Source organism: Neofelis nebulosa, chromosome 7 (assembly GCF_028018385.1).
Source record: "Neofelis nebulosa isolate mNeoNeb1 chromosome 7, mNeoNeb1.pri, whole genome shotgun sequence".
NCBI classification, from domain to species: domain Eukaryota; kingdom Metazoa; phylum Chordata; class Mammalia; order Carnivora; family Felidae; genus Neofelis; species Neofelis nebulosa.
The window spans coordinates 49,389,530-49,633,322 of record NC_080788.1 but is presented as its reverse complement, the minus strand read 5'-3'; the positions used below and the strand labels follow the sequence as shown (position 1 = coordinate 49,633,322).

General features: G+C 38.2%; 2 protein-coding genes and 1 long non-coding RNA gene across 7 annotated transcripts; 1 reads left to right on the top strand and 2 right to left on the bottom strand.

Annotated features, from left to right (window-relative positions):
• Positions 1 to 9,889: 9,889 nt before the first annotated feature.
• PYGO1 (pygopus family PHD finger 1) lies at positions 9,890 to 41,234 on the bottom strand. 5 transcript variants are annotated; one of them, XM_058737653.1, is made up of 4 exons: positions 39,675 to 39,847; positions 18,147 to 18,232; positions 14,044 to 17,082; positions 9,890 to 12,554 (listed from the first exon to the last, which is right to left on the bottom strand). In XM_058737653.1, exons 1-3 carry the CDS (start codon positions 39,721 to 39,723, stop codon positions 15,958 to 15,960), a joined length of 1,260 nt encoding a protein of 419 aa, XP_058593636.1. In that variant the 5' UTR covers positions 39,724 to 39,847; the 3' UTR covers positions 9,890 to 12,554; positions 14,044 to 15,957. The 5 variants fall into 5 exon arrangements, with proteins under 5 accessions (XP_058593636.1, XP_058593635.1, XP_058593638.1 ...); XM_058737655.1 differs by lacking the exons at positions 9,890 to 12,554; positions 14,044 to 17,082 and adding exons at positions 38,993 to 39,066; positions 39,303 to 39,394 and having other exon boundaries at positions 39,675 to 41,234; XM_058737652.1 differs by having other exon boundaries at positions 9,890 to 17,082.
• Positions 41,235 to 41,250: 16 nt separating this feature from the next.
• On the top strand, positions 41,251 to 50,652 carry LOC131516525 (uncharacterized). Its single transcript, XR_009264123.1, has 2 exons — positions 41,251 to 41,365; positions 50,082 to 50,652. It is a non-coding gene; the product is annotated as an uncharacterized LOC131516525 (long non-coding RNA).
• Positions 50,653 to 62,453: 11,801 nt separating this feature from the next.
• Positions 62,454 to 191,051, bottom strand: PRTG (protogenin). The gene is made up of 20 exons (XM_058737650.1): positions 190,766 to 191,051; positions 188,299 to 188,601; positions 129,559 to 129,703; positions 128,431 to 128,564; positions 126,551 to 126,688; positions 126,139 to 126,297; positions 125,384 to 125,543; positions 124,331 to 124,578; positions 122,157 to 122,321; positions 119,159 to 119,464; positions 117,928 to 118,116; positions 84,187 to 84,282; positions 83,349 to 83,535; positions 82,291 to 82,418; positions 80,904 to 81,074; positions 73,171 to 73,353; positions 71,686 to 71,806; positions 69,996 to 70,161; positions 67,495 to 67,599; positions 62,454 to 67,033 (listed from the first exon to the last, which is right to left on the bottom strand). Exons 1-20 carry the CDS (start codon positions 190,857 to 190,859, stop codon positions 66,629 to 66,631), a joined length of 3,603 nt encoding a protein of 1,200 aa, XP_058593633.1. The 5' UTR covers positions 190,860 to 191,051; the 3' UTR covers positions 62,454 to 66,628.
• Between the last annotated feature and the right edge of the window lie 52,742 nt (positions 191,052 to 243,793).

Genomic DNA, 243,793 nt, shown 5'->3' with positions numbered 1-243,793 from the left:
TTTTTGGAACAGCTTGAGAAGGATAGGTATTATCTCTGCTTTAAATGTCTGGTAGAATTCCCCAGGGAAGTCATCTGGCCCTGGACTCTTATTTGTTGGGAGATTTTTGATAACTGCTTCAATTTCTTTGCTGGTTATGGGTCTGTTCAAGCTTTCTATTTCTTCCTGTTAGAGTTTTGGAAGTGTGTGGGTGCTTAGGAATTTGTCCATATCTTCCAGGTTGTCCAGTTTGTTGGCATGTAATTTTTCATAGTATTCCCTGATAATTGTTTGTATTTCTGAGGGATTGGTTGTAATAATTCCATTTTCATTCATGATTTTATCTATTTGGGTCATCTTCCTCTTCTTTTTGAGAAGCCTGGCTAGAGGTTTATCATTTTTTTTTTCCAAAAAACCAACTCTTGGTTTCATTGGTCTGCTCACCAGTTTTTTTAGATTCTATATTGTTTATTTCTGCTCTGATCTTTATTTCTCTTCTGCTGGGTTTGGGGTGTCTTTGCTGTTCTGCTTCTATTTCCTGTAGGTGTACTGTTAGATTTTGTATTTGGAATTTTTCTTGTTTCTTGAGATAGGCCTGGATTACAATGTATTTTCCTTTTAGGACTGCCTTTGCTGCAACCCAAAGCGTTTGGATTGTTGTATTTTCATTTGTTTCCATATATTTTTAAATTTCTTCCTAATTGCCTTGTTGACCCATTCATTCTTTAGTAGGGTGTTCTTTAACCTCCATGCTTTTGGAGGTTTTCCAGACTGTTTTCCTGATTTCAAGCTTCATAGCATTGTGGTCTGAAAGTATGCATGGTATAATTTCAATTCTTGTAAACTTATGAAGGGCTGTTTTGTGACCCAGTATGTGATCTATCTTGGAGAAGATTCCATGTGCACTCGAGAAGAAAGTATATTCATTCTGTTGCTTTGGGACGCAGAGTTCTAAATATATCTGTCAAGTCCATCTGATCCAATATATCATTCAGGGCTCTTGTTTCTTTATTGATCCTGTGTCTAGATGATCTATCCATTGTTGTAAGTGGAGTATTAAAGTCTCCTGCAATTACCACATTCTTATCAATAAGGTTGCTTATGTTTGTGAGTAATTGTTATATATATTTGGGGGCTCCCGTATTCGGTGCATAGACATTTATAATTGTTAGCTCTTCCTGATGGATAGACCCTGTAATTATTATATAATGCCCTTCTTCATCTCTTGTTACAGCCTTTAATTTAAAGTCTAGTTTGTCTGATATAAGTATGGCTACTCCAGCTTCTTTTGACTTCCAGTAGCATGATAGATAGTTCTCCATCCCCTCACTCTCAATCTGAAGGTGTCCTCAGGTCTAAAATGAGTCTCTTGTAGACAGCAAATAGATAGGTCTTGTTTTTTTTTTTTTTTATCCATTCTGATACCCTATGTCTTTTGGTTGGAGCATTTAGTCCATTTACATTCAGTGTTATTATTGAAAGATAGGGGTTTAGAGTCATCGTGATGTCTGCAGGTTTCATGCTTATAGTGATGTCTCTGGTACTTTGTCTCACAGGGTCCCCCTTAGGATCTCTTGTAGGGCTGGTTTAGTGGTGATGAATTCCTTCAGTTTTTGTTTGGGAAGACCTTTATCTCTCCTATTCTGAATGACAGACTTGATGGATAAAGGATTCTCAGCTGCATATTTTTTCTGTTCATCACTTTGAAGATTTCCTGCCATTCCTTTCTGGCCTGCCAAGTTTCAGTAGATAGATCTGCCGCTAGTCTTATCGGTCTCCATTTATATGTTAAAGCATGTTTATCCCCAGCTGCTTTCAGAATTCTCTCTTTATCCTTGTATTTTGCCAGTTTCACTATGATATGTTGTGCAGAAGAGCGATTCAAGTTACATCTGAAGGGAGTTCTCTGTGCCACTTGGATTTCAGTGCCTTTTTCCTTCCCCAGATCAGGGAAGTTCTCAGCTGATTTGTTCAAGTACACCCTCAGCCCCTTTCTCTCTCTCTTCCTCTTCCGGAATCCCTATTATACAGATATTGTTCTGTTTGATTGCATCACTTAGTTCTCTAATTCTCCCCTCATACTCCTGGATTTTTTTATCTGTCTTTTTCTCAGCTTCCTCTTTTTCCATAGTTTTATCTTCTAATTCACCTATTCTCTCCTCTGCCTCTTCAATCCAAGCTGTGGCCGCCTCCATTTTATTTTACATCTCATTTATAGCATTTTTTAGCTCCTCATGACTGTTTCTTAGTTCCCTGATCTCTGGAGCAATGGATTCTCTGCTGTCCTCTATACTTTTTTCAAGCCCAGCAATTAATTTTATGACTGTTATTCTAAATTCTTGTTCCGTTATATTGCTTAAATCGTTTTTGATCAATCCGTTAGCTGTCGCTACTTCTTGGAGTTTCTTTTGAGGAGAATTCTTCCATTTTGTCATTTTGGATAGTCCCTGGAGTGGCGTGGAGCTGCAGGGCACTTCTGTGCTGTCTGGAGTAACTTGTGTGGCGGGTGGGGCTGCAATCAGACCTGATATCTGTCCCCAGCCCACCCCTGGGGCCACAGTCAGACTGGTGTGTACCTTATCTTCCCCTCTCCCAGGGGCAGGGCTCACTGTGGAGTGGTATGGCACCTGTCTGGGCTACTTGCACACTGCCAGGCTTGTGGTGCTGCTTTGATGGGATCTGGCATATTAGCCAGGGTGGATCTGCAAGGTGCACAGGGGTGGGAGGGGCAGGCTTAGCTCACTGTGTCGTTGGTGGTCCCCTCAGAAGGGGCCCTGCAGCACTGGGAGGGAAGCAGGCAGACCCGTTGGAGAGATGGATCCACAGAAGCACAGCATTGGGTTTTTGCGGGGTGCAAGCAAGTTTGGTGACGGGAACTGGTTCCCTTTGGGATTTCGGCTGGGGGATGGGAGATGGAGATGGCGCTGGCCAGCGCCTTTGTTCCCTGCCGAGCTGAGCTGTCTTCCAGGGCTCAATACCTCTCCCTCCTGGTGTCCTCTCACCGTCCTGCTCTCCAAGCAGAGCTGTTGACTTATAACATTCCAGATGTTATGTCCCGCTGGCTGTCAGAACTCACACAGTCCGGCCCCTCCACTTTTGCCAGCCAGACTTTGGGGGCTCTGTCTTGCTGGGCGGGCTGCCCCTCCACCGCCCCACCTCCCTCCCGCCAGTCTGTGTAGTGCGCACCGCCTCGCCGCCCTTCCTACCCTTTTCCGTGGGTCACTCGTCTGTGCTTGGCTCCAGAGAGTCCGTTCTGCTAGTCTTCTGGCGGTTTGCTGGGTTATTTAGCCAGATGTGAGTGGAATCTAAGTGACCAGCAGGACGCGGTGAGCCCAGCGTCCTCCTACACCGCCAACTTCTCCAGAATGGATCTTCCTCTTTGATAAACATAGAGCAACATGAGCCTCCTTTCCTGCTTGCTTTGGATGTTATTCTGTGAGAAGATGATATATAGAACAATGATAACCATCTTGCAACCATGAAAGGAAAGCCAAGAGAACCACAGAGAAATCTACATGGTTTCCTGACACTGAGCTGATGAATATACCAGTCCTGGAACCATCTATCTTTAAACTTCATTTTATGTGAAATAACAACATGCTATTGTTTTTGCCACATTTGGTTTAATATTCAAAATGGATCTTGATACATGTTTGTTATTTAACATATAACATATACTTGAGCTATCACTTTTGATACAAATTTCTTTAAAAATCTCACACAATTGCAACTTTTTTCTTCCTGTAGTTGTGTTTTGTTTTATCTATGTTGAAACTCTGTGGTAAGCATATGTATTCACGATTGTTTGATCATTTTGGTGGGTCATTCCTTTTATAATTACAAAATGTTCTCCTTCCTATTAATATTTTTGTCCTTACATGTATTTTTAAAATGTGTAACCAGAAGTCGTTTTCCCAGTTTCATTGAGATATGACTGACATATGGCATGGGGTACAACCTGGTGACTTGATATATATATTGTGAAATGATCACCACAATAAGTTTAGTTAACATCCATCACCTTACATAGTTACAATTTTTTTTCTTATGGCGAGAACTTCTAAGATCTATCCTCTTAGCAACTTTCAAATATATGATACTGGTATTGTTAACTTTACTCACCATGCTATATATTACATCACCAGAATTTATTTATCTTATAACTGAAGTTTATACCTTTTGACCCCCTTACCCATTTTGACCCCCACCCTTCTACCTCTGGCAACTGCTAATCCAATTTCTGTATCTGTGATGTCAGTTTTTAGCTTCCATATGAAAGTGATATCATGTGGTATTTGTCCTTCTCTGAACATGATATATATTATTTCACTTAGTCTAATACCCTCAAGTCCACCGATGTTGGTGCACATGGCAGAAAATCCTTCTCTTTTATGGATGAATAATATTATATTATATTCACATTGTTTGTTTTTTACCATCCGTCCATTGATGGGATACTTAAGTTGTTTCCATGCCTTGGCTATTATAAATAATGTTGCAATGAACATGGGGTTGCAGTTGTCTCCTTGACATAGTCATTTCACTTCCTTTGGATAGATACCCAGAATTGGGATTGCTGGATCATATGTTAGTTCTATTTGTAATTTTTTGAGGAAACTGTAGTGGCTGGACCAGTTGGCATTCCCACCAACAGTGCAAAAGGATTCCCTCTTTCCCACATCCTCACCAACATTTGTTATCTCCTATCTTTTTTATAATAGCCTTACATTATGTTTTGTCTGATACTAACATTGTTATAGTGGCTTCCTTTGATTAGCATTTTCCTGTTATACCTTTTGCTATCTGTTTATTCTTTTCTTTTTAAACTATGTTTTCTGATGACCAAAGGAATACATATTTATTGTTGACAATACTGAGGAGAAAAATCCAGGAAAAAAAATCCAGGATTATTCCATTATCCAGGAATAAACACAGTAACATTTTATAATATTCCAGATAATTATCTCCAGGTGGGTATACATAGACATATAAAATGTTTATTTTAAAAACTAATTATGATCATTTTGTATGTAACTTTTTAAACTTTTTTTTTACTTAACAATTGTCATTTCTTCCATTTTTTTAATACAACATGAAGCTTTTTAATTCTTCATAATTTTCATTATAGAGAAGGTCTTACTTTAAGTGTACAGTTATTTAGAATTTGGCTTTTCTACTTCTTAATGAATATCACTGTACATAAACCATTCCTTTGCTTTTGAAATTTCTATGTGTATCTCTTGTAAAAGTCATTTGGACAAAAAAAAATTCATTGGTCTTATCTGAGAGTGTCATATAGGTGAACTGAATCCATTTACATTTGGTTTTAGGTACATTTTTCTTACTGTTTCTTTTTAGCTGCTTTTCTATCTTCTATTGGCTTGATAAAATTTTCTGTATTCTGCTTTGCCCTCTGCTGGTTTAGAAGCTATATTGTACTTATATTCTTTTAATTGTGACTTTTAAATTTACTTAGAAGTTATGACTTTTTTTTTTTTTTTTAACGTTTTTTATTTATTTTTGGGACAGAGAGAGACAGAGCATGAGCGGGGGAGGGTCAGAGAGAGGGAGACACAGAATCAGAAACAGGCTCCGAGCCATCAGCCCAGAGCCCGACGCGGGGCTCGAACTCACAGACCGCAAGATCGTGACCTGGCTGAAGTCGGACGCTTAACCGACTGCGCCACCCAGGCGCCCCAGAAGTTATGACTTTTTAAATACAGAATTCATGGGGTGCCTGGGTGTCTCGGTTGAGTCCAACTCAATTTCTGCTCAGGTCATGATCTCATGGTTGAGAGATTGAGCCCCTTTTAGGGCTCCACAGTGAGCATGAAGCCTGCTTAAGATCCTCTCCTTCCCTCTCTCTCTGCCTTTCCGTTTGCTTGCATGCATGCATGCACGCTCCTAAACAAACAAATACATAATCCACTATTTTTTCTTAAAAAATCTGAAACTATCCAGTATCTTTACATGTCTTGAATGAGATAAGGAACTAACATGCCTTAACTACCACTTGAACATCCTCCTGTATGTGATAACTGGGCCACATTTGAAAATCATATTAAGTCTTATATGTCCTTACTGATTTTTTTGGCTCCTTTTCTTCCTGATGGACTTTTTTTTTTTTTTTTTTTTGAGAGAGAGAGAAAGTGAGTCAGGGAGAGGAGCAGAGGTAGAGAGGGAGGTAGGGTGGCAGGGAGGGGGAGAGAGAGAGAGAGAGAGAGAGAGAGAGAGAGAGAGAATCTTAAGCAGGCCTCACGCTCAGTGCAGCAGAGCCTGACAAGGGGCTAGATCCTGTGACTGTGAAATAATGACCTGAGCCGAAATCAGGGGTCAGACACTTGACCACTGAGCCACCCAGATGCCCCTCCCCTCTGGACTATTCTTAAGCCAGGTGAAGAATCATAAGCATTTCAGTATTCATCTTTTTAAAAATAGGTGTTTTATTAAATAAACAATGTCATTATTATAACAAAACTAAAATAATCACCAATGTCATATAATCCAATTTCATAGTCACTTTTCCCCAGCTGTGTGTTTTGTTTTTTTTTTAATCAAGACCAAACAAGATCCACATTTTACTCCTTCCACTGCTATCTCTGTGGTTATAATCACATCATCTCTCACAGGAATTCATTATAATAGCTTCCTAACTAGTCTTCTTCCTTCAACTCCCTACCTCTTGAATCTATTTTTCAACACAGCACTCAGAATGATCCTTCTCCCCTGAAAACTCTCCAATAAAAGCCAAAAGCTGTACAATGAACTACAAAGTTCCATATAAGCTGGTTTTCTGTTAATTTTTCAACCCCATCTCCTGTCACTTTTCCTCCTGTTCACTCCATTCCAGACACGCTGGCCTCCTTGAAATATATGAAATGTGCCAAGCATGCTTTCCACAGGGTCATTGTACCTGCTGTTACCTGTGTCTGGAATTCTCTTCCCCAGTTATCTGTGTGATGGTCTCCCTTACTTCTTCAGGTCATTACTTAAGTGTCTTTTAACTGAGCTATTAAAAATTAAGAACTTCCATCTCTTACCCTACCACCCTGAGCACTCCCTATCATTCTTTTTTATTTGTGCATAGCACTTGTTCTCTAACCTACTTTATAGCTTATTTTCTCGTTAGAATAACAACCTCCTAACAATGGTGATTTTTATGTTTCATGTACTGCTATATTTTTAGCATCTAGAACAGTGCCTGACATAAAAAACACTCAACAAATGTTGAGTAAATGAATGAATGTCTACTTACCACGTTTCGTAACTTTAATTTTTATTCTTTAGTTTGCCTTTCAGGTTCCTGTAACATACTTATCTTAAAGTCCTTTTCAGGCTGTTCTAATATCTTCATCTTGAGTGGATTGAAATTTCAAAAAGTATTGGTTGGCTGTTTGTCTTATCATCCAGTTTCTTCATGCATTTTGAAACTTTGATTTACAGTGGGCATATTCTTTAATTTTTTCTTTCTTTCCTCTGGGTTCATCCTTTCTAGAAGTTTTAAGTTGCCTCTGAATTGTGTCCTGGAGACCTCAATTTAGCCAAGTGTTATATACTAATTCAATGTCTCAATTCTTTGATTTTCTATCACCAATTCTTTGGTGATAACTAGTGTCTTTGATGACACCAGTTACTAACTGAGCAAACCTTGGGCCCACATCTTCCTATGAGCTGGAGCCCCACGTATCACCTGGAGGTAGGTTTTGCTGTTTAGCCTCCTTTCACAAGTGGTGGCTGCAGCAATAGAGAGGAATACCAGCTTGGCCTTTACGTAGTGCTCTTTTTGTCCCCTTTTTCATTCTTGTTATTTTTGCCATCAAAAAAAAAAAAAGTTTCACCAGAGGATCATCAATTTTATTCAACTTTTTAAAACTAACCTGCTTGTGGCTTTATTATTCCTTTCCTGTTTTTTAGTTCCTATTTTTTTTTTTTTTTACTATTTTCTTTCTTCTACTTTCCTTACATTTTTAATTTTCTTATCTACTTGACATCAACACTTAGTTCATTATATTTGGGGCTTAAAATTATCTAAAGGTATACATTTCTTTTAAAAAGTACTGTTATTGCATCTTGCAAGCTTTGAAATGTAGTTGCACTTTTAGATCTCATTACCCTGTCAGATTAGAACTTCTGGCTACAAATTTCTACTCTGGACCTAGAGTCAGGCAGGCTGCTGCTTCAGCATGGTTCAAGGTTTCTTCCTATCATTTTTTGCCCTTGGATATGTTTTTTGGTTTTGAACCCAATTTTCTTTTTATATTTATCATACTATGCTTCAAACACAGGGGGTGCTTTAGAGCATCCACTCACGATGTTATTTTATAGGAAGTCTCTGTACATCTTTCTTCTACAGCACGTAAGAAACACATTTTTTATTTTTTCCTTCCACTTATTTAAAACTTTTTAAAGTTCTTATTTACTTAAGTAATCTCTACACACAATGTGGGGCTTGAACTCACAACCCTAAGATCAAGAGCCCTGCACTCTTCCAACTGAGCTGGCCAGGTGCCCCATCATTCCATAAATTTAAATAGAACTTTCATGCATTCAAATCTTATCTTGATATAATTTTATCTTATTGTCATTCCTATTACCTCGAATATCAAGTTGCATCAACTGACAGATCCACTTGCATCTTTCCATGTAAGTCTAGACACGTAATGGATGTTTCCAGCAAACTTTGGAGGTCTTTTGTAAACTTAATCTTATATTCAGACAAGTTTCTTCTTAATACTGCTACAGGGGTGTTTCTGTTTCAGGGATTGTTAAGCTGTGAGGTTGTAGAGCTCCTCTCCAATTAATTTTTTATTAACAGAACGTAAGTCCTAATTTGTTAAAATCAAAATAGAGATAGATTATGCTCAGACTTTCTAAGGAAACTCAGGGCTCAGTGTTATGTATCAACTTTACAGGGGAAAAAATGCATGTAACAAGACCTATCCAAAAATATTGGTTTGGTCCTCAGTATAAAATTAAATTCCTGGTAAATTATAGGCTGTTGTCCTGGTAAGTGTTTCCTGGAACATTTCCTACCCAAAGCCAAGACTTTCATACCTATAACCTAAGATTGTCCTGTTGAAAGTCAAGCACTTAAAAAAACAGTTGTTTTTCTCTTTGAAAACTAGCTTTATTTAAAAGAATCTGAAGCATAACACTATAGGAACAAACTTACAATACATACTGTTCAAGAAAGCCTGCCATACATAATTTTTACCAATAGTAGGTCTAAATACTGATAAATAACATTCTTTATACAATGCACAAATGACATTTAGTATGAACCCTGAAAAGAATGGCCAACAATAACATGGACTGTTTTGAAAGTGGAACTTCTACTAGTCTTACTAATTATCTGCAGAATAAAAAAACTAAAATGTGGAAGATAAACTCCTCTTAAATTCTAGCATGGTGCTTAAGGAAGAAAGAAAGGGATCAAAAGCAAGAAATTAAAAGAATCAAAAGAAAAAGATAAATTGGCTTACCACTATTAATAGTAATTATTAAAAATAATTCAGAATTGAGAATTTTTGGTTTAATACTTGGAAGCCCTTAGACAAACTATCCATTATCTACTATATTCAATCAGTTACCAAGCCAATTTTGCTTCTCTGAAAACTGTAACCTGTACAAAACCATATAAAGAAAATAAACAATTTGGGGGTAACCTAGTCATTTCATACTTGAAAATTTTCCACAAAGCAATTCCTGAATTAATTAATACTAATTCTTCTTAAAAACTCTATGATTTAAATAGAAGCAGACCCATTTCTAAGAGATTGTATTTGAAGGTACCAGGAAAAAATAAATTTCTAACATGTAATTCTAAATTTTTAACCCTCAAAATAGACCCATGAAAACATTAGGGATTCAAATAAAATATAATGGAATTATGCCACAGTATGGTATATGGTATTTTTTTAAATATTAAGAACTGAATCAGATTTATTGCTATGTCAATCCTATCAATAATTGACAACCAAGTGTACAAAATACACCACACAACAACCAAGCCAAAAATGATGCTGTATAGAGATACCATTAACATAACACAGGTAAACATTTATCTTATAATATACATCACTAATACAGCAAAGCCTTACTCAGGATAGTTTGAATTGATAAAAGTCTAAAAATTTGAATATTTAAAAAGATATGCAGTTTAAGCACTCATGAGCATTCTTTTTCTTTTTCTTTCAAGTATATAATTTCAAAAATACAAATTTGCACTGGCCAAGCATTATCAATTACAATTCTTCTGTGTACTTGTTTTAATGGCAAAAGAATGCTTTTGTATTCTCAAACAAATGCTTTATAAAGCTATGCAGTATTCTTAAATGCTTTATAAAGCTTCACATTTTTCTAAGATTAAACATTTTTCCTTAAAACCTTATGACTTTTATTAACAAATCTTATCATCAGATAGTACAAAGTAAACACCATTCAAGTCTTTGTATCAATGGTTACAAATTCTAAGTAAATTAGAGGAGTTTTATGGCATTATAATAGTTTCTTAAAAAATGAAGATTAGCATTTTTACTTATTTTGGTTATGAAGAAGTGAATGATATCTTTTGTTGGAAGATATCAGACTAGGTTCAAAGTCTAGAATGTAATTTTAATGATATGGGCTAAAAAAAAAAAGTCCTAATATGTACCACCAATTAAGATAATAATTCCTTAATAAGTTATAACTGTAAGAGGAAAAACAAAATTTTCAGAAGTATTTATTGTATTACGAGTGTTATGAATTGCTAACACCAAATTTTACTGCTCTCTCCCATTTCAAAACATCAGGCCATCTACTAATCCACAAATATTGATGTTTCACATACTTCATAGAGTAGCTTAAACATACCAGCGTAAGAAATAATTAGTATTACATAGTAATTTCCTTTGCCATAGGAATAAATGTTGGACAAAGTCTGGAAACATTTTATTTTCCAATTTGAATTACAGTAATTTTGCCACAGACCACAGCACTAGTGCATGTGTTACTTCAGACATGCTCTAAGAACAAAACAAAAAATTACTGCAAAAATACATGTCACCAATGTGGAACACACTCAGATTTGTATAAAAGTACTGAACTAATATCCCAAAAAGAGGTATATGTAAACAGTACATAAGGAAGAAATAGTTTTAATATGAAACAGTCATTTAAGTCACATACATCATGATAAGAAGCAGGACTTTCTTTTATAAAAGATATTTTAACTAACAAGCAACATCATCTATATCATCTACAGAACAAGTACAGGTATTTAGAATAAGTTTTAATATAATTGCAAGTAATGTATTTTGACAAACTGACAAAGATGAAGCTTATCTCGGGTTTTCATTAAAAATTTTCAATGAAATACAGGCAGCCTCTGACGTATTCATGTCTGGCTTATTGACAGCCATTTTTCATTTCCCCTAGACCATATGTCTTAGGAGATGTTAATGCCAGCCTTAGCCTCCTTACTCCAGGAGTACCTCTAGACTTCCACTACTGTACCAAAAGTTGGAAAAATGCAGATGTGACTTCTATACTGCTCTACTGGATAAAGAGAATACAGAAAAGGGGGAAGTTACTAAAATGTGGAAATGAGAAGAAACCTCTGAGTTCAAAAGTTGAGGAAACTATGAAAATATCCCAAAACCTAAAGGAAATTGGGAAGTACTCTCAAGACAGCATCCATCAATTTGATAAAAATACTGCTTCCTACAGTACTTGAAATGTGGTCATATGGTCTGAAATCTTAGATATTAGATAAAACTTCATTCTGAATAAGCAGTCTTAAAAAAAATGTTTAATCCCACTTTCTTCACTATCTTCATTTGCATCTCGGTGGAAAACACTTTTTCCTTAAAATCTAGCCAGCCATAACCACAGAAAGAAATGGGAATTTTGATTGGAGGAAAAATATGGAATTTTGGAGCACAGGGCATCCAGTAAGGGAAGAGGCAAGCTGACTTACATAGCATTCCACCGGAGGGTTTAGGATGTAAGAGGGCAACTAGGAAACACTAACACCAAGAAACTAAACTTACCTGAATCACATCAGGAAAAAGGAAGACCTCTGTTTCTTTCTACCTCCTACACTGATTGGTTCCCTAAAGAAAACTGAGTGTTCAGCATGATACTATCGCTTAACTACATTATGGTTTAAATAAGCCTTTATGAGCTTTCCTAACAATCTAATCATCTTATATAATGTTCCAAACCACTATTTACAAATGAACTTTGGGAGCCTGGATGCTCTTAACTGAACTTTTTAATTAAAAAAAATCTAAAATAGCACAAATGTTCATGCATATGAAACCTCTATACACTATAAAAAAGAAACTCAAAAATTCTTTAGAGCTCCCTTAGAAAAAACCATTACTTACATTTTTTTTTTTTTTTACTATTAAATACAATTACTATAGTATGGACAATAAGTACTAGCACTCTTAATATGTTCAAGACAAACAAGTTTGAAAGAATACTAGATGAAGACTCCTGATACTTATTTGGATGATTAAAGTTAGCAGAATTCATGGTGACCCACACTATTGAGGTTTTTTTCCCTACCAGTAGGCAGAGATGGGAGTCTAAAAAAAAAATAAAATAAAAAAATTGGATTTTTTTATACTGTTACTCTAAGAAGAATAAGCACTATTACAAGAAAAATCTTGCTTTATGTACATAATCTAATTTGGATTAACAAGAATCATAATAGCAGTACTCTAAAAGTATTTCACACCAAAGGAAAAAAACACTGATCACAAATCTAATTCTAAGCACTCTATCTGAAGAATAAATTTTCTTTTACAAGCTAAGCTGTTTCAGCATTAGTGAGTCCAGTAGCATCTAGAAGCAGTGAAATGAATAAAAAGTGAGTTCTGAGAAAGGAACTGATGCATTAAAACTATCATGACTAGCTGTCGTGAGAGAGCCTAGTTGCTGAGGGTCAGTCAGGTTAAACTAGACAAAACTTGAGAATGTAAGAGAAACTATGATTTCCTGTTCAATTGTGTGGGTGTGTATGTGGGTGTGTATCTGTGTGCATGCAAGATGAGGCCTTTCAGTGAAAGAAAAGGATTACATAAAAAAATGTGCAATGCTACTGGAAGGCTATTCGACCTATGTACATTTCTTTCTATCAATGAATATTTAAAAATGTTTAGGGAAGCTAATTACTTGTCCTAACAAAGCCATAACAATTTGTTTAATAGCCTTATTTGGGTCAAATTGGACAAATTGGTTCCTGGCCATTCTTATAGTTCATCATTTTTCCTATCAAAAACTGTCTAGATAATTTTTGACTTAGTGTCATATGGAGACAAATGAACTAGTAAAGAAAAGTACTTCAAAGACATGAAAACATTCATGAACTATGATTTTATAGTTTTTCAGTGACTCACTGTCAGTCAACCATGAGTTTTCTTTTGAATATTTACAGATTCTTATTTAAATAAGGTGCTCTGAAGACCTAAATACTTGAATAAAAATTCAACTGTAAGTTTTTAAAAACAACTACTTGGAAATGGAAAAGAATCTCAATATGAATCAAGTATCTTTATACTAGCTTGGGAGAGGTTACTTCACTTTCACCCAACTACTGAAAGTGTAAGCAACAGATGGCTTAAGAAACCACAAAATCAATTTTAACAATAAGTACAACGCAAGTACTACCATGAAAAATGTTAACTCCTGAGGACACTGTAAGGTTCTACTCAATATCTAACTGTATTATCATAAAAAATCATGACCTGATGCTAGGAATAAGCATTTAGCATGCAGTGCATCATTTCTTAAAAATCAGCACTTACTAGGATTTCAAGAACATGACTAGATCCTTAAACATTTAAAAAATTGTGTATCTCTAATAAAAACTATAATGTAAGCAAAATGGGATTTTCAAGTATGCTACTGAACACATCAAATGTCAGAGTCAGCCAAAAATACTGCATTTAACCTGCTTCAACTGGTAAAGATGTCACACAGAGGAGTACCTAGTATTAGAATTTATATCATTTCATTTTCTAAAACTGTAAAGATATATATTTTACAACTGTATTGAAAATATTTTGTACTCACCTCTAACTAGTCACAGGTAAATGGAGAAAACCTTCTACTACTTTGTACCATATGAAATTGCTGTTTTTGTAGGTCAAAATTAAAACACTGTGTTTAAAAAAATAAGTTTTATTCAATCAAAATATGTATGAGTATTAATAACTTTCTAGTAAGATATTAAATATTTCATTTTAAAAAAATTTGTCATTTTTTCAGATATATAAATTGTTCAGATCCTCCAATTACTACTTCTTAATTGGAGAACATGTTGTTTCTTAAAAAAAAAAGCTTCAAATGATGAAAACGAAGGTAGTTCATTGGATAAAGGTCTGGTGACTACAATGGACATGACGACATTGAATATCCCAATTGAATTAACTTTGCTTTCGTGGCTTGTGACATGTGAGGTCAAGTGCTGTCATGTAAAAGTGTGGGCTCATGTTTATTAACCAAAGGACCTTTCTTGATCAAAATTTTCATGCATAATTTTACTTCCTCAGCAATATGCTGCTGCTGTCGTTTCACCAGGGTTTAAGCAATAGTAATTATTCTTTTGCAGATCACCATATGGCCTTCAGAACATTTTTGGTCACAACGATGATGGTGCAAGTTTGGGAGCTTCAAAAATATCCAAATATTGTATAAATTGCTATCAATTGTCATATATAGTATCTTTTTTTTTTTTTTGGTCACAGTTCATGATCCACTCTAAAAATATGTTTCTGCTTTTTTGAATCTTAATGAGTACACCTCCAACTGTCTTCATTCTTGATCATCTCCCAGGAGGATGTTCTTGGATTCATCTTTTCACTTTTCCCAGTCACAGAAGCTCCTGTCTGCTTCAAGGCCTTGAATTGTTGTTTGTGAGTTAGCTCTCACCCTGGCTCTTAATTGGTCTTTAAGATGGATTCTGATCTCCCCTGAGGCTCATTTTTGAATCCAGATTCCCCAGAACAAGATTTTTCAAACCACCACTGAGTGGTGTTCTTTCCCCAGCGGAGCCTTGTAGGCCCAACTTGATATTTACACCTATCTCATTTGCAGTATTGTCCTGGCTTGAAATCATATTAAAAGAAGTATCCATAATTCTTCTGAGGATACTATATTATTTATTTGTCTGGAAAACAATAAGAAAAAACTCAATAATCAAAGGAAATTGAAGAGTGAAGGGCATAACACTGTTACAATTCTAAATAGCACAACTAGAAACATACTTCACTTCAACTCTACTAATTGCAGTCAATTTTCAACTGATCTAGTATTAGCAATTTCATGTGGTACAATCCACAAGTCAATCAACAAATACTTACTGAGCATCTACTATATGCTAACATCTGTCTCCTATCTGTACAAACAGATATCTTGGAAAGACTGACTTGAAAATAGGAAAGTCATTAATTTCAAGGACCCTAGTGGGGAGAAATCTGGTGTCATACTCTATTATTTTTTAAAACATCCATTAAAATGTATGCTTTCTTCCATGTTACAGCTACATATGCTTTTTTGAAAACATATGTCAAATAGATCCTTGAAAAATTTTTGAACTGTTTAATGTAATATTGCCAAAGTTCAGCTCTGCAATGTACATTTTTCAATGATTCTAACTTTTAAAAGTCAAAACTTGCCTACATTTGCTATATATTATTTTGAAGCTTCAAGAGGCTTTTATGTTTATGATTAACAACAACAACGACAACTAACATTTATTTGTATAGTACTTTCTAAAGCACCCCCATATACATTATTCTCATTTAAGATAGCAAACAAAGACAATACAAAATTTGCACTGGTAATGAAGTAGAATATTAACAAAAACTGAAAGGTAAATAATCTTTTTGTATGTGCATTTAAAAAAATAATGTAAAACATTAAAATCCTGTGTCACTGAGCCTCTGAAATACACAGGAAAAAAATCACTTTAACTAATGCCTGTGATTAAGCATCACTGCCCACTGCAGGCGGACCAAAAGTTTCTCGAGTACGCATTAACTGGACATCTTTGTCAGCCATACAGGTATCACAGCCCCATACTGCTGATGCTTCTGCAGTTAGGAGGCCATAAGCTGTTTCAGTCATTCCAGTGCAGATCCGATGAAACCATTTCTGACAAGAGGCTTCACATAAGATGGCATCCTGATCATCATTCACTTCATTTGTACAAATTCCACAAGGATACACTGGGTCAGAAGAAGAATGGCCATGACGGCTTGGGTGGAGAGAGGATTTATTGCTTTTTTCAGTGGTGCACGCATCTGGGGCACCTCTAGGTTGTCGCGGCTTATTCTGCGTCCCATTTGCATGGCTGTTATTTGTAGCTTCTGTGGTACTGGAACGGCTATTCTCTTGATTTACTGCACTGTTTCGATTAACATTTTTTAATTCAATATTACTCTGATTCACTGTGTCATCCATATTTAAGTGAGGTGGATGAGCAGAGGAATTTTGATTAGTGTTTTTGGTTGCTCCTTGGCTAAAGTCTTGTTTTTGGGGTGGTGCTTTTGCTTGACCAAAAGTGTTTGGGGGAGGAATAAAAGAATGATTAGATTCTAATGGAGAAGTAAAATTTGAATTATTTCCAGGGACAAAGTTAGATGCCAAGTCAGGGTTAGATACTTGGTTAGTATTCTGTGGAGGAATCTGATTGAAGTTTTCAGCAGGATTTTGTCTAAAATGTTGATTAGGCATGTTAACATTCTGACTTAGTGCATTATTATAAGATGGATTTCCAAAGCTTGAATTATCATGTGGCCCAAAGTTAAAAGCATGAGGTCGATTAAAACCCATGCCCAAAGGATTCTGAGGAAATGGGTGTGGCTGATTCCTGAGTGAGTAAGGACCACAGTATGGGGAAGACATTCTTGGAGGAACGTGAGGTGGCATTCTGAATGTGCTATAGCCTCCAAAGCCAGGATAACCAGGGCCAAGATATGGATTTGATGAAGGTAGTGGTTTATAGGAAATAGTATTATAGTTGTCATCAAATGGATTAGCAGCCACTAGATGGTCAGAGTTTGGATTCGGTGGTGGAGCATACTCAGACAATGGAGGAAAAGAAGGCCCCTGAAATGAGAATGTAGAGTAAAATACATGTTTTGAGCAAAGAAGTCATTAAAATTGTTATCTTAACATGTAAGAACCTAGTTTTAATCAAATTTTTCTTGCTATGTCTTATGAAAATTTAATTCATCTGACTTTTCAATTCCAAATAAGTTTTATATTTACTTATATTTAATGATTAAAATGTATAGATTTCTTCCATTTAGGAAAGAAAATAAGGCATGCTTTTCTGAGCTCAAATTCATTGTTACTTCAAATTTCAAAGGTATTTATTAACCTTCAAAAGAAGCTTAATTACATAATTTGCATTTAATATGCTTAACTTTAGTTCTAGAATTTTTCACTTAAAATTCTAACTAAAAGTACCTGTTACACCCCCCAAAAAACCATAAAATTAAGTAACAATAAACAGGCTCTAAGTTTTTTTACTGGCTTAACTTCAGGGAGTAGCTATTAAAGTATTCCCCAAGCACTATGCTCTCGGCCTCAGAATGGAAAAATAAACTTCCAGTTTTAGTCACACTGTAATTTTAAGAGGTGGTGGCCAAAATGGAAAAAAATAATCCTTACACACAAAATACTTACTTGCAGTCTTTAGAATAAAAAGAGTGCTTCAAATTTACAGAAGATAAAGCCACAAAAGCCTGTTTTGATAACTATTTATTCAACCACATGTTGTACACAAAAGATGCCTCCCCCATGACTGCTCAATGATATGTACATACTAGTAAATTATTATAACAGCTAAATATTGCTTCAGGCTAAACCTATGTTCATATATTTTAAATCTTTTCCTAAAACTACAGGCATCTGTTCTGTTTAAGTTAGTTTTAAGAATAAACATTTTAATTTGTCTGCCTACACTTCCCTCTTGCAATATCCACTCTAGGCCTATAGGCCAACAATAGCCACTAGTTACAGAATTAAAAAAAAAAAAATCACTGCAAAATTCACTATTAGGTTACAAATGAGGAGGGGAAAAAAATCCATGACCAAATTTAAATTTACCTCATTAGCCTGATCGTATCAGTGAACAAAAATGGTTATCAAAGAAAATGTCAATTTACCTGTGTATTTGTCTTGCGTTTTTTCTTATCTGGGCTTCCTAGTTGTACACCTGGTCCTCCTAACCCATCCAGTCCACTATCACCACCTAAAAGCAAATAAAATCCAGATAACATTTCCACTTGTAACTGAAATCATTTTATATCTCTCACAGCAATATCTATCATAATTACCTGTTAATATGAGTTCTGTTTTTGTTAGATAAAAGCAATACTAAGTTTTTAAAAAATATCTTTGCTTTTCAAAAAGTCTTCCCCATAATTTCAGTCAGAAACAGTCATTCATCTCTACTCCCATGGTATTTTTTTTACTACTCTTTCATTGAGAAAGAAAGTCTCCATGCCACCCTTGAATCTTTAGTCATCTGGTTTCCTATCCCTGAAAGCAGCCACTAGTTTCTGCTGTATCTTTCAAAAGACAATCTAGATAAAATTCCAACATAGTACCTTTTGTGGGGTGTACACACACGATGGCAGACGCTCTATACACAATGCCACTGTACATTTTCTTTCTACTTGGAAATCATTCCATATCATTACATACTGAACAGCTCCATCCCCTAATAACTCAGTAGTATTTCATAGTATGATTATAATCTAATTCATTGAACTACCCCTCCCCATTGATGGATATTTAGGTTGCTCCAAACCTTTGCTGTCTGCAATGAAAATCCATGTATAAATGTCTTAAAATACATGTACAAATCATTCTTAGAACTGGAATTAAGGCATTAAAGGAATGTGGCCTTTTAATTCTTAAAGGTATTGCTGAAGTACAATGCACATGAGTATTATTTTCTCAACAGTGTATGATCAAGCAAAAGCAAAAGCAAAAGCTTGACTGAATTCAAGAAGTTAAAGTTTATCAACAGATTTTTTTTCCATTAGAAAAACATTTTTTATTATGGAGGATTCTGGGTCATTTAAAAAGTAGACAGAAGAATAAAGTTATGTACATACATATATAGATACACATTTGTAATAGGTTAATAAATAAGTTCAGTGAGGTGACAGACAATTAGAGGAGACCTGCTCACATATGTGGATTCTGAGAAAGGGGTATTTAAACGGGGACCTAAAGGAGGAAAACAAATCTCTGAGTAAAGAGCCTAAGGAAGAGCCTCTAGGCAGAGAACAGCATGTGTCAAGATTCTTAAGTAGAAAGAAGCTTGATGTGTTTGGAAAATTTAAAAAGTGGCCAGCGTGTTAAAGGGACTCTGGAGAGTGCCACTAGAAAAGGTTAGAGACAGGCAGGGTCCCGATCATTTTAGAGCAGAGTAGACTGTGTCCCACTAAAATTCTTATTTTGAAGCCCTAATGCACAGTATGATGATGTTTAGACATAGGGCCGTTGGAAGGTAATGAAGGTTACATCCAGTCATGAGGATCAGGCCTTTATGATGGGATTACTGGCCTTAGGAGAAAGAAGAGTGTGCTTGCAGACCCCCTATGAAGTACAAATACAGGAAAGACCTTGTAAGGATATGGGCAAGACGGTGGGCATCTGCAAATGAGAAAGAGAGCACTCATCAGGAAGTGAACTGGCTAGCACCTTGATCTTGGACTTCCCAGCTGCCAAACTGTGAGAAAATTAATTTATGTTGTTTAAGCCACCCAGTCTATGATTTTTGTTCTTGTAGACCATGCAGACTAAGACACAGAGCCTTGTAGCTTATGCTAAGGAACCTGAATTTTATCTGAAGAACAGTGGATGATCATTTAAAGGTTCTGAGTAGGAAAGTGATATGATTTAAGTTTTAAAAATATTATACTAGCAATTGTGTTCAGAATGAATTAGAGATGGGACAGGGGAAAAAGCAGGGAAACCACTATTTTACAATAATAGTTCAGGAAAAGAAATGGTACTTAGCAATAAAGAGAAATCAGTATGTTGGACATAGTCCAACCACCTAAACAAAATGCAAAGCAGATTTCTGTAAGAGCTATTTAGAGAAGTTTAAATACTGTGAAGGTGGAAAACTGACAAACAACAAAATTCAGTAAGGATTCTGGATGTTAAATTAATATTTAATATTAAAAAGCTTTCTTATGTACAAACTAAAACCAGTCAAAAGATACAGCAGAAGAAATGCTTCATTTATAGGAACAAAACTAAACTAAAATGGGTAGCAATAAATTCTAAAAATGTACAAGATCAGTATGAATAAAAACTTTCAAAAGTCCTACACTGAGAGACATAGAGGAAGATTTCTAAAAAGTGGGTAGAGTATTCCCTATTCTGGCTAGCCACCTGGAACAAAATAACATTTTTTTTTAACCTCACTTATTATCCCAAACAGCCCTGTTGTGCCCTCCTCAGAGACATCAGCACCAGGTATTTGAGTCTTAGGCCCACAGGGTCCACATTCCAGGTCCAGAGGCATTAACTAGCCTAAGCAGTACTCCCATTCTCAGATATCTGAGTTTAACCTCCACAGGACCTCTCCTGTGAATTTATATATTCTAATAATTTCAACTTCTTTCCTTTGTCCCACAGCCTTAGGAATGGTAGCTGTTTCCCATAGTTGATATCTCTGTGAAAACTTTAGTAGCCTATTTTTGCCACTTCAGTTTAATGTCTATTAACAATACCTTTTTACTAAATTCTTTCTGTTAAAAACAACTGATATGGCCTGGCTAGACTCTGACTGATACATACACATCTCAAGTCCCACCAGCCAGAAACTGTCATTACTACTAAGTTAACATTATTCCAGACATCTAGCTTATTATCTACCTATCTACTTTTCCTTCCGTGTATATAGAGCAATAGTAATACCTTTAGAAAGATAGGATACTATTTTTTAAATAAAAGCATTAAATTTTAAATTAATTAGAATTTAACAAAGGAAAAAAGAAGTGAAACTAAAGAGTACATTAAATGTTTCATTACTATAAGAGAAGTTAAAAAAATTTTTTTTAATGTTTATTTACTTTTGGGGGGGTGGGGCGAGCATGCACAAGTAGTGGAGGGACAGAGAAAGAGGAAGACAGAGGATCCCAAGCAGGCTCCATGCTGACAGCCCAAAGTGGGGTTCAAACCCATGAACCCCAAGGTCATGGCCTGAGCTGAAGTGAGATGCTTAACCAATTGAGCCACACAGGCGCTCACACAGTAAGTTTTTTTTTTTTTTTTTTAATGTTTATTTTATTTTTGAGACAGAGAGAGAGGGAGGGATCCCTGGGAGCAAAGAGAGAGAGGAGAAACAGAAACTGAAGTAGGCTCCAGGTTATGAGCTGTCTGCATAGAGCCTGATGTAGGGCTTGAACTCATGAACCATGAGATCAAAACCTGAGCCTACGTTGAACAAATGCTTAACCAATTGAGCCACCAAGGTGTCCCTGCAATTCACCTTTAATCTGTTGAATTATCATCCTGTCTTTGAGCTCTCATTTTTTTCATTTTTTGTTTTTATTAAGGTCTAGCACTTGAAGTACATGTATTTCCTTCTGTCTTTTAGGTTATAGGTCTTCATCTTCTACATGCTATTTCTTTTTTTTTGTTGTTAGTTCATTAGTTTGCTATAGTATGTTTGCACAGTTATGCTTTTTTTTTTTTGTTTAGTTTTACGCTTATTATTTTGAGAGAGAGAGAGAGAAAGAGAGAAAGCACACACGCGCATATGTAAGTGGGGGACAGGCAGAGAGAGAATCCTAGGCAGATTCTGCACTGTTGGTGTAGGAGCTCAGTGCAGGGCTCAAACTCATGAACTGTGAGATAATGACCTGCGCTGAAATTGGACGCTTAACCGACTGAGCCACCCAGGTGCCTCTGCTTTTATTTTTATCTTACAACCCTGCCTAGATCTTTTACCTGCTCTGATTTAACATAGGTGACTTTCTGACTTTCTTCTATTGCTTATATGCTATATCTATTGAGATAATCATGTGATTTTTTTCCCTTTAAATTATTTTAGTGTTCAACTCAAGAATGACATTCCTGAAATAAAGCTACCTTACTCACTTTTATATGTTATCATTTTTATATGACTGAACATACTAATATCTTTTTAGAATGCTTGCCTATATTAGTAAGATTAACCTGTTGTGTTTCCTTGGAACATCCAGTTTCTTAATTCTGACTTTTTGTTAAGTGTACATCTACCTAGTTGGGGGGTAGAGTAACCCATTCACATGGGATGGTTTCCCTGTGTTCTCTGATTCAGTGTATTCCTGGAGACTTGTACCAGAGATTAGTCCTTTTTTAAAAAAAAAAACAAACAAAAAACAAAAAACAAAAAACTTTTTGTTTTACTCATTTTTTCCTTACTGAAAAGAATGAGAAGATAAGAGTACTCATTGAATTTGCTTCTCCCCAGACTTGGGGTTATTAGTAAGAATTCTCAAAATTCTGTAAATCATCAGTAGCTTCCAAGGGCAGACAGTGCATTCTGGGCTGTTTCTACTTTTTGGTTACTAAGAATAATGCTGCTGAATATTTATGTACAAGTGTTTTTTTTTTTTTTTATATATGAACATGTTTTCAATTATCTGGGGTATATAGCTAGTAATTGAATCACTGGGCTATATGGTATCTCCAAGTCTAATGTTTTGAGAACTGCCCAACTGTTTTCCATAGTGGCTGCAATATTATATATTCCCAGGTAAGTCTGAGGGTTCCAATTTCTTCACATCCTCCCCAACACTTATTTCCTGTTGTTTCTTTAAGTACTGTCATTCTAGTGAGCATAAACTAGTATCTCATTGTGGTTTTAATTTGCATTTTCATAATTACTAATGAAGTTGAGCATCTTTTCATGTATTTATTGATCATTTATATATATATATCTTTTCTTTAAAAAAATTTTTTTTTACATTTATTTATTTTTGAGAGACAGACACAGAGCATGAGCAGGGGAGGAGCAGAGAGAGAGGGGGACACAGAAATCTGAAGCACGTTCAAGGCTCCGAGCTGTCAGCACACAGCCCGACGCGGGGCTTGAACTCACAAATTGCAAGATCATGACTTAGGAAGAAGTCGGACGCTTAACCGACTGAGCCATCCAGGCACCCCTATATATCTTTTCTTTGAAGAAATGACTAGTCTAGTCATTTGTCTATTTTTTAGTTAGGTTATTTATGTTTTTTGTTGTTAAGTTGTAAGAATTTTTTATGTAGTCTGGATACTAGACTCTTATCAGTTATAAGATTTATAAAAATATTTTCTTCCAATCTGTGGGTTGTCTTTTCACTTTGATAGTGTCCTTTGACACACATATGTTTTTAATTTGACGAACTCTAATTTATTTATTTTTCTTTTGATTGTTTAGATAAAACTAGATTTATATACTTCTAAGGTACTAGTTTGCCTCCCTAAAATCTTATACACATACTGTCTTACTCAGCAGAACACAAAAGACAAAAATGAAAACTTGTGGTTCAAACTAAAGGAACTCCTATTTTTAAATTCTTTGATGTGGCAGTGATCCCATTTCATTAGATGGTATGTAAAGAACTAATAGTGAGATCCAGTCTACCCCTCAAAGTCATTGATTCAAAATCTGATGGTTCAGGAATGACTGAATCTATTACTAATTTATAACTTATTCAGTAACCTATATAAAATGAACTGATGATTACATTATTAACAAACTGTATTCACTTTTCTTTAACAGTATATACTGACATGCTGAGCAGGGAAATGTGTTGTTCTCAAATCTGAATACCTAGACATTTTGATGAGTTTGGTAGGGGAAAAGAATTAGCAATGATTTTAGAGGCCAAATAATAAAGTGGTTATATAAATAAACAAAGGTTCCAAACATCAAAGTCCTATACCTCCTAATAGCTGTCATGGTTATTTCATTATAACAAAAATATAAATAGAAAAATGTAATTCCTAAAAATAAAAACAATTACTAATAAATTAATCTCTAATCTCCAATCTAGAATATATAAATTAGCACTCACAGCATTAATACTAAATGATTATAATTTTAAAATTAAAATGCTGTAATTTAAAGATGGGAAAAATGTACTCTTAATGGTATCTACCATCTTTGTTCACTTTCCAAAAATTTAGTAATAACTGCTTATGTTCACTGTAAAGAAAGGCTCTGACATTGGCAGTCATTTAAATAAACTTACTATTTTCAATTAATCTGTGAGTAAAATGAACTAAAATTCTTTTTAGAAACTGACTTTTTCTAACATTTCCCTCCATAAAGCAAATCTTCAAGTTCCCATTGGTGTCTGTTGCTCCATTTATTATTCATCTAAAGAGTTAACTACATAACACTTTCAATGGTTCTGACTCTTGGCATTACCCAGGTCCTTCTTGCTGCTACCTGTAATACTGATGGTTCTTCTCTAGGAGTAATCATTATGTTAGATCAGATTCATAGTCATCAGGGCTAATTAGAATACAAGCTACCAAGAACTTCCATGATTCTCTTTAAAAATAAAGTGAAAGGTTAGAATCCAGGTTACGGGAAAGTGGTGGTTATTAAGCTAGTCACTTACGTTACCCTGAGAACTTTTGGTACCACAACTTTTCTCTAGATGCTCTACATATTTGCTGCTGCTAATTCTGCAAGGTAAACCATGACTATTCAGTCAGGAGCTGAGAACTGTGGGGTAGAGAACCAAGAAAATGGGAACTGCCAAAGCATATTATTAACACCAGCTACTGTGATACTTTTAATTTGTTAATACCTGAATTTCTTTATCTCATCTCTTAACTCCTACCTGCCCAGTAAACTCTGAATGCACAAGGGGAATAGACTGTGGGAGGATGATGATGAAAATAGAACAAGAAGCCTCTCTTATTTTAAGAAAGCTAAGGAATTTTCTCTCTAGATATTACATTATGCCACTTAATCTCAATTAAGCAGAATAATTCTCTTACCTCTTTGTACCCTTTAACCTTTTTTTTTTAGAGCTGGAAGTTGAAGTTATATGTCCTTTCATAGTCTTACAGGAGAGTCTAATCTGTTAAACAAGGAACTTTTTTCCCCATCTAAAGATTTTACAAATTAAAGATTTTTTTTATATGAAATCCATTTGTAACTGGAGATAAGCAATATGCCTCATAAAGAGTTCAAAGTAATGGTCATAAAAATGCTCACTGGACTGGAGAGAAGAGTGGAAGAACTCAGTGAGGGCTTCAACAGAGACAGAAAATACAAAAAAAAAAAAATCAGAGTCGAAGACTACAAAAACTAGAGGGAATCAACAGTAGAGGATGCAGAAGAATGGATCAGTAATCTAGAAGACAGGTTAATGGAAAGCACCTAAGATGAATAGCAAAAAGAAAAAAACAAACAAACAAAAAATGAAGATAGGTTAAAGGATCTCTTGGGCAACATCAAGTGAACAAACATTTGCATTATAGGGGTCCCCAAAGGAGAAGAGAGAGAAAAAGGGCAGAAAGCTTATTTGAAGAAATAAGAGTTGAAAACTTCCCTAAACTGGGGAAGGAAACAGGCATCCAGGTTCAGGAATCATACAGAATGCTTAACAAGATAAACCCAAGGAGATCCACACAATGACATATAATAATTAAAATGTCAAAGGTTAAAGATAGAGAATTTTAAAAGCAGCAGTAGAAGTGAAAATGGTTACACACAAAGGAAATACCACAAGCTATCAGCTGATTTTTCAGCAGAAATTTTGCATGCTAGAAGAGAGTGGCATGATATATTCAAAGTACTGAAAGGAAAAAAACCTACAACCAAGAATACTCTAGCCAGCAAGACTATCATTCAGAATTGAAGGAGAGACAAACAAAAGTTAAAGGAGTTGATCACCACTAAACTAGCCTTCTAAAAGATGTTAAAGTAGTAAAATCAATAGTATCTTAATTAGTTAAGAGGACTCACAGAATAAAAAGATGTAAAATATAAAAACATATATGTAAAATGGGGAGGGGGGAATAAAATTGAAGTTCTTTTATAAAATGTGTTTGTAATCAAGGCGTCTGGGTGGCTCGGTTGGTTGGGCGTCTGACTTCGGCTCAGGTCCTGATCTCATGGTCCATGAGTTCGAGCCCCGCGTCGGGCTCTGTGCTAACAGCTCGGAGCCTGGAGCCTGTCTCGGATTCTGTGTGTATGTCTCTCTCTCTGACCCTCACCCGTTCATGCTCTGTCTCTCTCTGTCTCAAAAATAAATAAACGTTAAAAAAAAAAAAATTTTTTTTAAATTTAAAAAATGTGTTTGTATTTAACTGACCATGAAATTATTATAGACTACTATATTCTTAGGATGTTATTTACGGACCTCATGGTAACCACAAACCAAAAACCTATAATAGATAAACAAAAAATAAAGAGAAAGAAAGCCAAGTATGACACTGAAGAAAGTCCTCATCACAAGGAAAGAGCAAGAGAAAAAGGAATAAAAAAAACTACAAAAACAACCAGAAAACAATTAACAAAATGGTAGTAAGTATATACTTACAAAACTGTATGTAAATGGTCTAAATACTCCAACAAAAAGACACAGGGTAATGGAGTGGATTTAAAAAACAAGACCCTTCTATATGCTGCCTACAAAAGACTCATTTCAGACCTAAAGATACATACAAATTGAAAGTGAAGGGATAGAAAATTAATATTCCAAGCAAATGAAAGCAAAACAAATAAACAAAAAACAGACTTTAAAACAAAGACTGTAACAAAGAACAAAGAGGGGCATTACATAATGACAAAGGACTAATGATAAATTGCATAATGATAAATGATAACTGCAAATATCTATGCACCCAATATTAGAGCACCTAAATAAGACAAATATTAAAAGGGATAAACTGACAGTAATATAATAATAGTAGGGGACTTTAATACCCCACTTGTATCAATGGATAGATCATCAAGGCAGAAAATTAATAAGGAAACAGTGTCTTTGAACAATACATTAGACCAGATGGACTTAAAGATATATACAAAACATTCCATCCAAAATAATAGAACACACATTCTTTTCAGGGTACAGGGAACATTCACAAGAATAGGTCACATATTAGGCCACAAAACAAGTCTCAATAAATTTAAGAAGACTGAAATCATATCAAATATCATTTTCAACGACAGTATGAAACTAGGTATCAATTACAAGGAAAAAACAACTGGAAAAAGCACAAACATGTGGCAGCTAAACAACATGCTACTAAACAACTAATGGGTCAATGAAGAAATCAAAGAGGAAATAAAAAATACATGGAGCCCAATGGAAATGAAAACATAATGATCCAAAATCCTGGGGACACAGCAAGAGCAGTTCTAAGAAAAGAAATTTATATGGATACAGGCGTACCTCAAGAAATAAGGAAAATCTCAAATAAACAATCTAACCTTATAACCAAAGAGACTAAAAAGAACAAACAAATCCCAAACTTAGTACAAGGAATGAAGTAATAAAGATCAGAATGGAAATAAAAATGAAATGGAGGCCAAAAGGAAAGATCAATGAAACCTAGAGCTGGCTCTGAAAACATAAAGCTTACAAAACTTTAGCTAGACTCATCAAAAACAAAACTAAAAAAAAAAACAAAAAAAACCCCAAAAACAAACATCCAAATAAACAAAATCAGAAATGAAAGAGGAGAAGTAACAACCAATACCACAGAAATATAAGGAATTATAAGAGACTACTACAAAAAATTATATGCCAACAAGCTGGACAACCTAGAAGAAATAGATGTTTCCAGAAACTTCCAATCTTCCAAAACTGAATCAAAAGAAACAGAAAATCTGAACACATACCAATTATTAACAATGAAATTGAATTGGTAATCAAAAAACTCCCAAAACACAAAGACCAGGACCAGATGAATTCACAGATGAATTCGACCACATACTTACAGAAGAGTTAACACCTATTCTCCTCACACTATTCCAAAAAATAGAAGAAGGATAGTTTCCAAATACATTCTAAAAATCCAGCATCATCCTGACACCAACACCAAACACACTACTAAAGAAACCAAGAAACAACTGCAGACCGATATCACCAATGAACACAGATGCAAAATATTAGTAAACTGCATTCAAATACATTAAAAGGATCACTTACCACCATCAACTGGGATTTGTTCTGGGGATGCAAAGATGGTTCAACATCTGCAAAGCAATCAACATGATACACCACACTAACAAAACGAAGGGTAAAAACCACATGATCATCTCAACAGATGCGGAAACAACATTTGACAAAATTCAACATTTGTTCATGATAAAAACCTTCAACAAAGTGGGTTTAGAGGGAACATACCTCAAAATAATAAAGACCACACATAACAAACCCAAAGCTAACATCATACTCAAAGGTGAAAAACAGAGCTTTTCCTCTAAGATCAGGAAAAAGACAGGGATGTCCATGCCCAGTGCTTTTATTCACCATTGTACTGAACGTCCCAGCCATAGCAGCCAGACAAGAAAAAGACATAAAAGGAATCCAAACTGGTAAGGAAGAAATTACAACATCACTATTTGCAGAAAACATGTGATACTATACATAGAAAACCTTGAAAGACTCCACCAAAAAACTATTAGAAGTAATAGATGAATTCAGTAAAGTTGCAGGATACAAAATTAACACTCAGAAATCAGTTGTGTTCCTATAAACTAGTAACAACTTAGCAGAAAGAGAAATGAAGAAAACAATTCCATTTATAATTATACCAAAAGGAGTAAAACACCAGGAGTAGATTTAATCAAGGAGGTGAAAGACCTTTACTCTGCAAACTATGAAAACACTGTTGAAAAAAATTGAAGATGACACAAACAATTGGAAAGATATTCCATGTTCATGGAATGAAGGCTTAACATTGTTACAATGTCCATACTGCCCAAAGCCATCAACAGATTCAATGCAATCCCTATCAAATGCCAATAGCATTTTTCAGAGAACTAGAATAATTCCAAAGTTTGTATGGAATCACAAAAGACCCCAAAGAGCTGAGCAATCTTGAATAAGAACAAAGCTGAAGGTATCATAATCCCAGATTTCAAGCTAAACCACAATAGCTGTAGTAATAAAAACAATATGGTACTGGCACCAAAATAGACACATAGATCAAAAGAACAAAATAGAAAGCCTAGAAATAAACCCATGCTAATATGGCCAATTAATCTACACAGGACATAAGAATACATAATGGCAAAACGATAGACTCTTCAATAAATAGGGCTGGGAAAACTGCACAGCTACATGAAAAATAATGAAATGGGACCACTTTCTCACACTATACACAAAAACAAACTTAAAATGGATTAAAGACCTAAATGTGAGACCTAAACCTACAAAACTCCTAAAAGAAAATAGGCAGCAATTTCTCTGCAGCCACAGCAACATTTTTCTAGATATGTCTCCTAAAGCAAGGGAAACAAAAGCGAGAATAAACTATTGGGACTTAACACACAAAAAAGCTTTTGCACAGTGCAGGAAACCATCAACAAAAGGAAAAGAAAACCTGCTGAATGGGAGAAGATATATATAATGATTTATCTCATAAGGGTTCAATATCTAAAATATATAGAACACTTATACAACTCAACACTATTAAACCAAATAACCCAATTAAAAAATGGGCAGAATACAAAAATGTTTTTTCAGAGGAGACATACAGACGGCCAACAGACCATGAAAAGATGCTCTACATCACTAATAATCAGAAAACTGCAAATCAAAACCACAATGAGGTATCACCTTACACTGGTCAGAATGGTTAATATCAAAGAGACAAGAAATAATAAGTGCCAGTGAGGACGTAGAGAAAAAAGAACTCTTGGGCCCTGCTAGTTTATGTGCAAATTGGTGCAGCCACTGTGGAAAACACTATGGAGGTTTCTCAAATATTTAAAAATAGAAATACCACAGGATCCAGTAATTCCATTACTGAGTATTTACTCAAAGAAAACAAACAACACTAATTCTAAAAGATATATGCACCCTTAGGTTTATTGCAGCATTATTTACCAAGATATGGAAGCAACTTAAGTGTCTAATGCTGGAGGAACGGATAAAGAAGATGGGATACAAACACACATGTGCACACACAGTGGAATATTACTCAGCAATAAAAAAGAATGAGAGCTTGCCATTTAGGACAGCACATATGGACCTAGACGGCTTTATGCTAAATGAAATAAGCCAGACAGAAAAAGGCAAATAAACACATTATTTCAATGGACCTAGAGGGCTTTATGCTAAGTGACATCAGCCTGACAGAAAAAGGCAAATACCACGTGATTTCATTTGTATGTGGAATTTAAGAAAACAAACAATAAAAGCAGAAACAGGCCCACAAATACAGTGAACTAGTGGTTGGCAGAGGGGAGGGGGATGGGGGGAAAGGAAAAGTGGATGAATGGGAGTGGGAGATACAGGCTTCTAGTTATGGAATGAATAAGGGGGATGAAGTTACAGCATAGGGAATACAAGAAAAAATATCGTAATAGCATTGTATGGTGACAGAAGGTAGCTACACTTGTGGTGAACACAGTATAATGTATACAGCTGTCAAATTACTATGCTGTACACCTGAAACTAATCTAACACTGTTGCCAACTATACTTCAAAAATGTTTTTTACGTATTTTATAATTTTTTCCTTCAAAAACAGATTTGTTTCAAGAGTAGTTCAAATAAGAATGCATTCTAATATATGTGTATATTGGTTTAAGTACATATACTATGCTGATTAAATGACACAAACCAAGTCTGTCCTTCCCAAAATTTACATGTTGAAATCCTAATCCCCACTTTGATGGTACTTGGTGGTGGGGCCTTTGGAAGGTGATTAGGTCATGAGGGCAGAACCTCTGCCCTCTAGGATGAATGGAATTAATGTCCTTATGAAATAGACCTGAAAGAGCTCCTTTGGTCCTTACATGTTATAACACAATGAGAAGACTGCCCAGGAAATAGGCCCTCACCAGATACAGAATCTGCTGGCACGTTGATCTTGGACTTTCTAGCCTCCAGAATTGTGCCAAATAAATTGCTATTGTTTATAAGCCACTCAGTCTATGGTATTCTGTTACAGCAGCTTGAACTAAGGCAGTGCTTAACACAATGCCTGGCACATGGGGACCCTCAAATACTAGTTTTCATTTTGCTTTCCTTTATTTTTTTAAGTTTATTTATTTTTGAGAGAGAGAGAGAGAGAGAGCAGGGGAGGGTCAGGGAAAAAAAGAGAGAGAGAATCCCAAGCAGGCTCCAGACCATCAACATGGAGCCTGATTAGGGGCTTGAACCCATGAACCATGAGATCATGATCTGAAGAGAAACTAAGAGTCAGACACTTAACCAACTGAGCCACCGAGGTGCCCCCATTTTGCTTTCCTTTAAACTAAACTATACCATAAGCTCACTTCAATTTCTACAGTATTTAACATCCTATCAAAATATCTAATATCCAGCATTATCAACACATTCAGTGGACAATATCAGTTTTTCATAACAGCAAAGAAGTCTGGGATGTAATGTCAGTTTATTCTATCATTTACTATGGATGTGAACATCTCAGCTAACAGCTTTACCTTCACCTGCAACATGTACTTCTGTAATACTAGTCTCTACCATGGAATGACAATATTAGGAATTAAGATGTGAAAATAGTATTATAAGACTTTCTCATGCATTTGGTGAAATAGCCTTATATGACTGGAATGAAAGTACCATTATACCCTTTGTGATGCCCAGATCCTAGATTAACCTGAGCATGTAATAAATATTAAATTCTGAAAACCCTCAATATCTGTGATTTAAGATTTTAAATATTTGTGGTTCTTGTACCAACTGTTCTCCCCAAACTAATGATCTTTTTATTGCTGAGGTGCATGAGTTCTAAAGTTGCTAACAAATGTAAAGCTTAGGAGGGTGGGTAAATGGCATTTGTGTACAAAGCTGACTCTACAATAATGCCGCTAATAATAAACTTATTTTATTAAGAAAGTGAACCAAATTTTTAAATTAAAAAAATCAGGAAAAATGGAGAACAAAAATGCAAATATTCATAAAAAATCATGTAATAAACAGTTTGTATATGTCCTTTTTGGCAAAATTATAAAATCTGAAGGGTTTCTGCTTTTTTAATTTTTCTTTTGGTTCAGTCTTCCCTGTAAAGGGAGAGAACCTTCATTTCTGTTGAGTTCATACCCACTCCCAATCAAAACAAGAAAAAATATGCTGTCAGTCTTTTACTTATTGATTAAATATACCTAAAAGTGAATGCTGATCACATTACTTATATTTTAGAATGTATATTTTAGAATGTATATTCTAGTTCTGATTTTAAAAGTAAACAGATAAAGTGAACCAGGCAAGGTTTAAAGTGCTTTATGTATATTAACACATTTAATCCTTTAAACAACTCTGTATTTAAATCCTTTAAATAACTCTGTAACCAGTGTTATCCTCATTTTACAGGAAACTGATGCACAGAGTTTAAATAACTTGCCAAGGACCTCACAGTTAGTAAACAGGAGAAATGGGATAAGAAACCCAGCAGTCAGAGACAAATGCTGTACTAATTCTCAACATTGCTATTAGCATGTCTATGGAGACTGGGAATAGGAAAGGAGACCCAAAATCACTCTTGACAATGCATTAGGGATATCTTGAAGGTAAAGATGACTTAGACCCCTTGAGTTGCCTGGAATAAGAGTGTTAAAGAGAGAATTATTTATCTTCCCAAGAGGTAACTCCTCCACACCTCTGGGGAAAGCAAACTAGGAAGACTAAATTGCCTGAATTTACTGAAACCTCTTTGTTAACATTTATCAAATTAGATTTCAGAAACATCTGTTGAGTTTATTTAAGTGTAGAAATAAAAACAGTAATTGCTCTCTATAAGGATCCCATAATCTAGAAGAAACAATTTTTCTTCCTTTTTTTGAAACTAAATGTAATGAGATAAATACTATGATACAGATGAGCACAGGATGTTGAAGGAACATAAGGAAGTCCCATATAATAATGACTGAAGGAGGAGTATCAGGAAAGACATCCTGGGAATTTTCTTTTTTCTTTTTTTTTTTTTTTTTAAATGTTTTTTTAAATTTATTTTTGAGACAGAGAGAGACAGAGCATGAGCGGGGAAGGGGCAGAGAGAGAGGGAGACACAGAATTTGAAGCAGGCTACAGGCTCTGAGCTGTCAGCACAGAGCCTGACCCGGGGCTCGAACTCACAGACTGTGAGATCATGACCTGTGCTTAAGTCGGATGCTTAACCAACGGAGCCACCCAGGCGCCCCCATCCAGGAGTTTTCAACAGAGCTGATGCCTTGAGGATGAGTATTCTATGAAAGGTGGGAAAAAGAGTGGGCAAGCCTAGCAGAAGGAACAGAATGTGCAAAGAAAGTTTTAAAGGCAAAAGAAACCATTACAACATCTACAGACCTGGAGCACAGGAGAGCATTTCATGGAATATGAAGGTTGGAGAATTAAGGGGTAGGCCTGGACCAAATAAAAAAGGGTCAATACAAGAAGGCTGGATTTTTATCCAGAGACAATGGGGAACCACTAAAGAATTTTACAGGAGCGCCTGCGTGGCTCAGTCGGTTGAGTCTAACATCTTGTGGTTTGTGGGTTTGAGCCCCGCATCGGGCTCTGTGCTGACAGCTAAGAGCCTGGAGCCTGTTTCAGATTCTGTGTCTCCCTATCTCTTTGCTCCTCCCCTACTCACACTTTGTCTCTGTCTCAAAAATAAATAAACATTAAAAAAATTAATAATTTTACAAAAAGAGTAACATGAATTGTGTTTTGGAGCACTATGGCAATGGAACACAGTGGGTAAGACTTTGAGCCCTGGAGGTCAGCTCTAGTTTTGCCACTTACTAGCTGGGTAAATTTGAATGTGTTACTTAACCTCTCTAAGCATCAGTTCCTCAACTATGAATGATGATAACATCTAACTCAAAGGGTTATTGAGAGGATTAAGTAAGATGATCAATTTAAACTAGTTAACAAACTGCTTGGTAAGTACTCAATAGATAGTAGTTATTTATCACCAGTGGTGATGTGGAAAATGGATTTAGAGGGACAAAACAGGAGGCCAGGAAACCAGTGAGAGCTGCTATGATAATAATCAAAGAGAGAAAATCTGAACTAAAGGAGTGGTTGTGGAAAGGTCAAAGAGATGGTGGATTCAAAACACAATAAGGACACAGATATTCTAGGACTTTGGGACAGTGCTGGGTGGGAGTGGAAGACGGGTTACTGAATAAATGATGTTCACCAAGATAGGGAATGCAGGAGAAAGAGAATACTGGACATCTCACAGATAGATACCTTTCAATCAACATGTTAAAAACAAAATTCATTTATCTCCCTCTCATAAATCCACTCCTTTTATATTATCTTTACGGTTTTTCTCTTCTACCTCTCAGGCTACTCCTTCACATTCTGCTTTTCAGGGTCCTTTTTTCCCTTTTGTCTCCTAAATATTAGCATTCCCCAAGTTGCTTTCCTCAGTGCTTTTCTCTTCTCTCTTTTTACTCTCTCGGGTGAGCTATCTATTCCCAAGGCATCAATTAGTATTCACTTGTTTACTGATAACTTCCAGATCTCTATTTCTGGCTCAGACCACTTCCCTCAGTTCCAAACCATGTATATCCACTGTGTACACTGAAACATCCTGGGGGCATACTCACTTTCCTGATAATCTGCGTGGCCCTTATATGTACCAATTAAAAAAACAAAACAACAAAATCCCCCCAAAATCTTTCTTTTAGACTTTCATTGGCTCTTCCCTTCCATTTTGTGAGTACATAAGTTATGTTTCTTCTCCAATCATAACCCAAACCCTCCATATATTCACTCAACATTTTTTTAGTAAAGTCTACTTTTGTACTTTCATGACATTTCTGTGCTATTATCCCAGCCTAAAACACATTCTAACCTCTCCAATGTCACTGCTAACTCAGGTTAAAAACATTTTATCTGGAATGAATGCCTTAACTTCCTTCTTCATCTCTAAATTTGTCTTTCTTCATTCTTTTTTTTTCTGTAAGACTCTTTATTTCAAATCCTGATGTTATTCCCCTTCTCTCAACTGCAGAGACCTGACTTATGAGAAGGAAGTCTTGTCTGTCTCATCCCCAGCTTCCCACATTGAGTGCCTAGCACATGATACATATTTAAAAACATGTACTGAATGCTTTATTAATGAATTGCCCTCTCTTCTGCTGTCTTTCAGCTTCTTCTCTCTCCCTTTACATTGGGTTCTTCTTTAAGTATACAAATATGCTTGGGCCTTTTTTCAAGGGAAATAAAAAGACACTTTCTCTTGACTTTCTCTCTCTCTAAGCTATTGGCTATGTCTTTCTGTTTACCACCTTCCTTAAGTCACATCTTTATCACTTAATTTTTACTACTTTAACATGTGGTTTTCTCTCAAAAGTGCCTTCTTAAAACCACTGCTGATTTTTTGGACCTTTTTCTAATCACCCATCTACTTTGCTGCTCTTTCTACATAACTTCCACAAGGGAATATTCACTGTTTCTTAGAACTCTTCTCCAGGAGGCATTCCTTGATTTCCTTAAAAAGGGTACATTATATGTTCCCTTATTTCCTGTAGATGATCACAGTACTTATGTTATTCCTAACTGACTACTACTTGTCAGTATCCTGGTCTGAAGATTTCCTGAAGACAGTGTTATGCCTTCTTAATATTCCCACTGTCTGGCACTATGACTGCTCTATAAATATTTGCTGAATACATGAATGGATGTTGTGATCAGATCCACCCCCAAGAGTTCTAAGAACACTGGATAATGGGAATGTTGGTTAAAAGTAACATTCTAAGAAAAAAAGGCAGTAAAGTATTATGAGGAGCTATAGACAATCAGAAAGCATAAAGATATGAGTTACTTCATGTATTCACTCATTCATTTATTTGGTATTTACTACAGGGAAAGCAAAGAAGGGAGAAACAGAAAGATAACCAAGATATTGTACCTATTTTCATGGATCTTTTTTCTTTATGTTTATTTTGAGAGAGAAAGAGAGAGTGAGAGAGCACGAGCAGGGGAGGGACAGAGAGAGAGGGAGACACAGAATCTGAAGCAGGCTCCAGGCTTTGAGCTATCAGCACAGAGCCTGACGTAGGGCTCAAACCCACAAGCTGTGAGATCATGACCTGAGACTAAGTTGGACGCTTAACCAACTGAGCCACCCAGGTGCCCCTCTTTTTTTTTTTTTTTCTTAAAGTTTGTTTATTTATTTTTTGAGAGAGAGCCAGCAGCATAAGCAGGGGAGGGGCAGAGAGAGAGAGAGAGAGAGAGAGAGAGAGGGAAAGAGAGAAGCCCAAGCAGGACTTGGGGCTCAATCCCAGGAACCTAATCCCATCAATAATTGTGAGATGACTTGAGCCAAAATCAAGACTCTTAACCAACTGAACCACCTAGGCGTCTCTCCTCGGGAATCTTTCTTATAATCAAGGGTTGAGGGCTGGGGGAAGGAAAGAACTGGTAAAAAATAGGAGTAAGACACCTTGCCACTAAATAGCAATTCTGAATCTAATATTAAAATATCAGGACCACATTTGTGTGAAAGACCATTTGTGTGAAAGACCACAAATTTGTGTGAAAGACCATTTGTGTGAAAGACCACAAATCAGCTTCCTCGGGTCCATTCACCTTTTCAATCTACGTCTAACAGCAGCAATTCTCAAACCTTAGTGGGCCTAAGGAACACCAGGGGATCTTGTTAAAGATACAGAAAAATTTCCCTGAAATCCTGATTCTGTGGAGCCAAAAACTTACACTTTTTTAATTAAAATTTTTAAATGTTCATTTATTTTTGAGAGAGAGAGAGAGTGTGAGCAGGGGAGGTGCAGAGAGAGAAGGAGACACAGAATCCGAAGCAGGCTCCAGGCTCCGAGCTGTCAGCACAGAGCCCGATGCAGGGCTTGAACTCATGGACCATTGAGATCATGACCTGAGCTGAAGTTGGATGCTCAACTGACTGAGCCACCCAGGCGCCCCCTAAAACTCACATTTTTAACAAGCATCCCAGGGGATATGATACTTTTGGTCTAAAGAATATAATACTGTAAAGTCCTTAGTCATTTATGTTGTCATAATTTTGCCACATCTGAGTTCCATCTATCATGTTATTTTCTTAATAATTTCTTCAAACTGAAACTCTGGTGTATGTATCTTAGCCTTATCCTAAATGAGAAGTTCTGTATCTTGTATTTTTTATAATACCCATGAAATAAATACGTAACTATTTAAAAGTCTGTCTGTATACATGAGTGGATGGGAAACAGTTTAAGAAGCACTGCTCACAGTTTATGTTCTGCAAAGACCACATCCTGCATGTAGTCTTAGGATATAAATTACAACAAAAAGTTTCAGGGCAGTGAAGTTCAGCAGAACTGGGCTTCAAAAGAGCTCACGTAGAAATTCTGGTACCTTTTATAAATTAATCCAAAAATGTTTTTAAAATGAATGTTATAGTCACTACAAAGTGACTTATTGTAAAAATCCCTCCTCATATTGACTTTTTATTTTAAAAAGTGCTTTGTCTTTTATTCTGGTACTTAACTCGCAGCATATTCCTGAGCTGACACCTGAGCCAACTCCCAACAGCTAAGGCACCAAACTTAAAACCAGTAGCTGGAACAAAATAAAGATGGATCTGTGTTCTTGACCCACAATAAAATACTCATCCATTTTATTTAAAATTACATCTGATTAAGACTGATAATTGAGTTCAAAGGTATAAACTTGAGAGCCCTCTTTCTTTTCCTTCAACCCCAAAGTCATTTATAATAAAAGGCAAAATAATATGGTAAAAGTATCAGAGGAATAATTGTATCTCAGAAAGGTCTATTCCTTAAAGTGTTTGGCCACTCAAAACCACAAACAGAAAAGAAAGCTGAAATAGAAAACCTTCACTCAATGAAAGATTGTGCTTATTAGGCCTTAAAAACAATATTCTGCTTTAAATTACATTTTTGCTTAAATGGCTAAGAAAATCAATCTTTACCTAAATATTCGAGTGATGTATTTTGGATACCACATTGGCACTGTGTCACAACCCAGTTCTAGATGTTTAATCTCTAGTCGCATGGAACAAAAACATAGATGAATGACTGTGGTTCTTGATCTCTACATCACTTAAGTCAACTGCAAAATTTACCTTACTACTTTATAAAGCACTGATTTATAAAGCACTTTAACATGTTTGGATGAAAGGACTATTACAATAGCCTCCTAACTAGCTTCCCTGCTTCAGCCCTTGTTCTCTACAGTCTATTCTCCACAGAGCAGCCAGAGAAACCTGTTGAAAACAAAAGTCAGATCACTCTTATCACCCTTTCTGCTCAGCTCATACTATTCACCCTTTGCTCACTCTCTGCCAGTTACCATAACTTCTTTGCTGTTGCTTGAATACATGAGGCAAATTCCAGACCCAGGGCCTTTGCACTTGCTGTTCTTTTTGCTGAGACTGCTCTTGCCACACATATCCATATGGCTCTGGTTTATCACTTCCTTTGGGTCCTGGTTCAAACATCACCTTCCACATGAGTCCACTTACACATAATTGATACCTCTCCACCCTCATATGGATTTTCTAACCACTTTACCTGCTTTGTTTTTCTCCAGAGCACTTACTATGTGGTATTTTATATCTCTATCTTTTGTTTATCATCTGTTTACCCCACAAGTGTGTGAGCCCCGGCTGGGTGAAGACTCTTTTTGCTTTGTTCACTGTTGCACCCCAGTGCCAAGAACAGAGCGTAGCACACAGTACGTGTTCAATAAATATTTGCTTAATGAACAAACAGGGCTATTTCAACTTTGGGACTTTCAGCCTTAACCCTATTTTGAGCTGGAAATCAGAGCTGCAGGATATCCCCCAAATTTCCCTCCGGCATTTGGCATCTGTGAACTTACACGCATTATCTTTTGTCTGGTACAGCGTTCCCTCCGATTTCTCTCAGATAGTAAGGCAGCACAAAATTTCCTAACTAGGGTGCAAGGAAGAAGCAAACCAATCACGTATAAAATTGATTTTAGGTGATTCGATTCTTACCCATAAGCCAATAAAGAAAATGCCTTTTGAATTTATATAGTGTCTCCTCTTAAACCCAAGAAAAATAAGCTGTATATTTGTTGCCTGTGAGGGTGGGAAGGGGGGCTGGGAGAGACGCGAAGGCCCGGTACACCTTCCTCAAAGCGTCAACTCTTGAGCAGTCTAACTTACTTTTTGGGGGGTGGGCATCGTCCGTGGTCTCTGCCAGGGGGTGGTTTCTTTCTCACCCTTCGAGGTGCCTATTGTGCTGTCTTGCGAATGAGCTGAGGTAGGAGAGCGGGGTACGGAGGGATGCTGAGTGCGGCTTCAACTGCCGCCTAACACAAAGTCGAGGAGGCGAGGGCTCCGCGCGGGTGTCTAGGGGCGAGCGGGCGCGGGGGCTAAGCGCCCGGAACCGCAGCCTCGGCCCCGGGGCGCAGGCGGGACGCGGGCGGCGCGGAGTTAGGCCCGGACAGAGCCCCGTGGCCTCCCAGCGGCCCGGCACGCGGCCCCCGCGCACCGCACTCACCCCGGTCCCCCCAATCCCGCGCCCTTCCCGGTTACCTCGAACTCTCTTCAGCGAAATGGGATCCTTCTCCTGTTCTGCTGACATTACAGACCGCAAAGCATGACTCCCCCCCAGGCCGCGGGAATTCGGTCTCTTTGATGCTGCGGCGGCGGCTCCTCCTCCTCCTCGCGGGGCCGCTGCGGCTGAGAGGCGAGCCTCCGAGCCGAGGCGCGGCCGAGGGCGGCGGGGACGCTGGCCGACTTTGCAAAGTTTGGGAGGAAGACGAGGCCTCCGGGCGGCCGGGCGGCGTGCGGGGGCTGGCGGGGCTCAGCGGCGGCGGCCGGGAGCGCGGCCTGGGGGCGCCCCCCCGCCCGGGGCCGGCATGTGCGGAGGACGAGTGCGCCGCCGCCGCCTCCTCCCACTCCTTCTTCTTCGCCGCCGCCGCCGCCTCGGGAGCCGCTGACAGGGGAGGCAGGAGGCGGGCGGCCGGGCCCTGGCGGCTCACTCACAGCGCCCTCTGAGGAGGAGGTCTGCGCTCTCGCCGCTCCCGAGTCGCAGACACAAAAGCCCCCAGCCTGGAGACGCCTGCAAAACCCGCTCTGGGGCGGGCGAGGGACGTGGCGCGGCCCCGCGGCTTCCCCGCCCTGAGCTCCCCAGCCCCGCGCGGGGACGGACTTCGGGGGGCGGGGGCCGCTGCCTGGTCCCGCGGCGCCTGCCGCCACCGCCGTCTCGCGCTCCGCCTCGGCCCAGCCCCCACGGCCCGCGCGCGCCTCTCGCTCCGCGCCGGGACTCGCGAGCCCGCGGTCCTCGCAGCCGGGGCGGGCAGTCGCGCGCCGAGGGGCCGCCCCGCCCAGCCCCGCGCCTGGCTTCCCCTGTCGCCCGCCAGGCCTGAGGACGCCCGGCTCTGCGGCCGGCGCGCCCCGGCCGAGCTTCTGCGAGGAAATGGCATCTCCGAACTTCGTCGGAGGCCACAGCGGGCATCTTGGCCTCGCAGCCAGGGATCTGAAAGAGGAACGTACGATCCGAGAAAACTTTATAAGCGGGAGCTGGAGAGTTCTCGGCCGGCTTGTGGAGACCCACATTCCCCGACTACGTGTCCGTGGTCTGGACACCTGTTTGTTGAATGCCCCAACTTCAAGTTTTAATGACTTGACTCTTCAAGAAAGAGCGTTGAGGAATTTCATACAGCCAAGGAGGGTGGGTAGGAGCGGAGAGAAGGCTGGACCTGATTTAGACGTTACATTTTAGGAGAAGGAGTCCTAGTGTGATTGTACTTTGGATTTGGTCACTGATTCCACATCCATCGGTTGGGCTGTGTGACCTGAGGCAACCTAGGCAACCTCTCTGAGTCTCAGACGTATGATCTTTAAAAGGCGGTGGGGCTGCATCTCTAACGTCTCATCTAGTTGTGATGTTCTTTGACTTTTACAAAACTGTTGTCGCTGTTCGTTGTTAGGTTTTACAGTTATCCTACTAAGGAGAATCTGTAGGCGCAGGCTTTGATCTTCAGTCAGTGAGACACTGGGTTTATTTTGATGTCATAATCACTGAAAAGCACTCATTAATCATGAGAGCTAACCACAAACAAAAGGAGTCTCATCCTTTTGAGACAAGACCCCTAAAAGTCACTCAACTGCACAAAGAATTTCAGAAAGAAGGTGTAAACATGAAGCTAATGTATAGTCTTAACAGCTGCATCATGGACAAGCACCATCGCCACAGATTCAGCTTTAAAAGACAGGATATGGTATGTGCAGGAGACAAAATTTACCCTTTCTCTAGTAAGTTTTGAGGAAAATTCGTAATTAGAAGATCCAAACTAGGATAGGCTGAGGAAAATTTTGTACAGAAGGCACATCTAAGGAGAAACTCACCATCCCCTCCCCCCAGCTGGAATGTAAGCTCCATGCAGACAGGAATTTTATCCACTTCACTACCGTATCCTCTGGTACCTGACAATGACTGGCAAGTGTTCAAAATTTTATTGTTGTTGAATGAATGCGTGCATGAATAGACAGACTGGAAGTGACCGTAGGATGATGGGATTGACAGAGTTTTGTTCAGTGTGATAAAGCCTAAGCTAGTTGTATGATAAAGCAAATTGGGTCTTACATTCTACCTTGTTGAGAGATGAGCTTTGGAAATATCAGTCAGTATGGAAATGTAGAATTTTTATTACATAAACCTTAGTGCAAGGAGAGTGGTTGAGCAAAATCATTGCTAAGAGATTTTGAATTCTTTATTGTAATTCCCTAAAGCTAGAGACTCAGAAATAGTATGTAAATCAAGAGAAGCAAATTGGCCTTTTTTAAAATGATTCATCAGAAATAAAAAGACCATTTTACTTGGCTATGGATTTTTACATCAATTTGACTTCCAAATTCCGACTACTTAGTTGTACATACTTGAATTACTTGGAGGGCATTCTGAAATTTCACATTCCCAAACCCCTCCCCAGATTTACTGAGTCAGAATTATTGGGAATGAGGTCTGGAAATCTGTCTTTAGATGCTCTCTTGGTGATTCTACAGCAATGAGAATTGCGCATTATATTCCATATGCCTCCAGTATGACAAAATTGCTAACAAAAATATTCCTTCACTTTGCTATTGTAGTCTTTATCCATGAGGCTTGGTTATGAATTCGAGTCGATCTTTACTCCCTCTTTCATACAGAGAGATGCAGGTAAATCTATTGTTGGTGGGCTTACCCCACTGTTTAAAAATACATGCTCAGTCATGCCTAAAACTCCGTAGAAATACATTTTAGGGTCAGCAAATTTTTTTCTGTGGAGGGCCAGATAATAAATATTATAGGTTTTTCAGGCCATGTGTTCTCTGTCACAACTATTCAACTCTGCCATTATAGGAGGAAATCAATCATAGGCAATATGTAAACAAGTGGGTATAGCTGTGTTACAATAAAACTTTATTTATAAAAACAGGCAGTGTGCTGAATTTGGTCCAGAGACTAATCTGCTGACTCCTAGACTAGAGGTTGGATCACAGAAAGGACTTTAGAGCTCAGGGACAGGCCTAGGCTGCAGATATAAATGAAGGAAGTATTACCTAAAAATGGATAAACTACCTAGGACTAATGAGAAATGAGAGTCAAGGACAGAATACAGGAAACCAGTGACATTTTAAAAGATGGGTAGAGATAGAGGAGTCTGTAAAGGAAATTGAGAGGGAATGGAAAAAAAAAAAGACAACAACCCAGGAATGTCAGGGCAATCAAGAAAAAAGAGAAAAATGATAACATGATCACATGCTGCAGAGAGAAGTACTCATTTCTGTCATCACCCATCCTTGGCCTGGAATGTACTAAACTCCTCCTCGTGTTGTTTTGACATATTTTGAAGTATTGAATTTATAGTTTATGCTTTAAATATATTACATCTCAAATTTTGTCTTTTTGTATTGTGGAAGGTAGCACAGTGAAACGTTTAAGTGTAAAGAATCTGATATGAGTTGGTTTAGATTTATATGCAAACTTTTTTTCAGAAAAAAAGAAAATATTCCTTTAAGTTCTATTTTTCAAGAATATAAAATCAAAGATCTATTTAAAATAGAATAGAAATAAAAATCAAAGCCAATTCTAGGTGTTTGGAAGTTTTGCAACATTGATTTGAGTCCTTTCATGATATTATTGCAAATGTGGTCAGCTTAGCAACCTCTATACATTAGTCAACCACATCTAGAAGCCCTTTGTAGACAAATATAGATGGGCCGTTAAAAGCTCAAAACTGGAGGGAATCACAACAGCAAACTTATGGGAATGGCTTTATGAGTCTGGATTCAATCAGGACACAGAAAACATACAGTAATTTGAATAGGGTAAGTTTAATACAAAGAATTATTAACTATAGCAGGAGATTGCTGTAGGGAGGGAATGGATACTTAGAAGCCAAAAAAAAAAAGGGGGGGGGTTGCTAAAGAATACGGGAAAAGCAGGAGCACTGGTCTGGCTCAGTTGGTAGAGTATATGACTCTTGATCTCAGGGTCCTGATTTCAAGCCTCATGGTGGGTGCAGAGATTACTTAAGTAATTTTTTTACAAATGGGAAAAGCAGATATGAGGAGGAGCCACTGCCCTTAAGGCTGAGACAGAGCACCCAAAGAAAAGGCGCCTCCCTTTCCAGACTGAGATTCTGACAATGTAGAGTACCAGAGGAAGCTGTTGGCCCTTGGGTGCTGCCTGCATTGCAAGAGCCTGGCCCTGGATAAGTTGCCAGCACTACAGAAGCTGGACATTGGAGAAGACATGGGTGCTGCAGGAGCCCACCAAGAGGAGCATCTGTAACAGGAAAAAAAAAAAAGCCCCTTCCTCCTGCAATATCCCTCCAGCACCCGCTACTGACAAAGTTTAACATCATTCCAACTGGTAAAGGAAAAATATATTTTTTTAATGTTTATTTATCTTTGAGGGACAGAGAGACAGAGCACGAGCAGGGGAGGGGCAGAGCGAGAGGGAGACACAGAATCCAAAGAAGGCTCCAGGCTCTGAGCTATCAGCACAGAGCCCGATGCAGAGCTTGAACTCAAGAACCATGAGATCATGACCTGAGCCGAAGCCAGACGCTTAACTGACTGAGCCACCCAGGTGTCCCTAAAAGAAAAATATTTAAAGAGTCCATCTTAATTTTTATGAAGGATAAATTGGGGTTGAGAGGCAATGAATTGATATTCACACAATGCTTGTGTGCACTTTAACCTAGGAAAGATCCCTAAGTGACCTCATATCAATAGCACCTCTGGTTCTGGAATATGCTCTATCAAAAAATGGTGCCTTCCAAATTTTTGCTATCTTGCTTTTTAAAAAAATTTTTAATGTTTAGTTTTGAGAGAGAGAGAGAAAGACAGAGTATGAGTTGGGGAGGGACAGAGAGAGAGGGAGACACAGAATCCGAAGCAGGCTCCAGGCTCCAAGCTGTCAGCACAGAGTCTGATGCGGGGCTTGAACTCCAGAACCAAGAGATCATGACCTGAGCTGAAGTTAGATGCTTAACTGACTGAGCCACCCAGGCATCCCGCTATCTTGTTTTAAATGTATATTTATTTTCAAGGCTGTGGAACATGGGGCAGAGTTTAGCTTCAAAACACCCTTGAAGTCATTCTCCTTAACCTCCTACATCCCATCCATAAATTTTATACATTTCATAAATTTTACCTCCTAAATATTTCTGAGATGTATTCTTTCTCTATTCCTGCTGCTACCAACCAATTCCAGCCATGATCATTTATCTCTGTTCTAGACTAATACACTAATCACATAGTAGTTTCTTCCACATTCACCTTAACCTACATTCAATCCATTTTCTACTCTGTAGACAGAGTGCTCCTTTTTATTTCGAATTTTAGACTCACAATAGGTACAGGGAAGGCCTGTGCATTCTTACCCTGGCCTCCCCCAATGTCAACATCATGTACAACTATAGTACAATATCAAAACCCAGAAATTGACATTGGTACAATCCATAGAGCTTACTTATATTTTACCAGTTATGCATGCACTGATGTGTGTATGTATGTTTGTGTGCATGTGTAGAGCTCTATGCAATTTTATCACATGTGTAGTCTTGTGTAACCACCACCACAATCAAGATATTTGATTATATCATCACCACAAGACTTCCTGATAGGAAGATTCCCTTGTATTATCCTTTTATGGCTATACCCACCCACTTCCCATCTCTAACTTATCAGTGGCAAGCACAAATCTATTCTGCATTTTTATAATTATGTTATTTCATGAAGGTCACACAAATGAAATCATGCAGTATGTATCATTTTGAGGTTTTTTTTTCCACACAACATAATTTCCTTGAATTTCATCCAAGATTGTGTGTGTTAATGTTTTGTTCCTTTTAACTACTTAGTGATATTCTATGGTATGGATATACCACAGTTAAAGCATTCACTCATTGAAAGACTGCATGGGTAATTTCTACTTTTTGGCTAATATGAATAAAACCATTATGAACATTAATGTACAAATTCCTGTGTGAAAATAAGTCTTCATTTTTCTGGGATAAATGCCCAAGAATGCAATCGCTGGGTCGTATGGTTAGTCCATTTTTAGTTTGAAAGTAACTGCCAAACTATTTTCCAGAGTGTGGAGTGCTCTTTTTAAAACACAGAAATCATCCTGTCATCACTTTACATTAAACTCCTCAATGGCTTCCCACCGCTATTATAATTAAGACTAGATTTATTTTTTTTAAAGATGAACTATAAGGCTTATATAATATGATTTCCACTGATTTCTCCAGCCTCATCCTGTACCACTCCCCTTGCTTTTGAAACTCCCTGGCCTTTTAAAAATTTCCTTCAACATTCTTCTGCCACAGGGGCTTTGCAAATGTTTCCTCTTTGGAGAATGCTTTTCTCTCTGGTCCTAGTCCAATGAACTCCAACTCTACTTTTTTTTCCCTTGAAGTATTTATCTCCTCATTGAAGCCTTCTTATAACCTACCTCAGGTTCTGTTTTTTCATGTTCCTTTCCTTCAACACTTCTCTCAGTCTGAAATTACATATTAATTTCTGTGAATACCTGATTAAATTTTATCTTCATCTCTAGACTCTGAAATTCATCAGAGCCAGGGTTATGTTGATTTTTCTTATTATTGTCTAGCACGTATCAGGTGCTCAATAAGAATTTTTTTAAGTTTATTTATTGATTTTGAGAGAAAGAGAGAGAGTCAGAGAGGGAGGGAGAAAGAGAGAATCCCAAGCAAGCTCCACGCTGTTAGCACAGAGCCTGATGCAGGGCTCCATCCCATAAACCGTAGCTGAAATCAAGAGTCAGATGCTTAATGGACTGAGCCACCCAGGCACCCCAGTTAACATTATTTTTTGAATGAATGAGTGAACAACATACTAGCAAAGAATTCAATGTCAAAGCCTTAACATTCCATAATTTTGTTTATCCGTTATCTATTTAAGATGTATTAGCTACTCTAAAGCTGGTAGAAAGAAAGATAATTAACTACTCATGTTCAGGGTGGTCTGCTAAGCAATAGATTCCATTAACCAAATTTCAGATCCATATACAGTTTACATTAATACATTCTGAAATATATGTTACTTCAACTAAGATTTATTTCCAAATATTTTTATTGGATAAATATTATTGAAAAATTTTAAAAAATGATTAATAGGGCATTTGTAATTCTTTAAAAATATTAAGGAGGCTTGCAAGTCAAGAAAGGAACAAATGTCTATGTAGGCCTCCAGCTTGATCCTTGTTTGTCGTATGAACCTGACAAGCCTTTTGCAAACAACACCCAAAGACTTCAATTTAACATAACCATCCCAAGAAGGTCCGTGGTACCTTTCCCGGGGCAGACTGGTTAAAAACGTTCCGGTTACATAGAGGTGCCTCCAGTCAGGCACCTGTTTTTGATCTTTGATTTTAAAGGCAGTTAATCACATGCTTCTTATGTGACAGCTGATGAAACCAATATGGCAAAGTAATGTGGGATTTTTGCCTTGTTTTGCTCTGTTTCTTACAGCAATGGGAAAAGAGGCAGATTTTTTTCAGGATGTAAATACTGCCAACATAGGCAGACTGCAACACTGTGGGTGCTTGAGAAATTTTTTAAGAGCATGTGGGAATGAGCAATATATGTGCATACTCGTGAATGAAACACAGCAAAGCAGGACTACCTAAGAAGCATGACAAATCTTGGTGTTAAAACAACAAACTGTAAATATGTAACAATTGGCATTTTATGAAATATCTTTTAAAAGACAGAAAATGTGCCAATTTTAAGCCTTTTTGTTTTGTATGTGTGTTTGGAAGGAAAGAGTGGGAAAAAGAAGGCAAGGTAATGACAACTTTGTGCAATAACCTTCCTTGGAGTCCCCCCATTTCTTTGTACATTCACATTTTTTATGGAGACACAATTTACATGTTATAAAATTCACTGTTGTAACATGTACAATTCAGTGTATAGTATTTTATTCACTTTTTAGTGTATTTTCGTATATTCACAGAGTTGTGCAACCATCACCACTATTTAAATTCAGAACATTTTATCACCCCAAAAGGAAGAAACTTATTCAATGGATTGCAATATTATTCATTTTTCCATTTTTGACACTCAGTTTGTCCCAGATTTGGCTATGAAGAGCCTTTCAGCTGATTCCTGTGGTCTTTTGAACATATCTCATAATTCTTTGTGCACTTCCTTAGTTTCTGACACAAGATGTTCTAGAATCCAGTACTGTCTCTGCCCCAGCCCTGAAATTAGCAGTTTTCCCCCAAGAAGGCTTGATCCCTTTTAGTGGGGAATGATATTTAGAAAACAAACTCTGAGTACTTTGTTTGCTATTGCTACTAAATTGTCACTGATTATAGGTTATTTTTTTTGGGGGGGGGAGAATGCAATGTCATATAGCTCAACTATATACATTAAATCATGAATGCATATCAATATACATAGATACCTCTAATTCTGAGTCAATTTAATGTGGTTTTCCTCTCTTTGTATTTTTCTTCTCCTACAGTGAGAACCCTGGTTCCCTGAGTTCCCATATTTATTAGGGCTTTTATTACAAAATAAGCAAAATGTAATAGACACTTCTCTAAAGAAGACATCCAGATGGCCAACAGGCTCATGAAAAGATGCTCAACGTCACTCCTCATCAGGGAAATACAAATCAAAACCACACTGAGATATCACCTCACGCCAGTCAGAGTGGCTAAAATGAACAAATCAGGAGACTATAGATGCTGGAGAGGATGTGGAGAAACGGGAACCCTCTTGCACTGTTGGTGGGAATGCAAACTGGTGCAGCCACTCTGGAAAACAGTGTGGAGGTTCCTCAAAAAATTAAAAATAGATCTACCCTATGACCCAGCAGTAGCACTGCTAGGAATTTACCCAAGGGATAGAGGAGTACTGATGCATAGGGGCACTTGTACCCCAATGTTTATAGTAGCACTTTCAACAATAGCCAAATTATGGAAAGAGCCTAAATGTCTATCAACTGATGAATGGATAAAGAAGTTGTGGTTTATATACACAATGGAATACTACTTGGCAATGAGAAAGAATGAAATATGGCCTTTTGCAGCAACGTGGATGGAACTGGAGAGTGTGATGCTAAGTGAAATAAGCCATACAGAGAAAGACAGATACCATATGTTTTCACTCTTACGTGGATCCTGAGAAACTTAACAGAAGACCATGGGGGAGGGGAAAGGGAAAAAAAAGTTAGAGAGGGAGGGAGGCAAACCATAAGAGACTCTTAAAAACTGAGAATAAACTGAGGGTTGATGGGGAGGTGGGAGGGATGGGAAAGTGGGTGATGGGCATTGAGGAGGGCACCTGTTGGGATGAGCACTGGGTGTTGTATGGAAACCAATTTGACAATAAATTTCATATTTAAAAAACCCAAAAAACAAAATAATCAAAATGTGAAAGCACAGTTTTCATTTATAATTTCAAAATTATATTGACACACACAAATTACAAACACATGAACTCATGTATACATGTACAGACAACTTGAGAGTGTATCATCTTTCATTACAATGAATTTTAGCCCTCTTTCCCCAAGATGCAAACCTCACTAATTATCACTCTACTATTATATTATGGCTTCATTTTTTTGGATGGTAAAATTACTTTGCTTTTGAAGGGTTATAAATTAAAATGTAAATTATGGCTTATAATTAGTTAATACCTAATACAATAGATATTGTAGATAGCTCTTATAAGGCTTGGTTGGAGGGAATTGAGATAAAGAAGGTTGAGACAGAGAGAGGTAAGGATTGAAGGAAGTCAGGGAGGGTTGAATAATACAAAAAGTTAAAATTTTCTAATTTTCAATTTTCTTTTATGTATGTATTGATCTCAGCATGAATATATGTGTAAACATATGTAGGCAGTATGTATAGTGGTTAACCTTTCGGATTCTTGGATCCAGCCGCCTGATCTCAAATACTGCTTCAATGTATATTAGCTGTATAATGTTGGGAAAGTACTTGGCCTCTCTGTGCCTCAGTGTCCTCATCTGCAACAGAGGGACAATAATAAGGTTGTGAGGATTAAATGAATTAATGTACATAAAGTGCTTAGAATAGTGCCTGGTACATAGTAAGGGCTATGTAAATGCTTGTTATTATTATTGTATTTAGTCTCTATTTTCTTACAAAAATAGAATCAACTTATACATACCTGTTATGTGAACTTGATTATATTATATATGTTTATTTCCACATCTATGAATAAAGATCTGCCCTATTCTTTGCCATGGCATCATCATATTCCATTATATAGATATACTGTAATTTAATTTTTCAGTCTCTATTGATGAGACAGGATGTTTCCATTTTTCCTATTATAAACTGTGCTAAACATTCTTGTACATAAATTTTATTTTCTTGCCAAACTGCCCTGTAAAAAGTTAACTTATATATCCTTCAGTAACTTGTTTTTATTTCCTTCTTCCTAGGGGTCAGTGGTTTTCAATGTTTTTTCTGCTTCCATCCCATCCATAGCCACCGAGAGCATGTCCTGTCATCCAGAATATTTTGCATTAAATGATTCGTAGCAGTTCAATGGTGCAGCAGAGATGCAGAAGCTGCAATTTGTGTCTCGGTGGACTTCCTCCTTCTGTCTTTCCCTTCCTTCTTTCTTTCCTTCCTTTCTCCTCAGAGTAATAGAACTCTGTGTTTAGCTGGGAAGATGTCTGCCTAGAATGAAGACTCTATTTTCTAGGGTGTCTTGCAGAAAGGTGCAACAGTTGACTAAGATCTGAGCAATGAGATGCAAGTGTCCTTAAAAGTAGGAGCCGTTCCCTTCTTTCCTGTTATGTCAGCTGCAACAGGATGTGAATGTAATAATGGTGCTCCAGCAGCCACATATGACCGTAAATGAACTCAAAATGGAATCCATGCATACATGGAGTAAAAAGATAAAGAAAGCCTGCAACCCTAACACTGTTGAATCCCTAACCAGCCTTGCAATGATCACTTCCAGTCTTCCTGACAAGAGAGAAATAAACTTCTGTTTTCTTCAAGTCACTGCTATTTTCAGTTTATCTCTTTCTTCTTGTGAAACTGAATCTTAATAAAGGGTTATATGAGAATCTTGGGGTTGAGGGTTTGAAGGGAAGGTGTTTAGGAACTTGAAAAAGCCTCTTTAGATAAAAATCCCTGATACAGGTCTTGCATATGTCTTTTGCATGTTTTTTTAAATTCTGAGTTTTTAAAAAAAGTTTATTTTTGAGAGAAAGGGAAAGAGAGAGTATGGGGGAGGGGCAGAGAGAGAGGGAGAACCCCAAGCGAGCTGTGCACTGTCCGTGCAGGCCTGATGCTGGACTCAGTCCTAAGAACAGTGAGATAATGACCTGAGCCGAAATTAAGAGTAGGACGCTTAACCGACTGAGCCACCCAGGCACACCTGTTTTTTGTTTTGTTTTGTTTTTGGTAAACTTCATGCCCAGTGCAGAGCTCAAGGCAAGGCTTGAACTCACGACCCTGAGATCAAGACCTGAGCTGAGATCGACAGTCGGAGGCTTAATCCACTAAGCCACCTAGGCACCCCTAAAATTCTGTTTTTAATACTTGTTTGCTGCCCTTGTAAACTGGAACATTTAAACATTGTATATTTAAATGGATTCTTGCCTTGTTCAAGCAATAATTTTTATAAATAAAAAAAGGAAGCTACTAAATCTAACATTTGTAAATTTTAAATTTATTGAAATTACTTGGTGCTTTTGGCAAAATTGGGTGTCTATATATAGGAATCTGGTTTTCTAATACACTGTCTTGATTGTGGTTTTATAGTAAATCTCGGTTTATGGTGGTATGAATAGTTGTTTTTTTACCTGCTAGATAATACTCAACAATTTAACCAAACAATAGTTTATTTAAGTTGTTCTCCTGAGGGACAGGTTATTTCTACATTTTTACCATTATGAATAGTTCTGCCAGGAACAATTTTGTGTTTGTTTTTTGTGCACATTTTTGTGCACATTTGTGCAAGTTTTTTTTTTTTTCTAGAATAGGTGCCTAACAATACAATTGCTAGAAGTTGCCAAAATGCTGTTCAAAGTAATTTCATCAGTTTATATCCTCCTAGAAGAGTATAAGGGATCCGAGAGCTTCCCATCCTTGCCAAGTTATTATTGTCAGCCTTTTCTCATGTATGTCAATATCATGGGTGTGAAGAGTTATTTCATTATTTTAGATGCATTTCTCTAATTACCAAATGGTTTGTAAGCCATTCGGATTTCCTTTTCTGTGAATTGTCTATTTAGATACCCACGCCCATCTTTCCATTGTGTGGCTTGAAGTTTTCTTATTGCTTTTTTTGAAATTCTTTCTATGTCTGGATACCAAAACTGTGAGGTTGATATTTGCGCATAGCTTCTTCCAGTACACAGTTTGCTTTTAATTGTGTTTAGGCTATCTTTAGTCATGGAGAGGCTATAAATTTTAATGTAGTTGAATTGTCCATCTTTCAGTTATAGTTTTTGCTTTTAGTTAAGCACATTTTTAAAATACATTTGCCTATCTTGATATAAAAATTTATTTTCTTCTAAAGTTTAACAATTTAGCTGTACTTTTCACAATCTGGTCTTTAAGGCTTTTCCCATTTCTGGTATAAGGTAAGCTTCTACTAATATTATCTTTTCCATATGGAAATTTCTGTGAGAAACCATATTAAGATTTTTCATTTGAACTGCCTTAAATATATAGATTTATTAGGAAGTATTGACATTTTAAAGATAGTGAATATTCCTATCCATAAACATGTCCTATCTCCTTCTTTAAATAGGTGTTCAAGCATGTCCTTCAATAGAGTTTTGTAATTTTCTCCATGAAAGTGTTATACATATTTGGTATGTTATGTATTTTTTTTTAAAGTTTATTTTTTTTGAGAGAGAAGAGAGTGTGAGTGGGAGGGGGCGGAGAGAGAGGGAGAGAGAGAAAGAGAATTCCAAGAGAATTCCATGGGCCCCCTTATGTTATATTCTTAATCCTTAATTTTTGTTGATATAGTAAATTATACTTTTCTTTAAACTTACATGTTCTAGGGGCGCCGAGGTGGCTCAGTCAGTTGAACATCTGACTTCAGCTCAGTTCATGATCTCATGGCTTGTGAATTTGAGGCCTGCACTTTGGATCTTCTGTCTCCTCCTCTCTCTGCGCCTTCCCCACTCGTGCTTTCTCTCTCAAAAATAAACATTCATTTATTATATACTATAATTTATATATAAGTATAAATGAACACTTAAAAAATTACATGTTCTATGGGCGCGTGGGTGGCTCAGTCAGTTGTGCACCCAACTCTTAAAAAAATTTTTTTTTAATGTTTATTTTTGAGAAACAGAGTGTGAGTGGGGAAGGAGCAGAGAAAGAGGGAGACACAGAATCCAAAGCAGGTTCAAAGCTCCAAGCTGTCAGCACAGAGCCTGACATGGGGCTTGAACTCACAAACTGCAAGATCATGACCTGAGCTGAAGTCAGACACTTAACTGACTGAGCCACCCTGGTGCCCCCGGTGGCTCACTTTTTATTTTGGCTCAGGTCATGATCTCAGATTGTGGGATCAAGCCCCACACCAGGCTCTCTGACAACTCGGGGCCTGCTGGGGATTCTCCTTCTCTCTTTCTCAAAAAAAAAACAACCAAAACATATTTTTTAAAATAAAATAAAATAAAGCTACATGTTCTAGGGGTTTGTTGTTGATATTTAGAAACTCATTTGCACTTTGTATTTTGATCTTATACCCATCAATCTTACTTAACTCCTCTATTTGGACTAATAGTTTGTTTATAGATTTTTCTTGGATTTCCTATGTAGGTGATCACATCATATACACATAATGAGTTTTGTTTCTTCCTTTGCAATCCTACCTACCAACCCATGTGATGTTGTCTAGCTATTATAGTACATTGTTAAATAGAAGTGGTAATGTTTTCAAGGTTCGTCAATGTTGTAGCATGTGTCAGAACTCCATTCTTCTTTTATGACTGAAAAATACTCCATTGTATAAATACACCACATTTTATTTATCTGTAGATGGACATAGGTTGTTTCCAACTTTTGGTTATTGTGAATAATGCTGTCAATAAAAATTGGTGTACAAGTATCTGTTTCAGTCCTTGTTTTCATTCTTTTAGGTATACATCTGGCAGTGAAATTCCTGCTCATATGGTAATTCTATGTTTAGCTTTTTTGAGGAAGCTGAACCATTTTCCAAAGTGGTTGCACCATTTTATGTTCTGACTAGCAGTGTATGAGGGTTCCAATTTCTCCATATCTTTGTCGGTATTTATTTCCTTAAAATTTTTATTATAGCTATCCAAGTAGGATTGAAGTGGTATTTCATTGTGCTTTTGATTTGCATTTCTCCATTGACTAAGGATGTTGAGCATCTTTTCATATGCTTGTTGGCCATTTGCACATTCCTTTGGAGAAATGTCAACTCCTTTGCCAATGTTTAAGTTGGATTGTTGGTCTTTTTATTGTTGTATTTTAGAAGGTCTTTATATTTTTGCTTTATACAGTCAATGCTGATTTAGATTTATCCACATTTCTCTATGTCTTTGCTCATCATGGCTTTTTGGTAAAAACAGCTTTATTGAGGTATAATTCATATACCATATAACATACCCATTTGAAGGGTACGATTCAATGGTTTTTAGTATATTCACACAGTGGTACAACCACCATCACAATAATTTTAGAATATTTTTGTCGCCCCAAAAAGAAACCCTATTCCCACCATCAGTCATGTCCCATTTTCTACAACCTCCAGTCCTGTGCAACCACTAATACATTTTTGTCTCTATTGATTTACCTATTTTGAACATTCCATATAAATGGAATCACACAATATGTGTGTGATTCCAATATGTGGATTCCAATCCACAATATGTGGGTTTTTTGACTAGCTTCTTTCACTTAGCATGCTTTCAAAATTTATCCTTGTTGTAGGATTTATCAGTACTTCATTCCTTTTTTTAAGTTTATTAGTTTATTTATTCATTTATTTTGGTGGGGGGGAGGCAGAGAGAGAGGGAGAGAGAATCCCAAGCAGACTCTATGCTGCCAACACACAGCCTGACACAGGGCTTGAACCCACAAACTATGAAATCATGACCTAAGCTGAAATCAAGAGTTGGACTGACTGAGCCACACAGGCACTCCAGGACTTCATGCCTTTTTATTGCTGAGTAACAGTTCATTGAATTGATACATCACAATCCATTTATTTATTCATCAGTTGATAGACATTTGGGTTGTTTCCACTTTTTGGCTGTTATGAATAATGCTGCTATGAATGTCTGTACAAGCTTTTGTATTTCCATTTCTATTGGGTATTTCTAGGAGTGAGAATTCTGGGTTAAATGACAACTCATTGTTTAACTGCTAAACTATTTTTCATGATGGCTGCATCATTTTACATATTTACCAGCAGTTATAAGTATTCTAATTTCTCCACATCCATGCCAAAACTTGTTATTATCTGTCATTTTGATTATAACCATCCTAGTAGATATGGGATAATACCTCATTGTCTTTTTGATTTGTATTTCCAGCTCATCATTGCTTCTTGTTTCTCATATCTTCCTTGTGGATTATATTTCTTTCTTTCTGAAGTATATACTTTACTATTATTAAGCAAGGGTGGTTAAATTCAATCTTCATCTAGAATTATGTTTATTTACCTTTAAGTGATAGTTTATCTGGGTATAGAACTCCATATTGTAGTTATTTTTCTTTGTAATGTTTTGAAGATACTGTACCGCCATCTTCTTGTTTCTTTTATTGTCACTGAGAAATTCTTTCACTGCAATCTGTATCATCTTCCCCCCACCACCTGCCTTTAAGTTCTTCTCTGTATCTTTGTTGTTCTGCAGTTTCACTAAAATGCATTGGTATGGATTTATTTTTATGCTTCTAGATTGAGATTTGTACTTCTTGAATCTGATGATTTCATAAATTACTAATTTTCTCTTTGAATATTGCTTACCCTTCATTCTCTTTAGTCTTTCATTTTAAAGTGGCTATCAGATGTATGTTGGATCTTCTATGTTTACCTGTGTTTTATATTTCTGTTCATCTCTCTGTGCTGCATCCTGGAAAATTTCCTTACATCTACCTTCCAGTTTTAGGCTATTCTTTCACTGTATTTTATGCTGTTTAACATATTTTCAAAAATTCAATGACTGTACCTTTTTATTTCTAGAAATTCTATTCATTTTCTAATATATTTTTTCTGTTATTTCTAGATTTTTAGTGGATTTTCAATATTTCTTAACCTTTTTAAATAAGAAAAAAAAACAAAAACAATTTTTAAAAGGAAAAACCATTAACTATTTATTGTTTTTCTAATCACAAAAGTAAATCCAACAACACACTTGTGGATGATGGAGATCATGAAAATCCCTTCATGCTCCTACTGGTAGGTGCTTACTGTAACATCTGGCTATTTTCCTCCAGCCTTTTGAGGCATATACCAACAAACTGTTATTTATAAAAATGGGCTTATTCTGAAATATCATTGCATACCTTCATATTTCTTATCTTGTTATATATAGATGTGCCTCTTGTCAAATGGCTGCAGAGTATTTTCATAGTATGGATGTACTATATTTTATTTGAACATTATTGAGGAACATTTAGGCCCTTTTCAGAATTCTTTTTTACTCTTATCAGCCATGTTGCTATGAGAATCCTTGAGTGTTTATATGAATGCCTGTGCTATCATTTCTGTAGGAGGAGCTCGAAGTGGGATTACTAGTTTTTGGGGTGTATGCATTTAAAACACCATTTAATACTGCCAAACTACTCTTTCAAAGGTGCAGCCAAGTCACCCTCCCTCCAATGGCTAATGAGTGCTCATTTTCCCACATCCTTGCCATCACTGGTTGTTAACAAACATTTTAGTTTTCCCAATCTGATGGGCAAACATGTTTTTAGTGTCATTTTTAATTGCATTTCCGTCATTGCTGGTGACACAGAACACCTTTTTATTGGCTAGTTTAGTTCCTTCTCTGTGGATTTCTAATCCACTGCCAAATTTTCTCTTCATTTGTCCTTTTTCTTACTGATTTACAGCGTCGTTTTGTATATTAGTGATATTTTCTTCCAGTGTCTCACTGGCCTTTTAACTTTGTTTATAGTTGTCTTTTACTGTACAGATGTTTTACATATAAAAAACAGAAACTTTAACCTGAACTAGAACTGTATCTATTTGGATGAGCCCTTAGCTTTTAGGCTACCTACTATTTAGTTCCTGAGGTGATCAGCCATCTGCTGGAAAGGGGAAGTTGTTATTTCCTTGCTGCTATTCAGTAAACGCCCGATGAAAACAATTCTTAGATGCATTAGTTAGGCTCTATTCCTTTTGCTTGGAGTGGACTCTATAATCATCCCATACCAGGATATAAAAGTCATCATTCTATAAAGTGAAAACTTTTATTCTCCATTCCCCAAAAGAAAAAGAAGGTAAAAGAACACATGTTTTCTTTTTCTTTTTTTTTTTTTATAACTAAGGAAAACTTTTATTTAAACTGTGCAATCAATCAGTATTTAGACAGCAGTTTCATAAACATTTTGGCATTTAAACTTTTACTCATTTTTGGCATGACCTGTAGGATAGTATATAAACTACCCTGGGGAGAGGGGAAATACTAGGCAATATTTACTATGATGCTAGAAAAAGAAAACAAACCCACATTAAACAAAATAAGTTTTAAGAAGACATTAAAAAGGTACATTCAAAATCAAGGCAAACATTTGCTTTCTTCATGCAATGGAGTTCACAGAGCTGATCCCCTGAGTCAAATATAAAATTAAAATAGCTCAGCTCTAGAGTCCATTAGCTAGTCTGCAAATGCTGCCCTTACAAGAAATTGGTATACAGAGTGAAAGGATCCAGAACACCCATAATATGAAATAATATAGCTGGCTCCCACACTTTCATTTAATTCACATCTTTGAAAAAAAATAGAAAAAATAGCGCATACACAGACATAAAATTTCGTCCAACAACAGCAACAAACAGACAAACTTAGGTAATATATGCCCTCTACTCTACTGATAGGCTAAGGCAATGTGTGTGTATTCAGGCTTTGCAAATTCCTTTAACAGGCTCAAGTTGCTAATCATCAGTAATCCTTTTCATTTGCAAACAGAATAAATAGAATGTGGTAACAGGAATAAGAAGGTTTTAGGTAAAAATTTAAAATATTTTTATTGTTTTAAAGATGGTTCTGTAGAAAAATAAACTTCTGTAGCATAAATTTTTAAGGATGGTTTAGGAGTTAGAACTGTGTCTATATGCCATGAACTACTTACAAGATATAAATGAGTAAATCTGCAAAGATGTTCAGATTCATGATAATCATTAATGCTTCCCAAGAAGCTTTAAAGGTAGACAAGTAATCTACATATAGATGCCAGTAGGTGTTGCCCTCTAGAAAATTCACTCCAAATAGTTTAGAGAACTGTTAAGACGTTCGGTAACCTTGAAAAAGTAGATGTTAGAGAACCCTAAAAATGCACTTTCTCCTCACCTATCTACCCCCTCTGGGGATATTTGACTCTTTAAATCTTTAAGAAGCCAAAATATCAAAAAAATAAAAGATTTAGAGGAGCAGAGAGACATGGCTGAGGCAAGGCTCAGCCCGGGAAGTCCAGGGACATGATGCACTCTGGAGCCTGCACACTAGCCCCACAGTGGCTCCTGGCCAGAGTTGCCTACCCAGTGTCCTCTTGGGCCCTGGGCGGAACTGGTGAGGGTAGGGAGTCGCCGATGCCAAAAGGAAGGAGGATCCATCAAGCTGCTCTTTGGTGCTGAAGGCCAACTCACAATAACAGCTACAGCTCCCACTCCATAAATAAACTTCCTGTCTTTTTCAAGGATGCATGGCAATGGAACACAGTCACTGCGCTGTGGGGGAAGCCTGAACCAGCCTATCTGGAGAGGCCACATGGATAAGCACAATGGATAGGAACTAAGGTTCCCAGATGACTGTCACCATCAACACCAGATTGGCTGCTATGGCAATTCCTCTACAATCAAGATTCGGAAGCTGTAGGATCCTTATTGACATCTTACCTCATAGTACTCTATGTTCAGTGTAGTAGTCTGGAAGTAAGTTCCCTAGTATATGGTCTAATTTTTAACCAAAAAAGCCTCCACAATAAATGGAAACTGTAAGGAAAGAGAAGCCTGGAGGTCCTTGCTTTAGGTTTGAATTTTGACTATTGCTTGAATACCCAGGATTCCAGGAATGATGTCAGGCATCTAAAGCTAAAATTCAAAATTCATGAGTCCTGTTTTCATGGTCTTTATAAACTAATAGGAATAGAGAAGCATTAAACACAAATATAAATATAAAATGCAAATATAATTTTTTAAAAGTCATATTAAACTGATATTTTAAAAAGCAAGATACTGAATAATTACAGAGGCTATCCAAGTTAAGCTAGGAAGCTCTTTATAGAATGCTTTTCATAAGAAATTTCATTTATGGCAATTCCTGAAAGACATTTAAGTTTAGTAGCTGTGAGGGAATGGGGTACATCCAAACAAGTCTTAATTATCTCTGATGAACTTTTTTACTATGAAAAATAATGTTGTAGAAGAATACTTTTTTCCAGCTTTGTTGATATATAGTTTAAATTATGTATTACATCAGTTTAAAGAGTAAATTTTGATGGAATTTGGTAATTGTATACAGTCATGTAAATAACACCATAATAAAATGTAGAACAATATCATCTTTAAAAAAATGAAAGATTTAAATTGAGGTAGATGATTTCATGTTTAGTACTACTCTCAAAAAGTACTGTCAATTCCCATTTCCTCTTATAGATTTTCCTACATTACAGATGAGTGTTTAAATACTAGTCTTTATCTTTACAACCACTTTTGTCTGTTAGTTTTTGGTGCCTACATAGGCAATGCAAACATTTTTCATTTTAGCATAGGAAAAATGTCATTGAAAAGGCTGACCTGTAAAGAAAAAAAAATCTGTTAAATGTTTCACAGCCTCACAGAAATGACTTTCAGATTATAATTATTTACACTGGAATTTCCTTTTAAGTTTTCAAAGTACTATTGCTTCATTCTGCACAACAAATTATCCTCGTTTCATGGACAGAGAAGGAACGGAGGTAGGTTAGGAACTTTCTTACTAGCCAATTCTCAAAATGGTAAATGATTAGAATTTAGGTGCTCCAGTAACTAATACTTGTTCTATTATATGACCCTCCCTCAACTTTGCTCCCTCCTAAATTAGTGTGAAGATTTAATTAGGTTGTAATTCATATAAAAACTACTGACTCTTCAGATCTAGCAAGGAAGGATGATTGGTTACACGCCTGGCTTTTTCCAGTTAATAAATTCCTGTTTGGATACAGGGACTATAGAAAAATCACAAAAGATAAACTCCAATTCTGAATACTTAATATATCAAATGCTTTAATAGATAGGGACTCCAGAAACCATGACTACTCTATTTCTAATGCAACCCGAGGCACAAGCATCAGTTTTCAGGCATAATTTTGGCAAGAGAAATTGAAAGTTTGAACAGAGAAAAGACGGAGGTTAGGAGATGACAGGAGGTGAGTTACAGCTCAGTCTCCTAAATTTCCCTTGTGAATAAATGGACACAACTTAGACTTCTCTCTGTTGGTTGGCTATTACTATGTGGGCAGGCTGTGTTGACACAGTGGAACGTACCATGAGCCTTGGTAATTAAATATAATTTCTTAGCTGAGAAAATGTATCTTAGTAGAAATCCTATCTTGGCTAAGCCACTTAACTAGCTGTGATCTTTGGCAAGTTAGATATTTTAAATGTCAGTTTCCTGATCTTTAAAATGGGGGGAAATACTTGCTTTGCAGAATGTAGTAGTTTGTAGAAATGAAGTGTGTGTTTGGCATACTGCAAATGCTCACTAAATCACATTATCTCTTCCTAGAGATTGGAGTCAAAAGCAGCTGACAAATGACCAGCACTCTTGTCCCTACTCAAAATGTCATCATGGTCTCCACCCCATGATGGAGATAGCTTTATCTTCTTAGTTAAGATATACTGAAAATTAAGGGTAGAATTAGAAACTCTTTCAAAACTGAAAGAATGCTTCACTTGAATATCCAGGAGTTAGAACCAACTAGAGCTGTGAAATCTAAAGCTTTCCAGGAAAAGGGACAACTGAAATCAAACACAGAGAATAATAAGGAAAATAACATTGCTTAGGATTTGCACATGCTGATAAAGTGAGTGGAAGCTCTTGCTGAGGTTGATGGGAAATCAAGGGGTTACCAAACTTTAAATAATACAGCTGGTGAAGCTGAAGAAATAAACCTGATTTAAAAGGTAGAAAGGTGGTGGGGTGCCTGGGTGGCTCAGTCAGTTAAAGCTTCCGACTTTGGCTCAGGTTATGATCTTCCAGTCCATGGGTTCGAGCCCCCTGTCAGGCTCTGTCTGTGCTGACAGCTCAGAGCCTGGAGCCTCCTTTCGATTCTGTGTCTCCCTCTCTCTCTGCCCCTCCCCCACTTATTCTCTCTCTTTCTCTCTCTCTCTCTCTCTCAAAAACAAAAATTTTAAAAAAAGGTAGAAAGGCCGCATGTTGTAAATATGCTTTTAGAAGATAATGAGTGAACATGAGTATGACTCTGTTCATCTACTGAGTCCCTATGTTTGAGGTCTTTTTCCCCCAACCCTCCCCAAACAACATAATTACTTGAGGGAAAAGCAGAAAGTTCAACTATACGAACACTTATCAAAAATTTCTGATGAACTTCCATAAGAGCCAAATACTTAGGAAACTTTCTGTTAAACACACAGAAATGAGATGTTAAACTTACAAAGCACATATTCAAAAAGTTTAAAGCTGAATTGTTTTTTGCAAGTGATCTAGACAGAAAGTTTAATGTGTACATTTGATAAGCTATAATGCAAGGTTTTCATAGCTTTGAACTTTTGAAGATCCCTAAGGGGTACATCAGACTTCCAATTTCTGTAATGCACATTTTGTGTATGAAAATTCTATAGTAATAGTGTAGGCAAAATAATGGCCACTCACAGAAGTGCACACCCAAATCCCTGGACTCTCAATATGTTACCACCATATGTGGCAAAGGGACTTTGCAGATGTGATTAAGTTAAGGATTTGGAGATGGGGAGATTACCCTGGATTATCCAGGTGGACCCAATGTAATCACATGGGTCCTTAAAATTGGAGAACCTTTCTTGGTTAGGGTCAGAAAAGGAGGGATGATGGAATCGGCGTCAGAGTGATGCTACATTGTTGGCTTTGAAGATGGAAGGAAGAGTCCACAGCCTCTAAAAGCCAGAAAAAAAAAAAAAACACACACAAGGAAACAGACCTTGATTTATCCCCTGAGACCTACAGAACTGTAGGTCTGACCTACAGAACTGTAAGATAATAAATTTGTGTTGTTTTAAGGCCATTAACTTTGTGGTAATTTGTTACAGCAGCCTTAAGAAAATACAGCATCTGATAAAAATGCAAGACTGTCATAATCTTAAACACTTTCAAAGGCATAAAAAGGGAAACTGCCTGAGAAGATTAAAGCCTGCAAACATACACATTGCATTAGCCTGTGATCTTATGTCCTGAGCATAAATCAACTTAACACAGAATTCTATGTATGTGTTCTTCTAAACATCAATAAAAGTCACATTTAGACAAGTGGTTGTATATGGTGATCTCCAGAACCCTTTACTCTGTGCTCACAGCCCACAAAAATTATTTTGACTATTAAACCAAAGCAATTTTACCAGAGATCCATGTGAAATATTGTCAGGAACAAAGTTTACAAAATATATGTTTAGTCTTAGAAAGATCATGACTCTTTTCCATATATTTGGAACTTTTTCTTTTACATTCAGTATTAAAAATTTACATTCAATGAAATATAAACATATATGTGAATCACAGTAGCCACCACTCAAGTGGAACCACATCTGGATATTCTTGCATTAAAAACAGACAAAGATACTTTCAATTTCATCTTTTTTTGTGACACTCCTCAAAGGTGTCTTCATATGGACTTGACAAATGATCCTGAGTAGTCAACATGAGCAAGTTTCTGGCAGAAGTCCTTAACAAAGTCTAGACAAACTAATGCAAATCACTGTCATTGTTTCCAATGCTGGCACTGTTCTTGTTTGAAGCAAAGGCAAATAAAGGCATTTCACTGAGCATCTAATTGCCCTGGTGTGCCAAAGCAGATCTTTTATAAGCTACTTAGTGGATAAAGCTGTGTCCTTGCTTTTAGGCTAATCAAAATATAAAACTCCAGATTTCATTAAAAAAATTTTGGTTTCATCTAGGGTTCCCCTAAACTTTGAAATATTAGGCTCCCTTGATGCAGTTAAAATATTTCAACTTATGGACAACTTTCAACATCTATCAAAGGACGCTCACTTAAACAGTGATATGATTTCTTGGCTTATATAGCCCACTGCTCCCCACAGGTGAGAACATCCCTATTATTAAGGGACTGCCGCAAGCCTCTGAGTTAACCAGGTAATGCTTTAACAAGAGGAAGACTGTACAGGCTAATTCAGGGATTGCCATATGCTCTGGAATGGAAAAACTTGCTGAGATTTCTGTTGACATCTCTCACTCAAGGTGATTAGGAAAGTAATCACATCATTTGGCAAAAACATCCTGTGGCTGAATCAGCAGATTTAATGGAAAGTCCCTGTGTATGCTATTTGGATACAGACTGGGTTCTGGAGAGACATGTTTGGTTGACATAAAAACAAGAAACAACAGTTTAATGTACAAATAAATGTCTATATGTGGAGATAACCTTAAATATCTTTGGTTTTTTTTTAATTTGCTGATAAAAAGTACTTGAATAAAAACACTGATAAATACCAACATAATCGTATTGCTTTTAATTATGTAAACTTAGCCCTTTGATATCTTTTGCTACTTAAAGCTAGATTCCTAACAGCCTCTAAATAAAATTATTTCAAATCTGCTCATCTTTACTTACAGACTAATCTATATATTTTAATGGTCTTTGGTATGAAAATACTGATGAGCAGAATCTTGTAATATTTGGCATAAAAATGGCATGCGTGTGTCAGTACTTACAGCAAGTAAGGCTTTGGAAAAGAAAACAGTTACCATTTGCATATCAGCCCTGTTGGAATGAAATACCACGAAGTAACACCACTATGAGAGATGAGAACCTTCAGGTTTTAGTTACAGTTTCAGACTTAAGACTTCAAAGAAGCTAGCTTTGGCCAAGTAAAAAGAAGTCTTTGGTGTATACTAAATATCTTATTCAATGAGACCAAAATATTTATCTTTGGTGAAAAGATTTTCTTTTCTCTCCAACAAGTAGTTTCAACAATTTAAAAATACTTTAATACTGTATATGAAGATTTATTTGCTGAAGAAAAAAAATTACACTTGAAATTCTTTGGAACTATCTGCTGGTAAAGAACTTATTTTAAATGCTCTGGTAACAATAAGGTAGTTGAAATTACTAGTCTATTTAACTACAACAATCAATATAAACCCTATTATTTTGGGTTAGTAACTACTTACATAAGCTTCATACCTATAGATATTTCTAGTTAATTCAATTTGGGGGGAAATTATAGTCAAATGTTTACCTTCTACTGAAAATTCTTTGGTAACAGGATTATTATGAAAAAAATCTGTATAAGAACAAAATGAAAAGGTGAAAAAGTAAAAATGTACTGGTAAATAATTAGCAAATAGTTATAGCCTAAAGATCTACAATAACTATGGGCCTATTCATCAAAAGCCAACCAAACAAAATACTTTCCTTAAGGGCTTTCAGATCATCTTTTTTAGGCTTTTAAAATGATTCAAATTCATGCAGTCCTGGACATATCTTCCATAACCATAAAGGATGATGTTGCAACTTTAGATTTTATTTGCTTTTTAATGAAAGTTTAAAAAATAAAATGAACTCGTTGTATTCATTAATTTTGGATGCTGATAAAAGTTGGCCCCACATACCTACTTACAAACCAAAAGACACCATACCCTGTCAATTTGCCCATGCTTGCATGAGGCAGCTTAAAAGTAACAAAATGTTCCCTGAGTACAGGAAAAAAATAACACTAGAAAAACTTTAAAAGGAGGTAGTATAAAACAGGAGCTATAAAGGCAGGAGCAGCATTTTCCCTTGCCTCAGATTGTTCACCTAAAGCTCTGCTTTTTTTGTTTTGCCATGAAGCCCAGACTTAGATAACTAAATGGGGACTTTGAATTTAGTTCAGAAGTGATTGCTGGCACGTAATGTTGGTCTGCTTCTGAACACATCCAGTTTGGCACAAAACTACAAACTAAGAAACAAGAAGAAATGCATCATCAGACAATGGGATAGGAGATGATGGAGGCGGGACTATTATCTAGTAATATTCTTTTGATTTTAGAACACCGTTTAGCATAGCCTGTCCCCCACCCCCATAAACCAAACGTCTCAAGGGAAAAATCTATTAAGATTCCTTTTAAAATGAGGTTCAGAAGTCATTTTCAGATAATGTGAAGAACTACTTATGAAAAAATATATATATGAGGCCCCCTTTCTACACCATGTGTTTAATTCTTTTTCCTCTCCCACTGTTGGGTACCTGGTAGGTAACTAACTCATGACTGAAAGAAGGCCTATTCTAAGTGGCTGAGTAAACAGTTTGCTGATTTCAAACCAGCAAGAGGATTAACTCACTCCTGGAGTTAGCATTCCACATTCACAGCATTGACACTGAAAGAAGATTAAATAGAGTACCAAATTCTCTTAAGAATTCAAGAAAATACAAGAAAGGTGGTAGAGCCTTGAATACTTATCCCTAAACAAAACCTGCATAAGAACAAACTAAAATGCTTTGATAAGATGCTATACATCAAAAACACTTACTGATAAAATCCAAGAAACTCTTAAGGCAACTTCTTGTATTCCTGTCCTAAATAACTTCATGAATACTAAAAAGGTATAAGGCAAAGAATTTCATAATATAAGACAGAAGGCACTGTTACCATGATAACCTCTAGTTCATTTTATGGTCTACTGTTGCATTTATCTTTATTCTTAAAATTTTATGAAATTTCTTTACCCCCCCTTTTTTTTTAAAGCCAAGGTGGGATTAAAAACAAAACCAAAAGCCTAACTGATTCTCTTTAAAAATCTGTTTTCTGCATGGAGGTTTACAACGAATTCTGGAAATATTGAGGATGCTTTGCAAACTACACAGTGCGGCCTTTGGCCAACTGTCAGGCAAAGGGGAAGGGGGAAAAGGCACGGCTCTAGGCAGGCTGAGGTTGGGATACAGCAGATAAAGCACTCAGACTCTAATGCCCAAAACATAAAGGCCCTTGAAACAATAGTATTCTCTATATGCTACTGAATAGTTCTATTCTCAAAAGAGAGACACTTTCTTTGTTTTGATCATTCATTAAAATCAACAGTCCCACTTTTTCTCTTCTCTGTGGTTTGACAGTCTGCACAGCCAGAGGTATTAAATTATCCAAACCATGCAGATGTCACAGCTTTCTTTAAAAAAATCAGAGCTTCAGATAAACATTCTTACCCATATACCTATATGACTCCTTTGATCACACACAGTACACACACAGCAATGAAAACAAAATGCTACTAGGAAGTATCATTGGTTATGTAGCTGAGATAAACTATCACAATAAATGAGGTAACTAAGTTGTCTTCTGAGTTTGCCATCTGGCAAACTGAGGTAGATAGTCAGCAAAGGGGCTTTCAAAAGTCTTCCCTTTGCTCCAGTGATATATTTTATAATCCAGTCAAATATCTTGACTGTCTTTTCACATTGCTGACAAACATTCAAAATACGTGAGTTTAAAAATAAAAAACAAAACACATTCAAAAAAAAAAAAGCTGAAATACCCAATAAGACATCCAAATTTTCACAAAAGGCTTTGGCTCCCTGTTCATTGTCCTTCGAACAGACTTAAAGGCGAGAATACCTGAACATGGCTCTCTAGATTGGAAAATCATTCTTATCAAAGCGTAGCATGGCCGATGGTGGCTGCAGAACTGAAGGGGACATTTGCTCAGCATCTAGCGGCACTGCAGGGTCTTCACCCTTCCTCGCTGAGGGATCTCCACCTGAATCACTGCCAGCAAAGGAACTGGAGGTCAGGGGCGTGGTGCTTATAACTGAGGACAGGTGTATCTCATCATTGGACTCGTGGGAGAACCTCCCAGAATCCCCAGTCTCGTGGCTGCCTTCACTATTCGCTGAATGCTCAGTATCAGCTACAACACCAAAGGGTCTTGGGAAGCTGGTTGTCTGACCTGGGGAGCTGGGAGAGTCTTCATCGCTGATTAACACAGTAGTGCCTGGCTGGTAAAAGCAGACCGCTTGAGCAAATCTTCTTTGAGGCTAGACAACAATACATAAGACACTGTCAGTGATGATAGAGTGCTCTTGAAAAATAATATATGGTTTTACATATTCTATATATTGAGATAGCAATCTGTTCAAATACATGGGTGAAAGGCCATCATCACAAAGGGATTATCTAAGTCAGTAGTTCCCACCCAAGTGGCTGTACATCAGAAGTGTCCCAAGCCTTCTTCAGTAATTTCTGATGCATATTCCTGCCCCATCCCTTTCTCCACTATCCCCCTTTCCCTGCTGAAAACCACAGCTCTGATTACTATTCCAACTGTCACTTCGGTGATCACGCACCATGGATTTCCATAGAGTCATGCTCGAAATTAATAAAATCATATCCAGAGAGAAATGAAAATTAAAGCATTCATTTACATTTTCCTCTCTTTTTAATTATCATTTCATAATACCGTGGGTTGCCAAAATTTTTTCTCATTTAGATGGGTTACCTGTTCAACTTTTGTCTTCTTGGAATCTTGGAAAAAAAGCCATTTTTTCTTAGAGTTGTTTTTAATTATAGGACCATAGCTATTAATTATAAGATCAGTTCCTCCCTGGAGAAAAAAAAAAGGAGAAAAAATAAATATTACAGATTTCAGTTTATGTCAGTATATTTCAGTTTATTTCAGTTTATTTCAGTTTAACATGTAAGATGTAGCACACAAAATTTTTAAATGTTAAAAGAAAAAACATCAGAGACATCACTGTTTCTTTTTTCACATAAGCAGTACACAACAAATTCAGGGTATTTGTTAGTGATCAAAAAGACGTAATAGATTTATTCTTAAGAGAAATATATATGCTGAAGTATCTGCTGTGAAGTGTAATAATTCCAAAAATTATTTTCAAACAGTACAGGAAACAAAAATATCAGAAATATACAAGTACGACAAGATACTGACAATTATTTGTACATTCATTACATTATCCTTTCAACCTTTCCACATATTTGGAAAACTTAAAAAGCAGTGGGGAAGAAAAACAATGGGTCTGCATATGCTCAACACTGCTCAACAATGGCAATAAATGGAGGGTCAGTAAGGGAACTGAGAGATCCATTCTCCAAACTGGCTTCTCTGCTTCATATAGGCCTCCCTCTGTTCTGCCTCTTTCTTTCTTTGAGAAAGTGAGTGGGGGAGGGACAGAGGGAGAGAGAAAAACGGTAAGCAGGCTTCCTACCCTCAGCACAGAGCCCGACAAGGGGCTCCAACCCAGGAATCGTGAGATCATGACATGAGCTGAAATCAAGTCAGACACAATTGACGGAACCACCCAGGAGACCCTCTTTTCACTTTAGATTCTCTCTTTTTTCCCATGTCTTCCTCCCCACACCACTTTTCCTCAGTCCTTTCTCATATGCAGTTCCAAGTTGGTAACAGAACCCCAATGTATTTTAGTATTTCTTTGCTTATTTAGGAGTTTTAGGATCCAATGTTCTAGATTAATTTGTGATAAGCTGAATGGCTTACATGTGTATCAGAAAACACGAGCTAAACCACCAAATTAAACGAATTATTAATAAATTAATAATTAAGTTATTAATTATTAACAAATTAACTAAATTAAAAAGACAAGAGGAGTAGCAAAAATGAATTCATTATTATTTACTCATATACAGCACTGCGCTACATACAAGGAGGTTGCATCTGTTAAAGATAATTGTATAAAATTTAATATCAACATTTCTTGAATGTTATTAGACTTCTGTTATTCTAAATTTTAGGGAAGGGCTGGGGAAGAATTTATACTAGGATTTGTCAAACTTTCTATGTAAAGAGTCAAATAGTAAATATTTTAGATTTTGCAGGCCTTATATGGCCTCTGTCCCATTTTCTTCTCTTCTGTTATATATTTTTTTCAAACTACCCTTTAAAAATGTGAAAAAGATTCTTAGCTGGTGAGGGACTGGCTTGGGCGAGGTTATAGTTTGTGGATACCTGATTTATACCACATTGGTTATGAGAGTATTATAATAATGCATACTAATGTTGCAATGTGACTAAAAATAATTTTCAGTTGGTGTTCCTAATGCTCATCATTGTACTGTTATTACATATAGTGGAAAGGACATGAAGTAACATCCTCCAATGATATTTCTTTACTATATCCAACCTCCTTAGTCTATAAAGGGAAGGATCTTGAGACATCTACTTAGGTACTCCATATTTTTAAAAATATTGTTTGTACCTGGAATGTTCTGATGTTCAAGGCAGTTAAAAAAATCAACCAAACTAAGTATAAGAATGGATTAATAAAGGGGCGCCTGGGTGGCTCAGTCGGTTAAGCATCTAATTCTTGACTTTGGCTCAGGTCATGATCTCACGGTTCATGAGTTCGAGCCCCACACTGGGCTCAGGTTATGATCTCACGGTTCTTGAGTTCGAGCCCCACACTGGGCTCTGTGCTTATAGCTGTCTCCCTCTCTCTCTGCCCCTCCCCTGCTTGCTCTTTATCTCTCTCAAAATAAATAAAAATAAACATAAAAGGAGAGGGATTCTGTCTCCCTCTCTCTCTGCCCCTCCCCTGCTTGCTCTTTATCTCTCTCAAAATAAATAAAAATAAACTTAAAAAAAAAAGAATGGATTAATAAAAAAACTGCATACCCAGTAAATACAAGGCAGCTCAAATTATAGTAAATATAGATTAATGACCCTGGTGTCCTTATCTAAGACATGTTAGTTCCATATAACCACATCTAATCGAATTTATGCTAACTTCTCATTTTTTTCTATATCTCTCTAATCCTTTATACCTTTATGCTTTATCTATCCTTATCTTCTTCTCCCCAAATATTTTATGTAAGGAAAAGGAAACTGTTTTACATTTCTTCAAGTAGAGAATGGATGAAATATGCTCAACATATGATTTTTCAGTAGTAAATTTCACACATAAAGGGAAGACGAACTGAGGGAAGGATTATGCAGCAAATCAGTATCTCAGCTCAGAGTACCTTTGCATCAATGAAGCTGTTTGGCATTATCATTGGCATTAAGGATTCTTCATTTTCTACAGCTCCTTCTAGGTTCTTTCCTACTTCATTTCCACTGGCTAGGGAGGCACTAGTACGAGGTAACTGTTGAGTTCCATTCTGTGCCGTCTTGGAAGCAGATGATTTCCTGAAATATTGCAATAGGAAATCTTCTAATTTCATAGGAGATCTAGACAAATGTACCAAATTTGGTCTACAATCACAACTTCGCAAACAGTGGAGTTCTTCAATGCTTGTTTCTCAAATATCTTTAGAAGCAGAGTATTAGATTTTTATCTCCCAACTCACTGCTGCAAACTTTTGTGATTTGAAGAAACTTCTGTATTTCTTTTTGCCCCAATATCTGCTTATATAAAATTACTTTTCACACTTAAGAAAAACCTCAATAGTTACAAAAGTACTATTATTTATTGCTATTGATTATATCAAATTTATGTAGAAAATTATAATTTTAAAATTCACACGTTCCCTTTCAGGTCGGCAGATCGTCCATCACACTAACGTAACAATTCAGGTGCCAGTTAATGATGGTAAATTTACCATAGCACTTTTGCAAGATTTAGGTATCACTAAAACAATGTGCAGAAAAATTTTATAAAAAAATTCTTAAAGTGAGAAACGTATACAGCAAAACTAAGCCAGTTAAATATATAAAAGGATGTTAGAATTCTTTCTTTAACATAATATGCTTTCTGAGTACGTTTTTATGCACAAGTACAAAACTTACAGGGTAAATTCTGATAATCAGTGCTAATGGAGGGAGTCTAGTGATAGGGATTATCCAAAAATAATGTGTATCTGAGTTTGCTTTTTTAAAATACAGTAAAAAACTTTAGGATAAATAAAAGCAAAAGCCAAAACATAAAAGGTTAGATACAGACAAATTTACTGAATACTGAGGGTTTAGCCCAAGTCGAACTACAAATAAGACTAACAATTTATACAAAGGACAGATCCCTAATTATTGTATTTGTTTTACCCCATGTCTGGAGAATCCCAAACACATGCCCTGTGGAGGAAGTAAGGGAGGAGCTCTCAATGGCAGGCTACTTAAGTGTGAAAATATTCCAGAGAGTAAGGAATCTTCTCAATCAGCACATACATCAGATTAAGTGTGCCATTTTAAAAAAGAAACCAAAGGATATATTTTGTACTTCTCAAAATAAAAAGGAAATGAGGAAACTAGGGTCTCATTGAATATTTTATTGGTGGGGCACTTGGGTGACTCAGTCGTTAAGCGTCTGACTTTGGTTCAGGTCATGATCTCACAGTTTGTGAGTTCAAGCCCCATGTTGGGCTCTATGCTGGCGGTTCAGAACCTGGAGCCTGCTTTGGACTCTGTGTCTCCCTGTATCTGTGCCTCTAGCCGCCTTGCTCTCTGTCTCTCTGTCTCTGTCTCTCAAAAGTAAATAGACATTAAATTTTTTTTTCTAAAGAATATTTTATTGGTACAGTTTTTTCAAAGGGCAAAAAAAATAATCTCCTCCCAAAGTGAGCACATCTCTATAGCAATTAAGAACTGAAATAACATTATTTTAAAGTGGAAAATCCCAGTTGCTCCTGAAGGCCCTTGACCTCAATTTGCTTCCTGTGGTTACTGTAATTTAAATGTTTTTTAACCACCTCAAAGTGTCTAGCAATGGAAACACACCTGGCTTTACTTCTGTATATGAGGATGAGAACGCAGATGAGGATGCAGGTCAAGGCTATGCCAACGCCCACAGCAATGCCAGTCATCGATTTCTGGTCCAGATGGTAATACCCTGAATAAACTAGAAGCAGAAACACGTACACTCAGAATCAATCAGAAAAATAAATGGTTCCATTTATCATAATTGATAAATGCTTTTCTGTAACTTTTCTTCCTCTCATAGGAAAAATTTTTGGCAGTATCTGTGTCTAAGCAGAAAAGTATTACTCTTGTATTGGTCATCTCAAAGATCAGTTTATCTTCGCATAACGAAGATTCCAAATACAAGTTCTAAATACTACATTATTACATCAAACATGAACGCCAGTGCATAACTTACAATGCTGAAAGACACAAGGCATATATGTTTCTTGATGAACCAAAGGGTAGCTTTCATGTCATATTACCTTAAAAGCAGATCTTGTATATTAAAGATTAGTTTTCCATGTACATGTTTGCATTTACTTACCAGGGCTCCTCCAACTTTAATGTGCACATGATCACTAGGAGATATGTTAAAATACAGATGCTGATTCACTACATTGGGGGTGGGGCCCATGATTCTGCACATCTAATCTAACAAGCTCTCGGGTGATACTCATGCTGCTAGTCCCTAAACGCTCTGAGTAGCAAGGTATTTGAGAAGTGAATATGAGCCTCGCTCTCCTTTTCCCATGATAAGGTAGCTACCACTGCTACCTCCCTCCAGTGCTTAAAGCTCTGCCCTTTCTCTTTTTTTTCGCTCTCTCCTTCCCTGTCTTTCTCTTCTCTCACCACCCCCCCCCCCACACCTGCACACATAGCAGTAAGATACTGAATGACTACCCGAGGAGCTACGAGCCCTGTCAAGTTCAGCTGGCATTTCCTCCATTTAAAGCCCCTCCCTCTCCACAGGCCCACTTCCCCAAAGAGGAGGAAAAGAAGGTGGCTTGTCCTGTACGACAGGAGGCCCTGGTTTCCTTCAGGACATGACAATTGCCCTGAATGGAGTGAGGGTGTCTCTTTAAAGATATTTCTTCTATTTATTGTTTTTCTGGAGAGAAACAACTTTCTCTCTGGAAAGGCTGTTTTTCTGTGGTAAAAACTCTTAATGAAAACCATGCTTTCAGCTTGAACACCACAACCAGCACTGCTGTTTATTTCCACGAAACCTCTCTGGAAGCCTACTCCCATCAGTCCTCGGGCCATGTGGCTCCTTTGTCTTGGTGGCTGCACAGCTGGGAAGAGAAGTAACTGGGACACAGTGGTCTGAAAACTGCAGTTAATTCTGAGGTAAAGTTTGTTTACTTCTAGGATGCAGGGAACAGCCATGGAGCAACAACTCAAAGAGCTGAGTGAAGGTTTAGGGGTATGGCCATGCTAGGAGAGGAAAAACAGTACAGAAGAGCTGAAAAAAAAATACTGTACATTCTTAAGAAAAATCAGTGACTGTGGCAGTATACAGACCTTTGGCATCAGCAGAATCCAAACGCTTGGGCCTCTGATTTGACTCAGAGGTTTCCTTTGGAAGGACTGCCAGTTCCACAGAATTTGAAAAGGGTCCTTCTCCCACCTCATTTGATGCAGATATCTTGACAATGTACACATTTCCTGCCACCAGGTTTTCTAGCAAAGCCATGGTTATTGCCCCTATAAATATATCAAATTACAAATTTAAGTAAACCTTATTTATCTTTTAAAAAAACACACAACCATGACCCTTTATTTGAAAAATGTTTTCCTGATTATAAAAGTAACACATGTTTATTGTAGAACATTTGGAAAATACAGATGTAAATAAGGTGACAATCTCCCTTTGTTAACATTTTGATTTGTGTGTGTGTGTGCACGCGCGTGCATGCGTGTTCCTGCATACATGCATACACACTGTACATGTATGAGTACATATTTCCTACATGAATTTTTTATATTTTAGAGTTTTCACTTAACGTTGTACCATGCGCACTGCCTCTATATAATCCTTCTCTGTAATTTTGTTTTAGGAGTTTTTTAAAGTTGTATGTATTTTTGTTTAGGTTTTTATATAATGTTTTTTATCCCATCAGATTTTATATATACATAAAATTTGCTCTTTACATACGTATGGATACAAACAGCATTAAAAATTCTTTAGAATATTTCAAACATAGAGAGTATTCTAAAGAGAAAAAAAACTCTTTAGAATATTTCAAACAAAGAGAGAATGGTACAATGAAGCCAGATTCAACAGTCATAGTTAGATTTTTTAAATCCAATGTGAAAGTCTTTTTTTCTTTTAGAAAAAGGGATGTTTAGGGATCCTTTAGGGATGTTTAGGGATGCCTGCCTGGCTTAGTCTGTGGGGCATGTGACTCTTGATTTTGAGGTCGTGAGTGTGAGCCCCACACTGGGTACAGAGATTACTTAAAAAAATAAACAAACAAAACGGAAAAAAAAGAAATGTTTAAACTATTTATAGTAATCACTTGTGACAGAGGATCTTGTTCTTACTTCTTAAATAGAAACAACACAATTATTTTTGAAAGTATGAATATATTTCTCACTCTCTCAATCATTATCTAAAATTTCTTGAAAATAAAAAGGAAGGAAAATGCTGGTTATGTAGGAACCTCAGAGTGTTGAAGACCTAGATCTCAGATTAACTATCGAAACTACCACTGATATTCTGCTTAGCATCTACTATCCTCCAAAGGAACCATCACTTAAATGTATATATATATATATATATATATATATATATGGTATCAAAAGATCTTTCCTCTGTTGGCACGATGGCTAAGAAGGATTCCTATATGTGTACTGTTATTACTTGTGGGGTCTCTCTGCTCTTGCTCTGCCACTGCACTAAAGTATTTTTTTACAAAAGGGATTCCCACCCTAGGAATTAATTCTAACGTTAATAATGTAGATGTAAGAGTGTCCAACGAGAAAGTTGTCCCAAGCCTGCATTTGTGGGCTGATATTCACAGGGAACCTAGTTTCCCTAAGATGACTTCATCTCACTTTTTCCCCGACTCAAAGCATCCTTATAATGGGCGATGGGCATTAAGGAGGGCACTTGCTGGGATGAACACTTGGTATTATATGTAAGTGATGAATCACTAGGCTCTACTACTGAAACCAATACTACACTGTATGTTAAATAACTTAAATTCAAATAAATAAATTAAAGAAAATAATAGCTTCAAAGAGCTTATAGCAGTCACCCCCAGGCCAGACCTCACTATTCTCCTACACTTGCTAGAGTATATTTCATTATGCAAGTGAAATGTGGGGTGATCTCAGAGCTCAGGTCATGATTCAGAGGCCACCTCTGAGGTCACATGGTGTGAGGCAGCTGAAGCAAGTAGCTAGGCGAGGGCTGAACATACTTGTTTTCATGTTCTCTGGTTTCAGCTTGGCCTGAAGACAGTGTGAGCTACATGAGTACACAACTGTTAAATAAACAAACTGACCCTTATTTAGAATCAGGAAGAGTCTTTCTATGGCTACCATATTCTCAGCCAGGTGAATTTAAAAAAAACAAAGATGTATTGTGACAGGTTACAGTTAGCTAGAAGGAAAATCATTTCAATTTCTTTACAATAGACATATAAATAAATTGAGTTTTCATTTTAGCATAGAATACTTTACATTAATTTTTTAAAGTGCTTGGAAAAAACCAATCCCTACCTGAAATTAAAAATCTTTTAAGTTTTATAAACAGATGAGCTGTGTGGACATGTCCCATGAAAAGAATCGTCCTTCACACCAAAAAGGAAACTAACATTCTGGCTCCTTTCTGAAGAACAAAACCGTTTACTCAAAGCAGTTCCCAAATGTTGAAGTGATATGCCTGTCCCTATATTCTCCCAGCAGACTAGCTCAATCTCAATTAATGTGACTACTCTGGTCCACAGCTGTTCACATGTATCTTAATCTTTAGCTGTTCTGGAGTTTCACAAACCAGACAGTACAATAGCCTCAGTGTTGGATCAATGTTGATCAAATGCTGGCATGCTCCCAACTATGTAATTTGTGACTTGGGGCACGTTACTGAACTTTAATTTCCTCATGGGGGCAATAATTCCCACCTCATATAATTATTAGAAAGCATTAAATAAACTACCACTGGCAAGTCTCTGACATAAGTGTATACACTCAATGAAAGGGAGTCTTCTTCCTCACCTCTGACCTTCCCTTCTTTCCCTTCTGGAAGACAGAAATATTTTGCACATTTGAACAGCTTAAGGTGGCTAGCATAATGCTTCATATAATTCTCAGTAAACGCCAACTGAACTTCTATTAAAATACGAAATACCTGTCACCAAAGGAGTGTTCATTTAGGATAAAAAAGCAAAGGGAAAGATTTTGAGGCTGGAGAAGCACTCCAGAATGCAGTCTCAGAACTCACTTCTGTCTTCACTAAGTGATTGTTTTCTAGTCCTATAGTTTTAAAGATCACGTACATGGTGATTATTTCTTAGTTATACCACTAACTTTTCCACACCTCTCCCATGATTTTAACCCTCACACTGTTTAATCAACCTCTGTACGTGAAAAAACCAAGCCTTTGATTTATCTTGTCAATTTTGCTTCTCTTTTTTCCTTACACTCCGTATCAATCTGCAGCAAATCTAGCATGCTGTTGTTTCAAATTGTGTTCTTATAGCTTCTTACTACATTCCTCATGATCACTCCTGTCCAAATGCCCATTAACTCTCACGTGGACAGCTGTATGTCCAATGGTCTCTTCAACTTCTACACTTACCTGCTTATAATCAGTTTTTCAGGTGGTTGCCAGAGTAATCCTTTAAAATTTTTTTTAAGGTTTATTTTTTTTATTTTGAGAGAATTGTGAGTGTGAGTCAGGGAGGGGCAGAGAGAAAAGTGAGAATCCCAAGCAGGCTCTACACTTTTAGTGCAGAGCCCAGTGCAGGGCTCTAACTCATGAATCATGTGATCATGACCTGAGCCAAAATCGGACGCTTAACTAACTGAGCCACACAGGAACCCCCAGAGTAATCCTTTCAAAATGTAAATCTGATCAAAGTCTCCAATGTCTTCCATCTCTCCTAGAATAAAATGTGTGGTCTATAAAGTCCAGCCTATAAGATCTGCCCTTGGTTTCCTTCCCCCTGATCTTCTACTGCTTGCTCTGTCCCTTACTCTAGCCTCTCTGGCCTTCTTGTTCCTCTAACATGCTAAGCACACTTCTGTCTCATGGCCTTTGTACTTCCTCCTATATCCACATGGCTCTGCTCAGATGACTTTTCTTCCAAAAGAACTTAACCTTACTACCTCCATCACTTTGTCTCTTCCCCCATTGTAGCTTTCTTTATAACATTAGGACATACCTGAACATTTACATATTTGTTTGTGTGTTACCTGAGATATAAGTTTCAATGGGGAAGGAACACTGTTTTGTTCACTGTAGTACTGCCAATGCCTAGAAAAGAGCCTGTCACACAGTAATCTCTCAGTAAGAATTCATTTAATAAATCAATTTGTTCCTACTATTGGTATTCTATTTGGCAAATGTTGAGTTAAATGGATTCCTTTACTGAAGGACTTTAATTTCCAGCGTGAATCCCTAATAGGCGGAAATGATATCTTTATTTAGACCAAATTTATTTATTCATAGAACTTTTTTTTTTTTTGAACAAGGGACATCTTGGATAATCTTGGGACACTCACATTATGAGAAATAGAGTTCAGGAATTGCTATAATATAGGGCATAATTTCTCAGTGCCTTTTAGATTTTAAAATAATTGACTAGTTTGTGATGATTTACTGCAGATCAGGAAGGTAAAGACTATAATTTCTGAATCACTTTAAATTATACACAAGTATAATTTCATATCACATTTCTGCCCCATCATTTCACCATGTACAATTTTAGCCACAAATATCATCTGGTCATCATGAACATTTTTTTAAATGTTTTCATTAATGGAGAGGACTGGGTCACTCACTCGGTTGAGTGTCCAACTTCAGCTGAAGTCATGATCTTACAGTTTGTGGGTTTAAGCTCTGCGTCAGGCTCTGGGCTGACAGCTCAGAGCCTGCAGCCTGCTTTGGAATCTGTGTCTCCCTCTTTCTCTGCCCCTCCCCTGCTCACACTCTATCTCTCTCTCTCTCTCAAAAATAAACATAAAAAAACTTTTAACGTTTTCACTAACGAGAAAATCTTATTCCACTTGGTAATAAATATGTGAGTTAAATATACACATAAAATGTATAATAAAATATGTATAGAAGATTAATAGATATATAGGAAAGAAATACTGATATTTTTCCTCTTCCTTTTCCCTCATCTTTCTATCCTTTTACCTTTTCTGAAAGTTGCCATAATTAGACATGAAAGACCATTTTACATTCTATTTCTTTCTTTAAATGTCATGTTGTGGTTTTGCTTTTGGTTTAAAAGGGGTGCCTCCGGGGTGCCTGGGTGCCAACCTCAGCGCGTTGAGCGTCTGACTTCGGCTCAGGTCATGATGTCACAGCTTGGCTCGTGAGTTCGAACCTCGCATCCAGCTCTGTGCTGACAGCTCAGAGCCTGGAGCCTGTTTCTGATTCTGGGTCTCCCTTTCTCTCTTCTCCTCCCCCACTCACATTCTGTTTCTCTCTCTCTCTCCCTCAAGAATAAATAAACATTAAAAAAATTTTTTTAAATAAAAGTGGATGACTCAAACCATTTATGTTTTTTGCTCTCAAAAAAATAAATTCAATGGTTTTTTTTTAACCTATATTATTCATTTTGTCCTCTATGAAATACTAACATTAGCTATAAAAAGGCGTTCTCTATACTTAACAAAAGACAAACGCTTTTTGCTAAGAATGTGTCTTAAAATCACAAAAGTAGGATAATGGCAAAAATAGATTTTTTCTCCCATGCATGATTATATAGTTAGAAAGGCTTATATAGATGTAAAAACCTGCAATTACAATCCATTTCACTACTGGGTCATCAGTGAGGCAAAATACTGTTTTCTGAACCTTGTTTGAAACTGACAAATGAATGCAATGAAAGGAACCAAAACAAAATACTGTTTCTTTTTAGCCAGGTACAAATGAAGAGCTAAAGGGAATATGTGCTTCTGTGATAAATTACTTATAAGATTAATTACTTATAAATAACACCTCATTAAATCAAGTTTGTCAAATGTGTCAATAAATCATTTTGGAATTAACTAAAACTAAAGTATACATTTAAAGAATACTGTGGTAGCCTGTAAGACTAATAGCCCTAAATAAATGGTGCCTCTGTCTATCCACACCCAAGGGCAGTGCTCTCCCACACTAACTCTGGGCTTGCCTATCTGATTTGCCTTGCCCAGTGGGACATTAGCAAATATGAAACAAGCAGAGGCTTGCAAAGCTTTGTACGTGCAGCTTCCTCCCTCTCCTCCTGATGCTGGAACTCTCTCCTGCTGTTTTTAAGCTACCCATACTCTGTTGAAATCATGAGATGATTTTAGTCTCATGAGTGACCTCAGAAGAGACCAAGAGAAAGACTGCCCAGCTGATCCCAGTCCAAATTGCTGACTCACAGAACTGTGAGAAAGTAAGATGGCTAATTTTTAAAGTGGTTTATTAGGAAGCAATAGATCAATTGATACACACATAAAACTGCATTGCTGTCAAGTACTTATTACATTCAAGCTTCTTCAGTGACCAGGAAATCATTACTTAGTGGAGCTTCTACAGAATGAAAAATATGAATATATGACTCTTAAAATTCCAACTAAAGTCACCACTTGTTTGTTTTACATTTGCATAGAGAGTTTTATATTATATCCACACGAGTTTTATATTATATCCACACCTATTTTAATTAGGTAAATACTCCCTTCAAAAGGTAAAATGTATGAAGAAATATAAACACTGCAAAGTGTTTAGAATATGTAGATGGCCAACAAATTTCCTTCTTAAAATCCTTCTTAAGTTTTTAATTGCTTGGCAAGCTGTTCTTTTCCCAGTATGCATGTCTGAATTAAGGAAGCGCCAAAATAATAAAGCTTTACCATTTATGTGATGGCCCATCTGAAAACTGGTATGTGAGACTTGTCCAAATGGAAGATTCAAAAATTTAAAAAGGATAGAATGATAAAAGCAGTAAGAATGTTAAAATGTTTTAGAATTTAGTTTTTCTCAGCTAAAAATAAAAATCAGTGTCACAAAAACTAAATTCAGTGTTCCTATGTCCCATTCAGCTTTTCCCTGTACTTAAGTGGACCCTAGTTATTTATATGGGCCAATTTATTTGTAAGTGGGCCGTTTTAGTAGCTGTATACAGGTCTGCTACCTTCAACCAGGTCTTCTTCCAGCGTTTGCTACTCCAGGGTAAGACACACCACCACTAGAAATCTAGTAATCATCTGTAACGATTCTCCCTTCCTTACCCCTCTCCTTCTCTACATAAACTACCCAGTCCTGTCAAGTTCACCTCCCCTGTATCTTTTAACTGTCCTCTCCTTTCCATCTCAATCCTCAGTGATCTCATCCAGGCTTATTGTCTCTTTCCTGGACCACTATAGAGACCTCCTAGTCTCTGCATTACTCTTACCCATTTCTCCTGGACCAAACCCCTTCTATTCACAATATTCAAATGTGAATCACATACTCATGCTTAAGATATGCTGATGGATTCCCAATGCTCTCTGAATAAAACCTCAGTGCTTGAGGCTCTGGGGAGCTCAGTCAGTTGAGCTTCCCACTCTTGATCTCAGCTCAGGTTATGATCTCACGGTTGGTGAAACAGAGCGCAGAGCCTGCTTGGGATTCTCTCTCTCCCTCTCTCTGCCCCTTTCCCACTCATACTTTCTCTCTTAAAATAAAGAAATAAGTAAATAAACATTAAAAAAAAAAAAAGCCCTGGGGAGCCTGGGTGGCTCAGTCAGTCGAGCATCTGACTTAGACTCAGGTCATGATCTCACAGTTTGTGAGTTCGGGCCCCGTGTCGGGCTCTGTGCTGACAGCTCAGAGCCTGAAGCCTGCTTTGGATTCTGCCTCCCTCTCTCTCTGCCCCTCCCCCACTCATGCTCTGTCTCTCTTTCAAAAATAAACATTAAAAAAATTTTTTTTAAAAAGCCCAAATCCTTAATAAGTTTTTACTTGATAAATATAAATTTAAAATAAACTAGATCCTTCTTTCCATCTGTTTCCTTATCATCAGTAACCTTACTTTCCATCTTCTTTGATAATTTATGATATTTACCTTCTCGGTGTAGGACCTGCCATTCTCCTGCAATCCAGGCCTTCCTGGACGCATACAAGATGGTATAGCGTGTGACCACGGTCTCTGGGCCATCAGGGGGTTTCCAAGAAACCAGAGCAGTGTCATCCTCTATCAAGGTCACTTTTACTCCAACCGGTGGGCCTGCTGGGGCTGTGCACACATGTAAAAAATACTGTATTACCAGGATTAAATGGTGATAAACACTCAAATACCCAGTTAATAGATGGATAGTCATGGAAAAGAGTTAGAAAAACTAGAAACCACTATAAAAAAAATCTCAGCATCACAGCTATTACAGATCACTAGTGATAAGGGTGATACTTTTTCTGAGAGGTAATTTCATTTTTATAATGTTTAAAACATCATGAAAAAGGATATGGTAGATTCCTAGATGGGGAATTACTGAATCAGAGGGTGTAAGCATGTTTAGGACTTTTGATATTGTTTTGCCAAACTGATAACTAGAAAAGTTTACAATTCCACCAGTAGCAACTGCCCATTAAATATTGAGTCTCATACCCCGTTTAGGTATTGAATTTAAACTACATTTATTACTAAAATGTACAGAATATATATTTAGCTGATCCAGGAAGCCACTGAAGGAAATACTTCTGAGACCAAAATATTTAGTTATTCTCCAAAAAGTTGTGAATCAGTGAGTTTACAGGGCAGACTTTAGACTAATGATTTGTATCTGGGAAAGCAGTAAAATCTTGGGTTTTAGTTGACCCCAGTTTAATATGAACTAAAAGTATGAAGAGCTGGGTTTTGGTACCACATCACATATGGGAATACAGCCAAAACCACAGTAAAGAGGCCCTATGTTCACTGGAGTAAATGTCCTTCCTTTGTTTCTCTCAGCATAATTAGAACAGAGCCGCAATGGTCCTTATATAGATCATCCATTCCTTTACCTTCATCCTAGAGAAAAGGAAATGCAGTCCCACACACATGAAATACCTCAGCAAGAGGCACAGGTAAGCTACAGAAATGGTGCTCAGTCAGGGATCACATTCACCGCACTGTGCACATAACCTACCACTCACATTTGCTCTAATGTGGGCTCCTAACATCATTAAATACACTATTTCCTTCCATTTTTAATTATTTGGGTGCAGTCTTGAATAGCACACCTGATTTTAGAAAATTTAATGTTCCCTAAAGAGAGGGGCTAGACTTAAGCCCATCTACTTGTGCAATACATGCGGTAAGAAGAACTTTTTAAAAAATATATAATAAAAAAAATAAATTTCAAAAGTTAAGAAACAAAACAAATGCATACAGGTCAACCAAGGTGTCAACGAGGGTAGTATCTTTTTTAAAGCGACACATATATATTTTTACACATTTAGATAACTGTTTTTACCTTCTGGAAGTGTAGAATGGTAGACAACAGGGCTCCAGGGACTGGAAAGCTGATCCACATGCAATCGTACAGCAAATTCATATTTGGTGTTGGGTTCTAGACCCTGAACTAACATGTGAGTTTCTGATCTATAATAACGAGCAATGAAGTCGTTAATGCTGGTAGTGCATTGTTTCTAAAAGATTATCAGTATTTCCAGTTAATATAGGTAAAGCATACTGTTCTTATTTATCACCTCATTTTCTTTAAAACAATTTTTTAGCCTAAAAGAGCAATCTCATTTGACTATTAAAATACTACATTATATAGGATAGTACTATCCTATATAAATTAGCCTACAAGTTGCCTCTCTGAAAGGAAACTAGGAAATTAGCAGTATAGAAATGTCCCAATACAAAATGATTTCCTCTGAAATACTACAAGTCAAATCATTCTTTTTTTAAAGTTTATTTATTTTGAGAGAGAGAGAGCAAGCATGAGTGGGGGGGGTAGGGAGGGGCAGGTAGCTGAGGGGGGGAGGGGCAGAGAGAGAATCCCAAACAAGCTCTGTGCAGGCAGCCCCTGAGGTGGGGCTCCATCCCATAAACCTTGAGATCATGACCTAAGCTGAAACCGAGTCATACACTTAACCAACTGAGCCAGTCAGGCGCCCCATCAAATCATTCTTTTAAATCATAATGATGGGCATCTTTCTAACTATAACCAAGAAAACAGAATACTCGTTTTATTTTTTGATGCTAGCATAAAAATGGTCTTTTGTTTCTTCCTTTAACTATGCTAATTTTAGCCACTTGAAAGTAATACTAGCTTCTCATCTAATCTTACTGCGTGAGGCTGGGGAAACAACAACAAAAAATCATTTACAGAAACTAAATGTCAAAAGATACAGTTTTCAGAACTCGATACGGTAAAGATGCAAAACTCCCAGCCATTTTATAAGTAAGGGAAGTCCTGAGACAATTGCTTTCAGGTAAAGCGTAAGCTGGCCGAAGATGGTAAGAAACAAGTATGAGTGGGGAGAAGAGCAAAGAAAAACACTATTAATAGAAGCTACATACGTTTGAAGGTATAGAACCAAAGAAGCGTTCTGCAGGCCGACAGGGTTACAGCGGATGGTGTAGTTAATTATTTGTGCAGTGGTGAACGCAGGCCTCCTCCAGTGCAGGAAGATGGAAGATGAGGTGTTAGCCTTCGCATAGAGATGGTGGGGTGGTGGTGGAGGAGGAACCATGCGATCACGAACAGCTATTGAAAAAGACAATGTTACTTTACCGCATGGCATAAAATTACTATAGAAAGTGGCAAAATGATAAAATCCTAACTCCCCACAATATAAGTTGGCTGTAAGTCTTTCTTCCACTAAAGTGGTTCATAGATACACCTAGAGATGTATCATTTAATTCTCAGCAACTCTTCCATGAGTTAGAGAAGGAATCAAATATTATCAATACTTAGATTGTAAAACAGAAGCACTGAGAAGTCAAACTACCAGCTTGAAACATCCAGAAGGCCAGCAATGGACTTAAAATTAAACCCAAACCCTCTTTAGTAGCAATAAGCCCTAACAGGTCTTAGCACAAGTAAAACTGAACAGAAATTGGAAGAAAGTATTAGCCTCAAGGTTAAAGCAGAGGTATTCAGGGTTATTTTTCCCAGTTAAATTTCTAATCGTCTTTTGCTTGCAAAAGTAAAATAGGTTCTTATAATTAAATACATCTCACTTAAATATTTATTTTGAGCAGGTACTTGCTGAAGATAACTATGTTAGGCACCATGGAAGATATAAGACCACCAACGATTCCAACTAGTAATGAGACTTAAATCTAGAGAAGGAAGAGGAGAAAAAAGACTGTGGACCATACAGAGTTAAAATGTGCTACCATAACTCTTACTTACACACGCATCCTGGAGTGCTGACTGTCTGGTCTGCCTGATAGCCATCTTCTATGTTGTTGTAAGCCAGTAGCCTCACGTGGTATTTTCTTCTGGGGTCTATAAAGAAACTGACAGGTAATAATTTGGTCCAGCCTTCTAGATATCACCAAAGGTTCTAGAACCTTTCTAGATTTTGGTTTAAAAATCTTCTGAATGTCTCACAGTTTGAGATGTTTTTTTTCCTTTCCCTATCCTATATAGTGACTCAGCAATTCACCTTAGTATGACCTTGCTAGTGTGACTATTAGTTATTTAAAATTTTACTTAACCTCATTTCAGATAGTAACATTACCACTATTACTCTTCCTCCTCCTCCTCCTCAACTGACCAGAGACAGATTCTTGATTCTAAAAGGCAACCTGATGGATCACTTATAAGAGGTTACGTGACATAGAAGTTTTTTGTTTAGTTACTTGAGGGTGGCTAACTTGAAAGCATGGAAATCAAAGTGAGACTATTTCCTCTCAAAGTTAAGAAGAAATATAATCGTCATCCCTTAATACCTTTAAAAATTTTCATAACCATGCGTTATTTATCTCAATGTGTGCCCTTTCCAGAATCTGATTTTCAAGCTGACCCCTAAATTCACCAAGAAAGAAGAGCTGGAGCTCCCTCTACTGGTGTTCATTCACAGTCACAATATGAAAACCAAATTCCATCCCATGCACACAAAAACAAAAAAAAAAATTCAGGTTTTTGAGGATATAAATGGTTATACATTTTAAGTGATACATTTTAGAACATATTCAAGAAGTTTAATGATACAAATATATTTCAGTATGACTGTTTATTATAACATTTAATTATAGAATACTTACTTGGGACAAAAATAAACACTATTGAGAAATACTGTATTTTTCTCCCCCAGCTTTGTTGAGGTACAGTTAACAAAAAGAAGTTGTATATATTTAAGGTATACAAGGTGATGCTTGACATATGTATACATTGTGAAGTGACTACTACAATTGAACTCATAAACATAGCTATCATCTCACATAGCTACCATTTTGTGTGTGTATGTATATTGAAAACAAGATCTACACTTTTAGTAAATCTCAAGTATATAATACAGTATTGAAAGCTATTATAGTCCCCATGCCATGATAGTACTTAAGATCTCTAGAACTTATTCACCTTACATAAGTGAAACTTTGCACCCTTGAGCAACATCTACCCATGTCCCCCACCCCTGAGCCCCTGGCAATCACCATTCTACTCCCTGCTTCTATGGGCTCAACTGTTTTGGATTCTGCACATTAGTGAAATCATACAGTAATTGTCTTTCTGTGTCTGGTGTATTTCACTATGCATAATATCCTCTAGGTTCGTTCATGTTGTGCAAATGGCAGAATTTTCTTCTTCTTTTTTTTTTAAGGCTGAATAATATTCCATTGCGTACATATGCCATGTTTTCTTTATGCATTCACCTGTCAGAAGACATATAGGTTGTTTTTATATTTTGGCTACTGTGAAAAATGCTGCAGTGAACATAGGGGTGCAGCTACCTCTTCCAAGATACTGATTTCATTTCCTTTTGATATATATCCAGAAGTAGGACTGCTGGATCATATAGTAGTTATATTCCTAATTTTAATGTATTCCTATGTAATACTTGTCTAAATTATAATAAACACAGAAATACATTCTACATTTCATAAGGGAAAAATCATCCTTTATATACATATCTCCAATGTGGAAAAACTTAGACTAAACGGATAAAAATAATTGTAGAGTGAATTTAAACATTTAAAAATCCAAAAATAAAATGTAAAGTTTATTAAAATTTTCAAAATAATTTAAGAGTTTGTACATTTAAAAACTGATATATCCTAATATTTAATATTAAAATGCATTAAAAGGAGAACAATTTATACAACTTAGAACATTTCTATATTTATTAAAAAGTAGGAAGACTAATATTTGATTATACTAAAAAAATGCTTTTTGAGACATTATCTCATTTGAGTACAACAAAATTCTATAATATATATGTTATTCCCATTCTATAAACCGTGGTACCAAGGTATTGACTAGATGTCCAGGGTTACACAAAGCTAAACTAACATATTTCTATGACCAAGAAAATATAGGGTCCTTTAAATTTACACAAATACATGGACTTTTGTCATAACAGGTAAGTCTGTCTCCTTAGAATGAATTTTAAAATAGAAATATTTTAAAACATTTTATAAAATAATTGCAGAAAACACAGAAATATATTTGGATTTCATTACTCAATGATTTCCAACATTTAGCACTAAAATTCTAAGATTCAAAGATTTCTGTTCAGATTAATGGCTACATAATTTAATTTTTTAACGTTTTATTTATTTTTGAGACAGAGAGAGACAGAGCATGAACGGGGGAGGAGCAGAGAGAGAGGGAGACACAGAATTGGAAGCAGGCTCCAGGCTCTGAGCCATCAGCCCAGAGCCCAACGCGGGGCTCGAACTCACGGACCGCGAGATCGTGACCTGAGCTGAAGTTGGCCGCTTAACCAACTGAGCCACCCAGGCGCCCCAATGGCTACTTAATTTTAATCTGTGTTCTTCTTTCCTTCCTCCTAACATACTGCTAAACTCCTTAGTCAACTGAATCCTGAGTGTCATCTTACAAATACTCCCTCTGAAGGGGTACAAATGGAATTCATTTGGCTCTCTGCAGTCTAGTTCTTCAAACATATTTATTGTCTCTACTCAATCAGAAGAGTATCTTTAGGAAAGTCTCCTGGGAGTGGGACATGATGCCAGGAATTAGGAAATACTGAAAAGGAAGGATGGATGAGACAGAGTTTGACTAAAGTAGCTCACATTCTCAAGAAGCCAGACATGGATATGGCCAGCTCTCACAGAAAGCTAATTTTTTTCAAACATTTATTTATTTTTGAGAGAGAATGAGAGAGACAGAGAATCCCAAGCAGGCTCTGCACTGTCAGCTCAGAGCCCGATGTGGGGCTCAAACTCACGAACCATAAGATTACCTGAGCCAAAATCAAGAGTCAGACGCTTAACCAAGTGAGCTATCCAGGGGCCCCACAAAAGGCTGATTTTGATGAGGGTTATGTGTCTGGGTGGAGAGATTAATCTTTTTTTCCATTGTGCAAACAATCAATCAACACTTCATGAATATTTCTCTTCAATGGTTATTTTTAGTCCTAAAATTGATTTCATTTTCCCTTTTTCCTCTATAAAAAAACAAGCTGCCTACATTAAATTCTAAACCCCAAATTCACCTTTTCTTGTTGATCAGACAGAAGAGGCTTATGTATCCTGAGAAAATGAAAGAAAAGAGTTGCTCCCTGAACACACCCAGCACCTGTACGACCCACTCGGCATAGACTCTATAACCAGCCAGCATGAGGAGGAGCAGTCTTCTGGTGCCCATCTGGAAATCACCAAGTCACCAGAGCAACCATCTCAGTGCTGGGTTCCTTCCCCTGCTCGTTTCCATGAGATCAGGAAAAGGCAACTTATTAGACTAGCAAACCAACTACATCAGGTGCATGAGATTCCTTTGTATCCACACACACAAAAGTACAAGATCCAGGATAATTTTGCAAACGATTTTAGTGGAAAAAATTAGAACAGAAGACATACTATGTGGAAAAAAAAATCTGAGAGAGAAAATCCATTTAATGTTTGTTCACATCTGATCAACTCTTTATGCTTTTCAAAGAATGTCATTTAAAAAAATAAAAGTGACAGGTTGGGGACCATACTGAGCAGTGGGCCATGTGCATTTGCCATGTGCTCCTTCCTGTAAAGCTTTAAGAAATAGGATTCCAACCTCAAAATCTAGTCACTACATAATTTTGGTTTGTTAATCCAGAGACCCTGGAACAACATGGCCCATTTTTATGCATCATTTGTTAGAAATTTGATGTCATGGACCCAGGGAACCAGAGCCCTCAAATAATAATGTCAAGATGAACATTATCAGGCCATAGAGTTATCAGCTAAGAAAGAAAACAGAGGACACCTACACAATGAAAACAAAATTAAAGTAAAAAAAAAACCACAAAACATCTGTTAGGACCAACTTATTAAATATAGTTAAATGCATAAGTAATATACCTTAGCATAAGTAGCACAAGTACTCAAACTCTACAGTTCTGAAAAAAACCTCCATTGCATAAAGGACAGAGCAGAGACCCAGGATCAACACTGAAATGACACAGAGAACCAGTTTCCAAGGCCTGCTAACGGCCCTTCTCGAGTCAGTCATTGCCACATATGTGGTGCTTGGTTACATGAGACTCAGCAGACTTAGGCTATATGTGGTTTAGGGGGAAAACAGCAGAGTCAGGAAGAGCAGCCACAAAGAATAGTACAGGCCTTCCCAAAACCCAGTGAGGGAAAAAGGAGAAAGGGAGAGAGTTGGTTCCATTTGCTTCAAAACTCAACACAAGGGGCATAAAAACCACTCATGAGAGTTAATTCTTAATGGTCTCAGGAGTGATGGCTCAGATAGGTAGTACTTGGATTTATGGTTAACCTTGCTTAAAGATTTAGCAATATATAGAGATGAAAGATCAAGAAAGAAAGCTCAAATTAACACTAATCTCTAGTGAGTGTCAGCTTAAGTTGACATGACCATGGTCCCAGCCAGAATAACTTGTACCTTTTATTACAAAGTCAACCTTTGGCAGAAAAATGAAGATCTCCTTCCTAAAACATTGTTATGACTACACCCCTTCTCTTTTCTCCTCTGGCTCTAGGACTTGCCTCACCTTCTTTCCTTTCTGATTCATTCTCACTACCAACCCTTCCACCCTGGTGTGTTTCACATCAGGAGGCATCAGAACCAGAAGTCTGGTCACAGGTATCAAACATTTATCAAGTACCTACTCAAAGTCAGGCACTATACGAAGACTCAAGGATTAGGAAGCCATTTTAATTGCTTTTAATTTCAGTCTACCAGAGTATAGACTGGCAAATGAATATTCTGTATGTATTATTTACTAACCATACAGTCTTGAGCATATTTTTTAGTTTGCTAAGCCTTGTTATTTTCATTTGGAAAATAGAGATATAATCCCTTACAGGGATTTTAAGAGTCCCAAATGAAATTATGCCTATTAAAAACTCTGTACAGTTCCTATAATTACTAAATGTCCAATATTATTGTTGTTATAATAATGAGGAAAGTTGCCCAGGAGAGCAGAAAAGATTCTACCAAGAATGTGGTGCACTTAAACTTGGGAATCATCTTTGTGAAGGTAAATAAATATACAGGCATGGTCGAGAATCCAGAATGTCAATAAATTAGCTGTTAGCAAATATTAATGCTGAGCTCCAACTATTTTCTGTCCTCATTAATATTCCCTGGTTTGGGGAGCAGGAAAAGGCTCCAAGTATGTGTCTGACATGTATTTATGATTGAAAGAGTTATGTTCTGTGTTTATGGCCACTAAGAATTCTTGCTGTTTTGGCAACCATGTCACATGGTATATAACACTCTCAGTTTCAAAACCACCTTCACCCACATCTTTCATGTTAACTTAATACTCTCTCATCTGCTAACAAAGAACCTACCTGATGATATAAATTCTTTGGGAAGCAATGTAATAGATTTCTTCCCTAATGGAAGAACAGATTGTTTTATGAAATGGAAATATGGAAGTTTGAGGACTAGCATTACGAACAGCAAGCAGATGGAGACAACAAATTCAGTTAATTATAACCAGTTTTAACAATTAGGTATTTATTACCCTCAATGACTACAACTCAGAGCAAGAAAAAAAGTTCAATGAGACTTGCCATAATGCCAAAATCTTTTCAACGTTTTTTTTTAATTTATTTTTTTATTTTATTATTTATTTATATTTGGGACAGAGAGAGACAGAGCATGAACGGGGGAGGGGCAGAGAGAGAGGGAGACACAGAATCGGAAACAGGCTCCAAGCCATCAGCCCAGAGCCTGACGCGGGGCTCGAACTCACGGACCGCGAGATCGTGACCTGGCTGAAGTCGTACGCTTAACCGACTGCGCCACCCAGGCACCCCAAAATCTTTTAAAGATGTACTGATCAAGGACCTAAAATCCATTCTAAAAGCATATGATTTAACAATAATTGCACATTAATGGTATCTTTAGACATTTTAAGTAACCTTCAAAAACTGTGCTATAATATACCCAATTTTCATTGCATACATGTTCCCAAAGACCACAAAACAACAAAAAACTCAGGTCTTCCAGTGCTTTACCTGAATAACTTGCATTTCTCTTCTCTAACACTAGATGGCATTTATGTGCCGGTATGGAGAGTGATGGCCCCCACTCATCCAGCTAGTGAAGGTGGGAGCCATTCAGGTACCAGCTAAAACTATGAATGAGCAATTCAAAACAGGTATGCATGATATACGGCTGTTGCTTAAGTTTCACCAAATGAAGGCCTGCATGAAATGAAAGGCAATGAAAAGAAAAAAGGGTGCCTTGGATTAGTATTTGTCATATATATGAATATTTCACACGGAGTTTATAAAACCCTGTGAGCTAGGTTATTGCTTTTGTCACCCGACCTCTATAGAGAAGGATGCTGAGACAAACAGAAGACAACTTTCCTAATGACTCAGCGCTACCTGGAAGCTAAGATACAGTCTAGCACAATCCTGACGGTCTGCGCTGTCAGGCCCAGGCTGCCTGGATTCCAATTCTAACTTGGTCACTACTGTGCAACCTGGGGGAAGTTAATTTCTCTCTGTACCTTGGTTAAAATCACCTGTAAGATAGCTATGATGACAATAACACAATCTACCTCTCGAGGCTGTTAGGAAGAGGAAATAAATTTATTCACAAAGTTTTTACAAGAGTGCCAACGTATAACAATAATGTTATACTGATGAAAACATTAATAGTAATAAAATAATTATTATCAGCAACACATAACTCCAAATCCCTGCTCCCTCTCAGGGAGAAGGGCAGGCTGGCATAGTGATTAAAGGTACAGACTCTGGAACCAGACTACTTGGGTTTGAATTGAGTTTCCTCATCTATAAAATGGAAATGGAATGGGTTTATATTTGTAAAAAGCTTTTTAAAATGCCTGGCACTTAGTAGATACTTTTCAGTAATAAATAAACAAATGTAGAGGAGAGGGCTGGTTTGAGAATTAGGGGATTTGGATTTTAATCTTCGATTTTGTGGCTGTGTGGCTTCAAAGGCAGTCTCCTGGAACTTGGTATCCTCACCTTTTTTTTTTTTTTTTAATGTTTATTTACTTTTGAGAGACAGAGAGAGAGACAGAGTGCAAGTGAGGGAGGGGCAGAGAGAGAGGGAGACACAGAATCTGAAGCAGGCTCCAGGCTCTGAACTGTTAGCACAGAGCCCGATGCGGGGCTTGAACTCAGGAACTGCAAGATCATGACCTGAGCCGAAGTTGGACACTCAACCGACTAAGCCACCCAACCGCCCCTCAGTTTCCTCATCTTTAAGATTAGCAAATTAAAATAATCAGTTTGTTTCAAATTTGTTTCCATAACAGTGTGTTAGGGGAGCTAAGACAAAGGTACAAATAATTATGCAAGACAGGAGAAGCTGCTACAAAGAGATCTGTTAAAGCTCTAAGGGAATTCAAAAGAAGGAGAGGTTACTGGTAGTTCTTTTTTTTTTTTTTTTTTTTTTTTTTAGGAGAGGGAGGCTTCACTGAAGAAGTGCATGTGAGGACAATTTAATTTTTATAGTAAGCACAGGGAGGAGGAGAGAAAGGCCAAGGATAGAATATAAGCAAAGGCTCACGGACAGGAACATGTGGATCAGGGATGAGTAATGGGGAAGAGTTCAATGAAGGGTGCATGAGTGAAAGTCATGTAGAATAGTTAGGCTAAGGGTAGATCTCAGAGAGCTTTGAGAGCCAGGCTAGCCATTGTGGATTTTGTTATACATACACACAAGATGGCTTGGCTAAATGGAACTGTTGAAAGAAGGGATTAATGAGAAGGAGTCTGAAAGCTCCCAAGTTTCCAGCCTGTGTTGACCAACAGAAATAGTAGAAGATATGCTTGGAGGAGCCAATGACATGCTGAACCAGAGATGCCGGAGGAACCAAGTGGAGGTGACCAGTGGTGTAGGCTGGAGCAAGCAGTAAGGATGGAGAACGACATTCAGCAGTCATGTACACAGAGGATGGGGTACCAAGGAGAGAAGAGACAGCAGGGACTAGAAACCTAGGTGTGAGATAGGAAGTGGTGTTAAGAAGTCATGAGGAAAACCCGGAAGGTATAATATCACAGGAGTTACGAGAAGAAGATTAGTTGGCAACGTCCAGTGCTATGGAGAAGTCACTGAGGGTAAAAGCGATATCTGGTATTTATGTCGTTTAACAGAGTAAATTCATCAGGAAGGGGTGGGGTTGAGGGGGTAGCAGAAAGGAAGCGGTGGGACGCTGGAGGCACAGCAATAAAAAGCAGAATGTAAATAAAAACGCATTATCTTCTGATATGCAGTATCATCAGATACTGAAGTATCTTCTGAAAATAAAAATGTTTACAGTGGTACCTAGCTCTATGTGGTAGCAGAATTTTTAGTTATTCTGGTTCTTATATTTCTACCTGCTCAATAATAAATATGAATTTCTTTGGTAATAATAAAACAGTACTTTATATGTATTATCTTAAATGATCTTATAACAGCCCTATATATTAAGAATTTTTTTTATAGACAAGGATACCTTCTATGTAAGTAAATTAGCTTTCATTTCAAAATTAACCCCTCTTCTATACAGAATATCCAAAAATGTATTTCAAACTTCCCAGATCCTTTAGTATGTTAGAAATAACCAAAACTTGTTTTGATTCTTCAAATTCATCCTTATTAGCATCAATTACTATAGCTTCCATAGCAAAGAGTGGTTGGTTGGTTTGTTTTTAACTTATTTTTGTTGACCTTCAGCTCCAATTCTGCTTCTGGGCCTATTTTCTGAAAAGCCAGGGGCCCTATAATCACTAATGTTTGAGAAGCGAGATAGCAAAACATGTCGGAACATGTGTAAATTAAGAGAACACATTCTGACAAATGGCATCGTTTCTTACTGAGTGGCTTCATGACTTAAACCTTTTTTGTGACTCACTTCTGGGTTTTAGGTGATCTTTGAAGTAGGCCCGGATGGGGTGGGTGATATTAATATATATTCAAAGTAGCCAAATACACAGAACAAAAACATAATAATCAAGAGTTGTAAATATTAAAGAATAAATTAAGAAGAAAACATTTAAGAATTCCAGTCTTATCAGATTTTGATCATTGTTCTGTCCTTAAACTTCTCTAAGTACAAAAGACTCACTTAGGAAGTTTCCACACCATACCTTCTTCCAAACACTATGGAGGCCAAGTGTTCTCTGATGGAAGATAAACTCAGACAGTAAAACTGACAGACATCAATTCAAACTTTAGTGTTTTGAAACACTAACATTTCCAGAAGTCTGGTCTCCTGGAAAATGCATAATAAAAAACCATTATTTACAAAGTATTTAGCTGTGGACCAACAGAAGGAGAGAGTGTTGGCATCATGAAAACCAGGCCTGTTTGCTTGAGCTGTTGTGTTGGTGAGGTTCCAGAAGGCTTCAGAAGAGCCAGGCCAGAGTGGACAAGTCCAGGGTAGATAAACGAAGCGAACACCTGAGGTCAGGACCATGAAAAAACGTTTACCTGACATAAATAAATACACCTCTGACATCATTTCTAAATTTCAAATATGAGTAAGACTTAATGAATTTTATTCCCCATTCTTCTAGGAAAAACTGATCAGGTGGTGGGGAAAATAATTTTCCTGAGACCAAAGGAAGATAAAACAACTTCGTCTACTTTGGGACAGTCCCTGTTACTTGGCTCAGGTTAGACGTGGAACACATTTGATACAATGTCTTAGGAAATTACAAAGCATTATTTTAAACATCGCCATGCACTACCTTAAATGATTTACATAAAATACCACTAAAGAAAGCTTTGCTTATGTTAGCCACAACGTGTCACATTTAAGATGGCTTTAGAGTATTAAAAAAGTGTATCAATTAAATTAGACTATATATGCAGAGGTAAGCAGCAATCTGAAAATTTGCTGATGTAAAGTCACTGCATGTGAAGTCTGGAAATGTTGAATCAGGAAATGCTCAGAATAAGTGACCAAGGTGAAATTCTGAAGGATGAAGCCTAGTGTCTGGCCCGATGTACATTTTTAATTTAATCTTTTGTGTTACAAGGTTTTGTGCAGGCCTTTTCAGGGCCATTGTTCCCCTGTGGTCTGACTGGAGAGCCCCTTGGTCAGGCTAGCCAGGGTGACTGCACTGCCCCCAAGCCTGTCCCTCCAACACAATACCCCCCATATAATTATTCAGAGAAGAGGCCAACAGTATGACTGCTGTGACACCTGGGTCGTGGCCTCTGACACAGGATCTGGGGCCAGCCCAAGTCTGGTCCAGCAGCAGAGGAGCAGGAAAAATGCTAAGGGGGATGGGTGGGAAAGGAAAGCAGAGTGAAATACTCTGCTTTAAAATGTGATGTTTAAACACACAGTAACAAAAACACAAATCACATGTGAACAATGTGATTCGCCTTCAAGTTATCCAAACGTTGTTAGGTTTGTACATGTTTCTCCCATCCGAGAAACTGAGGGAGAAACCCTAGGGACATGAGACGAGCAGGCCTCTTTCAAGCGGGAATTCTTTGTCTTCTGTCATCAAAGTTAATTCATGGAAAAAGTTAATTCGTGATGGTTAAAACAATGCCTGACAGGAGGGTGCTGTACGCTGATTTAAAAACAGAGGTTTTCAGCTAAAAAAAACAACTATAAATTCTACTTTAAGCCTTGATTAAAAATTTCATCCTCCTTTTGTTTATAAACTGAATCTCTGTAAGGCACTGTTAATGATAAACATTTTTCCTATCACATTATAAATTTAAAGGAGTTTTATTATGCTCACTATGCTGAAATGTTGTAAGTCTGCCCTGTGATAATATAGAATATTTGAGTGTAAAATGACACAACAGCAGATGGAGTGGGCGCTCCCTCACTCTCCAACCTACCCTGCATGTTCTGGGTAACACCTTTCTGTGGAAGCTGATGGTAGAGTATTTGTCTAAACCTGAAATGACTCAGTGCCTTTTGTTCTGCCCCCCTGAAGGGCCTTAAGACAAATAACACCTCTCACTCCCAGTGAAAACATCCCCTCTCCTACTGAGTGTAGGATAATTTAGAAGAAAGTTCTTTGTACATGACATTTGAGAATCCGTTTCCTACCAAAATAAGTATACCCTATTGATAATCTCTATTTTAAAAACCTCCCCCCGCTCCCCAAAGACTGGGATTGTTTTGCAAAATCCAGAAGCAAATGGCTTTTTCGATCATACTTTGTTCACTAATATTTTGTTCGTGTTATTTTCTGAACATGCGATTTCATTTTTATTCATCTATCAGGCTTTCAAGACTTCTTGTAACAACTATTTTTCATTTTTGACAAATGCATTACTTGAGGCTGTCTGGATAAGAAATACTTGGTGCTGAAGATTCCTACCTGAATGTTGCCATGAACGTTGCTGATTTACATCCAAACCCTGAAAAATGAATCTCCCACAAACACGGTTTTTGATCTTTTATGTTCTTTTCTTACGATACCCCTTTCCCTTTATGAATCCCTGCAGAAGAAAGGCACCTCATTGGTCCAATTTTGCAAGATGAGACAGCAAAGCAACCACATCATCAATTAATGGAATGATGTCAATGGTTGATACTTCCTTTGGGGGGGGGAGGAGAAAAAGGAACACTTCAAAAGAGCAGCGGCTTCACGGTCCCCAAATTTATGATAGCTTTATGTGAACAGTACTAATGAGGCTGGTCCTTTAAGTCCTGAATAACTTAAAAATGAATAAAATGGAGGGGCTCCTGCCTGGCTCAGTTGGAGCATGCACCTTTTGGGTTGTGAGTTCAAGCCCCACATTGGGCATAGAGCTTGCATTTTTAAAAAAATTAAAAAAATTTTTTAATGAATAAAAAGCAGTAATTGCTGATTATAAGAATTTATAAATATAAGATAAAAATGTCTTAGAATGGTAGAGTAGATGCAGCCTCCTAGGACAACTTAAGGGGCTGTAAAATTTACAAATAAAGTTTACTTAAGAAAATGAAACAAATTCCTTTAATCATGTTGCTATTTCTACCCCGAGCAATTCTTATACTAAAAACATCCAAGTACTTGACTTCTGATACTGTACTCGGCTTGGCATTTGTTTAAGTAGCTGCTCTGTCTGCCAGCACACTCACGCTGTGTGATGTCTCACATACATCACTGCCTTACAAACAATATTTTTATAGACTGACAGAGAGAGCCTATTCATGACAACCAAACTTCCCCTGAAGCCACGAAATAAATTTCCTTCCAGGACTAACATTTCTCTGTTTCACTGTCATGGGCTCGCCATGCCATTTTGACCCTTTTGTGAGGCAACATGAAAATACCATCTATCATCTCCTGAACCACGGCGACTTGGTCGGAGGTGCACAGTTTCATTGCAAAAACATCTGTGGTTTGATAACCATTCCTCCAAATCTCAGCCCTCAGCAGTAAAAAGCATGCTTACAAGATGGGAAGGATGCAGGTAGACAGCTTGAAACCAATCTTAAATTTCTTCTCAAGTGGGAAATGCAAGCCAGCGAAGTATTGGCCTCATCAATCATAGTGATAAAACACAATTGTTATTTATGTATGCCTCCTTTAGAATTCACAAGAAGCACTGTTACAACAATTTATTTAAACTTTGCTGAATGTATCACTCTGAAATCAATGTTAATGTTAGCAGATAAGGGAATTCTGGGAGTTTTTTGATACAAGCAGGTGTAGGTCATTACCATGTTAATTGCCTATAAACAGCCTACTCAAATTTTATATAAGCCTTAAATCTTTCAGGTATTAAGACACTGAAGATCACTGAGGTACTGGAAAGTATTCACTGTATCTTAAAATGGTTTTCAACACATATAATAGAGAATCTCAAACAACTGAGCATACAGAGTTAAATCAGAAGGATTTTCTGATAAATAAAACATGAACAGAAGATCCAAGGTTTCTTATATTTAATATCTGTTATTTCAAACAATATCTATTGTTTTAACCATGTGCATAGTCATGATAAACACATCCCTAATTTGGAGAAACTGATTAAAGATTAAAAACAGAATACTGGGCATGTTTTACCTTTTAAGTTATTTTTTAAACATTTTGATGATATGCTTTATTATTCTCTTACTTGCATGTGCAAGTAAGTGAACACACACATTTTCTTTTGTTGAGCCATCATACTTCACACCTAAATACTTGGACATGCTTCTCCTGAGGGCAAGGACATTCTCTCCTACGTAACCATAGTACCATTATTAGGTCCAACAAATTTAACAATAACACGATTTAATCTAACATAGAACTCATTTTTGAATTTCCCCAATTGCTTCCAAAGTGTTCTTTAAAATGCTCCCTTCCCACCAACACAACTGAGAGTCACATACCGCATGTCATTATCTCCTTCATCCAGAATCGCTGCCGTCCTTTTCCTACCTTTCCTAACAACGACTCTTTTGCAGAATCCAGTGTAGATGTTTTGGAGAATATCTCACAAACAGGGTTTATCTACTTGTTTCCTCATTATTAGATTTAGACTCAACGTTTTCTTTTTTTGGTAAGACTACTACATCAGTTAGATTATGACTTTTTATTAGGACAATAAAAAAAGAAGAGAAAAGCACATATTTTGAAGATTCTTGAAAGATTTCTAGAAATATCTGATTTTTTTATAAAACAAAAAAGCTTATTCATTTATTTTTTATGGGTAATTGGGTTTTTTTTATTAGTATTTTAATTTACACCCATGTAGTTAGCATATAATGCAACCATGATTTCAGGAGTAGATTCCTTAATGCCCCTTACCCATTTAGCCCATCCCCCCTCCCACAACCCCTGGAAATCTGATACTTTCTATATAAGTAATGCAAATGCAGATTTCTTTTCTAAAAAAAAAATTCTCAATGAGTCACACTGAACTGCCAATTTGTAATATGCACACAGTATGGGAATAAAGCATACAATGAACCGGGGCCACACAAGTGTGCCAGTGAGTCAACGTGGGAAAGAGAATATAATTAATACAATCCCTGTAATTTCTCAGAACAGAAATGTGCATTAGCAAAATGAGAACAAGTGTCTCCTTACTTCTTAAAGTTTCCAGAGGTTTGAAACGTAGTATCTATAGTTTTGTGGAGTCAGAATTGAGGCCCATCTGCCAAGATTTTTCTTCTGAGACAAAAGGTCATTTTATGAAAAGAATGGGAATGTATTCAAGAAAGGGAAACACGCTAAAACCACCCTAATTGGCCATCCAGATGGAGAAAGGTGAAAGTTCAAAAAAATTATTTTAATTGTTTCCTCCACTAATATCTCTAGATCATTCAAAACCCTATAACTTGTCAAATGATGCTAGAAGCCACAGGAATCTTCTTTCCTTATTATGTTAGGCCCTTGTCAAGCATAAGTTATATGGTTTCGATACAGATTCATAGAGAATCTCCAACAATTTGAGTATATAGAGTTTTTCTGGAAATACTGCATTTTGGGAATTTAATTAATATATTATTTCTTTTTATCAAAAATTTTGTTTTAATGTTTATTCATTTTTGAAGGAAACAGACAGAGTGAGCAAGCAAGCAAGGCTGAGCAGAGGAGGGGCAGAGAGAGGGAGACAGAATCTGAAACAGGCCCCAGGCACAGCCTGTCAGCATAGAGCCTGATGTGGGGCTTGAACTCACCAACTGTGAGATCATGATCTAAGCTGAAGTCACTTAACCAACTAGCCACCCAGGCACCCCTATTACAATTTTCTCTGAAACAGGCTCCAGGCTCTGAGCTGTCAGCACAGAGCCCGATGCGGGGCTCAAACTCACCAACTTTGAGATCATGATCTGAGCCGAAATCGGACACCTAACCAACTGAGCCACCCAGGTGCCCCTATTACAATTTTCTTCTAATAATTAAAATATCCTATGCCCCATAGCTAGCAGTGTTTGTGGTTTGTTTTGGTTGCCAGGAAGCTCACAGCTAAACTTATAGGCATTTCTAGCAACCGTACAGGACCTTATGGCATGCAATAAAGAAGCCAATATCCTGGTTTCATCGGTTTTCCAACTTTTACTTACCTTTGCTCCAACTGATTCACGTAGGTATAGTCAATTAAAAAAAATACTGTTTTTTTCTCATTAGGATCAAATATTTGTTACAGAAAATTTATAAAACTCAGACAAGCAGAAAAGAGGAAATAAAATATCCTAATACCAGAACCCAGATAGCACTTTTAACATTAGGTTGTAGGTTATTTTCATTCCCCTTTCTATTCATATACACACATACAAAATATTTTTTTTATTTATAGCCTGCTTTTTCCACTTAATATACTGTGAACAAATATTCATGTTATTAAATATTCTTCTAAAATATTCCTTTAAATATCCACATTTATCCAAACTGTATGGATGTACCACAGTTTATCTTACTAAACCTCTGTAGCTGAATATTTAGGTTTTATCCAGCTTTTCACAATTACAAATGACCCTGCAGTGAACATCCTCACGGTTAAATTTTTTTTTAATGTTTATTTTTTGAGAGACACAGAGAGACAGAGTGAGAGAGGGAGGGGCAGAGAGACAGAGGGAGACACAGAATCTGAGGCAGGCTCCAGGCTCTGAGCTGTCAGCACAGAGCCTGACATGGGGCTTGAACTCACGGACTATGAGATCATGACCTGCGCCAAAGTCAGACATTCAATCGATGGAGCCACCCAGGTGCCCCAAACATCCTCATGGTTAAATGTTTGTGCATGTTCATTATTATTTTATCATGATAGGTGTCTACTAACGGAATTACTCTTTTAAGAGTATGCATATTACAGCCCCCTCCTTTGGTGTTACTCAGTCATGCCTAAAAAGTTGTGAATCAATTTACACTTTTACTACTATGAATGTTGCTTAATCCCAAACCCTTACAAACACGGAGCCTTATGTCACCGATTCGTTTTTTTATTTAGTTGAATTTTGTGTTTCTGTACTGAGTCTCTCCAAATCTTTCTTCAAAAAGGTACAGGAGATGCATACATTTGAAACGATGACTTATCACTTCTCGGCCTTTTGGCTACAATCAGGTGTGTGAAATAATGACTCTAGATAGATGTATTTATACAATCTCCCAGAGAGATGCATACACTGTGGTAATCAGGCAAAATGTGCTGCCTACAGTCTGCACAGGCTTCTTAAGTTATCATTAACATCCTGGCATGCCGAGAAAGCTAAGATGCCATTTTAACCTTCACCTGAAGCAAGAGTTCTAGTTTCTATATTAACCAAGGTAAGGATCAGTGGAGTCCGTTATCTTGGCTAATGCAAGAGGCCTCCACTTATGTAGGGCAGCCTACGTTGTCTGGGATGTTACCCAAAGTCTTTCAAGATTTCAAGTATTTTAAGATATTTGAATAGAAATATTTATAAAGAGTAGAAAAATATGTAAAATTTCAATAAACTCTATCAGGATTATGTTATCACACCAGCTTATCCAAATCAACTGATAAATCAGATTCTTTAGATAGTAACAAACTCCAGTATTTAGCCTCTTCTGATGATTCAGTCCATGACTATCGTTTATGCTATGTCTTCTTTAATTCTTTCATTATCCCATCAGGGTCCTTCACCCAGTTAAACTGTTATCCTTCAGATATCAATGAAACATCAGTTTGTCAGGGAAATCTACCCTAACCTCCACCCTCATGCTATTTAGTGACTGCTATAACATGGTCTTATAACTCCCTATGCTTTTCCATCACAGCGCTTACTAAAGCTTGTAATTATGATTTCTGTGGTGATTTGGCTATTTCCTCTTCTAGACAGTACAGCTTTATAGCTGGGTACTTAGAAATACCTGATTCAGTAAGTTAGAACAGTGGTCTCCAAATCTTTTTATTTCACCTTCCAACAGTAAAATATTTTTCTAGCATGCATATTTATAACATATATACCTTTATTTATAACATATACATGTATTACTGTCCTGATATACTATGCATGTTATGAAATAAACACATGCAAATATTTTTAAAGGATAAGCTACCAAAATATTTCCTCCTGTAATGGCCTGTCTTACAGCTCCCATCTACCTTATGGAGTGTGTAATTAGTACAAAGCTTAAAATTTTATTTGCATTAACTAAGTTTTTTTTTTTTTAAAGAACAGGCTTAAAACAAAAACAAAACAAAACCAACAAGTACAATTACAGCTTTACAACTAATTTTTTTTTTCTATCCACCCTGAAGTTTCTTTCATGTGCTAATGGTGGTATTTAAAAAACCTCTTCTCCTTTAACTTACTTAGATCTTTAAGGACCTCACACATTTAAAGACTTTTTACATTCACCAGAAACTTCCACAGTGGTCTGAGGGCTGACAAACAGTATGATTAATGGACACTATTGATTTAACTTTCTACAAGAGTTTTCCGTTCTATAAGGAAAATTGTTCGTAATTCACGTCAAACTTTTTGCCATGTTTACAGATTCTTAAAAATAGAATAGAAAGCGTAGTGAAGTTTTTCCTTCATTCAAAAAACACCATTTGAAAGTTCTGGCCTATAAAACAATCAAGAGCTGATCAATGGCTAGGAGTATCTTCCTAAGACCAAGGAAACTGCTTTTATTTGTCACCATGTTAATGAGGTTTTACCAGCACATACTGAAAGGAAACAGGAAATAAAACAGTAAATCAGTTTAATAAAGAAGCTTCAAAACATAAATACAAAGTGTTGTAGAGAACAATGGTATATTTTACAAGAAAGATACATAAAGATTCAGTATAAAGTTTCTAGTTAAAAACCATTAAACAGATGTCAAAGTCTTTAGATAGTAAATTATTAAGGTTTCTTCAAATGTCTTAGCAAAAGGAACCAAACAAAAATTTCTTTTTCTGGAGACAAAGAGTGGGACTAATTTTGTTCTCAGGGACTTTTTATACTTTGTATCTGAAGAAAAACTTAACATATAAGAGCAAAACAACTACTGATTCTCATTCTCATCCATATTTTGATAGTACCTTTAAAAAAAAGAAAGTCTTCTGCTGTTTCGCTTTCCTTAAAGGACAGATATTTCAAATGGAAATTTAATTTAAGGGAGTCAACACGCAGGGATCTTTGCTGGGTAGAAAAGGAGACGAAGAAGGATGCTTTGCCCAGGGCATCCCTGACTCAAACTATTCTAACATCAGACCCCAAACTTAAATGACATGAGACTCAAAACTGGAAACACATCACGAATGGTATTTCACTTTATAGACTAGTAAAAATAAAACAACACACTGCCACTTGAAATAATGGAACTTCCTTATCCTGCTTATTTTCTCCATCTCCACAGGAGCCTTACTTTAGGGCTCTTTTCAGTCAGGCATGTGAACGAGCTCCACAAGTACTGTAAATCTTTTCCCAGAGCCAAAGGTCATAGGGTTATCTGTGCTATGTAGTTTTAGGCTAGATGATTTTCTTTACTCTTTTCTTTCTTTCTCCTTTTTTTAAAGCAGGAAAACAAAACAAATGCATATTAATCAGAGCAAGCTAATTTAGGTACTAAAAAAGTTCCTCTTCTACAGATAAACTGCTTTCTCAAGAATCCACTAAATATCAACTTTTCAGGCATTCTACAAAGAGAAACCAGATGTAACAGAGCCCCCCTCCCCACCTCCATTGTCTGCTAGAAAACTTGCCACACAGCTGCTAAAGCAGTAAAACAACTTCAAGCCTACATGCATTTCATTCTTGGGGGAAAAAAAACCCAACAACTTGGCTTTATCTTAAAAAATAAAGGGTGGGGGTAGTAGCTGTTTATCAGTTTTGTTCACAAATTACACTGCATTTAAAAACAAGACAGATGTTTTTCACAGAGTGTACATGTTTTAGAGCATTTTGGAAAGCTGATGACTATTCAAGACTCAGAATATAAAAGCCCAGGAAAAATCATCAACATTCTTTTCTCAATTATTTTTAGGGGTTTGATATGGAAAGGTGAACTTTATTATTTTTTTAAAGATGGTAAAAAATATTTAAGAAAATGCAGGCATTTATTGCAGCCTTCCGTCTCTCTCTCTCCAAAGTGATCTTTCTAAAGTGAGAAATAAAATTGTTTGGTATAACATCCCATAGGATGCCATCACTATAATTCTGATACAGTACAATATACAACAAAAGAATATAAGGCACTGATTCTTTCAGGAGCCACTGTCATTTTAATGCTTTTCACCATCCTCCGAATTTAAGGGGCAAAAATGCAAATTATGGTAGTAGTGCTATTGCAGTGTAAAATATCTTCTGTAATTTGTTACAAGATTCAGTTTGGAATTTGCCAACTATACTTCTCCCATGACACAGCAGCAATGATTTACCTGATCTTCTTTGCTTCTTTCTTATTTAAAATTCCTCTCTCTCTTTTTTTTTTTTTTTTGTGGCAAGTAAGTGAAACTGATAAATGTTCAGAACTGCACCAAATTAAGATTCTAAATATGACCTTATCTATATGGAAACTATACAAAGAATTTCAGTTTCCCAAGGTCTAGGAAGGTGATTTTTAAAAAGGACTGCACTCAAAGTGATTAACACAGAAAATGAGAATGTTCAAAGTTTCACGTATTAAGAGAAATTTCAATGAGATTTGTTGGATGTACCTCACTTTCCTGAAAATGACCTAGTGCCCTTTGCTTTATAGCTATGCTGACAGAGGTTTCTTCTGCTTAAGTTTTTTTCTCAGTTTCTTTCAAAGTAGCTAAAGCCAGAAAGATGCCAGGTCTCTTGGAGCAGGACTGCATCAGTAGGCAGCCTTAATTCCAGCTGTACACTAATTCCCCATTTCAGATCTTCTGAAATCTAAACATATATTAAGCTGCTACAATAGTATACCAACCTCAACTCAACATGATCAAAACTCGACTCAGTATCTCCCACTTCCCCAAACCTGGTCTTAACCCTGAAAGCCCTACTCCAATTAAAGTTCCATCCACCCAGAGCTCTTGGGAATCATTCCAACCTGTTCCTCTCCTTAATCATATTTATAAAGAGCTACTAGTTACTAAGCACTTAGTCTGTACCAATACAATGTGCTGAGGGTTCCACATACACTAGCACATTTAATCCCCAACATCCTAGACATTTACAGCAAATTGAGGATCATGAACGCAGAGTGACTTCACCATGATCACATTCCTGGTGGGTGGGGAGCTAGGACTCAAATTCTGGCCATCTGATCTCAAAACCCAGGCTTCTATTTTAATTTCTAAATGTATATACACTTAAGCTGACCTTTTTTGGTGTACAGTTTTACTTAACAGATGTACAGATTTGTTAACCTCCACCACAATTTGGGTACAGAATTCCATCACATCAAGAAACCCTTTTGTGGTTCCCCTTTGTAGTTAAATCCTGCCCTTACCTCTACTCTATAGCAATCACTAATCTAATTCTGACTTTTCAAAGATGTCATATAAAGGCACCCATGCAGATTACAACCTTTTGAGACTGGCCTCTTTCACTCAGTATAATGCCATTGAGATTCACTCACAAATTGCTGCAAGCAGCAATATAGTTCATTGCTTTTTATTGCTGCATATTTCAATTGTATGAATATACTGCAGCTTGTTTATCCATTCACCCATTGAAGGACACTGATTGTTTCCAGTATTTGGGGTGTAATGGAGCTACACACTTGTGTATAGGTTTTTGTGTGAACATACATTTTCATGTTTCTAGAGGAAAGACGTAGGATGGGACTTCTGAGTCGTATGACACAGACATACTTCACTTACAAAAAAAGGTACTAAACTGTTTTCCAGAGTGGCTGTACCATTTTGCACTCCTTCAATAATGCGCAGGACTTCCAGGCATCCTGCATCCATGTCAGCACTTGTTATTGGCAGTTTTGGCATTTAAACATTTTTCAGTCATTTTAATAGGCATGTAGTGGTAGCTTATTATAGTTTAAATTGTTAAATTTTCATTTACTTCCCTAAAGGCCAATGATGCTGAATATCTTTTCATAGACCCCTTAGGTGTCACTACTGTATCTGAAGTCCTCCCATCAGGCCATAGGTAGCCACAGGTAACCAGTTAAGTCCTAACTGTTCTACGTCCAAAACAACTTCAGTCTGCCTTATGTCCAATAAAGTACTGCTTTAGCTCACATTCTCACCATCGTAGATTATTTCAACAACCATCATATTGTCTTCTGGCCCTTACTCACTGCATTTTCTACACCTATCCCCAACACTGTCATTACCATTTAGCTTTCTAAAACAAGCCATGTTCTATTCTCATTTAAAAACTTTTGATGGTTCTTCATTGCTTGTGTTGTAGGACAAAGACCAAATCCATTATTAGGGTACACAGGACTCTTAAAACATGGGTCCTGTTTAACTCTATGGCTTCAGTCTCTACACCTCCTACCTATGTAACCCCTGCTTTAGCCATAAAACCATCAATGAGGCTACTTCTTTAATCTTCTTTTTTGTACACTGTAACTTCCTGTAATTGGAATGATTTTCCTCCATTCTTTACTAGGCAAACCACTCTCCATCATATGGTAAAAATTAGCCATTTATCCTTTGTGCTTCTAGAACACTCTGATTATACCTCAATTTTGTCTATTAGCACATTTTCCTATGAATGCTGATAGGTCCTTCATGCTCAGCCCAAATGCTTTAGAAGCAGGCATGCCATCTTAATGCTCACATTCTCTGCTCCCAGTACAGGATCTGATACAGAGTATGTGCTTTGAAAAAAATATACACTAATTTTTAAATTTTAACAATAATGGAAAACAAACCTAACTTCCACAATTAGGATGGGTAAACTTTATTATGAAAATTTTACGAAACAAGACATGACAATTACATTGGTATAGATAGCAATCTCATGTCATTAAACCAAGTTTTGTGAAATATATATTGTATCAACACTAAAATGAGAAAATTTGCATTTTTAATTAGCTCTATCTTCTAGGCAATGTCTTCAAGAGGTGTTAGGAAAAGAAATCACACAAGTCAAAATTGCATGCTATAAAGACGGTTTCAATTTTGTAATTCATTTACTGGTAATTAATTTGCATGAATTTAAAGTTAACTGTGGCCCATTATCAGTAATTTCTAAATTGAGTTCATCTTCTGATTTGCAAGGCCACTGAGCTTCTGTGTCCTAAGCCTGTCCAAAAGAAAAACCAAGCAAGCATAGAAGTGTCTTTATCTGAGGCCTATGGAGTTCCATAAAACACTGTACTCACTGTATTCACACAGTGTTAACAAGGGCTTTGTAAACAGTATTGTAGCTCTAAGAGCCTATACTAAAGCTCAATGATAGCAGCTGAATGGACTCAAAAATATTCTTCTTTTGAGTGACCACTAAATGCTCTTGCATTCACACTGTGGCTTCAAAGAACAGTTGATGTTATGGGTTTATGGAATCCATGGCTATATTTCCTTTATTTTCTTGTTCATTTAAAAACACAAAATTTAATTAACTTGGCAATATCACAGTTGCCTAAAATGAAATGTACCAAATCAAGAGTAATTAGGTATTCTGAGGGGGACAGAATACATCATTAGATTTGTGGCTGCATGCCTCTTGAGAGCTGACACAAGCAAAGGAGAAATTAAAACACTTTAACACAGTTACAGAACTGACTTAAAGACAAGCATAAACCAAACATCCAAATACCTTCACTTTATAAAACAGTAGGGTATGTGTGTGTGGGTATACACATATACACATGTATATACATGTATATGTATATACACATACATAAACATATACATATAGTTATGTTTATATATATAATATACATTTATATATTTTTATACAGTGATTATAGTTTCCAAGGGTTGAGTATAAACTGATTTAAAACAATAGAACACGCTATTTTCTAAAGAAATCTTTATTATTTGTGTGCATGAAAACTGCCATGTACAATGGGACTGCAGCAAACGGGGAGGGTAGGGTAGACTTTTGTAGCATCTCTGAACCAGAAAGGAAGTGAAAAAGAAAGCTCACAAAAACCTCCTCTTTCAGGGAAGAGGCAGTTCTGAGCTGTTTCACATCTTCCCTCTCCGCATTAAATTTTACACACTGCAACAGAAACATATTTCTAAATATGAATCTAATCAGGTCACTTGCTTGCTTAAAATCATTTAGTGTCTTCACACTGCCCTTAGGATAAAGCCCAAATTCCCTCATGTAGCTTACCAGGTACTGGCTTCACTTTGTGCTCATATAATAATACTTCATTTTCTCTGGAACATGGTCCCCCTCACTTCCTGAACAACTCAAGTGAATTTCACCATTCTGTGACCATCTCCTGGGTTTTGTCCTTCCCTCTTTGCAGAGGCAGGTTTACTATGAAGTTGTGAGGCTTAATTTTCAGAACTGTTCACTTGTATGAAGCCTACACCTACAGTGTACAAGGCCATACACCAACAGTATACTTTTAGATTATTGTTATTTTATTATGTATTTCTTTACTAGTTCCCATATAACCTGTACCTGCCCCTGACCCCTTGCCTAATGAGTCCTACTCATCCTTTAGATTTCAACCTAAATGTTACTTCTTCCTGGAAGCCATTCCCATTCCAGCCCCGAAACAGGACAGAAACACCTGCCAAATGATGTTATGGAGATCTGATGTCCACTATCAAAAAGTTCATCACACCATATTTTATTTATTTATTTATTTATTTTATTTTTTAAATTTATTTATTTATTTTTTTTATTTTTTTAAATTTTTTTTTCAACGTTTTTTATTTATTTTTGGGACAGAGAGAGACAGAGCATGAACGGGGAAGGGGCAGAGAGAGAGGGAGACACAGAATCGGAAACAGGCTCCAGGCTCCGAGCCATCAACCCAGAGCCTGACGCGGGGCTCGAACTCACGGACCGCGAGATCGTGACCTGGCTGAAGTCGGACGCTTAACCGACTGCGCCACCCAGGCACCCCTATTTTTTTATTTTTTAAATTGTTTTGTTTTGTTTTGTTTTGTTTTCCAATATATGAAATTTATTGTCAAACTGGTTTCCATACAACACTCAGTGCTCATCCCAAAAGGTGCCCTCCTCAATACCCATCCACCACCCTCCCCTCCCTCCCACCCCCCAACAACCCTCAGTTTGTTCTCAGTTTTTAACAGTCTCTTATGCTTTGGCTCTCTCCCACTCTAACCCCCCTTTTTTTTTTTTTCCTTCCCGTCCCCCATGGGTTTCTGTTAAGTTTCTCAGGATCCACATAAGAGTGAAACCATATGGTATCTGTCTTTCTCTGTATGGCTTATTTCACTTAGCATCACACTCTCCAGTTCCATCCACGTTGCTACAAAAGGCCATATTTCATTCTTTCTCATTGCCACGTAGTATTCCATTGTGTATATAAACCACAATTTCTTTATCCATTCATCAGTTGATGGACATTTAGGCTCTTTCCATAATTTGGCTATTGTTGAGAGTGCTGCTATAAACATTGGGGTACAAGTGCCCCTATGCATCAGTACTCCTGTATCCCTTGGGTAAATTCCTAGCAGTGCTACTGCTGGGTCATAGGGTAGGTCTATTTTTAATTTTTTGAGGAACCTCCACACCGTTTTCCAGAGCGGCTGCACCAATTTGCATTCCCACCAACAGTGCAAGAGGGTTCCTGTTTCTCCACATCCTCTCCAGCATCTATAGTCTCCTGATTTGTTCATTTTGGCCACTCTGACTGGCGCATCACACATTTTAGATGCTTATTTAATTGTTGGTCTTCCTCCTAGACTCAAATACTATGACCATGTCTACATTATTATGGCAGTACCTAACATTGAGACTATCATATACTAAGCTTGGTAAATATCTAAGAATCAAAGAATGAACTTGTGAATGAGCACTCAGTGGCAGACAAAATGCAGGGAAGAAGCAGCAAAACTGGAAGATTATACCTGAATCTGTGATTCATCCACTCCCTGGATGTTTGAGAAGAAATGCATTGACTGAAGGATGATACCCATGAAAGGCCATTTTGTCCCCCATGTAAAAGTCAAAAAGTATGGGGAAATAGGACTAGAAACAAGATATGCAATAAAAAGTGCAGTAAAGGCAGACTTAAGAGAGGCTTAATGTCAATAACAATTAAAAACTGTAATTGGCCTACAGTTCCTGGGTGGCTCAGTTGGTTAAGTGTTCAACTTCAGCTCAGGTCATGATCTTGTGGTTCATCAGTTTGAGCCCTGTGTTGGGCTCTGTGCTGACAGTTCAGAGCCTGGAGCCTGCTTCAGATTCTGTCTCCCTCTCTTTCTGCCCCTCCCCTGTTCACGCACTGTCTCTCTCTCTCTCTCTCTCAAAACTAAACATTAAAAAAACAGTAAAAAACCAAACCAAAACAAAACTGTAATTGGCCAGACAATTAAAAGAGTCAGCAATTTAGGAAGCTAGAAGGCACAAAAACAAATTCTGAAAGATTTCCAACAAGAATAACAAACTTAAAGCTAAAAGTTATTAACTTATAAAGAATTGATACCGGCTATTTTGAAAAAAACATACTAGGTCATCTAGACCTAACTTTACCAAGCTTTAATGTGCATACTAAGCACCTAAGAATCCTGTTAAAACTGAGATTCTGATCCAGTAGATCTGGAGAGGGAACAAGGAAGTCTGAAATTCAGCATTTCAATAAACTTCCTGATTATGCTGCTGATCCTAAGACTGCACTTTGAAGAGCAACCACATTAGAGTCTATACCTGATGAGAAACAAAGGACACCTACCTAAACAGATTCAAACTGAGGCGATGGGGAAACATACAAATGGATGTCAAAAGAAAGCTGGAGTAGCAATATTTACATTGGGCAAAACAGACTTTAAAACAAAGGCTATAACCAGAGTCTACACCTGGAATTGGCAAAATACACTAATATGGTCTGCTGCCTTAGGGTCAGCCTGTCAGTTAAATGGTTTTCACATTTAAAAAAAATTGTTTTTAATTTATTTATTTTGAGAGAGACAGAAACAGCATGACTGGGGGAGGGGCAGACAGACAAGGAGACAAAGAATCCCAAGCAAGCTCTGTGCTGTCAGCGCAGAGCCCTACGCAAGGCTTGAACATATGAAACCTCAAGATCATAACCTGAACCGAAACCAAGAGCCAGATACTTAAACCACTGAGCCACCCAAATACCTGGTTTTTAGACTTTTAAATGCTCAGAAAATAATTTTAATAATACTTAATGATACATCAAAAATACATGAAAGTCAAATTTCAGTGTCCATAAACAAAGTTCTATTGGAATATAACCATATTCATGCATTTATATATTTCTTTTGGCTGCTTTTGTGCTATAGTGGCAGAACTGAATACTTGTGGCAGACCTTATGGTCCACTCTGTATTACTCTGCTTGGCTATCATAACAAAATAGCACAGACTAGATGGCTTAAAAAACAAATTAATTTCTCACAATTCTGGAGACTGAGAAGTCTAAGATCAAGGTCTGGCAGTGTTCAGTTTCTGATGAGAGATCTCTTCCTGACTTGCAGACAGCCACCTTCTCACTAAGTCCTTGCTCACACGGTAGAGAGCTCTTGCTGTTTCTTCCTTTTCTTACAATTCACCAGCCTATCATAGTAGAGCCCTGCCTAGTTTAACTCTCAACACCTACCCAAAGGCCGTATTTCCAAATCCAGTCACATTAAGGGCTAGGGCTTCAACATATGAATTTGATGGGGACATAAATATTCAGTCCACAACACCCACAAAGCCCAAAATATTTACTACCTAGCCCATAACAGAAAAAGCTTGCCTGCCCCTGGTCTAGATCCTTGCTTGTCAAAGTTGGCAAGAATGCAAAGATTTTAGGCCCCACCCAAACCTACTAAATTAAAATCTGCATTTTAACAAGATCTCTGGTATAGATAATAAAGCTCAGGAAACACTGGTTTCCAGATCTAGTGATCATGGTAAATCACATGGAAAAAATATTTTTAAAATACAGATTTCCAGGCTCCACCCAAGGAGGAGAACAATTTTTAACAATTACAACACCTAACTTTTGTTTAAGACTCTCAATGCAGTTCGCTAAGAGCTGTGCTAAACATTATGTGCATTATTTCATTTAATCCTCTTAACGTTCTAAAATAGCTATCATTGGGGCATCTGGGTATCTCAGTTGGTTAAGCATCTGACCCTTGATTTCAGCTCAGGTCATGATCTCATGGTTCAAGAGTTCGAGCCCCTGGCATCAGGCTGTGCACTGACAGTGTGGAGCCTGCTTGGGATTTTCTTTCTCTCTCTATCTGCCCTTCCCCCACTCACTCAAAATAAACAAATACACTTAAAATAAAATAGCTATTATTATTATCCCTATCTAAAAGATTAGGCAAATAACCAGGACTTAATTTGTTAATAAGTTACAGAGCTTATGTCAGGCAGCAGACATAAAATTTACTTCACCAATACTTTTCTTTCAGCTGTCAGTGCTAAGTGCCTCCTACAATAGAGCATTATAAATGATGTACCATGGGAATGACTGACACCATTTGAGGTTGCAAGAGGATTCCCAGAAGGGTTGAGACTTAAAAGCTAGGCAAGATTTTTCCAAATGCAAAGAGATATATCTACATTTTCATCCAGGAGTATTAAAAATATTTCAGAATGGCAGGTAATCTTTCATTCAAGAAAAATTTAAGGAAAGATAACCAGAAGATGCACAGTAATTTCTGTACAGTTCTTACAGTTTCATAAATCTGCATTTTGTTGCAAACTGGCAAATGAAAATATTTCCTTTGTTACTGTCTTGATGTTTTTTATTAAAATTTTTTTAATGTTTATTTATTTTTGAGAGAGTGAGAGAGACAGAGAGATTGAGAGCAGGGCAAGGACAGAAAGAGAGGGAGATACAGAATCTGAAGCAGCTCCAGGCTCTGAGCTGTCAGCACAGAGCCCAACATGGGGCTCAAATCCACAAACTGCAAAATCATGACCTGAAGTCAGATGCTTAACCCACTGAACTACCCAGGTGCTTCATTACTGTCTTAATATTAACAGTACTTTTTTAATAACAGGATTGTTTAAGAAATGGATGCTCTGTTTCTTTTGAGTTATTGGTTTTTTTTAATTTTCCAAGTATTAAGGTTCTAAAATTTGAGCTGTGTATCTATCATATTTTGCATGTTCAGATCCCATAATTTTAAATTAAGAAAAAAAATAGTTGAGTATTTCCTAAAGTCAGCATTGAAGTTTCAATGTATTTTAGCTAGATAACAAATTAAACACAATACAAGAAATGGTAACTTAAAAGATATTCAATAGCGAAGTGAAATACTTTTACCATGTTCCCTTTGTCGTTATTTGTACTCCCATGTTGTCAGTTTTCTGGCCTACATAGCAGGTGATTCTCAAAATTATTCATGTAAGAAGTCTACTGGCTTCATTTAAATGAGTTTATTTTATAATTCTTTCAAAGAAAGGAATGAAACAGTGAAATCAGATACTGTTCGGAGGAGCCATTTCTATGAAAAGTAGAATTTAACAGTGATAAAGCACAGGAAGAACTGAGAAGAGGCAAAAAATGTGAGATATGTCCCCAGCGATCTTGCCTGTAGTAAATAACAGCAATAACATCAATCGAATTTCTACACCAATCCCTAAAAATTATCTGATAACATATAAATGCAAAGTGATCTCACAGAAACCAGTGCTGCTTTACAAAGTCAACACTAATCCGGACAGAATGCTTAATGATGTCTATGTGATTGATAATATGTTACTTTATAAAACAGAAGAATCCTGGCATCTGCAATGACATTTGAGTTGGTAATTGATATGAAGGCACCAAATTATTTGAAATGAATTTATAGGCTAAAAGTCAGTATGGGATACTTGAAACTATACACCATCAGGAAGATTTGTTTATAAAACATGGTTTCTTTTTTTACTCTGTTGCAAGGGGTGCAGTGAGAAAGTTGCTAAACAACCACAATACTAGGATTTTCACCTGTAGCATGTTTCCAAAGATTTTTCTGAGTGTTATCTAAGGCTTCCTTGCGTGTGGGGAATGAGGGAACACAATCTCTAAAAAGACCCTGGCTTGCCTTAAAACGTGACTTCCAGATTTCATACACTCAGTGATTCCAGTTCTCTTCAAAACAAAATCACTATTATAGTAAGGTTCACAATGAACCCTCTCTGATAAAAGTAGTCTCTTTTATGCCACAAAATCTTGTCCTGTCTTAACTAAAGAGACTATAATTCCCTCCAGCTATATGAGTTGGGCTCACCATTGGTAGTTCTTGATCTTCTTCCCTCAGATCTGTAACCACACAACCAAATCCTACTCTGTTATGGCAAACAATAGCATCCAGAAATCTGACTTAATTTTACCATGCTTCCATATAAACTGGCTAAGGTATTCTAAAACTACACTGTTGCCGAGGGACTGTTTCTTTTGCCTCCTACTCCCCTGCATAACCGGGAATTCCGATTTTGGATTTTTCAAAAGAAAGAAAGAAAAAAAAAAAAAAAAAGATTGAGTTTAGAAGGTGTACAAGGGATCCAGAAGTGTTACTAATGATTTTTGATAATCTGGATCTGTAAAATTGGTGCTAAATCTCATGCTCACTAATCAAGCTTGCTCTGAACTTTAATAGCAAACATTCTTTGGCAAAGTAGAATCTAAAGATTATCAGTGTTCCAAGTGCCAAATTAACAACACCACCATCTAAATAATAATCCCTTTCCCTCTTATTATATGAATATTGAAAAATTAAGTTTCTGATAGCTTATGAAAACAGTCTCCTTTGTTATTAGAAACTCTAACTTCAGAATTTAAAGTCAATTTCTGAAATAAACAGACTAAAAAATGGAGCAAATTATTTCAGAAAGTCTATTATCAGGGAACACAAGTGTGCTATTAGTTTTGCTTCAGTTTATTGTGTGATAAATTTAACAAATGTTTTAAAATTCTACTTAAAACTTAGGCAAACATGAAAAGTGCCAAGGGGCAGGGGTGGGGAACAACTAAGTGAAAATAATCACAAGATGCAAAACTTTGAAGAAAATCTCAAACCACAATTTAGAACAAATCACATACACATTAAATGACAAGCTAAATGCTTATTCCCCAACCCCCAAAACCATTTCTAATTAAAATCAAACTGTATATTTGCAAATCATTAAACTAGAACTAGCAAAATCAAAATCTTCCACTACTCTGCCAATATTTATATTATACTAATAAAGACACGAGAATCTTTTCAACCAGTTTAAAAAACAAACATTCCACATCCTTGACTGAGGGATTTGAGGGTTTGAGGGAACTGAGCTTTGAGGGTTTTGAGTAAAATGTTCTAAAACAACTTTCATTACTAAGTACAATTAAATTTAGTTAATCAGAACTTGGGAGAAAATTGGAAATGTAAATAAAGTTAGTATCTTTTGATTTAATTCTTTTTGTTTTGAGCAGAGGTCACATTTGTTAAATCCTTTTATTAGTATGACAATGCCTTACTTAGGAAAATAATTTGTAAATTCTTATTAAATGAATTGAAATACAGAAATTTCTCTTCTTTCTTTCTTTCTTTCTTTCCTTCTTTCTTTTTCTTTCAGAAACAAAGAACTGTTATGTGTTACCAAGGAGACTGTGTCCCAATAACATACTTTTTAGTTGAAAACTTAATTACCAGAAGCAACAAAAGGATGTGTATTAGGGTATCAGAGAAGGAATTAGTATGAAAATGAAATTCTGAGGCATCAGTTGGCTACTCAAATTGACATGGAATCAGTAAACAGAAGCATTTAAATTTCATTTCCAGCCCCACTTAGTAAATCTAGTTCTAGTTAGAGCATCTTTAATGTATAAAAGCTCTATGAAAGCAAGTATTCACCATGCAAGACACAGATAGGGTTCCCTTAACCTACTGCCCTCTACACACATCACTCTCTGTTAAACAGGCAGCTACTGCCAGATGCTTTTGCTAAAAATGGTCACAGATGGTCAGTTGTCCAGTTAACAGAACATACTGCCCTCCCAACAGCCAAAAGTAAGAAGGATGGGAGTGAGAGCTGTTAACACTTGCCTGCTTAGTGGGCTGCACCCACTGAACTTGCTGTGAGCTTGGCTAGGTCCCAACAGTGTCTTTCTAAGGACCGTAGGGCTCTCAGGATTAAAAGGCATCTTCAAGGTGATCTGGTCAACAGCTATACAATGCTTGGATCCACACAACTGCCTCTCTGCTAGTCGGCCCTTCTGGTCCTGGCTTGGCACCTCCAGGGGTGCGAACCCCACTGTCCTACAACAAAGTCCTACAACTGTGAGACTACCCTGTTACCCTGCACTGTAGTTAGTCCTACTACTCAGTCAAGTCCATAGTCAGGGCACATGGAGTTATTTTAATAGGCAGGATATCCTGACTATAACAAAATAATTTCCTAGGTTATACATTATAAAGTGTTTTTAAGCTGAACTACTCCAAACAGTATACACAAAGAGGATTTTATAACATAAAAACACAGGCAGTAATATATATGATTTTTTTTAAAACACAGAAGGAAATTAAAGTTCATAGTATTAAAAACTATTATACAGATTACAAAAAACATTTCCACAAAGATCAGTAAGTCATTATATGCACCCATAGAAAATGTTTAAATTTTAGAGCATTACTTTTAATTGACAAAGTTTTAACTGTTTCTCTAAACTTTTCACAAGCAGAACATTACTGTTCTTCCCAATAAATTATTCATTTGTCTAAAATAAATGACTTATATGTTCAAGAAGAATGCTCTATGAACCTATCTTTTGTATCTTCTACTTATTTATATTTCCTTAACAGTGAAAGAACTGGAGGGGCACCTGGGTGACTCGATCAGTTAAACATCTGACCTTTAGCTCAGGCCATGATCTCATGTTTTGTGGGCTCGAGTCTGCATTGAGTCCTGTGCAGACAGCTCAGAGCTTGGAGCCTGCATCAGATTCTGTCTCCCTCTCTCTCTGCCCCTCCCTTGCTCACACACTGTCTCTCGCTCAAAAATAAGTAAATATTAAAAAAAAAAAAAAACCTGAAGAAACTCGAGATACTATGATGCATAATTTTTCATCAGCAATTTACCAAATCCTGTTTTAAACTTAGTACAACTTTTCTGAATTAATAATATGAACACAGAAAGGGAGAGCATACTGAATGAGAAGCCATGACTAGAAATAAATGCTCCTAACTTTGATGACAGGTTGGGCTAACGTCATCTCTACCATCAGTGGTTTTAAGGAAGGTCACCCTGGAACATACGTAACTTTTCCTCATCATTTATAAAGCTATGTGACAGGAATCAACAGTGAAATTTATTTAAGCAAATGCAGATTAAGTTAAAATCCAAGACAACAAGATTAGAAGCAAAATGCCATCTGGAAAACTATTGCTAAGAAACAGACGATGGGGTCCTATGTCCCTGCCTCTAAAAACAGATTCCCACCACTGCTTCTTACTGCGCCGGGTCTCAGGTCTTAATGCTGTTTTCACAGTTTGTGCTGTGAGGCCAGAAAAATAAATGGAGCTATCCATAGTGGGATCACCAAGCCTTTTTCCTTTTTGTACTCCAAAAGGTAGTCTGTGATAGGGAAAGCCAGAGGCACTGTAAAATTTCAGTATGTGCAGAAGATGCTATAACAGTTTAGTAGGAGTTTAGTTAGTAATGGTAATTAAAGTTGCTGCTTTAACAAATAACTAAGAAATAACTAAGTGTGCAGTTTATGCCTTGAGTATATATCTATTTATACCCATATATTTATTATAGCCACAAATTTCTTTACTTTCCACTAAACATGTTTACATTCTGGAATTCTTCACTCAGCAAAGACAGGATGAACAGAGAATAAAACAGTGTTATTTATTTATTTATTTATTTATTTATTTATTTATTTATTGAGAGAGTGAGAGTGAGTGTGGGAAGGGCAGAGAGAGAGAAGGAGAGACAGAGAGAGAGAATCCCAAGCAGGCTCTGCACTGTCAGTGCAGAGCCCAACACGGGACTTGAACTGATGAACCTTGAAATCATGACCTGAGTCAAAGTCAGACGCTTAACTGGGCCACTCAGGTGCCACAAAAATGATGTCTTTGAGAACTATGATGAACCCAAAATTAAATGCTCTTTCTCTGGTGTTTCTGTGTTAGAGCTACAAAAATAAATATTTATAGTGGCATGGGTCATATGTAAGAGCATTATTTTGTACATAATTTAGATAGATTTTACATGGGAAAATAATACACCTACATAGCCCTCTCAGGCAATTTCTGAGTTAATCTTAATTCTGACCATTTGGTGATATTTCCTTTTTACATTCCTATTCTACGTACACCACATACTCACAATAATTTATCAGAGCTCACTCTACTAGAAGTGAACTGTAGAAAGAAAATCAGATGTCCAGAAGTGGGGGAAAGATAGATACCACATTTACCTGACGTTTTGCCAGTTTGCTCACAGTGGTGAGTCAAAGACCAACAGTGACTTAAGCAGTACGACATACACAGTGATGTAATAAAGGTAATTCTTCTCTTTCCACCAGTAAGTCAGTTCTTGTGTCTCTATCCAAAAACTCTTTTCCCAACTGGTCAGAAAAGAAGGAAAAAGGAAAGTGCAGTATGGGCTCACTCACCTAAACCACTGAGAGTATAGAGAAGGTCACTGGTGTCTAAGAAAATGGGTCCATTTTCCTGCTGCCCTTCTTCTTTGTAGTACAGTTTGTAGCCCTGAATGGCTGCTGTGTCCTCAGCATCTTGCTGCCACTTCACAGAAATGGTGGTACAATTCAGAGGCTCCAAATGTAACTCTGGAGATTTAGGGGCTAGAAAAATTCACCAGAAATATATGTATAAAAAATCTGTAATTCATACAAATACACACAGTTTTAAGCCAACAGTTACAAAATAAGTTCAATTCCAAACTTTTATACATATATATATATTTTAAAATTTTATTTATTTTGAGAGAAAGAGAGAGAGCATGAGACGGGGAGGGGCAGAGTGAGAGGGAGACAGAGGATCTGAAGTAGGCTCTGCACTGACAACAGAGAGCCCGATATAGGGCTCCAACTCATGAACCGTGAGATCATGAGCTGAATGGAAGTCAGATGTTCTACTGACTGAGCCACCCAGGTGCCCCCAAAACAATTACATTTTAACTTTCAAAATTCCACACTGGTATTAAACTTGGAGACCAAATTAATCAATGAACAACAAAAACCTCAGTCACCTTACATTTCACGTTATTAAACAAACAAGGTGTAGAACTTTTTAGCCTTACGGTCTTTCTATTAAACTGATGATTTAAAAAAAATGGTAATAATATTAATTAGGTCTCTATTAATATTTAACTTTTGGTAATTCAGTTTGATTTGGACCCACCACCCATCTATGAAGACTCTGCTAAGCAAACTAAGAGAGTAACCAAAGTTTCACATGCTACTGAGCTTTAGTAAAATGGGACTACTCAACAAAAAGTTTAAAATTATTTTCAGTTACATCCATGATCTATGGAATATTTTCATTCATAAAACACAATTTAAACATAACTTAGATTTATTTTATTTTTTTTAAAGATTAAAAAAATATTTTTAAAATATTTATTTTTGAGAGAGAAAGAGAGACAGAACAAGAGTGGAGGAGGGGCAGAGAGAGAGAGAGACAGAATCTGAAGCAGGTTCCAGGCTCTGAGCTGTCAGCACAGGGCCGAATGCAGAACTCAAACTCATGAACCATGAGATAATGACCTGAGCTGAAGTCAGATGCTTAACCGACTGAGCCACCCAGGCTCCCCTAAACATAAGTTAGATTTAAAAAGACCAAAAATACTGTGTTATTTTTCCTCAATAGTTTCTAGAAATTTACCTTTCACACTTGTGGCTTTGGGTGTCCGATGTGAAGTCCACACTGACGACTCTCCCAGCCCCACTCTGGTAGCAGCAGTGATCCGCACCAGGTAGACACTATCAGGTTTCAAGCCCTCCAGAAGGTACTCATGTGTGGTCCCTGGGAGCTCCAGAACTTGGATGGAATTCTCAGTACTGAGGCGGAAGGACAGGCGATACAGGACCACTTGGCCCCGCCGATACTTGGGTGGGATCGGCAGCCAGGAGATGAGGATGTCAGTAGGACTTCGACTTGTCAAACTAATTTCAGGAGGTCTCAAGGGAACTAGTCATACAAGAAGACAGGTTGCTTATGAATATTTAGAATCATTTTTGTCAATCAGCCCACCAGTATTCACTGAATTCTCTTAAGAGCAAGACGTAACATAACAAAGGAGAGATACTTTCAGCCCTAGTGGTCAAGGTTTTCAGTTGAATAGAGATCACAAACCAGAAAAAAGAAGGAAAAATAATGAGGGATGGTCAAGAATAGAGAACCAAAGAAAACAAAATGTCACTAATAGTAAAAGCCCAAGTCCCCACTGTAACTTCATACAAAGTCCTATCTACTCATACAGTTGGCTTCTGATTAATTCTGTGCCTCAATCTCCTAGTGCTTTCCACTTGTTCCCTCCACTCCAGCCCTTAGCAATTTCCATTTCTTCTGTCTAGAGTGCACTTCCCCCATTCATCTGCCTAGCCAACTCCCTCATTTTCATTTCCTTCAGGTTTTCATTCAAATGTCATCTATTCAGTAAGCCCTTCTTGGGTGACTCTGCCTCATCTCAAACCCTCCCAACATTTCATATTCCCCTCTTCTGCTTTTTTCTCCTTCTCTTAGATAGTTATCAATATCCAACATAGCATATAATTATGAGAGAGAGAGAGAGACAGAGAGAGAGAGAGCACACACACAAGCTAGTGGGGAAGGGGAAGAGAGAGGGAGACAGAGGATCTGAGGCAGGCTCTATGTTGTCAGCAGAGGGCCCCATGTGGGGCTTGAACTCATGAACTGCGAGATCATGACCTCAGCTGAAATAGGATGCTTAACTGGCTGAGCCACCCAGGCACTCCTCATCTTGTTTATTGTTCCTCTGCCCCTTCTCCCACCAGAAAGTAAGCTCCATGAAACCAGGGACAATTTTTTGCCTCCTTTGTTCACTACTAAGTAACACATAGTAGGTACTCAATGATTATTTGTTGCATGAATGAAATAATAGGTGGAAAAGAGAAAATCAATTAAGCATTTCTGAGTCCTTGATGTGTACGCACTCATGAATTCTGACAAAAACCAAAGGAAGTACTCTGATCATTTCTACTTTATATTGAGGAAATTAAGGGACAAAGCAGTGAAATCACTTGCTCAAAGTCACACACGTTGTTAGTGAAGTCGATGTAGGCAGACTGAACAAAGCCCACATTCTTATCCCCCCTACTTTACTATTTCCTACATAATAACAGTTTTTCTGCGACAGGGTTATGTAGGGATTAAATGAGATAATGGAGAGAAGGTTTTTAGAATAGGCAGGGGTAAGCCCTCCACAAGTGTCAGTTCCATCTGCTACACACTGCTATGTACCCTACGAGACCCACACATTTCAGTTTGAGATACATGGGCTTACGAAATGGGCAGAAACTCGTGCAGAAATGTGAAAGCCAGTGTCAGAAGTCTCATCTTTTCCAGAGAACAAAATGAAATTTCACTAAATAAAAAAGTTGTAGAGTAAGAAAAGCTTTAAAGGAGAAAAACTTCGAGACCTTAACATTCACTGGAACTGACAAGCTTTAACAAGTAGCTTACTATGGTTAAACCCCTTTCCTTCAAAGACATAGGGAGGAATATACTTCATACACCAAACCCCCCACAAACCCCAGGATAACACCCCCACCAGCCTGTGTTTCACCTTAGATATGCATGTCAGAGGTAAAATGGGAGGAGATAACTAGAGAGGTCATAAGTACTGTGATTCACTCTAAAATGAAACAGACTCTTAAGTGAAAACAGAACTTGGAATTTAGCACCCAGATCACTAATATTGTTTTCATTTAGTCATACTCTGAATTTATAAACATCTAAACAAGTGGCATTAACAGAGATGTATGTAAGAGATCTGGGAGCAAATAAAGGAAAAGATTTGGAAATCATTAATACAAAAAATGTTTTGAAAATTACAGGTGGACCATTTTGTGAGGATGAGAAACACCTGTAAAGGGAGAGCAGTATAATTAGGTATATGTTAAATCATTCCTTTTTCACAGTGAATGGTACAAAAAGGCCTTCTAGAGCTGCTAAAGAGAGAGATGATGAATCAGAGGAGAGAATGAGTCTCAGGATTTTCCTAACGGATGAGATTTCCCACCATTGTAAGAATATATGGAGGCCTGCCTTCAAAAGGACTACAACTCAATTTCTAACCCATGATCAGTTAACAAACTGAACTACTATTACTTTCCTCCCTAAGCAGAATAAACATAGTATATCTAAAAATAAACTAACTGCTGATTTTACGAGAACTTTTTTAACTAATAAGTTACTAAATTTCATAAACTACCCGTTTCAGAAACCCAAGACTTCTGACCTCTTGTCATTATATACCCTCAATATATTTACTCATTATATATGTATTTATTTATGCCTAGAAAATCTCACATTTTGTTCTACTCAGTTAAAGAAAACTTCAATGGTGAAAAAATATTTTAAAAACTGCAATTTAAACTGGGAAACTTGAAGAAACACAAGAATTTTGTTATCAAAATTTATGTTCTGCATTGTAAGTTATAAAAGCTCTTTACCCATATCCTATTACCGTCAAAAAGTGACAGTCAAATTTGAAATGGCAAACTAGCCTGCTGGTTGCCACCCTTGTTTTGGTTATTTTTTTAACCAAAAAGAGGATATTTTCTCTACTTTAAAACACATTTATTTGTTGAAACTGATTAAACACATTAATGTTCATTCTAGACTCGTGGTTTCTTACCATCCTCTAAAGTATTCTGTGTCACGTGGTCAGACATCTGGCTGGCTCCCATTGGCATATATGCCACGATGTAGAAAGTGTAATTGCTAGCAGGTTCTAAGTCATCAATAATATAATGAGTTGTGTCATTTCCAATGACTACTTGATACTCTTCATTATTTAAACCTGAATTAAAGAACCAGTGTTTGAAAAAATTATGAATATTCAAAATGAAATTAATAAGACCATTTTCCCTCCCTGGTCCTCCAGTCTTGTCTCTGTTTTCTTTTGTGACCCTTTAAAAAAATATGAATGGGAAGGTCTTAATTTCTAAAAGTAGTCGTTTGAATTTTTCCCTAATAAATCAAACTGAAAATAATTAATCTTTACTAAACTTCATTGAATATCTAGTCAAAACCCACAGCAGAGACAATGTACAGCAGTAGCACAACAGAGCTTAACACTACAGAATACTGTAGTTCTTAACAGTGGAAGTTTTACTTGGTTAAACTCATGGCTTTCTTCTTTTAACCATGAATCTCGGAGAGACAGTAGGAATGTAATGGCTCTGCTCTTTTTAAAAACAAACCAAGCCAAAAGTTGTCCTGCAAAAGATCTCATTTTGGCCCTAGAGATTCTATTAAATTTGACTGACACAAGTTGTTCTTTTTATTTATACTGAAAGCAAAAGATCTAGGAGGCACAGAATGTGCTTCAAAACACTTTGTTCCACAATGAGCTTTTTTTTCCCAAAGGGGAAAAAATTCTCAGCGATTCTTAATAAAATATGCATGGCAAGGTATAGAAAAGAATTTGTCTTTGTGGGATTTAATTCCTACAGAGCCAATCTGTAAAGTGGAACAAGAGCGCTGGCAGCTTTGTGAACCGTTCACAGTAAATGCATGTCAACTTCATCAAAACTCTCTAAGGACGAAGGCCCTTCTCCCCACACTGGATTTATAAACAAAACAGAAGGCAAATTCCACTATTAAGTTTTCCCACATTTCTGAATTAACTTGATAGCATTTTAATTAGACAAGATTACAGCCATTTCACAACAGACAGGCTAATGGCTCGTTAATTAGGAACTGCATAGTACGATTTCTGACCTACCAAACAAGGTCCTTGAGTTCGAATTAAAAAGCCTTGTTCTGTCTCTGAATAGACCACTGAGCCGCATGTGGAGGCTCTAATGAAACAACTATAATAGCGAACAAGAGTGGTCTCCACCAAAACCAGCATTCCTTTCACCTTCCTAAATCACTAAGAAGGGAATTAACATACTCCAACATGCTCAGTTAGACTTTCATTCTTCTGGCTACCACAAACCCTGATTTAAATTCAAAATATTCCTTTTCAAAATACTACTTCAAAGTACAAAAAACAAACAACAACAAACCACTTGTTTCTATGGATAATTTTATCATATCATTTTTGGGTGTTGGAATTTGTTTTTAATGTCTATTGCATAAAAGCTAGACTATACGTACAACTAATATTTATGGTTTCTATGAGAAATCAGTAGAGAAATCTCCAGGATTTGTAAGTAGCTTTTCCTTTCCCTTTTTTTGCCAAAGAAAAGAGTAGGATAAAAAAGATTCAAAAAAAAAAAAAAAGAGTTAATAGTTCTGACTAAATATTTTGAGACAGATTTGATTGCTACTTTTATGTAATATAGGACATATCAATAGACAGTGTCCTGTTCAGAGTTTTCTATGTGACTCCAGAAAAATTTCAAAACATATAAAATCAACTTATGGGGATTTGAAAATGTTTATTTCCCCCCTTAAAAATAACATGCTATAGTGACCATAATTCACCATATTATTTTATGAAGCAATTACACCATTGTTCCTATGTAACTGCATACTTGAACTGGTATATTAAGTGTTAAAGAATTTATATCTTGGCTGGAATGAAATTAATTAGTCCACTGCTCTGTAATGTTTAGCAGGCAGAGCTGGTACTTATTTCTAGACATAAAAACCTTAAACTATACTTACATTCACAAAGTATACAATAACAAAAAAATTAGCAAAAATTGATATGCAGGTGATAGAGTGATTATTTAATAAAAGAGATAAATGCCATAGAACTTCAAAAGTATTTTCTGAATTATGTAAGATGTCATTCACACTGAAAACAAATTACTGATGCCCAGTTCCACTTGAAAATAAACTCCTCACATTGCTTACCTTCTGCTTTCATATAGTGCACAGAATAAGCGATGACTTTGTCTGAATTATAAAGTGGCCTCTCCCAAGCTAAAAGGATGGCTGAACTTGACATGGTTTCAGCATGCACATTGTAGGGAGCACTGGGTCTGTCTTCCGACATTACTACGGTCAGTCTGGCTCTAGATAAAATAGATCCTTGGCTGTTTTCAGCCATGCACTGATAAATGGCATCATCTTCAGGAATAATCTGGTTAATTACCAATTTACTGAGGAAAGGAAAAAATATTTTTATGAAAAATTCTAAGAATGACGTAAAACTAAAGTTAAACCGTTGCTAAGTACACTCTCATTTTAAATGACAGAAGTTACTAAGAACAAAAAACTGAGTCTGTAATCAACCCTACCAAAAACACCTACGAGTTGCTTAAAATCACTCTCATTTTCTGAGTCTACCTAAATAAGTAATAGTGATATCCAAACCCCATTTGTTTTAGGTGATAGACTAATCTCTTTTAAAATTTGGTTTTTATTAAGGAAGTATATTATTCTGTAATAGCATCTAATTTATATAATATTGCAATGTTACATAAAATTGAAATCAACCAGAATTTTAAAGTTTTGTTAAATATATCACAATGTTATTAGAAGATTCATATTTACACTAATAAAAAAATGAGTTCTTAAAATCATTAAGTTTGAACTGTGGAAAAACTCCTGGGGATTCAGTTATTTCCTTCTAATTTTCTTATTTTTGGGGAGAAGGAAAAGAGACCCCCAAAGGGTTAATATACTTGCTATTAACTTATCAGCTAGTGGCTTACCAAGACTAGAACCCAGGTCTGAGCGACTGTCCAACACTTATTTCATTATAATCTATCACTTCCATAATCCACATATAAAGTACAAAAGGATATATGGCATGCTGATGTTATCATCTTAATTTCTTATTTATTTTATTTTTAGTTTAAAATACCAAGGTAATTTAAATATTTGATATTACAATCATTTCACATAAAAAATACTAAAGCCATTATATCTTAACTAAAATAGTAGCAAAGTGACATAGCTTACCTGTTGTACATTTTAATTCTACCATTTGAATGTATCTTCCTCCCATTTTTCAACCATGACATTTTGGGTGAGGGGATTCCTTCTGCTTGACATACAAATCGAGCAGTGCCAGCTCGAGGCCTTGTTAAACTTTCTGGCCATTCAACAAACGAAGGAGGAGCTATTTTTAAAGAAAAAAGAAAAGAAAAAAAATTCTGTGTTCCAATGATACCAAGGGTTAAGGAAGAGTACAGCAAAGAGCTCAAATCCCATCCTTGAAAATATTTGACATTTGCAGCTTCTTATCTACACTCTACATACATCTATCCAGATGCCTTCTCTCAGCAGTGCTCATGTAGATGTACACTTTCTCCCTATTGAGACCCTCTGTGTAAACACACTAAAAATATGTATACTATAATCCTTCTTAACTAAGCCCAAATATATAGTCACTTGCAAATGCATACAATCAACAGATTAAAATTTTAGGCTGGTGAATGGATATGTGGGTAGGTAAGAAAGAGATAAAAGGGAAGCTTAAACACGAAGGAACATAATGGTACGCAAGCAAACAGGATGATGACTTAAGAACGATAGCTAACATTTTAACATAGGGCTATGTCTCCTAAAATTCATTATTGGATTACAATTGTTCATATAAACCTTCATATCAATGCTACAAAGTTCAAGAAAGGAAGAAGTAAGCTATCAATGAGATAGAACAACAACTTCTAAAATACAAGATTCTCCTGATTGCAGAATGAAAAAAGACATACCTAATACAGTTAAAGTTGCCATAGCAACAGTAAAGTTGCGTGTGCCTGGGGTTGTGGCCCGACAAACGTACACTCCAGCATGTTGCAGTCTGACATCAGATATCATGAGATTACCATTTCCAAGTACCCGAGTGTTAAAGACATCAATGGACTTATGATCTATTTCCAAGACAATATTTTAGTTAAACCAATGTAACATATGATCTAAAATTATATCAAAAGATCACCATCTAACCATATCATAAAAAGTATAAAATGTGCTATACAAAAACCTTTTCTCTACACACTGAAATGCCAAAAAGATAAAAGTCACTTAAATGCTAAACATGTGTTTGGTATATAAAATAAACATTTTATCAGTTTCATTAGCATGGACAAAGTTTAAAGTCTTTTTTTCCTTGAGAAAACTTACCAAGGCGGCTCCAAGAAATGATTGGTTTAGGATTTCCCGTGGCCACGCATTCCAAAACAACAGTCTGATGAAGAGACGTTGTTATGTTCTGTGGGCCTGCTATAATGGTTGGTGTGTAGAAGGAATTAGACTCTTCAACTTTGGGGAGGAAAAGGCACAATATAAAAGTAAATTATAAATAAGATATAACAAGTGAAACAAGTTAAAATATCTATTCTTAAGTTATTCACTTTTTAAAAAATAAATTTATTGAGATATCACTCATTTAACAAATAATACACCACTTTAACTGATTCAATGATTTTTAGTATTTTCGGAGTTGGGAACTATTACCACAGTCAATTTTAGAACATTTCCATCACCCCAAAAAGAAACACCATACCCATTAGCAATCTCCTCTCCCCACAGCCTAACAACCACTAATCTTTCTGTCTCTTTGGATTTGCCTATTCCAGACATTTCATAACAAAGGAACCATATATTATATGGTCTTTTTGTGACTGGTTTCTTTTTACTTAGCAAAATGTTTTCAAGATTCATCCATGTTGCAACATGTACTAGTATTTAATTTCTTTTTATTGAGTAATAATAATAGAGTAAGATTTAATCATATAGATACATCACATTTTATTTATCCATCCTTCAGCTGATAGACATTTAGGTTGTTTCCAGATCATTCACTTTTAATTCAGGTCCAAACATTCATTTAATCCTTTCGCTAATCTTGTTAAGAATTTATGTGACAGTGGGGAGAAGTATGAGAGTGCTTTTGTCTTTAGTCTTTCATACCAGGTAGCTAACAGATACTATGTGATATTAAAACATAGCATTAAAAATATAATTTCAGTTTCTTAATGTTTTCCAAAGAGATCTTTAAAAAAAATTTTTTAATGTTTATTTTTGAGAGAGACAGACAGACTGAGAGTGGGGGAGGGGCAGAGAGAGAGGGAGACACAGAATCTGAAGCAGGCTCCAGGCTCTGAACTGTCAGCACAGAGCCCAATGCAGGGCTTGAAGTCATGGAGAGTGAGATCACAACCTAAGTCAAAGTCAGATGCTTAACCGACTGAGCCACCTAGGTGCCCCTTCCAAAGGAATTTTTTTAACCTTCAAGTATCTTTTAGGAATCTGTGGAAAGTTAACATTCATATGAAGTTCAATAATGTCTTTCATACAGATTTTCTTCCACTATATTCATGTAAATTTAAATTATTTTAAAATAAAAAACTAGCATCTGTGTATAATTCCATTTTAATAAAATACATTTTTTTTCATATTCATCTCTTCAGCTAGTTTCCCTTCTAACTATGTTCATGTATGGCAAAATATATAAAATTATGTTTATTTAATGTTAACAATGGTTATTTCTGGATACTAGAATTGGGGGGATATTTTTGCGGGATATTTTTAACTTCTATCTTCGTACTTTTTTACATTGTTTAATGTAAAACTTTTTAATTTGTACTCTTATAGACAATACTCTTTATAATATGCATGTATTATTTTTACAAATGCAAATTATAATTTTTCTTAAATCAACAAAAAAAAAGCCAAACTGGAAACAAATATATCTTTATTGACAATGGACAATTTTGGTGGAAATGGATAATTGTTTTTATCTTTTTTGCATTTTATATTTTAAAAACAAAAGTGAAATATTTACAGAACAAATATTCATTCTTTCTTAAAGATGTTGATATAACATAAAACAAGGATTACTGTGAAAGAAGAGGTGCCTAATAGGGGTAAAAATGACAATTTCCAACTAAACTACAATAACCTAAATGAAATTAAAGCACTACTTTATGGCATACTATTACAGCCAGAGAAGGAAAATTAATAGCTGGGTCAATAAATCTGAAATAACTTCTGTGCTGTACCTGGAATCACTGTTAGAGAGGCCTCCATACTTTTACGTCTATGGGCCACAGTAGCAGCAACACAACGATAATTTCCAGCATCCCTTTGGCCAACATCATAGATCTGCAATACTCCTGTTGGTAGGGCTGTTATCCTGTTATGAGAAGAAAGATGATTAAATTCTTTGTAGAATTCATCTCTTAACATGTATTCTATGATTAAGATTTAATATATTCAACCTTTTTAAAGTACCAGATGCAATAGTTTCAAGACCCTTAAAAATATTAGCTTGATTCTATTGTTTTCATTTGGGTCACTACAGTTCTCTAAAAGCATAAATAATTATGCGGTATGTGGTCTGTGAAATCTATCAGTCTAATTTTACACAGAGTTACATTTGACATTATAGCTTATATAACTGATGGTCTAACGCTTAGTACAATTTTTTCAAATCTTGATTTCTTGCCTATAAATATACATGCATTCTCCAAGGTACACCTGAATGTAAATTTAAGAAAAAACTTTCTTGAATAACTTCTTTCAACTCAATACCCTACCATTTTAGCAAGCGATCTTTATCTACTTTGGAATACTGCTACTCATTAGGACAGGAATCAAACTTTTTGAAGTTGCTACTAAGTTCTTGATCCTTAAACCTCAACTACCTTCAGAGCACAAGTACATGTGCACATGTGCATACGTGTGTGTGTGTGTGTGTGTGTGTGTGTGTGTGTGTGTGTGTAGTGGAGACAGGGGAGTGAAAGGTGGAGACAGAAGTGGGCAGCTATCAGGGCATACATAGGAGACCCCTACAGTAGTATTGCTATTGGCAGCAGTGAAGGTCTAATTTAGTTTCCTAAAACCTTGAGCTATAAACCAGTGGTCTTTTGGTTGGAAAAGATGTTTGAGGAAAGCAACAAAGCAGTAAGATAGGTTATGTGAATTATGACCTAAACCAAAAAACAGAACTTATTTTCCATGTGTCAGAGACTGATGATCTAATTCTTTGCCTCAGTCTGAAATGTATTTAAGAAGTTGGTAATTGCTACTGTAATTGAAAATAAGCTCCGTAATGGTCTTTCCCCATAAAAGTCTCATGACATCTTCATTACTCCTGTAACATCTCCAAAGACAAAAGCTGAATTTACCTGTCCAAAGTTACAGGTAGGGTTGTCCGATTGAATTCCCATGTTATGACTGCAGGAGGGTTTGAAGAAATCTTGCATGCAAATCTAGCAACTCCACCTTCATGGACCTCAGTAGAAACTGGCTGAACTTCAAATGCAGAAATAGCTATAAGACAAAGTTTGACAAATTTAGAGTAAATACATTCACTATTATACCGCACAGTACTTGGAAATATCATGCTAGATATTATGTATCAGACTTGAACTCTTGCCCAGACATAAGACCAACACAACTAGCTCAAAGAAAATTTAGGGAATAATTTTGGAAAAAACACTGGCAGTTGCCTAGCTCAGGGAATCTGGTCTTTCCAGGATGAGATTCTCAAGAAACTTGCAACCTATCTGGAGAAAAAATATAACCACAGCAAAAACAAACACTTAATAATGATATGTAATCACATACCAAACTGTGTGGTACAAACTTGCAATACTACTGTATTTCAGAGAAGAGGGAAATCAAAAAAGACAGACCAGACAGGCAAAAACTATTTGTAGGGATTTGTTTTAGATTAAGTTTTGAAGACTCATTTCAGATTGGAGGGGGAAAATAAAGACATTCCAGGTAAAAGAAAGAACATGAAAGCAAGCACAGAAGTAAGAAATGTGTAGCCTGTGTTCACAGGATTGTAAGGAAACAGCCAGGACTAACTACTGTAGAGTATTTCAGATTAAGTGTTCATGGAAAAGTAGAAGGTGACTACAGATAAAGAAGATTTATACCATGGCACAAATGAAGACATCACTGAAAATTTTTGAGCAAAGGAGAGTAGTAATCCTGATAATAGCAGAGTTTGAGGAAAATCAATCAGGCACTGCTACACAGGATAGAGTGAAAAAAGGAGAGCCTCAAGTCAAAACACCAACAGTCTGCTTAAATAGGAGGGACAGAATTGGGTGTGGCTGTAAGAATGGTGAGGCTCTACAGATATCTTAATGGAAACAAAACTTGGTTCTCATTGGACACAGACAGGTCATTGTGTGTTTGGAATCAAATGAGGTTGGTATCGATAGAGCTGAATGAGAAAGGAGAGAAATAAAGCAAATGGTATGTGTGCTTGATGAATAAAAGGTAGAGAGACTCAAGAGGCTATTTTTAGCCTCATATCTCTTCCCAAGTGGAGATAAATCTCTAAGTGTTGATATTTCTAGAGATAATTCTTTGTCATTCTAAGCAAGCCTTCAGAAGCTGGTCATCTGTCTCCATGGTTTTATACTTTGATAGAGTCCAGACTCCAGGTAACAGTGTGGTTTTCCTTCCCTTTACTATATTCTAGGGCATAAATAAAGGGACGGCCTCAATGATGGTCTTACTCCCCCTCCAAAGACTCCAGTTCAAAAAAATAGATGAGCCTTTATAGTTTATCAACAAATTGAGAAGTTATGAAGAAAAGCAGAGGGAATAAGGTCTACATGACTTATCCTTCATTAGATTGGAAAGGGTAAAAAGTGATGGAAGACTACAAATTCTGCATCAATCTGTAAACAGATCACAACACTTGAGAGTAAAACACGAAGCCAGTGAATAATGGTGAAAATATTCTTAGGAACATCTACTTCCAAAAAGCAGAGTGGGGGTAGAGTAATACTTTATGTGTGTATGTAACAAAAAATTTCTGCTTCCTCAAGAATGATTCTGAAACTGCTATTGTCAGTGGATAACTGAAAAAGTCAAAACTATTTTCATGACCACCATCATCTGTCTCTTGTACTCTTATTTCTAGAGTATACAGTGTTTTCCAGAAACTGCATGTAATATCAAGGAATGATACTGCAACAGACTCAGTGCAGAAAGAGATCTGTGTGAGAATCCAGCTGTCTACTATCAAATTAATTAAAGAGATTTGCACAAATGCAAAACAATGCTACCTCAACATTTTCTGCTTTGGAAAACAGTTATGTTTCATTAAATGTGAGATGTTAATATGTAATAGATCAGTGCTTTCATTTTTAAATTAATGAAATTTCTTAAATTTCACAGTTTTAATATCTAATAAGACGTCTTAATAGGTATAACCTACATAAATAAATGCTCTTTGGGGTCTTCAATGAGTTTTAAGAGCATAAAGAGACTAAAATTTTTGAGAACCACTATCAAGAACATCAAATTCTAAATATCAATATAGTTTCTCTTTTTGCTCGCCTCTATAATCACTTTCTAGGATGTTAATCTACTTACAAACATTTTCTGTATCAGACCTATGGTCCACCTACTGAACAATCAGGAAATAGATATTTATCTTCAAAGTTATCAGGTTTGCAATAGAATAGCCCAATTTCTCAGTAACAATGGAAGCTTATCTTTCTATAAGTAACTAAACTTTTGTTGAATACATTCAGAGCGGGAATTAGGACCTAAGTTTCCATAAATTTAATGCCTGATTTATGAAGCATTAATTTCTCTTACTGATCCCATATTTACCTTTTTCATGTAGGAAGGGGTGAGTTTTAATTCTGGTTGTAATTCATAATCCAGAGTATATTCAACTTACATACTTCAAAGTAGGAAATTTATCTTAATTTCCAGTCTTTACCACTCTACACTGAAATATCTAATATAGCTTAATTTTTCTCCATAAAGCAGTTGTTCCTTCAGCCCTATCTATTTGACTTCTTCTATTACTCCAAAAAAAAAAAAAAATCAAGTACCTGATTCAGTATGTTTTATCTCATCTCTCTATCTGATTTCTCTCCATCCCTAAAAGTCCTCTCTTTGATCCAGGACCCTATCATCTCCTGCCTGGAAGTACTGTAGGCACCTCTTAGGTAGTACCTCTTTTACCAGCAGAGTTACCTCCAGAATGATAGTCAAAAAATACAAATTTGATTTGTGTGGCTAATGATTAGGCCCTGCAAAATTTCTTAAAAAAAAATTTTTTTTAATGTTTATTCATTTTTTGATAGAGAGACAGAGCATGAGTGGGGGAGGGGCAGAGAGAGAGGGAGACACAGAATCTGAAGCAGGCTCCAGGCTCTGAACTGACAGCACAGAGCCCGACGCGGGGCTCGAACTCACAGACCATGAGATCATGACCTGAACTGAAGTCGGATGCCTAACCAGGCATCCAGGCATCCTAATTCCTGCAAAATTTCTTGCCTCAATCACTTACAGTTTTGTTCCATGAGTACTGAACTACTAATTCTCTGAATATACCATGATAATTCACACCTCTAAGCCCTCTACAAGCATATCCTTCTCTCTGAAATATCCGAGGTCCCTCTGTCCACCTGATGAAATCCTAACATCATTTATAGCCTAGTTCACTTGTCCCATCCTTTGGGGAGTTGCTACAATCATTTTCTCTGCAACTTCTGTACACTGCAGACCTCTGCTGTTACTTTTATCCCACAGTAATATAGCCACTTGTTCACAATTTTTCTCCCCTTCTACACTAGGAACTCATCAAGGGCTAGCAATGGGTCATATTCTTTGAAAGATCCCTTAAGGCAGGGAATGGCAGACTCAGCATTAAAATAATACTTGTTCAACTAAACTTATACATATTTTTTCTCCAATTATATTACGTCTTTAAACACAGTAACCAGAAATGTAAGAAGTTTCCAAATTATACTTTTTATAATTTTTTTATTTGCTATAATTCCAAATGGTGTCCAATATTTTAGTGGCATTATCTTTAGAGACAACAGTCTGATCCTCCTCTATTAAAAGATTTCTATGAAGATCAAATAAGCCAGTAAGTGAAGGCTCTTAAGACTTTTTATAAATGCTATGATTATTGAGTTTAATAAAGATAATCATTCTTTTGCCTTGAGTATTTCCCTCCAACCACTTAAGCACTTGAGTGTTGTTTTGTACCCTAGATCTCAACTAAGCAATCAAACAATACAATCCCTCTGAATCTTTTTTTTTTTTGAGTAGCTCCCTGCTTTTTACCCCAGATGCATTAGTCTCTGAAACCCTTAAGATTTTTATGATAAAAATTGCACTAACTTTGCAATATAGGTCAAATATGCTAAAACTCTGGAGTCAGCAAATTCCAAGAGCTAAAAGCTAAATGAATGCATCATTTGACTCAGTAAGGGTATTTCTTTTGGGGAAAGTGTGGAAGAACAGCTTTCTTGAGGTATAATCACAAAGCATGTAATTTACATACTATTCAATTCACTCACTTTAAAGAGTACAATTCAATGGTTTTTAGTACACTCAGAGTTTGCAACCATCCTCATAATCAATTTTAGAATATTTTCATCATCCCAAAGTGGAATCTCATTATCCTTTACTTATCACTCCCTAACCTACCCACTCTCTCCCTCCTCCAGCCCTAGGGAATCACTAATCTACTTTCCTCCACAGCTTTGTTGCATTGACACTGACATACAACATTTTGTACAATGTGATTATTCAATATACATATATACTGGGAAATGATGACCACAAGAAGCTAAGTTAACATATCCATCAAGTAAGGGTATTTATTTTTAAGTTTATTCATTTATTCTGAGAAAGACAGAAAGAGAGGGGGAGGGGCAGAGAGAAAGAGAATCCCAACAGCCTCTGTGCTACCAGTGCAGAGCCCAACTCGGGGGTCCCACTCATGAACCAGGAGATTAAGACCTGAGCTGAAAAATCAAGAGGCAGACACCTAACTGAATGAGCTCACTCTGGTTCTTAGTAAGGCCTCAAGCAAGTATAAAATTTTTTTAAATCCCCCTAGACACCTTTATATTTTAACATTTCTAACTTTCTGGTCCCTTTTGAAAATTCAACGTGCTGGCAAAATGATTTTTCCCAGTGAAGACCAAGTCTCATCAGTATCTCTGAGACTAAAGAAAAAGGCATTTGTGATACAAAAATAAATTGTCATTCTTCTGTTTGTAATTCCTCCCTCTGGACATCAACTCCATTTTCTTCCCTCACCTCTGGGAACCTGATGTATCTGCCTTCTCTCTCTCTCTTTCTCTCTCTCTCTCTCCCCTGCATATTCAAATTCTTCTCCTGGATCCTTCCATCAAGCCTATAAAAGTGATTAAGTTTTTTCAAAACCTCAAAACACAAAAAACAAAACTCCAGATCTCTCTTTATGGCATGTATCCCTCTGGCAGCTATCCACTCTCTTCCCCAAGGGATCAAAACTTTTCTAAAGAGTAGTTTATTCTCGTTACCTCCCCTTCTTCCTGACTTTATTCCTCAAACATCTAAAATCTGTCTTCTTCTCTATTATTTTACTGAAACAGTGTCTAGGACATTGCACACTTATTTCTTACACACTTACTTTTTTTTCAGTTTATTTTTTTGAGAGAGCACAAGCAGGGGAGGGGCAGAGAGGGAGAATCGCAAGCAGGCTCCGCACTGTCAGCACAGAGACTGATGCGGGCTCGAACTCACAAAACTATGAGATCACAACCTGAGCTGAAATCAAGAGTCAGACACTCAACCTACTGAGCCACCTAGGTGCCCCTCTAACACATTTTCTTATCTCTTTATTTCTCAGATTCCTCCTTCCAGTCTCCTTTTTCAAGGGTGCTCCCTTCTCTGCCCTTCCCTCCAGAGATTCTCTGTCCTTTTTTCTCTCCAGATTCTCCTTGGGTGATCTCATCCACATTCAGTTTTCAGTGACATCCATCTCTTGCTGTGAATTCCCCCAAATACATCTCCATCTTGGATCACCATCCCAGAGCTTCATATTCATGGCTTCAATCACTACTAGACATCTTTGCTTATAATTTATAAAAGGCACTAATCATCAAGTTCAAAATGAAATCATCTTTCCTCCAAGCCTTCATCTCTACCTCAGTCGGTCACACCAGTATCCAGATAGTCACCTGAGCTAGACACTACTAACTCCTTGTTCTGCATTTTCATTCACTTTTTCCCACTGATCTTAATTCCTAAACACATGTCAAATCCACTCCTGTGTTCTTCTCCCAATGTCTCTCACTGGAACCACTATAAAAATCTCTTATCTGGTTTCCTTACTCCCATTTTTCCTCTTCCCTGCTTCAAAAACATCCTCTAGATGTACACAATTGTTTGATGTGGCCACACTGGGCTCACAAGCAGCTTCCATCTATTAATTTGAAAGGCTTCGATAGGTCAACCCAATACTGCTAAAACCAAAAAAGGAATAATCTCATAAAAAATGTGATTCCAGTTTTAAATGTTGTCAAAAAGCACTGTGCCTTAGAAACCCCTCCTTCTAAGTCTTTAAACTGCTTAGCCTAATTATTAGAAAAATTGAATGTATATATCCTTGCTACATTAAAAGGAATAAATAGCTTTCTTTATGCCAACTACATATTTTTAATTCTTTTTGGCTGAGCACATTCTCAATAAACAGACTCAATGGCTCTCTTTTGCAAAAAAAAAAAAAAGTAGTTTGGGGCATCTGGGTAGCTCAGTCGGTTGAGCTCAGGTCATGATCTCACGGTTCCCCACATCTGGCTTGCTGCTATCAGCACAGAGCCTGCTTTGGATCCTCTGTCCCCTCTTTTTCTGCCCCTCCCTCTCTCTCTCTCTCTCTCTCTCTCTCTCTCTCTCAAAAAAATAAACATTAAAAAGTTAGTTTGGCACCAATTACCCCAAACCAACTGTTTATATGGTAGGCAGGCAACAGTATTTAAATAGTCATTCTTAAGTAGTTATGCATAAAAAACACTGAATATCTCTATTAGATACACATTATAACTATGACACAAAGTGGTTAATTTCCACAAGTCATATAATATCAATCTCATTATCTGAACAATCACACCATTCATTTAGCTTGTAGTTAACTCATGCTGGTAGGCTTTGAGTCATGCAATTATACATAAAGTAATGGGCCATATTAGCTGTTTCCCCAGTCCAGGAAAGGATTTTACTTACACTTATTTAAGAAAAATTTTAGGCTAGTAATCTATTCTAAGTTTTTCATTCATTCAACAAATATTTATTCAGTGTATAGCATATTAATTATACTTATTTTAGAAAAATTTTAGGCTAGAAATCTCTTATAAATTCATTCATTCATTCAACAAATATTTATTCAGTGTCTAGTATATTCTAGGTGCTGACAATCCAATAATAAACAAAACCAACAGAGGTACGACCCTCAGGGATCTTTATCTAGTGATGCAGTAAGGCATTTAACAAAATTACTATGCAAGTATATAACTTCAAATTGTGAGAAATGCCTTCATGGAAAAGTACCAAGAATTATGAAAGCACATAACAAATTATAATAAGGATAAAAGTAACAATAGCTTAACATTTTAATGCCAGGTAATGCTTTAAGTACCTTATATATTCCAATTTATTTAAACCCCATAACTATTATTACCCCAAATTTTAGTCGAACAAACTGAGGCACAGGGAGATTAAGCAACTTACTCAAGGTTCTGCAGCTAGTAAGTAGTGAGACTCAGATCTAAAACCAGGTAACCTCCATAGACCCTTATGTGAATTCTCTCATGAGTACAAGTTTGAAATCCTCAAGATTTTTGTTGAAGATAAAAAATATTGGTTCTGTATTCAAGCAGTTCTGCTGCTCTGGTATAAGTTAATATGCATGGACTTTCTAGTTGGATAAGAGTATGTGTTAAAATCCTAAATTTCCAAAATAGAGTAACTCCTGTATACTAGGATTCTGAAGCTATGGCTCTCATCTTGAACAGGAGTTCCTGTTTCTAGGAACTCATTAGGATAAGAGAGACAGGAATGCATGTAAATCGAATCACACTAATTCATTCTAATATTTATTTAGGAATAAAATATATTTTTAAAAAATCTATTTAAAGGGAGCCTGGATGGCTCATTCGGTTGAGCATCTGACTTTGGCTCAGGTCATGATCTCATGGTTCATGAGTTAAAGCCCCACAATGGTGGGGAGGCCCACAGCCTATTCAGGGTCAGTGCAAAGACTGTTTCAGATCCTCTGTCCCCTTCTCTCTCTGCCCCTTCCCAGCTGGCACTGTCTCTCAAAAATAAACATTAAAAAAAAATCTATTTAAAAAAGTTTACCTAATGGGAATGTTAGTGATTCCTGTACCATTATTCTCCTACTTCTAAGCTCACATATGTTTGTTTGATCATCAGAAAGCCAAGCACCTGGAGACTACTATTAGAATAGTAGACAGGAAACCAGCTATGGTTCTGAATGATGCAAGAGACTGTGGAATGGAAAGGAGGGCACACATAAGAGATGATGATGTACACTAAACAACATGATTTGGCCATAAGGTGTTCACGGGAAAAAGAGGGAAAGATACAAATGGTTGAGGTTTCTGGCCTATGTACCTGGAAGGCTGGGGTATATAGTATGGTGTCTGCACAGGAACACAGAAGAAGAGCTCAGACAGACTGGTGAATCACCATTATAGACTCTCATTTCCTCAAAATGAGAAAAAACTGGACATATTAAGGAAGTCTAGGAAACTATAAAATTAGGCCAGGGATTAATAATATAAACTCTCAAGTATCTATCATCCTGATTTCTTTCTAATTTTTTAAATGCTTATTTATTTTTGAGAGACAGAGAGAGATAGAGCACGAACAAGGAAGGGGCAGAGAGAGAAGACGACACAGAATCTGAAACAGGTTCCAGGTTCCGGGCTGTCAGCACAGAGCCTGATGCAGGGCTCGAACTCACAAACTGTGAGATCATGACCTGAGCTGAAATCGGACGCTTAACCGACTGAGCCACCCAAGAGCCCCTATACAGCCTAATTTTTTAATTAATGGTTCAGATGTCAGGCTGTCATTAATGTTTGAAGAAAAACATCTTTGAGTTTTTAAAACAGCAGCCTATAAAAAAAAGCAACATATAAAATGTAAAAGTAGCAGAGGAAAGAAGTTCTGACTTCTGAAGCTCTGTTGGGATGAGCCTAGGAAGCACAATGTTTACTGCTCTTCCAATTTAACTTATTCTCATTTCTTGATGATAGAAGTTAAGGCATTAGAAAACCAAAGTAGAGGATATGAAGACTAAGGCAGAAGCTTAGCCTTAGCTGGTTTACAGAAAATCAGGAATAAATTCCAGTACATTACAGGGCATAATTTAGGCAGATAGAGGGAGGCAGTACCACAGTACAGCCTTGCAGGTAAGGGTGCCCATATTAAAATCTATAGCTCTGGGTTAAAGTCATAGCCTTGATCTCATGTTCATGTGCTGCGTGCCCTTGAGAAGTTACTCAACCTCAAGCTTCAGTATCCCTTAGTAAGATGGAGATAATATCTTATGAGAATATTATAAAAATATTAAATTATATGCACATATATATATGTGTACATATATGCACAGAGAACAACATGAGCATGTGCTCAGGCACTGCTTGGTACCTAGTAAATCCCAATAGTGGTGCTGGATGTGGGCACAGTAGGATGCCCTGCTATGAATACACTGCTTTTACTTTCAGGACGAGGACTTCAAGGAAGGCAAACAAAAGATGTCAGTGACCTTATACAATAAAAATAAACGTTAAAGTCCTAACAGAGGCAGAGGTATTCTAAGATTTAAAATTCTTCTGTTCTTGGGGTGCCTGGGTGGCTCGGTCAGTTGAGCGTCCGACTTCGGCTCAGGTCATGGTCTCACAGCTTGTGAGTTCGAGCCCCGCATTGGGCTCTGTGCTGACAGCCCAGAGCCTGGAGCCTGTTTCGGATTCTGTGTCTCCTTCTCTCTCTGCCCCTCCCCCGCTCACACTCTGTCTCTCTCTCTCTTTCTCTCTCTCAAAAAATAAACATTTAAAAATAAATAAATAAAATTCTTCTGTTCTTTTCTACTCAGCCAGACTACATAGGCTTTATGTAAAGGAACATAAAATGAGGAGAAACAAATAATCTTCCCATTTTTTCATGTGCACACATAAATATTTCAATGATGAAATAATAGGGGATAGATTACAAGAAGATAATCTATAGTAATTCAGATTCAGATCTGTAGTGGTAGAATTATGTAAGATGATTTTTTTTTTGTGCTTATATTTTTCCTACAAGACACATAGCTAAGAAAAAGTAATATTTTAAAATAAATTTTATATGCCTACATGGGGCATGGAATGAAGAGTTTGCATAAATTTTCTACTGTTGCTCCACTACTTGATAAAATCCCTCATCTTTAATTTTTATCTGCCTTCTTTTTAGTACTCTGAATTTCCCTTTCTTTGGGCAGGTATCACCTACGATCTATGGATGCTCAATTCTCTCCCCAACCAGGGCCCTCAACCTGAGAATTACAAGAAAAAGAACATCTGAAAATAGCTCCTTTTCAATAAAATACAAGTTGCATAGAATTTTACATGAAAACTTAGAAACTTTAGCATACGAATCATCTCTATCATGACAGTTTTAAACTTTGTTTTCCAGTTTTTATTTTGCTTTTTTTAAAGGGGGGTTTTAATTGAGTAAATAAATATGTCCTTTAAATGAATGCTAGATCCCCCTAAAACTTTAGTTCACAAATATTTTCAGCATTGTCAAAGCATTTTGCACTTCTTTAATGTTCTTATGCAAATCTCGGCTTTCTCCTTGATATGGACTTTGTTTCTGCCAGTTAGGTATGATTTTACAAGTCTACAGCTTCCTTGTGAAACCTGACCTCTTTCTTCCCTCCACAGCCAGTGCTAACATAAACCAAGAGCCCCACAAGAAGTCATTAAAGCAGTGCTGTTAAGAGGCCAGAGCTCTATAAAATAGGTAAGAAATGCGGTCTCAAGAAACATGCGCCATCCTCAAAAACAATCTTGCAAACACAATAAATGTAAGTGCCTATTTTATTTGTGACTTCCTCCTCTCCACCTGTCTACTTAATCATTTGCTTCTATGATTTATAGTCAGAAAAAAAAAAGGATCAAAGACGCTAAAAGGACAATGTTCTTCAAATCTTTATTTGAACAGAAAGGAAAATACAGACGTTTCTACATTGGAAATGTAGGACTACAATATTAAATTAGTGTGCCATTCATGTTTCTAGAAGGTTGCAATGAATAAAATACTTAATACAAGTTGATTTTAAAACCAACTAAAAATTATGAAAATACAGTCTTGAAATGATAAACAGTATTTTTTTTAAGAGAAGGAGGGGCAGGGGCTGAGGGAGGGAGGGGTATGGGGAGGGGGAGAGGGAGAGGAAGAGGAAGGGTGAAGGAGGGAGGGGAAGGGAGAGGGAGAATCTTAGGCAGGCTCCATGCTCAGTGTGGAGCCAGACATAGGGCTCAATCCCACAACCCTGGGATTATGACCTGAGCTGAAATCAAGAATTAGTCACTCAACTGAGCAACCCAGGCACCCCAGCCATACAGCAATTTAAAATAAGTTCACAGAGGGGCACCTGGGTGGCTCAGTCAGTTAAGCGTCTCACTTCCGCTCAGGTCATGATCTCTCGGTTCATGAGTTCAATGTGTCGGGTTCTATTCTGACAGCTCAGAGCCTGGAGCCTGCTTCGGATTCTGTGTGTGTGTGTCTCTCTCTTTGCCCCTACCCTACTCATGCTATGTCTCTCTCTCTCTCTCAAAAACAAAAACATTAAAAAAATTTTTTTTAATAAATTCATAAACTATTCCCTAATTTAAAACAAAAACCATCACTTTCTTCTGTAAATCCCATTTAAAATATTCTTTTACTAAAAGAAAACATTTCAATCAGTCAGAATCTTGCTGCAGGGTTTATACCAGTGGTCCTAACACTGTGGATCAGCCAGGGTTCTGAGGCCTCAGACAGTTAAGGACTGCACCAGTTGCTACTGCCACACCCCCTCCTTGGGGAGTCCTGAATGGCCCGGAAACACGTTCCAGTGCCCCTATACTGTCTTCATGGGTCTAAGTCACCAATCAGTAGCTCTAGGGACATTTTTATGCTCATGAAGAATACTGGGAGATTCCCCTCTCAGACTCTCAAATGTGCACAATTTCCAAGTCCATCATGGAGTGTATACAGATTAGTTTATTTCTATGACACTGGCTTTCAAATCATGCATTTGTCTATTCCAGACTTTACTAATCAAAACATAGTTGTAACTTCTTATTTCATTTGGTTCAATTCATTTTGAGTCTTCAAACCTGAAGACTGACCTGCAATTGAACAGGATGTAAACATAGAGACCTGATCCATTGTTTAATCAAAGTATCAGGGTAACTAACGCTTTACCTACTGAGGCAAAAACCAACCAAGGTACAAGTTTCAAACAGAAGTTGAAAATTTATTGTATCCTTAAGACTAGGCAAGAGACTGGGGCGCCTGGGTGGCTCAGTCGGTTAAGTGTCCGACTTAAGCTCAGGTCACGATTTCATGGGTCATGGGTACCAGCCCCACATTGGGCTCTGTGCTGACAGCTCAGAGTCTGGAGCCTGCTTCGGATTCTGTGTCTCCCTCTCTCTCTCTGCCCCTCCACTCACGCTCTGTCTCTCTCTCAAAAATAAATAAACATTAAAAAAAAATTTAAAGGGGCGCCTGGGTGGCGCAGTCGGTTAAGCGTCCGACTTCAGCCAGGTCACGATCTCGCGGTCCGTGAGTTCGAGCCCCGCGTCAGGCTCTGGGCCGATGGCTCGGAGCCTGGAGCCTGTTTCTGATTCTGTGTCTCCCTCTCTCTCTGCCCCTCCCCCGTTCATGCTCTGTCTCTCTCTGTCCCAAAAATAAATAAAAAACGTTGAAAAAAAAAAAATTAAAAAGACTACGCAAGAGACTACTTGTACTTTTTAGGAAGTGTTTTTATAGGAAAAAATTGATTTTAACAAAAATAATATAATGCAAGACAGATGCACTCATTCATTTTTTTAAATGTTTATTTATTTATTTTGAAAGAGAGAAAGTGCACGCATGAGCCACACGGGGGCAGAGAGAGAGAGGGAGAGACAGAATCCCAAGCAGGCTCCACGCTGTCAGCTCAGAGCCTGACACAGGGCTTGAACTCATGAACTGTGAGATCATGACAGGAGTCAGATCAGGAGTCAGATGCTAAATCAGGAGTCAGATGTTTAACTGACTGAGCCACTCAGGCATCCCCAGATGCACTCATTCTATGTCTTGGGTGTCAACCTCTTTTTTTCAGCTGTACTGAGTATAAAATAGCTATTCTATAAATGTTTTATTACCTGACTTCTAGTCAATTTAGTATCCTGATTGAATCTGTAGCAATTCTGAGAGCTAGCTGCTAAGAGGTTTATCTTTGCTTTTCAAAGGAAATGTTTAGCCAAAATAAGTGTCAAAATAAATACAAACAAAATAAAGGCTAGAAACTTTATAACAAGGGTAGAATGCAAGGACTTTCAGAAATAGACTCCCATGTAAAGTTCCCAGAATGGATTATTTTCCAGTATATTCCTACTGTATCCACGTTAAAAGACACCTTTAATAACACCTGTGAACTCTTTGTTTTTTTTATATTTTATCAATTTTGTCTTGCCAAACACCTGATTTGACTCTTTCCAGATTCAAGTTTTTGCCTGGAAAGAGTGCCTCAAAGCTCTTCAAGTTCCTTTCTGTCAGATGGGCCACTCAATAGTTTTCTTATCAATAACTGGTTTTAGGAATTCTCTAACTTTCCAATTTATTCAGGTCCCCAACCACTTAAACCCTACGCTATATAAACTTAAGTTCAGACAACATGTCTTGTACGTCTGTATGTTGCTTGGGGCCAGAACAGTGCCCTGCATACAACAGGCAGTCAATAAAGATTTCTTGACTGAACTCAATGAACCATGTCACCATCTCTCTCCTATTTACAACAGAACACTAGCTTAGCTCCCTGAGAAGATTAAGGTAATTTTTGCTATAGCATTCCCTACTGTATAACCCTGAGCAAATTACTCTTCCTAAACATATGTGGTTATGTTGGGGCACCTGGCTGACTCAGTCAGTAGATCATGCAACTCTTGATCTGGGGGTCATAAGTTTGAGGCATTGAGTGTGGAGATTACTTTTAAAAAATCTTTAAAAAATATGGTTATGTAAAAGAGGGCTCTTAAAAGCATTTTTATGGATTACATAAGGTAATGCATGTAGAACACTCAGCATAGTGCCCATAACATTAAAGACACTCAATGTCTTTAGCTATTTCTACTATTTTATTGGACAAAAATTTTCTTCCTTATCACCTAAAAATCCCTCCCTCTTCACCTTGTTTTTCTCCCTTCACTCCTGGTTCTGAGGAAGAAGTAACCATTTCAATCTGTGCCAAGATGACCTGACCCTGATGATCATCTCTGGGCCCCTATTCATTATTCCCATTTTCTTGCATTACTCCATTACTAGTTTCTTCCTGACTATAAACATATCTTCCCATTCTAAAAAGTAGTATAGAACTCAAGTCAAGCCAACATGCAATACATCTCTTTTCTGTCACTGTCATTCTTCTGGAATTACTCCATCCACCTAATTCTTCACTTCTGCTGGGTGGGGTGGCATGGTACGGGGCGGGGATAAAGAAGAGAGAGGGAGAACAGCCATAGGTATAGAGTCGACCCTTGAACAACAGAGGTTTTAGGGGCACTGATTCCCCAGGTACACTAAAAAATGTACATGTAACTTTTAACTTCCTTACTTAACTACTACAAACTACTAATAGCCAACCGCTGACTAGAAGCCTTACAGATTAGTCAATTAACATATATTTTGTATGTTATATATATCATACACTGTGTTCTTACAGCAAAGCTAGAGAGAAAGTGTTAAGAAAACTGTAAGAGAAAATACATTTACAGTATTATACTGTATTTATTGAAAAATCCCTGTATAAGCGGACCCACACAGTTCACATTCATACTGTTCAAGGGTCAACTGTATTTATATGCAAGGCTCAGGAGCCTCCTTGGGAATGAAATTTCTCTTAAGAGGAGTAGTAGTAGTGCTCATGGTGTTCAAAGATTTAGTTTAAAAACAACTGACCAGTTTAGGTTAGGAGTGTGTCAGAATTCATGGCCACCTGACTCAAATTAGGCAAGCCATCAGGACCCCTGAATTTGTGCACATAAAGGAGAAGGTGAAAAGGGAGAGAGAGGGAGATGCATTCGGGCTGCTGGCTGAAACTTCTGAAAGTGTTTTTAATTTTTTTTTTTTTTACATTTATTTATTTTTGAGAGACAGAGTACAAGTAGGGGAGGGGCAGAGACAGAAGGAGATACAGAATCTGCAGCAGGATCCAGGCTTTGAGCTGTCAGCACAGAGCTTGATGTGGGGCTCAAACTCACAAACCATGAGATCATGACCTGAGCCGAAGTCAGACACTCAACTGACAGAGCCACCCAAGCGTCCCAAAACTTCTGAGAGTTTTAACAAGATTATAAGGGGTAGAGAACACAGGCATGCCCACCATTTGGGGTTATGACAGTAAGCTGGAATGGGGCACAGCAAATATAGTTTATGCACTAGGCCTGACCACCTGGAGAAAGAAACCACAAGCCTCACTTGAGGAGGATACTCAACAAAAGAAAGAAGAGGCTGCTGACTCTCCCAGGATCCTGAGCACAAAAACTGAACTAAACTGGAGCTGACTGAAAATTTACCTCTCCCACAGATCCTTTTTAACTTTTCATAATTCAAGATCCTGCTTTTACTACCATTTACTCATACTGTAATGCCTAGTGTGTCCCCATAGAGATGCCGGGCATATCTGTATATATCTGATACATGGGGATCAATTTTCATCTTAGAGAAAAAACTCTAATTGTTGACTTTGTGTTGTCCAGGCACTAGCATAGTCCCCTTGCTCTTCAGTTTCTTCCTGCTCTCCTCCTTCTGTCCCTCTCTTTCACTTTCTCTTCCCAAATTTCCATATTCCTGTGTCTCTGGCAGGTATTTTGGTAAAATAACTGTGGCCTGAACTGGAGGAATGACTGGAGATGGAAACACAGGGACAGAGTCAAGAGACATTTGGAAAATGGAACCAGTATGACCAGAACTTAGTAGCAAATGTTCCAAGAGTGCAAATTAACAAACATTCTCATAATACACTGCTATTGACAGTACAATATCAAAAAAAGTTAATGTGTAACAATGAACAAACATGCCTAAGGATGTTATTATATCTTCAATTAATGGAACTCAGCCCTTAAAATGACTATGTTATTACCTGGGAAAAAGTTTGTGATATGCTAAGAGAAAAAAAGATACAAAACTGTATTGACAACTGTCTCATGACTGCTCAAGTAGAGAGCTGCAATCCACTCTTACAACTTCTTTTATTCTTAATAAAACATGAACAGGTGAACCAAAGCTCTTTTTTTGCAGGCATCTAAGAGTTAGGACTTGACAACAATGCTGGGCTTATTGAGCATTGGCTGATGTTGATGCAGACAGAGTGAATTAAAAGATGTGAGACCAGGGGTGCCTGGGTGGCTCAGTTGGTTAAGCATCCAACTTAGGCTCAGGTCATGATCTCACAGTTTGTGAGTTTGAGCCCCACATTAGGCTCTGTGCTGACAGCTCAGAGCCTGAAGCCTGCTTCAGATTCTGTGTCTCCTCTCTCTCTGCCCCTCCTCACTCATGCTCTCTCTCTCTCTCAAAAATAAATAAACATTAAAAAAAATTTTTTTAAAGATGTGAGACCATATGACTGAAAAAAGCAAAAAATTAATCAAAGGCATTTTATTTCTTTGAAAAACTTAAGATCAGCTCAATGAGAACTCAAAGTTTTTAGTTACAGCAAAGGTTAATTGCTTTAGGAGAGAAGCAAGACTGAGGCATGGAATTTTATTTATTGGTTGACTGAATAAATGAATGCATATGTAGGTAGTTGCTATAAATGTGTAATAAACCTTTTTTAGTAATAAAAATCTATGTAAAAGTTGCTTCTTGTTGTTCAACCTTCAAGAATATGGGGCAAAAAAGAATACGGTAAAAGATTCCAAACTAGTTGGAAGGCTGAATGATTTTCTTAGTCTCAAAGGTCCCTTCCATGACCCTATTATTCCAGCAGCAGAAGCCAAATCTCTGACACAGAGATAGCCGTGACACAAAGAGAGATCCCGGAGACAGGAGCTCTGAGTTCTGGTCTTGGCTCACTTACCCACTGCCTTTAACATTCATATATCAGAATCCCTTGAAGTAGGGCCATCTACCTCACAGGTTCTTTTGAGGAGGGAATAAGATTGCAGTCATGAGTGTCTTATATGCCCCACACCAGGGCTCCTGAGCTGGGGTATGTATGGACCTTAGCTATGGGGCAAAAAGCAGAGCAAATTGAGAAACAGGACTGGACTGAGGTCAGGGACCTGTATTCTTCCCAAGCTCTATTATAAATGATCTGTATGATCTGTCAAAAGTAAGCTCTCTTCAGTTCTTGGTGTCTTCATACTCAAAATGGTAGTGTTCTTCCCCACTCATTCATCAACTCTGACCCCCAGGCTGGGTGCTGGGCTGCAAAGAATGAACCCAGCTGCCAAGAGCTGGGTGTGGCAGAGATGGGAGTCCATGGGCATGACTGTTTACGGCTACTCAGGTTTCTTGTAGGGAATGTGAACATGTGCCATAATTAGATTGTGGTGATGGCTGCCCAAGTAAATATACAAAATATTTTTTTCATTATATACTTTAAGTGGGTGAATTGAATATCAATAAAGCTTATTTTTTAAAAAGAATAAACATGGTAGTGTTCTTCTCAGCCATCAGTGCCATTCCTTCCACTCCTAAAGGACCTTCCCAGAGCCACAGTGCAGTGTGCTCTGATCCATCTTCGAACTTGAAAACATAGCATTCCTGGAGCTAACAGAGATTGCTGGTCTAGCTATAGCCATCATAGCCATAAAAAAAGACCCAACATGGATGATCTTAATCCTCAATGATACGTTCCAAGCCATCCATATTTTTCAATGGCAAGCTTACTAAGACTGAGGCTTAATTGTTAAACAGAGGGCTCCTTTTGGTAGGTTTCCCCTACTTTTCCACTTTCTGTCACTCCTTCCAATGCAAACTCTCAGCAAAGGGACAAGTATCATTAACTTCATTAACTTGGCATCTGTCTCCTAAATATGTAAGGAGCTCAAGAGCCAGGAATTAGCAGTAATTTCAATGGGCCTAAAAGTCACAGTGCTTTAGATATAACTGCCCATCATGAAATATCTACTGATATGAAAGTAACTCATATTAGCTGTGATAGTAATGTGCTTTGTGTGCAAATGGAAGACTTAGAAAGCGACTATGAGTGACTTAAAATCAGTCCAAATTTTCTTTTTAATTTTTTGAAATATTTACTTATTTTTATTTATTTATTTTTACATTTATTCATTTTTGAGAGACAGATTGAGACAGAGCACAAGTGGGGGAGGGGCAGAGAGAGAGGGAGACACAGAATCCGATGCAGGCTCCAGGCTCTGAGCTGTCAGCACAGAGCCCGACGCGGGGCTCAAACTCACAAACCGCGAGATCATGACCTGAGCCAAAGTCAGGTGCTTAACCGACTGAGCCACACGGGCATGCCTTAAATTATTTATTTATTTTTAGAGAGAGACAGAGACAGAGTCAGAGCATGAGTGAGGGAGGGGCAGAGAGAGAGGGAGACACAGAATCTGAAGCAGGCTCCAGGCTCCACACTGATAGCACAGAGCCCAGCCCGGGGCTCAAACCCCCAACTGCGAGATCATGCCCTGAGCCAAAGCTGGACGCTTAACTGACTCAGCCTCATGGCATCCCAATCCAAATTTTCTTGTACTAAATATTTACAGCATCATTATTTTACATTCTTGAGTTCTAGTAATACAAGCAGGCAGTGACATACTTACATCTGTGCATAAAGAGATGTATCATAAAGCACAAGAATGTGCTGGGACTTGGGATGCCTGGGTGGCTCAGTGGGTTAATTGTCTGACTTCCACTCAGATCATGATCTCAATGGTTTGTGAGTTTGAGTCCGACATCAGGCTCTGTGCTGTCAGCCTCAGCAAAGAGCCTGCTTCGGATCCTGTCTCTCTCTGTCCCTCCACTGCTCATGCTCTCTCTCTCAAAAAATAAATAAAAAAATTTTAATAAAAAAGAGTAACAAATTTGGAGGACTTGCATGACTTGATTTAAAGACACAATTTCCAGAATGACGATAAAGCTATGATAAAGGCAAAGAAGAGATTGATAGATCAATGGAACAGAAGAGCACAGAAATAAACCAATACAAATATGTCAACTGATTTTTTACAAAGTTGCAAGAACAATTCAATAAAGGATGGTCTTTTCAACAAATAGTGCCTGAACAATTAAACATCCATGTACAAAAAAACTAATCTTGACCTATACTTTACACCTTATGTAAAAATTAACTCAAAATGGGTCACAGACCTCAACATGAAGCATAAAACTATAAAACTCTTAGAAAGAAACATCAAAAACTCTCTGTAACCCTGGGTTAGGCAAAGTGTTCTTAGATATGACACCAGAAGCACAACCCACAAAAGGAAAAAATTGATCAGACTTGATCAAAACAAAACAAAAAAACTTCTGCTCTTGAAAAAAAAAAAAAAACAACAACCAGTAGAATGGAAAGACAAGCCATAAACTGGGACAGAAAATTTACAAATCACATATCTGACAAAGTATTTGTATCCAGGACATATAAAGAACTCTTGGGGGCACCTGGGTGGCTCAGTAGGTTAAGCGTCCGACTTCGGCTCAGGTCATGATCTCGCGGTCCGTGAGTTCGAGCCCCGCGTCGGGCTCTGTGCTGACAGCTCAGAGCCTGGAGCCTGTTTCAGATTCTGTGTCTCCCTCTCTCTCTGACCCTCCCCCATTCATGCTCTGTCTCTATCTCAAAAATAAATAAACATTAAAAAAAAATTAAAAAAAAAAAGAACTTTTGAAATTCAATTATTAAGAAATAACCACTTAACAGGGGGGTAAAATATGTGAACAGATACTTTACCAAAGAAGATGTATGGAAAGCAACTAAATAAAACAGATAATCAACCTTATTAGTTACAGTCACAGGCAAGTGCAAAGTGAAACCACAATGAGACACCACACTACACACCTAATAGAATGGGTCACATGCAAAAACACTGAAAATACCAAGTACTGTTGAGGATGTGGAACACCTGCTGGTGGGAATACAAACTGGTAAGGTCACTTTGGAAAATAACTTGGCAGTTTCTTAAAAGATAAACACTTACCACATGCACTTACAGTGTTGTCATCTTTAAATGTTTACTCAAGAGAAATGAAAACATATGTTCACACAAAAGCCTTTACAATAAAGGTTACAGAAGCTTTATTTATAATAGCCCCAAACTGTAAACAAGCCAAACATCCTTCAATCAGTGGATGGATAAATCTATACAATGGAATACTACCCAGCAGTAAAAAGGAACAAGTTATTGACATGCTCAACAACCGAGAAAAATCTCAAATGCATTAGGCTAAGTGAAAGAAGCAAAACCTAAAAGGCTATATACAGTATAATTTCATTTGTATGACATTCTGGAAAATGCAAGATCACGTGGCTGTAGGAGTCAAGGGAAGGGGGAAAGTATGACTACACAGGCAGTGACAGAATGTTTGAGGGTGATGAAACTATTGTGTATCCTGATTGTGGTGATGGTTACATGGCTAGGCATATGTCAAAACTAACAAAACTATGGACCCAATAAAGTAAGCTTAATTTTTTTAAGTATATAAATTAAAAAATAAAATTTAACAAAGGCTATGTTCTTTACAAAACAGAAAGGCTTTTAATTTTCTAGTCACTCTTAATAAAGAATTAGAAAATAAGCAAGATGATAGCACACATACATTTTACAAGCCAACCCCTGAAGACCATCTGCACTTCTTGTGTGAGGTTACACCTGATTTTCCCAAGTACAGAATTCTTTCAGATTCGCAGGATCTTGGAGTATGCTGTCTATTCCATTATTTTCTCAGCTCTACTTTCTGCCCCTACCCACAGGACAAGTCCTATGTCTTTTCATCTTTGTATTCCAGACACAGCACACATAGACAAAAAAGGCACTCAATAGATACCTGATAAATAAATGGGTAAGATATGCCCTAGGGTACATGTACATTCAGTTCTCTCACCATCTCCATCATCTGGAGTCTATAGTATAATGTATGCATAACAACAATCTGAAGGACCACATGATTCTGAAACTAAGTTTACAAGATCTTTAGAGTACTACAGATGAAAAGCATACACAAAAATATTTATCTTAATAAACATAAATGGATCTCTGCCCCTGAGGAACAGGAGGAGTAAGAAACCTAGCACTCTCCTATTCCTCTTCCTATGGAAATAATAGGAAAGCAGTCACACCTCTGCTGAGAGGCTAGAAGAATGGGGAGTAAGTAAGGCATTACACACACATGCGTGAACACACACACACACACACACACACACGTGCGCATGCGCACCTAAAAAACAAGCCATTCCTGAGCAGTCCAGCACAGCCCTCTGCCTTGATGCCAGGAGTACACTGCAGGATTGCCATTTCGGCAGGGACCTTTCACAGGCTGCTGACCCAGCATATACTGCAGAAAGTCTGTCAGTTCCCAGGGCCCCTGGCATGCTGAGCCCATCCTAGGAAGTCTCGTAATAGTGAGCCTGATACAGATTCCATCAGATAAAGCTTAAATTATTTAGAGAGAGGTCCTAGAACCAACTGGTTTGATCCAAAGAACCTGTATTTCTCCTGCTCCAAAGAACATGAGAAATAGATTTTCTAGAGTGGGGACAGGGTTTTGGAACTCATGTTTGATCAAGACCGCTGAACATTTGAGAACTCCTTCAGGATTAAACTGGACCACAGAATGCTAAAATAAAGGTGTGCTGTCTTGCACACACATTTGTGTCACAGCCATACTTCTAGTCTCCTAAAGCAGAGGTGGAAAGAATTACACGGAATGACGGTTGGCAATGCTGAAGCCACAACGACTTTTCCTGACATCCTCAGCTACAGCTGAAGTACAGTTCTCTTTACCTACACCCTGGCCTATGTTCTACTGGATTGATGGTGTCCATCCTAAAGAGATCAGTGCTAACTAGAGAGTGATAGGCAACTAGGGTGGCTTCTCAGGACCAAATCGTAAGAACACAAGAAGTAGATATAGAAATGTGATGCTATAATAGAAAGGGTCTGTCCTGGTAGAAATTTAAGGACGAGATTAGGAACAAGGAAATTCACACACCCAAGCAAAATAAATAGGAGCAGGCTGCCAATAGGAAAAATCCAAGGAAATAAAAAGTTTTCTGTTTTTATTGTTAAACCATCATAAAATTACTACCAATATTCCTTGTCTTTTTTAGAACTGATATAATGAAAATAAGCCACTATTCACTTTGCCTTCTACCTTTCCCAACCACTATGTAATCTTGAGTTTGAATTTTTTTTTTTTTAAATAATCAGCCTCCATATGGTACTCTCATAATCTAGACAGAATCCTGTTAGTTGGGAGTAAAATCTGATCTTACTTTGAAAGACGTCCCCAACTGGGATATTTGTCTTCTCAAATTATCTGTCTTCCCAGCAACAGTGTGTGGTCACAGAAGCGTATGAGACATGCTAATGCATTTATCAAGTGATTATTCTTGGCCCCTTTGCTGGCAAAAACAAGCAGGAAACAGCACAGAAAAAACATGTATAGTAAGCCACATCATCCAGCTTCAAAGCTATTCAACTTGTGTGGCTCTTATGGATTCAAGGGGAAGAGAAAAAGCGCCGTTGCTTTGTCTTCACCAAGACCACTTCCCCTTCAGCCGTTTGCCAAGTGTTTGCCTTATATTCCCTAATCCCAGAGATGCCTTTCTTATGCCTTGTTGTCATTCCATAAAGAATTAGTTCTGCTTAATAGCTCAACTGCGCAGGAAGAACATTCCATGCAATTTTACACTTTGCATCAGTCAGAGAAACAGAAGGATCAAGAAACCATTAACAAGAGTGAGGTTTTGTAACAAAACTCATGTCACTTAGCAACTTTATCCATGTAGAAATTTATAATGAGAAAGATATAAAAACCATCAAAATTACAGCAGAAATGTTTCTACTAGGATTATTTTTACTTTTCAAAATGATTATCTCATTTAATATAATTCAAGAGCTTCAATACATTAAATTATTTCTTTTACAAACTTCACAGTATTCTTTCCCACAGTGGTTCTATATATTGCTTTCTTAGATTATAAAAGGCTTGGTTTTCCTTTCTCTTCCTCTTAACAACCTCACACTCCAAGGATATTTAGTAAGTGCCTGCTATGCAGTACAATTTGTTACAGTTTATGTAATCACTGTTTATTCCACCAAGTAAATGTTCTATATATGACATTCAATTTACAAACTGGGAATCAACCACTCTGAAATAACTGGGTATCTCTTTAATCTCCTAATATCTATTAAAGACAAAGCCTATTTAATTGACAACAGAAAAAAATGTATATACACACACACCCTCATACACATACATCAGATAAACTTGTTAAAGTGAATTTACAAAGTGGACCTTGAGTTCTAAGCTACCTGTCCACAACATAATGAAGTCTTTTAATAATATTGTAGCTTACATTTTATTAGGCTTGACACATAGCCCTAAAGGGAAGAAGAGAGAATTAATTTACTACATGTCTCATATATACTACCTCATTTCATACTCTTAAAAACCTTAACAGATAAGTAACATTACCGTCACTTGTGGGGAGGTGAAGCCACTTGTTCAGGGTCATAGAATTAGTAAATAGTGGAGTCAAGATTCAAAATGGTGTTATTGGTTTTTTTGATTACACTCAAGCTCCAGCCCTAGAGAAGGAGTTCCCCCCAACACCCTGCCAGCACTTTAGATCAGTAATGCTTGTCTCATCTTGTGAATCTACTCTCCCATGCATAAGGACAGTTTCGCTCTCTCCTGTTTTCTCTCCTTTAAACATCCCTAGTAGCGGCAACAAAAACATACTTCCCCAACCTTCCAGTTGATTAAATATTCATCATTCCCCAAGTTTTATCAATGAGGGCTTTAAAATCTTCTGTCAACAGTTTTTTCTCCCTCTTTCTCCCTATTTGTGACTAACATCAATTTTTTTTTCATGTTTATTTATTTTTGTGAGAGACAAAGGCAGCATGAGAAGGGGAAGGGAAGAGAGAGGGCGACAGAGGATCTGAAGTAGGCTCTGTGCTGACAGCAGACTGACAGTAGAGAGCCCAATGTGGGGCTTGAACTCACAGACGACATGACCTGAGCAAGAGTTGGACACTTAACCAACTAAACAACCGAGGTGCCCCTGACCAACATCAATTTAATTGTAAAATTATTTATTCAACATTCTATATTACTCTCCAATATGAAGTTTCTTGGTTACCCCTAAATAATCCACTTGCCATTCTTGAAAAAACACTCAGAATTCAAGCACTGTTAAGTCTCTCCTGGAAAAGCAAACCCCTGACAGGATGCTACAATGGTCCCCAGCCATCAAATCAAGACTGAGATTCAGGGAAGGCTTTGCAGGGGAGGTGAGTGTGGTTGAGAGTTGAAGGACTAGTAAGCAGCAACAGAATATGAAGAGTGGTCCAGGCAGAAGGTAGAGCATGGACGGAGGCACAGGGCAATGAGAGAGTACAACACATTCAGAGACCTGAAATTCCACATAGTAGGAATGTGAGGTGTATAGAAGAACCAAAGGGTGATGATAAAGGATGGAGAGAAGGTGTTAAAGGATGCAGGCACCAGATGAGCAGAGGCCAGATGATGAAGAGCTTTGCCTATTTATGCTCTAATTCTTTGTTACTCTAAGTGTGGTCCTTGGACCAGCCTTTAATTTGTTTGATCTGCAGTATATCAGGCTCCACCTCTGGCTTACCACATCCAATCAGCAGTTTTGACAGTTAGGTTGCATTCTGAAGGGAATGAGAAGCTACTGAAATACTGGAAGCAAAAGATATACATGATCAAATTTGAAAGCCATATGTAAAGCTAATTATGAGTAAATACAAATGCAAATGTGGGTTTTTTTTTTATGGTTTACTTGCTATTGGATTCTTCTATTTGAGAATGATTGTTTCATAAAAGTGCTTACTACTTTTCTACTCTCTGTTTCTATGGTTGCTAGGACCTAGAGATGAGGGAAATAGAGAGAGGCTGGTAAAAGGGTACAAACTTTCAACTATAGGACTAATGAGGTCTAAGGATCTAACTAAAATATTTTGGCTATGGGGTGCCTGACTGGCTCAGTTGATTGAGCGTCCGACTTCTGCTTGAGTCATGAACTCGTGGCTCGTGGGTTCCAGGCCCTCGTCAGGCTCTGTGCTGACAGCTCAGAGCCTGGAGCCTACTTTGGATTCTGTGTCTCCCTCTCTCTCTGCTCCTCCCCCACTCATGCTCTGTCTGTATCTCTCTCTCCTTCAAAAATAAATAAACATTAAAAAAAATTTAAATATTTTGACTACAGTTGGTAACACAGAGTTGAATAATTGATATTTACTAATAGAACTTAAATGTTTTCATACGTACACAAAATAATAAGTTTAAGGTGACAGATATGTTAATTAACTAGAAGACGGGAATCCTTTTACAATGTATACATATATCAAATCACCACGATGTATATTTCAAATACCTTGCAATTTTATATGTCAATTATATCTCAATAAAGCTGAATATTTTAAAAAAGTTTTCCTTATCTATACAGAGGTTCCTAATGATATGGGGAACATACAAGGTTACCTCAAACACCAAGAATGTTTAAATTAAGCATGCCTAATCATATCCAACTAGTGATTTAAATCAAATTTATATAATCAAATTCCCTAAGCTGTTTCATCAACTCTAAGCTGTTGTATAAACAGCTTACTCTTATTTTACCTGTTAAAGGCCTTTGGATTATTTGCATAGGGGTGATATCGACTATATATGCTGCTCATAGATAATTTTTTAAATGAGCAAAGCATACATTCTCCTAGAAATTTTTGCTAACTCAAATGCAACCTTCAGCTCAATGGAATAAAAGCAGAGAATTCTGGACCACAGCCATACAGAAATCCCCTATAATGTGTTAAATAAGCCAAATCAAAACAATGCATGGTTTATAGGAACGGGCTGAACGAGACTTGTAGCTCATATTTCATCTGCTGTCAAGTGTCACATTCATTCAAGGAGAGGAAAGTGAACTGATAAAATCTGCTTTTTAATGCTTGCTATTGGTAATATAGAGAGCCACACACCCTGACTTTTTCTTTGATGGCATATAATGAATGTCATTGAAAAGATTCTGTACTTAAAGAAACATGACCCTACTAAAAAAGATTAATAAAACTGATTTTCTTCATAACAACAGTAAAAAATGTAGTCATGTGTGTTTGAACATGTAATGCCTCTTTTATAGTGTCCCAGAAATTATGATACTTGTACCCATATTCAGTCCTCATAGCCACCTGATCCAAGATTGATATCCCCAAAGGATCATGACTTTGCTATGAATAAAACTGCATTCAGAACCAACTGGAAAGCTGGATACCTCAACTTTGTGTAGAGCACTATTCACAGCCTAATGTAAATGTGGCTCAACAGAGACCTTGATTATCAGTGGCATCAAGTAACTGGAAAGATTTTTGAAAACATCTCAATGCTTGGAGGCCACAAAGGTAGTATTTTTCAAGTGTTTTCAAGTAAAAAACAAAGAGAAGGAGAGCAGGAATGAATGGTGCAAATAAACGGAAACAAAATTTAAAAACAAAGGAACAAATCACTGGTCTACCAATCACTGCTAAACAATCATGACAACAGCTTCCAGTACATTTCTGTTTGGTGACAAAGCACTGTATCTGGCTCTACTAATAAATATGCTTAACCAGGATTATTTCAAAGTAATCCCTGCTGGGACTGTGAAATAAATTTTTTAAAAATTACCTGGGAAATCTAATGAGTAGTTAATAGAATTACAGATTTTCTTAAGGTCTATAAGAACTTACTGATAGTTACAATTTCTTCATGACTATAATTATGGAAGTGAAGGATGAAATTCAACAGTATCAAGGGGGCCAATAACAAAGTATTTGTATATTGAGTGGAAAAAAGAACCAAACAAGTTAAATACCAATATAAAGTGCAATCTATTTAACAGGATTACAACCACCACTTTGGAAACAGCTTGGCAGTTTCTTAAAAAGTTAAGCATGTATCTACTATACAACCTAGCCATTTTACTAGCAGGTATCCAGCCAGAAGAAATGAACTCATCATTCACACAAAGATTTGTATATGGCAGCTTTAACAGCTCCAAACTGAGGGAAAACAGCCTCAGTATCCATTAACAAATGAATAAACAAACAGTGGTATACCTACACAATGGAATACTGCTCAACAACAACAAAGGTAAACTATTGATATTTACACAACATGGGTGAATCTCAAAATACGTATGCTGGATGAAAGAATCCAAACAAAACAGTATATATTATACGATTCTATTTGCATAACATTCTAGAAAAGGCAAGCTAATTGACAGTAACAGAAAGCACATCAGTGGTTGTCTGTGGATGGGGAGGAAGGATGGATAACAAAGAGCATGAGAAAACTTTTCGGAGTGATGAGTATATTCATTATCTTCACTTTGGTAATGGTTTCATCTGACCATACAAATGTCAAATTCACCAAATTGTGTACTTTAAATATGTATAGTCTACTGTGCAATCATATCTCAATAAAGTTTTATAATTTTTAATGTTTTTATTTATTTTTGAAAGATAGAGAACGAGTGAGGGAGGGGCAGAGAGAGGGAGACACAGAATCCAAAGCAGGCTTCAGGCTCTGAGCTGTCAGCACAGAGCCTGACACAGGGCTTGAACTCACAAACCATGAGATCCTGACCTGAGCCGAAGTCAGATGCTTAACTGACTGAGCCACCTGGGCACCCCATCAATAAAGTTTTAAAAGACTGATGAAAAAATAACAATCCTGTGTGTATGGACATACATATGTTTGTAAATATATAGAAAAAGTCCTGGAAGAATCTACATAACCATTAAGGATGACTATCTCCAGATGAACTCAGCATTTAATTTATTCTCCAGTATTGCAATATTTACGCTAAGCATGTATTACTTCAGTAACTTCAAAAATAAAAATAAATAATCTGGGGTGCCTGGGTGGCTCAGTCAGTTGAGCACCTGGCTTCGGCTCAGGTCATGATCTCAAGGTTTATGAGTTTGAGCCCCACACATTGGACTCCCTGCTGTCAGCGCAGAGCCCACTTCATATCCTCTGTCCCCCTTTCTCTACCCCTCCCCTACTCATGCTGTCTCTCTCAAAAATAAAAATAAAGCATTTTTTTAAAATAAAAAATAGGGGCGCCTGGGTGGCGCAGTCGGTTAAGCGTCCGACTTCAGCCAGGTCACGATCTCGCGGTCTGTGAGTTCGAGCCCCGCGTCAGGCTCTGGGCTGATGGCTCGGAGCCTGGAGCCTGTTTCCGATTCTGTGTCTCCCTCTCTCTCTGCCCCTCCCCCGTTCATGCTCTGTCTCTCTCTGTCCCAAAAATAAATAAAAAACGTTGAAAAAAAAAAAATTTTAAATAAAAAATAAAAATAGAAATAGAAATCAGTATCCTCAAAAGCCTTTAAAAGTTCCAGAAAGCCCTATTCAAAATCACAAACATCTCCACCAGTCTCTGCATGCTCAACTGTTAAATATTATTTCTTACCAGTTTTAATGATAACCTATTTGACACCAATTATAGTAATGCTATTCGATATTTTTAATTATATATTTACAATTTATTAGCTACTACTTAAGTTAAACAGGTCTGTTTGCAAACTGTTATTTGTAGCATTTTTTTTTCCTCATGGAAAGTGTTCTCTAACTCCCAACCACTAAAATCACTCATATTTAGTTTGTGTCTCTGATACTTATACTTGAAAGATGTGGATCTGGAGTTCTGTCTTTATTTTTTTTATTTATTTTTTATTTAAAAAAAAATTTTTTTTTTTAACATTTATTTATTTTTGAGACAGAGAGAGACAGAGCATGAATGGGGGAGGGGCAGAGAGAGAGGGAGACACAGAATCAGAAGCAGGCTCCAGGCTCTGGGCCATCAGCCCAGAGCCCGACGCAGGGCTCGAACTCACGGACCGCGAGATCGTGACCTGAGCCGAAGTCGGACGCTCAACCGACTGAGCCACCCAGGCGCCCCATGGAGTTCTGTCTTTAAAAGCCTCATTTTCTGAAATTTCGGGTTGTAATTAGAGTGTAATATTCTACAATTTAATATTTTCTTGGTTAGGATATTTACTTTAGGTATGCTTAAATACTTTTAATTTGTATTAAATTCTTCTATTCTCAACAGATGTAAAGGTCTTCTCTAAGCTAAAATGTTACACCTCTTTCAATGCATTTAGTTGATTTCTGATCAATTTAAATAGATTATCTACTCAAAATGATCAATTAAAAATATATTAAACCCCCAAATTTTATCTAAGACACAGTGAGAGACAGAAGGAAAGTGAAACTTTATACCTGCCCTTAGAAGACTTGCCTCCTCCCCTCTAAAAGGCTATATAGCAGATATGTTTGTTTGTTTGTTTGTTTTTTGAGAGAGAAAGAGAATATCTCAAGAGGGCTCTATACTTAGAGTGGAGCCTGATGTAGGGCTGGATCCCATGACCCTGGGATCATGGCCTGAGTAGAAATCAAGAGTCTGATGCTCAACCGACTGAGCCACCTTGGCGCCCTGCAGATATGTTTTTTTAAAAATACAAATAAACAAAAACACATCTTATGGTGACCATCATGACCACAATGATGGACCAAATGAATTTTCCATCCTCAGCTTATTTGGACTCCGTAATATCTACAACAGTAGAATTTCTGCATTTGGAGACTTCATTCCTTTTTGATTCTCAGGTCACTATCTTCTCTCACTACTTCCTCAACACACTTTGATGACTCCTCTTTGTTCACCCACTCTGTAAGTATAAGGCTATGTCTTCAGTCCCCTGATCTTTGCACACTACCTCTTTCTTTAGCAACTGCATCACCTTCTGGCACCCAGTATGTTTACAACTGCTAAATCTATATATTTCTAGACCTTAACTTTTCTCTTGGAAAATATTCAATTCTACTAACAACATGGTCAGATGTCTCCATCTAGATGTCCCAAAGATACCTAAAGTTTGGTATGATAGGACTAAACTCATTCTCCTTCTCACTCAATAGTATTCTTTCCCTCTTTCTTCCTCTCCCCACCCCCTAACACTTTCTTTCTGCCTCACTACCCCCATCTTCCTTTCCAATCCAATTTCATCATCCAAAAACACAAACCATTAATCTTCAAGTTATCTTCAAGGGTAGAAATCACCAAACCTTCATTCCCACACTTTCCTGTATATCCTATCCATCTGTAATACTGACTGCAAAAGTAGCTAGAATTCACTCTTCTATATCCATGCTCTTTCCAATGTAACACTGTTGCTCCTTCCCACCTCTCAAATCTGGGCTACCCTTGAGACTTGCTTTGGCCAACAGAATGGGACAGAAGTAGCAGCTCACTAATTCTATGCCAGAGCCTTGAGAAGCCTTGTGTGATTTCCCTCACTCTCTTGGAACTTGCCACAGACACATGAAAAAACTCAGAAGAGCTTGCTGGATAATGAAAGACATTGTGGTCCAATCTCTCCCATCACTCCAAACAAAAAGCAGCCATGTGGGGTTGAGATCATCCCAGACCAGACAGCACCCCTTCTCCCAGAAGACCTGCCAGCTGATTGAAGATATATAAGTGAGTTCAGCTGAGATCAGCTAATCCTGGCTCGTCTCAACAGAGCCACCTAATCTCATAAGACTTGTAAGCAGTAATATATACTTACAATTTTAAGTCACCATGTTTAAGAGTAGATTATTATGCAATGATAACTAACTGATACACTTTCTTTTCTGCTCTCATGATTATTGTCCTAACTCATGCATCCATTTCTGAGCTGGCTATTTGGAAAGGCCTCATAATTGGTCCCCTAATTTTTCCTCTCACCCTATAATCAGTCATGTATATATGTGTATTATAAAAATAATTTTAGTAACTACATGTATCTATGTATACAGTGAGTCCTTGAACAACACAGGTTTGACTTGTGTCAGTCCACTTATCTGTGGACTTTTTTCAATAAATCCACTGGAAAAATTGATACTTGTGAAAATTTGAAAAAACTCACAGACCCATCATGTAGCCTAGAAATATTTTAAAGATTATGAAGAAGGTATATCAAGAAGACATAAAATATATGTAGATGCTAGTCTATTTTATCACTTACTACCATAAAATATATACAAACCTATCATAAAAGTGAAAATCTATCTAAACTTATGCAAACACTTATAGGCCATACATGGCACCATTTGCAGTTGGGAGAAATGTAAACAAACATAAAGATGCAGTGTTAAATTATAACTGCATAAGGTTAACTGTACTACATACTGTACTACTGCAATAATTTTATAGCCACCTCCTATTGTTATTGTGGTGAGTCCAAGTGTTGCCAAGTATCCACTCAAAACGTGTGATACTGGGGTACTTGGTGACTCAGTTCGTTAGGTATCAAACTCTTGATTTCAGCTCAGTCATGATCTCATGGTTCATGAGTTTGAGCCCCTCACTGGGCTCCGTGTTGACAGTCCAAAGCCTCCCTGGGATGCTCTCTCTTCCTCTCTCTCTGCCTCTCCTGTGCATGCTTTCTTTTCTCTCTCTCAAAATTAAAAAAAATAATAATGTGATACTAATCACCTCCACATGAGCAGTTCATCTCTCCAATAAATTGCATATGGTGGTAAAAAGTGATCTCCTGTGTTCTTGCTATCAGTAGTTAAGTTTTGGGGGAGTCCAAAGTTATATGTAGAGTTTTGACTGTGCAGGGGTTAGGTGCATAGGCACTGTCAAGGATCAACTGTGTGTGCATGTATATACATAAAAAAAACATTTGCTCAACAAATGTAGATATAAGTAAAAACTGTCAAACAAGTAGATCACAACTCTCACCAGAGAGGAGAGAGATTACAGTGAGATGAAATGGTAAAGAAAAGGGCAAATGATTCTGGATATAGGATTTGGATTGGGTCAAATTAAAATGGAGCAATAAAGGCATTCCCAGGCCTCAAAGTCACCTCGTCAATCACACAACTGCATCCTAGCCTTTTAAATAAAATGAATAAGCTCATATAATCTTTTTTTTCCCTACATTGATAAGTCTTTGACATAAGAATGTGAACTCTAGAGGGTTAATGAATCAATCACTAGCAACCCACACTATGGTCAAGATGGTGAAATGAAATGCTTGGTCAGAGTTCACTGACCACTGGTCAAAGACAGACAAAGACTCCTGTCTCAAATAATAGCTTTAGTCTTCAGAGAGAGAGAAACTTATTTTCTGTACCAGAACACAGCTTTGCTGTGTGTCTTGACGAAATCCACAAATCTCAGGTGGATTTGCTTTTTTGGGTTATTACAGCTAACTAAAAAGCAGCTGATTTAACTCCTAATTGTTCATCCAGTATGATCATTAAGACAACCAAAATAATGATGCATGATCTGGTTATTATAATTGTGCTACCTCCCAAATTGAATTAACCATGTGGCAATCTGATTGATAATTCAAAGGCCATGCTGAATTAACTTAAGCCAATTTGGTGCCAAGCACAGATATGGTTTTGACTTTTCAACATATACCAGGGCATATATTATTTCAGTTTATTAGCAGCCTTTTATAACATAAAATTTAATGCAAATTTATTTTTAAGACTCGAAAGTAAGAGAAATAGTAAAAAGACAGTTAAAATTTAAAAATTAGCTGTTAAATAATTCAAGCAAACAAAACATTTATAGCAATAAAAGATAATTTAATTTCAGAAGGCCACTAATAGGGCACTTTATCTCTGACAAAATAGGGAAATTTATTTTTTTTTAATTTTTTTTAATGTTTATTTATTTTTGAGAAAGAGAGAAAAAATGAACACAGGAGAGTGGCAGAAAGAGAAGAGACACAGAATCCTAAGCAGGCTCCAGGCTCTGAGCTGTCAGCACAGAGCCTGATGCAGGCTTGAACTCATGAACTGTGAGATCATGACCTGAGCAGAAGTAGGATGCTCAACCAACTGAGCCACTCAGATGCCCCTAGGGAAAAATGTATTTTAAACGACCCTGGTAAAGACTGTTTGTATTCAAACTATTTCAAGCATATAGAAGAGTAATATAATAAACACTCATGTATATTCCACCAAACTTTATCAAATGTTAATACCTTTTCATATTTATTTCAGAATTTTTAAGAATATAAAACATTACAGATTTGGTTGAAGCTTCCTGTACACCTCTCTCTGATCTGATCTTATTCCTTCCCTCTCCAGAAGTAAATACTATCCTGAACTTAGTGTTTGTTAAGTCCCATGGATATTTTATACTATTACTAAATATCTATGTATTCATAAACAAAATTTGTAATGTTCTGCATACTTTCAATCTATATACAAAGACATCATAGTCTATTCTGTAATTTACTTTTATGTTCAACTGTGGTTGTTTTTTTTGCCACTTGTCCACATTGATATATATATAACTTAATTGATGATTTTAACTAATTAATTTCACTGTATATAGTACCCCACAATTTACTGGCCACTTTCTTATTGATGGACATGTAAGTTGTTTCCAACTTTCCATTATCACAAAGGATGCTTTATGAGGGATTTTTATATATGTCTCCTTATGTACACAGACATGGATTCTTCTATGACATATTCCTAGAAATGAAATTGGTATGTCAAAGGGCATATGTATCTTAAATTTTTCCAGATTTTGTCAAGTTGCTTTCTAAAATAGCTCCACCAATTTAGATCACCATCAGTTTTTGCCATCATTTGCAAATATATATTTTAACAATGCATATTTATATGCAATATACTGTATATTCATATACTTTTGTCAATCTAGTGGATATAAAACAGTATCTTAATTTTTTTTCATTTCCCTGATTACAAGTGAGCTAATAAGCATAGTTTCCTATGTTTAACAGCTACTTAAGTTTTCTCTTCTATGAACTGCCTCCAGTTACTATTCTTTTCTACTAGGATGTTTGTTTTTTTATTGATTTGTAGGATTTCTTTATATATCTGATTACTTATCATTTGTTATTTAGATTTATTGCACCATACTTTAATTCAGCTTGTGGCTTGTCATGTCATTCCTGATTTATATTGTCTTTCTGAAATTCAGAAGTTAAAAAAAAATTTAAATTTATTAATGTTTTTCTTCATTGTTCAAATTTTTTGTAAATTATTTTTAAATTCTTCCTGATCCAGAATTAGGTATAAGCCTAAAATGTCAGGCCACTTAACCCTCTACAATTCTGTTTTGGCTTCCACAGATGTCTCTCTTGTTTTTGAGCCAGGATATCTTTTTAGTTTTCTATTCTTATGTTTTACTTATAATTGTTAGGTATTTGGCACAGAGAGAATATATCAAAGCATAAATTCACTGCCTTATCTTTTTTTTAATGGAGAAAAGGCTTTTAGGTAAGGTTAAATTTCTAAACAAAGACGATTTCCCTTGCTTGTGCATCACATAAGATTTGAAATATTAACTTGATCATTTCAGGTGTCATGATGTAATCCAGATTATAACTACTCAACCCTCTTAACCACTTACACTTTAAAAACAAACATACACAAAATATCTATAAGAGATAATACACATTTTTCTACCAAAAAATGTTATTTATGCACTGAAATTGAGCAGTTTATTAAACGTACATGTAAACATCTTTTGATGTTACTGAAGTTAACATTTACAAACAATCCTTAAAAATTTCTGTGTTTAATGAATTCAAATGGTAACCCCACAGGGGAACTTTTGAGAAATAGCCATTTACAAAGTTTTTTAACCTCTCAGGAGCAGAACTTTATAGTACACAGAGAAGATATTCTAATAATCATATTGAATACAATCATAATTTTTCTTTTAACGTAATAATTTATCTCTTACTTATTCAAATAGTACAACATATTAACACCAAAAACATTTAATAAAATATCAGCTGTCTTGATATTCATTTTATTTAAAAAGGAACTATTAAGTAATATACCTATTGTTTAATTGAGACTACAGTGACAAGCTTACACTGAAACAAAATGCTATCATCCAAAGACCTCAGTGCCAAAGCTTTCACATTTGTTCCCTAATGAATTAGTTTTCAATATGCCCATGGCAAAATTTTAAGAAAATAAATCTGAAGTTTCAGGCTAATCAAGAGATTTTCCACTTGCCTTCGGGAATAAGAACACTTTCTCTAAATAATCCCAACTATGTTTTTAATCTTATTGATTCATTGATTCTATACACAAAGCTATTAGACTATTAGGAATTTTAGCCCTTATCCCTAAAAGCAAGAGCATGGAGTTAGGAGCTAACTTGGGGACTTGAGAGTATTTAAAGCATTTGTAAAAGTGACCTTAGGGCAACTCCAAGCCCTAAAGGATGCTTTCAGTGTTTGCAAAAGCAGCAGGAAGTTCCTAATCCCTTTTTCCTTAAAAGAAGAGATAAATGTCTTTGATTTGGGATCAAAACATCCAGGGTCCTCTGGAATTATAGTCTTTAAAAAAAACCTCTGAGTACTAAGGATCCAAACTAGAGGTCTGGGGGTGGGGGGTGGGGGTGGGGGGGGTGGATTTAAAATTTTAATATTGATTTTAAGTTTTAAAAGGGTTAATCTTTAGACTAAAAAGGCAGTGAAAGAAACTCAAAAAGGAATTTAACTACTATTTGTTTGGTCTATTAATTAATACCAACTCCAAGTAAGAGAAAACCTGAGAGAGAAAACAAACAAGTCATTTCTTTCTGAATTGGCATATGTTGGAGAAGGCACAGGTAAATTACCCAATAAGTGCATGGCTATTAAAATGCTTAAAATTTGTTCACATTAACTCATTCTTTTCAGATACCACCCAGAGGCAATCAAATAGACAGAGTATAGCACTTTCCTTGAAAAGAAATATTATTTACCAATTCATAAATGAATTTAGATTGAGGATCAGCTGATTGTCCAAATAAAATTTTTTATCAATCATAACATCCCAGTTTGTTGTTAACTAAGACTGAGCTTTCATCATGGCTGAAGGACAGTTACTCTGCCAACTACAGAACCTTCCCCTTCCTCCCTAATCCACCTGACTAAACTCATAGTTAGTGCTTATAGTTGCCTCAGGAGCAAGGAGTCATTGAAGAGGTCTTAGACTACCAAGCCTGTTTCAATAAGATGCTGCAACATCTTCATAATATGGAAATTACCTTCAAGTTAAGTGCTGAGAAGATGTAATCTTCAAGAATACAATATAATCGGGGCGCCTGGGTGGCGCAGTCGGTTAAGCGTCCGACTTCAGCCAGGTCACAATCTCGCGGTCCGTGAGTTCGAGCCCCGCGTCAGGCTCTGGGCTGATGGCTCGGAGCCTGGAGCCTGTTTCTGATTCTGTGTCTCCCTCTCTCTCTGCCCCTCCCCCGTTCATGCTCTGTCTCTCTCTGTCCCAAAAATAAATAAAAAACGTTGAAAAAAAAAATTAGAAAAAAAAAAAAAAGAATACAATATAATCTAGTTTTTTTTTTTCCCAAAAGACCAGACCACTACAAGACAAATGTTACTTCTAGTCCTTTGTTTCTTTTTGTATCTACCTAAGCAAAACATACAAAGAGATGTAGAATTCTTACAATTATAATTGCTGAATTCATCACAGCATAGAAAAGTTATTTCACAAAAATACATATAATAAAAATACACATTGTGTGTGTGTGTGTATATACGTATACATATATACATATATGTATGTGTGTATATATATATATATATATATATATATATATATATATATTTGTAAAACTTGATAGTCCCTAAAACTCAGGCTGTGATTATGAAATTAAAAGAGTTTTTCAGGAGTGCATGGGTGGCTCACCGTGTGGGGCCTCTGATTTCAGCTCAGGTCATGATCCCAGTGCGATTTCTCTGTGCTAACGATGGAACCTGCTTAAGATTCTCTCCCTCTCCCTGTACCCTTCAACCCTGCTCGTGCTCTCTCTCTAAAATAAAGAAGTAAATAAACAAGCAAATAAATAAATAAATAAATAAATACACACACGGTTTTCATTTTCAAATGGGATTCACATCCTCACATGCAAACTGATCTGTAATATATGGTAAAACATGTGGTGTCAGCCACAACTGAATAAACAAAACAACTTAATAAAAAGTAGAAAATCCAGCCATTGATGCAAAGGCGTTAGTTACATGGCACAATTCAGTGATAGAAACATCCAAATCCCTAACTCTTTAATAGTCCATCCTAATGTCATAGAAACCTGGCTTTTACAGGGAAGTAGACAATGTATGTATTTAAAATAGGTGCATTTTTCTAACTTATTTCAAACAGAATGCTTTAACTAAGAATATAAATGACATTTCACAAGAAACTGTATACACAAGAAGGCATGTTACAATAAATCATTTCCTATTGAAAACTGTCAAAATCTAGGTAAAGTAAAATATTATCCTGCAGTGGAATTCTACTAGTAGTTAATGATTTTACAAAGCCTTACAGAGTAAAGGCTCTCTCCTGCTGATTTATGAGACGTTTCTTTCAACCATGCTTCTCCAGTAATTCTATGCAAGGGAGAAAAAGCAAAACGCCACAGTGAAGGTTTCTGGGATTTGCCATCTAAAAGCTTTTATTCTTCCAAAGAAAGAAAGTTATGACCTTTGACACTGTGCTATGGTGCTGAAGAAACTTCTCATAAATGTATGTTAGTAATGAAGCAGAAATCAATAATTTCATTTAATCTAGTGAATTATTATGCAGTGGGGCACTATATGTTTGAAGAACCAAATGTCCTTATCTCACTAACACACCTATGTTGCTGTTTCATTAAGATGAAAGTTTCTCTCTTATATTTTTAAAAATCATCATAATTTTCACTATATATGAAAATGTCCAGCATTTTAAAGTTAACAGGAATCTTTTTTTTCTTAAAACAATCTTGTAAAAATTCATCCAAGTTTTTAATGCAATATCTTCATTTGACCTTCTCAAACATGGATTTGAGACTCAAATTACTTTTCATAAATAATTTTACACATGTATACATAATTGGCTTTACAAACATACACACTTTTAAGCCACTATATTAGTTGGATTGCTTATTAAAATTGAGTAACTGAACTGCTTAGAAAGTCATAGTCCCAAAAACACCAAAAACAAGGGTTGGGGGATTGACTGTTTTCCTTATTTTAACTGACTTTAATAAAATATTTCTAATATTTACAGCTTAATGAGAAATGGTTGCATTTGTTATACCACATCAACATTATCTGCAAAGTTAATGTTAGAAGGTAAAATAAAGAACAGGAAAGCTTGTTTCTTTAAAAATCAAGCTCTCCCTCTCAAGCTGAAGACCTGATAGGCTAAAATTTTAGAAGTACCATACATATTTTGAAGGAATTTAATAGATGGAATTCAGAATTTTAATAAACAATGAATGCTTATTAATAGTTTCATATATTCATTGATTGTTATTTGTAAAGACTATGTTCCCCAAGACAGAACTGTACATATGTAACAGTTACTTCAGATAAAAGTTATTTCAGTAGCAATTTGACCATTTTTTACACTAAATTTTCTGATAATAACCATGACATTCATAAGTTTCAGGAAAAGATAAAATGGTATTAGTTTGCTAAGTCATGGCACAGTAGTATTATTTCTAATTTCTAATTATTTCTATTTCTAATTTCTACAATGTTGGACAATATTAAAACAATGAGAAATTACCTTGCTGTTAAGTTTCAGGCAAAATTCTGTGTCCCTAAAAACTCTACCTGTCTTCCCTCTAAGACTTTAATGACCTATTAAGTGCCTCCTACAAAGATTATTTTTCAAATCTTATCTTATTGAAACTCCTTGCTGCATCTGATGTTGCTTCATAAGCTCTATGAAACTTCTCCCTTGGCTTCTGTGATTTAGTACTCTCCTGGTTTTCCACCTACTCTCCTGACAATTGCTTCGGTGTCTGCTGATTGACCATGGTTCTTGCACTGCACACTCATCCTGCTCAAAATCACCCATGAGTTAAACTCCTCTTAATAACTGGTGATGCTCAACTCAGTATCTTTATGCCATGCCCCTCCTGACTCCCAACTGTTCTTTTGGGCCACCTGCTAACCAGTTCCATCTAGACATGTCACCTACAATGAGCATTTTCCACGCCAAACTCATAACCTTGATCCCTGTATTAGTTCCTCTTCCTGTGTTTTCTACTTTAGTTGGTGGCCCACCATTCACCAGGTTACCCAAACTAGAAATACTGACATCATCCCAAACTTCTTCCACTCCCTTACTCCCCACATCTAGTGAGTACTGCCAATTTTTAATCCTAATTATAACCTAAAGTCTCTCTCTCTCCTTCATCCCCTTATCACTGCTCCAGTCCAGGCCCTTATAAGCTTTCACCCTGCTGCTATCACAGCTTCCAACCTGCCTCTAGCCCTGTTCACCTGACTTCTGTCTTCCTCCCAGACTCTAGTAGGATCTAAAAAACTGACCAATCCAATCCTCTGCAGCTCATCATTCATGGATTAAATTGCAAGTTCCTTAAAATGATATATGGTATATAATGAGTCTCCTTGAGTGGATCCTGCCCACATCTCCAACTGCATTTCTGGCTACTATTTCCTTGAAATTACTCTCCAGCAACACCAAAAAGCTTATTATTCCACACATACCATGTTGTTTCTCACTACTGTAACTTACTGACCTATGCACCCCCCTCATTTAACTAAAATCTAGTTTTCCTTTAAATTTTAGCTTAGACATCACTTCCACAAGTACCTGTTCTTAAGTGCCCCTCACTCTCTATCCCAGACTGAGAGATGCATAAGGAAGTATTTAGAGGTGAAGTGTTATGACGTCTGTAACTTTTTTAGAAAGAAGGATGAAGTAAATGTGGCAAATGTTAATTAACAGCTGGGAATCTAGGTGAAAGATATTCTGCTCTTCATCCTATCCTTCCACTTCTCTGTAGATCTGAAAATTTTCGACATAAAAAGTTGGGGAAAATAATACCACATATATAACTCTGCTAGGAGCACACTCTACTACTGCACAACCATACTATATTAGTTATTACTTATGTATGAATTCCTTTCCCTCCTTAACTAATCAGTGAAGTCAGAGACTGATTTTTATTAACCACAGCATTCTCAGGACCTAGCAGAGTAGGCTTTCAATAAATATATGTCAAAGAAATGAATGATAGTCCTAAATCATAAATAAGCCTAAACACAAAATTCTCAATCAGCAAGTATTTTAGTGCCTACAACATGCCAAGTATTTTGGGGCTCTGGAAGTAGAAGGATGTATCACTTAAGGTCACTGAAAAATCCCATTAACTAACATGGGGACTAGATAATAAAGAAAGACAGAAATGCAGTTAGGAGGAATGATGAAAACTAAAATGAAGAGAGCTAGGATTATACAGAGAAGTGAACTTAGGTAGTTAGGAACTAAGTCCTCAAACATCAGGCATGTCGTTTATAAGGTACAAAGAGATTCTTTAAGACTCCATCCTTATTTCATTCCTTACAAAACAGTAGACAGGGAACATAGAGGCTCTCTCCCACTTTAAAACACCTAGAAATGCTGCACAGAACATATTCAAAACAGTATCACCACCACTAACGAAATTTCAAGGTCAAGGTCAGAGTAGTAAACCCTGGCCTGGTGTCATGATGCTCCAGATGTGGCTACAGGCTTCTGGAAGGAGGAAGTGCTATTGTTCCATCACAACATAACTAATGGAGACTTGAAGTTGGGATCTTGACCGTGCTTAGACAAAGGGTCAGTAGAAAAACTCACTGACCAGCCAGATTAGCAATCAGGAGGCTTTATTACTGATGAGAAAAAATGTTTACCATGACAAATATAAACCCTTGGCCTATACCACAGAATTGTGTAAAATGTAAATGTATACAACTAATGTAGAGCAGCAAAGAATTAACACCACAATTGGTTTGTGACCAGTGGAACACTGGGGCACCAAAAAGAAACAAATACTTCCATAATATAGGATACAGTAAGCCTTACCGAAGATGAGGTCATAATCAAAAATTAAAAATCACATAAGGAAACAATCTGCCATAAGGGAAAATTACCAGACATGAAAAGGAGGCTGACACCTCAAGAACTTGAGGTAATAGCACAGTTGAAGGAAATTGTAAGATAATAAAAATACTTAAAATCATGAAAGAAAAGACAAAATCATCAGCAATGAATAAGATCTTGTTCCTCAGATGCTCAAACTTTAAAATGAAAATAATAGTATCTATCACATAAAATTATAATAAGGATTAGATAAATACACGTAAAGTGCATAGAAAATGATCCTCCCCCCACATAGCTGCTATTATCTATTATTATCTGGCATTAAATGTTAGATGCCACATGATTTCATTCATAAGTGGAATTTAAGAAGCAAAGCAAATAATCATAGAGGGAAATAGAGAAGGGAAAACCAAGAAATAGACTATACAGAACAAACTGATGGTTACCAAAATGGAAGTGGGTTGGGGATAGATTAAATAGGTGATGGGGATTAAGGAATGCACTTATTTTGATGGGCACCAGATGTTGTATGTATGTGTTGAATCACTAAACTGTACACCTGAAACTAATATTACACTGTTAACTAACTTGGAATTTAAATGAAAACTTAAAAAAAATAAAAGCCATAGGGAAGAAAATACAGATATGAAAAAAAAAAAAAAAAAGGTTAAGTGAACAGAGCCTAAGAGACATGTGGGACCCCACTGTGCAGGCCATAATATGCACTGTGAGACTTCTATTACCAATAATCACGCCCCGGATAAACCTCATTGACTACAATACTGCCACTGTGCAAAGCTGCACTGTGAGAGTTCTACAAGGAGGAGAGAAGGATAGAAAGAGAGAATAGACAGAATATTTGAAGAAATAATGACTGAAAACTTCACAAATTTGATGAAAGAAGTGAATTTACCAAACAAAATTCAATGAATTTTAGTAGGATAAATTAAAGAGATCCACAAAGAAATACTTATAATCAAACTACTGCAAGAAAAAAAGAGAATCTTGAAAACAGCAAAAGAAACTCATCACATCTTACTTTTCCTCAATAAGAGTAAGAGCTGATTTCTCATCAGAGACCATGGGGGCTAGATGACATATTTAAAGAGACATAAAAAATTGTGAAACAGGGACTCCATACCCAAATTGTCCTTCAGAAATGAGGGAGATATTAAGAATTCCCAGATAAACAAATGCTAAGGCAGCTTATCCCACTAGACTTGCCCTACTAGAAATGCTAAAGTGAGTCCTTCAGGTTGAAATGAAAGGACAGTAGACGGTAATTCAAAGCCATATGAAGAAATAAAGATCTCCAATAAATGTAACTAAATAGGGAAATATTACAGTCAACAGTATTCGATTTTTTGGGTTGTACCTCCACTTTTATTTCCTACATAATTTAAAGACAAATGTATAAAAATAATTACAAATCTCTATTACTGGGCACACATGTATAAAGATGTAATGTATCACAGTAACATAAAAGGAGAGACTGAACTTCACAGGAGAATGAAATTAAAGTAGCATCAATTCAAACTAGATTGTTAAGATACAGAATATTAAGTGTAATCTCTGTGGTAACCACAAAGAAAACCTAAATATATACACCAAAAGAAATAAGAAGGCAGTCACAATGGTTCACTAACCAAAATCAACTAAGACCAAAAAGAATGTAGTAGTGGAAGAAAGAAGCGACAAAAAGATACAAGACGTACAGAAATAAACAGCAACATGTCAGAAATCCTTCTTTATAAGTAAATATATTAAATGCAAACGGATTAAAGTCTCCATCAAAAGGTAGAGGCTGGAAGACTGGATTAAAAAACCCAGGATCTAACTATATGCTGTCTACAAGAGATTGATTTTATAGCCAATGACATAAATCGGCTGAAAGTGAAAGGATGGGAAGATATTCCATGCAAATGATAACTCACAGAGAGCTGGTGGCTGTACTAATAGCAGACAAAATAGATTTTAAGTAAAACACCATTACAAGAGACAAAGGAGGATATTACATACTAATAAAAGGGTCAATTCATCAAGAACATACAACAATTCTAAACATATGTGCACCAAACAACAGAGTTGATCCATGTATATATAAAGCCATACATGTATAAAAATATAAAATATATATATGTTATATATATATATACACATATATATATATAAAATATATCAAACACTGACAGAATTGAGGGAGAAATAAATAGTTCTATAATAATAGTTGGACACTTCAGCACAGCACATTCAACAATGGATAAAACATCTAGACAGAACAATATGGAAATAGAGGACTTGAACAATACTGTACACTAACTAGACTTAATAGACATATAAAGACACTCTACCCAGTAAGAGAAGAACACAAATTCTCCTCAAGTATACATGGAACATTCTCCAGGACAGACCAAATGGTCCCAATACATTTTTAAAGATTAAATTCATACAAGGTATCTTCTCCAATTACAAGCACAGAAGGAAAACTGAAAACTCACATGCCAAGTGGAAATTAAACAACACACTATTAATCAATGGGTCAAGGAAGAAATATTAAGAAGAAATTTCAATTTTTTTTAATGTTTATTTTTTTGACAGAGAGAGTGAGCAAGCTGGGGAAGGGCAGAGAGAGGGAGAGAGGGAGAGAGGGAAAGAGAGAAAGAGAAATCCCAAGCAGGCTCTGCACTGTCAGCACAGAACCCAATGCAGGGCTCAAACTCATGAACCATGAGACCGTAACCTGAGCCAAAACTGAGACTTAGACAACTGAGCCACCCAGGTGTCCCAATAAGAAGAGATTTTTAAAATGAAGAAAAAAAATTCTTTGAGACAAATGAAAATGACAATATAACACACCAAAACTTATGGAGTTTTGGTGGAAGCAGTGCTCAGAAGATCTGTAGCTGTAAATGCTTACATTAAATAAGAAACAAGTCTCAAATCAATAACCTTAACTACATCTTTAAGAATGAGAAAAAATAAAAACTAAACCCAAAGCTAACAAAAGGAAGAAAAGAATAAAGATTAGAATGGAGATAAATAAAATAGAGGCTATAAAAACAACAAAGACAATCAACAGAAACAACTGGTTATTTGAAAAGATGAACAAAATTGACAAATAGTGAGCTAGACTGACAAAAAAAAAGAAGCAACAGAGAAGCAAAAATGGGGACATTAGTACCAACTTTACAAAAAAAAAAGATTATAAGACAATATCATGAACTTTACACCTATAATTTAGATAAACTATATGAATGTACAAATTCTAAAAACATACAAATTATCTAAATGACTCAAAAATTAAAAATCACAATAGCCTTATAATGAGTAATGACACTGAACCAGTAATCAAAAGCCTCCCAACTAAGAAAAGTCCAGGACCAAATGGCTTCATTATTTAAATTAGAATTAACACAAATGTTCACAAACTCTCTCAACAAAGAGGAAAGAACTCTTCCAAACTCATTCTATAAACCCAACTCTAATGTCAAGGCCAGATACACATCACAAGAAAATTACAGACATCTTTATAAATATAGATGCAAAATCTCAAGAAACTATTAGCAAACAATCTAATATCATATTTAAAAGACTGTACTGACCAAGTGAGATTTATTCCAGTGACATTTATCCCAGGAATTCAAGGTAGTTCAACAGAAAAAAAAATCAATATACAACATTAACAGAACAAGGAAAGAAACTCTATGATCACTGCAACTGACACTGAAAAAGCATGTGAAAAAATCCAACACCTTTCCATCATACAATACCTAGAAAACTAGAAATATAAGGGAACTTCCTCACCATGATAAATGGATTTTATGGAAAATCCATGGCTAACACCATACTCAATGGTGAAACACAGAAAGCTTTTCACATATATATGAAAATATATACATATATGTACGTAATACACACACACACACACACACACACACACACACACACACACACACGTATTTTTTAGAAACCAGTTACCCAGTTTGCTTTCTCTTAGACTCTGAGTAGCAGGTAATCATTCTTCCACACGGCAAGTGAGGTAATAGTCTTTTAAGAGGTTAACATGACCAAGATTTTTAAGAGCAGAAGGAAACTTACACCGAGGCTCCATATTCCAGTTGAATATTATTTCTACAACTCCTACCAAAAAGTAATGAAAACCTGAGGTTACTGGAAACCTAGCCTCTTTTACAAAAATACCCATACACTAAAACTCTACCACCACCCAATTCAGGTACAAAATGCAAACATCTGATTTACTTGACAGGTGATATTTTCCACTTGGTAAGAGTTACAAGACTTCTGACAAGTTCTGCAAAACTGTTTGAGGTAAGCCTTGTTAGTAACCTGTATGTACCACACATAAGCACTTTCCCATCAGATGCTGCAGTTTTTGCAGTGATAACAGCCATATTTTTGCTTTAGGAACAGGAAGTGCAGACTATTCAACACTGTACTAGAAGTTCTAGCCAGAGGAATTAGATAAGAAAAAGATGTAAGAGGCATCCAAACCAGAAAAAAAAAAAAAAAGTAAAATTATATCGTTCACAGATAACATGATTCTATATATGGAAAATTCCAAAGAACCAACAAGAAAGCTACTGAAGCTAATAAATGTATTCAGACGAGTTATGGGGTATGAGATCAACACACATAAAGCCATTGGGCTTACACACACCAGCAGTCAACTATTCCATTTTACAGAAGCATCTTAAAGAATAAAATACCTAGGAATAAATTTCATTAAAAAGGTGAAAGATTTGCAGACTGAAAACTATGAAACACTGCTGAATGAAAATAAAGACCTGAATACATGGACTTTTCCAATAATATGTTGTTATTAATTAATTATAATTAATATTATTGAGATATCAGTATTACCCAAGTTTTCTACACATTCAAAGCAATCCAAATCAAAATTCTAAGATTCTTTTATGCAGAAATGGGAAGCCAATCATAAAATTCGTAGACGTGCAGGGGGCTATGAACAGTCAAAATAGTCTTAAGAAAGACCAAATTTGGAATATTCACGTTTCCTAATTTAAAACTTACTTCACACTGCAATAATCAAAATAGTATGGTACTGGCATAAAGGCAGACATACAGACCAACAGAATAGAAGCAAGAGTCCAGAAATAAATCCTACATGTCTATGGCTAATAGATTTCAACAAAGGTGTCAAGTCCATTCAATAAGGAATGAATAGGGATGTCTGGGTCATGCAGTCGGTTAAGTGGCCAACTCTTGATTTCTGCTTGGGTCATGATCTCATGGGTCATGGGATGGAGCTCTGCATCCAGCTTTGTGCTGAGCATGGAGCCTGCTTAAGATTCTCTCTCTCTCCTTCTGCCCCTTTCCCTTGCTTGTGCTCTCTTAAAAAAAAAAATAATAATAATAATAAAAACAAGGGATGAACAGTCTCTTCAGTGAACAGTGCTGGAACAACTGGATTTCCACATGCAAAAGTGTGAAGTTGGATTCCTACCACTGGATTTGGCAATGGATTATTGGGTATAACAAAGCATAAGCAACAAAAGAAAAAATAAATTGGATTTAATAAAAATTAAAAACTTTGTGCATCAAAGGACATTAACCAGAAAGTGATCAAAAAAGTGAAATGACAAAATACAGAATGGAGAAAATATTTGCAAATCATAAAAGTGATAAGGGTTTAATATCCAGAATATGTAAAACAAACAAACAAAAACTACTACAACCCAACAACAAAAAATCAACAACCTACTTTTAAAAAAGGGCAGTAGATACTTCTTCAAAAAAAAATTTACAAATGGCCAATAAATACATGAAAAGATCACTAGTCATTAGTGAAATGCAAATCAAAGCCACAATGAGATAACACTTCACATTTATTATAGAATAATGATAATAATAATAATAAGGAAAATAACAAGTATTGGTGAGGCCATGGAAAAACTAAATCCCTTGCACATTAGTGGTGGAAATATAAAATGGTACAGGGACTATGGAAAACTGTTAGGTGGCTCCCCAAAAAGTTAAATGTAGAATTACCATATAATCTAGCAATTCCACTCCTAGGCATATGCCCAAAAGAAGTGAAAACAGGGACTCAGATAATTGCATGCCCATGTTCACTGCAGAATTCCTTACAATAGCTAAAAGAAGGAACAATCCAATTGTTCATCAACAGATGACTAGACTAATATAATGCGGTGCATGATACAATGGAATCTTATTCAACCATGAAAATGAAGTACTGATACATACTACAACATGGATGAACCTTGAAAATATTATGCTAAGTGAAAGAAACCAGACACAAAACTCCACAAACTGTACAATTCTATTTTTATGATACATCCAGAATAGGCAAACCCAGAGAGAGAAATTAGATTAGTGGTTCCAGTGTGTAGGTGAAGGGACAACCGGGAGGTGTGGGGTTTCTTTTTGGGGTGATGAATATATTCTTGAATTAGACAGTGGTGACAGATGCATAAAACCCAAAGAATAATAAATACTTTCAAAAGGTGAAATTTGTGATCTATGCATTCTAGCTCAATAAAACTGCTACTAAGAAAATTTCCATGCTACACATAAGCTATCACTATGCCCATCTTTCCAGGAGATAATAATAATGACACATAATCAACCATTTATTTAAATCTCAACCTTTTTTTTCTTTTTTAAGTGTTTATTTATTTTGAGAGAGAGGGAGTGCGTGTGTGAGAGAGACAGAGAGCAGGGGAGAGAGAGAGAGAAGAGAAGGAGAGAGAGAATCCCAAGTAGGCTCCACACTGTCAGCACAGAGTGCAACTCAGGGCTGGATCTCACAAACCATGAGATCATGACCTGAGCTGAAATCAAAAGTCAGATACCTAACCAATTGAGCCACCCACACACCCCAAATCTCAACCTTTTGACTATGAAAGAGCCTCACTCCATTGGAGGTTATTTAAAAATACATTGAAAACCACTGCTTTAGCTCAAACTTCCATTTGTACAAATATATCAACAACTGCCAAACTTCTAAAAGGACTGGACGTCAATCTCACTGCACTGAGGTTCTACACAGGAAAAGAAATTCCATGAAGCGTTACAGGACATTTTAAATAGAAACACATTAGTGATTTTATTTCAAAATTGCCTATTTACTACATCACCATCAACAACAAAACCTTATACAAATACAGTAGTAAAGGGTGAGTTGTGCATTGATAAAGTCATACTTTTCTTTTTTTGAGAGAGAGAGTGTGGTGTGTGAGCAGGGGAGGGGCAGAGAGAGAGGGGGACAGAGGATCCACAACGGGCTCTGCACGACAGCAGTGAGCCCAATGGGGGAGCTCAAACTCAGGAACCAAGAGATCTTGATCTAAGCAGAAGTCAAATGCTCAAATGACTCAGCCGTTCGGGCACCCCAAGTCATACTTTGTTTTTTTTCAGTCATACTTAAAAAAAAAAAAAGTTTATTTATTTATTTTTGAGAGAAAGAGGATACACAAGCACCAAAGAGCGTGAGCAGGGGAGGGGCAGAGAGACAAGGGGAGAGAGAGTATCTCAAGCAGGCCCCATGCTGTCAACACAGAGCCAGATGGAGCTGGATCTCAAGAACCACAAGATAAAGACCTGAGCCTAAACCAAGAGTTGAACACTTCACCAACTAAGCCATCCAGGCACCCCAAAGTCATACTTTCAAAATAAATATTAAGAAATTAAAGAAGTGTCTTTAATCTCAGGGTCAGTTCCATTACCATTCTCTTTTCTATATTCTGGACTAGATGAAATATATTTGAATATAGAAGGATACATTTCCACATAATACATAGGATAAAATTTTTAAAAAATGTTTACTTATTTTTGAGCGACAGAGCAAGAACAGGAGAGGGGAGAGAAAGGGAGGGAGACACAGAATCCAAAGCAGGCTCCAGGCTCTGAGCTGTCAGCACAGAGCCCGATACAGGGCTCAAACCCATGATCCGTGAGATCATGACCTGAGCCAAAGTCGGAACGCTTAACCAACTGAGCCACACAGGCGTCCCAGAAAATCTTTAACTTAAACACTGCAAATTCATGACTAGACTCTAAGCTAACCTGAGCTCTGGTCCCAGATCTAGCATCTGTACCCCTGGGCAAGGTACTCCTTCCAACTTCATAATCCTTATTGGCGAAATAGAAATTTCTATGACTACAAGTTTGATCTTAACTCATGTTGAAGGAATGCTAAATGATACCGCAAGACAAATTAGGGAGCAAGGACTTTCTACTGACTATAGGTTTCAGAAAATCTTATCTCTTCAAAATGCTCATGGCCAGTATCTTAACAAGTCTTTAAAAGTTTGGAAATCAGAAAACTAATAATGTACTTTCTCTTGGTCTTTCATTCCATTTTTTAAAAATGTCATTCCCTTCTGAAAATTGTTTAACAGGGCAAAACTTCTGATTGTCAGCTTCTTTTTGTCCTGAGAAGAGTCAGTTCTAGTATAAGAAATCAGTCACTTCTGTACTGACCACCTTTGGATTCACTTGTAATTTCTCAGTGTACCATTTCCTAAGCAGTAAAATTCTCTCCCTAAATATCATAGCTTCCAAGCAGACATCTGGTGGACTGAAAATTAAACTTAAATTTCACCAAGTTTCTCCTACTGGTATACTATCTTTCATATATTATCACAGATTTCTAAAAATGTGGCAAATCATCCAGGTAAAGATCCTTGCAGGTTTTGAAGAAATCGTATTCCATCACTGGGATAACTCTAATAATATTCTGGTGAAACTTTTTGGTAATCTTGCTGCTTTACTGAGGTTGATCCCTCAAGTAAAATTATGATAAAAGCATTACTAGGACAGCATGGAACATATAAAAATGAGCTTTATTTAACACATAAAACATATGTTAAGCATATGTTTCTAGAACACATAAAAAATGAGCTTTATTTTTAAAAACCAGTAAATATATTTAACTGTTAAAATTATTTTTAAAAAGTTGTCATCTCTCTTTTAAAAAAGAAATACCAAAACAGCAATACCAACATCAAAGCATTTTTTTCTTACTATGTGTTCACTTTGAGGTCAATATTTTAATTGGAGTTACTTTAAATCCAATCAGAGGGACTCAAGCTAACTCAGTTTGAAGGCTGGGGGGAAAATTAAACCTTATCATTCTTAATAGGAATTGGTGGTGGGTGGGAGGAGGCAGCATAATCTATTTCTACTAAAACACTAATATACTAGCAAAGCTGTTAAGATGAAACTAGCACTATTTTTTTAAAACAGAGTCAATAAATATCAGAATACACTATTAATTGTTAGCAAAACCAGACACATTTGTGAAGTTACATCTTTCATATACTATGCCAACCTTCAAAGGGCCCAACTATTCTGAACTGCCCACTGCCAAAGTAACTTATTTTTCTATAAAAGAAATACTTAAAAATAATACTTAAAAATAGTACTATTAAAAATAGTACTTAAAAACAGTACTAATTCAAATGAATCAGTATTGGTTTAAGACTCCCCCCACCCACCAAAACAGATTCCCCTATGATTCACGGCAATACTATGAATTCTTAAAAGTACTAAGTTAAATAATGGTCAAGCTGTTTTAATTTTCTCTCAATGACTTAAATCATTCTCTTACAATGTATGATTGGACTCAGTCTTGTAAAAAATATAATTTATTGGCCATTTACTTAGAATTACAATAACTGAATTACAAAAATAAGAGTACTGTGTTGCTCAACATCCATCCCCCCCTCCTTTTTTTCCCCCCAACTACCCAGTTTTACATATAGACAGGTAGGGATCAGAATGATTAAGTGATTTGTCTACAGTCATGTAAGTCACCAGCAATGGAGAAGAAATAAATGATTGGTTCTTTGGTCTTTTGTCCTTCTGCTTTTCCACCACTGCTCTGAGCAACTGAACTGAAAAACATAGCAGCAGGGGGACACTTGGGTGGGTAGTCAGTTAAGCATCTGACTCTTGATTTCAGCTCAGGTCATGATCTCACGGTTCGTGGGATTGAGCCCTGCGGCGCGCTCTGCACTGATAGCATGGAGCCTGCTTGGGATTTTCTCTCTCTCAAAAATAAGTACATAAATATTAAAAAAATAAAGTTAGAACCAAGCTTGCTTGGTTCATTTCAAATCTATAGCAGCATTAAGAATATTTACAAGTTATTGGCACCTGTCAACTTCATAGTTTCTTTATGAAATGACTACAAGAATAAGAAAACAAGAACTGAAGAACACTAAAATTCTATTTTGACATGAATACTATTTTCCTTAAACATAAGGGAATGTGCATTTTTCTCTTCTAATTTGAACTGATGATTTGTTCTACTCCAAGCACTTTTTTTTGGAGTAGAACACACAAAGCTAATGTTCAGCCATCCTTGCTCAGCACTAGAGCCACTCATGAAAAGATTATGCTCCCTCCTTCATCCATCTCAATGGCCACTTGGGCAACCAGTGGCTACTGGCCCTACAGCTGACCAACTGCATACAGCAATATTAACTAGCATAAATGGCTAACCAAAACGAAAGCCAAACACAAAGAGTGATACTTTGAGAAAGATGAAGAATATGAAATCCCCACCCACTGCTATCAAGTAATCTAAAACAAGTACTTCATAATAACCACTCAAAATTTGCCTGCAACTTTCTGTGTGCTAGTTAACATACTATAGTGTCTAATTATTTTCCCTTTACTTACCCTTGATTCCCTCTCAAGACACTACCATCTTTACATCATTATCTAGAGAAAGTTAAATTGTTTCTGCCCAAAGTCAGTCTCTGGTACTGTTGAGTCAGCTGAAAAGATTTCTGTTCACCATTCACTCAAAGAACCACCTATCACACAGCAAATGTTATTCTCTGGGCTGTTAACCTCATACAGTTTTACTTGTGTCCATGCAGATCATCACAAAAGATGTTTTTTTTAATATTTACCACACATGGAGATTTATCGTATTTTTTCAACTACCATGCCCAGCACATCAAGAAAATAAAATGCACTGAATAAACAGGGTTCACTGCAATTTGCATTTACTCTTTGACTAGATATCCTCAAGAAAAGATCTAAATACTACAATCAAAATGAATGGACCTATAGAAGAGTGAAGTCTTAATAGCAGGCTTAAATGTACCTTGTGTGAATAAGGAATGGAGAGACGACATCACTCACACTCAGACAAAAAATGACCCAAACACATTTTTCTTAATCAAGCTTCCTTCACAATACTTAAAAATAGTAACTACTTCTTCAATCAATAAATTTAGTGCTGTTAACACCCAAAAAAAGTAGATTATCAAGCATAAAACAGACACCATTAAAATAAGTAATGGCCCAATATCACTTGGAAAGTTTTCCACCTCTGTCAGAAACATCAGTAGTTCTCAACCAGGGGTGGTTTTGCTTCCCACAACGCGTTTTTTGGTTTTCACAACTGGGAAGGGGTGCTGCTGGCATCTGGTATGCACAGACCAGGGATGCTGATGTACATCCTACATTGCGTAAGGCAGCTTCCGCAATGAAGAATTACCTAGCTCCAAATGTCAATCGCACCAAAGCTGAGAAACCCTGAGAAATGCACTCCACAGGAAATACAGTATCTTTTTTGTTGTTATTGTTTTTTAAGGTTGGTGGAGTGAAAGATCCATTTTGAGTAGTACCAAAAAGACCACAAAATAATACAAAGGCCATTGTGGAGGATCACTCCAAAAGAATATGATTTAGAGAAAGTAGTCCATATAAAGCAGCATCATTAAAAAAGCACACACAAAAACGATCACACTATTCTAAACGGGGATTTACTATCATTTCATAAAGTGAATCTTTAAAAGAAAATTTCCCTTCCATCAGTCCCTTAGAAATAAGCTCAGTGAGGATACAAGTTTGAAACCAGAACCCTGATAATGATTGTATTCTCCAATAGTCACTTGATTAATCCAATCACAAATGCTAAAGCAATACATACATACATATACATACACAGACAAATACACACAAACATGCATAAAGGGCAAACCCTCCAGAAACTGAAAGAATAAACATTTTTAAGTCATGCCTTTTGCTCAGCCTATAAGAATTTTGCTTTTAAAGCTCATCAAAAGCAGTTTCTGAGAACCAGAGGTGAAAAAAAGAAAAAAGGAATGTAAAAGTCAGGAAAGTATTTGTCAGATTAGTGTCAGAGACCTTTGTGAGGATGACACCTTTATTCTCTGCAATACATATCCCTGGAGCGATTCACTTGGCTACAGAATTACAGCCACTGAAGCTAAGTTAGTACATTTTTACCTTTTTTGCAACTGCTGGCTGTGAGACTGCTATGTGCAGACTATCATGTTAAGGCAACTGCCAATATTTATTGTTCAGTGATCACAACTGTGTCTTCTTCTTACTCTCTTATTTACCAAATTTAAATGATGATTTAAAAAAAATGCTTTACTAAAGAGTCTGGAAAATCAGAAGTATTAAAATAGTCTTGACTGAAAGTGAAAACTTAAGCTGGGGTACAATTTTTAAGTTTTCTCTTAAAACATCTCCACAACCACAGCTGTTCTTAAAATTCAAGTATGATCCTCAACAAAATGTCCAACATTATTATTTTTCATATAAATAGAAAATGCCAATTTAGTATATGTGCTGCCAAAGTGAGCACAGAAAATGCCAATTTAAAAGCTGAAAGTAATCAATCCTAAGTGAGCAAATCTGCCTATGAGAGAGAAAAATCACCTCTCAAAATTGTAGCTAGGAATATTAGGCTTTTCAAAAAAGTAACCTCAAATACATTTATTTATTAATTGAAATACTCCTTCAACCTAACACCTTGCTTAAAAGATTTGGTTGTTTCTTGTGTTTTGTTTGTTTTTTTGTTGTTGTTCTTTGGTTTTTTGGTGTTCTTTTAAATTGCTTTGGACTCCATCAATAGGCCCAGCTGTTAAATTCAGGAGCAATGACAACAAATCCCTTGGCAAACAACAGCTGAGAGTGAGACCCTTTCTTTAGAATAATCAGAGATAGCTGACAAAAGAGGGCATACCAAATGCCCTTGCAAAATTCCATTAAGAGGCTGGACAGAAATAAAATAAACAAACTTATATACATCTTAAAGCAAATCATAATTATACCCCTTAATGGATCTTGCTTGGTTATAAAATTTAAAATCCAACAACTCTGAACAACAGTGAGATAGTGTTACAGGTTTCTGAAGATGAGAAATGATCCTCACTAATCAAGTGCAAAGTGGGAAAAACTGGTTCCATTACCCAGAGATTATCAGGTACCTGATAAACCTTTTAAGGGGGCGCCTGGGTGGCGCAGTCGGTTAAGTGTCCGACTTCAGCCAGGTCACAATCTCGCGGTCCGTGAGTTTGAGCCCCGCGTCAGGCTCTGGGCTGATGGCTCGGAGCCTGGAGCCTGTTTCCGATTCTGTGTCTCCCTCTCTCTCTGCCCCTCCCCCGTTCATGCTCTGTCTCTCTCTGTCCCAAAAATAAATAAAAAATGTTAAAAAAAAAAAAAAACCTTTTAAGTAGACAGACTTAAAGAACTAAGTGTCATCGTATATAAGCCTGTAGAACTCTATGTGCTTTTACTTCTCTGATTGAAGCAATTTTAAGATGGTCAAATTTTAAGTTAAACATACACTTCTGAACTATCACCGCTTCTCTTTAAAGACCTTGGATCCCAGAAAGCATCATGTAAACCTTACCTACAGTGTTGGTAGATTGGTCTCTCTCAATACCTCAGTTCTGTCTTATTTTTCTCAAATCAAATGACCTTTACTTTTGCTACTACTCTTGAATTAGAGCTTGAAGTGAATTGCACACATGTAAGAGAAGCTCTACCCTTTACAGCACCTACAAATCTCAATAAAAAGTAACAATGTAGCAAAAAGCTTCATCTTGGGTTCCTGATCATTAATAAAATCCAAAATGTAAGCTAACACTCTCCCAGTGCTTATCTTTCTTTTCAACCACCCACCTTTTTTTTTTTTTTAATGTGAATCATTAAATGTTCTCAATATGTCTGAACTCATTTCAACATCGACTTTGGGTTATAATTTATGTATTACTCTTGAAAACAGAAATCACACTCATAGAACAGTTTTTCATTAATCTAACAAGAACAACACCAAAAAACCTCTCAAGTGTCATCTCCATTTAAACTGAAGTGATAAACATTTTATCCATGGAAAACAAACTACATCCTTTTAAAAGAAATCACTATTGCCATGTAAAGGTATAGAAACAGACCATCTTCCCCCTCCTCCACCCCAACTTTGTAGATGCCAAAACTAACCTCAAAATTTTGAAAAAAAAGAATCATAAAGTTACAATACTATGGTCTTCCAGCTACAAATACTCACTTTAAAAATTATTTTTCACCCATGTGAACAGTCCTGAAATACCTAAGAAATATAAACCAGCTTTATGTTCTCTTTCCCTCTATCCAAAGACTTCAATTTCCACCTTTTATGGAAAGGAAATAAACAACTAGCTTCCTGTTCAATCACTAGCTTACAGCCAGTCTTTTACACATCACAGAACACAACCCGCCTCCTCCTTTACTTCTCTCAAATGTCTCTTCTCTTATCTTCATTTAAACTTGTTGAAATATGAGACCATTTTACAACACTAATGCTTTCCTATGAAATTTATCTTACTTTAATGTTAAGAATGCAAGAAACATCAAAATGCCCACAGATTTCTTACTACTAAAATATTTAAATTAAGTTATTTAGAGTGAAGATTTAGCACCCGTGAAAGTGAAAATTCGATTTGCCAAAAGCTAAAAACACTGAAATTTATAGGAAACCGCTTAATCCTCTGTTCTTGCTTTGCATACAACCAGAAGAAGGGCCTCCCACACATTCCCCTTTCTATTCTAATTTCATGAAAATGTAAAACAGCTAAAATGCCTATCCATAAAAAGGATTATCTTTTTAAAAAACCTAAATATTACTTTAACCCTATACTTTCCTTTAAAAATGGGATGCCTTAGAAAAACTAAGTTAGACAAATTCTTTTGTGCTTGGATGAACAACAGGAAAGCAAGCCTCCAGGCCTTTGGGGAGGAACCTTGTCCCTGCAGCCAGCTCTGATGTGCTTGGGAGATAAGGCTCCATAGTGACACTTAAGGAAAGGCCTGTTCACATTTGAATTTCTGCATTCCTCAAGAACAATTCATGGCAATAACTAACTTTGCAGAAGAGCTACATGAAAGCTTTGGCCAATGAATGAGGGTCATCTGCTCTTTATCACAGGGTAAACCTCATCCTGGCCAGTTTCTAACCTTTTAACCCTGTGAATTCCTAATTTACACATGAATAATGGAATTCTTGCCTAGAGTGCAACTTTCAGCTTCTAGTTCCTAAGTTTAGAAACCAAGACTTGATTGCCCGTGTGTTAAAAATCTAAACTTGTGCAGATTAAAGTTTTAGAGTTTCAGACGCTGTATTATTACACTTCTGAGCCAAAAGATATGCTTTGCTGACAAATCTTTGATTAGAAAATAAAAAGAACACACTTGCACCCTGCTGCTATCAATAACTAGGAGAACTAGCTTAAAAAAAAAAAAAAGCAAAACAGAATGTCCATTTAATGCCTATCCTCTTCCTGTTTAATATGTATAACGTCTTTACTCTGAACATAGGATAAAGCCATTTGAGCCCACATCATTGAACATTGCTTCTTAAATATCAGAACTAACTTTGTGAATTCAGAATCTCTAAGAAGTCTCAAATTTCTAAAGGGAAATCTAAAACCACTATGCATGCATTAATTTTAAATCTATAATACTGAATGCAATGTCCTAGCAAAATACCTCCGCAGAGTTAAATAAAATGTGTGCCTATGAAGTGTGGTCCCTGTAACTGACTACAGTTGACATTTAACAGCAAAGCAAAGTTCTACATAGTTTCACTAGAAAGGTTTTTTTCCCCCTATTCATTATATGAAAACAACCTCACTACAACAGCTTTCAAAATGATTCACATCTAATATTTATTATCCATTATTTTTTACAAAGTTACAAAAATCAATAGATGCTCAAAAAGCCAACACTAAATTTGTTTCACTGTTAATAATACTCACTATGCTATTCAGACTTCAAAGCTGTGTGTGTGTTCAAGGTATTTCTCGGTGCCCTAGAATTTTTTTTTGTCAGGCTTCTAAGGAGGTCCTGGAAATAGTGTGTGGTCATGATAAATGCTTCATCCTTTCAAGGCCCATCTGCCTCCCTCCACCTTTCTATCCTGTTCCTCTCCTCTCCAGGAAAGAAATACAAGCTACAACTCCTGGGGATGAAACATTTTCCACAACACTGAAAAGGTGAAAAATTTACAACTCGATAGAACAACTTTATGTTACACAAAAATTAAATCAACCAAACATAAGCATAAAAAGCACATTGTCCTGAAAACAGCACAGTACAGAAAAAAACATCACTCGACAACAAAATGATTACTGGCCACTGATTATGGAAAACAAAAGAGAAAGTTTATCAGAAATTCTGAGCTTTTTGCTACTCTGGGGAGGGGCTAAAACTAGAAACTCTTCTACTTTTCTGACATATTTCAATATAAACATGCTTGCAACTTATTTTCTACATTTAATCATTATTGCACAAGTAAATACTAATACAATGGTAGCATATACATTGCCATACACTATTATGGCATAGTGAGTCACCTAGAAAACCCCTGCCAATACCTCCCTAAATTTCAACTGTGTAGGCCCTGAAGAAACTAGTTCCTTAAGATTAAGTTTTTATCTTAAGAGCTCCCTCTTCCTATTGCTCATCCTGTAAATGATCAATTTGTTGGTGCAGCACAAAATCTATCTTTTGTGGATCAACAAAAGAATGTAGCTAGGATGCCTGTAAAAACTGTTTTTAAGATACAATTGTTATTTTAAGATTTACACTGCCCATTGTCATTTTGAGTGCTGCATGTTAGATCTCCTGAGAAGGTGGAAAGCCTCAGTGGGAACAAGGAGATCCCCGTCTATCCTACGCCCATCTTTACACCCAACATATCAGGTCAGACACCAACCACTGGATCACTTGGACAAATGGCTGATCTGATGGGGCTGTTCATACAAAGGAAATCATTAGGCAGCAAACTTTATGACAACTGGAATAAAGGGGGCAAGATCTGGTTTAAATCCATTAAGCATAATATGGAAATGGCCTTAACCTCTTTCTTTCCCAGCAGAAAAAGACTAGGAATACTTCAAAGGCTTGAGAATTACTGACCAATGCCCTCTCTACAATTAGAAAGCAACATGAGTGATCTTAAAGCACTCGGAGAAATGGAAGGTTGGGCTTTAAGAAAGATTTAGCACTCAAGGGCCATCTACGAAGCAGGAAGATTTGCTTGTGATTTTAAAATTTTAATTATTAATTTACGAAAGATGAGATTTTAGAACTTTTGCTGTTTTAGCCAAACTTTTACAACCAACTCTTCCCATAATGTCAAACACTTAAATTTATATAAAGCCACTTCTACAGACTTAGGTGTTCTAAACCTAACCTGACTTTTGTTCTTAATCACTCATCCAAATTTATTTATTTTTTCTCAAATTTTTCTGCATGCTTTAGTTAGCATCAACTACTACTCCAGGTAATTGTTAATGTTTGTGTGATTTTCAGGGTTAGCACATAGTGTATCAAAAATATCATCAAAATGTAGCCATGAAAAGTGTCAAACAACGAAGAATTTAAATACTTACTTGACAACGTAAGATGTGCTTTTTGACTAAGAATGGCTCCATATTTGTTCACTGCCAAGCACTGATAAAATCCTTCATCAGACTGCTCTCCTCGCTTGCCTTCCACTTCACTGATGTATAACGAGCCGTTAGACAGGACCTGGATCCGTTTATTTTCAGACACTTTTGCTCCATTTTTCAACCATGTGACCTTAATGGGAACTTCTCCATGAGCCTGGCAATCTAAAACGACTGGGTCCTTTCTTGTGACAGTTACATCCTGTGGTTCTTTTATAAAAAACAGTTCACTAAAGCACCACACTCCTATAAGGAAAAAGGGGGGGGCATATCCAGAATTATAGGTATAAAATCATTTCTTAACACACAATGATAACACACATATGCAGGGTGTAACATGACAAAGTTTAACAAACCATATTAGTTACCCTATAAATACCTTAATAAACCAATCTAAGCTTCAGCAAACCTTTTCAACAAATTAGAAAATCACCTTTTACATCCACTCTAAAAGCATAGGGAAGACTTCATGATCTTCTCTGCCTTGTAAGAATCGTGTTCTCAAGTTCCTTGCTAGAGTATCAAAATCATCAGGAAAGCACAAGCTGTTTGCTACTTTTACAAGCTTGTCAAAAAGATCTTGAACAGAGTAAGTCGTAAAAGTCTAATTTTACAAGAAATCATTAGCAAAACTCCAACTCTGTGAACAAGCAAGTTTATTTCCTTGTCCCTTGAAGTGTTTTGGACTCCTTGGCACCTACTCCTTTGGGAAGTACATTTATCTTTTGTGACAAATTACAAGTTTGCATCTTTATATCTGTCCTTTTACAGCAAAGACTCTATCTCCTCTCCTTGAAAGAGAACCATTTACTTACTATCTGCAGAGTAAGGTAGGTATTTAATGGACAGTCAACTTTGAAATGTTGGTAACTCTTGGTGATTGTACTCAGGGGGTGATCGGATTAGAAAACTTTTATTTCTTTTTATTCTTTCTTTCTTTTTTTTTAGAACCACCAACTGCTGGAAAAAAGTGCGTGACTAATTGGTCCTAACAGTCTAACAGGGATAGGAGATTGCTTAATCAACCAATACACATTTTTATGAGAAGAGGAAAGGCTTCATCCTAAGCAAACACACTGTCCCTGCCAGGAGAAGGCATGCAATGACCACCTAATACCCTGTCACCTCTTGCATTCGGTGCAAAGGCCAGCTAAAGTCTGGCATGTTGATTGGGGAGTGTTAGGAGTTTTGGGACATTTAATCTTCCTTCTGATGTTCTGAATCCATGATTACAAATTCCCGGGATTGATCTGTTTCTCATCAAGGCAGGTCCTCGGGAAACTTACACACTAGTCACGCTCCCACGCTACGGCTGCGGACCTCTAACGTATGCCTGGGATTACTCGAGCGACCCTAACAGCCCGGCGCTTCGAGGACCGCTCCGGAAGGCGCCCATTGTGTTTCCGAGTCACATCTGACTTTGATCCTTTTTTCATGTTAACAAAAACTAATTCGTCCAGAGAAGAGGAAAGTCGGGGGTTTGTAACCTGTACCCGTTCTCCTGAACATCTCTCCTCCCCGTCTCCTGCAACCACCACATCCACTTTACATTTTTATCTATTTGAGGGTAAACCAACACAGACACAAACGAGAAAAATTAGTTCATCCAAGTTTGCACAAGGCTAACCTGGAGTTTGGAGGAATCTTCACATTCGTACACACTTCAGGCCCTGCCCCAAAACACCTGGCTACAAGGGGTGGGGTGTGTGTGGGGGGGGGGACCTCTTTAAATACCTTCCTCCCCTCCAGAGCACAAATCAGCCACGCACCTTCCAACCCTCTTGTCTTTCCAATTCCACCCCTCCTGTTTCCTCCTCTCTTGATCTGGATCCTGGAAAATGGGGGCACTCGGGGCGCTGACCTGGACGCTGAGTTCACCCATTTTTCCCCCAGCCCTAAAACATGGAGGAAACCCCACTGCAAAAAGGGGAAGCCTCGAGAAACCGCGGCGCCCCCTGCGTGGCAAGGCTGCCACTAAGGAAACAATATAAATAAAGCCACGTGCGCCGCGGCGGCCCGGGCGGGCGGCGCGGAACTGCGGCTGGTAGCGGACGCTGGGACGCGGCCGGAGCCCGGACAATGGCGCGAGGAGAAATGGGGATGAGTGGACAGCGGGCGCCACGGCCCTGCAGCCTGCGGCTCAGGGAGCGCTGCGAGGAGGGGCGTGCGCCAGGAGAGTCGCCCACAGCTCTGGCCGCGCGCCCCCGCAGCGCCCGCGAGCCGCTCGCGCCTCCAACAGGGGCTCCCGACTGGCTGCAGGGAGCGGGCAGGATCCGGTGGTCAGCGCACCGCGGAGGACCCCGCCGCTCCCCCAACACCCGCCCCCCGCCCCGGTTTCCTCTTTCCCCAGCCCACTCGCGCCTGCTCCAACCCCACAGGCGCAGAGACACGCAAAAGAAAGCGCTCCCACCTGGACCGGAGCCGAGGAGCAGCAGGGGCAGGAGCGCGCGGAGCACCATCCCTGGCGGTCGCAGCCGGGCGAGGGGTCGCAGAGAAGGCGCCATTCAGCTGGGCTGCGTGGGCATGCTCCCCGGCCGCCCTGCAGCCGCTGTCCTCCTGCCGGCCCCCGCCTCCGGGCTCTCCCCGCGCCGCGGCTGGACGCGCGCAGCCTGGCTTCCCGCTCGGGGTCCGGCGTGGCGTGGCACTGCGCGGCCGGCTGCGGGTGTCTGTGGTCTCGGCGAGGCCGGCGCACGGACACCCGCTCGCGGGAGGCGGGGGGGACCCGAGAGTCCGGCCTGGGGGCGGAGTGAGGCGGCGGCTGGAGGGGGCGGGGGCGGCGGAGTGGACAGCGCCGCCGCTGCCGGCCTGGGACTACTTTCTACATCTGGCCCCTGGTCTGGGGACCGCGAGGTCGGTGCGGCCGGCGGATGGAGACGGCAGGAGGGGGTCAGTGGCGGCCCTGTCGCTGTCCCGCGGGGAGGGGGCGGGCCCCGCCGGACAATGCACCTGGGGGTCAAGCCCCGGCTGAGGGTCTCCGGCCGCGGCCCCGCCCCCCTGCCTGCCCGCCACCGTCGAGGACAGAGCCACAAAGGCCAAGCCTCGAGGTCCGGCCATCCCCCGGGGCCCCTCTCCCGCCCGCTTGTTTAGGATTCGGGGAAAGAGGAGGCGGATGGGGGGAGGGATGGTGTTGAGAGACGTGGAAAGGCCGGAGACTTTTCCCCTGATGGCCCCCTGCCCATCCCCCTCCTTCCCTCACACGCGGAGGCCCTGTGGAGGGAAAACTGACTATTCCCACTTCGGAGATTTGTTAGCTCGACTGGAGGCATCTCCGGGTGCTAAGCCCCATTTGGGGATGGCTTTTACCCTCCCTGCCCCCATCAGATGCAGCACTGGCTTAAAACATCTCCAAAGAGTACCCTGAAATGAATAATTAACCTTTTAGGGAGACGTTTTACTATCTGTATCTCAAGTTAGTCAAGTCCTTTAATTCATGAGAACGGAGAATGCAAAAGGCCTGTCCTAAAAGTTGAGGCGAGATCAAGAGATTTCTAGATTCTCTGGGCTTGCCTTGGGGGACTAGGCTTTCCATAGACTACCTGGTTAGAAGTTAAACTGACCAGGAAAGACACAAATATTATTAATCTGTTCACATCTCTTAGAATTAAGGATAACAAGAGGAGTTAAAAGGTACATTTAAAAATGTAATCAGGTTGCTAAACATATGTGGATCATAGAGAGCATTTCCATGTGGATTAGCACTTGCTAATCCAAAATTAAATCTGTGGCACATGATGAGGGCACAGGCTAAAAGCTAACCTTAATGAAATCTGCAGACAGAAATCTAGCTTTTGTCACTAAGACACCAACACACTGCCTATAGCATGTTCCCCAAATCCTCCTTATGAAAAAAAGGGGCGGGGGAGGATCAACAGTTTTAGAACATCTGCTGGGAAGGCAGCACTACCTTCCCAGGAAGCTTTCTATAATAAGGATCAGCCTGTTTAACAATTTTTAACCCGTGTAAAACAGTAATACCCTTGACTATACTGCCTCCAAAACCTAACTAATAATTTAGATGAATTTAGAACTATTTCTAAGCATCAGAATAAAGGTTCATGGAAAGGGGAAAGTATTTAGAGGTAATAAAACGAAATACTTGCAAGGATGTTTTAAATATCTGAAATTTACACAAATTTGCATGATACCTTAACTGTGTGTGGCTAAACTAAATTGTCTAATTGTATGACATTCTTCCTCTTGACTCCCCCTTCTCCCAGTTTCCTTTCAATTGACCCCAAGTGCTCATATTTCCTGCATAAGAATTGCTAATAAGATGCTTTTATACTCTCTTTCTTGACTAAATCAGAAGTATGAAGGCTGGGGGTGGGGAGAGATAAGCTAGAAAGCAGGGGGAGAACTTTTTTTTAAAAAAACTGCCACTTTGCCTTCCTTTTAACATTTTAATTGATCATAGAGGCCTTTGATTCTTATAGAATGGCTTTGCACCTTGAGTTGCATTGGAGAAGAACATAGCATTGCATCCACTATGAAATAAAATAATATATGTGACATGTGTAACACACACACACACACACACACATACAATGTAATGAGATTGAACAACCCTATGGAACTTTTCTGATATATTTACTGTCCCGTGTTAGGTGGTAATAAACTTACTCTGATGATGTAATTATAGTATATTATGTAAATTTTGCAGAATACCCAAGGTCACTCATTAGTTAGTTGTAGCTGGGAGTCAGAATTCATGTGCTTTGATTTGTTTGTTGCCCTTTCTACTATATAATCCTTTCTGCCTTTAAACTTTTTTTTTCTTTTTTTTTCCTTTTCCTACTTTTTTTTTTTTGTTTTTTAACACCTATTTCTGTTGGCTTCAGAATTTATAGCATAATTCTTTAAATAACACAGTACATGTCTTCTCAGACAGGTACATTTTCCTTCCTGTATAACACTTGTCTTATATCACGTACCAGGCTGCATATACTACTCAAGGGCTTCTTACAGAATTCTCGAGTGCTCCACAGATTCCAGCACAGTACCTTGCATTGATGAAAAACATGCTTTTTGCTGTTTTGTTTTGAACTAGAGTTCAAATTTCAGCATTACATAGACAAGTCATTTATTGTTTCAGATTTCATCTATTTAAGGGAAATAAGTATAATACCAATGGGCTGCTGTGATATAATCCATGGAAAGTAACTGTGCATAGCTCCAAAAATGATTGTAATTATTATTTAGTAAGTAAATATTCCCACTAGTGATCAATCTTTGTCCTTTCAAAGTGGGCTTAATTTTTGAATATTCAAGTTTTTAAGAGTCAAATCTGATTAATTTGTTTGGTGATTATACTGATGGCGACTCCAGTGACTTCCTTCAAAAGTTCCTAAATTTGTCCCGAAAGAGATAGGAAGTGCCTTGGTATTTAATCTCCCAAAGTTTCCTGCTTGAAGGATAAATCTCCTTGAGATAAACAACTACCTTTTGCTCTCACATTCTGAAACAAGAACAATTATTCTCAGGCTGAAAAGAGTAGAGCCAAATATTTGAGAACTGAAACATGAGGGTAAGTCAAAAAAAAAAAAAAAAAAAGGATTGGTGTTTCATTAAGTAAATTCAAGTCAGCTGGCCCAACTTTGGTGGTGGGGGAGAGGGGGGAATCACATAACTTTGCCCATCAAATTATGGAGTTATACCAAATGATCTTTAAACCCTCTGATATCTGCATATTTTCTGATTCCATGAAATCCTAGGACCATTTATGTATGTTTATGAAGCAGAGAGAATGAGAAAAGACAGCAAAAGTCTATAGTTGTTCAACTTTTAACAAATACTTATTGAGCTCCTACTATGTTGATTAGAAGACCAGGCCTGGGAGAAGGATCACATGCTATGATTGTCTCATGATTTCAGAAATCACTCAGTGATGATGAGCTTAATTTTTGCCATTAGAAACATTCTGAAATGGACTATTTTATTATTTTTAATGTTTATTTTTGAGAGAAAAAAAGAGAGTGTGAGTGGGGGAGGAGCTGAGAGAGGGAGACACAGAATCCGAAGCAGGCTCCAGTCTCCAAGCTGTCATCAGTCGGCACAGAACCCGATGCAGGGCCGGAACCCACGAACCGCAAGATCATGACCTTAGCCAAAGTTGGACGCTTAAGTGACTGAGCCACCCAGGTACCCCATGAAATGGACTATGTTAAAAGAGAGTGGTAACTATTTGTGGAATTATAAAATGGTGTAGCTGCTATGGAAAATGGTATTGAGTTCCCTTAAAAAATTAAAAATAGAACTTATAGTATGATCCAGGAATCCTACTTTCAGGGGTGTATCAAAAGAAGTGAAAATGGGATCTTGAGGAATTATTTGCACACCCACATTCATTGCAGCATTATTCACAATAGCCAAGCTGTGGCAGCAACCAAAATGTGCATCAACAGATAAATGGATAAAGAAAATGTGGTATATACATATATATGTGATGGAATATTTTTCAGCCCTAAAAAAGAAGTCCTGTCATATGCTACAACATGGATGAACCCTGAAGACATTATGCTAGGTGAAATAAGCCAATCATGAAAAGACAAATAATACATGATTCCACTAATATGAGGTATATAAAATAAACAAACGGGGGTGTCTGGCTGGCTTAGTTAGTGGAGCATGTGAGGCTTGATCTCAGGGTCATGAGTTTGAACCCCACGTTGAGTATAGAGATTCCTAAAAGTAAATTTAAAAAAAAACTGTAAAGTAATCAAACTCATAGAAACAGAAAGAGGAATGATGGTTGCCAGGGGCTAGAGGAGGAGGAAATGGAGTTGTGGTTCAATAGGCATGAAGTTTCAGTTACATAAGATGAAAATGTTCTAGAAATCTGTTATACATATAGTTAACAGTATTTTACTTCTCACTTAAAATTGTTAAGAATAAATTTATATTATGTGGGGTTTTTTTTACGACAATAAAAAAATGAGGGTTGTAAATGCATAAGGGAGGCAGTGGTGGTGACGAGGCAGTGGTGGTGACCAGGCAGAAGCCCACATTTGCTAAGAATACATATATCAAGGTAGGTCAAGAAAAAAGGAAAAGTAAAACACATCTTGATTTCAACAAGATATCTGAGCACCCGTATCTCATGATACTGGAAAAATACTAGTTGGATATTAAAAGGGATTATGCAAAATCACATTTGTTTGAAGATCTACTCATTCCCACTCAAGGGCTCCATGTTGTCAACTTTCTCCCAGAAATCTTTTAAAATCTGTCTCCACTCAGTATCTCCTGTTACTGGCCATGTTTTAGCTCTCAGTACCTCTCACCTGAGCCATTGCAGTAGAATGGGCTCTCAAAAGACTTCTCCTAACTCTTCCAATCTTTCCATGTTCCAATTCATTTGTATGGTGACTACCAGGTTAACTTGCCTGTGATCAAGTTTTTCTTCTGATCAAAAAACTTTCACTGCCCCCTCATTGCCTGTAAAAACCACAGTGTTCATTAAATAACAAATGCCTTAATCCTAATGGCCCCCTGATCTGGCCTCAGCCTACCATTACAACTTTAGAGTCAATCTTTTCTTAAATGTATTCAACATTCAGGCCAAAGTGAAACTTCTGATGATTGCCTAATAGCACTTGAGTTGCCCTGACTATGAGCCTTTGCAGAACCTCTTCCCTGAACCTAAGTACTTTCTTTACCCTCACCCCCATCCTGTATTGAGAGCCTTCTAAATTTTATCTATATTTTCAGGCACAGCACAGATGTTATTTTGTCTTAAACCTTATGGTATTTTTGTGGCATGTAACTTATACATACTTAATCACTAACATTTTGAGGGGACAAATCATATCTGATTCATCTTTGTGTTCCTTAAAGTGAGAAAGACACTGACTTGCAGTTAAGAGGGACTGAATAGATATTTGTTCACTGAAGAAATAATACATTACTATACTGAAATATTGATTAAATAGATGGAAAGCAATTGAAAGAAAGTTCTTGGAGAGACTAGTGTAAAGTCCAGTATTTGGAAATGAACTTTCCTAGTCTACATTTACTATCATTGGCTTGGATTAAAATACAGAGGACATATTTATGTGAATTTGCATGTAAAACAATGCATAACCAATAAGTTGCTTGATAGAATGAAAAGTTTTCTATACTTCGTAGTTGTCTCACATGGAAACTAAGAAAAGAGGTCCTGGGGGACTCTTTGGTGAAGATTTGTTGCTAGTTATTAGTTACTGGAGCAGAAGAGTGGAAACAGGAGCCAGGAGTAACTCATAAGGCACCAGCACCGAAGTGGTCATTCCAGGGCAGGAAAGGGGAGGTGATCAAGGGTTTGTGACAAAAGAGAGCACAAGACATTTAGAACTGAATCCAAGAGCACCGGACATCCCCTTGGATATATACCAGCAATGAGAAAACTCTTAAAGGGACTGCTGAGGACTGACCATATTCATTCATTTAGCGAAGTACAGAGGATTCGGTGTGTTCTAGGCACTGATAGATGTCGCAGATAAGAAAAGTTACAAGAAAAGTATGTAGATACTGAATATTGTGATAAAGTGCAATATTTGGGATAATTTGAGAACAGAGTTTAAGAAATGTATACCCCTACAGGGAGATGAAATGGGAAGGGAGGGAGCATGCTACCGAGAAGTATGAAGGATCTCAGATTTTACTCTGCTAACAGGTTAGCCTGCTACCATGTTGTGAATACTGGTAAAAGACACAAAATACCTGTCAGAGATGAAGGACAGTTTATTACTCATGGCAATAGCAGTAGCCAAAGTACCAGCAATTTTGCATCAGTTCCCTAAGCCACAAACTCCACAGGGCTGTATAAAGAGGACCAAATGTCACCTGCATATACAGTAGGTTGTATTACAGAGGAGTCCTAAACTTAAGAAACCCAAACCTCAGGACATCTGGGTGGCTCAGTCGGTTAAGTGTCTGACTATGGCTCAGGTCATGATCTCATGGTCTGTGAGTTCCAGCCCCACAAAGGGCTCTCTGTTGTCAGCCCAGAGCCTGCTTGGGATCCTCTGTGCCCCTCACTTTCTGCCCCTCCCCCAACTGGTTCTCTGTGTCTCAAAATAAATAAATAAACAAAAAAAAAAGTAAAACTGTCTTCCAAGAAAATTTAAGTATATTAAAAAAAAAAAAAAAAAAAAAGAAAGAAACCCAAATCTTATAATGGGCAGTAAGCATGCCTCTCCTTTATCCCAGAGAGACACTCTGCCTTCCTCATCTATTTACTATACCAACATCCTTGAAGAGACAGGCCAGAACCAAGTGTAGGTGGTGTCTCCCTTGCAAGCTGTCCTCTCTTGTGCAGAAATGTGAGAGAACCATGAAGAATTTTCTCCCAACACATGCTTCACATAGGAGCTGATATCTGTGGTGAATGTTGAGGATGAGCAGAAGTTTTCTAGTTGGACTGGATTGTGGCTAGCCTTCCAGGGAGAAAAGTATGAATATGGCATTGAAGTATGCAAGTTTAAGATATATTCAGGAAACCATAGGTAGGTCTTTCAATTGCCACAGTGGTGAGTGGAGGGAAGAGAGGCAGGGCCATGTCCAAAGAGGCCTCATGCCATGCTAAGGAGCTTGAATTTGCAGGCCATGATTTCCCAAAGGCTGCCCTTTGGACAGTTGCCTATAGTACACTCTTTGCTATCCACTCTGTGCCAGGCACTTTAGCAATTTTATCTCACTCAATCTTCATAACTAGATAGGCTTGGTAATGCTATCCTCATTTTGCAGAAGAGCAGAGGCTCAGGGAGGTTAAGTAGCTTAGTCTGGTTCACACAGCATGTACATGACACAAGCATGATGCTCCCCCAAGTCTACTTGACTCAGATCCTCAGTCATAGAATTCTGAGTGTCCTGTGAAAAGTTGAAGAGAGAGAGAAGTGGTAGCAGAAGGTGGACAGATAGAACTGTTAACAGATTCTACCAAGATAATTTTTTTTTTTTTTAAGTAGGCTCCACACCCAGTGCGGGCTTGAATTTATGACCCTGAGATCAAGACCTGAGCTGAGGTCAAGAGTTGGACTCCTAGCCAGCTGAGGCACCCAGATGCCCCACAAGATAATTTTTATTAGCCAGGAGTTGCTCCTATATTTCATATGTTCTGAAATGACACCGCTCACTGGTTCTTGCTGGCACACTTTCCATTCTCCTATCACTGTCTAAGACTACCACCTGTTTTTCTCCTTTGCATGGACCAGCAAACCACAGACAACTGGTAGAGCTGGGCTATGTATGGTGGGTGAGAAACATTTCTCTTGTTTTTTTAAACAGCATGGAACTTAACTGAGATAAACACAAACTCCTATTTTTTGGTTAGTATAATTGCATTTGATGGACAGGAGTCAGAGTTGGGTATGAGGAACCTGACGTGCCTGCAGTTTGTGAGAAAAGACTTGCAGATATTGACCACGACTGAGCCAACAATGTGTATGGTTGCAATCATGCTAATGCAAACCTGTGATGTGTTCATACATGTATAGTGTCCATGACAAGGAAGGTGTAGTTTTACTATATCCCACTTTGTTCATATTACATGCATCTCTGAATATCACATTTTATTTTATATTATTTTTATTTTTATTTTTTTAATTTTTTTAACGTTTATTTATTTTTGAGACAGAGAGAGACAGAGCATGAACAGGGGAGGAGCAGAGAGAGAGAGGGAGACACAGAATCTGAAACAGGCTCCAGGCTCTCAGCACAGAGCCTGACGCGGGGCTCGAACTCACGGACCGTGAGATCATGACCTGATCCGAAGTCGGACGCTTAACCGACCAAGCCACCCAGGCGCCCCTGAATATCACATTTTAAAAGGCAAAGTGTGACACATAGGCAGAGAATAACGAAGAGTATGAAATGTTTGGAAGCCAAAATAATAATATTAGCAAAAAAGGAATAGCTAATCCCATTTTACAGAGGAGGACACAGACCTAGAGAGGTTAAGAAAGTTGCTCAGGGCCATACAACCAGTAAGTGATAAAGCAGAATTCAGATGTAGGTTAATTCAATCCATGCTTTATTGTTTCGTGTGTATTTGTTTCTTTAACCAACACCAAGAGTGATATATCATTGGATTCACACTTGTCTTTGATCCTGTTCAAAAGTCTATGGAGAATGGATTTAACACCAGCTGAATTTTTGTTTCAGGAGTTCTCCTGCAAAGCATCTGAGAAACAGCAAGCAAAATACATGCATGCATGAAAACATGGTGATGGGATGCCTACACATAACTTTTGGTGTATAAAACTTAATTATTCCCTCCTCTTTACCAATGTGCTTGTATACAAGTTCTATTCCTACGCCACTTGATACAACTGAAGGAGAGGAAAGAAAAAAATTAGGAAACTAGAAATTTGAGGATGCTGAAGAGGACTGCAGTGGAGATCTATAAAGCATGAGCAATAGGGAGGGGTGGAAAAATGTTTAGACCAAAGAAATAAACATTGTGGAATAAATTCACAACATGACTATGGGATTTAGAAATTCCCCACCTTTGGGGGGACGCCTGGGTGGCTCAGTCGGTGAAGTGTCCTACTTCGGCTCAGGTCATGATCTCACAGTTTGTGAGTTCGAGCCCCACATCGGGTTCTGTGCTGACAGCCTAGAGCTTGGAGCCTGTCTCTCCCTCTCTGTCCCTCCCCTGCTCATGCTCTGTATTTCTCTCTCTCAAAAAAAAATAAATAAAGATTAAAAAAATATATAGCATGTTATCTTAAAAAAAATAAATAAATAAAAAATAAATAAAGATTAAAAAAAATTTAGAAATTCCCCACCTTCTACACTGCCCTGTTGCTGATCTCCTGACCACTGAAGAGGTGTCTGTTCTTATGCTCTGTTTGGTGGATGAGAAAAAGAAAAGAGGTGATGAGGGAGGGAACACTGTGTTCTAAGATATCGGCCCCAACACCTTCATGCTTCATTAGAGGCACTCCAGGAGTCCAAAGGGACTTGAGCTCTCCATTTCTAGACACACCCATGCTAAGCTTTTATTTAGTACATTCATAAATCTTTTATGACTGTCCTCAAGCAGCACACCATGCCTCAACACCTTTATATAGCACCTAGCAAAGTGCTTTGCACACAGTGGACCAGGGGGTCCCCACATTTTCAAAAGGAGGAATAAATTACTTTTCACTTTGTCTCCTGATGAGTGGAGCAGTGCTGATAATCTGCAGTCCATTGTTGGTATATATGTGATGGGGCTGATGTGGAAATAGGCAGAGTTCACAATTAGAAGCCTCTAAATTGTGTCCACCCAACTCCCAACTCATCTGGCCAGTATTTCAAGCCCCAGGTTTCAAGGAACACCAAGCTCTCTCCACTCCTTGCCATGGGAAATGTTGATAACACACACACAGAGATGTAGTGGCAATTTCTAGCCCATAATTCACTGAGTTATGTTTTATGAACCAATGATTTTTTTTTAAGATTTTTTTTTTTTTAAGTAAGCTCTACACCCAATATGGGGCTCGAACCCACAACCCTGAGATCAAGAGTCACATGCCCCACCGACTGAGCCAGCCAGGCACTCCTGAACCAATAATTTTCTTGATTAACTCCCGAAGGACCTCTGTAAGTTGGTAATTTAATGTTTCATTGAAAGTGCACTTTATATCAGTGGGAAACTTCAAGTCTGTCACTATATATTGGCTTGCTATTTCTCCTGCTCCTATTGTAAATAATAACATTAGTAGTATTTAGTAATTGCTGTTTACTGCCTACTGGGTGGTCATAGTTCACCATCTCTATCTAGGAGCTCATAAACCTATAGATCCTTGACTAAGGCACATGTTTTCAGCTAACAGACATACATTTCTATTTCCCTAGTTTGTAAACTGTGTGGCTATCATTGCCAAGGGATACATACTATGAGAAGGTGATTAAAGGAGAATAGTTGTTTTTTTTTTTTTTAATGTTTATTTATCTTTGAGAGACAGAAAGAGAGCACGAGCAGGGGAGAGGCAGAGCAAGAGGGAGACACAGAATCCGAAGCAAGCTCCAGGCTCCAAGCTGTCAGCACAGAGCCCGATGCGGGGCCGGAACTCACGAACCGTGAGATCATGACTTGAGCTGAAGCCGGACGCTGGGCCGACTGAGCCACCCAGGTGCCCCAGGAGAATAGTTTTAATAATTATAATTATAGACATAGAATTTTTTAAAAGTTGTATAAGATTTCCAGAGATTTTTGGATAACTGAAAAGTGTTTTTTAGATCTCTTGGCTTTTAGAGTTAGAGAATAAAAGGTAAATACATGGGGGGATATGTATAAACAAACAAGTAGATTATAATTATTTTGCTTTGACTAACATTTTTCAGAAAATTTATATTCTTCAAGTTCACATTTCTCATTAAGATAACTAAGACTGATGACTTAACAAGCTACTAGTTGCCCTATATTTTTAAAAATACTGTCTATCGGGAGCTTAGTCGGTTAAGCAACCAAATTTGGCTCAGGTTATGATCTCAGGGCTCATGAGTTCAAACCCCTCATCAGGCTCTGATTCTCTGTCTCCCTCTCTCTCTCTGCTCCTCCCCTGCTCACTCTCTCTCTGTCTCAAAAATAAATAAACATTAAAAAATAACAAAATAAATAAAAATACTGTTTATCAATAAATATTCATTTTGTAACATAGAGCAATTTTCTTATGTAGCATTTTTGGTCATAACATAACTGTGAACAAAGACCTAGTAGTGTGATGTGCTTTCAGTTTCCAAAATGAAAATGTATGAGTATATATTTTGGGAGTGGTAGGTATGACTAACCACAGGTGCTGACAGAAGTTGATCTTCCTTAATTATGTATATTTTAAGAATTGGGAGAAACTTTAATTTTAAAGCTTAGTTCTTCAAGTTGCCCTTAGGTTTGATGTCCACTAAGAAATCATATTCCCATTTGTACCAGTCACATCCCTTTGATCACTGAATGGCAGCAGCTAAGGTGGGATGGTACCCTGGATACTTAACTTTCAGTTCAAAGCTCTTGCTCTAGTGAAGGAGTGTTGATTTCTTCTCAGACTTCACAGCAGTCCCTTTACAGCCTTTTTGAGTGCAAGGAATCCTTTTCTGAGTCCCATAGAGGTTATCACCTTAAATGTTGGGAAGGAGGAGGAGCAGCCCTCTCCCTTTCCTCTTCCTCCGCCTCTTCTTAAAGAATCTTACCCGGGTGGCTCAGTTGGTTAAGCCTCCAACTTCTGCTCAGGTCATGGTCTCGAGGTTTGTAAATTCAAGCCCTGCATCAAGCTCTGTGCTGACAGCTCAGAGCCTGGAGACTTCTTTGCATTCTGTGTCTCCCTCTCTCTCTGCCCCTCCCCCAGTCACCCTTTGTCTCTCTGTCTCTGTCTCTCTCTCTCAAAGATAAATAAACATTAAAAAACAAACAAATTTTACTTAGTGCAAGGGCATCCCAACTAAAAACTTGCTATGTGTTTTTCAAGGCTGCCCTATTTCCTAATAAGATGGAGGGAAACAGAAGAACAGGGACAAAGAGCTATGAGGCCTTCCCTGGCCACCCCATCTAAGAGAGGTGTCTGCCCCCCTCCCCCTGTCTTCTCAGTCTCCTTACCCAGTCCAGCATTATGGCATATATTTATTTGTGATTTATTTCCTATTTCTTCCACTGGAAGACTTTATCTGGTTTAGAGCAAGTAGATGATTTTCTGGCATATAGTGGGCATTCAGTCTCTATTAAATGAATGAATTATTTTGGAGATAGAAACAATTCACATGTTGATAGTTTAATATTAATGTCAGGAGAATATTTTTGAATGTTAACTGTTTGAAATAAACTTTTTCTCTGAGTTGAAATTCTATTATGGCAACATAAGGGGCGGCTTGGTGGCTCAGTCAGTTAAGCGTCCTACTTCGGCTCCAATCATGATCTCACAGTTCGTGAGTTCAAGGCCCACATCAGGCTCTGTGCTCATAGCTTGGGCCTGGAGCCTGCTTCAAATTCTGTGTCTCCCTCTCTCTCTGCCTCTCCCCTGCTCATGCTCTGTCTCTCAAAAATAAATAAATGTTACAAAAATTTTTTTAAATGCTCTTTTTGGGGACACGTGGATGGCTCAGGCAGTTAAGCCTCTGACTCTTGATTTTGGCTCAGATCATGATCTCACAGTCATGGGATTGAGCCCCATTGAGCTCTGTGCTGAGCATCGAGCCTGCTTCCCCTGCTTGAGTGTTCTCTCTCTCAAAATAAATAAACATAAAAAAAAAAAAAAAGACTAAACTATTTTTTTTAAATGCTCTTTTTGAGGAATTTCTTTCTAGAGTTATCTTAATCAATTTTGGTCTAACTCGGCAAACACATACTGTCTATTCAGGCACTCTGGTGGATTACTGGATGCTGAGAAATCAAGATGAAATTACACAGCCCCAACCCTCATGAAGCTCATATCATAACTGTGGAGACAGACATATAAACAAATGCTGATAAGGCTCTGTGATCCCTGCCCTAACAGCAGTATGTATTCTGTGCTGGAAGGACTTGGCTGGATAGGAACATGTTTAAGCGAGGGAAAAGACAATTCAAGATGGAATATAACTTAGGATGCCTGGGTGGCTCAGTCAGTTGAGGTGTCTGACTTTTTTTTTTAATGTTTATTTTTATTTTTGAGAGACAGAAAGAGCGTGAGCGAGGGAGGGCATAGAAAGAGGGAGACATAGAATTTGAAGCAAGGTCCAGGCTCTGAGCTGTTGGCACAGACCCCGACACAGGGCTTGAACTCATGAACCTTGAGATCATGACCGGAACTGAAGTCAGACACTTAACAGATTGAACCACCCAGGCAACTGAGTGATTGATTTCAGCTTAGGGCATGATCTTAGGGTCCTGAGATTGAGCCTGGCCTTGGGGCTCCATGCTGAGTGTGGAGCTTGCTTAAGATTCTTCCTCTCTCTCCCTCTGCCCCCCACCCCACTTGCGCACTCTCCCTGGGAAAAAAAAAAGATAGGATATAATTTAAAATATTAATTTAAATGTTATTAAAGTAATACATGTTCATAGAGTAAAAAGTCATGATGCAAATGAGCAGTTCAGTGCATCTTGCCCCTCCTGGCCAGAGCCTCCCCCTCCCTACTCCATTCTAGGCTGGTGACTATATCAGCCTGCTGCACAGCCGTTGTCCTGGGCCTCTCCTTCCCAGCTCTACAGAGTTGGAGCCGTGTTTCCTGGATCCCATGTCATCTTCTTTCTTGCATGTTCCTTTATTTTGCTAAAGCACATCCTATAGTAGATTTCCAAGAAAGGGTGCTTGGGAGGTGTTATTTGAATCCTTGAATATCTGAAAATGCATGTTTCACTCTTTGTGCTTGATTGACAGTATGGCAAGATACAGAATTCTTGAATGAAAATCATCATCCTGAGGTGCCTGGCTGGCTCAGTCGGTAGAGCACACGACTGGATCTAGGGGTTGTGAGTTCAAGCCCCATGTTGGGTGTAGAGATTACTTAAAAATAAGATCTTTAAAAAAGTAAAGTCATCGCCCTTTAAAACTTTAAAGGCATCTACTGTCTTCTGGCATCATTTTGCATTGAGGAGGCCTATTAACTATTCTGACTTCTAATTCTTTGAGTGTGGGTTTCTTTTTTCCTTCCCCTGTGGATGTTTTTAGGATCTCTCTTTCTCAAAGGTGTTCTGAAATTTCATCATCATATGCCTTGATAAGGGTTATTTTTCATTCATCATTCTAACAAGCAGTGGGGTCTGAGTTGTAAATCTCTTGAGAGTAACAATTTTACTGACTTTTATTAGTGTGCAATAAAAGGGACAGAGGTAGAGGGAAGGAGAGAATTCCAAGCAGACTCCACACTCAGTGCACAGCCCGACATGGAGCTCAATTCCATGACCCTGAGATCATGACCTAAGCTGAAATCAAGAGTCAGATTCTTAACCAACTCAGCCACCCAGGCTCCCCAAATCTTTGTCAGATCTTAACAAAGGATTCTACAATAAGCTTCATCTATCTATCTATCTATCTATCTATCTATCATTTTATGGATCTACCTATCTATATCATCTATTTTATAGAGGTGTATAAAATATATGTTAATTTATCTATATTTTTATTTTATATATTTATTTATATTTTAATTTATACATTATATGGTGTTAATGTATATGATAGATATATATTATGTATAATCTTAGTATATAATGTTTCCTGCAGGTGTCTTGGATTTTATCTTATCTGGAAGTTCTTTCTTTTTTTTTTTTTATTTTATTTTTATTTTTTTTAATTTTTTTTTTTCAACGTTTTTTTAATTTATTTCTGGGACAGAGAGAGACAGAGCATGAATGGGGGAGGGGCAGAGAGGGAGACACAGAATCGGAAACAGGCTCCAGGCTCCGAGCCATCAGCCCAGAGCCTGACGCGGGGCTCGAACTCACAGACCGCGAGATCGTGACCTGGCTGAAGTCGGACGCTCAACCGACTGCGCCACCCAGGCGCCCCTGGAAGTTATTTCTTATTTTAGCAACATGTGTCATCTGGAGAGGCCAGAAGTTTTCAAACCCACTAATTCTGGAGATCTTTTTGTTTAAAAGTCCTTTTTTTTTCTTTTCTTCTCCTCTCATGTTTTGCCTGAGGTAGCAAGAGGAAACTGGGTGGCCCCTTCAACACTCAGCCTAGAAATACTTTTAGCTAGATCACTTAGTTCATTAGATATATTTATTATTTTCCTGCTACTATAGGTACAGTGTTACTGAAATTTCTGCCATTATATAACAAGGATTACCTTTCCTCCAGGTCCCAGTAAAATTTTCCTAGCTTTCATTTAAGACCCCACTGTCTTCCTCCTCAGAGGCCACGAGGCTTCAATGGACAGTCTCTTTAGAGCCCTTTAGGCTTTTACTGATTCTCTCATTAAAGTCTTTCTAGTTTCTTCCCATGTGGTTCCAAATTTCTCTCATATTCTAAGTTTTTATTGTTAACAGTCCACTTTGGGGCATCAACTTCTTTACTGGTTACCTATTAATGCATAACATATTAACCCCAACTCAGTGTCCTAAAATAATAGTAGATGTGTTTTGTCTTTATAGTTTCTGTCAATTATTTTCTATGGCTGCTGTAACAAATTACCACATCGCAATGACCTAAAACAACACAGATTTATTATCTTATAGTTCTGTAGTTCTGAATTCTACAACAGGTCTGCCTGTACTAACACGAGGGTGTCTTGTTGGCAGGATTGTCTTTCTTGGTGGATGCTCTGGGGGAGAATCTGTTTTCTTGCACATTCCAGCTTCTAGAGGCCACCACATTCCTTCTCTCATGCCCCTTTCTCCATTTTTGAATCCAGCCTAGTGGTTGAATTCTCAAACACTGCTTCACTCTGACTTCTTCTGCCTTCCTCTTCCACATTGAAGGAGATGTGTGATTACAGTGGGCCCACATGGATAATACAGGATAATATCCCTTTTTTAAAGTCAGAACCTTAATTCCATTTTCTACCTTGATTCCCCTTTGCTATGTGATATGACATATTCACAGGTTCTGGGAATTGTGACATGGACATCTCGGAGAGGGGGTCATAATTCTATTACAGTGGCTTAGAAATTCTGGTGCATCTTAACTGAGGGTCTCTCATGAGGTTGCAGTCAAGATGTCAGCTGGTCTTGGCAGATGCGCTTCTCAGGTAACTCATCAAGTTGATGTTGGTTCTTGGTGAAAGGCCTCTGTTCCTCCCAACATGGGGCTCTCTTCTACTGCTTACAAATCCTCAAAACATGACTAATGACTTCCCCTAGAGTGAATGATCCAAGAAAGCAAAGCAGAAATGGCAATGTTTTATGAGCTAGCTCCAGAAGTCACACACCAATACTTCCATCATATCCTATACATGACACAGACTAACTCTGATACAATGTCAGAGGGACTATATAGGATGTGAATACCAGAAAGTGAGGCTAGTTGGGTCCATACTGGGGGCAGGCGACCACCCTGCCACACCCTTCATATGAAATCCTTTCTGACCATTCCACCATACTCCTGTGTGCTTTTTTTGCCCTCTTTGGACTCACACTACCCTTTATTTCACTCATTTGTTTACCGGTTAGTTCCACTTTCCCTCATTCTGCACTCATTGAAGTTCAGGGTTATGCTTTATTTGGTTCTGAATTCTACATCCAGAACAGTATGGTTGAATTAAATTTAGTTGAGGAAAGAAGGTCTGAGAACCAGAACTTGGAAGCAAACTCTGCTCTTATAAGGGAAACTTGCTGAATTTGGATGGTACCTTATTTGAATTTGAAGACTAGCCAGAGAGAATCTTGAGATAGTGAATCCCTTGAGTAATAAGACATCTTTACAGTAAATGTGAGGAATTGGAGGGCTGGAGACTAAGTATAAATTATTTTGATTGCTCTCTTGTCTTGAAAAAAAAATAGAAACTTGATAACTATGCTGAAAACCTGCAGTCTTTTTTTTTTTTAAGTTTATTTTTATTTTGAGAGAGAGCGGGTGGGGGAGAGGCAGAGAGAGAGGGAGAGAGAATCCTAAGCAGGCACCATGCTGTCAGCGTGATGCCCAACTCGGGCCTTGATCCCAGAAACTGTGAGGTCATGACCTGAGCCGAAATCAAGAGTTGGACATTCATCCAACTGAGCTACCCAGTTCCCCTCTGCCCCCACTGCTGCAGTCTTTTTACTTGTCTATTTGCACATGGAGATTTGTCACTTGACCGTGTGATGAGAATAATTAAGGATGGTTGTTTGCCTTATTTAGGTCACCTATTCTTTCTCTCCAAGCATCTCTGTACACCAGAGAGACTATTGACAATTCCTACAAAGACAAGACCTATTCGAACCCCTAAAATTTAAGTTTCCAGTCATCCTGTGTTCTCTCATTAAATAGCAGCATGATCGTTTACACGGGCACACGCCGTGTTAGTTCTGTGAGCATCCATATGAAATGTACTCAGTTTTCCAAACTGTGTATTAATCTAGACTCTTTAGAGAATTTTGTGTTAGTGAAAATTATTGTAGCATCCTGTGTTGGTGAAAATGGTTTCAAACTAGACAGCCTAGAAGCCAAAGAGACTTTTGGTTAATATGAATTGAAAGGAAAGAATCTGCCAGTTTCTGGCCAAAAGGTGACCCCTGTAAAGACATATTTGTTAGTTGTGAGTGACAGAGGTTACAGAGCCAGCCAGGATCATTTCTAAAGTGTTAAGCTGACCTTAGGTAACAAGGTCAGGAGGTCAGTAGAGGTCAGGATTGGTTGAGGAGAACTCTTTGCCTTTTGTGGAGAGCTTTTAAAGGCTTCAGCTTTCTGTCCCTCCCTCTCTTCTTTCTGGCCTCTCCCTGCATGGCTGTTTTCTAAAAGCCAGCATGATTTGAAAACTGACCCACTGACTGACCTTTCCAGCCTAGAGGCACATGGACAACCAGATGCTGGGGTTCAAGCCTCTTTCTGTTTGGCAGAGTAGCCAAAATGATGAATACTGGGCATGGGGAATCTCCTACCCATCATGCTGTAAGAATTGTTTAGTGACGGTATGGTTTCCAGGTCTTGGCATTATTTCCCTTCAGCTTCTCTAAGATTTTATTTATTTATTTATTTATTTATTTATTTTTGAAAGAGACAGAGGCAGCATAAGCAGGGGAGGGGCAGAGAGAGAAAGAGAGAGACAGACAGAATCCCAAGTAGTCTTCACACTGTCAGCACAGAGCCCTTCACAGGGCTCAAACCCACAAACTGTGAGATCATGATCTGAGCCGAAATCAAGATTCAGATGCTTAACTGAGACACCCAAGCACCCCTATGATTGGAAGTTTGAATCAGTGCATTTGATGATCTTGAGCGAGTTGTTCAATCATTTTGGGACTCATTTTTTTCTCACCAACAAAATGAGAAAGTTGGACTGCAAGATATATTCTTGCTTCTTAATTTGTTAGTCTACATAGTTAAAATACCCATGTTTTTTGTTTCTGACTAGTAAGGAATTAAAAACAGGCCATGTTCTGTTTTCTATAATATTTCTCCAGGAATGAAGGCACTAGATTGCTCTTGTTCTTGCAGACTATTCTCTAATAAATGGTTTGTATTCTGGAAAGTAGAGTAAAACATTTTGGGCAGCTATCTCAAGTACTAACTCTGCTTTCAGCCCTAAACTACTTAAGAACTTTAATATAAGCTTCTAAGACTTTGCACATGGTGGAACGTCTGGGTGGGTCAGTCAGTTAAGCATCCAACTTCAGCTCAGGTCATGATCTCATGTTTTCTGGGTTCAAGTCCCACTGTGGGCTCTCTGCTGTCACTGTAGAGTCTGGAGCCTGTTTCAGATTCTGTGTCTCCCTTTCTCTGCCCCTCCCCCACTAGTGCTCTGCCTCTCTCTTTCAAAAATAAAAATAAACATTAAAAAACTTTGCATATGGTGTATGTTCAGCATATGGTTGTATTGGTTTCTTTAGTTCTAACTTGTATATTACTTATGTAGTACTTGGGACAATGATTTCTTATTAAAGAGACATTGTCTTTTCCACTTCTGAACCTTCTAAAGCACATTTGGGCCTACATCTTTTAAAGAGAGAAATCCAGTGATTTGTTCACAGATTCAGGGACATCTCATCTTCATTAATCTCTCTCCATCAATTTGAAAAGGAAATCAGCAAGGCCTCACCATGAATTCTCTCTACGTCTTCACTTCCTCTTTACCTTTCTTTGGAAAGTCTGCTGGAATATGGGTCTAACTTTTGAATATTTTCTAGGCTTCCAGCTACAGTGACCTCAGCTCCCTGAAACCACAGTTGGCTACAGCATCAGGGTGCCCCCAGATGAGGCTGCTTTTGGAAGTCCAGAGCCTCCCACCCCCCCCCAAAAAAAAAAAAAAAAAAAACTGCCACAACTCCCCTCCACCCCGCCAATTCCCATGGTGTTTGCCTGTTGAGGGCTCAGGCAGGGATTCGGGCAGGGCAGTTCTGGCTGCCAGATGCTCAACTAGTTCCTTCCGCCTCCATTTTAGGAGAAAATAACCAGGGGAAGAAGAGGAAATGATTGTGTTAATGATCATGGCCTCACAAAAATCTAGTGTACATGCTGGAGGAACAGAACATGGGAAGGAAAGGCCTTGAGCACCTGATTAAGAAATTTGGATTCACTTCTATCTGATTCAACAAACATTTATGAGTAAAATTCTGTAATGTGAGCAATGTGGATGCATAAGACACATGAGAAGTATAAGATATGGATCCACCACTCAGTGGAAGAGAAAAATATATACAGAACTTACGTACAACCACATAAAGACACAGACGCAACACTCACAGGAATAGAGGGAAGGAAGGGAGTCATTCTCATGGGAGGACTTCCGGAAGGCTTCATGTACGAGGTAGTTATTTAGCCTGGTCTTAAAGAGTGGGTATAATTTAATGAACAGATTTTGCTGGGGGAGGTGCAGGTAGGGTAGAGGTCAGGGAGGATATTCCAGGGAGAAGGAAGAGAAAACAGCTTGAAATAAATCCCAGAGGAGGCAGCAAATGTCGAGAGGCATACAGGTAGGAATTAGTGAGTAGTTTCTTGAGCAATTAAATAGTAGTGTGAAATCATATTGAGGAAGAAAAATGTGAAATTATTATTACCGGAATGAGAGCAGGATGGAAATTTAAAGACAAGATCACTTAGGAGGTTTAAAACTATTTTTGTCAAGAAAAAATAATATATGTACATGGCAAAAACACTTTGGATCATATAGAATATGTTGGGGAAAAAAAAATCTTAGTAGTTATTTAGACACTATTGGGATGAGGATAGAGGTTGGAGAAGAGAAGATAATCTCCTGCATGGGATAACACTTCTGATATTTGGGATTATTTAGGGATAAAGAAGATAATTTCCATAAAAAGCTTCCTACTATGACAAATCCCTAAATGATAGTTGCTATTATTGTTTAAAACTTTTTATGATGTTCATTGCTATTGTTATAGTTATAGGAAAAATGAGACTTGAAAGTGTTTGGCCCTGGGAAGAGAGGGAGGAAAGCGTCAAACATGACCTTACGGATTTAGAGAATGCAGGTGTTGGCTCATTAGGAGTGAGGCTCAGATCTGGGACGTATAGTCCCCTATAGACCCTTCCCTTTGGGTTATGCTCTAAGTGTAACCAACTTCTTCAATAGTCAGAAATCACTATTGTTTCACTATCAACTTCCTATCCATCTCTTTCTAAGCCTGCACCCATGCCAACCCCTTCCTTATGACTTTCCCCTCCTGTCATAGTAGACAGGAATATGGGTCTAACTTGAATATTTTCTAGGCTTCCAGCTACAGTGACCTCTGTGTCAGAATGCACCTCTGTGTACTTACAACATGTTGCTTGCACTTTGAATATGTACATATTCGCATGTCTGCCTACCCCACTGTCCTCTTGTGGGTACCTTGCGATTAATGGGTGCCAAAGAAGCATCTACTGAAATAAAATGTGGCTTGGGGCACCTGGGTGGCTCAGTGGGTTCAGCATCCAACTTCAACTCAGGTCATAATCTCACGGTGTGTGGGTTCTGGCTCCACATCAGGCTCTCTGCTGTCAGTGCAGAACCCGCTTCAGATCCACTGTCCCCCTTTCTCTGCCCCTCCCCCATGTGAGTGTGCTTTCTTAAAAATTAAACAAAACAAAACGTGTTTTTAAAAATGTGACACATCGTGAGTTTAAAGTTAACTATAGTTGAATTTTTAATGTAGATAGTGGGGATAGCCTCAAACCCCAACTGTGTAAAAATAAAAGTAAATTTACATTTCTATAAGTCATTTTTCTTAGGGTCACACAAATTTATGGGGTCTCTCCTGCTTTCCCCTGGGACTAGGTATAATTCTTGGAGGACTCAAAGAACCATTTTGTTTTGAGTCTTCCATCTACACAGCTCATGGCTGAAGTGTCCCTCATGCCTTGATTCTGTCTTCTCTGTGCCCTTCAGGCTCAAAGGAGCTCATTCTACACCCTGGTGCTGTGTGGGGCCAGGCAGCTGCTCAGACCCTCTCTGGGCTGTGCTGCCTCTTGGGTCTACCAGAGGACCAGGACATGAGTGTCCTTTGCTCTCAGCTTCCGGACACCTATCTGCAGTGTCTGTTGTCATTTACCACTGCCACCCCCCAGGCCAATTTAAAAGAGGGAGACAGGTCAAAATCTATGCTTTTTCAGGAAGCTATCTGCTAATGATTTTTATCACTGCCTGCCTCCCCAAACTGGACTCGCTTTCTTCCAAAGCAGAAACTCTTCATCTTGGTTTAAGAGTGGGAAGACTTGCTCTGATGTCAAAAGTTTTCCCTACCCTTATTAAGGCACTGGATATGTTCTGGCCTAGCTGCCCTATTAAGGCAAGAGTGGAGGTTGTAACAGGAAATACTGGGGCAGGAGAATCTTTAATATTTCAACCACACAAGCATCTGGCAATGTGGGGCTCCTGGTAGAGAAAAGAGAACCAGCAACGTAGATCTGGGAATCAAAAACATACAGTGGTGATAATAGAAATTGAGAGTGAATCCGTTTTCTCCATGTGTGTTTTAAGGAGAAAAAGAGAAATCAATCAAGTCATTTTTTGAATTAAGCACTGTGCTAATTATCCCTAAGGGACAGACAGGAAGCTTGCAATTTACTTATAAGAAGCTTTTGCCATGTGGCCCCAGGGCCTCTCTGTAGCCTTTTCCCACCACTGCCTTCCTTGACCACAGTCTTCTCAGCCCCACCCTTTGCCAGTCTGTTCCCTGAGGCTGGAATGCCTGTGAGGCTCTCTCCCTTCTTCCCCCCGGGCCGTCAAACTCATCCTTAAATAAGATCAAATGTCTTCTGAAAGTTTTCCTGATGCCTGCAGTAGGATTCTCCCGTAGCTTTCTCTCCAGACGAGTTATACCAGCAACCACTGATCTGGAGAATAGGTGAGGGCAGGGGACCGAGTCTATCCCCAGCAGCTAGCACAGTGCTTGGCACATGGTAGGTACTTAGTGAATATTTGTTGACTGGAGGAATTATATATACATTCAAAGGAATTACATATATATTCAAATGTATGTTATTTATTCAAAACGAGAAAGACGTTTGAACAGTTAACAATAGTAACAGTAAACATTTGTTGTATGTTCTAAATATGGTTCCAAGCCCTTTACCTTCAGTCTTGTTTAGTCTGAGCCACAGTCCTATGAAATAAGCACAACTTTTATTTCCTGAACCTGAGCCGAAATCAAGACCCTGTGATCAGTGACAAGATCACTTTCAGTTTGGAAAATCTGTGACATAAGTCAGGGGTGTGACTAAAATGCAATGTGTGCCAGTGGTGGAAGTGACAAGAGCAGGGCTTGGGGTGGAGAAAGGTGTTCTGAAAGCCGATGCGGAGGGAAAGGCCCAACCAGGCTCACCTCCTTTCCCAGAAGTAGTCTGTGTCTTCCCTCCTCATGGAAGAAGTGGCTGAAATGCCCCCCTTTCCTCCACCACACACCTTCCACACAGTTCCTTCAGAAAGACACTTTCTGGAGTTTCTGTAGTCTCTTTGCCTTTTTAAAGACTGTACCACGTGCTACTCACTCGTACTGCCTGTCCCTGGCTACAGGATGGAAGCTGGGGACAATCTGCTAATAATGTGTTCTATTGATGCAGCCCTGGCCAGCCAGTCTTAGGGGCTGAGAGAGTGGTGGGGCCCCTCTGAGGGTGGCCGATGGCCAGAGGTAAGCAGGCTGTGGGGTGAAGAAATGGATCTCCATTTCCTTTTGTCCCCTCAGTGTCCACACATCCAGCCCATGAATCCTGCCCATTCTTCTTCCCACAAATCTTGTGTCTCTCTCCCCTCTTTCCCTCTACCTCTATCTAGTTTTTGTATTAAGTACTTGTTTGGCTTGGCACAGTCTCTCCTCTTTCCAGTTCATCTTACACCAAGCCATCAGATTTATTATAATCACAAGTCTGGTCCCACACAGCAAGAGCCCCAGCCTTCAGACTGATCTTCTTCTTTGTCCTTCATGACAAGGAATACATTGTCATTTCCTCCTGTGTCCAGGGCCACCACCCCACCCCATCTGTATCTGTTGAATCCTCTCAGACCTAGTTTGAATGTCAAGGGTTTTATAAAGCTTTCCCAAATATACACAGTCACACTTAATTCTCCATGGCACATGTTGTTTGGTGCCTCTGCTTGAACGGAAGATCACAACCAAACTTGAGTTTAGTATTATTTTTGTAAATCTGCTTCCAGCAGGTGATGAGTCCCATGAAAATAGGAATCCTATGTTTCATATTTCTCACAGAGGCTGGTGTACAATCTTCAGTGAGTGAGCACTGGGTAGCTATTGAATGTGTGAAAGAATGGAGACATGCACACAGGTAGAAAGCATGTAGAAACTAGAATATGTTCCATGGGGTTGAGCAACATGAGCCAACAATGGCTGCCTTAAGCTAATAATGGGAACATATAGTGCCAATTTTGCTGAGTCACTTGGGATGTGCCAGATGAAAGTAGTGACTTCTGTAGAGTTTTCTGCTCCTGAGCTTCCACTCTGGAACATTGTGTTTGTCTGTATCCTCCCACTCTTCAACTTTGTGAGGGAGGGGGTTGTCCTATGACCTCAGTTCTCTGGAGGATTTAAGAAGAGTTATCAATTCTTGGTTTGTTGAGCCTTTGTGTATGTGTGGATGGGAGTGATGACCTCCAAGTTCTTTACATATGGGACCAGAAACTGGAAGTCTCTGTGGGGTCTACTTTGGATTAAGAAAGAATCAGATGACTCTAGTGTGAGAAGAAGAGAACCCAGGGAGGCTCTGGGTACTTGTGAAGTGGAAGTTGTTCTCTCAAGAGTCCCTCCACGGTTATGATTTAGTGTCAACAACTTCTAGGCTCATCATCTCTCCCCTCCATACCTAACCTTCTAGGAAGGGACACTACGGGGAATTAGCCACCCCTGGATCAATCAGCTATGGTCAAGGTCACCGGGGCCACTCCTCAGAGGAGTCTTTGTGAGCCTTACAGAATCACAAGAAGCATCTACCTCACAGTCAGAGATCCCTGTTTGAAAAGTTTGGCAGAAGAGAGAAGAGGGCAGAGGAAAGAACAAATTAGCCTTTGGAGGAAGCAAATGTTGGGTAAGAAGAACTATTACTGTCCAATCCCGAAAAGTTGGAAAATTTGTTTTTAAAAAAATGTCACTGTTGTTGGATACCTGGGTGGCTCAGTTGGTTGAGTGTTTGACTCTCGATTTCAGCTCAGGTCATGATCTCATAGTTAGGGAGTTCAAGCCCCACATCAGGCTCTGTGCTGATAGCACAGAACCTGCTTGGGATTCTTTTCCTCCCTCTCTCCTTCTCTCTCTCTCTCTCAATAAATGAAAAACAAACAAACAAACAAACAAACAAACTTTAAAAAATGTTACTGTTACCCTTAGGACAGTATTCTAGAGACTGGAGAGGTGGAGGCTGGAGTGGCAAAAGCCTACATAACAAAGAAATAGATCTTAAACCTGCTGATTTGGATCATATATTTGAAGAACCAACTTTTTGGAAAGAGAAAATAGGGTGACAGTTGGAAGGAGGCTATAAATTCCGAGGACTGTTCTCCTCATGTTGGTGGAAACAGGAGGATGTGATTGAAATTGAGTCCTTAGGATCGGGGGAGAGAGGTGGGGGTCAAGTAAGCAAAGGTGAGGATGGAGAAGTGCAGTCTCAGGGGTGGGGCATGGTCATGCATGGCATGGAACATTGTGTTTGTCTGTATCCTCCCACTCTTACTGCAGTAGTGGCAGCTTCTGAAAGCAAATTTGCCCTTGGAAGGATTTTATGTATTTTTTTAGAGAGAGAGAATGCATGCGAGCAGGGTAGAGGGGCAAAGGGAGAGACTGAGAGAGAAAATCTCCAGCATGAAGCCTGATGCGGGGCTCGAACCCATGAACCCTGAGATCATGACCTGAGCCAAAATTGAGAGTTGGCACTCAACTGACTTAGCCACCCAGATGCCCGAATCCTGGTGTGATTTTAAAGAGTAAAGAAGGAATCAGAGCCAGAGCTTAGGTGGCAGTTATGATGTGTGCAAATACAGGAAGGACATCCCTCTCCCTCTGAGACACAGGGAAGACAGAGTTTAGCTGTAAAGGCAGGCAATATGGGCACAAGCAGGGTGGGGTGGAGCTGTGCACATCGCAGCAGCCTGACACTTTGATCAGTTACCTTATTTCTTTCAAGATGGATATTTTCCTGAATAAGTTTTCTAGGGCTGCTGTAACAACATTTCACAAACTGGCTGTCTGAAACAATAGAAATTTACTGTCCCACAGTCCAGGAGCCTAGAAGTCTGAATCCAGATGTTGGTAGACTGGTTCATTCCGAAGATGAGAAGGAAAACCTGTTCCAGGCCTCTCTCCCAGCTTCTGGTGGTTTGCTGACAGTCTTTGGTATCCCTGGCTTATAGATGCATCTCTCCAGTCTCTGTCTTCATCTTTGCATGGCCCATCTTCTTGTAAGGACACTAATCATATTGGATTAGGGGGCCATCCTACTCTAGTGTGGCATCACCTTAATTAATTACATTTGCAGCTAGCCTATTTCCATATAAGGTCATATTCTGAGTTATGGGTTGTATTCTGAATCAATGTATTTATTTTTCATGGTGGTGGGGGACACATTCAACCAATAACAGCTCCCATGTTACAAATCAGCAGACTGAGGCTCAGGGAGGCTAAATGCATTGCCCATGGTCACCTAGCTAGTGAGTCAGAGTCAGGATTTGAACCATGTCTCTCTAACTCTAAGACTGAGAGAAAGAGAAGGTTAACAGCAGTCACCGTAGGGCACTGAGCTTGAGAAGTCACAGGAGGGTTATTGGCAAAAGGCCAGGCTCAATCAAACTGGAGGACATAAAATTGTCTGGGTGGGTCTTCATAGTTGGATGTCAATTGATACATTGTACTAACTCACAATATTTATGCATGTTAGGATGGGAATGGTAGTATTAGAATTTGAGAAGTCCTGCTCCAAATTTCAAGGAAAAGCGTGTGAGTAAGTACTATTTCTAGAACAGAATGTCAGAAATAAAGTAATGACAATAGCAATAACTAATTCTCCCACAACTCTTTACAATGTATATAGGGTGTTCACCCAGTGCAGTACCTGTGGCCATCCTTAATTTACTGACAAGGGAAGTAAGGCACAGAAAAAGTAAATACATGGCTTACCTGGCACCTCCCAGCTGGTGTGGAGAGGAATGGCCAAGGTTCGATCGTGTTCTCTTTTCACTGAATCCTGTTGGCTATCTTGTCCACAGAGATGAGGGCTAAAGCAGTGAGAGAACTGGGAGACATGGCTAAGAGAGAGCATATCCTAGAGAAAAAAAAGAAGAAGGACAAAGCCATGGTTGACACAATCAAAGGAACAATGGATCACACAGGGCAGAATCACAGAATCAAGGGGAAAAGAGGGGGTGCTGAACAGCATCACATGCTTGGGGGAGATCAAGAGAATGAAGCTGGAGAAAATGTCATTGGATTTGGAAATAAGCAGTTCACCGGTAACCTCTTCAAGCTCTCAGGAAGGCAGTGAGAGGAAGCTGGGGTGCAGGGGTGGGGTAGAGGAAATGGAATGATGAGTGGCTCCATTTTTCATCCAGAAAGGTTGGCAGGGAAAGGGAAGAGAGAACAGGATCATAGCTGGAGGGCACAGCAGGACCCAGCAAAGGTTTTTCCAAGGGGGAGGCAGGGGGACCTGTGCATGTCTGGAATACATCTGATTTCAAGGCTTGCCTCTGCTTCCAGATGTGCGACAGTCCATACAATAACATCTCCATCCGTCAGCTGAGCTGTAGTCCTGCTCTCACGAAGGCTTCCATGTTTACTAACGTATGCTGTTAATTTTGTCTGCCTCGTAGTGGACAGTATATTGCCTGGCACTTGTCAAAGGATTCCTTGCACTTGATTTATATCTACATTACCAATCGGCAGCATTGATTGCATAGTGACCAAGAGCTCAGTTTCTGAAGTGAGACAGACCTGGTGCTACTAGCTATGCAGCCTTGGGCTGGTTAATACCCCTTAACCTCCATTTCCGCATCTGGAATCAGGGATCATATCTATCACAGAGTATTTTCAGTAGCATTAAATGAGCTAATCCATGCATTGTGCTTAACACAATGCCTGGAACCTAAAAGCTCTATACATGCACGGCAACTATTAGTAGTCTTGGGTGAAGCAGTAAAAGCAATACTGCTACTGTCTTGTCCTTAAAATCAAAGTGGGGCATTTGTTTTTACTTTTTGCACCTCCACAGGGTACAGTGATTGCTCACAATCTCCTCTTACCCAGGATCTCCTTTAGATCAGAGACTGAGGGTGCTGAACTGGCTATGCTCCACACCAGAACAGACCCCTCCCCCACTCATTCCTCTGCTATCAGGTCAGTCTGTGTGTGGGAAAAGAGATCTGAGTCCTTTTCAAACAGATCTGGGATGAAGGGGGGAGGGGAAGGAAAGAGGAGAGAAGTAAAGACACCAAATGAAACTCTTTGATCTAAAAAAAAAATACCCTCCGACACACACACACACACACACACACGAACACATTTGGTTTTTCTCTATCCATTCTGTGTCCAAAAACCTTCTTTTCTGAGGCCTCAGAGACAAAAAACATTACTGAGAGTATCTATTTTTATGGATATTAAAAACTGTAAAATCTAGATAAACCATCACAGCTCCTTCTTGGCCTATAAAATCATGAATGTATTAGGTGCTTGCAAGAATCACAGAATTATAAGAAACGTTTTTAACTTTTAGGAAACCTATCCATTTGGGGGAATGGGTGGGGTGAGGGGTAGTGGGATGAAGAAAGGGCAGGCCTGCTGAATAGCCGCAGGCCAGACTGCCCCAGAACCCAGACAAATATAAACAAATATCCATGCCCACTGTGACTTTCTTTCAAGTTTTCCCGGCTCTTCACAAATACCACTTCCCCTTTGATCAGAGTTTCTTCTGAAGACAAGGGGGAAAGATGGAACAAGGCTTCCTGCTGCTCTCACCCCATTTTATCTCATTGAGACCCACTGCTGATTAGGAGAAGGCCACTTGGCCAAGGAGCCCACACATCTCTGCTCCTGGAATGTGCTCGCTACAGTACTCTTGCTGTCACGGGAAGAGTGATTGCCTCTCCGGAGTGTGAAGATAAACAGATTTCTCTGTCTGCAAAGCCTGTTCCCAGCACCACCTACCCACCCCTGCTCTGGAAGGACGCTTGTGGCCATCCCCCTGCTTTAAAAACAACCCCAAACTATGACTGCTCGGCCCCTGGACTCTTTGTACAGTCACATATTATTGTCATCTCAGGGTCCCTGGGGAGCGGGTGTGCTTTGCACGGGCTGCTGCTATTTGTGAGGAGGCAATATCAAGTCAAACTCGTTCAAAAATAGGTGAGCAAACAAAAAAAGGGAGAAAGGAGTATTAACACGGTAGTTCTCTGATGTTACAAGTGCCACCTGAGAATTGCTGGTAGAATTTCTTTCTAGGGTCTTACACGGATGTTGCCAAAATTTCTCTGGGACTTCCTGTTCCTATTATTTTGCAGCTGTTTGGGGACCCAGGTCTTCATGGTGGCCACCTCATCCTCCACCAGAAAAGGAGACTTTCTGAAGCCCCAGTGCATCCTCTTTGTTCATTTGCTGTGATTCAGTAGCAGGTGGGGGTGGGAGTGGAGAGCGATTACTTCTGGAAGCAACTCAAATAGTCATGTACTACATACTTACAATAGTTCAGTGAAGATGTGACATGTGAGTATTCTCACCAGTGAATAATTGTGGGAGGTGGGAGTGAGCAGGGAGCAGTGTGGTTACAAGAAGCCGTGGGCCTGCTCTCAAAATATTTCTTCCTGTTCACTGCAAGAGCAATCGTCTTTGTTGTCAGGACGATGACAGTTACCTACTGGCATGATTTGCAAGCCCGGATTTAGCTTTTCAAAGTGAAGGCTCCCCCATAAATCGAAGGAGGAAACACTGTCTCCTAATGCATTCACACATGCAAATCTCACGTCTGGTGGTGGGACTGAAAGCTCGGAAAAGCACAGCCCTCGGGCCAGGTAGGAATTTTAAACCGATAACCTTCGCATAATAGCCAATTGGGTCAATAATCCCCCAGCAGCAGGTAACAAAGGCTGCTTGATGAGTTGCAGACAGAGCCCCCTGCCAGAGGCCCCTAATGGTCAGAAGTACATTCCCTGGTGTCTTCGTGCTTTTGTCCTAGAAAAACCTCTCCAGGCTCCATTGGTTCCCTTCTGGCGCCAGCTTTCCAGGCAGGTGAGGGAGGGAGGGAGCCCCAGAGAAGATGCTTCCCTCGCCTCTGGCTTCCCTCTCTTTCTGGCAGAAAAGCAGTGTGCAGAAGCCCAGGCAGAGGAGGAGGGGAAGGAGGTGAATCTGACTCCATCTTCTGCTTAGAGCTTGGGGGCTGAGTTGCTTGGCAATGGGCAAAAGCATGTCTCCAAAGATGGAAAATATTTAGTTCTCCCAACTTGGCTCCTCAGGGTAGGAAGGATAGTGAGTTTTGGGGGCTTGGGACCCCATTGCCTTGGGCCCCTAAGAAAGGAGCACTTTCCCATCTGGTCTCATGCAAGAGAAGACAGGGCCCACCCCTAGCCAAAGATTAAGGTGTGAAAACTCAGCTCTGGACCTTTTGTGTGTGTGTGTTTGTGTGTGTGTGTGTGTGTGTGTGTGTGTGTGTGTGTCCTCCCTCTCTCATCAGTTCTTCCACACCCAGCACCCCAGCTTGTACTCATGCCCCAGGTCTCCGCTTGAATCCATCTCCTTTCTGAGGTCACTCTCTTCTCTTGCCCCTTCTTTAATCTCTTGATTCCTTCATATGCTCTGTCCGATTTGCAATGTTTGTATACTTGTCTCCCTCTAGACCTTAGGGCCCTTGAGGTCAGGATGATGTCTGTCCTGCTTGCCAGCTTTGCGTGTAGCAGCATCTCATAGTGTAGCAGCATCTCATAGAGTGCTGAATTAATGGAGAAATGAATAAATGCATCACGCCCAGAACATCTCCAAAGTGTTCCTTCCATTGTGCAAACATGTCTTCTTCCTCTTCAATCCACATTCAGAGAGGGTCTTCAAAGTGTTGGGTGCTCTTGTGGAGGACAAAGAAAACAGAGGCTAATGTGTACCACACATACTGTGTGTCTGGCGCTCTGCTGAACACTTTTCGTGTACTCATCTATACATCACAACTCTGTAAAGTAAGCGTAATCCTAACAATTCCCATTTCTCAGAAAAGGTAATTGAGGTTAGGTGGCTTGCCTGAGATCACACAGCTAGAAAGTGGCAGAGGGGGGATTAGGACCCTAGTTGTACTGTCTCATCATTCCCTAACAGCAAATGGGGGCCTCCTCCCTAAAGGTCATGTTCAGAGGTGGAAGGAGGCTCCAGTGTACATTACTAGATGAGCAAGGAAATTTTAGGTAAAACATACATACACATTTGCTTGGAAGAGCTGGTTCCTATCTCTTTTTTGAGTAGGCTGGCATAAGTCAGAATGGCAAATAGTTTGAGTAGCCCCTTTCAGAAATCCCTTTACATCGGACTTTATTTTTAAGAGAAAGGCAACATTCATGATAATTCACAATAAGGTGTAAAAAGCAAATGGCTTAATTTACCTTTCTAACTTGCAGAAAGGAGCTGTTGTACTAACAAATGGATGACTTTAGGAGTGACCATGCACTATCTGTGGTATGCTGATGGATGTGGACATTGCTCGCTGGGAGGGAGTGTGGAAGAAAGTAGAGGTGGGCAGAGGATGAGTGGAGGGTCTTAACAGCCAATGAGGTATAAATGCTCTGTTGAGTCTTAGGAAACCTTTGGAAGTTTTTGAACTAAAAAACGTCCATTCGCTTATTCATTCAATTGAACAAAATTGTAGCTACAGGTACTACCATGAAGAATAAGCCAATTCCTGGCCTGTGTACTCTCTTACACTGGTAGAGGAGACAAGTATATAAACAAATAACCACACACCAGCTGGACAAGTATGCTAACAGCTCTGCTCAAGCACAGAATGGAGGGCTCACTCTGTGGGAGAAGTGAGGACTGGGCCTTCCAGGAAGGCTTCTTGGAGAAAGAGACATTGGAAGTAGGTCTTAAGAGATGAACAGATGTTCACTAGGTAGACTGAATTTTAAGTGTGAGAGTGGAAGAAGGTGGAGGACCACAAAAGGACATTTCAGGCAGAGGGAAAAGCATTATTAGCCAAGGCCCAGATGTAGAAAATAGCAAAGAATGCCAGTCTTTCGAGGTTTCGATACAACGTATTTTGGAGAAATAGAGGTAGAGAAATGGAAATAATGGTAATATAAAAAAGAAAGAAAAAGAAAAGAGGTCAGTAAAGCTGTTGGAAGCTGATGGTAAGGGCCTTGCCTGTCTGCACTGGAGTTTGAAGCTAATCCCAGCATTTCTCCCATTGCTTCCAAAGGAACACCAGTGCCCCTTGGGATGACAGTACACATTCCAGTTTGAAGGGGGCCTGTGGTCTGTCATCTAAAATGCTAATTTAAGGAATCCTTGGGTTTGACAAAGTTCATTTCATTTCACTTCCTGAATTTTCAGACTTTAATGTATTCTGAGAGTTTGTGGGTTTTGTTTGTTTGTTTTGTTTTAGCATGAAACACAATGTTTTGTTGTATAGGACACAAATATTTTTGTAAGATTTGGTAAGTCTTTGTGCTGTATTAGTCAGGGTTCTCCAGAGAAACAGGGCCAATAGGATTTGTGTGTGTACAAACACACAAATCAATCAATCAATCGATCTATTTATCCATCTAGAGATATTAATTGAACTTAAGGAATTGGCTTACACAATTGTGGGGGCTGCCAAGTCTGAAATTTGCAGAGCTAGCCAGCAGGTTGGAAATTCAGGCAGGAGTTAACGTTGAAGTCTTGAGTCTGTAGGCAGAATTCCTTCCTCTTCTGGGTACCTCAGTCTTTTTTCTTAGGGCCTTCAACTGATTGGATGAGGCTCATTCCCTAGGTAATGCTGAGCTAGACCATCCTCCACTATCTTCTTTCACATAGGTTCCTTTTCTCTAGGCTCAACATAGGCCCGATCAAGCTGAGGGGCAATAAAATCATGAGACAGCTTATGATTAGGTACCAGTTGCAAGTATAGAGAAAAGTTCCCTAACCACAGAAGACAGTGCGGTGATTGTGCAATGAGGGCAGGGAAGACTTCAGAAAGTAGGCTGGAAACCAAATTGGGCCTACTTAGTGAGAACTCTGCCCCATCAGATGCTTGGAATAACCATGGTGACTATTTCCAGAGTGACTGCTGGGTGCCAAGCACCGTGCCCAGCAGTTCACACATATCTTCTTCATGGTCCACGAGGGCAATGAACACAGCTCTTTTGTTCACTGCTGTATCCTTGATGTCTAGAATGGTTTCTTGCACATAGTGACTGCTCCATAAATGTCTACATAATACCTGAGAGGCAGACATTTTTATTTCTCTTTCATAGTGGAGGGATTTAGGGTGAGAAAGAGAAAGCGACCTGCCAAAGCCACGATGGTAGATTCAGGACTCAGACCCAGGTTCTGCTGACCTGGGACTCTCACTCTTAACTATTCTACTGCATTGTAAAAATCTGGGCATTAAAGAGGGCAGTGCCCAATACCTACAGCTTGTACACTGGAATTAATGCTAGGACATACGTACTCTGTACTGTGGAAAATTAAATCGAATAATCGAAAGAGTTCAGGGTAGTTCTTACCTTCTTCTGAAAACTACCCCTCAGCATGACCACATTGGGGATACTCAATCCTCTGGCCCCTTTTAGTGCTGTATCACACAGTGGGCATGTAGTTGCTACTCAATAATTATTTAAATATGTGTTTGTTCTTTCCATACTGCTCATTTTAATTGCATTTTTTGAATTGTTATTTAACTTTGTTGCTTATATCTACTTGTCCCACCTAGATTACAAGCTAGGTCTCTGCTGTCAGGGTTATTCTCTATCTTACCCCTCTACTGTACCCAGGCCAGGGCTGAGTACGTTGCGGGACTTTACTAGGTATAACATGAGTGGAAAAGCTTGTTGTAAAACTCTCCACAGGCAGTGTTTTCATAGTTACCCAAGGTCTCTTCTTTTCACAATTCTTTCAGTTGGTCCCTTTGTATGACCCTAGACTAGAGGCTGAGCAGGATCGGTGGGTGAGAAAAAGCCTGGTTCCTGCCCTCCAACGGTACATAGCAGGTGCCACAGATGTGGTTATAAATACCTTAACTCAAAATAGAAAGAAAGAGATAGTTCCATTAGAGAAGCACAGATAAAGCTTAGTACAGCATGTTAGGGCAGGAAGAGATTGTTTCCAGCTGTTGAGATCAGGGAAGATGGCTTCCGGGATGTTCACTGTCTTATGCCACTCACCCCCATCAAAGAGAGGTGACCTCGGAAGACTTCAAAGGATACTGCTGACTGAGTGGATGACTAAGAACTGGAGAGCCAAGCCTGTCTGTGCCCCTTGGAGTACTTTTGCATTTACTATTTACTGCAAAGTGGAAGTCTGTTTTAAAGACTTGAGTTGGCTGGAGACAGCTCAGAGAGAAGAGGATGGAGCCACAACCCCTGGCTTTGGTAATCAAGTCAGAGGCAATTTGGGGAAGAGATTTTTATCAAGAGGGGCGAGAGCAGAAGCTAGGCAGCAAGGGCATTGATCAGTTGGGAAAGTATAATGAGGAAATGGAGACATCCATGCATTTATTCAGCAAATATTTGAGTGCCAACTATATGCCAGGCACAAGGATAGATGCTGGGGATACAGAAATATGCAAAACACATGTCCCTACATTTCAGGACTAGCAGCCCGAGTCCTCTTCCTTCAAGAAGATTGGAGAAATGTTATATGTCAGTTATAACTCAATCTTTAAAAAAGGAAGACTGCAGGTGCCGTGAGAACTAAGAGGGTAGCACCAGCAAGTAGTTGAGGGAAGGTGTGTTTTGTTTTGTTGTTTGGTATAAAGGTGAGAGAGCCCCGGGTATGGTCTCAGGCAGAGGGGAGACAGAGATGAGGAGTTCAGAAACGCCATGGGGAGAAGGGTAACTAAGAAAGCGAAATCCTAGAGGGGATGTGTGAAATCATGCCAGCATTGTGCTAAGCACATCTTGGGAATGATCTCATTGGAGCCTCACGATAACCCTATTAGGCAGTCATTATTAGAGATGAGGAAGCTGATGTGCAAGGTCACATAGCAAGCAGGCTGAAACAGAGATGGGAAGCCAGGTTCAACTGCAAAAGCCAGGCTCTTGAGAACTTCACTGCTTTGAGGGGTTGTGGCCGAGAAGACATTAAACTGAATCTAAAACTTGCTTCAGGTGGTGGTCATTGCAATGTTTCCCAGTCCTCTGGTCAATGTTTCCCTGAGTCTTTTGCAGTTGTGAGCAGTCTAGCATGGGGAGGGTATCATCTCTCCCCACTTCAGGCTGCTCCAAGTCCATCTGCAATAATGTTCTGGTGTAGTCAGCTTGCTACCGTGGCTGACCACTCCTTCCTTGCCTCAGGCCCCCACTGCATCACTCTTGGGTGCTATTGGTATTTCCTTTGGCCTATCCCGACACCCATTTTCCCAGCCCCCTCATTCAGTCTCTCTGTTTCCACTCAGCCCAGTGCAGGCTGTCCTAACTTAAAGCAGTGCTTAGCACACAGTAAGTGCTGTAGAAGTGATTGACAAGAAACATCCTTCACTTCTAAAGCAACCAGCTTACCTAGAATATCATAAAAGCACAGGGCTGTTCAGACAAACCTAGATTTCAACTTCCCTTCTAGCACATAGAAGCAGTATGACTCAGAACAAGTTACTCATTCTGTCTGAACCTGTTTCCTCATCTAAGGACTGGGATAACACAACCTTCTTCATACACTGTGATGAGCATTAAGTGAGATAATTCATATCATGTGTTAAATGTCTCCCTCATAGTGTGTTTCTAATAAATGTTGGTTTATTCCCACTTCACATGCATTTTAATAAAGCACTACCCCTCTCAAGAGCCTGTAGGGTTGATACCCTAATCCTTAATTTGACACTGTGGGAAAGGAAGAAAATAAGACATACAGCACCTTCCAGTTTGCCAGAAATCTGTCTGGGTTTGCTTTTCAAAATAGAAAACTCTACCTTTCATAAAGGCATTCGTACACTGTAAGCATGACTTTAAAGCAAGCAAGAGAAAATAATTGCCTTTTGCAAGGACTGGGTGTGCTATTGATGACATTTTTAAAAAACCACTGCAGAATCTTCTAATGGAGTTCATTTGTTGATGGCGTCATGAGATGCCTGGTAAATTTTAGAGTAGATCTCATTAATTAGACCAGAAGAAAGCCATAACGTCAACAGGCAGGTTCTCTTTCCATAAGTAACAACAGATGAAACCGTGATAATGCTCTCACCCACATGCCACCTGCTCCCATTCTGCAGATGGTGCGGGGGCAAGAGCAGGAGGGAATGTTCTGGGATATACCACCCCCTGTCTTCCCAACCCAGTGAAACAACAATCCTCAATGACATCTACACAGCACTGTAGAACCATCATTCTGACATCCCACTGCTCATTCTACCTTTAAAACCTTGAGAGACCAAAAAGATGTGGTCACTTCTTTACAACGCACTTGGTTAGTAATGAAGAAAAATGACTTTATCTAACAAGATCTACACTGCCATCAGTGAGACTTGACTACGGTCTGTGATGTGATTTCTCTAGCAATCTAAAATAATCGGTTTAGCTCTAATAAAAGACACTAGTGAGGAAATTGTTCTTCCCGTACCACTTTTGTTTGTTTGTTTGTTTATTTATTTATTTATTTATTTCCATAAACTAGGAATCATAATTGTCTTTTTTGGATGATAAAGAAAATCTTGCATAGGGTCTGAAAGTAATTTTTTCTTCTTCATAGAGGATACATTCTAAATTTTCTGCTGAGGCTGGTACCAGAGAAGAAAGTTTTGACAACCTAACATTCAAAAGGTCAAAACCAATCCACAGGATAATTTGATTTAGCCCACTAATTTTCCAGCCTCCAGCCAAATAAATGTTTAGAGCTTGCACGTGTAAAACAAGGCAAGCTAGAAGCAATGGCCAATTCATCCAGTTATATCTTCACTTCCTAAATTTTAAAGTTATCTGGTTAGGAGGGAAATGGCAAGATAACTATTTGAATGTTAACTATTTCACAAAAAACAATCTACTGTTCTTTTTCTCTCCCCCTCTCTTCTTTTCCGTCTCCTTCTCCCCTTCCTCTGTTTCTTTAACTCTTGAGAAAAGTAAAAGGGTGGAAGAGAGTTAGGGAATTTTCATCTTAAATTCACTTTACATATCCAGCACTGGCCTTGGGTAAAATTAGGAATTTGGCTCTGTTGGCCGTAAGTCCTTTTCCTGTCCTGCTCTTACGGCACAAGACTGATCCTGTTCATAGTAACCCAAGAAGACTAGAAAACCACATTTTCTGGGCCACTCCAGCCTGGCTGCTGCCAGAGATCTGAGGCTGCAGAATTCTATCTGTGATCTCCTATGTGGCATTTAAACAATTGCCAGCATAAGTGGCCATTTGTGCCCTTGGAATAGCATGCAAATGGCCCATGGTAGGTGCAATTCAACAGCACGTGCTTAGTATCTGCAGTTTTGCTGTTGAGCAATGGTGAAGTTGGCTCTATGAGAGTTCTCTATTTATCTCTTTCCTAAATACTGATGACTGTCCAAAGGAAGGCAAATTTGATATGCCAGGAACAAGAACGGAAAATCTAGTCACATTTGGGAAACATCGGCACCATCATTTTAAAAGTCAGTTTAGAGGCATTTGTTAAGCAGGCCAGTTTTCAGGCTCCTTGTCAAAGCTGAGGGGAGATAAACAAATGGTCAGCCCACGTCTCTGCTGGAAAAGTGAATTAGTGGTGCCACCTCCTGGCAGAGACCACCTCCTGTTGAAGGCTGGGAAAACATGGCAGCCATTTTGTTTTGGGCACCAGAAAGTTCAGAGCTGGAAGAAATCACAGGGCTTGTTCTAGTCCAACCCATGAGAAGAAATTGAGACCTGGAAAAGTGACATCAAATCAGTGGCAGAGCAGAGACAGAGGAACTAAATGAACCACATCTGTTGAATCCATACCAAGGGCTGAACACTGCACAAAGCACATTACATGCTCACAACAACTCTATAAGGAAGATACTCTTCTCTTCCATTTTCCAGGTAAGAGCAGTGAGGGCCAGAAAGGCTCAGATGACAACTAATCAATGACTGAGCACCCCACTACCTTTCTGGATCTTCCTAGTCACCTTTCAGACATCTGGACATCACATGGGATAGATATTAAGCCCAGGCTCCAGTGTATCTGGAAAAAACGCTGCCACTGAACTACACAGATTGTCCTGTTCACTGGTTCTGAGAACCTGAATGGAAACAGGCTGTTTCCATTGTGTGGAGCCGGGGGGAGAGGGGAGGATCCTGGGAGTGGTGGGATGGGATCTGCAGAAGGCAAGTGGTTCCTGAGATGTCAGTCAGCAAATAACATTCACCAGTTACCATATTCTCTCCATGAGTTTTTCATACATGTCAGACCAGCTTCTTATTTGGACAATATGGTTCCTGTATGGAACACAGTAGAAACTAAGCAGATACTTGTTAAGTGAATTGTTCCAAAAGGAAATTTGGAGATCTCTCTATTCAGTGCTGTAACCCTCCTTCTCTACCTCTTACTCCTTCCTTCTCTTCATCCTCCTCCTCTTTCTCCTCCTCCTCCACCTCCCTCCACACACAAACTCCTCTCCAGTTCCTTATTTAACTTGATATCTCCTGGAAACTCAGTATTTTCAATAAGTGCATATCATTAAAATTATTCCTGTCGAAACTGTCATCCAACAATTGCACTCCCTGATTTTTTTTTAAGTAATCTCTACCCCCAACATGGGGCTTGAACTCATGACCCCAAGATCAAGAGTCACATGCTCTACTGACTGAGCCAGCCAGGCACCCCTCCCTGATCCTCCTTCTAACCCCTTGGGCAGCATAGGACCTATCTAGGTTGTCTTCTATACAATAGCGGTCAAGTTTCCAACCAGGCTCTTCCCCTTTAAGTTAAAATATCCTTGGTTTGTTTTATGGTTTCTAAACAAGGCCCCCTCTTCTCTGGTCACACTGTGTCCCCAGAACCCCATCCAGCCTCTGGGCAGATCAGCTCCTGAGGAGTAGGACTTCCTTCTCTTGTTTAAGTTCAGGAACACCCAGGCCCAACCGTGGCTTCCCTTGGACTTGTTATGTGAGAAAAACAAACCTGTAATACCAGCTCTCTGCTGCTTGCAACTCAATACTTTCCTAACTGATGTGTAAGTACCTGCTTCATACCTGGCTCTGTGCTGTCTACATTACTAACGCCATCTCCAGTCATTGGGAGAATTCACTAACTGTGCCCCTTCCCCAGATTGCCACCTGTAAAACAAGGGATCTGGACCTGGTCACCTCTGTGGTCCTTTTGGTCTCAGATGCCAACTCTATTGGCAGAACCACCAATAGTCCTTAGTGCCTACACTGGACTCCAAAAGCAGTGCTGGCATTTTTCTTCAATGATTTACAGTCATAACTATTTGTTTTACATAATATTTTCCTTCCTGGAAATACTTTTCATAATTGCTCTTTTGGAAGAGAGAAAGAACAGGGTCTTGCAGAATCTGTTCCTGCTGAGTTGGAGAATCCTTAATATTCCAAATCATCTCTCCCCTTGTCATCCATTCCTCAGGACAGTACAGAAACAAGCACCCCAGACATCAGCCACCATCACCTCTGTTCTCAGAGGGAGAAGTGGGGGTGGTGGTGGCGGCAAGGGCTGTGATGTGGGCTGTTGCCCACTGGCCACCAGGCCCCAGCGAGACAGACTACGTGGAGCATGCTGATTCCTGACTGGCCCAGTACAGCATTGGCCACTAACTAGTGCCAGAACTAGGCCTCTGTGTGTTCACCTGTATGATGGGGGGTGGTAATGAGCTCTGCTTAGCCTGCCCTGTGAGGTTGCTTTGAAGGGTTAATGAATATTTTCAAACATTGTGAAGAGGCTCTACATGTCAGGATCAATGTAACATATTGACAGCTGTTCTTTCCGTATGATGATAATGTTTATAACCAGCATTATTATCATTGTTTGTTACAATTCAGAGTTAATTGATGTGGAATGTTGTCTTTACCCCAAATATCTACATGTGGCTAGAACATGCATTTATTTGTGCACTTACTGCATTTATCAGACCAAAGCATATGTGGCATTTAGATCACTTAATTACTCTGGTACAAGAAGCGTTTTCTCTACTCCTGAAGGGGAAAAGCACCCCTGCAGAGTGAGTGACAGTTGCCTAGCTATGGCTGTTAAAGACACCAGTATTTCTGATTTCTACTTCTAAATCTCTGAAAACCGACAGAAGGGTTAAGGCTGAAATTCTAATTCAAGCTCAGCTTCAGGGCTTGTGGCCACCACTGTGTTCTCCAGTTCCCCTGTGGGTAATGGAGGCAGGAACTGCTCCAGTGGCTGCCACCGCATGGGAATAATCATCAAAAGGGAAAAGAGACAAAAATATTTTAATTGCCTTGTAACCTCTCCTTAGCTGTGAAACAAGGTGGCCTTTACAGCAGCCCCCCAGAGAGACTAAACACTGGGCCTGGACTGTTTTGAATGGAAAGCTATAAAATCCAAGCATTTAAAAAGAGTGTTACTCTGTAATCACCGCTGCTATTTATAGAGCTTGGCCTGCTCCACAGGCTTAGGGCCGCACAGAGAGCACCTCATGGCATTGGTCTTTACCAGCTGACCTGGCTGAGACTGGGGGTGATGTCCTGGTGGGACCTGCAGTTGGAGAAAGTCTGTGATATGACAGCCACTCACACGAGGTTCCCAGGGAAGAGAACCAGAGCTTGAATCCAGGCTGGAGACTTGTGCTGCACCAACCCACGCCAGGAGCAGACCAGCTGATCCCACCATCTTTCCCCTCTCTCACAGACAAAACTCTTAGAAGCTAGGATTATTCTCTTGGAAAAATACTTAATATTTCAAAATGTTTATTTATTTATTTTGAGACAGAGAGAGACAGAGAGAGCGAGAGAGCACTAGTGCAAGCAGGAGAGGGGTAGAGAAAGGGGGGGAGAGAGAGAATCCTAAGCAGGCTCCACACTGTCAGCGTATGGGGGACTCTATCTTACGATCCGTGAGATCATGACCTGAGCAAAAATCAAGAGTTGGATGCTCAACGGACTGAGCCACCCAGGAGCCCCTTTAAATTTTTTTTTTTTTTTTTTAAATTAGTAGTTCTCTCCTACCAAAGTAGAACATCTCTAGAGTTGTCTGGATTCTAGCATTTTGGGACCATCCAGTGGACAACTGCCTTCCTGCTCAGTCACCTGCAAGATGACAGGCCTCTCCCATTCATACAATTTCTTAATCCCTCATTCTTAAACATGAACAGAAATCCAAGGGTCACCAGACAGTTGGTTTAAATTACATAAATGAAAAAAGCTAAACAAACAGAAAAATTGACTCCAGAGGAAACAAAGGTGATTCAGGAAACAGACTTAAAAAAAAATCTGTAAATAATATCCTCAGAAAAATGTGAGGTGATACCATGTCCTTAAAACAAGAACAGAATGCTATTCACAAAAGGAAAAAATATAAGAAGGGGGTCTTGGAAATTAAAACATGGATTGCTGAGATAGATATTTAATAGAGATTATAGAAATATAGATTTTAGAATATAGAAATATAGGAAATCTCCCAAATAGTAAAATAAAACCAACACACACAGACACAAAAATAAGACACTAAGACACACACACAAAACCCCACAAAAACACTAAATATCAGAGAGAAAAAGAAAAGACATAGAAGACCAATCAAGGAGGTCTAAACTCCTAACTTCTGAATTTTAGAAAAAGGAACCAAGAATATGGAAGGGAAGAAATTATGACAGAATTTAAGAAAAATGTCTGATGCTGAATGACATTACAATGTCAATGAGTGACAGTGCAATTAAAATGGCCCACTAAGTACCTTGTAAATTTAAAAAAATGATTTACATATTCATACCAAGATAGAACATGAAAGTTCACAATACTGAGACTGAAGAATATTCTAAATGCTTCAGGGGAGACTAAAACAGAATATCCATCAAAAAACAAGAATCAGAGTGGCAATAGCAAAAGTAAATGCTAGAAGACAATGGGACAAAGACCTTACAATTCTAAGGGAAAAAGATCTTTTGTGTACCCAACAAAACTGTCACTTGAATATGAGGGTAAAACCAAAGGGTTTTCAGGCAAGTAAGGACTGAAACTATTTAATTCAAAACTTTTTTTTTTTTTTTAAGTTTATTCATTTGTTTTGAGAGAGAGAGAATCCCAACCAGGCTCTGCACTCTCTGCACTGAGCTCAAACTCACAAACCTCAAGATCATGACCTGAGTCAGCTGCCTAACTGACTGAGACACCCAGGCACCCCATTAAAAAAAACTGTTCTTATGAATTTACCTAAGGATATGCTCTCGAAAATGGAGGGAGCAAGTTGAGTAAGATATAAAACCTAGGAAATAGTGTAGCCAATCTAGGAGGGACTCAAGGTTATCCCAGAGATTCCTTGTGTAAACAGTCCCCACCTGAGCAGGAAGCCAGGCATCCCAGAAAGGAGGTCTCTGGGAAAAAGGGAACTTAATAGAATACTTAAGTCATGAAGAATTTGGAAATAATTGGAAATATGATAAAGACAATTGGCAGAAGAAACAAAAAAGAAAGCTAATGAGAAATTCCAGGAAAACAGAAACCTGCGCAGAAAAAAGAGGAACTTTAATTATAGTGTATACACTATGTAAATTAGTATGAACATTATTTACCTGGTCATAACAAAATGACTGTTGCTTACTGGTTTTCAGCTGCTGGACTTAACCAATAGGTACTACAAGGAAGACTAAATGATGGTTTCAGAACAAAACGTAACTATTATGATTCTTCAAAATGGAAACCTCAAAGTCAGATGAACAGGATTAAGAGAAAGGAAGAAGACAACTGGAAGAAAAAGTAGGGGTGCTGATAGGAAGCCAATAATATTGTTTATAGTAGATGAAAGGAGAGAATAAGGTATCTTTTTTTCAAAGCTTTTTTTACGTTAATTCCAATATGTTAACAAAAGGTGTTATATTAAATGTATCATTTTCACTTAAAGTTATAAAACTGGGTGTCTTAGTCTGTTTGGCTGCTGTAACAAAATGCCACAGACTGGGTGGATTATAAAAAGCAGAAAGTTATTGCTCCTAATTCTGGAGGCGGCAAGTCTGAGATCATGGTGCCAGCAAGGTCAAGTGAGGGCCCTTTCAGGGTTCAGACTTCTATCCCCACATGGTAGTAGAAGCAGGGAGCTCTGTGAGATCTTTTAAAAGAACACTAATCCCATTTATGAAGGCTCCAGCCTCATGACTAATGGCCTCCCAAAGGCCTCGCCTTCTATACTAACACCTTTAGGGGTTAGGATTTGAACATATGACTTTTGGGAGGACAGTAACATCCAGACCATAGTGATGGATCAACAGAGAAATGAATATAAAAATATTGGAAGTTAATGATGGTAGGAGGTAGAATCAATGAACTATAGTGTTTATTATAAAAGGAAATAAATAAAGTGTAAATTTCATAAATCAAGGAATAGATGCAGAAACACTTTATAGATGTGGAGATGGGAAATAACTAAAACTTCTCTGGGGGTAGAACTAAGGATGCAATAGTTGTATTGATAGGAATTCAAACTACATTATTTTATATTTTGAAATAATTTTAAGCTTAAAGTTTAAAGCGCAGAGAATTCCCATGCAGCTTTCATCCAGCTTCTCTCAATGTTAACATTTTTACATAATCATAGTCTGATGACCAAAACCAGGAAATTAGCACTGATACCATACTGTTAACTAAATATAGACCTGATCTGAATTTCACGAGTTTTTCCACTATTGTCCTTTTTCTGTCTCAGGATCCAGTCCAGAACCCCACAATTCATTTAGTAGTCATGTATCCTTAGTCTCCTGACCTTTCATGATTTTGACAGGTTTGAAGAGCACTAGCCAGTTATTTTGTAGACTATCTCAAATTGTGTTTGTCTGAGGTCTTCCCATTATTGTACTGAAGTTAGGCGTTTTTGGCAAGAAGGTCACAAGTATGCCTTCTCACTGTCTCATGTTGGGGCTGCATGCTATCGACATGACTTCTCAAGGTTAACTTAATCACTTTGTTAAGGTGCTGCCCACAGGGTTTCTCCACTGCGGAGTTACAGTTTTCCTTGGTAGTTAATATCTTAGGGGAGATACTTTGAGAGTATGCAAATATCCCAGTTCTCTTCAACTTTTGCTCATTTTAACATCCATTAGTGGATGTTGCCTGCAACAAGTATTATGGCGGTGTTTGCCTGATTATGAATTACAATATCTCTCATTTATTTTACATTAATTGGAATTCTTCTGTAAGGAAGAAGCTTCCACCCATATATTTATTTATCCAATTATCTGTGTCAGTACAGACTCATGGAAATTAATTTTATTCTACGGGGAGCTCCTTCATATTGGCTCCTGTGACCTTTTGATGTCCCTGTATTAGTTTTTGTGCAACTTATTTCTGTAATTCCAAGCTGTTCAAGGCTCATCTTTAATTTTCCCTGTCCCAACCCTGGGTTCAACTATTTCTCCAAGGCTCCTTTACGGGAGAATGATGGATCTATCTTTACATATATCACAAAACATCGTTTATCATGCTACCTCCAAACTTGATCCAATACTGTAGAACTCCTTCCAGCCTTCTCCTTTTTCTTTTTGGGAACTTCCTTCTCAGACCTTGAGAAATATGACTGTCAACATCTACAATGTATTTACTTATATGTTTGTTCCATCCTGGCATATACCTTCAGTAATTTCAGAGTTGCTAATCCATGCCACTGTGAGAAATAAATACAGGAAGTGGAGGACAGCATTTATATACAGTGTCTTGAACCTTACAGTTTCCACTCAAAATACTGTTTTTGCAGCTGGGTTATTTTTCTTCTTCACTCCCTTTAGTGTAGTTATGTTATTCATTTTCAGTTCGGTTGGTTCCTATTTTACTGTTTGTGTGCCACATTGGGTTCTCCCACATCCTGGTTGATTTTAAATGTTTAATTTTGGGTGGTATGTGAAACATTACTATGGTTCTGAGTCAGAGCTTCACAAAAAGGATTATTCAGAGAACGTGGCTCCCTCCTCATCCCCACCACCCCATCCTAATTCCCCCCTTCTTTCAGCCCTTTCACACCCACCCCCTGTAGGGAAATGTATTTGTTAAGGTTGCTGCTTTCTAAGTGCCACAAACTGAGGGGTTTAAAATGACAGACCCGGGGCGCCTGGGTGGCGCAGTCGGTTAAGCGTCCGACGTCAGCCAGGTCATGATCTCAGCCAGGTCACTATCTCGCGGTCCATGAGTTCGAGCCCCACGTCAGGCTCTGGGCTGATGGCTCGGAGCCTGGAGCCTGTTTCCGATTCTGTGTCTCCCTCTCTCTCTGCCCCTCCCCCGTTCATGCTCTGTCTCTCTGTCCCAAAAATAAATTAAAAAAAAAAAAAAAAACGTTGAAAAAAAATAAAATGACAGACCCAATTCTCACAGTTCTGGAGGCTAGACCCCATGTGACGTGTCCTCAGGGCCATGTTCCATCTGAATCCTTCCTTGCGCTTCCTAACTTCCAGTGGTTCGTGGGCAATCTTTTTGTTCCTTGGCTTGCAGATCACCCTTATCACTGCCTTCACCCTCACATGGTGCTCTCCCTTTGCGTCTCTTTACATGGTCATCCTCCTTGTACAGACACTGTCCTTACATTGGATTAGAGGCCACCCTACTTCAGTATGACCACATCTTAACTAATTCTATCTGCGATGACCCTGTTCCCAAAAAAGGTCCCATTCTGATGTCCTGGACATCAGGACTTCAACATAGCTTTTCACGGCTGTGGGGAAAGGGGGTGGCCAGACCACAATTCAACCCACAACAGTAACCTATCTCTTTAGTTTCTGGTTTAATCTTCCCATATTTTTTTTTTTGTGCAAAGGCAAAAAAAATTATATAGATGCTCTTCCTCATGTTATTTTTTTTTCACTCAACAGTATATTCTATAAATCATTCCATCTCAATTTTATGGAGGTGTTCCTCATTATTTTAGAGACCTGCTTGGTACTCCATTTCATAGATGAACTACAGCTTACACAATCAGTCTCCTATGACCGAGCATTTCGATTTGCAATTACCAGCAGTGCTGTAGTGAATGACCTTGTGTCCCTATATTTTCACTTTGTTGGAATTACATCCGCAGGATAGTTTCCTAGGCGTGGTATTGCCGGGTCAAATTGCATTCGCAGTTCTGTTAGGTATTGCCTAATCCTCTTTGCAGCTTGCATGTCCACCAGCGTCACATGGGAATGCCCGTCTCCCCACAGCCCACAGAGTCTATCTTCATACTGTGTCATTTTTGCCAATATCCTAGGTGAGAAGTACTTTCTCAGTATTGTTGAACATGTATTTCTCTAATTATGAATGAATTTGAACATTTTTTTCATATGTTTAAAAAATGTCATCCCCATTTTTCTATTGGGTTTTTGGTCCTTTGTCCCTTATTTAAGCATTTTCATTGAGATGTGATTCATACACCATAAAACTCACCCCTTTCAGGTGTAAAATTCAATGGTTTTTTTAATGTTTATTTTTGAGAGAGACAGAGTGGGAGTGGGGGAGGGATAGAGAAGGAGGAAGACACAGAATCTGAAGCAGGCTCCAGGCTCTGAGCTATCAGCACAGAGCCCACATGGGGCTCCAACTTGTGAACCCTGAGATCATGACCTGAGCCGAAGTCAGATGCTCAATCGACTGAGCCACCCAGGCACCCCCAATTCAATGGTTTTAATAGATCCACAGAATTCTGCAACCAACACAATCTAAGTTTAGGACATTGTCATCACCACAAAAACAAACTTTATGTCTTACTGTCTATCCTTCCCCAGCCCTAGGACCCACTAACCACTCTCTGTCCTTATGGTTTTGCCTAATTTTGACATTTCATTTAAGTGGAATCACACAACGGTGTTTTTTGTGACTGCCTTCTTTCACTTAGCACATTTTCAGGGTTCATTCATGTTGTAGAATGTATCTGTATTTAATTTTTTACTGGATCATATTCCATTTTATAAGTACATCTTTTTGTTTATCCATTAAGTAGATGGACATGGGGTTGTTTCCACTTTCTTTGACTATTGTGAACAGCAACATTTATTAAAATGTCCATCTTCGCCCTAGGATTTGAGATGCCACCTTTAATGTCAACTAAATTCCCATATATACTTGGGTGTATTTTGGGGCTTCCTTTTCTATTTTACTGGTCTATTGGTCTATGTTGCCTGCCACACTTTTTTTTTTAAGAGTCTATGTGGCCTGCCACTTTTTTTTTTTTTTAACATTTTGTTTTTAAGTAATCTCTCCACCTAGTGTAGGGCTTGAATTCACAGCCTTGAGATCAGGAGTCACATGCTCTACTGACTCAGCCAGCCAGGAGCCCCCACACTTTTATTTTATTTTTTATTTTTTTAGAGAGAGAGGGAGAGAGAGAGAGAGAGAGAGAAGAAGCATGAATGGGGGAGAGGTGCAGAGGGAGGGACAGAGAGACAATCTTTAAAATTTTTTTTTAATGTGTATTTTTGAAAGAGACAGAAACCATGTATGAGGCAGAGGAGGGGCAGAGAGAAGAGGACAGAAGATCCAAAGCAGGCTCCATGCTGACAGCAGAGAGCCTGATGGGGGGCTCAAATCCATAAACTGTGAGATCATGACCTGAGCTGAAGTGAGATGCTTAACCAACAGAGCCACCCAGGTGACCCAGGAGAGAGAATCTTAAGCAGGCTCCAAGCTCAGTGAGAAGCTCAGCACAGGGCCCGTTCCCACAACTCTGGGATCATGACCTGAGCTGAAATCAAGAGTCAGATGCTCAACTGACTGAACTACCCAGGTGGACCCCTCCAGACACACTTAATTATACAGGATTTATCGTATATTCATCTCTTGTTCTTTTTCAAGTGTTTTCTTGCTATTTTTGCATTTCTGTTTTTCCATGTGAACTCTTTAATATCAACCTGCCTAAGAAAACTTGGTACTGCATTCAATTTTTAAATTAACTTAGGAAAAATGACATCTTTATAGTATTGAGTCATCCTGTACAAGAACAGGAGGTGTCTTTCCATTTGTTCCGGAATGCTTTTGTGTTTGTCAGGGGTGCCAAGTTTTATTTTAAAATTGCTTTTCAATTACTTGAGGGGCTGTATGGAGTCCTTAGGAATGTGAGGACATGCAAAACTGAGACAGTGTATGCCACATTCTATGTAGAAAAAAAGACCACAATGTCTTAAGTGCTAGTATGACTCATGTAGTAAGTGATGTTTTAAAAACCTGTAGCCTGATTGTCCAATACCTTTGATGAAATTTTATCAATGTCAGCTGTACAGGGATGCTCGGGGCAGCCAGGAAATGCCAGAAATACAAGATTATTTTCTTTCTTGGATCTTCCTCTCAGGGCTCTGTGGGGAGCCAGATTTTTCCCACCTAAACCATAAAATTTCTTGAGAAAGATAAACAGTTTCTCCCTTGAAGAGGGGGAAGGGAAGGCTGATATAACTAATGAAGTCAGTGACCTGGGACACAAAATTTCAGAATAGAGCAGAGGAGAAAAGAGTAAATTTCATAGCCAGGACAGCAAAGCCCTTGTATTAGAATAACCAGGCATTGGATATACTGTGGGAAGTTTACACAAATGCACCCCCTCCCTTCTTATTCTCACACACACCTATAGAACACACAGAATGACAGGAAAGAAGTGATCAAGACACAGAGAACAAGGTCTGAGGGACAGAACAAAGACCCTGGCACAACTACCCTCACTAGAGGATCTTTAGCAAGCCCTCTGTGTAAGTGAAGGGTGGTGTTCTAAGCCAAAAGCATCTAGGGATATTCTATTTCTTTTTTTTTAAATTTTTTATTTACATTTATTTATTTTTGAGAAACAGAGTGAGACAAAGTGTGAGTAGGTGAGGGGCAGAGAGAGAAGGAGACACAGAATCCGAAGCAGGCTCCAGGCTCTGAGCAAGAGGTCAGCACAGAGCCTGATGCAGGGCTCGAACCCATGAAACGTGAGATCATGACCTGAGCCGAGGTCGGAATGCTCAACCGACTGAGCCACCCAGGCACCCCGGATATTCTATTTCTAATTAGTTGTAATGTTTAACTATGTGGAAAATTTTATCCGTTGCTGATATTTGTTATTTTACTACCACTACCAGTTTTAAAGCCTAAGAAGGTTACGTGAACAATTGCAAATCTGGTTAGTTCCTATTGCCCATTAGCCCCTGACTCAGCGATGGACAGTGTGCATCTCATGTATCTACACCTGTTCTATCTGGACGGGAGGAAGGGTACCGGCCCTGTGACTGATATTCCTGATGTGGGGGTTGCCTCCAAACCTCACCTTCAGGTCAGGCACAGTGAGATTCAGGTGAGCTCATCAGGCCTAGGTACAAAATTCTGAAATTCTATCAAGCCTGGGTCAGGGGACCACCCAAAGAGGCCGACCTCACTTCTAGATCCAAGTCTGCTCCTAATTTACTCTGTGACCAAAGGCAAACCCTTGCTGTGTCTTGTTTTACCTTTTTGATCTGTCAGAGGAGAATAATGACGCCTGCCCTACTCACTTTCCCCGGTATTGAATAAAATGAGACAATAAATAAGAATACATTAAAGAGAATCGAAAGCACTATCTAAACGTAAGGGACTCTCTAGAGTGAGTCAGTACACTGTGCGTTCTAGCACTTCCCGGTGTCCTAATTAGGAAGAGAGGGAACAGTTAGATAGCTTTCACACATTTGTCACGGATTAAAAAAAAATATCCTTTCAGTGGCTGAGTCACTAATCTGACCACGGTATGTATGTTAGATCATTTTAAAAGGGCTGAGAAATCTGTGTTCCACCAGTTAAAGAGACTTCCATGGCCCCATAACCTGGCAAACAGACTTCGGAACAAGGCCCTCCCCACAGTGCTGGCAGGGGAGGCCGAGATGAAGAAAGAGGTTGAGTCAGAGGGAAAAAGTTATTGTCACTCTGGAAAAGATTCTGTAGACTCACACAAGTAGTGCCTGTTATATTTAAGTAGAGAACCAGTATAATTAAAGAAAACCTCACATTTATGTCTGTCCCTCTTGGTGTATGCATTGGTCTCTGAGTTCATGCCCATGAATAGTAAGCATCTTTTGAATAACTCAATGTTTGGAAGTATTTTGAGGCAAAGAGATTTGTGAGATACATCTACACAAAAGTCTGAAGTGAAATCTCAGGCAGATGAAATAATTCAGCGGGCCACACTGCAGCTAACACCACCAACACCACCGCTCACACCGGGAACTCTGCCCCGGCCACATCTCTTGGTCTGAGATTGATTTCAGGTAAACAGAGCCCAGGAGAAATTGCAGAGATGGGATATGGGTCTTTACAGGACCAGAGCCTCCCATTTCAGGACGCTTTTCCAAACTAGGGAAGGTGTCCCTTTTCCTACTCTTATCAGTTTTGGAACAGCTCTTACCTCAGTCACTTACACATTACTATGAATCCATTTGGGGTCAGTGATCTTTTCCTTTGTATTTTAATTCCAACCTTCTAAATATAGAAGTGAAAGGTCTTATTTCCTATAAAGACAATTTCAGTCATCAGCAAATGGGTGTGGGGGTCATGTCCGATTGCCCTTGAATCTCACCACTCCTGATGGGGAGGCAGTCCCCCAGAGGGAACTAAATGTAATCATTTAGGTACTTGAGGGTCATTTCAGGGTATGCAGGTAGAGAGGAGGGGCTTTAATGCCTGCCCGAAGGGCTTGCCACCTTACCTGCTCCCCCTCCTGGAGTTGCCAAGGCTTCATCCACGTAGCTCTTGGGACAACACAGGCTCCAATCCTCTTCCTGCCAGCCAGCCTGTTCACCACCTCCTCTGTGCTGTTCTAGGCTCCTCAACTCATCTCCAGCCTCCACTTCCTTTCCCCCAATTCTCTCCCAAGGTCTCAGAGCCCATTCTCACCTCCCTCCTCAGGGCCCCCTGGCCTGTTTCAGCTTCTCCACCAACCCCCCGCTTCATCATGGACTTTCTAGAGCTTTCCCCAATCAGCAGTTACTCACAGTTGCTGGGGCTCGAGTGCCACGGCGTTAGCCTGCCAGCACCTGGATGCTAAAGTGAAGAAGACTGGGGAGGGGGAATCACAGATAGGGTCTCAGATGGGAGGGAGCAAACTGAAATCTGGCCTGGCACAGGGAAAATTGGGAGCAGGAGTCTGGTCATCAACAGGCATCAGGCTACAGGTGTGTGCACTGGTGTGTGTGTATGTGTGGGGGCGTTGGCACGAGGGGAGAAGCTGTTTGGCAATGATTATGGGTCCTGGAATACCCTAACAAAGAAGGAAGAAACACCTAAAAGCTTGGCTGGGGCTAGAAAAACACTACCAATACTTTGATTATAATCTTCCCCCAATCATCGAAATGGAATCACTTATTCTATTAATTACAAAGCAGAATACAATTACCAGAAGTGGTACTTGGTAGTATGGATCAGCTTTCCTATTTTGCAGCACATGTAATATGGTCTCTTCACAGGCTCTCAATTATTTGCTGATGACCTCCCAATCTCCATCCACTTTCAGATCCACGCTGCCGACCAAAGGCCCCCTTTGATATCACCAGGGGCAGTCCATATCTCCCGTTTCTGTTCCGGTGGCAGCATGAGACCTGTCTCGTTGCCCCAGTCTGGATGTCAGAGTAGGTGCAGCCTAGACGCCTGTCTGCCCTTCTTGCCCCTCTGGAAACAATAGCAGGGGCCGATTCAACCTGCCACCTCTGGCAAAGCCCACGTCTCCACCTTAGGTTCAGATGCTACTGTCTCTCTCCTGTGTCACTGGCATGTTTTCCCAACTAGCACCTACCCCTAAGTCTTGCTACCCCAAATCGGTGGCGCAAGCTTTTGGTGCAAGTTCTTGCCAAATCACAAGCTGTTGGCTTATAATGTTTGAATAGCTCCCCCATTGTTGACAGCATATACAGTTTGGATTCCTTAGCATTGGATATAAGGCCTTTCATAATTGAGCCCCTGTTTCTCCAGCCCAATATAATTTCTGCTATTTTACTCATTGGGAGTAACTCATAATTATCTCTGGTGAGTCTCTTGTTGTATTTCACTCTTTCTTTTTCACGGGCCACACGCACTGCTGAAAATTAGAGGTTTGGTTCCAGTTCAAAGCCTTTGGCTGGACTGAGCTCTCAGCCAGAATTTCTCCATCTGCAGTCTATTAGCCCTCCTGGTCGCATTTTGTTATTCTCCTTGCACCAGAGAAAACAAACAGATGTCTCTCCCACAGTCTCTGCCTTCCCTGCAATGTCAAAGGAGATCTTTCCCAGGTGACCCCCTGAGACCCCATGGAGTTCCCTCTTCTGCAGTAGCCTTATCTTCCCAGTTGTCCAAACTTATTGCCACCCCCAACTTTCTGGCTATTTCTTCCTGATAAACCACCCCATTCCCTGTCCCCTTCACCCTGTCCTGGTGACAATCTTCCAAGATCTTGGATGTAGCACTTCACCCTGGATGCTGGTTTCCAGCGATTCCCATATATTTGCTTCTGCCCACAGCTTCCATGACCTTCAATACGGGACACCATAGAGGACAATGTCAGCACTAGGAAGCAGTCTTGGGTTGTGATGTGGAGATTTAGTCTCCTTCCCCATAACCCGCATCAGATTTCTCCCAAGTCATCCCTGTTAAACATATAATCTAAGTGGAAACATTGGGCTTACAGGGTGAACACAGTTCCCCTTTCAACCAGACCACCATTCTTAAGCTCCTAAATATAAAATTTGGAATGGCTACAGAGCAACTGTCTAGGATGTTGCTTTGTTTTCAGCATTTAGCTCTCCTAGAGGAACTTCTTCCAAGTGTCTGGAGTTGCCTGGAGAAAGCAAGCTAATTTAGCACATTACCAGGTGAGCCACTTCTAGCTGCTTCTCAATTCCCGTATGTTGTGTGGAAGCATGACCTAGGCCCATTGAGCCCAGTGGTAGAAGTAGCCACATATGGTTATTGGAAACATGGCCAGTCTGGACTGAGATGTGCTGTAAAGCATAAAATATATACTGCATTCCAAAGACCTAGCACCCAGAAATGAAAGATATCTCACTAGCAATTTTATATTGCTTGCACACTGGAATGGTAATATTCCTCTCTCTATATTGGGTCAAATAAGATATACTATTACAATTAAAGTCATTTATCTCTTTTTACTTTTTAATATGTGTGCTAGATGGGGTGCATGTGTGGCTCAGGTCTGAATCTTGACTTGGGCTCAGGTCATGATCTCATGGTTTGTGGATTCGAGCCCTACATTGGGCTTTG

Excerpts from the sequence above, each read along its gene's own strand:
- PYGO1 (XM_058737652.1), bottom strand. The coding sequence starts at position 39,723 with ATGTCAGCAGAACAGGAGAAGGATCCCATTTCGCTGAAGAGAGTTCGA. Across the intron at positions 18,233-39,674 it reads TTCGCTGAAGAGAGTTCGAG|GTGGTGATAGTGGACTGGAT; the intron begins GTAACCGGGAAG and ends ATTTGCTTTTAG. Across the intron at positions 17,083-18,146 it reads AACGCAAGACAAATACACAG|GGGCCTTCTTTTCCTCCATT; the intron begins GTAAATTGACAT and ends TTCTCATTTCAG.
- PRTG (XM_058737650.1), bottom strand. The coding sequence starts at position 190,859 with ATGGCGCCTTCTCTGCGACCCCTCGCCCGGCTGCGACCGCCAGGGATG. Across the intron at positions 129,704-188,298 it reads AGCACATCTTACGTTGTCAA|CTATTTCTGCATTTGAAGTT; the intron begins GTAAGTATTTAA and ends TTTGTCTTATAG. Across the intron at positions 82,419-83,348 it reads TTGGTTCTATACCTTCAAAC|ATCAGAAACTCACATGTTAG; the intron begins GTATGTAGCTTC and ends TCGTTATTATAG.